Genomic DNA, 288,358 nt, shown 5'->3' on the forward strand with positions numbered 1-288,358 from the left:
AGGAGACGGGCTGATTTCCCGGAAACGGTGGCTTTGGTCCAGTGAGGGTGGAGGGGAGGGCGGACTTCTGATGATGAGAACTAAACAAGATATGAGACCAGCGTCAGCCCATCCGAGGGCGCGTAGGGAGGGGAGAACCCACCAATCAGAAGGCAGAACAGCAGCGCGTCATCACTCACCTGGTAGAGCCTGGCATCTGTCCCTTTGAGTTCCCTTCTATTCCTTTTCCAGAGCGCTTAGAAGTAGAAGCCTCCGTCACCTGTCCTGGCTGCAGACCACAGTCAGTGGGGTGACCAACCGTCCGTAAATTTCACGGACAGTCCGTAATTTCAGCCGTCTGTCCGTTGTCCGTGAAGCATTCTTTAACGGACGCCACATTTGTCCGTCATTTTAACCGGGCACCTGTCGCACCTCCCTAACGCCGGCACAGCTTCCGCTCACCTCCCTTCTTGACGTGACATGACGCATTCAGGGCTGTCTGCATCTGAATAGATGCCCCTGCTCTTGAAGCTTCCGCCCCCACCGCTCACACCTCCAGCCCTTGATGAGTTGTTAAGAGGTGCTCGAAGGTGACTGAGAGGGAGGGGCTGCAGCTTCAGGAGCAGGGGCATCTATTCAGATGCAAACAGCCCTGAGTGCGTCATGTCTCTGCAATTTGTGTGAGACATTCCCTTTCTGCCCAGGGCCCCAAACATCCTAGAACCGGTCTGGATTACACCGAGGCAGCACATGGTTCTCTTCACAGCACAGAGCTTAACTACTGTCACTAACTTGTAAACAAACCCCGATTCTTCAAACATGCAGTCTATAATGTAATAACATAAAGAAATGGCACAATCGCACCCACACGGATTAACAAAGTATGGAGGACAATCAGCTAAATCAGTTCTCTTGGGTATCTCCTTTAAGTACTGTACATCACAGTGGGGGATGGCAAAACTAACACTTTGGAAAGAGAGACTGACTTCTTATTGTCTTGTCCAGGAGGGGTGAGGAGCCCTACCCCACCCTGGAAGAGACCAAGATGATACTAGAATACCACATGCCCACCCCTGTGCCCACCCTGGTGGATCCTGGTCCCCCTCCTGCCCACCCTCCCCCAGTGATGGCTCCTGTCCCTCCCCCTCCCCCTCAGCCTGTGGTGGATCCCATCTCTGCCCTGGGTGGCTTCTGTCCCAGTCCAGGAATGGCTCCTGCAGCTCAAAAAGGCTCAGCTCAAAATTAATATGGAAAGGTGGGCGAGTGAGTACGTGAAGGGATGGGTGGATGGCTGGATGAATTAGTGAAAGGGTGAATGGATGAATGAAAGATTGAATAGATGGATAATAAAAGAGGATGGGTGGATTGATGAGGTAGTGGTGGAAGGATGGAAGGGAGAAAAGGTAAATAGCTGGATGTATGGGTGGAAGGGTAGCTGGATGGGTAAAAGGGTGGATGGATGAGTGAAAGGATGGATGTGTGAAAAGGTGGATGAGTGGGTGGATGGATGAGTGAAAAGATGGATGGATTGATGAATTGATAAGTGCAAGGGTGAATGGATGGACAGATGAGTGAAAGGGTGGATGTAAGGATGGATGAGTGAGTGAAAGGGAGGGAAGATGGACTAAAGGATGAATAGATGAGTGAAGGAGTAAAAGGATAAATGGATGAGAGAAAGGATGGATGAGTGATAGGGTCAATGGATGGATTCATGAGTGGATGAGTAGATGGATGGATGGGTGGGTGGATGGAAGGAAGGATTGCTAAGTGAAAGGAACGATGGAGAGAGAAAGGGAGGAGGATGAATGACTGAAAGGGTGGATGGGTGGAAGGATGAGTGACTGGGTGGATGGATGAGTAAGGGAAAGGATGGCTGGATGGGTGAAAGGGTAAATGGCTGGATGGATGAGTGAATGGATGGATGGGTAGAAGAGTGGATGGATGAGTGTACAGATGGCTAGGGTGAAAGGGTGGATGGATGGATAAAGGATGGATGAAGGGATGGATGAGTGAAAGGATAGATGGATACATGATGGATAGGTTTGCAAATGGTTGAATATGTTTGGCTACGGCTGGGCTTACTTATATACTATTGTGCGACCTCTGATGTGTCTGTAAAACGTATCCAATTGTCCTGAAGTTTTGTCCTGAATTTTGACCTCCTGTCCTGAATTTGTGTCCTGAATTTTGACCCTTTGTCCTGAATTTTTACACTCACCGTCCTGAATTTGCACCAATGCCAGTTGGTCACCCTACCACAGTGAGGAGTCTGCACTGGGGTGTCACCCCCAACTTCCTTTGCCCTTTTCTTCTTTCTGCCTCCAGTTTTGACCCTCTCTCTCTGTATTTGTTTGTTTTGCTCCCTTTGTTTCTGTTGCTGTGGAGCGCGCTGTATGCGCTCAAACTCTAAAGTGCCTCGAAGCCCTTGAAGTAATTGGCCGGGGGAGGATGGGTCATTACAGAGCTGCTGAATTTGGAACTGGGGAAGCAGACTCGAGTCCCAGCGACGGCTCAACACCCTGTGATTCTGGGCCGATCACTTCACCTCCCCGTGTCCATGATAAAGTAAAGTAAGTAAATCCACATTTGTGAAGCGCACAATCACCCGTAAGGGTCTCTAGGCGCTGAGGGCCGTCAGGAAGATTAAGCGAGCTATTGCCCAGAGTCACATGGTGCTGGACTAATCTGCCGCCGGTGCTGGGGATCGAACCGTGGTCCCCAGATTCCGGAGTCAGTCGCCCTGGCCGCGGCGCCACACCTCTTGTAATGTGACTGGTGCTCGTGTAAAGCGCGCCCTCGGGTCGATTTCGCGCTATATACTTACTGCAAAAAGAAAAAAAGAAAAGATTTTGCGCCTTCTCTTGCTTCAGCTCTTTTAGTGCTTAGAAGCCTGTGACATCACTACTGTGGTTTATATAATAGAAGGGGGTTCCCCGAAAGGGATTTTTGATAATTGGCAGGAAGATAGGGGAAAATTCACATCAAAATAGAAAACAGCACACCCTGCCACTAAGGATATCAAGGGTCCCAATAAGGATCCACAATATTACATATGGGGTGACATCAACAACACATCTGAGCCATAGACTTTACTGGTATTTTGGATTCATGATCCTTTTATTACTATTTTTTATATACGTTTTTTTCTCCCAAGTTCATGGTTTTTGTGCAACACATTTCATATATGTACATTTTTCCAAAAAATTATAAAACAGAAAACAAACAGGTGAATGCATAGGACAATTAGGTAAAATACATAAACATGTTTCTCATACTCCCATATACACAAAAACAACTCACATACAATCCGGAATTTGCTGATTCATTCACTTTCTCAATCATTCAACCAGTGACATATAGGGGAACACACATAGCTGTCAAAGAGTGGAATTATACATTTAGACAGGGGTGCCAATTATGGGTGCTGAACAAGTGAGGGGATATTGTCAATATGGACTAGGTTGTTACAGTCCAAAACATTCACGCCGACGCGCGTTTCGGTGTTCGGTGCCAGAGTGGGCCACACCTTCTTCAGGGCAGGGGGTGTGTACAAACAGGGAGAGGGAGCAAACAAGCAAGTTAGTATAATTTATATGGCGTTTATATTTTTATAGGTACATCAACAGGTCGTCATTCCGGATAGATATGGGGTTCCTGTCCAGTTCAGGGAGATAGGCTGGGTTTCTATATTACCACCTGGCTTTGCAGGGCACAGTCAATCCTGCTTTACACTTTGCTGGAGTTAATTTTATTGGCTCAAAAAACCAAGAGGTTATTAAGTGTATCAGTTCCGAGGTGACAGCTATTTATTTTCCGTTTTGGTCCGGAGGAGGTAGAAAACCAGCTGGCTATCGGTTAATGGTGGATCCGGAGCCGAGAGGGAGAGGACGCTCTAGTTAATTCGATGGTCCGGTCGTTAGGAATTTTGCGCCGAGGGGGTGAGTCGTGACAATGTTCATGAGTAGATGCAAAAACGGCCGCCGAGTCCGGTCTTCGTCCTGGTATTGAGCAGGATGCTAAGGGGCTACTGTGGTTGCCGCATAGCAACGGGGAAGTATCCTTCACAGCTGAAAGCAGCTGTGGACAGAGCCTAGAACGGCGTCCAGGGCGACACAGTCAGAGCCCAGAACGGCGTCCAGAGCGACACAGTCAGAGCCCAAAACGGCGTCCAGGGCGACACAGTCAGAGCCCAGAACGGCGTCCAGGGCGAGACAGAGCCTAGAACGGCATCCAGGGCGACACAGTCGGAGCCCAGAACTGCGTCCAGGGCGACACAGTCAGAGCCCAGAACGGCGTCCAGAGCGACACAGTCAGCGCCCAGAGCGGCATCCAGGGCGACACAGTCGGAGCCCAGAACTGTGTCCAGGGCGACACAGTCGGAGCCCAGAACGGCGTCCAGAGCGACACAGTCAGAGCCCAGAACGGCATCCAGGGCGACACAACCTGAGCCCAGAACGGCGTCCAGGGCGACACAGTCGGAGCCCAGAACGGCATCCAGGGCGACACAGTTACATGGCGAGGATTGGAGTCAAGACCGAGCTGTGGTGGAAAACCCCAGGAGATGTGCCCTGCTGGGTGCTTGCGGACAGCTGCTCTACTGTCCCGTTGGAACCATGTTCCCTCTTGGAGGAACGGAAACCCCAGCCTGAATCCTTAACCAATGGCAGGGGTTCCCTGACGCATTACCAGATACTCCTATGCCCGTCTACGACTTGCTTGAGCGGCAGATTAGGAGAATGAGGTGCCTATGATGTCCACTACCAGCCCCCTGAGGCGCTGAGCTGGCCCCGGACCCATAACCCGTTCAACAAGCTTGGAGGACATCTGACCCCATTCAGAGCGCCTGGGATCACAAAGGGGGTGAGTAAGTGGAAAAGCGGGAGGGGTGGACTGACCAAGTCTCTCCGCATCAACGCCATCAAGCAGCGCACCACAGACTGGCCGGCTCCCACTACTCCAGTCTCTCTCCCACAGCACCGAACCAATGTTCACCTTTTACAAACTCCCCTACACTGGCTATGGTGCTTCATGCTGTACTGCGTCAAGCTAACCCTTTGCCATATTTGGTGCTCATTGCAAGCTCAAAACCAGCCCTGGGATCCAGCATGCCGCCTTCACCCACCACCATCCTGCCTTTCACCCCTACGGCCATCACCAGCTCGGGGATCCCACCAGGCCCTGGATCACTGCCCCTGTGTGCAACAGCACCCTGAAGGCCGAGCACCGATAGAACCCCAGCAGTGGCGAGAAGATCAAGCTCTTCATGGGCTGAACGAGCACCGCAAGAACCCCGCAGTGGCGAGAAGATCATGCTCTTCATGGGCTGAGCGAGCACCGCAAGAACCCCAGCAGTAGCGGGGAGACCATGCTCGTCACGGGCTGAACGAGCACCGCAAGAACCCCGCAGTGGCGAGAAGATCATGCTCATCATGGGCTGAGCGAGCACCGCAAGAACCCCAGCAGTAGCGGGGAGACCATGCTCGTCACGGGCTGAACGAGCACCACAAGAACCCCGCAGTGGCGAGAAGATCATGCTCATCATGGGCTGAGCGAGCACCGCAAGAACCCCAGCAGTAGCGGGGAGATCATGCTCTTCACGGGCTGAACGAGCATCGTAAAAACCCCAGCAGTGGTGATTAGATCATGCTCTTCATGGACTAAACAAGCACCGCAAGAACCCCAGCAGTAGCGGGGAGATCATGCTCGTCACGGGCTGAACGAGCGCCGCAAGAACCTCAGCAGAGGGGGCATGGCCAACTGCCATAGGAAATGGCCGCGCTGTAGTTCAGCTCCGGCGTACCACTCCCGACAATCTGAGAATAAGGCAGCATGCCCGAGTGAAAATTGCTAAAAAGGAGTGTAGTGTAGTTCCTATTTTCCCAATAGGCTCTGCGCATTGGAATAATACCTACAGCAGTAAAGGCCTAGACCAGACGTTAACTAGGTCTACTACTGTCGATACTAGACTTAATTTTTGGGTTTGCCAGCTAAGCTCAGAGTTCGCTAGAAACTTTCTCGAATGTTCAGGAAAGAATTACCTCCCCTTATTAGACAAGAAGGGATTTAGTTTCTGACAACCATAGAACATGACAACTTTGCTCTCCCCTAATCAAGAGTCAATCTCGAGAGTCGTGTGAGCACAAGGCAATTATTTTACTCAGTCAGTACGTGCATTCTTAGTCTCATCAGAATGTAGAGAAAGGGAAGAGAGACGGGCGTGTTCAATAAAAAGGTGTTATTTATTGATCAGTCTCTTTTCTCATACATGAGAAATGGATCGATATTATTGCAATACTTATAGTTAAGTAAAGTGCATACATTAAGAGCAATAGTATAAAATAATACTGTAAAAACATTTATATGGTTTCTGAGCCATATGATGTTTAAAATGATTAAAATATATTTACATACACATATACATTTGACTAAACGTACTCAACTGGTGTTTCTAAATACGCCTACCCCGTGTACCTGACCTAAGTCTAATGCGTGGGCGGGAATAGAAAGTTACAGTTTAAGTTAAGTTTGTTTTTGCCAAGTGAATAACTAAAGAATTCTCTGTGAGGGGTTATTCAGTTCTGTACCTGGAAGTTAGGATGAATGAGGAATGGTATCTCTTTCTCTGCTCTCGATATTCCAGGCTGCCTGCGAGGGCTGCCCAGAAGCGCCGGTGCTGGGTCTCTCGGCTTGAGATAGCAGCGCGTCTCTCAGCGCGTCAGGAAGGCGGGGCTGCTGCCAGCGGGGTCTGCTTCTGCTCTCGGCTTCGGCAAGTATGGCTGCTCCGTCTTGTCACCACGCGTGTGTTTGCATAGGGCAAGATCGGCAATATTTATACCTTAAAGGTGCCGAGATTGACGTAAGGATGGACATAGATACGTCAATAAAGATGTCATACGACTTGCTCGTTAGCACATTCTTTACTAAAGTTCTCTGTGAAATCAAAACAATGGCCGCACGGATTTTCCAGGTTGTCATAGGTTTGATTTGTTATGAGAACGTCGTATGCCTTATCAGGGGCTGGAGGAATGTCGCTTGTCTAATTAGATCTCAAGCGTTATGACCTAATCAGATAACACGTTCCTGTGCCGTAGTGTGACTGCGTCAGATAACGGTATCTGCATCATGGGGGTTTGTCTTGCCTCATGGGCTGACTGCTAGTTAACTTGATAGTTAGTTTAACCAGAATAGGGTCAGGAATAGGGGGATCGATTCAGAACCTATAGGAATACACGACACCCACTCCACGCTAACTATGGTCATAATCTACTAATCTATGCATAGTATAACATAGTACAACATACTATAGAGTATAGTGTATACCTTACCACCCCAAAATACATAAATGCATATTGAAATTTTCAAATATACTGAAAAATTGCGGTCATATATATTGTATGCACTTAAGCTATGAGTTAAATGCAAAAGTAAACACGCATTTTTATGCATCATTGCTTATTGGTATATGAGAAATACACATGAAATGGCTCTTAATATGGCTATACAGAAAGGAAGTTCGAGACCATTTCATCACATAATAAAATATTTGTGAACATACCAGCGGGCAGCTAAAGTCTATATAAAGTATCTAAAAATAGAAATCTTAGTTCTCTAGGAATAGTTTCTTACTTTAAGCAGAAGATCAGTGTCCCGGAAAAAATATAGGAAAAAAATATTTTAGGGGCTTGCTGAAAAAATTGCTGTCCGTGAACTGGAGTGTAATTGTTCATGTGACTTTATTTTTTTAAAAGTTGAAGGCCGAATTCAGGGAACGCCGTGTGCGAGTTTACTCAAAAGTCTCTATTTCTGTTCAGGAGAGAACATCATATCATTCAGGCTTTCGAAAAAACTGTCAACAGCTTCATGGGAAAGTTCCACTAAGTCGGAAATAGGGGTAACCATGCATTCGTGCGCATGATTGTCTGCATTGACATTCTGATTCGCATTGCTGACAGAAGGTCGTACCTGTTCGATGCTGCTTTCATCTTGAACTTCACTACTCTTCAATCGTAGTGGTGAAGATTCCAGGAATGCCGTCATCAGGATTGGCAGCCTTTGAGGGCAGCACAAAGCGTGAACCTTGGTAGGAACCAACAGTGTATCTGCATCCACCGGCGCATCCGATTGTAGCGTCAGACAGGTGTCTAACACGCATTCTTCTCCGCATAGCAGACACCTTAGTACAGGTAAAACACACCTTTGCCACATTGGTCGAAATGATAGAAACCAAGTCATGTTCAGGTCTCTAAGCCGGGAGAGTCCCAGGATTTTTGATATCCGGTCCCGGTATCCAATGGCTAGGATCGTATCTTCCATTGTCGCGAGAGTTTGATCTGTGACATGGGTTGCCATAACGAAAAATAAGGACTAGGAATAGGATTCCTGCAATTAGTCCCAGGATCAAGGGAAGTCCGCCAAAAAGCGAATGGACGAAATCTGGAAAAATACCCAGTATGGCTTTGAATGGTGTTAATGCCATCGAAAATACTGTCTTAAATACCCCTGAGATCCCATTGGTATCAGAAATATTTAAGATTTCGCTCAGGATTTCCGCGAAATGTACGGGGGAATTAGTTGATAATAATGTATGTATCTCTGCAGTCGTCCTTGCGACTTGTAGATCATACGTTTCTTTTGATGACGTGAGCCTTGTAGGCGTCTGAAGAAGCACTGTTTTCATTCTGCTTAAAGTATCTATTCGAATAGAAGTAATTTTCAAATTGGGCCATGCCCTTGCCTCCCTGTCTGGAAAGGAGCTGGGGAACAAAGAACGTCCACAGCACTTGACCTTCGCCGTCGTGGTGACTAGATAAGGAGTCCCGGGCATAAGACTACAACATCTGCGGTCTACAATAAGAATGTAACTCCCATTATAGAGTCTTTGAAAGAATGGTTCTATTTCAGTTGCAGGTGCGCCTTGCTGGTGACATGAAAGGTTGTATGAATTCCCTTCACAGGCTCCGTGCAAACTAATACCGTTACACAGAAGCGTGCCGCTTAGTGACATAGCACAATTGTTGCCACTAAGAAACACTTTCTGTCCTTTATTACTGACACATGCATGTGAATAGGGCAGGTTCCATGTTGTTTTAAGGTACCCCTTTCCCAATTTCTCGTACATGCCAGCCTGTATATATTTTTGGCAGTATTGAAACCTGAAGGTTGAGATTGGAATATTTATGATTCCGTGGATTATCCATTCACTGACAGGTCTGTTGGACCTGGGCCTCTTGGCAGGGTCATCCCTAAACTTTTTGCCTTCCTCCAATACTCTCTCTGACCTGTTTTTGTTGGTTTAATGACTCTGGGCACTTTTACCACTGCTGACCAGTGCTAAAGTGCATATGCTCTCCCTGTTGTAAAGTGTACATGTGATTGATATACCTGATTGGTTCATTGGATTTACTGTCAGTCCCCAGTAAAGGGCACCAGGAGTGCCAGGGCTTGTGAATGCCAATACTGCTAGTGGGCCTGCAGCGCTGGTTGCGCCACCCACAGAAAGCAGCCTTAAAATATGTCTAGGGTCTGCCATTGCAGAACCTGTGTGCAGTCTGGTACTGTCATGCTGGCTGGGCAAGTGCACACACTTGCCAGCCCCTAAACCTTCCCTTAACTTCATATTAGTCACCCCTATGGTAGGCCTGAGGGCAGGGTGCATTGTAAGTGTAAGGTAGAACATGTCCTGATGTGTGTGGCATGTTCTAATAGTGAATTACTGCCAAATTCGTTTTTCACTATTGTAAGGCTACCAGTTCCCTTCTAGGCCAGATGGGCTGCTGGAATTATTACACTCTATAATCCCAGCAGGCTCAGGGAACATGGTAGAAATTAATGTTTAGTATGCCTGAACTCAGAATAATAAAATACTTCTTTTAGTAAAGTTTATTTTAATATCCTGTGTTTGCAAATGCTACTTTTAGAAAGCTAGCATTTGCTTGTCTAACCATTTCAGCCCGCCTCTGCTCTTGTGTGTATCTGACTGTCTGAGTGTGTGAGTGACAGGGCTGGGAGTTGACAGGTTGTGAATAGCAGGATGACACCTTAGTGGGTGGTGGGAGTTTCCCCTGAATGATGCATCAGGCTGTGCTCTGCCCCCACAATGCTGGCTCCGCCCCCCTGGGGAGCGACTGATGACTCAGCCTGCACCTGGCCCAGGAAGGACCGAAGCTTGTCAACAAAGTGCTCAGGCCACTCCTGTCCTCACAATGCCGGCTCCGCCCCCCTGGGGAGCGGCTGATGTGCCTGCCCTCATACTGAATGCAGAAGCAGAAGTACCCACCACAAGTGCTCAGGAGCTGAGAGCAGTTATGCAGAGGCCCCCCTGGCCAGTGAGAACAAAAGAAACTGTGTATAAAAGTAGGAGCCCTGCTCCTTGTAAATCAGAATCCTGTTTTACCACAAAGAACCTCTGCCCGAATAGAAGGAGAAGAAGACGCTGGAAGGACTGGCCTGCTGCTTGCCTTGCTGAGGAAGGAGAGGAGAAGACTTTGCTAAAAGACTTTGCTGATTTGTGCTTGAAACTTTTCTCCAAGGGCTTGATTGAGCTTGCCCCCTGAACTGAACCCCAGGACCAGTGGGTTCTCCTGTGCTTTGGCTCGTCCCCTGCCTGAGGCCGAGTATTTCCTCCCGTCGGAGGTGAAGTCTGCCCCCTCTCGCCCCCTCCTAGGGCCGTGGTACTCGGGAGCCAGCCTGCCCTCTTGCCCTTGAGAGCCTCGCTCCACCCGGAGTCGCTCTCTGCCCCAGGGCTAAGGCCGGCCGCTCCTCTACCCCTGCCTGCTTCACGGAGCCCTTGAGGAGACTTCAGCCCCTCCCGCCGGAATCCCGGGGACTCGAGCAGCCTGTAGCCTGGACCCCGTGCATCTGATTGCACCCGGCTGCCCTGCCTTGCTCTGCCCCCCCAGGAGAGGCCGCACCCCGCACTGTGAAGGGTGCCTTGCCTCCCGGAGATCCTCCCTGTCAGAAGGGACCCCTCTGCACTGACAATTCCTGAAAGAAAGCATTCCTGAAGGTGCCTTGGCCCCAGAGGCTCCTCTCACCCCTCCCTGCTCCTCACTGCAGCTGAGAGCCCCCACCTCTGGAAAAGGTCCGGGGCTCCTCTGATCGCCTGCTTGCTGCTCTGCTCCGAGCTCAGCCCCCACCTCTGGAAAAGGCCCAGGGTTTCTTCGAGGCCCTCTCTGGTATCCATTCCAAGCATACCGCGAGATGCGTGAGAGTTGGTAGGGGCTGTGTCAGTTTCACCCTTGAAGGCAGGGGAGGCGCTCCAGGCCCGGGGAGGGTCCCAAAGCCCCAGGACAGAGAGAGACTCTCCTTTGAAAGGGGATAACACGGAGAGAACACTTACAGAACTATTTTTCTGAAGGAAACCAATTGAATTATTTTCGTGGAACAAACAAACAACCATTGAAAGCTACAACTAAGAGCCTTTGCCTATTTACAACCTGTGGTGCAACAAAAACGTTATTTGGTCTTGTGATAAGTCTGTTGAGTTACATATATATATTTTTACATAAAGAAGCGTATTTTTATATATTTACAGCCTGGTGTCCATTTGTGGGGGGATTGGTATAGTTTACTGTGTGTGTGATTACAAATGCTTAACTGACTAACGCCTGAAGAATAGCCTTGGCTGCTCACGCCACGCACCTAGAGGGTGAGCAAGGGTAATTCTGAAGGGTCATCCTTTGCCCTGATTTAGAGGAGAGGGTCCCTGCTTGTCACAAGTACTTACTTGCGCCAACCAGAGACCCCCAATTCTAACAAGGTCGTTCTGACATTGTCATTGGTAATCTTTCTAGTTTTTCAATGCTCAAGATTGTATAATCAGCACCCTTTTGCGCCATACCGATTTGTCTATCAGTAAGGTTAAAGATTTGGAATAGTGACGTTGTGTTGATTAAACGCCAAGGCACATAGCCTGAACGCAGATTTTGTAACGTCCAGCCAAGCTGTACAATAGAACGCAATTGTGACTGACCATGTTGTAATAACAGTAAGTCTTGCGATAATATATCGATTGCTGAAGACACAATGCTGTCCAAAGAAAAAATTCTGGAGGACAGAGTCATTAACCCATTGTCCACTACAGAAAGTGATTTTTCCAAATTAATACGGTCAATTTCCCGTATTCTCTCTGCTGTTTCAATTTGAGTAACCTTCCAGGCCTCATTATATGCTGCATATACAGAGGCTGCTATGAAACGCTTTTGACGCTGTTTGCGTGGTCCCATTATGAAATCACGCAAGTCAGCACCATCAGTAAGTAAAGTTAGGTGTTGCTTAATTTCAGGCAGTGTGGAAGTTTGTAGCCATTGAAGGCATAATTTACCCACACTGTAGGTTGTTATTATCCCTGGGTGATGTCTTTGGGGATATCTAGGGTCTGGCCTGGTCATTTTGAACCCCTGTGTTTTATTCAGGAATCTGTCTTGACAGTTATTAGTATTTGTTGGCCAGATCAACCACTGTTTCCAATCAGGATGTGTTCTGTTTTGGTTTAATATATGGTTTACGTCTATCTCCTCATCTATATCAGAGCTATTGCTAAACATTATTGGTTTTGGAATAGACGGTTTATTTAAATCTTTGATTTTGGCTAAGCCAAGACAGGTGGTTTGTTGAACAGTGTCATTTAAAAATATCATTTGTTCTGGGATCATGCAGGCTCTAAACAAAGCTTCTAAACCCTGTACTTGCCAATCTTTTGTACCCCAAACACTTTTCAAATCAACATTTTTGTCCCAATAATCAAATCCAAAAGTATTCATGTTTTCAAAGAACGAGTCAGAATAAATCAATTTTGTGTTGGTTATCATGGTTTTCATCCCTGTCTTGTTTGACAATTTAAAATAAAATGTTTCAGCATTACTTGTGTTAAAACCTGAAAAATATGAATATTTGTCTTAAACGGTTCTTGAGCTCCCTTTTGGAGGTGTAGCACAATGTTCCCATTGATTATAATTTAAAACATTTCTAGGTTGTGCAGATTTATGTAAAAAATGGTTACCATAATGGTTATAGCAATATATACTATCATAATTTGTAGAACCTTGCAAATAATCATGCTTTGTAAATTTAGCAGACATTACTAAGTCAGACATCATGTTATTAATGCTTTCGAAGTCCCAATCATCAGCAAATGAGTTTGGTTTTGCAAAGTCACTCAAGGAGATCTTGATTTGGTGTGGATATTTCAGGATCTCGACCGGACCATAAATTTCATAGTCAGTGTTGTCCCAGGCTACCCCACCAGGTATAGGATTGGCTGTGAAGTTGGCTGAAGAAAGTTCTGGAGAAAGTTCTCTTTTCTCGACGTGTGAAGATGTGTGTGGTTTGAGGACCAAGTTGATGTTCTGACTTGCTGTGTCCATTTTAGCATATTTTCCCTCAACGAAGCGTCCCAAAGTTAATACCATGATGAGCCAAAGTATGAGGATAAATGCACCAAAACCCACCCAAAATTCAATCCATGGAGAAATCAGATATGTTTCTTTCAGTTGTTTCAAAAGTTCCTTCGTTTTGTCTTTAAAGGATTTGGATGATGGCTGTGTCTTTGGTTCACTGAACCCTTCAGAGGAATCATCGAAGTTGATGAAGTAACCAGATGCAGTTCTGTCAATTGTTCCAATTGGTTCAGGATTTTTGTTTCTTGCATTTTCACTTGGTACTTCAGTATAGATTGGTGTGTCTCTGCTAAATGTCTTTATTTGGGTTTTCAGAGGTCTGAGTTCTATTGCATTGTTGCATAGTCCTTGTTGTTCTTCTGTAGGCGTTTCGAATGTGATGAGCCTCTTCGTTAGAACCTCTGTACTGGTAGCAAACCTTGGTGTTCTGCTACTTTTTGGGAGTCCACTTGGCCTGCTGTTTGTTATCGGCCACATGTTGTGGTTTTACCAGGTCGATGGATACAACTCGGTTCTCCTTTTTTCCAGCAAGTGGCGGTAGTATAACTGATCTTGTCCCGTTGACAGACAAGACAGGAATTGCTTTTCTGTAAGAAGGCCCAAATTCCTTCTTTACCGCGATCTTCTCCCTGACTAGATCCCCGACTTTTGGAATCCAGACAGGTCTTGCTGGGACAGGTGGTGATTCTTCAGTGGTTGTTGGCTGTTGTTTCAACTGTATGTTGCTCAGGTCTTTTCTTGTTTTGTTTAAGTCCTGCAAAATAGCCAAACGGTCTTTGACATCAAAGCTTTTGTCTTTAACCACTGAAGTCTGACTATCAAGGTCAGAGATCATCATTCTAGTTCCAAATAATAATTCGTACGGACTGAATCCCTTCAGAGAATTTCTTGGCAAGTTATTTAGACTACGTTGGACACTTATTAGATGTTTGACCCACCCAGCTCCCGAACCTAATATCCTTTCCATTATAGATTGCTTTCTGCCTTGGTTTTTTCTTTACACCATCCCATACCCTCAGGAAGGAAGTGAGAAGATTCCCGCTGGACTGTGCTCATTTGGCCAAGTTTCCCCCCAGGCTGGTGTGCCTGAGTGAAAACAATGGTCAAACGTAACATGCTCTTAGCGTATATGCCATTTAGACTCGCAAATCTTGTATAACAGTCCGGACGTCAGCCGTGCGCTGGTGATCTACATTATAAGTGGTAACTAGCCTGTATATGTTAATCGCAAGCCCTGATTTTTACTGCTGATATTATCTGCCGTAATACGACGAGGTATCAAACTCTTTCTCTCCCCACTGCGATCTCTATTGCAGTTTGGGCAGCGTTTTACAAACATGGTATGATGCAAGCTCATGCCTGGCCACCAGTACCGTGATTGTAAATCTTCCAGAGAATCTTTTAGTTTGAGGTGTCCAAGACCCTCACCCATATGTGCGTCTGCGATTAACAAGCTTCTCCTGTCCATGTTTGGAATCACTCTATCCCCCACTCCAGGGATTCGAGCAAAAGGAACGGAGTTTGCATCTATGATGTATGTGTAATTGAGTGGATAGTTGATCGGTAACGCTGAGCAGTCGCCTTTTGATGACGTTTTCACCGCCAGCAATGTTTCACCGTCAATGTATTTTAATGTACGCTTTTTTCGAACTACGGGAGCCGATTTAGTGGCTGCCGCTGCGGCTGTTTCAGCCAATGAATTCCCTACAACGTGAAGGCCATCACGTTGATGACTCAGTGAGTGAGTCACGTGAGTCTTTGGTAGTTCTTTTTGTAAAAGAGCTATTTGTTCCCAGAGCAGTCTCTGCTTTATTGGTGCATCTGTGTCATCTTTGTAACCGTTCTGAATCCATGTCTGCAAATCGCTGTTATATGATTTGACGCAGTAATATGAATCTGACACTATAAGTGTCGGGAATTCGCGATCCGCATTATCTAGCGCCATTTTCAATGCGATTATTTCAGTTTGTTGTTCTGAATTAGTTTCTACTGAGTGTGATTTTGTTAATAGAGGTTTTAATATACCTCCGCGCCATACTTCTTTTGTAATCTCACATGTGGGGTTGTATGCTTGTTCTCCCCAAACGGACGGTTGAGCATGTCCGTCTGTGTAGATTACACAGGCGTAATGTCGTAGAGGCAGAATGTCGATTGGCAGAGGATACGTCTTTTCATATTTTAGATTTTTCAATTCTTCTAGTTCTGGATCAAAGTAGTAGTATACTTTGTCCGTTGTGATTGAATTCACCCATTGTATCCATTCCGGATTCAATGTTGTTGTTGGTAAATTACACGGTGTTGTTAGTGCCTCAAAGGCTGATTCTGCTGTTCTGACTGTGATATGTCTACCGTCAGCTATGTCTTTTTCTCTAGCTATTGCGGTTTGAACTGCACGAATGATTTTTTCTGTATTACTGAATTTCTGTTCAGCTTCTGTGTACATGTGTGATTTGAATGCAATTGGTACCTTATCTCCCTCATTAGAGGTTAGGTATGTGAATCCGCATCTCCCTGGGATGACTCGGATCACAAGGTTGCGTGTGTTATCACGTGTTTCTAATTTTGTTTTAATTAGCATGTCTGTTTGTAAGGATCTCAAAATTTCTGTGTGTGTTTGAGTCCAACTGGATCTTTTAAAGTCTGGTTTAATTAGATCATAAAGGGGTTTGACCCTTTCTGCGTAATTTGCAATGTAAGTTCTTCCGAAATTTAAGAAGCCTAGAATTGACTGTAGGTTTTTTAGTGTTTTAGGAGCTTGGATTACGGCACATTTCTCTAGGAAATTGTCTGCCAGGCTTTTACCTTCACTTGATAACTCATATCCTAAGAATAGGACTGTCAGATGGGCAATTCTGGATTTTTTTAAGTTGAATTTGTAACCCTCTGCAGCGAACCCAAGTATTATGGTGTTCACCCTTTTCAAGTGAGTCTCCAAGTCATCATCTGTTAAGTAAATGTCATCGACATAAGATAATGCTTCATCATCATATAGTTGTAGTAATTCGGTTACTCTCGCTGAGAATACCCCCGGGCTGTTCTTGTACCCCTGGGCTAACCGACAGAATTGTTTTTGAGTGCCATTTACTGAGAATGCAGTTAAATATCTGCTCTCTGGTGCTATGTTTTGACAAAAGAATCCATTGGAGATGTCCAAGGTTGTTTTGTATTTTTTGCGCACTATGTTATTCATTAGTGCAGCACTGTGTGAGTTTTGCACTGCAAAAGTTTTGCAACATGTGTTAAGGTGTCGGTAATCCAAAACTAGACGGTATGAATTGTCTGGTTTGGAGACCGGAAACAAAGGATTGTTCATTTGTGAGGTGCAAGTTTCAATCACCCCCTGGTATTCTAGCTGGTCTAGTATTTCATTTACCTGTTTTTTAGCTTCTTGCTTAATTGGGTACTGCCTTTGTGCAGTTGGTTGTGATTTTAACTGGATTTTGTGAGGAGGAGAATCCTCATCCCATCCTACATGATTTTTATATAAAGCAGGTGCTAAGGCCACTGCCCACTTTCTAGCAAGTGTATATTTTTTATGAATCGGGATTTGATTCAAGAAGGCAGGCATAATTACTTCTTCGCCATGAGGGCACTCCCTGACAAACTCTGGTGGCCAGTCTTTTTCAGCTAGAAGGATGTCATAGCCCTTGGAGAGGTTATCCCAAAATAGTCCCCTTATTTTCCTAGTCTTATCTCCCTCTATACGTAATGTTATCTCGTATATCTTGTGGGGCTTGCTAACTCTGGTATCTGCAGTTTCCACTTGAAGATATTCATTCGTGTCCACTGTCTCCAGATGATTCATAAGGACTTTGCGAGCTATGCTCACCTCTGCTGCGCTGTCTAGCATTGTCTGAGCCCACTCTCCGTTTTTCAGTTGTGTCCTCAGTATTCTCGGCATTGTTAACTACCTTGATACTGGCTACCTTCTTTTTTGGAAATTGTAATTTCTTTTTTTTCTGAGCAGGTTCCTTGTCTTTGGACTTGGCGTGCTCTTCTCTTTGTTCTGATCGTCCTCTTCTTTCTGATTTCTGCGAGGAAGTCTGAAAAGATTGAGAGGGACGTGTATCAATGTCTTGATATCTATCAGGCTTTTTAATATTATCCCTATTTCTAAGGTTATATCTATTCCCAGAGGGGTCACTCTGCGGTGACCTCTGTCTTCGGTTTGGAGATTTTTCTCTTCGCCTAGGAGACCTTCCTCTGGACTGGAATTTCTTTTCTTTAGGATTGGATTGTTTGTTTCCATCCCAGTTCTTTTTTGGTGAATTATTATTAAAAAATATTTTTTCTGGACTTTCAGTCAGTTGCGGTTTTACTGGTATTCCACCCAAACTATCTCTGCCTAGTTCCTCATAGGATTTTTCTATGATTCTGGCTATTTCAGCTGGTTGGTCTGCTATATCTGTCTCTTTTAACCTTTGGCGGATCGCCACGTTTGCTGCTTCACCTTTTATGTTGGCTAATAATATAGCCGAGACCTGCTTGAAGTCTTTTAGTAATTTCATACCAAGAGTTAAAGCAGGTTCTGGACCGTATTCATCTTGAATTTGTTTTAGCACATCTGGTATTACCGAAATGGATGGAACACCGTGCGTTTTTGTGTAGATGGAAGCAAAGACTGTACCCCAAGTGTCACAGTCCTCAATGTGTGGTGCGATTCCCATTGGGAGACATATAGTCAGAATCCTGTGTTTTTCTAGCGGGGTGGTGTCAGGAAACACCGCCTCTATTTGGGTGATTTTCTGTGCCAACCAGAATGGTATTTGTTCCCGTTTAGCCGGAACTTTCCCTAGGCAGGATTGGATGTTCTGTGGTGTAATTTTGTTTGTGTTCCCCTGGTGAGGGGTAAGCTGTGGTAGTTTAATCGCTGGCTGAATTGTAGAAGTCCGCATCACATACTGTACTAATTGTCTGTGAATTTTTAGTAATTGTTTTAGCTGTATTAACAGCTGTGGTGCAGGCATCTCGTCGATGTCTGGATGTGGTGTGTATCCGGCTAGGACCGGCCACGTTGCTCCTGGTCTACCTAAAGGACCGAGCCTGGTTATGTGATTATTATGTTTTAGGGCGCCATCAAATAAGAGCAAATGCTCTTGGAATTTGAGTGGTACTTCCACCTCCTCGAAAGGAGTGTACGTTTCTGGTGGAACCTCTATTTTGTAATAGTGGAAGTACTTTGTTACAGCATTTGCTGCTGGAAAATGTATCCATGTATAGTATACCTCTGTCTGCCGATATTCGTGTGCCTCAATTACGAATATGACTGTTCCACCTCTAGGTGTCAGTCCATTTTCTATACGTTTTAGAGTTATAGATCTCCTTTTGGCGACCGGGATGAGTATTATATCCGGGTCTGCATCGAGTGCTGTAGCATCAGCTGCTGCGAGTTCAGTTGCTAATCTAACTGCTTCTCTTTCTTCATCACTGTCTCCCATTTTACCGACAGGATGGTATTATGTTTATTTTGGTTGTTTGCAGATCAGGTTTCTTTATGGAAACAGAGATTAGATGCACAATATTTTGGAACTGTTTATCCTTCAACGTTGACTAGACCAAGAACCATACATAGGAGTTCCCTCCTGCGAGGTTTTGGAGGATATTACCTTTCACCCACTCCAGACGTCTTTGGAGTATGTGGGAAAAGGGGTCTGAGTGAGAAAGCACGACTGAGTTACTCTAAATGTCTTACGTTAGTTTTATCGCCCTTTCCAAACGCGTTGGGCGCCATGTAGTGTAGTTCCTATTTTCCCAATAGGCTCTGCGCATTGGAATAATACCTACAGCAGTAAAGGCCTAGACCAGACGTTAACTAGGTCTACTACTGTCGATACTAGACTTAATTTTTGGGTTTGCCAGCTAAGCTCAGAGTTCGCTAGAAACTTTCTCGAATGTTCAGGAAAGAATTACCTCCCCTTATTAGACAAGAAGGGATTTAGTTTCTGACAACCATAGAACATGACAACTTTGCTCTCCCCTAATCAAGAGTCAATCTCGAGAGTCGTGTGAGCACAAGGCAATTATTTTACTCAGTCAGTACGTGCATTCTTAGTCTCATCAGAATGTAGAGAAAGGGAAGAGAGACGGGCGTGTTCAATAAAAAGGTGTTATTTATTGATCAGTCTCTTTTCTCATACATGAGAAATGGATCGATATTATTGCAATACTTATAGTTAAGTAAAGTGCATACATTAAGAGCAATAGTATAAAATAATACTGTAAAAACATTTATATGGTTTCTGAGCCATATGATGTTTAAAATGATTAAAATATATTTACATACACATATACATTTGACTAAACGTACTCAACTGGTGTTTCTAAATACGCCTACCCCGTGTACCTGACCTAAGTCTAATGCGTGGGCGGGAATAGAAAGTTACAGTTTAAGTTAAGTTTGTTTTTGCCAAGTGAATAACTAAAGAATTCTCTGTGAGGGGTTATTCAGTTCTGTACCTGGAAGTTAGGATGAATGAGGAATGGTATCTCTTTCTCTGCTCCCGATATTCCAGGCTGCCTGCGAGGGCTGCCCAGAAGCGCCGGTGCTGGGTCTCTCGGCTTGAGATAGCAGCGCGTCTCTCAGCGCGTCAGGAAGGCGGGGCTGCTGCCAGCGGGGTCTGCTTCTGCTCTCGGCTTCGGCAAGTATGGCTGCTCCGTCTTGTCACCACGCGTGTGTTTGCATAGGGCAAGATCGGCAATATTTATACCTTAAAGGTGCCGAGATTGACGTAAGGATGGACATAGATACGTCAATAAAGATGTCATACGACTTGCTCGTTAGCACATTCTTTACTAAAGTTCTCTGTGAAATCAAAACAATGGCCGCACGGATTTTCCAGGTTGTCATAGGTTTGATTTGTTATGAGAACGTTGTATGCCTTATCAGGGGCTGGAGGAATGTCGCATGTCTAATTAGATCTCAAGCGTTATGACCTAATCAGATAACACGTTCCTGTGCCGTAGTGTGACTGCGTCAGATAACGGTATCTGCATCATGGGGGCTTGTCTTGCCTCATGGGCTGACTGCTAGTTAACTTGATAGTTAGTTTAACCAGAATAGGGTCAGGAATAGGGGGATCGATTCAGAACCTATAGGAATACACGACAGGAGACCAGTTAGTCTCAGTAACGCAGATATCCAGTGTACCAAACACCATCCAGATTGGGCACGTGCAAGCAGAGCTTAATCCAGATCCGGGCCTCCGAGGGTCAAGACGCGGCGTGCGCCACACAGACTCCCGGACGACCAACAGTGAAGAAACTGAGTGTGTGGTAAGAAATAAAGAATATTTATCGTGGGGGAGGCAGCGCACCAACCAATGACACTCATACCTGCTCTCTTGAGTGCCTGACCTCGCGACCACTGGGAGATTGTTGCACCCTGGGGATTGTGAGATTTGGGGGTCTCTAGTTGGCACAGGTAGATACTTGACAAATAGGGACCCTTGCCTCTAGTCAGGGTAAAAGGGGGTACACTCCTAAAATAACCCCTGCTCACCCCCTTGGTAGCTTGGCACGACCAGACAGGCTTATCTCAGAGGCAGTGTGTAAAGCATTTGTGACCACATACAGTAAACCAGTGACAACACTACAGATGGACACCACACAAGGTTTTATATAAAAAATAAGTAAACTTTATATAGATTTACCACAAGACCATAAACAACAAAAATACACAATACTGTTACTTTAAGATGGTAGTTTTAGCTTAATTCAGTTCAATTATTAAGAGGCGACACTTTGCGTCAATGTACCTTACGATACGTTGTGCTTCCACGACAAGCAATGTCGCAGCAAAGTTCAGGTGCAAAGAAATAAAGACGTGAAGATCTTCCAGATGCGGCACGCTTCTCCGGGGATGCGAGAAGTTCTCGGTTCGATGCATGGACTGCAGCGGCGACACCCTTGTTCAGAAGTGCGACAGCAACAGCTTCAGCTGTGACACTCTTCTCCCACGATTGCGTGAAGCTTCCTTACAATTCGACAACTACAGATGCGACATCCTTGTCCAGAAATGCGACGGCAGCAGCTCCGACGGCAGGACGCTTCTCGGGGATGCGAGGCACCTTCCTCGATGCGGTGCAATGCGACAGTTCCAGTGGTGACACCCTTGTTCAGAAGTGCGACCGCAGGAACATCGATGGCGACATGCTTCGACCTCGTTGCGAGACTCCTCTCTTGATGCGGTGCAGTGTGACAACTCCAGCTGCGACACCCTTGTTCAGAAGTGCGACGGGTTGCCTGATCACCGTAGTGTCCTGGATGGGACATCCTGGCGTCCTTCCGGCTCCAACCCGCCGAATTACCAATTGTTAACTTCACCGGAACTCCCGTACCAGAGGGGAACCGTTCTTACTTCTGAGAAATTGCTCATCGCACAAGAACTAATCTACCTGACTGTACTCCACTTGGTTGCCGCTTTACATACTGCAACCAACTGTGATTGCCGCTGGGAACAGTTGATGCCTCACACAACCAATGCGCCTTCCTATTGTCTGTGCGCCTTCATTCCTCAACAGGCTTTGCATGTTCAGGCAATCTAATTGAGTCCTGATGATGATCCTTCATTGTACATAGGATCGAAACGCCGTCGACTGTTTATGTAGTAACGCATAAATTGTCATTGAAATGTGTAAACTACATGAGGCCAGCTAGTTGAACTTTTTATTTTTTACTAGCGCCTCCTTTCTTGAATTGCCGGCAAATCCTTTTCCCTTGTTTTGTCATTTATGTTTTATATACTGGATACAGGACTGTATCCCACTCTGTAATTGTTCGCTTTATATTTTGTCTTAAACCTTAAACATTGATTAAATCAGTGTCCGGCTGGACACTTGCTTACTTATAGTACAGATTTGTGTCTATAATTGCATCTTTTTCGTTAATTGTTTATATTAAGGACCACTGTTGCTTGCTATATACTATGGAGAACAGGTAGCCTTGCAATAGTGAAAAAACGAAAATGCCTGTAATTCATGTCATGTCACACACACCAGGGCATGTCCTACCCTATACATAAAATGCACCCTCCATTGGGCCTACCATAGGGGTGTCTGATATAAAGAAAAGGGAAGGTTTAGGGACTGGCAAGTGGGTGCACTTGCCCAGTCAGCAGGACAGTACCAGAATGTAGGCAGGCTCTGCAATGGCAGACCGTAGACCCATTTTACAAGGCTGCTTCAGTGGGTGGCACAACCGGTGCTGCAAGCCCACTAGCAGCATTTGGATTTACACGCCCTGGGCATTCCTGGTGCACTATACTAGGGTCTGACAAGTAAACCATATAGCCAAACATGGAGCACTTGCACTGTGGCACTGGACAGCAGTGGCACAGTGCCCAAAGCATCTAACACCAGCAAAAATACATGAGGCAAAAGAAAAAATGGAAGGGAGACCCACGCCAATAGTTGCAGGTCTAACAGGGCTCCTCGGGATTGATCAGCACAGCTGGCGGCCGCAGCAAGACCCACACTCTGCCTCTCGTGATTGGATTCAGATAGACCTAGCAGGCACGGAGGCGCGGTGAAGACATGCGCATAATTCTGGTGTTGACTGGAGAGTCAAAACGGCAAGCGGAGGTTCATTCAGACCCAGGCCCCCATGTTGTGAGTCGCTAAGAGCGTCATAAGGACTCCCGGTCAACCAACAGTGCTGCAACCGCGAGTGCAGTAAGGAATAAGAACTGCTCATTGCGGGTGGAGCTGCACCTCAAACACCACCACCCATACCTGTTCTCTTCAGTACCTAGCCCCCGCGAACACCAGGAGATCACTGTGCCCTGCAGGAGCCCCACTAGTGCAGTCGGCAGCCACAGCAGTACACACACTTCGACTCTCGTGGGTGGCGCCCGAAATAACAGCTGACACTGACATGTGGTGAAGACACATGCAAAACTCCGGTGCTGACCAGTGAGGGGAAAACTAAGGAGGGGGCCGGACCTACTGCATACAAAATAGTGCTCCCCTCTGACAGTGTGTGTAATACAGACTGTGCTCCCCTCTAGTATAGGCCTAACTGGTGAAACCGGACAGGCCGTACAGGGCCTAGGCCCTTGAGCAGGCTGCGGAGAGTAACCAGCGTGGCCCGACTTTCTCCTGTGGCTGTACATTACTCGCTAAGCACAGTATGGCGAGCGGCCGAGGTGGCTGCAATACACTACAAGCAAAACTGGACAAATATGTGTGGCAGAAAGACCAGAAAGACATGCAGGCGAACTCAAAATCAATGAGGGAAACACAAGAGCCCACATTGCAGGACATCTTGGCGGCCATAACGACCGTGCGCAAGTTCTAGAGAATCGAATTGACACTGTCGCCTCGCAGGTCTCTTTGATTAGGGCTGACATGAGGTACATGAATGATCGTATTAAGGAGAGGAAATTCACAACTAAGGACTTAACAACCGACACCATCCTCCTCAAAGTTAAGTCGCGGATCTTCAAGCTGGACACGAGATGCTGGAATGTCAACTCGACGACTTTGATGGTAGGATGCGACGCAATAACATCTGTATACTAAGGGTGCCAGAACGAGCGAAGGGACAGGCGGCGGACCTATTTGTGGAGGAATTGGTACTGCAACGTCTCCAACCCAAGGGGCTGTCCCAATACTTTTCTATTGAAAGAGTGCACAGGATACTGGACGGAAGATCGAAACCCTGCGCACCTCCCAGGCCCATCCTTGCAAGAGTATTTCATTTCCGGGACAGGGACATAATGCTCCACACAGAGAGAGTGGCCCGCCGGTCAACCTTGATAACCGTAAAATAACTTTTTTACTTGAATTTACGCAGAGACTGCAAAGGCAGCGCCGCAGCTTCCTGGAAGTGAAAGGTGCCCTGCGAGATCAAGAAATCAATTACGTCCAAGTAAGGCTGCGGCCAATGGAATCTTGCCTCGAATCACGGCCCAAAGGGAACTTCATGGGGATCAGGGAGGATATCAGCCCCCCCATAAGTTTAATATCCATCTCCCCCACAGCAGCATGCCCTTATGTAATGATCCTAGTAAATGTTCCACCTTTGAAAACTAACCAAACGGAAACCACCCAACATTTAATGAATAAAGCCATGTGTTGGTTATCTACATTTGCTATGAACCTAGAAGGTTTGCATATTGGCAATTAAATTAACATGGCTAGAAGAGTATCATGGGTGGGAAACACTCTAAAGTCAATTGAGGGAGATTGTGTAGTAATAAACTTTAAGAAACTGCACTATGTGAAATATCTTTTGGGTATGACTCCTAACACTCCTGTGGCGTCTACTCAAATCTTTGCTGTACCTTTGGGTTTCTTTTACAGACTGCTTGGGCCAAGTCTCATGATGGTGACTAGGATGAGTTGCTCCCAGGGGTCTGTTGTTCCCCCTTCCTTTCTCTACCCAAGATGCAGCACCCGCTCTTGTCGGAGAAGCAAATGTCCTTTATATACCCCTAACAAATAGGTTTGTGCCCTTGGAGGATTTATTCAGAAAAGGGGGTGGTGATGAACAGAGTGTCTGAATTAAGCAGACCACTCTTACCCAGTCCAAAGATCAGGGCTTGATCCATCACCGGTATTTAGCTCACTGCCCCATCCCAGCTCAGAACTTGGAGGATTTAGAGGCATGCAATTGACATAGGGAAAAAGGAGAGACAATGAGCCCCAAAATAGACAAGGAGATAACAAGTACCAGAGTAATTTACTTGCAGGCTGAAGAAAGGGATAATATGAAAGTATTGGTTTGGAATATAGCGGGGCTTAGATCTTAGAAGGATAACAAAGACTGGTTAGACATAATTAATGGGTATGACCTAGTGTGCCTCCAGGAAACATGGGAGGTGAGCACTGTGTTTTTTGATGGGTTCCGCACATTCCACACCCCGCGATTCCGTCTCGGTCTGGAAAAGCGAGAGGCGGCATAATAACGATGGTAAAGAACACCTTGGCTATAAAAATAATTGATTTAAATGTGCTGTCACCATATTATCACCTATTTATTCTTAGAGGGGTTCGTCAAGTAGATATTTTACTAGTACATTTTTATAATAACCTTTTCGTAGGCAACATGGCAGATGTCATCCGTTCTCTTGGAAATGAAATAGAAAAAGGCTAGGAAGCTTTATTCCCATTGCATAAAAATCACGAAAAAAGAGTGGGAGGATAATTTTTGGCGGGATCTCTTGGCCGCTAGTAGAGGGAAGGACGCTAAGGGATTTTGGAACTTGGTGGGCTCCAGGAATCGTCCTGATGACACTCTGAGGACTTGTACGATTCCAGCCCAGACGTGGTTTAACCACTTCAGGGCCCTATATTCAGCAGTAGAAGGCCCTCTTAACGTGCCATTTTCCCTTCCCCCACTCCCACTGGATAGAGCCATTGACCCTTTTACTGTACGAGAGGTCACAAATGTTATTGAATCCTTGCTCCCCCTGAAAGCAGCTGGCCCTGATGGGCTTCCAGGGGACCTACTTCGAGCCTACCCGAGTGAATGGGGCAAATTGGTTTCTGCCACTTTGAATGCCGTCCTAGAGGGAGGTCCTTTCCCTGAGTCTTGGAAAGGGGCAGAGGTTGTCCCAATTTTTAAAAAGGGCTGTCGGGATCAACCAGGGAACTACAGGCCGATAAGCCTGATAGACTCAACCCAGAAGGTGGCGGGAAAGGTGATCCTGGGGAGGATTCTTCATTGGGTGGACGAAAACCACATTTTGTCTGACTTTCAGGCAGGTTTTCGCTCCGGTACGGGAACTATTATTCTATGTGCAATGGTACTTGTTTCTACCTGTTCTTAACTTGAATTAGTCTTTTATATTTATGATGTGCTGTTTTATATTTATGTAATGCTTTTATGATATCTGCATATCGAAATAAAGCTATCAACCAACCAAATAGAAAAAGATACAGGAAGTCACCGCAAATATTTGCATATATTATGGGTAGGTGATTTTAATTGCCGCAGCTGTCCAAAAATTACAATGCCAGTTTGTGGATTAGTAGGTGAGGATGAGGTAATACCATATCACTTTATACACCAGGAATATGGGGAGGAAATAAATAGACTTCTGGTTACTAGGAATTTGGAGATTTGTAACTCTGTAGAGGAAGAAACTGATACACTAGTAAAAACTTTTGGGGATCCGAGTAATGGATCAACACTAGACTACCTTATAGTGGCAACTGCCTTAAAGATTATTTTAAGTCAGATAGGAACTTTTGTATCAAATTTTAGTGATCAAGGCGCTCTGATTTTTATTTTGAAATGGAAGGACTGCTTTAGTAGCAAAATTAAAAAAGTTGTGGCACCAAGTATAGCCAGAAAAAATGGTATAGTTCTTAAATGGACTAAAATTAATAAAGCTACTTTAATCCCTAAACTAGGTCATACTCAGGAAGAAATTTATATATGCCTCACTTTGCAAGGTGATTCACAAAGCATAGTAAAAGCTTTTGCTACTTTGTTAAATGTGGTGGAAGGTAATTTAAAACCGGACTCCAAGGTAAGTGTATGGAAATCTCTGCGATGGTTTGATAGATCCTGCACAAAAGCTCTGAGTAGACTTTTAAATGTTTTAAAGGAAAAGCCAAGAAATATTGAATGAGTCTCTTACGAGGAGAATACAAAGAATGGTGAGATTAATGGCTCTAAAAGAAGAGGCTTGGGAAAAACTTCGGGCAGCTTTTCTCTTAAAAAGTCCCAAAGATTTTTGGGGGGAGTAAATTCCCCGTTCCTGTGTGAAGACTCAGATCCCTCTATAAGTACGCATGTGGGAGAGGAAGCTTGGGTGGACCACTAGACTGCAGTATTCGGTTCGGTAAATCCGAATGATGATCATTCTATTACCCTTAAAACAGATACACCCATCACTTTCACAATGACAGAGGTGGAAAGGGGATTAAAACAGTGCAGCAGTGCGAAGGCTGCAGGTCCCGATGGTGCTCCAATTGACTTTTTCTTTGAGCCATTGGGACTTTGAATTCCACTTCTAACTAATGTTTTTTAACGCTATTGCAAAAGGCCCTATACCTGCTTCTTGGAAAACTACGGTAATTACACCGATTTTTAAAAAAGGAGACAAAGCACTGACAAAAAATTATCGACCTATTTCACTCATAGACGGCACCTGCAAGTTAATGGGTCGACTTGTCTTAAATAGAATTGGGGAATGGGCAGCTGGCAAAAATATCTTAATTTCTACACAATATGGTTTTAAAAAAAGGGATGGGTACATTAGACCAGTGTCTAAATCTAAACCTAATTGTGGCAAAATATACTAACGCGAAGGATGGGAATATTTTTATGGCGTTCATGGATCTATCTGCCGCGTTTGATTCAGTTTCACACAAGAAATGTATTTTAAGAGAGATGGGCTTGAAGTAAAATATTATAATTTTTATCAGACAGTTATATTCTCAACTCACAGCTTGTGTAAGATACATACGGATCCCAGGGTGAATGTACAAGAGCTTTCCAAATTCGCCGTGGGGTTAGGCAAGGCTGTGTTTTAGCCCCTCTTTTATTTTCTATGTACACTAATGGGACCAAAAGTGAATGTGTCCTTGTGTAAAGTGACTGGTGCTCATGTAAAGCGGTGCTCCTATACCTTTGGGTCAAGTTTGCGCTATATAAAACTACAAATAAAAAGCCACAAGGTATTGCACTGCTTTTCACCATCCAGCCACACATTAGGCGCACATCAGCTCTTTTTTTCATTTTATTTGGACAAGATTTGCTTTTTTTAACCATCGTACGATTGTTGTAGAAACGCCTACAAGGTATTGTGTGCTGTAGTGATTGCGATAAAAATGAGCATGGGTAAACAGAATAATTTAATGAGTTTAAAGTTCACAATCATCATCAAAGGTTATATTTTTATGGCTATTGCTCTTAATGGGTGACCGTCCTGCAGCTCGCTCATCTGCAGGCTCTTTTTGTTTCATTTTTTCTTACAAGTTATTTTATATCACGCAAACTCAAACTGAAGGCATTACAGAGCTACAGAAGTGCACCATCTATACTGAAACTGTGGCAGAAGAAGTTCTTTAAAAAAAAAAATTATTCTTGACATTCTTTGACATAAAACAACACAGTGCCATTTTGGAATCTATTTATTAGGCCTGCCTGTCAATGCAGCATTACATCTTTTAGTTGTATCGAAATCAGGCTACATTACCAAATACATTTAGCTTCAATTCCTAAACAAGATTTTTAATCAAGTAGTGTCAATATTAATGTGCTTCTTGCATAGCAACATTATTCACTCTATCGCTGAGACCGATTAGCAATGCCAATGCTTGTTTTATTCTATTCCCTAACTTGAACATACCTTTAACCTTTGAGTTTTTCAGTGAATTTCAAAGAGATTATATTCTATTTCCTAACTTTAACGTTCCTGTAACTTTTTTTTTTTATTTCTAAGGATTTTTTATTCTATTTTGTACCTGTAACATCCCTATAACCGTTGATTTTTCTTGTGTATTTATACATTTTTAAACTTTTATTTCCTAGCTATAATCTGTAATCTTTAAGTGTGGGTCTGTGAGTGTCTGTGTGAGTACCTGAGTGTGCGAGTGGGTGTCTAAGTGTCTATGTGGGTGCCTCAGATGCTCTGTCAGTGACTGACCCATAACAGAAGAGAAGCTGCTCCTTTATTAGAAAGTCTGAGGTCAGTTTTGCATAAAATAGCTACCTGAGTGTAATACTTAATTACTAACTCGTGCCTCCTTGAGTAAACATCCAATATGTATTCTACACTACAACTGCATAATGTAACATGAGGAAATCTCACCAGTGATGCAATGTGATTGCAATAACATTGTTCTTATAGAAAAAACAACAAGAATATAAAGAGGTGACTATGCGTCAAATAAAGGTCCTACCTGTTCACTTTATAAAGTAAGTGTATCTTTGTTTAGTGGAAATGTGCTCATGTTGTTCAGCATTACAACCCATCTCCAAGATCTATGGGAACTGTGTGGAGATGTGTTGTATCTTCGCTGGAATGAATGTAGATAAGACATACGAGTAGAAGTATCCAATTATAAGTATTTATTCAAGTGGTGAAAGAAATACATGCAGCTGGAGCTGTAGTCATCCAAGAATGACCCAAGTCCCCAGTAACTGCTACTTTGTATGAAAACATTCCAATTACATATACAGTGTTCTATTAAAGAAACATACCATTACTACACATCCCTCTTCTTAAACAAAAACAAAAGAAACAAAAAGAATTATAAAATATAAATATTTGTAACATACATGTAATACCCAAAAACTAACAAATTCCTCAAATCTTTTTGGAGCAACAATCTGCCTCCCGTGTCTAGTATGTTTTTCAGCTACACAGCTCTTTTCTACATCGACAACTTTCTGTGGATTAGAACCTTCTACCAGTGACTGGTTACAAAGCTCAAGATGCTGTAAGTCTTGCTGTCCAAAAATGTCAGGACTAACTTCACCAATAAAGGAGTCTAAACCTTCACAAACCTGCTCAAAGTTTAGCCCCAAAGAAATGGGATTTTGTGTAGAACTATCAGAACTGTCGAGTCCAAACCGTGTTTGTGTCTGATCAGAATCCTCACCATCCCCCTTTTCGAAATGAGACAAAATATCTAACCACCCATAAACTCTTTTTAAATTAGCAGTATCTTTCTCTTTCACACAGATGTTCCCTGCTAGAGCAATTCTATTCTATTCACTCTTTCAACCGTAGAATTTCTCCTGGGACAGTGTAAAGCAATAAATTCTTGTTCAATACCTGTACTAGTTACGAAACTGTCCATCAAATCTGATTTAAATTAGACACCATTGTTCGTCAAACTAAAAGTCGGAAAACCCTCTCTTGAAAAAAAAAACACTTCTCTAAGAAACTAATCACACACTATGTATCCAACTTATTCACGACCTTCACTTCAAACCATCTTGAAAATAAGTCCACGATCACTACAATGTACCTTATCACACAGTGCAGCTAAATCATGAGACCCATAATATCCATAGCAACACTTTGCTACAGCAAACTAGTACAATCTAACGAAGATGACAGTGAATTAAGCATTTTCTGTGCCTTGTCCGAAGTTTCACACTAAAAACAATTACGAACATGTCTATCTATGCTCACATCAATACATTTTAATACGTCTTTTGGTCCAGGAGATTCCTGGATGACCTTAAATTTGGGATTAAGTTTAACATTTTTAACATTTTTACACCATCCCTGAATAACTCTATTTTAACCTTCTTACACCATCCCTGAATAAATCTACTAGAAACTGCACGCAACATATCATCTGCACATAAGCTTTGACAGACTGAGAGTATCTTCAAATACTGCATCAACACACCAAACACGCCTTGGGTCTAGGGCAATTTCTTTAAGCGGTAAGGAATGCCTACTGACATGCCTGGAACAAACTGTACATTATAAACAAAATCTTGGAGTCTTATAGACATCCTGGTTATTCTAGCTGATGCTCTGGATAAATCTTCCATAGTTAGTATTTTAATTAAAGTTTTGTGGTCGGACCTTAAGAGAAATTTCCTGCCCTAAATGAGTGCACATGTCGTTAGTTTTAAGAAAGTTACGTTTGTTTTCTGAAAGTTTACAATTGCTGCTTTCAGCAACCAAGACATTGATTCTGAGAAATGGACAATACTTCCCTTAAAGCGGTATTCTGCTGAATCTTATCCTTGCCCATAATCAGAATATTGCCTTTCAAGACAACGACCTGAGAAATGTGGCCACAAAGGTTCGACATTAACCTCTGAAACACTGCAGCGGCTGATGTCCAGTAACTTTTGGTCTTTCCACCCTAATACCAGTGGACCATTATTTGCAACATATAATTTTCCCATAGCATGCCTTCCCTTAAAACGAAACACGAAGGTTCTAAACCCTAGCATATCAACTTTTCTGCCTGTAAAACTTTCGGCAGTAACATCATTGGGTTCTAACCACCATCCTATTTTGTCCACAAAATGACTTTTCCACATCTCTTGTGGCACTACAGTGAACGGTGAACCCGAATCTGCCGCCAATTGTACTGTAATTCCACCCAAAGAAATATCACAAAAAGGATTAAATGATGAGTCACTAGAGGTATTCAAATCAACTTTTTTCCTCTGTACTAAGTTTCCCTGAACAACATTATTGTCCAACTTTGATGAGGAAAAATCACCCTTGTGTCGGACGTACATCACTTTTTTTTTTAATACTTTCTTGTTCTTTCTGTTGCACACTCGCGAAAAGTGTCCCACCAATCCGCACTCCCAGCACTTGGTAGATCTAGCAGGGCATTTTTCAAAGAAAACAGCATGTGAATAACTACCACATCCAAAACAAATTAAGTTGCTACACTCCTTTTGCTCAATACCCCCAAATTTCCTTCTAACATGGAAATCAGTTTTCACTTTCTCAAACTTGTCGGTTCCATAATTCTTATACCCTGTTTCCTCTTCGACCACCTTCCCCACAGTTTCTTCTGGCATCCTGTTACCCTGCGATAACGTAGCTTTAGCACAACGATCAGACATTTCTGTCTTTCAAACTAAGGCAATTATATCTTTAAGACATTTATTACCCTCAACCCATAACTTGTTCTGCAAGGATATGTTCTTGGTATACCTTACTACTAGGTCAAGGATTAGATCATTGTATAATTGAGGAAATTCACATTTCCTCGCTAACCTTTTCATAACTGAAGTAAATTCCTCCACAAATTCAGCAATACCTACTGAGGGAGAAAAAATATCATCCAAATTTAATAATGCATTTCTAAAAACATCCAAATCTCCTACTGTTTTTTCATGCGTATGCATTTCTTCAAGAATGCGCAAACCCTCTGGACCAAGTGAGTATAATAACATTTGTTTCTTCTTTTCAGGAGAGAATGTACCGTTGACATCCTCTAAGTTTGCAATGTAATTTAAGAAACATGCCTTCCAATCCAACCAGGAAACAACAGGTTCTCCAAAAACTGACAAAAATTCTCTAGGTGAATTGATTTGTAAACTCAATGGATTTTTGTCTCTGGTTGCAACTGTTCTTGATCCGCTCGCTGCCAGTGGCATAATTGAATGCTTTAAAGAGAACAAATACCTGAAACAAAACTGGTTAGTTATTGGAAACTACCCCCTCGTGACTGATGTCTTCGTGAAAAAGAAATACCTAACACAATAACTAGATAGTTATTTGAAACAAGCACTTCATGAACGATGTCTTCGTGAAACAACAGCTGAATTTTGAATAAACCACTTCGTGAATGATGTCTTCATGTAAAGGAATACCAAAGACAACAACTCGTTAGTTATTGTACTTGTTGAATTTTCAAATGCGACCACTTCGTGAATGATGTCTTACAACATGTAAAATATTGTACTTGTTGAATATTGAATACGACCACTTCGTGAATTATATCTTCATAAAAGATCTTCTTTCAAACAAAAATACAAAGTTATTCATTATTAAACTAATGCTTCATGAAATTCCTGCTGCATATAATAATAATAAGAATAATGTCTTGTTACCGCAACCACTTTGTGAATAATGTCTTGTTACCACAACCACTTCGTGAATAATATCTTGTTACAGCAATTTAGTGCGCTTCGTGAGATCCCTCTCAGTGCAAATGATCAGAAACAATAATGTTCACTTATTCACTTTCACGGATGCTTCGTGAAATTCCTGCTGCATGTATGCTTGTAAAAAAAAATAAGTAAATAAATAAATACCGTAATCGGAGATCGTGAGAGAGAGACTTCTGTAAGACCATGAAAAGAAAAGTCACGTCGGGATACCAAGACTGGTAACCATGGAAACCGGCACTAATGATGTTTCAAAATGGCCGCCATGCGTAGGATACGTGATAACGTGGTCATGTTGCCCTTCAGGCGGTGTACACGTTGGGGTGAAGTAAGGACGTCACACTCCACCTGCACGCTGAAAATGAAGACGTCAGAAAGCTGAGCGAGCTGCAACGAGGACGTTCTAAAGCCAGGAATTTGAAGGTAAACACATGTTAGGTTAGGTAGTTGACGTACTTTTCTTGCCGGATTAATTTGCCCAAATCGCAAATTAAAACGCTTCCTTTCCGCTAACCCAGAAAAGTGCTGAAAAGTGCTGGCATAACTCGAAACAATAAAAACGAAAGCACCAACTGGTAGTTTCCAAATTGAAATGGTATAATTTCAATCCGGTTGTTTCATAACATGCAGCACTACCTGACTTTTGTAGCAATGTTCATAACTTCATGGCTCCAAATAGTTCAAAATGTAGAAATGTAATACCCTGCAGGCATACAGTTCTCTCAGGGTACTCACGAATTATATTCCAGATTGGATAATCCAAAAATGTGAAAATTTCAGTCCTTTTTCAAAATTCCGCCGTTTTTTCACCATCCATGTCGCCAAAAATTGTTGTATCTTCGCTGGAATGAATGTAGATAAGACATACGAGTAGAAGTATCCAATTATAATTATTTATTCAAGTGGTGAAAGAAATACATGCAGCTGGAGCTGTAGTCATCCAAGAATGACCCAAGTCCCCAGTAACTGCTACTTTGTATGAAAACATTCCAATTACATATACAGTGTTCTATTAAAGAAACATACCATTACTACAAAATGTCATGGAATGTGTTGATATTCCACTGTGAGAATTCTCTTATCAGGATTCCAGTAAGATCAGTTGGAGAGCACTAAAGAGAAGATGTACGTTGCTCTATACTGGCGATGCCATAAATAATAAACTACGACTTCAAAAAATCTCAGCAGGCTCTTTTTATAGCGACGAGTTTCCTGTGCATGAGGCAGGTACCAGCATCTTCCCCCTGGAATATTCATGATAATTTTGTTCAAGACTCTGAACAGATATTCTCGTGAGTAAAGCCTTTATTCTCTACTAAAGATTATCTTCCCTGTGATCTGGGTATTTGGGCACTGAATTGAGCTGAAAGAAGAGTATTGAACCCTTGAACTGTTTTCGTTTACTTAACATGATAAAAAAAACACGTTTTCACTGTGATGCGTTGCCCAGCAACCTTAACATTCTGAACTCAGTACGTGTCAATTGCTGCCTCTGCTCGTGCCGCTTGTGATCAGCTGTGTTGCCCAGCAACTTCTGTGGCCGAGTCTCTGCACGCGTCATTTGTTTTCTCCCGCAACGCCCTGGAACCTGTGTCCGTCTGTTGTTTCCAAGCAACAAAATTCTTCCAGCATCTACGCGCGTCAGTTTCCTTTTGCTGCCCTCGCACTTCTTCGAGCACCAGTTTCCTTTATGCAGCTATAGGGCTTCTTCCAGCACCTACATGTGCCGGTTTCTTTTTGGCAGCTGCCAGCAAGCTCCTGCGCGTCGACCGCATCAAGGTCCTGCATGTGTCAGCACATGAATAACTTAGAATCTTTGCTTCTTCTAGCCTAAGCAACGATCCCAAAGGTGGAAGTGTATATACATGTATTGCTATTTAGATAAAGGAACATAAAGCCCAAGCCTTCTCTCTCAAGGACAAAGACAAGAAACAAGGAACTAAGCTACTTAATTATCTCAACGTTGAACAACTGAATGATTTTTTGACTTCTTATTTTAAATTGTTACTTTGCATTGTATTTTAGATTGTTATTTTGTGTACTCTTTTTACAGGTACTATGTCTGATCAAAGTATGTTTTCTCCACCTCCTTTCTTAGCTACACCAGGTGACCTTACTATACAGTGGAAACAATGGAAAAAAATATTTTTAACATATTTATTAGCTACAGGGGGAGACAAGTATGGCCCTTGTTAGACCTGGCACCTTGGCGTGAGTTTCCCTTCCACTTTTTGCTGATGTGCCTCAGATGTTTTGCTGGTGTCCGCTGCTCAGGGCACTGCGCCACGGCCAATCCGTGCCGCAGTGCAAGTGCTCCCAATGTAAAATGGGACTGTGATTGATTTCCCTGATTGGCTCATTGGATTTACTGTCAGTCCCCTGTAAAGTGCACCAGGAGTGCCAGGGCTTGTGAATGCCAATACTGCTAGTGGGCCTGCAGCGCTGGTTGCGCCACCCACAGAAGCAGCCTTTTAAAATGTGTCTAGGGTCTGCCATTGCAGAACCTGCGTGCAGTCTGGTACTGTCATGCTGGCTGGGCAAGTGCACACACTTGCCAGCCCCTAAAACCTTCCCTTTACTTCATATTAATCACCCCTATGCTAGGCCCAAGGGCAGGGTGCATTGTAAGTGTAAGGTAGGACATGCTCTGAGGTGTGTGGCATGTCCTAATAGTGAATTACAGCCAAATTCGTTTTTCCCTATTGTAAGGCTACCTGTTCTCATAGGCCAAGATGGGCTGCTGGAATTATTACACTCTATAATCCCAGCCGGCTCAGGGAACATGGTAGAAAATAAAGTTTAGTATGCATGAACTCAGAATAATAAAATACTTCTTTTAGTAAAGTTTATTTTAATATCCTGTGTTTGCAAATGCTATTTTTAGAAAGTTAGCATTTGTTTGCCTAACCATTTCAGCCCGCCTCTGCTTGGATGTGTATCTGACTGTCTGGGTTATGTGAGTGACAGGGCTGGGGGATGACAGGTGGTGAATGCAAGGATTACACCTTAGTGGGAGGTAGGAGTGCCCCTGGACTCCTAATAGGGCTGTGCTCTGCCACCACAATGCTGGCTCCGCCCCCTGTGGAGCGACTGATGACTCAGCCGGCACCTGGCCCAGGAAGGGTGAAGCACTGTCATCAAGGTACTCCTGGCTGCCCCTGTCCACACAATTCTGGCTCCACCTCCTGTGGAGCGTCTGATGTGCCTGCCCCTCACACTGAAAGAAGAAGCCAGAACACCCCCACATAGTGCTCAGAGACTGAAAGGAGTTATGCAGGGGCCCCCCTGGCCTGCAAGAACAAAGGAGATGTTGTATAAAAGTAGGAGCCCTGCTCCTTGTAAATGAGATCCTGCTTGTGAACCAAGACGCCCCCTCTGTCTGAGGAGAAGGAACCAAGGAAGCTGAAATAGGAAGACTGTCCCTGTCCTGGGGTACTGACCAACAGTGGGAACCTTGCTGCCAAAGAAGAGGAGGAAACTCTACTGAAAGACTTTGCTTTATTTTTACTTTCTACCAAAGACTTGTGCTTCAAGGCTGATCTCCAAGGGCCTGGAAGTGAGCTGGCCCCCTGAACTGAGCCCCAGGACCATTGGGCTCTCTCTCCCTCATCGAACCGAGCTGCTGGGCTGAACTACGCTAGTGCCCCGCTGAACGCCGTCGCTGTGAGCCTCTTATCCTGATTTGGGCCAGGACGCGTCCCCGAGTCTGTGCCACTGCCGCCCGACCCCGTGTGCCCCGCTGATTGCAGCCGCCGCCGCACTGTGTCACCCCAGGGCCGCCCCCCACCTGCCTCGCTGTGTCCCTCCACGGCCTGAGCCTCACAGCCCCCGCAGACAGTCCAGCTGCTGGAGCCGCCAGCCGAGTGCCCGCCTGCATCTGAGCCGTGAAGAAACTGCTGGCACACTCCCCCTGCTGTTGGAGCCCCCAGCCGTGCGTCCTGCACCTTGGGACTGCTGCGAGGCCGTCCTGTGCCCGTCCGCCCCATGTGACCCACTCTGCTTCGAGCCGCTCTCACACTGTGAAGCCGGGCTGCCCACACCCGCCTCGCCCTACTGAAGGACGCCCTGATCTGCGGCTGCATCCCCACTGGGCGAAAGTATTCCAGAGATTTGCCCCCTTTGCCTGTGGAGTCGCAGAGCACACTGCCTTGTACTCTCTCCCCGGCACCACGCTATCCTGGGAAGCAGCGTTTCCCCACTCCAGAATCGGCTGACTGAAGTACGCGTCGTACGCGTAAAGCGTACTCCTTTGAAGGCCGCTGAGATTCTGCGTGTCGTACCGGCTGGAAGCAAGAAGCCGCGTACGACTCGCACTGGGCCTCACAAGTATCCCGGTGTATGCGCCGTACACCTTGAATGTACCAGCCTTGCCCCGCCTGTGAAAATTGAACCTAGGATTGTGGCGTACACCTGAAGTGTACCTACGTTGCCGCGCCACTTGCTCAAGGCCGGGCCGCCTCACCAAAGTTCGTTGCGTACGCCTGCAGCGTACCTGCTTGTCCCGCTACTGTCCCCGGCCGCGCCACACCTAAGGGCCACACTGTACGTGACGTACAGGCCGCCCCCCTGCCGCCTTGCCTCGTGGAAGAAGATCGGACCAGAGCTACAGTACGCCGCTGTTCATCATCGTGCCTGCCAGCGCCCCCTTTTAAAGGTACTGTAACGCCGCATCCTGCACTGGGTGCACCGGACCCCAGAGTCCCTCGTGGCCGGCCCCTTTGTTCTGTGCCAGTTAACCCCGCCACGTCCTGCACAGTCAGTACACTGCGCACGGGTGCAGAAGAGATGCTTTTCTGGAATAAAAACGCCTAGAAACGCTTAAAAAGAATTACTTACATCCTTCAGTGGACCAGAAGGTCCGTGTTAGATTTCTCCTAAGCCTCCTGTCTGCCTGGTAGGGAGCCCTCGTGGGGCAGATCTACACAGAGCGCTATTTACAAGCGCAGTCCCATTGAGAAGGATTGTGGGCAATCTGTTAAACAACGGGATTATTGATTTAAAGACGCTTTGCTGAAGGGAACTGTATTTTGAAGTAACACTTGAATTGAAGTATTGAACAGCCAAGAAAAGTATCCATTCCAACACTGAGAAGAGTATTGTGGGCATCCTAATTGTCATGCTGGCTGGGCAAGTGCACACACTTGGGGGGCGGAGCCAGCATTGTGGTGGCAGAGCACAGCCTGATGCATAGTCCAGGGAAACTCCCACCTCCCACTAAGGTGTAATCCTCCCATTCACCACCTGTCATCCCCCAGCCCTGTCACTCACACAACCGAGACAGTCAGATACACATCCAAGCAGAGGCGGGCTGAAATGGTTAGGCAAGCAAATGCTAGCTTTCTAAAAGTAGCATTTGCAAACACAGAATATTAAAATAAACTTTACTAAAAGAAGTATTTTATTATTCTGAGTTCAGGCATACTAAACATTAATTTCTACCATGTTCACTGAGCCTGCTTGGATTATAGAGTGTAATCATTCCAGCAGCTCATCTGGCCTAAAGGGAACAGGTAGCCTTTCAATAGTGAAAAACGAATTTGGCAGTAATTCACTATTAGGACATGCCACACACATCAGAGCATGTCCTACCTTACACTTACAATGCACCCTGCCCTCAGGCCTACCATAGGGGTGGCTAATATGAAGTTAAGGGAAGGTTTAGAGGCTGGCAAGTGTGTGCACTTGCCCAGCCAGCATGACAGTACCAGACTGCACGCAGGTTCTGCAGTGGCAGACCCTAGACACATTTTAAAAGGCTGCTTCTGTGGGTGGCGCAACCAGCGCTGCAGGCCCACTAGCAGTATTGGCATTTACAAGCCCTGGCACTCCTGGTGCACTTTACTGGGGACTGACAGTAAATCCAATGAACCAATCAGGAATATCAATCACAGTTATACTTTGCATTGGGAGAGCATATGCACTTTAGCACTGGTCAGCAGTGGTAAAGTGCCCAGAGTCATTAAACCAACAAAAACAGGTCAGAGAGAATATTGGAGGAAGGCAAAAAGTTCAGGGATGACCCTGCCAAGAGGGCCAAGTCCAACAGGACCTTATTCGGATCTCGTGATTCTTGTTGGGGTATTCAGTATTATGATTTTCAAATGTTCAGCTTTCGCTGTAACTTTTGGTGATTTGATTCCGTCCCCTCTGCCGTGTATATGAAGCAGTCAAGGATTGTGGCGTACACCTGAAGTGTACCTACGTTGCCGCGCCACTTGCTCAAGGCCGGGCCGCCTCACCAAAGTCCGTGGCGTACGCCTGCAGCGTACCTGCTTGTCCCGCTCCTGTCCCCGGCCACGCCGCACCTAAGGGCCGCACTGTACGCGACGTACAGGCCGCCCCCCTGCCGCCTTGCCTCGTGGAAGAAGATCGGACCAGAGCTACAGTACGCCGCTGTTCATCATCGTGCCTGCCAGCGCCCCCTTTTAAAGGTACTGTAACGCCGCATCCTGCACTGGGCGCACCGGACCCCAGAGTCTGTCGTGGCCGGCCCCTTTGTTCTGTGCCAGTTAACCCCGCCACGTCCTGCACAGTCAGTACACTGAGCACGAGTGCAGAAGAGACGCCTTGCTGGAATAAAAACGCACAGAAACGCTTAAAAAGAATTACTTACATCCTTCAGTGGACCAGAAGGTCCATGTTAGATTTCTCCTAAGCCTCCTGTCTGCCTGGTAGGGAGCCCTCGTGGGGCAGATCTACACAGAGCGCTATTTACAAGCGCAGTCCCATTGAGAAGGATTGTGGGCAATCTGTTAAACAACGGGATTATTGATTTAAAGACGCTTTGCTGAAGGGAACTGTATTTTGAAGTAAGCCTTGAATTGAAGCATTGAACAGCCAAGAAAAGTATCCATTTCAACACTGAAAAGAGTATTGTGGGCATCCTAATTGAATGTTATTTAAGGTCTTGTGATGAGTCTGCAAACCTATTATTTTTATATAAAGTAACAGTATTTTTATACATACCACCTGCCTGGTGTCCATTTGTGGGGGGTCAGTGTTATTTATTGTGTGTGATTATAAATGCTTAGCTAATGCGCCCTAGAGATTAGCCTTGACTGCTCGCGCCACGCAACCTAGAGGGTGAGCAGGGGTTATTCTTAAAGGGTAGTTCCCTTGCCCTGACTAGAGGAGAGGGTCCCTGTTTGTCACAAGTCCCTACTTGCGCCAACCAGAGACCCCCAATTCTAGCATCCCTTTAAGATGACAAGCGATACTTCTCCATCATCTTGGTGTTAAAGGGAGAATTGTATATGAAGAACTACCAGAAAAGTATTTAGGGATGGGAGATGGTGAGCCCAATCATATATATGATATGTCCACCCAGATGCTAGAACTACATTTAACACCCAAAACTAATGTGGTGTTCGAACGCCATAGGTTTTTTAGTTGAAGTCAAGGAGTAGATGAAGATATTTCTTCATATATTTCTACTTTACGAGGTTTAGCCTTAACGTGTAAGTTTGAACAGTTAAATGATTCTTTAATTAGAGACCAAATAGTTAGGTGTACTAGTAATAAAAAAATAAAAGAGAAGTTGCTGCTGAAGGAATATACTTTAGAAGAGGCTGTTAGGATAGCCAAAGAGATGGAGAATACTGTCTTATGTCTCAAGGAAATGGAAAATTCCACCATTACTAAAAATGAGAAAGTCGAAGTTGTTTAGAATGTTTTTTAATAAAAGAGTAGATGTCAGTAAAAGTAACGAAAGGGGTCACAAAATGAAAGAAGAAATTTTCCGGCTAGAGACATTAAGTGTTTCCGTTGTGGGTCCTCAGGACACTGCGTCGAGTTTGAGATGCATGGCTAGCAGTACACGACACAGGAATTGTGGGAAGAGAGGGCACTTTGTGAAACTGTGTCGCACTAAGATGCCAGAGAAAAGTAAAGTACAAGAAGTTGATATCTGTGAAAATGTGGATTAAATTGTTTCAAAAGTTTTTTATTTTACAGAAATCTCTGAAGATGGTTCTGTAAGAATGACAAAAATGGATTCTAAGATAAAAATGGAGAGTCTAGGTAAACTGTAAAAAGCTTACTGCAATGTCTCCTTTGAAGGGAGGGATATAAAAGTATTGGCAGATTCCGGAAGTCTGACACACTTATTTCAAATAGAGCTTATGTGCAAAATTGGCCAGAGGAAGATGGTCCATCTTGTGTGATTCAGACATTAGAGCTGTAGACTACGCAGGAAAAAGGATTGAGATCAGAAGGATGTGTTGAATGATCATAAGGTTCAAAGGAGCAGCTGTTAAGGGAAGAGTTTATATCACTGAATTTGGCGCTGATCTTTTGGGGTGGCGGCATCAACAGGATCTAAATATTTTAATAGATCCTAATGCCAAAGAACCTGTAATGGTAATGAAAAAGGTGAATGTGGGTAAGGTGAATGATTGTGTTGAATTAATGAATAAATGCCCTAAGGTTTTTGACCCTAACTTAGGTTTACTAAAAGGGTACTCACACAAAATAATTTAAAAACAAAATGTGAAGCTTTTAGTGCACAAGACAAGAAATATTCCAAATTTGATGCTGGAACCACTGCGTCAAGAAATTGAGAACTTGTTGAAACAAGATATTATTGAGCCTATTGATGCATCAGAGTGGTTGGCTCCTATTGTGATTTTTCCAAAGGATATTTATTTAATTATTTTATTTCTTAAATTTGTATGAGCGCAACAGCTACCCAGCAAGGATTTCCCGGCGCTATCAAAGGAGCAGCAGAGTCAAAACAACCTACTAGCCAAATAGCCAGGTTTTTAGTGACTTTCGAAACAAGAGAAGGTCGGAGTGCATGCGCAGAGAAAGAGGAAGAGCGTTCCATAATACGGGGCCCAATTATGCAAAAGACCAACCGCCCATACGGGAAAGTCTTACCTTGGGGATCTGGAATTTAGCTTGTGTGGCAGACCGAAGAGTGCGGGATGGTGCATAGGGGAGGGCTAGGTGTTTGAGATAGCGAGGGACTCTATCATGCTTAATACGGAACATGTAGGTTAGAGCCTTAAACCTGTGCCGTCTTTCGACTGGGAGCCAATGTAGCTTATTGAGCAGGCTAGAAGCTGAGGAGAATCTGGAGGCCTGGCACAGTAATCTTGCGGCCGTGTTTTGCACACGCTGCAACTTGCGCATTACATCTTTATTAGTTCCCAGGTAAAGGATGTTACCATAGTCCAGCCTTGAAGTGACAAGGGCCTGGACTACGGTTCTCTGGGTAGAAGCAGGCAACATCCATACAATCTTCCTCAGCCATCTCAAGATGGTAAAGCAGGTGGCCGCAACCTTGGTGACCTGTTGATGCAAGGATAGAGATTCATCGATGATAAAGCCAAGGTTGCGGACCTTCGAAGAGGGCTGAGGAAGAGGACCCATTTCTGTTGGCCAATGTAGAGGGCCCCAGAGTCCTTTCTCCTTGCCCAGGACCAGCACCTCTGTTTTTTCCCCATTCAATTTTAGAAAGTTTGCATTCATCCAGGACGCCACCTTGTTAATCCCTATCCTAAGGACTGAGGGCTCTGTGGTCTTCCCTGCTGAAAGAGAAAAGACAATCTGGGTGTCGTCGGCATAGAAAAAAATCGACAACCCAGATTCCTCAACAATAGTAGGGGTCTAACATAAATGTTAAATAGCAAGGGACTAAGGGTAGAGCCCTGTGGGACCCCATAGGGTGATGAGTGGACCTTGGACTTGGCAGTAGGTGAAAAAAACCTGAAATGTACGGTTCGTGAGAAATGAAGTCAGCCAGTTCAGAGCGGCGCCCGTAACTCCTATGGATTGGAGAGATTGTATTAGTACGGCATGGGAGACCGTATCAAAGGCCGCACTCAAGTCCGATTAACACCAAGGCCACCGTCTCGCCCGCATCCATGTTCCTGAGGAGCAGTTCTGTAACTCCTAAAAGTGTCGTCCCAGTCGAATAGCCGGTCCTAAAACCGGATTGGGGGGATGGAGAAACTCGTGAGTTTCGACGTACTGAGATAACTGAATGTTAATATGCCTCTCTAAGACTTTAGAGAGGGCGGGGAGCAAAGAGATCGATAGTTGGAGGGAAGAGCCGGGTCTGTATTAGCTTTTTTCAATAGAGGAACCACCATAGCATGCTTCCAGTCAGCAGGGACGGAAGACTCCATAAGAGATGCATTGAGAAGTTCCAGAATACGTTGAAGGGTTGGCTGTTCAAGCTGTTGTACTATAGAAATGGGAAGGGTATCGAGCGGAGGTCCAGAGTGGATCTTATTAAGAAGTAACTTAAGCATGGTCATGTCAAGAAGTGACCAGGTGTTGAGAAAATTTCCCCGGTCAGAGGCAAGGGTAATTGGACAGTCAAGCAAGGGGCAAGATTGATCTGAACTCAAGGCGGACAGAGGATTAGGTGGAGTGGTATTACCTGCCAGTGCAGAATATATTGTTTCCACTTTATTAGGAAAAAACTGAGCAAGGTCCTTGCATTGCATTGTATTTAGACTAGGGGGAGCCTGCACAGTGTCTGTACCCAGGAGCTCTTTGACCATCTTGAAAAGGGTTTTAGGACAATTGTTATCCCCTGTATTGGTAGAAGAGACAAAATTGGCACGTGCGGACCTACAGTGGGAATGATACGCCCTTTTTGCTGACAAATATGCAGCTTTAGCAACAGGTGCATAGTGCTTGCGCCAACGTCTTTCCATATTTTTGCATTTCGTTTTTTCCCTTTTTAGTTCTTCAGAGAACCAGCGGGCGGGAGGACGGTGGTTGTTTCGTTTCCTAGATGAAACCGGAAGACAAGTATCCAGTGCTGATTGAATCCAGCGTTGAAAGGCTGCCAGATCAAGGGCAAGAATATTTTTAAAGACGGGAGCATTAACAGAAAGACAATGATTAAGTTTAACCATGTCTAGATCTTTCCAGTTTCTAATTGTTTTTTTTGCGCTGTCGCTCCATTTATGTGAAGGGCCAGGGACCGCAAGCGACAAGCTCACTAAAAAGTGGTCAGACCAACACAGTGGAGTAGCAGCGGTGCAGAGAAGGCAGGGTATGTTAGAAAAATAGGGTCAAGCAGATGACCAGCTTTATGGGTAGGGCCCGAATTATGAAGTGGAATATTCATAGCGGCCAGGTCAGAGATAAAAGTGCTGCTAACATTGCAGTCAGGGTCTTCCAGATGGAGATTAAAATCTCCTAACATTGTGAAGTTGGCCGAGCTAAAAAGAAAAGGAATAATAAAATCTGCGAGATATGTAGCCCACGGGCCAGGTGGCCCTGGCTGGCGGTATAGAAGTATCCCGGAGAAGGAAAAAGAAGGTGTCAGGCATAATTTAAACGCTGCTGCCTCGCAGCCGGGTATGAGCAACTCATCGAACTTACAGCTAAAAAAAGTTTTTAAATGATAGCGATTCCACCACTAATTCTGTCTTCTCGATCTTTCCGGACTATGGCATAGTTGGATGGCAAAGCTCTAGCAATGTCCGGGCCAGAGCTAGCATTCAACCAGGTCTCGGTGAGAAAGATCGCATCTGGCTGAGAGTCCACAAGTATGTCAAATACATCAGCCTGGCTGGTGGGAAAATTCACCTTTGCAATGATTTGCGTAATTTAAATAAGAATGTTTGGGTGGATAGACAAGCTCTTCCCAATGTTTCCGAGATGCTATCTACTATGGGAGGAGGAAGTATATTTAGTGTCCTCGACATGTCAGCCGCATATCATCAAATCAATTTGCACAAAGAATCTAGACACTTGACTACATTTGCAACTCCATTGTGTGAATTTAGATGTAAGAGAATGCCTTTCGGACTGGCATCAGCTTCTGCTGCTTTTCGAAAAATTGATCAACATTTTTTGGGGAGATGTGAAACAAGTAAGATGTTTCCAAGAAGACATTTTGATTGTGGGAAATAACATTTGCGACCATGACAAAATGTTTGAAGAAGTCATGAAAAGGTTAGAAAAACATTGGTTGACAATAAAGAAAGAGAAATGCCAAGTGAGAAAAGTGCACGTGGATTTTCTAGGTCATGAGGTTAGTGCAGGTGGAATCAGGCCCAAGAAAAGTAATATAAAAGCTGTAACCATGGCTCCTGAGCCATCAAACAAAGAAGAAATGAGATTGTTTCTAGGATTAGCAGAATAGTGTGCTAAATATATTGAAAGTTTTACTGAAATTGTGGAACCTTTGAGAATGATAATAAAAATAAGTGTGATGTTTGTTTGGAATGATAATTCCAAAAAAGTGTTTGGATCTATCAAGAAGGCTATATCAAATGCCCCCACTTTGGTACAATTTGACATTACGGGCAAAACATATTTGACCACAGATGCTAGTGGTGTAGGGATTGGAGCGGTGCTGTCACAAGTAGTGAATGGTGAAGAACGCATCATTGGATTTGCATCCAGAAGGTTGCAAGGTACTGAACGATGGTACTTGGCCATCAAGAGGGAAGCTTTAGCTTGTGTTGCTGGGGCGTTAACTATTTTAAATTCTATGTTTGGGGTTTTACCATTTAAAACCCAAACTGATCATAAGCCTTTGGCCTATATTTTTAAAGGAGGTAGAGGGTTGGAAGGTAATGTGACACCCCGCATATCAAGGTGGTTGTTGTCTGTTATGGAGTATAACTTTGAAGTTGAGTATGTGAAGGGTGAAAAGAATGTGATCGTGAATTACCTATCAAGGATACCATGAGAAGAAGACTGTGACAAAATGTATAGCAATTTCGTGGATGTGATTGATAGTGGTGAAATGGCTTTGTGTTGTGAGAAGTGGGAGAGAGCAAGAGAGTGTGATCCTGTGCTACTGAAAGTAGAGGCAAAAATTGTTCAAGGTTGGAAGCTTGAAAATGACAGAGTTAATGAACTAAGTGAGTTCTTTAAGGTAAGAGACGAGTTGAATATATGTGAAGGAAGAGTTAGAAGGAAACACCAGCTAGTACCTCCTAAGAACATGTGAAAGCGTATTCTGGATATTGTTCATGAGGGGCATCCAGGACGTAATATGTCTAAGCGTAGGGTCAGAGAATCATTTTGGTGGCCCGGAACGGATGGTGACGTAGAAGTTGTAGGATTGCCATATATGTGCCAATAGTGACAAATCGAAAAGTGTGAGACAACCACTTCTAGTTTGTACTGAGTTTCCAGCAAGACCATGGGAAAGATTAGCCATATATTTTAGCGGGCCTGTAGGGAAGTTAGGATATAAGGATAGATTTATCCTTGTATTGGTAGATTATCATTCTAAATGGTTTGTGGTGGAGACAATGAGTGAAGTCAATACTACTTGTGTGGTAAAATTCTTGGAGAAGTTTTCCTAGAAGAAGGTATACCTGCATCCTTAGTGTCTGATAATGGAGTACAGTTTGTCTCCAGGGAGATGGAGGAGTACTTGAAGAGGATGGGGGTCAAACATGAGAGAGTGGGGGAGGAGCCAAGATGGCGACCTGAGCGGACGTGTGGTCGCTCGGCTCCGCCGGCTCTGGAGACCCGCGCCTACATCCTGCCTTCTATCCTGCGGATCTCTTAGCCTGCAATGTGCGGGAAACGGAGCCGATTCTGACGGTGTCCCTCGGACCTCTCCGCCCGCCCGGAGTCATATGTTCCTGGACGGATCGCCTCTGCCCTGGGTCTCCGCCCGCTCCTCGGCGCCTGCCGGACCTCGCTTGCCCCGAGACACTTACTCTGCAGCGGCGGCTGAATACAACGCAGGGGTGCTTTCGCCCGACTGCTGCTTGGCTCACACCTGCTGTCGCTGCCCTGCCGAGAGCACACGGAGCTGCACCGGGACGACTGTGAGAGGACTTGCACGGTCTCCTTTGTTTGTGGCCGCCATGATGCTGGTCGGCTTTCCTTGTAGTTGTGCCTGCTACCGGTGAGCTCCTCACTGTCCTGTCCGTCTCCCTCGCAACCGGCTGTCCTCTGCTTTCGTGGCACACAGGAGGAGGTACAGTTTGCTACAGGGACAACAACCGCTTCCTGATCGGGTCCCGCGGCCCCCCGTTTCTCCCCCTCCCAGCACCCCGTGGACTGTGGACAAGATGGCGGTGCCCGATCTCCGGCGCTGTGGGGATGACAATGTGCTTTCCTCTTGGGGGGGCGAGTACACCTTCGCGCAGGGGGCCGTAATTGCTTCTTCCTCCGGGAGTGCAGACCTACGTGATTTACAGCCGGAATGGACCTACAGGGATGTGATGACGATCTTGGGTGATGTACGATCGGAGATGCGGCATAACTACAATGTGCTGATTGAGACACTTGATGCATGTGCCCATGGTGTGAGCCGAGCGCAGGGAGTCCACCCCCGGCAGGGTCTGGAATTGACTTTGCTGCAGTCTGCCAGCCCATCACTGTCTCCTGGTGCTACTGTAGCGATTGCGGGAACCATTGCTGAGGCTTCTGAAGATCTGTTGCCACCCGTCAGGACTGCTGATGCAACATTGTCTCCCCTTTGTTCTCCGACTGGCTGCCTGCCTCGTGTAACAGTCTCGCTGCGTTGTTCACTGCTGACCTGTTCTCCTGCCCTGTCCCCTGCTCCTTCCTTGAACAGTTTGTCTTCCCCGTTTCGTGACTTTTGTTGCCTGTATGCCTCGGAGGAGCGCTTTACTAGGGGAGTACTACCTACGGGGGACAGGCGATGTTCTCTCAGCGATTGTGCACCTCCCCCATCCTCGAAGCGGCCATGTTTCTTCGTTGACTCGTACTGCATCGGACTGCCAAGTTGGTTGGGTGATAGAATGAATCCTAGGTCGGGCCAGGGCTAGGCGATCCCCTCGTTGCATTGCTATTCTGGCGGGTGGGGGCTCTGAGGAACCCGACTTTTGCATTTCACATTGTGTACTGCTTGCTGACTCTCCCCAATGGTTGGATCTCTGATGAAGCTATTTGCTATCGATACTGGGGTAGAGAATGTTTGAGGTGCCGGCGGTGTCCGAGTGTTTATGATGTGGCCCTCCTCCTCGTCGCTCTTTAATGGGAGTCCAGGGATAGATTTCTTTCCTTACTCCCTATGTCACTAACTGGGTGCTCCTGCTGTTATGACTCTGCTCTCTGAACCATTGCTCGTTGCATAACGTTATCCTGTTTCACTGTGTGCTCCTGATACTAGGGGCCCGAGCCTCCTGTGACAATCTCCTTTATTGAGGACTGCCTTGCGGGTGGGCGACTTTGATGGGTTGGAGGTGGTGATATTGCGCAGAGGCTGTTGACTGATTCGTATTGTTTATTGTACTTAAATTGAGCGCCGGGTGGGAGGGGGTGGGGGGTTGGCCTGGGCACCTCCTCCGTCTTCTTTGATGCTATTTTCTTTTCTTCCTTATGGACTTTTCTTTTTGGGGTTTTAGTTCTAACGGGCGACAGGCACGCTGTTAGGGGGGGTAGGCCGTAGCCATCTACAGTGATGCAGGGTGGGGGATGGGTTCTTCTTCTTTTTGTCCTTTTATTGTTTCTATGGCCCTTTCTTTTCTTTCTATTCCTTTCTTTTCGGGATTTGGGTAGTATGTCTCTGTACTTTTGCTAATCTGTCCGGTTGGGGGGGATGCTCCTATGGGGCTCATAGGCATGAGCTCTGGGTATTTTACCGGTGCTGTGATTTTTGTTTTTATTGATTATCCTGTTGCTGATGCACCGGAGCCGACAACTCAATTACATTGCTCCTGTCAGTGAATATCCTGTTCTACTGTGATTCCCTACTTTGATATTGCTTGACTATGCGTATCCGAATCCTAATCTCTTTAAACCCTTTAAAAAAGCAACCTTCTCTCTCCTGCCGTATCTGTGTTCTACTCAGGGTGGAAATTCTCTTATTTTGTTACAGGGATAGCGGGTGGCGGATCGTTGTTTTTATGATATGTTTTATTTGTCTGGACCTAACTGTACTAGCGGCCGGCCACGCAGGTTGTAGGCCCGTACCTGTACCTGAGTATTGCGAAAATAAAGGTTTTAAATAAAAAAAAAAAAAAAAAAAAAAAAAACATGAGAGAGTGGCTCTTTTTAGACCACGGGCTAATGGTTTAGTGGAGTGAGTAAACCATCTTATAATGGACAACATTCAGCTTTCTTTTGCTAATAGGTTATCCTGGAGAGAAGAGTTAAGAAAAATGATCTGGACACATAGAGTGAGCCCATATTCGGTGACTGGTGTACCTCAGTTCGTGTCCTTGAAAGGGAGAGAACTGGGGAAGAAAGAATGTCCTATGTGGTTCAGCAAGAAAGACTGGGTCTGGGTTGATCGCAGTAGAGTGAAAGAGAGAGTTGAGACAGGACAAGAGAAGATGGAAAGAGCATACAATTTGAAGGAGGGTGTGAAGAAGATATCGGTTCAAGTAGGTTATTGGGTGGTGTTTCGTGAAAATGAGTGGGTTCGCAAGGGAAAGAATAAATATTTGGAACCTTTCCAAGTTAAGGATATTTAAAAGAAGTGTTGTCAAATGGGATGCTGGTTCTAGATGGAGTCTAGGTAATATATGCAAAGTGTGTGAACCATTAAATCCTATGTGCTGATAATGTAAATTTCTGCGGAGTATGTGAACCACGAAATATTCATTTTCATGTAATACATGGTATTATTTTAGCATCCTGTATTTTCATGTGCACTTTCTGAATTATATATCTTTTAATGTAGAAAAGTGTGTTCTATCTATGTTTTTTATTATTGCTTAGGTATTGGTTATATTTTGTTTTTTGTCGTGGTAGAAGGGAGATGTGTTGAGATGTCATGGAATGTGTTGATATTCCACTGTGGGAATTCTCTTATGAGGATTCAAGTAAGATCAGTTGGAGAGCATTAAAAGAAGATTTATATTGCTCTGTGCTGGAGATCCCTTAAATAATAAAAAACGACTTCAAAACGTTTTTGGTGTCCTTTTGGTAACATACCAATCTTCCCGGTAAAATGTGGGTAGCCCTTTGCATATTACTATGGTGAACGGGCCATGGTCATATGGGAGGAGCTTGCAAGTGAGTTACAGATTTGCATACTCCTAGTTATTTAAAAGGAGAATCGTGTACTCTGCTTTGACCAGAAGAGGGCAAAAAAGAACTCACTTGTTACAGTTATGACAGGTCTCACTCTAGATGTCTATGATGCGTTGTTCTTCATGAAAGATTGCAGATGTGTTTTCACTCTGGAATTTCCAGCAAACATGCTTTTTTGCTTTCACCAAGCATACTCTTACAATACATTGTCCTTTACAGAGGTAGCTCTTTAACTGGGGAACCTGCTTTGTTTACATTTTTAAGTGGTTCTTGTTGAGGATTATGTTCTGTGAAATCTCTATCAGGCTCATAACGGAAGCTTGTCTGCTTGTTTACACTAGCAGCCCGTCCCGACGTTGTCCGGATATGAATTGCTGCCGGCCAGTAGTATATTGTTTTGTAGGATTTCGTTTTGATAGCATTTCTTATCTGTGACAGGCCTGTGAAACGCTCCGATTCACAGTGCACTGCTGATGCACTTAAGAGTGCGCGTTCAGTAGTGTGTGAACTCGAGTTTCCCTACTTTATTTTTCCTTGCAATATTATATAGCGCAAACTCGACAACATGGCATGAGCACAATTTACATTACAGAAGAACACATTCATTTGTGGTAGGCACGGGGAGACAATAGCGATGTGCCTGGAATCACAGGATGTTGAGCTGATGCCAAGATTCGAACGTAGCTCCCCAGCTCTAAAGTTCGCAATTCTAGAACTTGTGGCGGGAGGTGTGTCTAAAAGTGAATGTCGGTGCTGGCCATCAATGAGAGAGACCTGTGCATTTTTCAAATCGGTGGTGAAAAAATATGAGTATGTTGCTGGAGATGTGGGCCGCCGTGCCACCAATGTACTTAACGGGGGGAGGGTAAACACCCATTATTCCGCAACTTTCTTTCCGCATACCATCACTCCGCATACTTTCATTACGAAAGTACCATGACTTCGCAATGCTATTATAACGCATGGCATTACATTTTATATGCTTTTACCAAGCATACATTTACAACGAAATTCGTTGTAAATGCATGAATGGTAAAAGCATGCTTTTTTTTAATGTTTGGATAAGGTAAGTATGGGTATAGGGGTATATGTTTTAGGGTACTGAGGTATATGTTTTGGGGGTGTTTGGATATTTTAAGGGTTCAGATATAGTTTTGGGTTATGGGGTACAGGGGTAGTTTTAGGGTTTAGGGATAGGTATGGGTGTTAAGGTACAGGGGTATTTTTAGGGTTCAGAGCTAGGTTTGGGTTTTGGGGTATAGGGGTATTTCTAGGGTTCAGGGGTAGGTTTGGGTTTTGGGGTACAGGGGTATTTTAAGGGTTCAGGGCTAGGTTTGGGTTTTGGGGTACAGGGGTATTTTAGGGTTCACGGGTAGGTTTGGGTTTTGGGGTACAGAGTTATTTTATGGTTCAGGGCTAGGTTTGGGTTTTGGGATACAGGGGTATTTTTAGGGTTCAGGGGTAGGTTTGGGTTTTGGGGTACAGGGGTATTTTTAGGGTACAGGGATAGGTTTGGGTTTTGGGGTACAGGGGTATTTTAGGGTTCAGGGGTAGGTTTGGGTTTTGGGGTACAGGGGTATTTTTAGGGTTCAGGGCTAGGTTTGGGTTACAGGGGTATTTTTAGGGTTATGGGGTATTTTAAGGGTTCAGGGCTAGATATGGGTTTTGGGGTACATGGGTATTTTAAGGGTTCAGGGCTAGGTTTGGGTTTTGGGGTATAGGGGTATTTTTAGGGTTCAGGGCTAGGTTTGGGTTTTGGGGTACAAGGGTATTTTAGGGTTCAGGGGTAGGTTTGAGTTTTGGGGTACAGGGTTATTTTTATGGTTCAGGGCGAGGTTTGGGTTATGGGGTACAGGCTATTTTTAGGGTTCAGGGGTAGGTTTGGGTTTTGGGGTACAGGGGTATTTTAAGGGTTCAGGGCTAGGTTTGGGTTTTGGTGTACAGGGTGTATTTATAGGGTTAAGATGGGTTAGTGTTTAAGGGTGTTGGGGTATTTTAAGGAGTAAGGGTGGGTTATGATTATGGGGTGCAGGGGTATTTAAAGGGAGCAGGGTGGACACCCGGAGCTGGAATGTACAGAACCTGGGAAGAAAAAACAATGAAATACTGGGCACAACACTCGCTTTTTTTTTCTCCGTAATCCCGCACACGCCCACGCCCCCAGCACACGCCCACAGCACACGATATGAGACATGGCATGAACGGCGGAACGTACCGCACGCCCCCAGCGTTTGTCACGCCCCCAGCACACGCCCACAGCACAACGCAGGCACGCCCACAAGAGACTACTTTGCTGGCACGGTTCGTTTACCTTTTAAATGTATATGGTGGGCGTCTGCATAGCCTATGTCCTTCTGCTGCAACTGCCCTTTCCAACGCTGTATTGGGTGTTGTGATTGGTGCTGTGGTTCCTGAGATTACCCGCCTCAAAGGTTTGGGCTCTCTCTTTATTATATTAGTATGGATGAGTCCACAAGTTTTCACAAAATGTCTACCCAATTTGAGTACTTACTACTAGTTAGTTAGTGAGCGGCAGCTCGTTGGTTGAATGTACAGTGTTTGCTGCTCATTATCTTTGCCTATGATGGAAAGACTATTGCAAGTTAGGTTTTTACTGTGGCTGTAAGGTGTGTAAAGTAATGTATTGATTTTATTAATATAAATTTTATTTTCAAAACATTTGAGAGTTGCACACCTGTTGCGAGTGCGGATCGACTCCAGTATGCTTTTTATAGATCCAAAACACATATGTGGACACTTTCTCGTTTCTTTTAAAGTAAGTGAAATACTAATAAAGTAATTGAAGCAGTATCATTTGTAAGAAAAATCTTTTTAACAGGCGTTTTAATATATTTTTTTTAAAGTTGTGACACCTTCACGCACAGTTCCAGCACATATTTCCAGATCTGCGTTGGGTAGGCGATTCCGGTGCAATTTGTGTTGTACTAAAACAATTAAATAGACAATTCTAAAGTTTCTTTTGAAGTAAGAGATTTAGTAATACAGTACCAAAACTAGTATAATTATAGTACAAAATCATTTAAAAGTTCATTTTATTGCATTTTGTGAATCTGCGATGGCAGAGCAACTTAAAGACGCAAACATACAAACTAATTGTAGAGATGACATCACCCATATTGCGCTCAAAGTTGTATAAAGATGTACACCTGCAAAATCAGCAGTGCTGTACAAGAAAAATAACAGTGCTGATGTTCCAAGTAGCAGGTATCAGGCGTAGGCAAATACAATGGCTTTTTAAAGGGGCTTGTCGCTTATGTGACATGACCTGGAATTAGTCAGGGTCAAAGGTCATATGATTTCACAACCAGAGGTGCAATTAAGGTCAAGGGGCGTGTGATATCACTTCTGCTACTACTGGCATTCGGTCAACACGCAGTCACAGGGAAACTTAAACTTTCCAAATCCTTCTTCAATAGTGGAGAAAATATTGGAGAACATTTTGTATAACTCTGTGAGATCTTAAACTAAGCAAGCTTTTTTTCAGAATCTGAATGCAAAAAGATACTGACTATCCTCATGAAGATGAATTGAGAATGCTTGAGAGAAGTCAGAGAAGTGGGGGTTCCTTACTTACCCCACTCTGAAAAAGAACTCCAAATTGTAAGCATTTGAACCAAACTAGTGACAATTTCTTATCAGCTTGAGTCCTGGTAAAAAATGTGTTCAACTATATAAATGAGTCTGAATTCATAATCAGTGAGACAGTCCAGTTAATGTTTTGGTAACTCCTGTGGTCCAACCGCGGAGCGGCAACACCGGTATTGATCAAAAAAGATACTGAATGTCCTCTTACTTCTCCTTCTGCAAAAAGGCTGTCTGGTCAACCTCTAAGACAGCCCCAAGCCTGCGAAGCTTCTCTCCCTTCAGGCACCACCATTCTGCCAAAATATGGGGCATATTTATAGGGCTTAATGCCACAGGAACGTCCCTTTTTGTGACGTTCCTGCGGCGTTAAGTTTTTCACCTTATTTACAAGGCAGAGTTTAGCCACATCATTAACCCCTGTATATTTCCATTTTCTCAAGATAGAAGTTGGCAACAGCATTTGCTTCTCTCACCTTTCGGTTGGAACATCAGGACAACCTTGAGTTTCCCTTTACACTTGATACGTCAGCAATGGGAGTCTGTCTCCTAGTTCATTAGCACCTCTCATTCTTGCTAAAGGTTCTCCCCCTGGACCTCTCTATCTCTAATAGACAATGGGGCACAAGCTTCAAGCCAGCATTTTGCGATTTACAAATAGCAAATTTTAACGATTCGCAGTTTGGAAATCGCAAAATGCTATGCATGTAGGAATTTCAAAAACATTTGCGATTCCTTAACGTTACCTAAGAGCGATTCTGAAATTGCGAATGTCTATTAGGCAATGTGACGGGAAAAGGCTTGATGCATGTGCCCCAATATGCCTTTCACTAACTACTGAAGCCCTGAAACTGCACTAGCAGAGAAGAGACATGAAAAGCAAGCAAAACGTTCACGTTGAAGAATAAATATTGAAGTCCAAATGCTTAAGGCCTTCGGTCAATGTAACTTTGTAAAACAATTAATGTGCACATGATATTTCGATATATGTGCACAGAAATTACAAAATAAATTCAGTAATATTAATGTAACTTAAGAAATGAATAATGGTTACATAGGTACTGCAATTTCAGATAAATGTAGCATAATTTGAAATATAAGTGTAACTATGTATGAAAACTAAATTTCTTCATTGTTAAACTAAACATTAACGTGCACACATTTATCAATCTCTAATGTTCTACAGTGAAAGCATTTCAATAATGTATCTGAATACTTCACTTTTCAATAGTAAAGTATCTCCAATATTCCCACCCTGGCCAAACTTCTGGAAAAATGTCTTCACCACCAACTGACAAAATATATTGACCACTTCAACCTTCTTAACAAACACCAATCCGGCTTCCGGGCAAATCACAGCACGGAATCAGCCATGACACACATAATTGATGATGCACTACAAATACTTAATCAAAACGGAACTTGCCTGCTTATCCTACTAGACCTCTCCTCTGCGTTCGATACAGTCAGACTCGAGAACTTGATAGATCTCTAGAATCACAGAATGGGTCATTCAGGATCACTGGTTTACCTCTTTGCTGCAAAACCGGACTCAAAAATTCAAAATCAACAACACCCTGTCCAAACCCGTTCCAGTTACGCTAGTAGTCCCACAAGGTTCCTCGCTATCCCCAACACTTTTTAGTTTATTCATGGAGCCACTCACCGATCTGCTACAATCCTCCAACGTGCAATTTCATATGTACGCTGACGATACCCAACTGTACCTTAAGATCAACACCCTTGACGATGTCAACTTGATTAACACCACTCTTAAGACCACCCAAACATGGTTGGCAGAGAATCACCTCAAATTGAATGCTTTAAAAACGGAATTCCTCCTTATTCCCCCACCCGCCAAAGTCCCCATAATGCACGTATGGATCAAACACCTTACAGCATTCAACATCCAACCAACCATTGTGGATTCTGCGAAATCATTGTGCATTACTCTTGATTGCAACCTCAATATGTAAAAACACATTAGTAATGCAAAGAGGGGAGCAAACTTTCAGATTAATACACTAAGGAAGCTGAAACCCTTCCTACCTGCCAATGGCTTCAAGATGGCGGTTCAAGCTCTAGTCCTACCTCGGCTGGACTATGGTAGTGTCTCGCTATACGGTCTCCCCAAAGCCACTACAGCTCCACTAAGAGCCTCTACCAACGCGGCAGCAAGACTCATCACCGGCTCGAAAAGAAGGTCCCACATCTCCCCTGACCTAAAATCTCTAAACTGGCTGCCCTTTGAGGCCAGAATTCACCTCAAAATAGCATGCATGACGCATAAGGCCTTCCATCATAATGCACCCAGCTATCTCACAAAAAAACTCACAATATCCGGTGGGATAAGGTCCACAGGAAGTGCGGAAAACCTCCTCCTGAAGCCACAAAAATTCAACAAGAGAAAAACTTTAAAACTTTCCTTTTCAGGAATGGCACCCAGGATTTGGAATGCCCTTCCCCCGGAAACAAGACTGAACCCCTCCACCTCATCCTTCAAACTGGAAGTAAAAAACATCCTCATGGCTAAATTCACTTAAACAACGTGCCATGTTTCCGCGAGATCTTACATTCCCTTCAGCAAACTTGCCAATCTAACCAAGACAATAAACATTACCATGCTCCACAGTTCCGCCCCTGCTACGTACTTTATTGCTTTGCTTTTTGTCTGCACAATTGATGTCTTACACGTACCTCATTGCGCTGCAATTCGTCTGCTCAGTTTATGTTTATTTATTTGATATACTTATCCTTATTGTACTATCATGACTCACCAGGCCTCTCCTGAGCTGCATCCTGTTTGATTCGCTTTTTGTTTTCACTCTTATGTTTATGTATCTTGGTCCTTCATATCTTTTATGTTCAACATAACCAATCTCATTTACTGTAAAGCGCTCTGATACCCGCAAGGGTCTTGTTCGCGCTCTATAAAACGTTCAAATAAATAAATAAATAAGTCACCCCGAATATATGGTCCTGAGTGTACATAAGCATTGCGTATTTGTGACGTGTAAGAGTGGAGCTGTACTTACACGTCTCCTGAACCAAGGGGTGAAGTATGTCTTTTCTTAAGAAGAGGAAGTCAACACTGAAATTGGTTGCTCCTCTGGCACTAAGAAGACATAAACAAGTTATTGCACAGATGGAAAAGAGTTCCTGCGTACACAGAGCAACAAACCAGCCTAATCTTCTAGAGCTGGGCTCCTTACAGATACAACTGAGCCCAACACAGATGTAGTCAAATCCCTGCATAGTTAGTGCTGAACCCCTGCACAGATGGACCAGAGCCCTGCATGGATGTACTGCAGTCGCTGCATGCACAGTGCTGAACCCCTGCACAGATGGACCAGAGCCCTGCATGGATGTACTGCAGTCGCTGCATGCACCGTGCTGAACCCCTGTACAGATGGACCAGAGCCCTGCATGGATGTACTGCAGTCGCTGCATGCACAGTGCTGAGCCCCTGCACAGATGGACCAGAGCCCTGCATGGATGTACTGCAGTCGCTGCATGCACAGTGCTGAACCCCTGCACAGATGGACCAGAGCCCTGCATGGATGTACTGCAGTCGCTGCATGCACCGTGCTGAACCCCTGCACAGATGGACCAGAGCCCTGCATGGATGTACTGCAGTCGCTGCATGCACAGTGCTGAACCCCTGCACAGATGGACCAGAGCCCTGCATGGATGTACTGCAGTCGCTGCATGCACAGTGCTGAGCCCCTGCACAGATGGACCAGAGCCCTGCATGGATGTACTGCAGTCGCTGCATGCACAGTGCTGAGCCCCTGCACAGATGGACCAGAGCCCTGCATGGATGTACTGCAGTCGCTGCATGCACAGTGCTGAGCCCCTGCACAGATGGACCAGAGCCCTGCATGGATGTACTGCAGTCGCTGCATGCACAGTGCTGAACCCCTGCACAGATGGACCAGAGCCCTGCATGGATGTACTGCAGTCGCTGCATGCACCGTGCTGAACCCCTGCACAGATGGACCAGAGCCCTGCATGGATGTACTGCAGTCGCTGCATGCACCGTGCTGAACCCCTGCACAGATGGACCAGAGCCCTGCATGGATGTACTGCAGTCGCTGCATGCACAGTGCTGAACCCCTGCACAGATGGACCAGAGCCCTGCATGGATGTACTGCAGTCGCTGCATGCACCGTGCTGAACCCCTGCACAGATGGACCAGAGCCCTGCATGGATGTACTGCAGTCGCTGCATGCACCGTGCTGAGCCCCTGCACAGATGGACCAGAGCCCTGCATGGATGTACTGCAGTCGCTGCATGCACCGTGCTGAGCCCCTGCACAGATGGACCAGAGCCCTGCATGGATGTACTGCAGTCGCTGCATGCACAGTGCTGAGCCCCTGCACAGATGGACCAGAGCCCTGCATGGATGTACTGCAGTCGCTGCATGCACAGTGCTGAGCCCCTGCACAGATGGACCAGAGCCCTGCATGGATGTACTGCAGTCGCTGCATGCACCGTGCTGAACCCCTGCACAGATGGACCAGAGCCCTGCATGGATGTACTGCAGTCGCTGCATGCACAGTGCTGAGCCCCTGCACAGATGGACCAGAGCCCTGCATGGATGTACTGCAGTCGCTGCATGCACCGTGCTGAGCCCCTGCACAGATGGAACAGAGCCCTGCATGGATGTACTGCAGTCGCTGCATGCACAGTGCTGAGCCCCTGCACAGATGGACCAGAGCCCTGCATGGATGTACTGCAGTCGCTGCATGCACCGTGCTGAACCCCTGCACAGATGGACCAGAGCCCTGCATGGATGTACTGCAGTCGCTGCATGCACCGTGCTGAACCCCTGCACAGATGGACCAGAGCCCTGCATGGATGTACTGCAGTCGCTGCATGCACAGTGCTGAGCCCCTGCACAGATGGACCAGAGCCCTGCATGGATGTACTGCAGTCGCTGCATGCACAGTGCTGAGCCCCTGCACAGATGGACCAGAGCCCTGCATGGATGTACTGCAGTCGCTGCATGCACAGTGCTGAGCCCCTGCACAGATGGACCAGAGCCCTGCATGGATGTACTGCAGTCGCTGCATGCACCGTGCTGAACCCCTGCACAGATGGACCAGAGCCCTGCATGGATGTACTGCAGTCGCTGCATGCACAGTGCTGAGCCCCTGCACAGATGGACCAGAGCCCTGCATGGATGTACTGCAGTCGCTGCATGCACCGTGCTGAGCCCCTGCACAGATGGACCAGAGCCCTGCATGGATGTACTGCAGTCGCTGCATGCACAGTGCTGAGCCCCTGCACAGATGGACCAGAGCCCTGCATGGATGTACTGCAGTCGCTGCATGCACCGTGCTGAACCCCTGCACAGATGGACCAGAGCCCTGCATGGATGTACTGCAGTCGCTGCATGCACCGTGCTGAACCCCTGCACAGATGGACCAGAGCCCTGCATGGATGTACTGCAGTCGCTGCATGCACAGTGCTGAGCCCCTGCACAGATGGACCAGAGCCCTGCATGGATGTACTGCAGTCGCTGCATGCACCGTGCTGAACCCCTGCACAGATGGACCAGAGCCCTGCATGGATGTACTGCAGTCGCTGCATGCACAGTGCTGAACCCCTGCACAGATGGACCAGAGCCCTGCATGGATGTACTGCAGTCGCTGCATGCACCGTGCTGAACCCCTGCACAGATGGACCAGAGCCCTGCATGGATGTACTGCAGTCGCTGCATGCACAGTGCTGAGCCCCTGCACAGATGGACCAGAGCCCTGCATGGATGTACTGCAGTCGCTGCATGCACAGTGCTGAACCCCTGCACAGATGGACCAGAGCCCTGCATGGATGTACTGCAGTCGCTGCATGCACCGTGCTGAACCCCTGCACAGATGGACCAGAGCCCTGCATGGATGTACTGCAGTCGCTGCATGCACAGTGCTGAGCCCCTGCACAGATGGACCAGAGCCCTGCATGGATGTACTGCAGTCGCTGCATGCACAGTGCTGAGCCCCTGCACAGATGGACCAGAGCCCTGCATGGATGTACTGCAGTCGCTGCATGCACAGTGCTGAGCCCCTGCACAGATGGACCAGAGCCCTGCATGGATGTACTGCAGTCGCTGCATGCACAGTGCTGAGCCCCTGCACAGATGGACCAGAGCCCTGCATGGATGTACTGCAGTCGCTGCATGCACAGTGCTGAGCCCCTGCACAGATGGACCAGAGCCCTGCATGGATGTACTGCAGTCGCTGCATGCACAGTGCTGAGCCCCTGCACAGATGGACCAGAGCCCTGCATGGATGTACTGCAGTCGCTGCATGCACAGTGCTGAGCCCCTGCACAGATGGACCAGAGCCCTGCATGGATGTACTGCAGTCGCTGCATGCACCGTGCTGAGCCCCTGCACAGATGGAACAGAGCCCTGCATGGATGTACTGCAGTCGCTGCATGCACAGTGCTGAGCCCCTGCACAGATGGACCAGAGCCCTGCATGGATGTACTGCAGTCGCTGCATGCACCGTGCTGAACCCCTGCACAGATGGACCAGAGCCCTGCATGGATGTACTGCAGTCGCTGCATGCACCGTGCTGAACCCCTGCACAGATGGACCAGAGCCCTGCATGGATGTACTGCAGTCGCTGCATGCACAGTGCTGAGCCCCTGCACAGATGGACCAGAGCCCTGCATGGATGTACTGCAGTCGCTGCATGCACAGTGCTGAGCCCCTGCACAGATGGACCAGAGCCCTGCTTGGATGTACTGCAGTCGCTGCATGCACAGTGCTGAGCCCCTGCACAGATGGACCAGAGCCCTGCATGGATGTACTGCAGTCGCTGCATGCACCGTGCTGAACCCCTGCACAGATGGACCAGAGCCCTGCATGGATGTACTGCAGTCGCTGCATGCACAGTGCTGAGCCCCTGCACAGATGGACCAGAGCCCTGCATGGATGTACTGCAGTCGCTGCATGCACAGTGCTGAGCCCCTGCACAGATGGACCAGAGCCCTGCATGGATGTACTGCAGTCGCTGCATGCACAGTGCTGAGCCCCTGCACAGATGGACCAGAGCCCTGCATGGATGTACTGCAGTCGCTGCATGCACCGTGCTGAACCCCTGCACAGATGGACCAGAGCCCTGCATGGATGTACTGCAGTCGCTGCATGCACAGTGCTGAGCCCCTGCACAGATGGACCAGAGCCCTGCATGGATGTACTGCAGTCGCTGCATGCACAGTGCTGAACCCCTGCACAGATGGACCAGAGCCCTGCATGGATGTACTGCAGTCGCTGCATGCACCGTGCTGAACCCCTGCACAGATGGACCAGAGCCCTGCATGGATGTACTGCAGTCGCTGCATGCACAGTGCTGAGCCCCTGCACAGATGGACCAGAGCCCTGCATGGATGTACTGCAGTCGCTGCATGCACCGTGCTGAACCCCTGCACAGATGGACCAGAGCCCTGCATGGATGTACTGCAGTCGCTGCATGCACAGTGCTGAGCCCCTGCACAGATGGACCAGAGCCCTGCATGGATGTACTGCAGTCGCTGCATGCACCGTGCTGAGCCCCTGCACAGATGGACCAGAGCCCTGCATGGATGTACTGCAGTCGCTGCATGCACAGTGCTGAGCCCCTGCACAGATGGACCAGAGCCCTGCATGGATGTACTGCAGTCGCTGCATGCACAGTGCTGAGCCCCTGCACAGATGGACCAGAGCCCTGCATGGATGTACTGCAGTCGCTGCATGCACCGTGCTGAACCCCTGCACAGATGGACCAGAGCCCTGCATGGATGTACTGCAGTCGCTGCATGCACAGTGCTGAGCCCCTGCACAGATGGAACAGAGCCCTGCATGGATGTACTGCAGTCGCTGCATGCACAGTGCTGAACCCCTGCACAGCTAGAGCAGAGCCCGTGCACACACAGGTCATTTCTTTCACTTATTGAGCTAAGTTCCTACATACACAGAGCTGCGACCCTGGACAGACAGAGCTGAGCCCATGAACAGACATAGATCGAGGGGAGTCAGTGCACAGGCAGCGTTGAGGTCAATCAGCATTCATTGCTATGTGAGGACTGGGAAACAGGCGGCAGCTAATACCCTGTGGAAGAGTCAGACTCCTCTCACCCAAGTTAGTCTTGCACACAGCCTGTCTCTGAAAGGGAGTGAGGAGGAGACGGTGGGAGGGACGAAGACAGTGAGAGAGTAGGTACTTAAGGACGAGATTGAAGAGAGCGAGAGAGAGAGACGAAGGGGCAGATTTACAAGCACCTTGCGCCACTTTTGCGTCACTTTTCCCATGTTAAAAATGATGCAAAAGTGGCGCAGGGGGCTTGTAAATCTGCCCCAAGGTATATAGTAGCGAAAGAGAAATGAGGATGTGTGAGAAAATATGGATAGAAGGGTGAGTGAGGTGAGCATAATGAGAGGGGGCGTGAATGAGATGTGAAAGAAGTGAGACTGAGTGTGAACCAGGAGTTCACGTAGTGAGAGGCACGTGAACAAGCAGCACAGCAGTGATGCACCCGCCACAGTACAGTTCACACATTCCTTTTCCTCCCCAGAACACGTTTGACAGACACCTTGTCAGTGTCTGATGCCAGGGCTGGCCATAGATACTGCAGGCACCAATCTAGAAAGAAACATGTTGGTCGCCAGCAGGTATATTTGTTTAAGGAGTTAAGCACTGGGTGGGAGTGAAGGTGTTGCACGTGTGACAGCGTCACCTGGTATCTGTATTTAGAACTGTACCAGCTGGTGCAGTGACTAGTCTATGTTGAAATGGGGTTTGCTGTTTTATATATTCAGCTCCTTGGGTTTGGTTGGAGCAGGTGAACCTAATGAGAGAGATTGGGGGGGTAAAGGATACAGTCTAGGAGAGAAGGTCAACATCAAGGCCCCAATAGGAGGGATTTTCTGCAGGAGCCTCGGTTGGTGCATGTGTGATAATCGTTAGTGTGTGGTTGGGTTGGTTGCACCAGAAGCCTTGGCGCCCACAGTGGACAAAGGATGTGAGCTCTCCACTGTGCTGCTGCCTGTACCTTCCATTTCCTATCAGACACCATCAGGTATCTCTTCAGATGAAGGAACATGAGATCCGCACGGGTTGGGGTGCAGGTGTTGTGCTGTTACAATGTGAACAGGTATCTGGCCTATTATCCTCTGTGGATACAGGAGCACAACCCTGTTCCAGGTCCCACTTGCTGCTTCGAGCAGCAGGTCTTTCCTCCTGTTGTAAACCGTTGTTTCCTACTTTTCCATTATTCTGTATTTCTGTTCTTCGTGGTGGTTGCTTAGTTATCATTGTATTTCTTTGTATTTGGGTCATTTAGCCCCCTCCTTTGTTTGCATGTTTGCCACTTCCCGCATATCTTGCCCCTGTTCTCTTCCTGCTTCACGCCTCAGCGTGTCCACTGCTACCCAGCAACCCTCCCTCCTCCCAGGACTTACTTAATGGAGGCCGCAGCAGATGCGTGCAGTGGACGCGTGCATCGGGCATGCCAAAGGCAAGCCAATCTGCACCCGTCTGCGCCTAGACTGAGCCAGGAGCCCTACCTCTCCCGCCTCACTGATACACTGCAAATGAAGTCTGAGCCCGGAGCCCGAGAACCCACAACAACTGCTGCTGCTGCACTTCTTTATGATCAACACTAGGACCTTTCACTTGCTGGCACTGTCTCTTCACCTGCAACACCGGAGCACCCACATGCACAACAACCAGCACCACACCAACCAAGACTGCTTCAAAACAACTCAACTGCCTCCTCCTCATCACATGATCACTCTGTGAACATGCAACCGAGAACTAGGACATCATCACCACCCTCACCCCTGACATCAACTCCCTCACCAATACCTGGCTCACCCCTGCATCCTCTCACACCATCTCCTCACAGGGATGTATGACATTACAACGCATGCTTTTACCACGCATGCCTTTACATCGCAGTTTTTATAACGCATGTTGTTACAACGCATAGCGCTTTTAAACGCTGGATAGTGAATAGTTTAATTTACTATTCCAACTCCAGTCCCCGTGGATAGTAGGGAAGTTGTTGGATAGTAAATTAAATCCATGCCCTATCCTAGAGCGCCCCCCAGCGCAATGCGTTGTAATGACATGCGTTGTAATAGTTGCGTCGTAAAGGCACTGCGTGGTAAAAGTTGCGTTGTAAAGGATGTTTCCCCCTCAGAGACACATAATAGTTACAAGATAGCACACCGGGAGTGTATCAACAATCAAAGAGGAGGTCTTGCCAGCATCCATAAAGAAAAGATCAACTGTATCCATCACCGCAGACGAAACCACCCTGATCATGGAACCCCACAACTTTAAACTCCGAACAGATGTCAAATTCACCATCGGGGCACCCTTGCCTACAGACAAAATCCCTCTCTTCATCTCCCTGCTCGCCATGGACTCCAAGGTCTACATCTTCCTTGGAGATCCCAATTTCGACCTCAACACCAACAAAGCCAACCTTCTCAAAAGCATTAAAACAATCGGCCTCACCCAACTAGTCCTCAGCCCCATTCACAACGCAGTACACACGCTTGACCCTGTCTTCACTGCAGTGACAGAGTAAAGTACAGTCATGTTACCAAGCTCACTTAGGCAGATTAAGGCATCATCTACTTTGTCATCACCAGACCCCCAAGCCACCCACTCCCCCCATCGCAGCTGGAGCAACGTGTCAAAGAGCTAGGGTACTGACCCGCTCAACACTTCCCACCCTGACACCACACCCAACCTGGAACAGGCTGTCAAGAAATTCCCCACCTGGATCACCGACTGCACCAACAGAGTCGCCCCCATGAAGCCCAGCAAAGGTTCCAAATAACTGGCCAGGTCGTACACCATGGAGCTGAGAACCACAAAATGCAACAGCAAGTGACTAGAAAAAAATGGCACACCAGCAAAGATTCCACAGACACAGCCACCTTTCAACAGTCCTCAACCACTACCAACAGCTCCTGAAGGAGATGAAAAAGAACGCCCTGGTGGACTATATCGAAGCCAGCTCCAAACACAGCAAAGAATTAATCCTACTCCACCTCTCTGCAGCGTTCAACACCGTATACCACCACCCTGATCAAAAGACTTCATTGCATCGGAATTCAAGGAGACTCCTTTAAATGTATTGCCTCCTTCCTCATTGGAAGAAACCAGAGATTCTGCCTAACATCATTCACCTTGGAACCCAAGAACACCATCTGCGGCGTTCCACAAGGCTCATCCCTCAGTCCCACGCTGTTCAGTGCCTACATGACCCCCTTGGCTAACATCGTCAGAGCTCATCGATTAAATATCATATCCTATGTAGACAACACGCAAACCAGCCTCTTGCACTCAGAAGACCCAACCACCATGAGAGCCAGTTTCCACAGCGGCATGACAAACAGCACTGGATGGATGAAAAACAACTGCTTACAACTCAACACAGACAAAACAGAAGTACTGATCTTCGGAAGCACCTCTGTGTGGAATGACTGCTGGTGGTCCTCAGAACTAGGACCCTCACCCACACCGACAGACCACGCCTGCAACCTTGGCATTATCCTAGACAGCAAACTCACCATGAAAACCCAGAGCAACACTGTATCACCCGCCTGCTTCCTTACTCTTTGCATGCACTGGAAAATCTTCCCATGGATCCCTATCAACACCTGGCAACCCATCGCTCAAGCTCTACTCTCAAGCCATGCTCACTAGCCGCCTGGACTAGGGCAAAACACTTTATGCAGGAAGTACCACTCACGTCCTTGAAGGGACTGCAAAGCATACAGAACTCAGTGGCCAGACTCATCTTTGACCTTCCCAAACTGACCCACAACACCCTTCAACTCAAGAAACTCCACTGACTCCCCATGCAGAAGAGAAGTCAATTCAAGATGCTGATCCACACCTACGAGGCCCTTCACCATCAAGGCCCTGCCTGCATCAACCACCAGCTGAACGTCCACCAACCCTCCAGACACCTGCATTCTGCCTCTCTCTCCCTCACACACTGACCCCGCATCCACCAAAGCAACAGTGGAGGACACACCTTCTTTTACCTTGTGGGTCAATCCTGGAACAACCTTCCCCTACACCTCCGGACCTCATCCTCTCTACTGGAATTCTGGAAGGCATCAAGACCTGGCTGTTCAACTGATCCGACCTGAAGCGCAAGACCCTCAGCGCCAGGATGTATAAAGATGCACTTTATAAATCCTGCTGGATTGAAATCCTGCTTGGTTGATACCCCTTCTTTTGAGCTGATGCTAAGCTCCATTCACTTAATAGATGTGAGCTCAATTAACATAATAAAAAGTGAGCTCCATCCACACAGTAGAAGAAAGCTCCACTCAGTTCTGCAGAAATACTGGTTCCTTTTTCTTCTACATCCTGCTCTCTTCAGAGTTTGTAAGAACACAGACTCATTTGTTTCTAATCGAAGCTCCATTCACAGTCCTACTCAAAGAAATGAAATCCTGGATACTTTATTTGACATCCTGCTTTCTTCAGAGTTTGCAAAAACATAGAGTACAATGGAAAGCACCTCAGGCAGTGTGTCAGTGATGGGGGTGATGACAACAAGAGTAGTTTATGTAGCATCTTTAGCTTGATGAAAATTCCAAACGTCAGAGACCATTGTGAAAGTGGAATGCAAATTGTGGCCGATGCACATCATGCTATAAAAACATTTCTCAAGCAGATTGAGAAATCGTTTTTAGTGCAAAACCATGAGCTGCCTGTTACTGTCATATTTCATAATAATAATAGTACATTTCAAATGTTTTCATTCATGCCAAAATAATGCACATGGTGAAAACTCTTACAAGAGTGAGAGAGAGAAAACTTTGTTTATTTAGACCATAGTCTTTTAACCAGTACAAAGCACAATTGGGATCCAAATAGTAGGGACAATCTGAACGCTCTAACAAATAAATATTTAAAATACCATACTAGTAAGAAAAATATAACACCCTCAAACAATCACAATTCATTAAGCACAATTTACAAACATTTCTAAATTCCTAAAAATTCACATTGATGGAAGAGCCCTAAAAACATTTAAGATCAATGCCACTCCTTTAAGGTCTCCCTTACAAATTCTTTTGTTGCCTTCAGAAATTTTCCCAGTCCGATTGCAATTTCTAGCGATGGCATATCTGTATGTAAAAAACCGCTTGGGCACGCAAATTTAGCTTGTGTGTTAAGAATATTGGGAGTAAAAACAATTTCCGTATGGCGAAGACAAATGTGCAATCAAGCAATATGTGCAAAATATTTTTTCTTCCATCTTCCAAGGATTTTTTTTTTTTTCCAAATAAATTTTTATTGTTGCTCTGGGCGTATCATCTGAAAATACATAAGGACACGGGCTGGCTTCAACATTCAGCCAGTATCCGTCAGTTCCGCAACTTTTCTTTTGCTCATTAGGCTTAATCACATATCAAGAATAACAGTACAGTTTAACCAAGGCTGGTTACAAATGCAAAAAACGAGAGAAACAACCCCTAAAAACAGCTCCCACCATGCCCGCCCACCTCCCCCACCCCGAAGTACGTCTACCCTTTGTCGATAGAGTTACATCCACCTGGCGAGAACCGGGTTCTTCAGTAAGACATTTAACCGGACCATTCTCCGTCTCCACCTTTAGGTGTGCACCAAACCTCAAGTATGACAAAATTCCCCTTCAGAGCCCCTGTGAATTCACTCTAGTCCGTGGTATTGCCTCCACTTAGTCCATACTCTCCGGAACTTTTTTGGGCAACCCCTGGCTTTATATGTCACTCTCTCAACCGCCATATAGAGGTCAAGCCCTCTCCTCCATTCCTCCAAGTCTGGCGGTTCGGCCGCTCCCCATCGCCTGGCAATGTCTCTCTTGGCCACCACCAATGCCAGCACCAAGAATATGATCAAGGGGCGGGCCAAGTCGACTTCAGTCGTCAATCCCAACAGAGCTAGTTTTGGGTCGCGTGGTAGAGGAGTTCCCAGGACCTCATCCAATTCCCCAAATATGTTCTCCCAGTATTCCTGTATGATTTCACAGCCCCAAAGTATGTGGTAGAAATTCCCCTCTGGTTGATGGCACCTAAGGCATGCAGTATCCATGACCTTCCCCATTTTGTACAGTCGCACCCTGTCGTAGTAAGCTCTGTGCAACACCTTCAGCTGTATGAGACGGAGTCTGGACTTAATCGCTACCTCACGAGGGTGCATAAGAACCATCTCCCAGTCTAGGTCTTCCATCTCCCCCGTGTCTGTTTCCCATTTGTTTCTCAGATCCTGTAGGGTACCCAATGTATTGTTGGTCAGTGTTCTGTACGTGAGGGACACCGCACCCCTCCCTATTTGCTCCTGCAGCAACCTACCCTCCAACGGGGCGTACTCAGGGATGTCTGCCAGAACGATGTTCTGCGCCCTCCAGGCGTGCCTTAGTCGTGTGTATCTGTAATACTGAGTGTTATGTAGGCCAAATTCCCCCAGTAATGTGTGGAATGTTTTCAGTTCTCCTCTAGCAATTACGTCCCCTATGGTCGAAATGCCGATGTCATCCCACTGCCTAAAGCCTGTCAGTTTGTTAAGTTCAGCCAGCCACTTACAGTGCCATAGTGGCGTCTGTCGGGTGGGCCGTTTGTCCCAACCCATGCGTTTGGTCGCCCTATTCCATGCAGTCAACGTGATCCTAGTAGCCAGCAGAAGGTGGTTCCCCCTTGGAGCTCCGTATAGGTAGTGCAAGCTGTTTGTGTGAGAAAATTTGGTTCTTTCTAAAGCATAAGTAGGATGATCTATTGCCGCATGCAACCAGTCATTTATCGGGGTAAGGTGTTCCGCCCAATAGTATGCCTCTAGGTTGGGAAGGGAGATCCCACCACTGTACTGGTGGCGTTGTAGTGTGGCTAAGGCTATTCTCGGGTGTTTCCCCAGCCATAAGAAAGCTCGCAGGTCCGCGTGGATTTTAGGCAAGGTTGTAGGAGGGAGCGGGTAATATTCATTTTGGAGTGCATAAAGGAATTTTGGCAGCAAAACCATTTTATATAGCGCTGCGCGCCCCAATAGGGTGAGCGGGAGCTGCCTCCACCGGTCCATTTCTAATTTCGCACTAGTCATGATGCGGGTCACATTTTTAGTAAGGGAAAGTGTCTCGTCTAGTGTTATGAATATCCCCAGGTACTGGAATCCCTCTGTGGTGTGAATGAGGAGATCCGGCAGACAATCCCTCCGCTCTCGGCCCTGCGGGTCATATAGAATCGATTTATGCCAATTAATAGTATGGCCAGCTCTCGCTCCGAAGTCATCCAACTCTTTGAACAGGACCAGGATCGTGGCATCCGGTTCCGTCACAAACAGCAGGACATCGTCCGCATATAGTGAAACTTTTTCCTGGGTAGCCTCCGAGTCTCCCCAAGTGAACCCCCTAATGCCCTGATTCTGTCGGATCCGGATCGCTAGTATTTCTATCGTCAGTGTGAACAGAAGGGGGGACAGTGGGCACCCCTGGCGCGTTCCTCTGTGAATGTGGAATTCGCGTGACATTCTTCCATTCACTCTCACTCGTGCCTTTGGAGCAGAGTACAGGAGTCTTATCCATTGTAGGAACTTAGGGCCAAAGCCGAGCCTCCATAGCGTCTCAAACAGGAAGGGCCAGTGAACTGCATCGAAGGCCTTTTCTGCATCTAACGAGAGGAACCAATGGGGCTCGCTCCTCTCTCGGACTTCCTGCAGCCAGTTATGTGTGCGGCGGAGGTTTAATTTGGTTGCCCTGTCTGGAAGGAACCCGGACTGATCCGCATGCACTAAATCAGAAATTACCCTCCGTAGGCGCCTAGCAAGGACAGTAGCCAGAATCTTCGTCTCCATATTGAGGAGAGAGATCGGGCGGTAGGAGGCACATATGTCTCTGGGTTTACCCTCCTTGTGTATAGGGACAATAGTGGCCGTGGCCAGATCCGGTGGTAGGCTCGCCGTTTGGAGTGCCTCAACGAAGAGCTTTTTAATATGGCGTTGCAACAGGTCCGCCGTACGTTTGAAGAATTCCGCTGGGAAACCGTTGGGTCCCGGCGTCTTCCCCGGCTTCAGGGACGCTATTGCTTCTGTTATTTCCTCCAGTGTAATCTCTGCTTCCAGGTCCGTGGCATCCTCCAGGGACAGCGTCGGGACCTCCATGTCGCCCAGTTAGTGGCTGGCATCAACCTCGTCCCCCAAGTCTCTAGCCCTGTAAAAGTCTTCATAATACGTGGCAAAGGCCTCTGCTATAGTCTCATCCGAACAGGCCGACTCGTTCCCCGGCACTTCAACCCTATCTACCCATCGTGCCGCCCTTTCCCTCTTGCTCAGCCACGCCAGAAGTTTACCAGATTTATCGCCCACGTCGTATAGGCGGTGGAGTGTCGCCAGTGCCTGTGTGCGTGCTTCCCCAGTGACAAGTTCTCTATAGTGTCTTTGTGTGTCTAGCAATTTCCTAAGTATTTTTTCTTCCTTTCCAAGGTGATATTCCGCCTCGAGGGCTAAGATCGAGACCTCCTCAGTCGTAACCGTCTGTTGTAACTCCCTCCTGGCTGCCCCCCGTCTGCTGTTTATACGATCCCTAAGGACTGGCTTAAGTGCTTCCCAGAGTGTGATCCCTGATTCTACTGATCCCTCATTCTCAGCCACGTACACCTTGATGTCTGCTCTAATTCCCTTCAATAGATCTGGTGTTTGTAGGTCCCAAGCTGTAAGGTGCCATTCCACAGCCCTCTCCCTCCTCCCTCGTCCCAAGTGTACAGAGAGGGGGGAGTGGTCCGAGATTCCCCGTGCTTTATATTCCGCTAAGTCATTGACCGTAATTTCCTGCCTGGAGGTAAAGATATAATCCAGCCTGGAAAAGACCCTGTGTGCCCCTGAGTAGAAGGAGTAGGCCTCCTGTGTGGGGTGAAGCCATCTCCAGACATCTGTTAGGCCCAAAGTGTGCATCTGTCGAGCAAGCGCCGTGTTGTGTCCCGCTGTACGTGTGGTCCCCGATCTGTCCCTGGTGGTGCACATTACATCATTGAAGTCCCCCCCACTATCTGGATCGTATCTGCCGTGTCTATAAGGATAGCAGTAACTGCCGTGAGGGTGCGTGCCTGGAGTTTTGGGGGGGCATAAACTGAGACGATTGTGTACCTGCGCCTCTTCCAGGTTCCCTGCACCCCTGCATACGTCCCCTGGGGGTCCAACCATGTACGAGCGACGGTGAACGGTGTAAATTTTTTAACTAGGATTGCCGCCCCCCTGGAGTCCGCCGTGTAGCCGGAGTGCGCAAGCACCACGTGCCTGCCTCTTGCTATAAAGGCGCACTGAGTGCCTCTTAGGTGTGTTTCCTGGAGTAATATAATGTCCGGCGCCAGCCTTTTCAGATATGCATTGACTAGGCCCCGTTTGATTTTTGACCCAAGGCCATTTACATTCCAAGATAATATTGTGACGCCTGAGGCACCCGCGGAAGTGTGATCTAGTGGATCTGCCATTGTGTGTTCCTTTCATATTTCTAGGCAGGGCTCCCGAGGTGATGTGGTATAAGGTGCGTAGTGGCATGTGGTCGCTGTTTCTCAACTCGAATCCCCCCCCCCCAACTCCCCTTTCCCCCCAACAACTCCCCGGAACCCCAACATGAGGTAATACCAGAACCAACTCCCCCCCCACACCCACCTCCCCACCTCCCTCCCCTTCCAGCTGCGTCCCAACCTGGGACCAAACTATCAACGGGAGTAGGTCTGTCGCCCTCCCACACATCCCTCCCCACACTAAACAATAATTAGTTCGAAGAAACTCAAAAAGAAAAACTCAATTAACAGTAGGGGGTGTGTCAACTTGCGTGCTCCGTGTTGCCGAGCTGCAATCTCCCCGAGCCCTGTCCACCAATGTTCAGGAGTGCGAGTCCTGTGTTTCCACGGACGGCTCCTGTTCCGAGGAGCCCTGTTCCAACTGCTGGATCTCCCTGACCAGAGGGTGAATCGACTCGCCCATTTCGACCTCCTCCTCTCCTCCGGACGCGCGGCCCTCTGAGTCCTCCACTTCTTCACCTTCCGAGAGGATTCCATTGCGCAGGCAGCTGAACCTAGAGCCTGCCACTGAATCGGTACCAGGGGAGGCCGATCTGCCTCCTCTCCTGTCCTCCGTGCCTCGGGTTCGGTATGGTGTCGTCGGGGTTTTCTGTGTCACTCTCCGAGTTTTCCGCCGCTGCGGTTTCGACCACTCCCAGCGCGGCCTGTCCCTTATCGTTCTGTCTAGTGCTTCTCGACCCGCCGCCTCTCTACTATTTAAGATGGGGCGTTCCTCCAGCCACAGCCAAGCATCCTCGGGGTCAGTGAAGAAGAAGGATTTGTCCTTGTATATCACCTTGAGTTTAGCGGGAAAAAGGAGCATGTACGTTATGTTCAAGGACCTCAGTTTTGCCTTCACGGAGTCGAACGAGCGGCGCTGCTTGGATACTTCCTGGCTGTAGTCCGGGAAAATCATAATGGTGGAATTCTCCAGGCGGATCTCCCCCATTTTCCTGGCTTCTCGCAATATCAAGTCTCTGTCTGCGAAGTTTAAGAAGCGTGCTATAACCGGTCTCGGCCTTGCTCCCTCCGGTGGTTTGGCCAGAAGGGCCCTGTGAGCCCTCTCGATGATGAAGCACGAGGAGAACTGCGCCGCTGGGAAGGTAGTTTTCAGCCAGGTGAGGAGGAAGGCGGACATGTTCTTTCCCTCAATTCCTTCCCTAAAACCTACAAAGCGCAGGTTGTTGCGCCTTGATCTATTTTCCGCGTCGTCCACCTTCCAGAGCAGCTGCCGGTGGGACGCCTGCAGTTCTGCCATGTCTTTCTTCAGCGACGAGATCGATTCCTCATTGTCTGTTATTCTAGTCTCCGTCGCCGTCACTCTTTCTGCTAGGTTCCGAAAATCCTGCCGCAGCAACGTTACCTCAGAGCCCACCTCTCCAATTTTCATCTCTAGGGCTGTTCGCGATGCCTGTATGTCCGTCCTGGACGCCTGGATGGCCTCCATTAGCATAGCCATATCCGTCCTTGATCCTGGCGGCACGGACTGCTGCTCCGCCACCTGTCGCGGTGCCGCGAAGTTGTCCATAGGACCCTGCTTTGCAGATCTGGGCACCGGGTCCCTTTTCCCCATGGCTGCTTGTCTCTCGTACTGGAGGTTCACCTTTCTCCGCATCAGGGGGGCAGGCAAGCGTGCTCTGTGGTCAGGTGCAGAGGTAGGGTGGCCAGGGGTCCCCCTTTTTTGCCAGAACGGTCCTTGTTTTAATCAGCTGTCTCAGCAAATTTCAAGAAATATTGCTCATGTACCGGTTGTAGAGAGGGTCGACTGAAAAGCGGTGGGGGGTGTTGTTTACAATGTACCAAGCAGGGAAAGCCCGCAGTTGTCCCAAGAACGTAGTTGAACTAATAGGGAAGCTACAGGGTGTAAAAGTTCCAATGTATGTATGTTCTCACTGCCTGTTCTGTAATTCTCTGCGAGGGAGCGATGTCATCGCTTGAGGTAGAATTGTAGTCCTTCCTCTCTTTTGTGCAAGTTCCCGGTTTTTGGGTTTGAAATTCTGGTCACCCTATGCAGAGACTCTGGGTAATAGTTTCCCTTGCGCTCCTCCGAGGGGTTCCTCGTCACCCTCCTGTTTCTGGCTCCCGCCTCCTCAGTCAACTCCTTGTTTAGAGGGGGGCCGGCGCCCTACACAGCAGGTGATGCAACGCCCTACCAAAGTGTGTTGTGAGCAGTCCAGTAATTACCACTGTAAGTGTGCACATCACCGCAGGGCCGTTCCTCCGCTATCCAGACCCCAGTTTTGCACATTCCAGGTCGGGTCTGATGTCGTCAGTTTCACTGGGCGTCCCTGGCCTCCCGCCGCCACATTGGTGAAGCGCGGTATGGTACTGCAGCCGTCCGGGCTGCCCGCGTTACTCGGGCTCCGCCTCTCACTGCCTCCACACAGCGCCGCACCCCCTCCTGCGTCCCACAGTAATGCGGGGAAGTCCGTAGAGGTGGCCTCTCGTCACTGATCTCGAGCGGCTCCGCCGGCCGCCATCTTAGTAAAGGCGGGCGGACACCGGCTATGTCCCGACCTCCCCACCAGTGTCCCAGCCGCTGCCACACAGTACCTCCTGACCGGCGGGTGGGTCCCGATGTCTCCGCTGGCTGGAACCGCTTCTGCGGGCCGTGAGCGGGCCCCTAGGGTCTCCGCCGCCCGTCCGGTTTCGCGATCGCCATCTTGGGTTCCCAGGGAATCGCCGGGTCAGTTTGTACACTTGTGTTCCCTGGTGATTTCAAGCGCCACCGCCACTGCAGCTCTCCCTTCCGCTGCCAGCGTGTTCCGTCTGCCCTCCGGTTTCGTTTCTGGCTCCAGGGGCAAGTTAAAAGTCGGATTTTGATGCAGCTCGGCCGGAGCTGCAGTAAGGCACGTCTATCCGGCCATGCAGCTGGCCACGCCCCCCCATCTTCCAAGGATTAATCCCAACTCAGGCCCTTAAGATTTCATGTCTTAAACCTTGGTTGGGCAATATTATCCAAGTACGGAAACCAAGCTTCATTTACCCATGAGCTTTTTCACCACTGGACCAATTTTTTTCCCTGTCATATAATCTAGGTCCTGTGATCTTGAGTAAGACTGCCCTTGTTCCCTAAGCGTTCTCTTTGTAAAATCGACTACCAGGGATTGCTGAGAGAGTCTCACATTAAGGCACGCTGCTATTTTCTGGAGGTTTCTTCTCACGTCCTTTGCCCAGCTAAGGCTACTTGTTTGAATCTCCTCTCTACACCATTGTGAGACCTTGTGTACATCCCCTGGGTCCTGATGTTTCCAAAATCTTAACAAAAACATTTGGGTCTGCACACTCCATGATATTAACCCTAGCTCCATTCTGATTGCTTGGATCATTGTGCAGCTAGATAGTGACATTAATATTTTTAAAATGCTTCCTTCTTCCCGATCCCACCCACATTTGCCACTCAGGTAAAGAACCTCTGCCCCATACAGTACTTGCGGGGGGATCATTGCTTTGAATGCCTTTAGCATGGGTCTGTGTGACATATCACCATATTCTTTATTAAATTTTAAGGGAGGTGACAACAAGAGTAGTTTATGAAGCATCTTTAGCTTGATGAAAATTCCAAACGTCAGAGGACATTGTGAAAGTGAAATGCAAATTGTGGCCGATGCACATCATGCTATAAAAACATTTCTCAAGCAGATTGAGAATTCGTTTTTAATGCAAAACCATGAGCTGCCTTTTACGGTCATATTTCATAATAATAATAGTACATTTCAAATGCTTTTATTCATGCCAAAATAATGCACGTTGTGAAAACTCTTACAAGAGTGGGAGTGTGATCAGGAAGTGGCAGATGCCTTCTTGAAGAGAGAACATAGGAAGCTGTTTCTGAAAAAATGTGTGATTTACGTAAACGTGTGTCTAATGTTGATGTTGTGGTAGGTGACTTGGTGGCAATGAAGTTACCAGTGCAACCTCAATGTGATGCTCTATTTACCAAACCACTGAGTGGGTGAACTTGTTTCCTGAAGCTGTCAAACCACAAGATGGTTGCATCTGAACTTAAAGCATATTTCTGTTGTCAAGAAAGTTTAGGGTGTGGATGTTGCTATCTTTGGTGTGATGTGTGTCTGTTGTCCTGGTGTTGTGCGTTGTTCTGTGTTGTTTGAGGCTGGTAAAAGTGTGGCATCTCATCTGTGCTATTTTGCAGAGTTCTGTATTCTGTAATTCTATGTTCATGAGTAGGGTGTTGGAATGGAATTGTTTTTGCTTAAAATGTGAGGAGGCTTTGATACCACGGCTGGCTGGTTGGAGGCCGGAGTCGCTGCGAAGGAAAATAAAGTTAGGACATCACTACTACTTTGTCTCTTCACTTCTACAAAGAAGTTAAGGTTGATTCCAAAGTACCAGTGGCCTTGTCATCAGGGCTTATGAGAAGCGTGGGACTGGACTGCGAATGAACAGAGTAAAAGAACAAAAATAGGAAGAAATATGAAGATGGAGCAGAGCAACGAAGAGCGTGGAAATGATACTCCAGGAGTTGGCAGGGAAGGGGTTAGTGAGGAGGTGGAGCATCTCCAGGAATGAAGTAGGATGGAAGGTGCTTAAATACACAGAAAGTAGGGGCATATTATCAACTAATAGCGATATTTATCGCTAAAGAAGCTTAGCAACATTTTTTTTTATCGCCAAGCATCGCCAGACTTTATTGCAGAGATAATGTGCTATTAGCAACGTTTATCTCCAATGCGATAAAATATCCGGCGATAGCGGCGAAATGCGTGAATATCGCTCGGAATCCAGTGATATTGAGGCATTATCGCTAATCGGGTCTTAACCTGAATTTCCACCTCCCATTGAATATACAGGTTAAGAAGTGGTCTGATCAGGCGTTAGTTTTCAGCGATATTCGCGCTTAGCGCAACTTTTTTTATCGCTACGCCTGCCTTGCTAATAGGCGATAGCGACGTTAGTGACTGCTTTCAGTCGATAACTGGTTGGGTATGCCCACTTTGCATGTCATTAGCGATAAATATCGCTGACATGCAAAGCGGGCCCCAAACCGCTCGCTATCACCAAAAAGCTGTCGCTAACTGATGTTAGCGACAGCTTGCTAATAGGGCAATGAAATTATCGGCGCTTTTCGGCCAAAAACAGCCGCAAATGCAGGTATAATTTCATTTCGCCTGCCTTGCTAATATGCCCTGTAGTAATTATCCAAGAGAATATGGGCTTCAACTGAGAAGTGTGTCTTGGAGGAGCAGAGGCTCAAGAGAGCTAAGCAAATGTGTGTCTTCTCAGCTGTGCACATGTCATTAATGGATTCATTTCCTATAAACTTCAGCACTGTTCCTTTCTTTCTTACCGAATGCCTTCTCTAGTTTCAGTGATGTCACTTGATGAGGCGTAATTATCTTAGTATGATTTTTCTCTATCAATTCTTACCTATTAAACAGTGTGATACTAATATGTATTTAAGAAACAAGACTTGTAAAAACATAAGAGTTCAACCTGCATCGTAGAAGCATGCAGTAAGGGCACAAACCAGTTTGAGATAAAAATGATTCATGAAAGAGAGAGAAACGAATAATGTTAATGGATTTAGGACAAATATTGTGCTATGGAAAAATATAAAGGCAATAATGTGTGACGTAATGATGTAGCCGCTTATCAGATACGACTATGAAAATGCTAGAATAAAGTGCTCATTCAGTTGATAAATTGATTAACCTAAGCAGAAAAAGAATAACATTATTTCTACTCACCTAGCAGCACTGAAAACATTGCAATTCCTAATGTTGAGAGAAAATGCGCTTGCTCATTTATAAATGAGTATTTGTTTTGCTAGAATATAAATGATATTTGCATATTAATTTCTATGAAAAGTATATTCCCAAGTGAAATAGAATCATCTTTATTTAATTAAATGTTTTAGCACTTTTCAGTTTTAGCTATGTGATAGCAGGCTTTCGTGTAGGCTTCAAAATGCATTTTTCAATATTTCCTTCACATAAGACTAGAATATGCTGACATGACTTCACTACCAGCTGTGAGAACTCAAACTGAAGTTGATTTTCTCTAGTTTTTGATCAAAGGACCCCCTCTTTGCAAGCAGACAGCTTAATAAAATGGTGTCGACTTTGTTGCCAGCTCAGAAGAGAGCGCTTGGAAACCGATATGATAAGATACAAATGAGTTTCCTAGTTCCGAGGAGGAGATGAAATTGAACTTTCTAGTCAAATGATTAACTTTGGACAAGGTATTGCGTATAATTTGCGGATTTTCTGGTGAAGTATCGATCACCTCATGGACAGACCATAGACTTTGACCAATGGAGATTGTGCAAACTGCGCAAAAAAAACTTTTGTGGGAGTGAACTATTACTGATTTGGGGTATAATTGCCCCCTGGGAAAAGAACTGTAGCGCCGACTATCTTTGCTTTCCTTAAGCTTACGTGCTGTCAGACTGAACCCTGGTTTACTTGATCTGAACTTAACTGAACTTTCCTGATTGCCTGCACTTTGCCGGCTGGTGAAGTTGAGCAGGGCTCAACCTCTCAACTGAAGGGTTGAATGACTCCAGCTATTGCGACCTATGCTCTAGCGCCTCCTTGGGCTTACCTTGAGTCTTCAGTTTCCTGATAATCTGCAACCGAATCTTTGGTTTGTATGATTCATGCTTGCATTCTGAAATTGTATAATGTTCTCTCTCTCTCTCTCTCTCTCTCTCTCTCTCTCTCTCTCTCTCTCTCTCTCTCTCTCTATCTATCTCTAGGTATTGTTTTTAAATATATTTTACTCTGAACTGTGATATATTGTGATTTACCTAATATTTAAGGATTCTAAATGTTTTTTTGTGCCTTGACCATTTGAATTTAAAATTTAGATAAAGATTGCTTGATTTGAAAATATAGGCATATGTAATTTAGTGTTTAGTCATTGATTTATATTTTGTTGATTTATTATGTGGGTTATGTAGGCACTTCTTTATTCCAGCTCCTCATGAAAGAGTGGCCATCCATCTCTGATTTTCCTAGTCCCTATTAGCTCACATAAAAGATCCATCGGAGGACCCTGATGGTTTGTGTTTAGGTAGCATGGGTGTGGTAGCATGTTTATGGGACACATTCTGTGATGTTGTAAATTGCTTGTAGCTGAGGTGAGTTTGATGTGTTGATGTTTCACATTATCAGTAAAGGAAAATATTTTCAGAGACGTCCGCTGCAACAGATGCTGTCTTAGGGTTTAATGTTGACATGAATTATAGCTCTTTTTAAGGCAGACCTTTATTCTATGCTCTACGGGCTTTGGCTACTATGGCGGCATTCTGAGCGAGTCCTTTAGTGGTGGTAGCAGAGCTTCTACCTGCAGCGGCTCACATGGGATCTTTGAAAACATGTAAATGGCTCGCTATAGCATTGCCCGGGGGATATCCACGGAGATCCTCTTCAAACTGTGGCTCTTGCCTATAAACTTGACTCTGCCATTGTTATGTCACCGGCCTTCATCATTTCAAGAGAACTAACTACAGCAGCAGAGAGGATTGCCCGTCAACAATATCAGGCTTGGGTTTAAACCCGGAAATTGGTAGTCATGGTCGGCACCAAAGTAGCGCTATCCCTGTTGTTGTCTGCTTCATCTCCCAGATGAGTGAAGTGACAGCCTCGGATATGGAAGTTATCACCTGCCCCTCTTATATAACGTACATAACTCACTCATGATCCTGTTCTGGTAAATGTTGAAGCATGTCCTCAATCCCTTCCACGGCTGAAGCTGAGAGTCCCTCGGGTGCATCGGAGTTTGCAATTTGTCAGCGTGTTGCAGTCACTCCCTCCATCTTCTACCTACTGCCTTCAACCTTTCTCTGTCTGTCAGGTGAGGATCAGTCAAGAAGAAACTACTGGATCTCCAGCTCACTGCAGATACTATAAGGAGAACTACTGGATCTCTATCTCACTGCAGATACTATAAGGAGAACTACTGGATCTCCATCACACGGTGGATAGTATAAAGGAGAACTACTGGATCTCCAGCTCACTGTGGATACTATAAGGGAGAACTACTGGATCTCCATCACACGGTGGATTCTATAATACAGAACTACTGGATCTCCAGCTGACTGTGGAAACTATACGGGTGAACAACTGGATCTCCATTGCACTGTAGATACTACAAGGGAGAACTACTGGATCTCATCTCCCTGTGGATTCTATAAGGGACACTACTGGATCTCCAGATCACTGTGTGTACAGTAAAGGAAAACTACTGGATCTCCATTGCACTGTAGATACTATAAGGGAGAACTACTGGATCTCATCTCACTGTGGATTCTATAAGGGACACTACTGGATTTCCAGATCACTGTGTGTACTGTAAAGGAAAACTACTGGATCTCCCTCACACTGTGGATACTATAAGGGAGACCTACTGGATCTCCAGCTCACTGTGGATACTATAAGGGAGAACTACTGGATCTCCAGCTCACTGTGGATACTATAAGGAGAACTACTGGATCTCCAATTCACTGTTGATACTATAAGGAGAACTACCAGATCTTCATTGCACTGTAGGTACTATAAGGGAGAACTACTGGATCTCCATCACACTGTGGATTCTATAAGACAGAACTACTGGATCTCCAGCTGACTGTGGATACTATACAGGAGAACAACTGGATCTCATCTCCCTGAGGATAATATAAGGGAGATCTACTGGATCTCCAGCTCACTATGGATACTATAAGGGAGAACTACTGGATCTCATCTCCCTGTGGATTCTATAAGGGACACTACTGGATCTCCAGATCACTGTGTGTACTGTAAAGGAAAACTACTGGATCTCCATCACAATGTGGATACTATAGAGAGGGAACTACTGGATCTCTATCTCACTGAGGACACTATAAGGGAGAACTACTGGATCTCCATCTCACTGTGGACACTACAAGGGAGAACTACTGGATCTCCATCTCACTGTGGATACTAAATCAAAGTCAAAGATAGCTTTATTCGGTTTTTGTTAAAAGACCATAAAAGCACATAAAAATACAACTTTTTTTTATCATATTAAAAATAGTTTAAAAAAAAATTGAAATTTAAAATACAATGCTAAGAAGGCGTTGCGAGAGAAACATTTCATACAAAAAATATCTGAAAAAAACACACGTTAAAGTGGATTTTATCCTTCTTTTAAGTATTTAGGCCATCGTAGATCTGCATCTCACTATGAACTTCAAAAATTTAGCAGTGGCAACTCTAGTGGGTTCATATTGTAGCAAATACAGTCTAAATAGGGCAATTCTACATTGTCTAATGCCCCAGGCCTTTAGGAGGGGTAACAAGTACTTCTTCCTTCCCCATTCGTAGTACTTACAGAAAAGAATGCTGTGGATGTTTGACTGCGCGGACACATCGTCACATGGACAGTTTATTAATGTGCCAGACCAGTCATTTGGTGCAGGAAATGTTATCATTCTATAGAAACATTCAGTCCTCATCCTGCTAAATAACATCCGCGTATAACAGGAAGTTTCAGGTGCCAAGTATGGGTGTAATCCTGGACCATGGAGAAGACGGAGATGAGAAATGATGGAGGATTTTTTACCATCCAGATACCATCGCCTGTCTTCTAGCAGATCTAAACACATTTCCTTCAATGCTTTTTTAGATGTCAAGGAGCATGAGGTAGGGATTAAAAAGAATTCTGGATGGCCAATAGAATTACAAAACTTTTTTACATACTGAAGCCATATGATCTTTCTGGCCGTGGCTAAGTTCATGTAGTCCTGTATCACTTCTCTGTTAAAGAATGTTTCATCGGATGTCCAGATTTTGTACCACAACATGATAGGTCGTATCTTAATTAGATCTACAATGTGTACACGGGCCAGTTCCCTGTGACAGACAGTAGTGGATATCGATTTTGGGACTGCTAGCAAATACTTAAGAAATGCATTTTCAGTTTGTTGGATTTGTTTGCAGTCACCTGTCCCCCAGATACCGGCCCCGTATATTGCAGTAGTGACACATTTAGCTGCGTAGACCTTCAACAAGATATCAACCGGTTTGCCACCCAATCTCTTGGCGAACTGCTTGACTGCGCCAATGGTGCGGGAGTACGCCAAGTTGCGCGAAGTGATGGCTGTGGTCCAAGTACCTCTGTTGTTAAAAACAATGCCCAAATAAGAGAAAGATTTGGTCAAGTCTATCTTTGTACCATTTACGAAAGTTTTACATGCTAGTTTGGAATTCGGATTTGATGCGCAGCACATTGTGTACGTTTTTCCCACGTTAATCTTTAGCCCTCTGGAGCCCATGAAGGAGGAGAAGCCATTTAGAGCCTTCTGCAGGCCCAGCTGGGTTCTAGACATGATAACGGCGTCGTCGTCGTAAAGTAAGATTGGGACTGACGCACCGTTGATTTTGGGGAAATCCACTTCCAGACTAGACAAATTATCAGCCACTTTGTTTATATAAAGGTTAAAAAGGAAGGGCGCTAGTATACAACCTTGTCTCACGCCCTTCCCAATGTAAAATTTCTTGGAGCGTTCACCATTTTTACCATAGCGTACCGAAGCCACTGGATCTCTATATAGTTCTTTAATGAAGTTTAGTATAGTTGGGTCTATCCCCAGGTCATTTAGGGTGCTCCATAGTACGTTGTGACTCAAGCAGTCGAACGCCGAGCTTAGGTCAACAAACGTCATATAGAGCTTCCCTTTTTTTGCCACAGTATATTTACTAACAATCAATGCCAGGTTGAGGCCCTGCTCTACCGTACCTAGCCCCCTCTTGAACCCATATTGAAATTTGGACAGTACCCCTTCCATTGTGGCCCAAGTTTGTAATTTGGTAAGAATGACTCTACCCGCTACCTTCATCAGGGAGTCGAGAAGCGATATGGGCCTATAACATTTCAGGTCCTCTCTATTTCCCTTCTTGTATATTGGAATTACAATGGCTTCCTGCCAGGTAGCCAGGAATCCCAACTTACTGTAGGAGTTTAAAACATTTGAAAGGAGCGGGGCCCAAAGCTCCATGTTTTCCTTGAAAAGGTCTATGGGGATGCCATCTGGGCCTGGGGCGTTGCCACTGGCGCTCTCTCTCAAGGCCTGCTCAACCTCGTGTGGAAGGAAGGTGATATCTAGTGGGAATATAGCAGTGGTGGATGTCTCTATAGGAGGTGTGGGGAGGATAGTGTGGGTAAATGCCGCGGGGGGACCAGCCGCGGTCAAAACGTCGCGTGAATAGAGCCCTGTGAAGTAACTGACCCATGTATCCTCTGTAATGACTACCTCTAATAAGTCAGTTTTCCTATCTGTGAAGAAGGGAGCGTTGACTTCTTTCCAAAAAGAGGCTCCATCGCGCAAGGAACTAGCCTTAATCAGGGCCTCCCAGGCGTGGGCTTTGATCTCTTTTTTCCGGTTCTGGATGGCATGTCTATAAGTTGCCCTGGCTGATCTCACTGCCTCAGTTATTTTAGGTTTAGCTTTTATTGCTTGAAGAAGGTCAGTGTGGGCCTTCCTACAGGCAATGTCAAACCACCCAGTAATTTGGCTGCTTTTATCGCCATTGCTTTGCTTCTTTGTTAGTTTTGTATTAACAGTGTTTACTATGCTGTCGTAGGCTATTTTTATTTTATGCGGATCGGGACAAGCTTCTAAGCATATCATGATCTCCCCCAAATGCTCTGATAACACTTCCTTTAGGAATTTTTTAGGGTCTACCTTAGCCCACTTGATCGTATACCCATTTCGGCTTGCCAACGAGATGGAATGGGGATATAGTGATTCAGATAATTTATTGTCGTTAGTGGCCATGGTGCCTGTAGTGAAGTAAGCACTGATTGGAAAGTGGTCACTCATCGCCATTTCCTCTGTCGCAAAGTCCTGTGCTATGGCCTGATTACTGTTGGATATTAGCATGAAATCTATAATAGTCCCCTGGCCCCTGCCATGGAACGTTGTTTGAAAAGGAACCATCGGCTCACATAGTTCGTTTACAAAGCTTAAGTCCCAGGTATGCATAAGTTGGTTCAAATGGGTGCCAAATGGGGTGTGCTCAAAATGGGTACTCGGTTCACCTTTTAGATTATAAATGCCACACCGGTCAGCACCACTGTGGGGACACAGATGGCAGTTAAAGTCCCCGACTATGAGGATGCCACCCGCCGTCTTAGACCCGTTGTTTAAACAATTGTTTAAATCCTCTAAGAGCAACTCGCCCTCATTATGTATGATGTTATTATATAAATTAATTAGCGTGAGATTCACACCCTTGCCCCTGAGGAGAAACCCTTGCCAGGGTTTAGACTTGCTGTACACAGGCCCCCCGTGGTCTATTCTCTCTATTGTCAGGTTTGACAAATTGGACAGATAGGTACATAAACCTCCTGAGCCCCTCCCCCGCTGCCCTAGGCTTGGTGCTGAGAAGAGGGTACTATACCCCTCAATATGGGTTGCCTCTTGATCCCAACACTCCTGCATGCAGATTAAATCAAAGTTGTTAATAAAGGACAAGAAGGTTGAATCCTTTGCATTTTTCGAAAGGCCTGCGATGTTCCAGGATGTTAAGGCAATATTGCCTGTCCTTGCTACCTGTGTCGGGATTTTTGTTTGGGCAGTTGGACTTGCACTTGCTCTCAGCCTATGCATCTCAGAGTTATGTGAATCTTCCCCACTAGAATCCGTATCGACTAAGTTACCTAAGTGGTTGTTAGAGACAGGCTGGCTAGAGGTGGGGAGTTCGTATGAACCTGATAGATCAGAATTAATGCATGGGGGGGGGGGGCTGGTCTGTGTGATCAATGGGGTGTATACTGATGCTCCCTGTAGGTTTACTCGCTATCCTTGTGCAACATGGCTGAGAGCTATTAATCTGTGGGGTACTGATTTGGGCCTCTCGTGGTCAATCGACCATGTCGAGACACTCATATCTGTTTCTAGTGGTTAGCCCCCTCCAACCCTCTGTATTAAAATAATCCCTTCTAGGGGGACAGTATCTCGGTTCCCAGACCCTGGGCCTGTGCCTGTTCCATCGGCCCACCTGATTCCAAGACCAGTCCGAGCCTTGATCCCAGATCGAAGTAGCTCCGTGGTCATGGGTGTTGGGAGATGGATAAAAAAAAGATAGGCGGAGAGCATCGACCCCTCCCTTTTTCTCTAAAGAGGGCCATGAACAGATGTAGTCAACTGCGGTTGGGTCATCGCAGGTGACTATCACACAATCACCTTGTAGGCTTTTCCTGGTGTCTCCAATCCACGGGACTCTGCGTACGGTGGAAATTCTACACGCGGGGTATGGATGGAGTGGTCTGTTGAGACCCAACCATTGTAGCACTTTGTTTTGGAGTGACCAAGATGGTTCGTCCACGTTATCTGCCAGTTCAGGCACCCCCGTGAGTACAATAGTATAGTGGGATGACTCTGGTGGCAGATGTATAGGGCGCCTAGGTCTCGCTCCTTGCATACCACCCGCTGTAGACTGAGACGCTGCTGCATTCGGTGGTAACGACGGGATGGCTTTTTGTGGGCGACCTTTTGATGCAACAGGGGTTGGCTGAGACTCATTTTGAGGTGTGTTCATCTGCACTTGTCTGGCTTTTGGGGCAGCCTGAGGCGTAGCTTCGGGTATCAGGGGCTTTGGCTGCACTTTCGATGCCTTTGCAGTTTGGGGCATTTTTTTAGCAGGGGGGGCCAGATTAGGTGGATTGCCTTGGATCTTATTGGATTTTTGCTTGTCCCCCCCACCTCCTTAGGACCCAGGGTTTTCTGCGTGAATGGCTGAACAGTCAGCTTGGCTAGCTGTTTTTCGACATTCATGAGGCTTTTCTCTATGGGTTGGAAATAACGTTTGAGAAGCTCCCCCAGTCCTACTAAGAGGGAGTTGTTGGCTACGCAAGTTTTACAAAAGGACCCCTGCGCCCCCGTGCTGGTTGCTGTTTCCAGCATTTCTGTAGGAAGGATGGGGAGGTTAGAGGTTCTCTTTGACTGATGTGCGGTTTGCTCAGTGATGTCAGGCGTGGGTGATATGATGTTCATGGAAGTAGAATTGATATTATTTTTCTTTTTCTTGTTTTTTGTGTGTTTTCCATGTTTTGGTATAGCTCCCTCACTACACCCCAAGGATTGGTCTTCAATGTGATCGTTTTGTGTTTGATAATGAAGTAGGTCTGGCGTATTTTCCAGATCTTCTGTCGATTGTGAATCGAGGGAAAGCTGAGTAACCGAGAGATCCACTGTGCCAGGGGCGGTGTGAATCTCTGCGGTAGCGGTGGAGGGCGGAAGTAAAGGCACAGTTGACCCCTGCTGTGTAGGAGTTTGAGCAGCAGCGAGCGGGCCCAATGATGACCTTCTCGCTATTGCCAGGTCTCGGGAGAACCTGCGCTCCAGCAGGATAATGCTTTGGTCAATGACCTCATTGGTTCTAGAGATGAAGTGGTCTAAAAGGCCGGTGATTTGTGCGGCGTTCAGGGCCGTCTTGCTTCTGCTCCCTCTTCTCATGACTACTGGTTATAAGTGAAGGGGGTGATTATTGAAGTCAACAAATCAGCAGCCAGATGTATCTAACAGAGGGGGGGCCCAGCCCAGCCTAGTTCGGGCTTCGCCCGGCGTCCCGCTCGCGTCCCGCGAGATGGGGCCGGTGCTGAATTTAAGCGCCTCCTGGCGCTGTGACGGATGATGCTGCGGCCTCAAGGGCTCCTGGACCTTGGAGTCCGCCCCTCGCCACACTCCGCACTGCGGCCCCTCGCTAAGGTGTTGAAAGCGACGGGGCGGCGGGAGGCAGGCGGGAGGTCCGCTGGCGGCACAGAAGCACAGGATGTCCCACACGAGCAAGAAGTGGCGGTAGGGTTTCTTTTAAAAATCGCTATGTGAGTGTCTCCTTTACGTGAACGGCTCACTGTGGATACTATAAGGAGAACTACTGGATCTCCAGCTCGCTGTAGACACTATAAGGAGAACTACTGGATCTCATCTCCTTGTGGATTCTTTAAGGGACACTACTGGATCTTCATCGCACTGTGGATACTATAGAGAGGGAACTACTGGATCTCTATCTCACTGTGGATAGTATAAGGGAGATCTACTAGATCTCCATCATACTGTGGATACTATCAGGAGAGCTCTTGGATCTCCATCTCACAGTGGATACTATAAGGAGAACTACTGGATCTCCATCTCACAGTGGATACTATAAGGAGAACTACTGGATCTCCATCGCACTGTGGAAATTATAAGGAGAACTACTGGATCTCCATCGCAGGGTGGCGCAGGGAAAGTGATGCATCTTTACAGATGCGTCACTTTCTTGTAAATCTGCCCCTTGGTGTTTTTTGAGGGTGCAGGTTTACTTCGGTCGTTGGCAGTGGCAGGAAGGCTTTTTCAACCCACACAAATCCTTTTTCCACAACAGTTCGGGCACTGGCTGCTCCTGGCTGTGGCCTCGCTGCCAACAGCGAATTCCGACCCCCTCGGCCGAGTGTGGGTGCCCACGTGCACAAATAAAGCTCTCAGGATTCACATGCGTTATGGTTATTATTTTTGCAGTTTTATTTCGACCCAAAGGTATTGGAGCGTGTTACACGTGCACGTGATTACCTTACACAAGGTCACATTTATATATTTTTTTGACGCTGGGAGAGGAAGTGATTTGCCCAGAGTCACGGGATGTTGAGCCGACGCCGACAATCGAACCTGGGGGCATATTAGCAAGGGCAATATCGCCGCTTTAGCGGGACTTTTTGCCGCTAAAGCAGCGATATTTTCATCGCCCTATTAGCAAGCTGTCGCTAACAGCAGTTAGCGACAGCTCATAGGCGAAAGCTACAGGTTTGGGGCCCGCTTTGCATGTCAGCGATATTTATCGCTAATAACATGCAAAGTGGGCGTACCCAAACTGTTAGCGACTGAAAGCAGTCGCTAACATCGCTATGGCCTATTAGCAAGGCACGCAAAGCGATAAAAAAATTGCGCTAAGCGCGATTATCGGTAGAATCTAATGCCTGCTAAAGAGTTGACTTACCTGTTTAGTCAATGGGGGGTGGATTATTAGATTAAGCCCCCATTGGCATTAATGTGAGAATATCACTGGATTTCCAGCGATATTCTCGCATTGAGCCGCTATTGCCGGATATTTTTATCGCATTGAAGATAAACGTTGCTAATAGCACGTTATACCTGCGATAATATCCGGCGATAGGCAGCGATAAAAAGAAGTGCGCTAAGCGCATTTAGCGATAAATATCGCTACTCCTTGCTAATATGCCCCCTGCTTCCCAGTTCCAAAGACAGCAGGTCGCCTTGCCGGGTTTGGCAGAAGCTTAAATCAGCAGAAAGGCACTGAAATATGTGTTAAGTTAGAGGACTGCATCTCGTTTTACTAACATCAGCACTTTTCTCTTCTTTCTTCTGATCGCTCTGTGGCTGACACCCTGTTAGACGTCTTCCTGTGGTTGGGGGTGTGGGGGGGGGGGGGGGGCTGGGCTCTGCTGTTCCTCGAGCCAGAAGGCGCCCCTTGACCGACCACATTCGAACCTCAGAGAGATGACGTGACCACGTGTGACGCCAGAGCGCAGACAGGGTTGCAAACTTCATCCGGCTGCACCGTGAACCTGCCCCTCTGCTGGGGGTGATGACGCCCCGCAGCCTCTTCCTGGAGGGGGGCCATGCCCGCCGCCTGCAGCAGTGGCATGTCGTGAAGGATGCCCCCTGCAGAATGTGGTGGGGGCCTCTGAAGCTTCCACATATTCATAATCCTGCTTTGTTTGCTGAAAGGGGGGCACTGAAGTGGGGAGGGCTGCAGAGGCTACATTACGTCTCTGTTCAGAGGATTTCTGAAGCAGTTTGAAGCTTCTGGTCACGTAAAAAAGTATAGGGGCATATTATCAAGAACGGCGTTAAAAATTATCGCCGGTTTAGCGGCAGTTTAAAGTGGCGATAATGAGCTTGATAATATGCCCTTGAGAATTCCCATAGAAGTCCATGTTCTGGTGTGAACCTGGGCTTCTATGGGAATTCACAAGGGCATATTATCAAGCCCATTAGCGCCGCTTTAGCGGCAGTTTTCTGCAGCTAAACCGGCGATAATTTTAACGCTGTCCTTGATAATAAGGCCCATAATTCGTAAAGGATGATCGGGTGCCCATTCCCTTTTGGGCTCTAACAGCCGCGATCTGACATGGTGAAGAGAACATAAAGGGGCATATTTACAATGTCTGGCGCATCTCTGCAAATCAGCAGGGATGCGCCAGAACAGATGCGTCGCGCAATCCCCCCCTTGCGCCACCATGGATGCGTCGCATTTGCAATGGAGGGGCAGATGCGTCACGTTGTAAAGCACTGCGCCACATGAAACCTGCGTCAGGTTTCATGTGGGCGTTCTGTCGCAGGGTGGGCGTTCCCTCGCAGGAAAGCCCTGTAAAACTGAAGCAGTGAAATCTAGAAAAATCTAGAAGATTTCACAGAGTCAGTTTTACAACGTTGTTGCGTCAAACCCTTACACCTGCTTGAAGGAGGGGTAAGGATTGACGCACCACGTTAAGTATGGACGGCCCCTGTGAATTGCTGGAGTTGCGTCCCACTTGCAACGCGACTCCAGCAATGCACCGCCCTTATGCCACAAGATGCGTCACACATCTGTCCCTCCTTGCACCATGGTGCGCCGCATTGTAAATGCGACGCATCCATGGGGGCGCAAGGGACGAATTGCGTGACGCATCTGTTCTGGTGCATCCCTGCTGATTTGCAGAGATGCGCCAGACATTGTAAATATGCCCCATAACTACTAAGTAGCAAAGATACTACTTCCTGTGACTTGTACTATCCAACAAGAGGCCAAAGTCAAATTATTGTTGACCCGGTGAGATGTGTATGTAGGTAGCGCAGACAGAACCGAAGGCAGCGGAGCGCTGCACAGGGTAAATGTGTAAATGTAGTTGAGCTTATATAGCGCACAGCTACCCGCAGTGGGTTTCCCGGCGCTTGCTTAGGGAACCCTTCCTGATATTCCCCTGTGAGATAGCAGGGTATCCACAAGGTGAAAGTCAGGCATCCCGCCGCGAGGGGCCGTTGTGGAGATTAAGCAAGCTGTTGCCCAGAGTCGCAGAGTGTGAACCCGTGAGTCGAGGAGGCACCGGGGCGAGAATTGTCGAGTCCGTGGAATTTTTTTAGCCCAAGACCCGCCGAGGCGGGGAATTGAACCCTGGTCCAGGACCGATCTCAGCTTCCGGGTCTGCCGCCTCTAACACCTGAGCCACACTTCTCCACAGGGTCAAAGGCGAACATTCAGCCATCGAGTGATAGGAGAGGTAGCTGTTTGTGGACTGTGTGTTACTTCATCGTGATGTAGTGTTCTATCAAGGGTTGTGTCTTCAGCTGTTTCCTGGACAGGAGCCGGCCTGGGGTGCTTCTGCTTGGTAAGTAGACGTAGTTCCAGCTCCTGGGTGCATGGATAGACAGGGCGGCTGCCTTGTGTTTTTCCTCTGCTTCGTCTCCTGTCTGACACCGTAGGGGCTGCTCGCACACTGAGAGCCTACTAAGGTGGTGTGCTTGACACGCAGATAGATGGGGGTCGCTGGTCATAAACCTTTATGAATGATGCTGTCTGCTTTAAATAGGATGGGGCTGGCCAGTGGGGTTCCATCCAACAGCGGTAGAGTTGTCTACTTCCTTTAGGCCTTTGATGTGGTGTAGTGTGACCTACAAGATGTCCCAGTGGGGGCAGGCTGGCTTGAAGCAAGTCATGCAGGAGAGGATGTGGTCTGATGGCTAGACTGCTGACTTCAGTGGTGGGAAGCCAAGGTTCGAGCCTCAGGGTCGACTCCACATCCTGTGATGCCGGGCAAATCACTTAGGGGCAGATGTATCAAAATACCTATTTGCGATTCTCAAATAGCGATTTTTTGAGAATCGCTATTTGAGAATTGCAAAATGGTATGTATCTAAAAAATTGCAATTTTTTTGCGATTTCTTATTATTCCTTAATTGCGAATAGCAAATTGCAAATTCGCAATTAAGGAATAATTTCCCATTCATTTCTATGGGCGAGGAGGCCCATAGGAATGAATGGGAAGGTATTCTCAATTTGCGATTCGCAATTTGAGAATCGCAAATTGAGAATAATTTCAAGGGTCCTAAGGACACACTTCTGCACCCCTGAAATTCACATGTGTGCGCATATGGCGCACATACATGCCCTAAGGGCATGTATGAGCGCCACATGGCACTTTCACAAATGCAAAAAAGTGAATTTGTGTAAGAATTCACAAATTACCACCAACTTGAAGTTGGTGGTAATTTGCGATTTCTTAAGATAAAATCGCTAAATTTAAATGCTTGATGCATAGCATTTAAGGAATCTCAATTTGCGATTCCTTAAATGCTTACGCAAAATTAAGGAATCGCAAATTTTGTGATTTTTAAATTTTGCTATACATTTTTCTTCACACATTCCATTTAGCGAATTTTTTGTCGCAAACGCTGCTTTTTTGCAAATCGCAGCATGTGCGACTAAAAATTCTCTTAATATATTTGCCCATTAATCTCCCCGTGCCAAACAAAAAAATGTATATGTCCTTGTGTGACGTAACCGGTGCTCATGTAAAGCGCTCCAATACCTTTGGATCAAGTTCGCGTGATATAGATCTGCGCAAAAAAAGGCAACAGAGCGGTGCCACCAACTAGATGAGACAGTACGAAGACTTCAGCAGCAGCTCTGAAGTCACTTCTTTGGAGAACTCGCTTCACTTTCTTTGGCAGGCAGCACTGGCACAAGGTGTCTTAGTTTTTCTAACAGTGGTTTCCTTGCGGGTGAGCTCTGTATCCAGGGTGAATGTGAGTGACTTGGCATTGGGTGGATGTTGATATTTAAATTAATTCTGGTTCAAATTTGAGCCACGTTTGGACTAGTGGTTGCTTACTCGTTGGTCAAAGTAGAAATTCTGTCTTGGGCAGATGAGTTTCAAGTAGGGTTTGGATGTGGCTGCGCTGAGGTGTTGGCGGTGCTGCACTTTCCATGGTGTGTGGGATAGGAGGGTCAGGCAGGGAGTTGATGCAGTGCTTGATTGTCTTGAAGGGTGTGCTTCTTTGTCGTTACATTCCCCAAAATCATTGGATTTACATCAGATAGATGTCCTAAACCCCTAAAGGTGTCTACAGCATTTTCTGAGACAAAAGAAACCTCTGAGTTGTGTGTTACCCCCCCCCCCCCCACACACACACACTGAATTACACTCCTTCGGTGGTGGCAGTGGTGGTAGCAGGAGTACGTGAAATAGTGGTGGTTGCTGAGGATATCCTGGTTCTGCATCGTCCTGATGGGGGTTGAGCACGAGATCCTGGCATTGGTGGTAAATATCAACTTGGAATCCTCAGACCGGTTTGTGGGAGCAGTGCAAGTGCATCAAACAATGAGAGGTCTCAATTGAATTTAGAAAACCACAAACCTACTCATGAACATTAAAATGTTGATTTTTATATTTGTCTGTTAGTTAAATAAAGTATTTGATCATTTGTGTATTTGGTGAATGCTTCTGTATATACTTTTGTGCTTTGACGGTTGGCCCCAAATATGACCCAGTGCGGAACCTCACATTCCAATAAAGATTTAGTAGGGCGGTTCCTCAATTCCAGTTATGAATAATTGGGGCTCCACCGAAGTGTCAAAAGGTTAAGAACCAATGCCATAGATGACAATCCTACTTTTGTGTGTCTGTTGGTCAACCAGTCATTATACTTTGTATTTGGAGTCACCACTACTATGGAGCCTTGCATGAGTAACGCATGTAATGCAGTAAGGCAGGATGTAGATCTCTTAGCAACAATGATGGACAGAATGCAGAACAATGTCTTACATTCACCCCAGTACAGAGATCTGGGCCTAAATCCATCGTTTTATTGCTCACCGTGCCATTCCAGTTTGAACCCAGCCATATGCAAATCAGTCTTGACCCTGTGCCCCATGGGAACAGTCCAGCACGAACTGCCAAGCCAGGTCCTCCCTGGACTGAAAGCAAGCATCCTAGGACCGGTTTCGGGCTTTCAGCCCTCTTCAGTCAGGATAGCTTGATTCCAGTGGCATGGAGAACACGGGACTCACGTCTGAACATACCCGCCCCACTCGGGGTGACAAATGCAAAAACAACAGTTGATGGACAGAATGCAGAACAATCTCATACATTCACCCCAGTACAGAGATCTGGGCCTAAATCCATAGTTTTTTTGCCCACCGTGCCATTCCAGTTTGGACCCAGCCATTTGCAAATTAATCTTGACCCTGTGCCTCATGAGAACAGTCCAGCCTGAAATGCCAGGCCAGGTCCTCCCCTTACTGGAAACAAGCACCATATGTCGCCCTAAGTGGGAAGGGAATGCCCAGACGTGGGTCCCGTGCTCACTACACCACTGGATTCGAGCTAGCCTGGCTATTGAAGGGTGATGCCCCGAAACCAGTCTCAGGATGCTTGTTTCCGGTCCAGGCAGGACCTGGCTTGGCAGTTTCGGCTGGACTGTTCCCACAAGGAACAGGGTCAATACTGATTTGCATATGGCTGGGTCCAAACTGGGGTGATGTGGTGAGCAGAAGAACAATGGATTTAACCAAGATCCTTGTGTCTGGGGGTGAATACTTGCCTTGTCCAGCATTCCGTCCATCAATTGTTTCTTTTGCGTTCTTTCTCGTAAAACTTCAATTTCCTCATTCGGTCATAAGGGAGACTATGAGTGTGGTTTGTGGTGCGTGGAACATCACACATCAGATAAGATGGAGGGCTGATGTGGATTGCAAAATCCAATGTGGCTGCTGTTTGTCTTGCAGAGGGAGTATTGTGGCCAGAAGTGGTCTTTCTGCTGCAGTCGGGGCAAGTGGATGGCTTACAATGAAGGATGGAGCTCTTCAAGTGTATCGGAAAATGACGATTGTCGCAGGATATGACCCATTCCATGTTTTTATATTTCACTTGCAGCTTCCACTCTGTTTACGTGCATGTGCTGATTAACCAACTGATTCTTACTAATGAAGGTATATTGGCTGCAAAATCCAGGTGAATTATCACAAATGGTAAAATCTGATAACATTGAATCAGGTGAAAACTTGTAATTGGGGGTTCCTCATTCAGATTTACCACTTATAAACCGTATTCCAGTACATGGGGTGGTTCGCTGTATTGAATATTTGTGCAGAACTGTTTCAGATAATAACCCAGTATTATTCTCTGACTTGGGAGTGAGTGAGGGGAGATTTATACCGCGCAACTTAGCTCAAGGGCATCAAGGCGCCAAACAGATCAGATAGTCTAAAGTCACTGGGTACAAAACTACGAATAGGCCTCAAAAAAGAACCAGGTTTTCAGTCCTTTGTAAAAAAGCACCCAAGAGGGTTGTCCTACCAGTTCGGGTGGAAGGGAGTTCCATAGCTTGGGTACCCAGGTAGAGAACGCTCTACCTCCCCATCTTGCTTTAGCAAATCTAGGAACTAGAAGGAGATTTTTATTTGTTGAGCGGAGGGCTCTACTGGGGGAGTAAGGATGGAGGAGGGACCTAATGCCCTCTGAGCCAGAGCCATACATAGCCCCATGGGCAAGACAAAGGAGCTTGAAAGAGATCCTAGACTGGATGGGCAGCCAGTGAAGGTTTTTCCTGGCCAGGGATGCAGAGGAATGCCTAGGAAGGTTAAAAACCATCCTGGCCGCCGCATTCTGCACTATCTGTAGGCGATGAACCAGGCTCTTGTTTAGGCCCACATATAGTGCGTTACAATAATCCAACCTCGAGGAAACGAGAGCCACGGTGGCTTGCTTCCGAGCATCAGGGGAAAGATAGGATGCAATCTTTCTGAGGATCCTGATAATGCCACAGCAGGTGGAAACAGTCCTACTGACCTGATGGCCAAAGGAAAGAGAGGTATCTATCAGGACCCCCAGATTCCTAGCGGAGTACGAGGGAAGGGAACAATCCCCAAGGGAGGCCGGCCACCATTCATTGGACCAAACATCCTGATTGCCCCCAAAAATCAAGACCTCCGTCTTCTCTCCATTAAGTTTTTAAAAGTTCTGGATCATCCATTGGGAGACTGCCTCCATACAGTTTCTAAAGTTCAGGGCCGAGTCATTCACAGACTGTGTAAGGGAGACCATAATTTGAGTGTCGTCGACGTACGACAACACCTCAAGCCCGATGGATCTCACTACCCTGGCAAGTGGAGCCACGTAAAGATTGAAAAGGGTGGGACTTAAAGAGGATCCCTGAGGGCCCCCACATTGCACAGGTTTGGTGGGAGAGAAAAAGTCACCCAGCTTCACCCTCTGTTCTCTTTGGTGAAGAAAAGAGGCCAGAAGGCTCAGGGCTGGCCCTCCAACTCCTATCTCCCTGAGCCGGGAAACCAATACAGAGGGAGACAGGGTGTCGAAGGCTGCCGTAATGTCGAGTAGGACCAGAAGAGTGGTATGGCCCTCATCGACCATCGAGCAGATGTTATTGACGACAATAGTAAGGGCAGACTCTGTGCTGTGGGCTCTTCGAACACCATGTTGTGAGGTGTCCAACAGGCTCGAGTCATCCAAAAATGTGCTTAGATGGCGATTAAGATGGGCTTCGAGTATTTTGGCGGGCGGGTAATAGGGAAATAGGCCGAAAAATTTTCAAGATCCCGGGGTCCAACAAGGCCTTCTTCAAGAGTGGTTTGACGACCGCCATTTTGCAGGAGTGGGGGGAAATTCCCTCCTTGATTGCAAGGTTCATTACCTCTAGAAGGGGGGGAATAGCCACTTCCCTACAGGCCTTCAGGGTCTTAAGCGGACAAGGGTCCAGAGGGGAGCCAGATTTGATGTTATCAAGGAACCGGTTGATCCCGTCCAGGGTAAGGAAAGGGAAATTAAGAAAGCTAGGCCCGGAATCATGGGCGTGAGACCCTGCTACGGGGAGGGAAGGAAGAGGAGGGGAGCCCAGCTCCAAGTTGAGGAGTTCCAAAGAGTTATAGATATCAACAATTTTAGAGTGGAAGAAAGTGTGAGCGACCTTGCATTCCTGTTAAGTGTCTGTGAGTAGAGCCACTGGATGATATGGTCTTTAAAAAGAATATGAGAGGCCATCAATGCTTATTTTGTTGACAACGCAGGGACTGCTACATTCCCTTTGATTGAGTGGGATGCTTTTAAGGCGGTGGTTAGGGGTCACTGTATTGTAGAAGTGGTTGCAGTTCATACAATGCTGGTAGGTGAGGTAGCATCTCAGAAAAAGAAACTTCGGGATCTTGAGCAACAGAAGCCGAGTAATCCTGCACTTGAGAATCCGTTGTTGGAGGCTAGGGAGTTACTTGCAGCTTGAGTTAAGAGAATCCTTTGTTATGATTACAGGGAATATCTGACTCAGATGCATGGTGAGCATAATACAACAGGTTTCCTTTTGGCATGGCTTATTAAACTAAATTTCAGGGGCTCTTCGGACTTGGAGCTTGACACAGACACAGGTGAACCCTTATATAGCCAAGCTGCCAAAAATGCAAGATTTCAGGAGTACTACACCTCTCTCTACGCCCCTGCACCCAGATTACCTCCTTCTTTTGCTATTGAGGTTATCCTGGCCCTTGGCCATCTGCGGGTACTTTTGTGGGAGGATGCAGATTAATGGGGGGCAAATATCACTATACACGAACTTGGAACTGCAATTAAAAGCATGGAGCGCAGAAAGGTTTTTGGAGCGGACAGCCTATCTGTGGAGTTTTTTGCAGCTTATAGAGACAGCCGGGCTCTAAAGCTTGTGGAACTTTACTCAGCTGCTCGGAATTTAGGTCATCTGTCGGTGTCTACATGCGAGGGCCAGGTCATCCTCCTCCTGAAGCCTGGCGCACTCCCACAGATGTCAGAGGCTACCGGCCATTGGCCATGCTCAATGAGGACTACAAAATTCTTAGTCGAATCCTTGTTGGTCGACTTCAGCCTCATATGCCCTCTTTAATCCTTTGCAAAACTTTGATTCAACCTGAAGGCGGACCTTTCTTGAGACCTCATATGCAAGAAAACCAAGCCAGTGAGTGTCCTTCCCGAGAGAAATGAGACCATTCTTGGGAGTGTGGCCACGGCAGGTAGGAAACAACATGTCTCCCTGTGGAACTTCGGGCTTGTGTTCCCTAGGACGCCTATATACAATAAGCACTGATGGAGACCCGGGACTGATTATTGAGCGGATCCCCCCGACACCCATGGAAATCTCGACTGGGTTGGAGAAGCACGGGACCACCGCAAAAACCACCTCAGACAAGTGACCATCATCCCGACTAATTCAAAATGGTGGGCGTGGCGTAACAGAGGCGAGTGAAGAGAACGGAGCAGACCTCAGAGAGCGGGCTGAGGATATGGTTTGCAGCTTTTGAGAGGGCTTGCAAAATGAGGAAAGTAGTTGGCCAACACTGGGGCTCTCTACTTTGGGAATTATTCTCAGTGAAGGGCAGAGATGGACTTCTGACCCTTAATGAGGATGTGGCTGAGTCCTATCAGCAAATAACATAACAGGTGTATTTGTAAAGCGCACGTTCACCCCAGCAACGGGGCATCTTGGCGCTAAAATAACAGATGTATATTGTTACCCAACTCAATGGTACTCATTTTATCGACCTCAAGTGGATGAAAGGCTGAGTGGACCCGCCAGCATTTGAACCTGTCACCATGCGGTCGAACACAGGCCCCTGCAGTGGATGCATTAGTCCACTGAGCCACCAGACCCGGCTTGACATAAAGAAGACCCTCAAAGAGTGGGTTGGACTCACCACAGAGGAGTACAGAGTCAAGTTTAGGGAAACCCAAAAATGCCTAAACCAAACTTGGGTACACTTTTGCCTCCCCAGTCAAGGCACTAGAGGGCTGGATGAAAGGCAATGGAGTGGACACATCTGATGGGCTGTAAAGTCTATTGATGAAAGAGCAAAGTCTCATAAATTGTGCCACAGAGCTCTTGTGACAGCATCTGGTAGGTTCTGAGTTGTCTTCTCCCAGGGAGCAGGGGAGGAAGGCGGATAAATGGTCAGATCCAGGGTATCCCAGAAAAAGACCCGTGTTGGGGGTAACCCCAAGAAGGGTGCACAGACTTCCCAAGAGGGGAAGGAGGTGAGCACCGACCAAGATACAAAGAAGTTCTCTAAAGGCTCCCCAAATACTTCTCAGGAGGGTGGGCCCGGGACTCCTCCGAGCCCAAAGGAAAGGGAAGTCAGGGTAAGAATTGGGATCCAGAGAAGGCTAGGGCGTGCTTTCACTGTAATCAGCCAGGGCACAAGAAGGGCCAGATCTCTGCATCAGGGTCTGCCGCTCCAACCATTCAGCCACACTTCTCCACCTGGTGTTGAGATGGTGTTGAGATGGGAGTGGGAGTGGGAGTGTACTCGGGAGATACCAGAGGATTCACTGAGGCTTCTTTAGTTTCCCTGGGAGGTGTGGACATTGAAGCCTTTGCAGTTTTACCACCAAACTTGGAGAAGTACAAACAAAGTCCAAAAATCAGTTGGACTTCAGTAGAGGCTATGAGGGACACAGGTGCCAGTGTCATCGTGGTGGCAGCCAGACAGGTTTGCCCCAGGCCACATGACCCTTGGTGTTAGTCACCAAATTACCAATGCTGATAATGAGACTAAGGTTCATCCAATGGCTTTAGTGACCTTGGAGTGGGGAGGAGTTACTGCCCAAAGAAGGTGGCGGTGTCTCCAGCCATACCAGTAGGGGGTCTGTTAGGCACCGAGCTGGATACTTCTGCACAGGCAGAAGTAGAAAAGAGGGCTCATGCGGAGATGTTGGGTCTCCCTGAGTGAGTGTGTGTTAGACAACTGGGGCAGAGGCTGCACAGCAGGGAGTCAAGAGGACTTGGAGCCTGAAACTGTGACCCAGGAGTCTAAAGAGCAAGAGCATCTCAGAGGTCACAGGGTCAGGCGCCCTTGCGTGCCTGGTGGGGTTTCTAGCCATGCCCAGCAGGTAAATGCACACTGTTGATTTGTCCAGTGCTTTGCATACACCACCCTGCATATTCAAGTGCAGATACAATACAGACCACACCGCACACAAACACACTGCACACCAGTTTATCTGAGCACCCCTTGCTTCTCTCTCCCCTTCCTCCATCGTACTCTTCTTTTCGAACTAACACTACACATCTTTACATGTACTCTACTTTATAATTACCACTTTAAATACTGACTAATGTCTTACTCAATTACTAATTACCTAGTTTACCAAACCGCCCGGCAGTATATTACTTCACAACATATTTCTAATTTGTTTCAGTGTTTAAGAGTTTAGACTAATTGTCTATTAGATTCTCATTTTTTCCCACAACACTACTTTGCAAACTTTAAATAAAGCAAGTCCAAACATACTCTAAAATGTATGTCCCCAAACCAAGAGCCAATTTGTCATGCTGTCTACCTGTTAGGCTTCATTTTAACATAACCCTCTCTAGAAGCCAGGCCTGTCGGCCTTGCCAGTGACTGCATATTTTAAAGGGGGGCACTCACCACATCAACTGAGGCAGGAGACGATTCCATGACAGAAAATCAGGAACCCATGTGATGGGTTCGGAGACCTAGTTTGTGTGTGTATATGCATATATGCGGTCGGGTGAGGATCGAGTAGGTAATACCGAGCGGGCTTACCGATAGGAACAATGTTTCCACGAGGTGATCCTGCCCTCGCCTGAGACCATGAAGTGCAAATTAGCACCTATACATATACGCCCATAAGACATAAATCGTATGTATGAAACACGCATGTTTAATAATTAACAGCGCAAAGATAGCATATTGAAACAAATTTATTTATTTAAATATAGGAGTGGAATATACAGGGCTGGACCCTGTATGGTCCTGATGAAATGCTTGGGGGAGCATGAAACATGTCGACCACAGAACACTGATCTAGCCCTAACTTAAGGCCAGATAACAGTGTCACCCCTTTTTAAACGTACCAAACTAGGAGCAGAATAAATTGTTGAGGCCCACTAGCACGGTATTTTTAATCACACACCCACTCCACCATCATCACACTTTGCACCACACATAGTCTGTCACAAAAAATAGTGCTCCTGCGTAGTCCGCTAGTCGCAGCACGCCCCTTTTCGTAGAGAACTGGGATGGCCCCAATGATGAAGCATGTCACCGTGGGGAAACCCCGGTGAGTGAGGGGACTCTAGAAAGAAATTTTTCTTTCTTATCATGGCAAACACTGATAAAATTTAGCAGTAACCATACACACAAACTAGGTCTCCGAACCCATCACATGGGTTCCTGATTTTCTGATATAGACTGGAGGCCGACCTAGTTTAGTTTACCCTCCTTCTCCCCCCATTTCTTGTTTTGACGATTCCATGACGTCATTTCCTGGCTTAGGCGGGCAGAGCACCCTTTCGCCTTCAGTGCCTTTCTGACCGCACTTCCGGGCCCAGACCACTCACAGACAGGGCTCACAGCGCGAGGACTCCGTGCCTGGCCGAGGTGCGAAGGGCTCAAGATGCAATGTCTGTGGGTGCTGGCTGCACTCAGCCTGTTGTCAGGTGGGTCTTTAACTAATGATGTAAGTCGTTTGTGGGGGTTGTCCCCACTCCCTCCTTCTTTTTTCTTCTTTAATTTCTCAGTTTATTATGCGTTCTTTCCTTGGTATACAATCTCGCCTCTTTATTGGTCCATTGTACTGGTGTCTTGATGTGGTTACTGCGGAGTCATTCTAGACCAGAACACACAGGACTGTGATGTATTTTATTGCCACATTTATGTAATGCTCATAACCCTATGAATACAAAGAAACTCAGAAACCATGCATGTTTCAAGAGTGTCAGCGGGGCCGAGATATCCGAGCCTCCTCATTCAAACCAGCATTCCGTGTTTCTTCGAAAGTTGTTTCGCGGTCGTCGCACACCTGGACCTGTAGTGTGTGTCGCTGTCTGCCTTGTGCAGCCGGCCTGCTCCATGCACGGGGTGAGGTCGACTATGTCGACTATGTGAATGCAGGCCCGGTTCTAGAGGGTGGGCCGGGTGGGCCCGGCCCACCCAAAGATGAGCCTGGCCCACCCAAACAGGAGCCTTGGCCCTCGCAGTGAGGGATTGAAGACAGGCGTGCAACGCACAGGTCGTGTGTGTCAGCCCGGGGAGAAAGCTTCCCGGGCGCGCACACACAGACAGACAGTTTAAGATTATCGCAGCCGCACCAAAGTACTTAACAGGTCTTTAAAAGACCATTAGCATGTTAACTAGGCTTTGTTTACTTTTTTCACCCCTTCATCTCTGCATGGTGAAAGGGGACAAATCCTTTCTTTGACAACGGCAACCTTTGGCTACTGTCCTGCTGCGTTGATATTTCTTTTTCTATGCAGCGCAGGGGAAAAGTGGTCTGTTTATTCCTAGTCACCCCCTGACCCCTGCAGCTGCTTATCACATAAGGCTGTGACACAAAGTATGACTAATGGAGTAGGTAAGAGAATGTGTTACAAAAAAAAATATTTTTAAAATCTGCACAGGCCCAGCAGGACACATACTTCGTATGTGCTTCATTTAAACAGTTTTTATCATTTCATCATAGCTGATGCTGGTCAACAATAAAACAATACAAAATGGCAATGCCCAGATAAAGTTGGTGATTAATGATCTTGCTTTAGAGCAATCGTTTGTCTGTTAGTATTTTTTAAATGCAAACGCACTGTATTTTAAGTGGATAGCTCAGTGGGTTACTGCCTTTGTCACAGAGATCCTTTTGTTACTTCAGAAGTTACAATCCTAACAAAAGGCAGTGAACAATGAACTGCCACCAAAGAGCTGCAAACAAACATGAATGGTATAATTAGAACTTCGCTTTTTTGTTTTGTGATATTTGTGATATAGGTAGAGCTTCCCTAGTCTTTTCATTATTCTAATGTTGCTAAAATGAGTATGTTTGGGCAGATATACATTTTTATCAGTAAAGCTGACCCCCATGGAATACTCTTTAAATCCTAAGGTTGTGTTTCCCCAGACCAAACCCTCTTAAAATATACTACCCACCAGAATGGATGACCTATGATTCCTACACCTTGTAATCCTCATTGGCTTATGTGACATTCCCTGTAGACTGATTTACATACTTGCATGATTTATTGTCTCTGTAAGTGTGTGCGTGGTGTAAAGTACTGACACACACTACATTGATATGAGCAGCGTTATACAACAAATTAAATGCATATGAGAGAGGGGATACGTAAACATGAGGGGCGCTGGTGGAAGGTGCCAGTGAGGGAATCCGAGGAGGAGGTAGTGGGAGGGGCTATGGAGCGATGAGGGGCACTGTTGGAGGATGACAGTGAGGGAATCCGAGGAAGAGGTCATGGGGTGGAGGGGGAAGCTAGGGAGAGATGAGGGCACTGGTAGAGGGTGGTAGTGAGGGAGTCTAAGGAAAAGGTCATGAGGGGGATGGGCTACAGAGAGATGAGGGGCGCTGGTGGAGGGTGGCAGTGAGGGAATCCGAGGAAGAGGTCATGGGGTGGAGGGGGAAGCTAGGGAGAGATGAGGGGCACTGGTAGAGGGTGGCAGTGAGGGAATCCGAGGAAGAGGTCATGGGGTGGAGGGGGAAGCTAGGGAGAGATGAGGGGCGCTGGTAGAGGGTGGTAGTGAGGGAGTCTAAGGAGGAGGTCATGAGGGGGATGGGCTACAGAGAGATGAGGGGCGCTGGTGGAGGGTGGCAGTGAGGGAATCCGAAGAGGAGGTCATGGGGTGGAGGGGGAGCTAGGGAGAGATGAGGGGCACCGGTGGATGGTGGTATTGAGGGAGTCTGATGAGGAGGTCATGAGGGGGAGGGGCTACAGAGAGACGAGGGGCACGGGGGGAGGGTGGCAGTGAGGGAATCCGAGGAGGAGGTCATAAAGGGGAGGGGCTATGGGGAGATGAGGGGCGCGTGTGGCAGTGAGGGAATCCGAGGAAGAGGTCAATAGGGGGGCATGCATGGATGAGGTACACTGTTGGAAGGTGGTAGTAAAGGTATTTATGGAGAAAGAGGTTTTTGGTGCAGCGCCAAAAAAGACTTTTGCATCAGCGCTGAAGCCGGCCCTGTCATGGCCTTTCTGTTTTTGTTTATTTAATTAGCAGTCGGGCCATAAGGGCCACTGTGGAACATACTTTAAAGTGCGTGCTAATTATATTTATTGCTCTATTCAATGTTTTAAGTATGAAGGTGATTTTACTAATGTTTTTACCGGGAGATGGTGGCTGGTATGGGGCTGGGGCCCACGGTCATCTGTGAGATAAGGTGCACTGGAGAGGAATAGTGGCTAATCAAGCTTGTAAAGGAGTGCGTTGAAGAGTCCGTGGTCAGGTGGCGGTAGTAATGAAGAGGGATTCTCACTGAAGTCTTGCACAGAGGGAGCCCGAGAAGTGTCACTTGCCTGATACTCCCACCTCAGAAACCTCCTCTTCCCATCAAAGGAACATTACATAGAAAAAACACTTTTTGTGAGTGATAACATTAAAAAGAGATTTGGAAAAAAGTGAGTTTTACTGGGCCTTGTAAGACTAAGAAGAGGTAAAGGAGGGCCCTGAAGCAGGCCTGCCTAGACATATATGCGACAAATCGAGCCCGCAGTGGCCCACCCAAATGCGCCCTTGGCCCACCCAATTAAAAATTCCTGGAGCCGGGCCTGTGTGAATGCCAGTTGTGTGATTGGTTGTTGATTGTCAATTTTAATGTCCTAAACATTCGTGTGAATGCCCCAGAATCTCTAGGGAATCAAGGAAGTCTTATGAACACGCGCTACGTGTCCAAATTACGTTTGTTCGGAACTTCGTACCTTTTAGTTTTGTGTCTCTACTTTGCCCACTTCGTTACGTTTTGACATGAATGTGTCTAGCTCACTTTCAGGTTTATGTAGAGGTGTGCGATGATCTTGAAATAACTTTCTAAAAATATGAAATGTTTTTTGAAGAGAAGGGTCACAGTAACCACGGAGCCGCTGTAACTCTGGGACACGTGTAGGGTGTAGGGATGTTCTCTTTGTATTGACCGTGTGGGGTGTGTGGTTGGAACATTAGTTGTCTGTGATATGATCTCATGTGGGAGGTGTTTCCACGTCATGTGTGAAGACCCCTGAGCTGCAGTTATGGTATCATGAGACGCAGCGCCTAGCAGTGTGCTGGATGAAGGCGTGTGAGGGATAGGTGCATAGTTCATGGTTTCCAGTGGGCAGGCAGCGTTTACCTGTTCTGCAGGTACCTTAATGGTATTATAATCACAGTCCACGCACCGGGCTGTCTATTCTGAGAGTTTTTTCTTTGTGTTTGTGGATCTGAGCAAGAGGTTGGAGGGAGAGGTGGTGGGAAGATGGACAGACAGTCTTTGTTACAATCATCCATCATACATCTGTCTTGAGATGTGAAGGAGCTTGTTGGCACCTGCGATGGCGGAGTGAATTAGGACCCCCGCTGGCAGTGGTGTGTGGCGGATCCCTTCAGTTACTCCACTTGGTGATGGGTGGTTGGTTGCTGAACATAGAGAGTAGTGTGCCGGCCGGGCTGTTCTCAGTGTCACCAGACAACGCACGGAATAGCGAAGAGTTCACCTCTATCTAAACCACAATGTTCCTGGATGCTTCAAATCTTGGTTCATTGTGAGTTCGGGAGCCTGGGGGCTTGTATTGAGATGGTGAACTAACAAAATATTGAGGAAAACATTTTGCCGACTCAAAAATAATGTGGGACAGAATACAGAAGGTAAAAATATAATCTTTTAGGCATATAATATATGAAATTTTAAAATGTTGCATAATATATTGTTTACTTCAATATGGTTGTATTAAATATAGATTTTTTAAATTAAGTTAATATATTATGTGTAGGTGTTTGTATTATAATAACTGCTTTTTATTTGTTTACCATAGGTAGTGATTTTTAATGTGTAATTACAAATATTTTGCATTTAATTAGTAAGTTATAATTTAGTAGTGAGCTGTTGAGTTTGTAGTGAATTAAGATGGGAGGTTATTTAAAATATATAGATGGTTAATGAATTGTTTATGTTAAATAAATAATTAATAGGAACGTACTTATATAATGATTTTAACTGGTTAATATTTATTTTAGTATAATTTTTAATTTTAATGTGTAGTTAAAACTGTTAAACATATAATGACACATTTTTAATTTAATAGTGGGTTAATGGGTTTGGAGAGGGGATTAGGATGGGAAGGTATTTAAAACATGAATTATTGTTTAATATATTGTAAAATGTTTTATCTACATTAAATTACTAATAAAGAATACTTATTTTTATAGAACCTGTGTGGTGTCCACCTGTAGTGTTTTCACTGTATTACTGTATGTGTTCACAAATGCTTTACACACTGCATCTAAGATAAGCCTGCCTGCTGCTGCAAAGCTACCAAGGGGGTGAGCAGGGGTATTTAGGAGTGTAGCCACTTACCCTGACTAGAAGCAAGGGTCCCTATTTGGTCTAAGGTACCTACCTCTCCAACTAGAGATCCCCTGTTCTAACAGTTTCCATACTAGAAGGTATTCAGAGAGCTACACTTTGAATAGGTTTTTTATTTTTGCATATATTTTTTTGCAGTTTGCTTTACATGAGCACCAGTTACATTACACAAGCACACAAATTCATTTTTGTAGGCACAGGGAGATTAAATGATTTGCCCAGAATCACAGGATATTGAGCCGACTCCAAGAATTGAATCTGGTTCGCAAGACTGAGAAGTCTTCAGCTCTGGCTGTAATGCCACATCCAGTCCTCTTACCTCTTTAGAGGGAATGGGTATAACGCCACACCTACTTACTATGTGTGCAGGGATGAACCAACATCACGGAGGCTGCAATGTTGTCTTAAGTCTGGGGGGCGCTAGAGAGCGCGCGGCAAGATTGCCGCACTTATGTGAGGCTCTGCCAGACCAAGCCGATATCCGATATTTATCAGCTAATTCCAGCATCATCTGCCGCGTAAATCAATGACATTCTGACCCAGCTGTCCTGCGGCATTGATCTGTGTGGCTATCTGGCAGTGGTGCCCGGTAGAGAAGTGCTACGGAGCTCCTGCATTTCTGCTGTGGGGCCTGTCACATGGCGGCTGGAGCGGGTCCGGAACAGCGGGGACTCGCCTGGTGACTGGTGCTGGAAGCGGAGCCTGACGTACCGAACGAGAGCGTCGACTGCTGTAGCTGCCGGGATGTGGTTGGAAGGGGCGCCGCCTGAGAACTGAGGCATCTGGCATTGCAAGTGACCTACCCGGCGGCGGTGCTCTGCCTAAGTTGGTTGCGGTGAGTGGGGCTGGGGGCTACGGGAGGCCGCAGCTGCGGAGGTGGTGTGCGGCGGCCCTGGGCCTGGCCGGGCAAGCCACGATCGGCGAGGGTAGGGCGGGAGCGGTAGCGGCTATAACTTGAAGAAGCGCTGAAAGTGCTGCCAGGGAGCATCGGGAGTACACAGGCCCTCCTGCTGGAAGTTCGGGTCCCCGCTGTGCACAGGCTGCAGGGTGCGACATCGCTGGAGGAACGGTACGGCACAGGGGATCACAAGAGGCCGGGGATCTGCGTGAGGCCTTGAGGCCTGTTACATTTGAACGGCCGGGGTTTTCTGGGTGTCTGGAGCTCCAGCTGTGACTGTGTTCCCGGCTATTTCGATTAGGTGCTGCAACTGGCAATAGACATTTCTTTCAAAGTGCATGGTTGTGAGCAACGCCCCTGTGGAGCTGATTAATGGAAATAGGCTGTTTACCAACTGCCCATTTGCGAGTGCGGTGGTGAAGTTGCAGCTTGCCGGCATTGGGGCTTGGAACCATGGGCAGACCTGAGCGTAATCAGCCTAAGCTGAGTTTTGACACGCGCAAAACTCCAATGACATCCTCACAAGCAAATTCTGACGCTGTTCCACCAGGAGCGATGGGGGGTGCACCAAACTTGGAGGCTATGCTCGTGGCCATGCAAAAAACGTTACAGTCGATTGAATGCACTATGGAAGCAGTGAATCATAGACTGGATCCCATGGCCGCGCAATTTGAAAGGCAAAATGAGAGGATGGGGGAAGTGGAGCAAAGAGTGTCTGCTACGGAGGACGGGCTTACAACGATCACTGACAAAGTCTTTAATATGGAGCGGGTGCTGGCGGTCATTCAGGCCAGGAATGAGGAGTTGGAAGGGCGATCCCGGCGCAATAACATCCGCGTCACGGGCCTACCCGAATCCACGAATGTGGGTAGGATGGAAGACTTTATGGAACGGCTATTTGTGGACATATTCGGGAAGGAGCAGCTCTCCAACATGTTCATTGTAGAGCGTGCGCACTGCTCTCTTGCGAAAAGACCAGCGCCAGGGGCGCCGCCGCGTCCTATAATTGCCCGAATATTAAACTATAGGGACAGAGATGTTTTGCTCCGCCTGGCACGAGAAAAGGGCACTATTGACTATCAGGGCAGCAAATTGGAATTATTTCCGGATTTTACGATGGCTGTGCAGGCGGCAAGGAAAGAATTTAATGGCGTGAAACAGTTTCTCCGCAAAGAGGACATACCATACGCTGTGTTATATCCAGCCAGGTTGCGAATAGGAGCACCGTCGGATAATAAAATATTCACCTCACCGAAAGCTGCCATGGAGTTTGCTAAAGCGCAGAGGAAGCGAAAGCGCGACTCAGCTATGGCGCATGAAGGGGATGAAGGCCTGAGTGAGGACAGCTAACTGAAGTACTATGCATATCAGATGGAGTTATGACTATGCGGGAGGTCTCTGCTGCCTTCGGGAGTTGTAGAACTGGATTTCACGATTGTACTTGACTCAATAACTTTGAAATGTTTTGAAGATAAACGCCTTGCTGGGTTGGAAAGGTTGCTGTTGAACTGTATTGGGAACTCTGCCTCTGAATGAGACCAACTAACTGACGTTTCATGCATGTCAGATGGAGTGATGAATATGCAGAGGGTCCCTGCTGCCTTCGGGAGCTGTAGAACTGGGTCTCACGGTTGGACTTGATTTCATAACTTTGAAATATTTTGCAGATTATACCTTGCTGGGTTGGAAGGGTTGCTGTTGAACTATATTGGAAAATCTGCCATTGTGATGTTATTGTGTTGATGTGGGGCTGCTTTTTGGTCCCCCAGAATGGTGTTGGGATGATGAAGGGTTGAGGTATGCTGACAGTGGATGCATTGGACGTTACTCCTTCGAATATACTGATTACATATATATTGGTGGGTTGAGAGTACCTGGTAGATGACTACGGATGTTTATATTTTTTGCTCGGTCACCTCCCGTATTTCTGTATACGGGGGCTATGCGCCTCTACGCCCCCACATATGGGTGTTCCCCACAATACTCTGGAGGTTGGTGAGGGAGAGGGAGGATTGGGGAGTTTGGGGAGGCTTTGGCAGGTTGGGGTGGCTGAAGTGGGTGGGGGGTTGAAGGGTAGAGGTGGGAAGGGTTGGGACAGTTTTGATTTCATGTTCAGGGTGGGTAGGGGGAGACTAAGGGACAAGGGTTGGCTTTGGCAGGTTGGGGGTGCTGCAGTGGGTGGGGGGTTGAGTTGGGTGGGCTGCGGGATCCAGATATATTGGATGGCATGCTTGTGGATTTGTAGGGCGTCCTCTGGGCTTACATGTTGTACTATCAGCGCATATGGTCCATATGGATAAGGGTGGCAAGATAACTTGGTTAACGTGGAATGTGAGGGGACTGAATAGGCCACAAAAGACCAGGCAGGTGATGGCGTACCTGACTAGACATAATGTGCAGGTGGTCTTTCTACAGGAGACGCACCTTAGGGGGCAGGCGGCGGAGACGGTGGCCAGACAGTGGGCAGGCACGAGATTAGCAACTTCATACTCCTCCTATGCCAGGGGAGTTATGATTCTGATAAGAAAGAACATTCCTTTTGTGAGTTTACATGAAGAGATAGATACAGAAGGTCGCTATATTATATTGCATGGTAAACTGTGTGGCACGCTAATAACTATGATCAATGTATATGGACCAAATATTGATGACCCTGAGTTTTATGTCACTTTATAGAACAAGGTATATGCTCTGCCCCCTTCTGCAATTATCTGTGGGGGAGATTTGAATGTAACGCTGGATCGTGACTTGGATAGAAAAGAGGATCGACAAATTACAGCAAAAAGAGTGAGTGGTGCGGTAAGAGATGGTATGCATGCACTGGGCCTGGTGGATGTATGGCGGCTTGGGCACCCAGGCACGAGAGAGGGTACTTGTTATACGTCTGCGCATGATACCTGGTCACGTCTGGATTATTGGTTGGTGACAAGAGATGTTAGTGGTTGGGTGTTGAAGTCGGAGCATTTATCTCGCACATTGTCGGATCACGCTCCTGTGATGATGGAAGTTTGGATGCCAGCGCATGCACCTGCCCCATTCTTGTGGCGACTACCACCTGGGGCTTTGACTGATCAGGTGCTGCGTGAGGGTCTGCACGAAATGATTGCAGATTATTTTGACAGGAATGTGGGCTCGGTGGATGATGTGTGTGTAGTGTGGGAGGCTTTTAAAGTGACGGTGCGCGGGTCCTGTATTGGGTTGCAGGCAGGGGTACTCAAATCGCTCAGGGGCTCCATGGATAGACTCGAACGTAAGCTGTTAGGTATGGAACGACAATGCGAACAACAGTTGGACGGAAATCTGTTGGCTGATATTCGTTCCAAAGTCACTGAGTATAATGAATTGGCGGAACAAGAGATCAAATATTTATCCAAACGAACTAGGGCACGTTACTATGGAGAGGGTGGTCGCCCAGGCCGTGGCTTGGCGGATAGAATTAAAGAACCGTGGGCCAAACATTGTGGGGTACAAGAAATTCCAGATGGAGATAGGACAGTGACGGATGCGGATGGCATATTAGATTGTTTTGCGCATTATTACGAACACATGAACGAATGCAGGGATACGGCGGAAGAAGACGAGATAGCGCAATACTTGGAAGATATAGCTTTGGTTTGGCTGTCAAAGGGACAGCAAGATTTTCTGATGCATCACATTACGGAAGGGGAACTCATGGATGCGAATGCGGCGTTGCCGAGCGGCAAAGCGGCCGGCACCGACGGGCCGGCGTCAGAATTCTATAAAGAATATGTGGACTAACTTTTACCACACTTAGCGACAGTTTTTGATAAGGCTCTAGAACAGGGACAACTTCCGGTGATGATGAGGGAAGCCCTACTAGTAGCGCTCCCAAAGCCTGGTAAGCCGCAGGACAGGTGTGAGTCCTATCGTACGCTGTCACTGATGAATACGGACGTGAAGATACTTGCTAAAGTATTGGCCACGCGCCTGCGCCTGATGTTACCTGTTATGATACTGCTGGATCAGTCTGGCTTTGTGCCCTCGCACTCGACGACGCACAACCTGAGAACGCTGTTTGCGATTCTTCATCTACTTAAGCCTGACCTTGCTGCGGTTGCGGTCCTTCTGGACGCCGCCAAGGCGTTTGACTCTGTGGCCTGGAAATATATGTTGGCGGTGCTGCATCGCATGGGTGTTCCTTATATCTTCACATCATGGATCGCCCTACTCTATACCAATCCGATTGCACGTGTGCGAGTGCACGGACGAGTGTCTAAGCCATTTGCTATACAGAGAGGTACGAGGCAGGGGTGCCCACTCTCGCCCTTATTATTTGCCATCGTCATGGAACCCCTAGCATGTATTTTACGGCAGAGACACGCAGCATCAGCTTTACGTTTTCATCTTAGATCATTGGCGGTCTCTATGTATGCCGATGACATGGTGTTATATGTCCGGGAACTTGATAAATACCTAGAACGGGTGATTAGGGAATATATCAGATTTGCGCACTTCTCTGGCCTGTCAATAAATTGGGACAAGTCCATCTTGTTGCCTTTGACGGACATTACTATACCCTTTCCATTAGAATTCCCTTTGTAATGGGCCACGGAGCCTGATCGATATCTAGGGATATGGATACACAGAGACACTCAAGAAATAATCTGTGCTAATTATGTTGTAGCAATTTCGAAATTGGAAGACCAGGTGGGCCGCTGGATACGCTTACCCCTATCATTCGCGGATCGGGTAGCTCTGATCAAAATGGTCGTGCTCCCTAAATTTTTGTATTATTTCATAAACATTCCTATCGCTCTCACGTCTCATTTTTTCTCAACACTTCAATCCTTACTGATCACTTTGGCCTGGGGGGGGTAAGAAACCACGTGTTAAATGGGACACCTTGATCAAGCCCTATAAACTGGGCGGATTTGCAGTGCCGGATATGAAATTGTATTATCTGTGTGCGCAGGCACATTTTGCCTCATATTGGATCGCGGCACCGCCTTATATCCCTCATGTAGCAATCGAAGCTGGAGAGATATATCCGTTGCCGTTAAAGGCGATCGTAGCGAATCCACACTCAGTGTACGAGAAAGGGGAGGTAGACACGGTGCAATGCACCGCAAAAGCTTGGCGGGAACTGGGAAGGCGCTCAGATCGATTGCCGCTGTATGCTCCGGCCATGCCATTATTGCATCATGCACACATCTCGGTTTCAAGAGAAGTCGGAGCACATCAGTTGTTGCAGGGTGCAGGGATACAGAATATGGGGGATGTTTTTCCTGCAGGGCAATTCCTTGCACTGCAGAATCTGCTGGATAGTGCGAGCAACAGTACAATGGCTACATTCACCTTTGTCAGACTACGGACTGCGATACGTGATCTTTATCTGTCTTTCCCGGCGGAGCCACCTGCGCTAAGCGCTCTGCAGCTGATGTATACGGCAAACACACGTGTGAAAATGATCTCCAAATTATATCAGGCGTCACAAGAAGACGAGGGAGGAGCGACTGTAGTTGCCAGGGCGAAATGGGATGCTTGTTTGCCGGAACCTCTGACAAATGAGGAATGATCTGAATGCTGTACTATGACCGGTAACTTTTGCTGTGAACGGGAATTTCATACTTATACACTACAAATTCTTACAGCAATGGTATTATACTCCGGAGCAGCTTTCTAGATATGGCCTTCGTGAGTCGACTGCATGTCTGCGCTGTGGGATGGATGGGGCCAACTTTATACATTTGGCCTGGGGGTGCCCTCGTGTGTTTGAGTTTTGGACGGCTGTGACGGAAGCATTAACTGAAATGACACAGGTGTCGATTGAGATGGACCCGCGCATATGCTTGCTTGGTATAGTGTCTGGGGTACCATTAGGAATGAGATGTTTGGTGACACTTGCACTGCAATTGGCCAAGAGGAGAGTGGCTGTTTGTTGGGGGGGGAGGCGAGCACCGAATTTTATAACCTGACTACAAGAAATAGCGTTCTGCCGCGATCAGCTGACATGTTATTATGAAGAACTCCTGTCTGCCTCGCGACCAAGAGATATTTGGGGCCCTTATACTGCCTGTATATTGTCCAAACTCACTGAAGATGATTGAATTTGCTTTTTCTTTTGATATGCCTTGGCGTTCCCTTCTTGAAGAAGTTGCTGGGAGGGCTGCGTTTTCCCGAGCTGTGGAAAGTTGTCTGTTCGAACCCTGGTAGGGACAATTTGAGAAACACGTCACTTGTTCCTTGGAATGCACAAAGATTCAACTACTGATATTGATCACTGCCATGCTCCTGCACTGGGGTTGTTTTCAGTCGCCTCTGCTATGTATTTCAGGTATAGATACGCTGAGTGTGTCCTCATGGCCATAACTGATCCTAGAGACAAAAGTGTTTCCCGATTGCCTAGAGTGCGCTGTCTCATTCGCACATGGTTGCCATCCGACTGGGGTCCCAAGGTTTCTGAGGAGGGGGTTCATTGTTGGTATGTTTGCCTATCACAAAATGTAAACTATAAGACTGAAGGACTGTACTAAATTACTGCTGCAAGTTCTGCTCATATATAAGTTCCACAGCTACGCCGCCGGTCTAACAGATGTCGGCTGAAGGGCTGTGTATCCACGGTTGGTTTGACAGACAGCACGTATGTTTGCGACCGGCCCATTGGGGTTGTAGGTCAGCAGCTGTGGTCTTGCAGAATGGTGTAATAAAGGTCCTTCCAAACAAAAAAAAAACCAAAAATGTTGTCTTAAGTCTCACATTAAGGGCAATCTGAAAAGGAGAAATCAAATGGTTTCTATCTGACCAATCCTGTAAAACAATGAAACGTATCACATCAAAGAAGGATCATCGGACAGCTGCCAGGTAATGGTGGATTGTCCTTCTTATTTATAGGACAGAGAATCAAACCCCTACATGATGTGGGAATCACAGAGGTATTGTATACGAACACTATGGGGCTCATCGTGTTCAGAGGGCTCACCTTTAGAATATCGAGTTCAGGATATTGTGGGACACTAATATCCTGGACAAGATATTGAGGGACAAAATATCAAAAGGTAGGTATACATACAATTTCTTTACCTCACTCCACATCTACGTTCCTTGAAGCTTTATATAGCAAGGTACGTAGATGCGGAGTTAAGAATAGTGAACCTACACATCCCTGTGTGCACTTACCTGTTGATATTTTGTCCCTCAAATGTTTGTTCACGCAATTAGTGTGCCACACTGTTCTAGTTCAGGGCTTCCTAGGGCGGTTTCACATTGTTGTGGCTGTGGAAGTGTGGGAGGAATACGTTAGTTGCCATAAATCTTATTTTCTGGTCAGACATTTGGTTGTTTGTGCAAAAGCTGACCATGCATAGCACCAACTGCCCTCTCATCCACAAACTGTTGAGCACTCTGAACCACAGCTGTATGACTAACTTGGTGATGCTTTGTCTCGTTTAAGATGCACGCGTTCTTGAGGTTGGCCATCGAAGCCCAGGCAAGCAACACTCCATTGCCACAAAGCGTCAGCGTTGGATGCCCAAATTGCCGAATATGAATCCAGAGCCGGTTGGTAAGTATGGATCACGGGTGAGGACCTTCAGGGTCTGGTACATGAGTGTGTGAAGTAGGAGTCATTGGTTATCAGAGGTCCTTGATGCAGCATTCATGGGCTTGGTGGCTTTTGATAACAGGAAGCAGAATCTTGGGTAGCCATCAGACCAGTAGCACTGACCTTCCGAGGCAACATCAGGGCTAACAGCACGCTGCCAGTGGGGTTTGTCATACCAAAAAGGGGGTTTGCCTTAATAATCTGCCTGCATATGGGCAAAAGAAAACCGAGAAAAGAACAAAAATAATGCGGTGGAATAGATACAACAACAATTTATATGGCTGATGGAGACCTAAATTAATCCATCAGTGAGAGATTATTCTCTTGCAGACCAATTGTGTTTATTTATAAACACACTCACACTAGGCTGTAACTCCGATGTATGTCGCTACACATCCAAATTTTTATATATGTATATCTTTTTCAAACAAACAACAAACATTTACAAACAATACATGAGAATGTAAATACAGTCAAGACACTTCTGTAAAGGAAAACAGAATCCTTAGTGCCCTAATATTAGTACTGCTGCGAAAGACACTTTTATATACCAAAATTACAATTCGCAACTCACGTCAATAAAGATTGCCTTCATGTTAACACCTCTTAGGGTACATATACATTACGCCCTATTCATACTATTTACAGGTGTTGTAAACTTTCTTTACATAGGGATTAAAGTGATACAGGGCATCTTTCTATATCTGGTTGACGCGTTTCAGCCCATTTAATCTGGGCCTCATCAGAACTGGGGGCTAAAGGAAACCTCGCCAATAGAAATGCTTCTTTGCCGAAGGGAAAACCTCAGGGCTCGGCCAAGCGGATCACAGTGGTAGTCAAATCCACATATAAGGTTGACGAAGGATAATTAGGTAATCGTCAATCTTCGCTAGAGTCATCCATGGAGTAACTGGACGTGGGGTTTGTAGTAAAAAGGATGATTTGGAGTAGAAAATCTGCTGCAAAAATATTCCAAAGGATAAATGATGAAGGTTCTGCAGTCAGGTTTTAGAAAGCATGTTGGGAGTATGGCTGCAAATAGGCACAACCCTAGCAAGCAGCACGTAGCTCTTGCTCTGCATGATTGAGATGGCACTGGCCAACAGAAAGATGGATGACAGTAGAGTGAAACAATTTAAAGATTGCAATGGGGTGATAAAATGGGTGCCAATAGTCCAAAATGGAGCCACTTGGTAAAATTACAAATAAACACTTTGAGCCCATGGTTGACCTTGTTATTCACATATAGACGACGAGACAGAAGAATTTGCGTGGACAGTATCATGTTATGTGTATTGATAAAGTGTACCATCATGTATGAGGGTATCCTTGCACTGAGCAACTGTGTGTGCTTAGCCCTGCCTATGGTAGGTTGGTTAATTGAAAAGCCAATGCTTCATCTTGTTGCAGAATTCAAGAAGAGAGGAGGAGGGTGTGATGTGGAATGGGAGGCCATTCCACACCTGTGGAGCAGTATAAAAACACGCCTGTGCATCTGTGTATATGTCAGAAATATATGAGTAGGAGTCCTACTGAGTAGAGCTATTTATTTGGTTGATGGAGGAGATGCGACTATTCAGGTGGGTGAGGTGTAGTGACTTAAATGTGTATGTGAGGCATTTGAACTGGAAGTGTTTGTGGAGCTTCCTGAGGTATGGTATGATGTGAGTTCGGTGTGGGAAGTTGAGGATGAATCTGGCTGTGGCGCTCTCGATGGATTGTAGCCGGCTAGTGTGCTTGGGAGCCATGTGAAGATCTTCCTCAGCATCTTCAGGGTGTGGAATCAGGCTGCAGTGATGGCGGTCACCTGTGGGGTCATGTACAGTTTGCTGTTGATGATTATTCCAAGGTTCCTTGCGTGGGTGCTGAATGTGGGTGTCGATCCCAGTTTGGCCAGCCCTCACTTGGAGGCCAATGTTGAGGTGTTCTTACCAAAGACTACTACTTCCGTCTTGTCAGTATTGAGTTTGAAGCAGTTGTCTTTCATTCAGTTAGCGACTTTGGACATGGAGGGGGTGGATTTGTTTCTTGTGCTGGGGGTCTTGTCCGAGAAGGAGAGTACAGCTTGTGTGTCATCGGCATAGGAGAAGATGTTGATGTTGTGTGTGAAGATGACATTGACCAGAGGTATCCTATGCATTGAAGAAGAAGGAAGTGTGGCTGAGTGATGAACCGTGTGGCATTCCACAGATGAGTTTGCAGACTTCTGAGGAGTAAGGTGCCAGGCTGACAACTTCTCTCTATCCCTTATGACTGAGCAGATCCTGCAGAGAGCAGCTCCCGTAATGCCAATCTTGTGCAGGCACCTGATGAGGATGGGTTGTGAGACCATGTCAAATGCTGCATATAGGTCCAGGAGGATCAGGGCTGTCATGTGTCCTCAGATAAGGATCGAGTGGATGTTGTCTGTGGCGACAATGAGCGCTGTTTGTGTACTGTGGTTGAGCTTGAATCCAGACTGCATAGCATCAAGTAACTGATGGTAGCTAAGGTAGTCTTTCTTTCATCTTCCAATTGGTACAATATTCTTAAACAATGGTTCTGGTTCAGCTTAGTTCATTCCCTCAAATGGGTTTTCAAAACAAACTCTCAGAGCAGGCTCACTATCGCATGTTTCATCATAGAGTCCATCATCCAGTCTGGCTATGCAACTGGATGGGCTCAACCTTGAGTGAGGGAGCTCTTGAAATGGGCCTTATGTAAAAGGTATTAAAATCACTGAGTCAGATGTCCCATACTAAGCCTTTATTGGCTATTGGTGGGTTTACCCCAGTAAGATTAAATAATGTATAAACAAATACGAGTTGACACTTGGAGATAATTTGAGCTCTAGTATCAAGCTGTTTGGTCTACATGCTACAGCCATTTGTTGACATGCTGATCATTCGGCTTTCCTCAGGGCCAACAATGTCCTTGTAATTCATACTATGAACTTGGCTGTAGTTCATATGGAATAGATTACAAACACCCATTAGCATGCATACACTCGTGCATACATGTATTTCAACTTGAACAACCGTGTAAGTTTCCTGAAAAAGGTAGGTAAAGAGAGCATATACATTTTATAATGTTCACATAAAATATTGTGAGTACTCCTTCAAGCTTTTCATGCCATTGAAACATTTGGATATTGCAAACTATACCCAGTGATGATATCAAAGCAAACGACACTTGGTGCTGTGCGCAAGGTACCACAAAAGACAATACCGTAGAAAACAACAGCCATAAAAAGCAGATAGGTCTAGTTTGCTGAAGAGTTTCACCCATGGATGGACTTACTTACAAGGGCAAGCTGTCCTCCTGGACACTCTACAGAAGAAATGTCCACTTAGTGCTCTCTTATGAAGACAGCATTATCAGGGAAGCAGCAGAGACTCTTATGAATGAGGTGGGTGAACAAAAGGGATATAACCCAAACTTTACTTGCTAACTTACTTCATCAAAGAAAGCAGCTGGTTTGATCTACCCTGGTCTGCGCCCATGAATGCTGGTGGGTGAGAGAAGAGATGTTGAATTTAAAGACCACTTGGAGTAGCTCACTCATAATTTTATGTACCACCCTAACTCTTGATACATAGCAGTGGAAGACCCAGATATATATCTATACACACATAAAGCATTTAAAAATGAAATAATGAAAACATTAAAAAACATTTACAAAAAATATTATACAAAAATATTATAGACATATACACAAATAACACAACATTAAAACATATATATTAATATTATGTGTATTTAAATCATAATAAAAAAAAACATTAAACTATTAAAAAAAATAGACATACTATTACCACTCCAGTGTGTGCAAAAACAGGGAACGCTTTGGACTACGAAGGGGTAACATTTTCCATTCCCACTCATTCTGTGCAACAGTAAGGAAAGTGTGGGACTTTGGAGTGGTAACATTTACTATTCGCGCTTCAGTCTGTGCAACAGTACGGAAAGTGTTGGGCTCCAGCGGGGTAAAATATACTGTTCTCACTCATCTCTATTCATTTATCAAAAATATACAATTATTAATATATAAAATGTATATATAAATTTTAAAAACTAATCAAACATGTAATTAATTATTACACATTTTATAATTCATTTACAATTTTGTAATTATTTATTGTAATTTAAATACCGCATTCAACTCCCACAAACATAGCAACACATAATTAAAATATAATCCTAATTAAAACAATTATAAGGCAATTAACATATCAAGTAATATATAAATAACTATTAATACATGATTACATATTAATTATAATTGAATAACTTCCCAGTCTATCACCCTACAAACACAAAACAAAATATAACTCTTAAACAATTAAAATACGTATTACGAAATTAAATATTTGATAAAAAATGTATATTTAATTAATAATTGATTAGTTCTTAATTAACGTCGCACTTTATACCCTTATAAACAAAACACACACCTAAAACATAACATAAATAAATAATAATTGCACAATTTACATAACTAATTAGCAATTAAATACAAAAATACTAAATTACTAATAATGAAGTATTACTCATTTAACTTCACACCCTATAGTCCTGTAAAAGTAGCAACAGACACACAAAAAACCCACTAAAATACATAATAATTACACAATTTCAATTAGTATCATTTAACAAATTAATAATACATTATTAATTGATCAATTATATAATTAACCTCCTACCCTAAATCCCGACAAACAAAACAACCCACACCTAAATTATTACTTAAAAAATATAGCACAATCTACATAATTAATCGTAAATTAATTATACCTAATTAACTTCCCACCCTATACACCACAATCAAAACAACCAACACCTAAAATGGTAATTAAAACATAATTACATAATTTACATAAATAATTGTCAGTTAAATAATTAATTTCAATTACAAAATAATTATAAATTAACTATAATTAATGAACTTCCCAATCCTTACCCCTGCAAACCTCACAATCTGCTATGACACTATAAATTACTCTTAACATTCACATTTAAAATTATAAATCCTAAACTATATTTAAAAATAATAACAATGATTATGTGCACAATATATAACATATACACCTAAAATATGAATTAAACAATTAAGAATAACTATGAAGAGATATTGCTTACAACAATATTATTGCAAGTGATATTAAAAAAAGCGATATTCGTGTAAACAATATTACTAAAAATTCTTAATGTATGTCAACGATATTTTTGCATCACAATATTAATGTGGCTAAATTAAATAAGGAGCAGGTCCTGGCCAAATTAGAAAAAGAGCAATGTCTGGCTGAAATGAAACTAGCCCTGGAAGCAAAAAAGATGGCTCAAGAGATTAGCCTCAGAGAGTTGGACCTTAGAGCCCTACACATAGGGTCCTACAACAGTAATGGTGGCAGCCCCCTGCAGTCCCAAACAGTGAGAGTAGAGGTCGAATCCCAAAGCATATGTTATAGTATTACCAGGTGGGGGATGACATTGAATAATGGTTGGCAGTCTATGAAGGGGCTTTGAAGGTACACAGGTTCCCCAAAAAGAGCAGGGGAGATAGTTTATGGAAGTATGTGCCCCAGTGGGGAGGGACACCCTACTTGCACTGGACGTGGGGGACCAGACTAACTACACCGCCATGAAGACTGGGATGATCAATAAGTTTGGACTGACCCAGGAGAAATACTGCTAGAGGTTTAGAGCCAGCCTCAAACTGACCACACAAAACTAGGTAGACTTCTGAGACTGCCCGGGTAAGGCACTGAAGGGTTGGGCGGTAAGGTCAATGATTATGAGGAATTGTACAACTTATTCTTGGGAGAGCGCATCCTCAAGACTGTTTCACTGACCTGTGCTAACACCTGGTAGACAGGAAGCGGGTTGATTGCAGGAAGTTTGCTGAGGAAGACGACCTCCGGGCCAGCAACAGAGTGTCCAAAAAGATAACTGGGGGACACCCCGAAGGGGGACCAGGGTCTCCACCAAAAGTAGCAGCGGGTGACAAAAAGAAGGACACTTTGGTCAGCCCTCAAAAACATTCCCCCGGAAAAGGGTCTGGTCCAAATTTCCAATCCGGTACCCCGCAGGAAACTTACCCGCTGCCAAAGATCCATAAGTGCCAAGAGTGTTACATGTACGGATACTACAAAGGAGATCCCAAGTGTCAAATGTGAGTACCCCTGCTCCAGAGATGGCAAGCATAGTAATGAGGTAGGAGGTGGTCCCAGTTAATGGGGCGCAGTTTAGTGGCATTACCCTAGAGTGTCTGGGTGACAGTGAGATGGTTCCCAGGTTCAAGTGCCTGATAATTCAGCATAGTATAGGCAAAGGGTCACAATCAATGGGCAGGGGGTAGAGGCTCTTTGAGATACAGGACCCAGCATGACTATGGTAAGGAGTCAGCTGGTCTTCCCAGAGCCAGTAATTACCCGAGCCACACACATGGTGGTGGTGTCTGACAACAGAGATGTTTTTTTCTGTGGTGGCTCAGGTGTCAGTTGTACAGGGCGTTTCGGGCCTGTTAAAGGCCGCCATGAGTCCTGCCATGCCAGTGGCTTGTCTCTAATGATAATGACCTGGAGCACACTAACTGAAAGAAACTGGAGCTTTGGGGTCATTTGGAGATGTTGGGTTTTACCCAAACAGATCTGTGGTTCCACACAGTCCATGGCTACCCAAGAAGGGAGTTAGAAGGGGCTGGAGTTTTGAACAATGGCCTAGCCTTCTTCTATGAAGGGTTGAGGACCAGTATGGGGGAAACCCGCCTCAGACGGTACTTCTGGTAAGTTGAATATGAAAGTGGCAGAGGCAACTCCAGAGCCCACTGAAGAGGACATTACTCCTTCTGATGCTCTGCCCAAGCTTGCTGGTTGGCAATTGGAGTAGGCCCCACCTGGGGGGAGTTCGGTAGGGCAAAGAGAGAGTGCCGCACACTTGGGGGCCTGAAGCAGCCAGGTGAGCCCCACACAGCCAGTGATTAATGCAGGATTCATCACCTTTACTGGAAGGACAACGCTCTGTACAGTGAGCCTAAGGCTCCAGGCCAGGTGACCTGCAGGACCCTGGTGGTCCCCCAGTGTTATCAGGCCTTCCTATTGGAATTGACCCATGACACAACTTGGTCCTCACTTTTATTGGCCCAGACTAAAGGTGGCCTTAGATACATTCTGCAAGACCTGAATGACCTGCCAGTTCAGTGGCATGGCGGACAGAAACTTAAAGCTCCCCTTAACTCCTTGCTTGTCATTGACACCTCCCGTAAGAGGGTGGGCATCGACATAGTAGGGCCAATGGATCCTCAGACGACCGCAGGGCAAAGGTTCCTCCTGGTTCTGGTGGATCATGGCACTTGGTACCCAGAGGCGATCCCTCTGAGGACCACGACTACACCGGCAGTGGCAAAGGCCCTGATGGGGATTTTTACCCAAGTGACATTCCCCAAGGAGGTGCTGTCTGACAGGGGCACACACTTCATGTCTGCATACATGCAAGCTATATAAAAAGAGTGTGGAGTGGCATATACGTTCTCCACTCCCCACCATCTCCAAATTAATGGGCTTGGTGAAAATTCAACAAGATCCTGAAAGGCTTGATCAAAGGCCCTGAGAAAAAAGTGGGATGTCCTTTTACCATGCCTGTTGTTTGCCTTCTGGGAGGCCTCTAAGACGTGAGTGGGTTTTAGCCCCTTCAAAGTTCTATTCAGGCACTCTGTCAAGGGACCTCTGAGTTTGGTCAAGGAGGGCTGAGAGCTGGCTCCCAAGAGAACTCCAAGGGATGTAGTAAGCTAGATGCTGGCCTTGCGGAGCCAAATGGCCAGGTTGCGGAAGCAAGCCTCCCACAACTTAGAAGTCAGCCAGGATGTCATAAAGGAGTGGTACGACAGGAATGCCACTGCTATGGAGTTGACACCTGGAAAGAAAGTGCGGGTAGTGGAGGTACTAGAGCCAGGGGCCCACCAGGACCAATGGACTGGACCCTAGCAGGTGATTGAAAGAAAGGGGGAGACCACCTACCTGGAGGATCTCAAGACTCAAAGGCAGACTCTCCTAGTACTGAACATCAAACGCCTCAAACCACACTTTGAGAAGTCTAAGGTCACCATGCTAATGGTGATGGATGGGGAGGCGGAAGAGGAGAGTGAACCTCTATCTGACCTCCTGGACTCTAAGGAGATGGATGGGTCGGTGGACGGAGTAATCCTGTCCCACATCCTAACTCCTGACAAGCAGAGACTCCAAGTGTTGGGGCAGATTCCCTCTCTGTTCTCTCTTATCCCAGGGCTACCCACCTGTGCACCTATAATGTGGACACAGGAGACACCCTCCCTGTCAAGAGCAAATCTTACAGGTTATCAGATAAGGTGAGGTCTATCATCAAGGCAGATGTGTCTAAGATGCTAGAATTAGAGTTCATAGAGCCCTCTAGCAGCCCCTGTCAAGTCTGGGGATACTGGCGTGAAAAGATAGACCCTTCCGTTTTGGATAATATGAGACCCATTTCTCTCCTTTCATTTAGGGCAAAAATACTAGAGAAGTATGGCAATAACTGCCTGACTAGCTTCATAGAATCCATTGAGCTGCTAGACCCTACTCAATTGGGGTTTAGAGCAACATTCTCCTCCGAATTCGCCCTTCTCTTATTGGAATAAATATTGAGAAAGGATGCCGACAAGGTACAGACCTCGGCTATGATATTACTTGACCTGAGTGCAGCCTTTGGCACAGTATCACACAATATATTAAACCACAGGCTTCAGGAGGCCAGAATTAGAGGCAAAGCACTAAAATGGTTTATATCTTTCCTAAAGGACAGATCCTTTCAAGTTACACTTAAATTCTGTGTGTTGGATCAGTTCTACTCTACAAAAGGGGTCCTGCAGGGCTCTATTCTGAGCTCAACCATATAGAATATATGCATGAAACCCCATGGCTGACATCATTAAAAGGCATCTGGTTCAAGTGGTGTCAAACAGGGACAACACCCAACTAATAGAAAATCGGTCAGACACCACTGCCATCACGGCCGATAGGTTTAAGGCCTGCTTATCTGAGGTTGCAGTTTGGATGACCCACAATTGCCTAAAGTTGAATGCCAACAAAATGGAGATCTTACTAGTCGGAAGAACTCCCTCTATCTGGACACCAGCTTGGTGGGCAGTGTCTTTGGGGGATCCCCCAGCTCCTAAACTCAAGGCCAAGAACCTGGGAGTAATCTTCAATTCAAAATTAACCTTTGAAGACCAAATTAGGAAAACAGCAGTCAAATGTTATGGCACCCTTAAGATTTTGAGAAACATCCTCAATCTAATTCTCAACAGATCTCGGAAAACCATAGTTCATGCACTCATGAACTCAAAGCTGGATTATGGAAATGTACTTTATCTACCAGCCCCCAAACGGAGTCTCAGACTGTTGCGACGAGTTCAGAATGCAGCGGATTACGATCTCGTTCGGAAAGCATTCCCACCGACTCGTTCTCGGAATGGTTTCCAACCGAATAGTATTGTGGGAGTCTGACCGACCGGTTACGATGTGTCTGAATGCTTCCGAACACCGTTCGGTCGGACTCCTATTGACTTCAATGGGAGCCTGTGTTCCCACCGACAATACAGGCTCCCATTGAAAAAAAGGGGTGGGTTTAGAAAACCATGCACCCTGTGGCAGGCACCCCTGGGTGCGAGGTTAGAAAGAGGGGTCCCATGGGTACCCCAGTGGGCCCCAACCAGAAGCCTCCTGAATAGTGGCTTGGCTGGGCTGACAACCTGCTGCTCTGTGGTCCCCTGAAGAGTGCTCTCCAAGGGCTTATAGGCTTGCCCCCTGTTCTCTTCTAGAGGTCTCAGGGACATCAATGACCTCCTGCAATGGGCTCAATCCATCTACCTGTGACTCCTGGAGAGCAGTGCCCTTTTAAGTGTCCACAATGTCTGCTGGATCCAAACTGATAGCACTTCATGAGCATGGAACTAAGAATTGTGCTTGGAGACCAGATAGTATTCTGCAGAACCCCAGAAGTAGTACCCGCATCTAAGGGGTGGGGCCCCAGCATTGTGGGGACCTCAACACTCATAAGAGTCTTGTTGGTGGTGAGCGGATTCACCGGTTATCGGGATCCAGGATGGCCTGCTTTGTTCATCGTACCACATCTCTCTTGTGCGACATGCCAACTTGATGCTTATTTCATGAGGTGTCCGATTCACAGTTTGTGACCCTCGAAGGTGGGAGCATACCCATAGTAGTGCCTTATTCTACTTCGTGTGGCACTGTCAAAACTTCCCCCTATCTATCTAACAGGAATTGCTTAGTGCGATCAGTATCAAAGCACACTAGACATTGTGCCTCATTTCCAGGGAGGTACGGACTTTGCAACTCATCGTTGTGTGTGACCTGTATTCTCTGGTACGACCCCCATTAATGCGCACCGGATGGTATGCCTCATTTCCAGGGAGGTACAGAATTTGCAACTCTTCATTGTGTGTGACCCCAACTGTCTGGTGCAACTCAGAGTAACGTGCACCACACATTGTGCCTCATTTCCAGGTAGGTACTGAGAGTGTGGATCTTCATTGTAGAAGACCAGAATTGTCTCATGCGACTCGTATCATCACGCACCAGACGTTGTGCATGAAATGGCTGGGTGGGAATCTGATTGACGTGTGCTTGACTGGGTGCCTCTTTCTTCCAAGAGGCTCCCCTGCATCATTTCCCATTCATCAATTGTTCCTTTTGGGCCCTCCGTGCAGCAGATCAACTGTCCTCTCCTGACTTGGTCCCCGATGATATTGTATTACCAGGTAATTTTTTCCGGATTGGGCCAGGGTAGTGAGAGTTATTGACTGGGCTGAAGGAACGGAGTTGAAAATGATGAGAAGAGGGTTGAGATACTGCTTGACCCTCCCAGTGCTTCGCAGATCTAGGCTGGTGTCAGAAGGCACATTGTAAAACCCTTTTGAGTGACCGACTGTTGCCTGCAGCCCGCTTCTCGTCCGCATCCTGTGGGTGAACTTCCCGTGTGATGGCCAAACCCCATTTTATACCTGCCTTCTAATTAGTCCTGCTACCTATCTCCACCTTCTTCCCATGGACCCTGACTAAGTGTGACTTTTGCCGCGAGTGTCCTAGTGTCCGGGGGAGGGCTGTTTATCTCCAACTTGTGGTTTTTATGGTAGTCAGGGTGAGTTGGACGGTGGAGGAAGACTTGGGCCACGGGGTCTGCAGATGCTATCAATTGACCTGCTGGACATCATTGTGTGGCTGTGTGCATGTATGTGTTATTGAATTCCATACGGACCTGCCTGATATTCATTGCTCTGCGTATCGGTGATGAGCATGTATGTGTGAGAGTGACTGTCTGCGTCCCCCTGTGATTTATTACATTGTTGGGCGTGTTGCTTCACATGTTGATTCCTTACCAAACGAATACTACATTTCAATTGGTTATGCCTGTGTGGCCTTGGTCCACAGTGCTGCTTAAAAGTGTTGTAGTTCTTTGTACGTACATTTCTTTTTTATATCATTGTGATCTGGGGTGCATCTTAGAATTGTGTGGTATTAAATTAAGTTAACTGCCAGGTTGGGCCTAGTTTTGAGTTGACAGCATTTCACACTGTTTAAGGGTGCTTGGGGGTAAAGTAAGCTGTTTCCCAAGTGTGCATATTACTGATGCCATTTTAAGACAATTGGGCCTAGTACTGATAGTTCTATTTCCAAGTGTTATTTATGCACAGAAATGCATGATATTCATTTTGTGTTTATTAATATGTGTTGAATACAAACTTTTTTACATACAGAAGAGCAAGGTAAGGTCAGGGCACTAGGAATCTGCACTAGTCAATCTAATATAGTGGCAATTGAATTAAGGATGTAGTGCCATGAGCCCGGGATGTTACCCTCTCACGTCCCCAATGATGGGGTAGAACCCCAAAACCAAGAAAAACAAAAAGTGGCTCTGCACTCAAATGCTTTAATAGACTAATTATTATTGGAGATTTGTATCCAGCAATTAAAACTCAAATTGTTTTTTTAGCAATTTGTAATATTAAATGTCAAAAATGTGATACAGCTGTCTGTTCTGTGCTGCTTTTACTGAGAAAACTTGAATAAAAGAATAAAGAATAACACTTTTTCAGTACCTTGACTGGCAATGTGATATGTTTGGAGACACAATGTTCATGTTATTTGTATTAAATTGTTAAAGATGTGGTGGTCTTTGAGGCGACTGTCTCCACCTGGCATGGCTCTGGACTGTACAAATACTGTGCAAACATGTTCCGAGATCTGTCAAGGACGATTATTAAAGTTGTACAATCTGACCCTGAGCTAGGCCGCCTCCACTGTGTGACTGAAGTCCCAAAGTCGTACCACAGGTTTACATCAACAGCATTAACGCTGGCCAGGCGGAGATTAGCTGTGAGATGCGTTACAGGACCCCCACAGAAACAACTGGGGCCCTTATTTATGAGGCCTTGCTCTGCCGTTGCGTCAATTATTTGCATAGTTAATGCACCACACAGCGCCCTATTTACAGGCAGATGCATCACTTTGTAAAGCCATGTGCTACATTATACCTGTGTCAGGTATAATGAATGCAGGGTGGGCATTCCCACGTAAAAAAATCCTTGGAGAAGTGGCGCTATGAAATCTATGAGATTTCACTAAGTCACAATCCTTAAGCCTGCTTCAAGCAGGTTAAGGACTGACGCAGTGGCTTTTACAAGGGACTCGCCACGTGTGTAATGACTCATTGCTTGAGTTGCGTCAGTTTACCGACACACCCCAGGATTGCGTCATTACTGCACCACCAGATACGTCAGATTATCGGATGTATCTGTGCAATACTGGAGCGCAATAGTGTAAATATGGCTCTTCCTTGGTGATGCAAGCGTGGCACAAAGTGTTGCATCGCTGTTTTTCCCTGAATGGCTTAAAGATCTGGGGCCTCATTTATGGCACTTTTGCCCCACCCGAAAGTCACTTTTTTGATGCTCCGATGGCACAGTGTGCCACGGTATATTTACACGGCCGTGTAAAGCCACTTTACATGGCTTTTTATGGTCTTATAAATATGTGCCCCTTTCAAGCAAAACACAGCATGAAAGGGGCGTTCAATGGGTGTTGCTGTGGGTGTTCCCACGTATCACCCATGGAATCTGAAGCATTCACAAATTTACAATACATCGTAAACCCGGGAATACGTCAGAATCTAACATCACTCCAGGGGTGACGTTAGGGAGTCACAACAAGGACACATTTTTTCATTTCTCCTAGTTTTTTCCTTTTTCTATGTGTGCTGCATCCTACAGCACACTTAGAAATAGGAACTCGCCTGAATTGATTGATGTTGTGCAGAAAGGTGTCCCTTACGGCACGAAATCAATCCACCCTGCATCGCAGGCATCTTTGCACCATGCTGCAGGGATGCCTGTGTTGTTTTATGGAAGCCTATTGTGTGCCAGCGCAGGGGAAAAGGACAGTAATACACAATACCTCATCGATACGGTGCATTCCTACCCTTTTGTTTTGAGGCAGGGCAGTGCATCAAGACTCATTTAAGAGGTTTAGACGAAGGGCAGCGCCTCAATGAATCTTGCTGAGGTTTAGACGAAGGGCAGCGCCTCAATGAATCTTGCTACACTGCCCTTCGTCAATTGTCTTAAATGAGGCACTTGAGATTGTTGTATTGATAATAGCGAACTGTGCAATACATTGCAACCTATCACAGGGAGCTCTAGGATCCTTTGCAGAGGTACCTGGCTATCAGAGAAGGGTCGACCTAAACAGAATCAACTATACCTAAAATCTTTACCAAAATTGAACATCGAGTTATATGTAAATGTAAATGTCAAGGTATTTGTAGAGCGCACTGTCACCAAGCGGTTTCCTGGCGCTATTACTCATACCGCTGTGGAACCCCTCCTGGCTTTCCGTGTGAAGTGTCCACTCCCGGGCACCCCCAGGGTGAAGCCAGGCATCCTAGCGCGGTTGGGGCCGGTGTGGAGGTTAAGCAAGCTATGCCCAGAGTTGCAGCGTGGGACCCATGATTAGAATAGGCACCGAGGCAAGAATGATAAGGTCCGAGGAAATTGAGCCCAAGACCCGCCAAGGAGGGAATTGAACCCTGGTCCCAGGCCAGGCCTCTACATCAGGGTCTGCCACTCTAACCATTGAGCCACACTCCTCCACAATAAAATACTGCTTCCAGTCCTGCCTCTCTGTGGTGTGGTACCCACATGCTGAGAGAGGGACTCAGCCACACAAGTAAAAAAAAACCAATAGAATGTCATTGACAGAAAACCTTGCACAATGGTGCCAGTGACACAAAACAACCACAAGCCTTTCTGAAGGACGAGCCGGTAATGGGCCAAAGGATTTGGGGGCAAGTTGAGTGATGCTAATATTGGAAAAATGTGTTTGAGCAGCATCAAAATAAAGCTACACATTGAGAACTCAGACACTCCTCATTGAACAGCACAGTCTCAGAATGTCCCATTTCACCCTAGGCTCTTCATCCACTCGGATCACCCTGGTCAACGTAGGGTCTGATTACGGATTGGTGGTATGTACCCATCCATCTGGGTGGCAAAGGACATTACACTTACCACCCCGATGGACTGAGGACTGCCATGTTTAGAGATCGCTACTGACCCACCTATGAATGCTGAGCAACTGCAGCCAAGTCAGTTCCCCTGAAGGTTACACAAGTTTTGTGACTGAGCACCCTGTCCCCCCAAACTCTAAGTCTTAAAAGTCTTTATTTGAAGTCTGAACAAAACCCCATGTCAGGGGCACTGAATATAAAGAAAAAGGAAACAAATGATGGCATAAACCACTTGTTTCAGCGCTGTATGAGCCACAACAGTGAGAGCTAGACACCCACTAATCAGTAATTTCTTTTACTTTGACTAGGGTAGGTGTTCACTTTAGCAGGGAATAGCTAGTAAGTGTGTTTGCTACAGTTGATTAACTTAAGGTGCCAGGGTTATGGCGGGTGAACCATGAAAGTCAAAGAAGATGATTGTTGCTGGTCGGTGCCGTTCACCCACCTTGGGCGACTCAAGTTTCTTCTGTGGGCTGGTTAAGCACCCTGGACTCTCACCACACAAGGCGATTCCTTCCCCCGATGTGAAAAGCGCCAGAAGAGGTGCTTGCAGTCAAGTCAAGAAATACTTTATTCGGTTCAATTTACAAAAACCATAAAAGTACAAGACACAAAAAACGGTCCACAGATCACAATGCGACATGACAGTAAAAAGAGCAGCATTCTACAATTAAAAAGAAAAGCATCAGTTAAAGTTTCACAGGGTAAAAAGCTTGATTCAAGTTACAGTGGACAATGTTTATGGTAGATATTCTACGGCCAGTTAATCTTTTTGCCCAATCTCACTGCAATGGTTAAAAATTTAGCCACATTATAAATTTCCCAAATATCTGTTAACAATTGGAGGTACAATAAAGCTGGTTTGACCTGCCTGAAACCTTTCCCCTTTAACAGGGGTATGATAAATTTTTTCCTGATGTCATTAAAGTGATCACAGAAAAATAAGAAGTGGGCAGTGTCCATGATTGAGTAACCATCACAGTTACATAAATTCAAATCCAAGTCCCTAGTCCAGCTGGGGCGGCCTGAAATTAATAGGTGGAATTTGTTCAGTCGGAACTTAGTTAGAAGATACCTGTGGTGTGAGTTGTTAACAACCTTCAGGTAGAGTTCCAAATCGTGGTATGAGAGAACAATCAATTGGTGAGTCCTGACAGAGGGCTTTAACAACTCCCTGCTTTCTCTGTCCATACCACTGTACTGCAAGAAAGTGATCTTTGTCCACTTCAAATCAGCTTTTACCAGGACGGATGGTTTATGAAACAGTTCGGGCCGTCCCAGTTTTACACACATTTGTTCTACATATTTCAGCCAGGGAATCTTGTTCCAATGATCTAACTTTAAGCAGTCCTTCAGGATTTCATGGTCGACTTCAAGTTCTGGGTTGAGCCACACCGATATTCATTTTAAAAGGGGGGCCATAGCAATTCGATCCTCCAAGAAATCCACGCCGCATTCCTGATGGACTATGAAGCTGGCAGTGGATCTTGGCAAGGAAAGAATTGATTTTAAGAAGTTATCTTCTATCACTTGAAGGAATTTACTAGGCCTAAAGCCCCACAGGTCTGCACCATACATGGCGATGGCAATACATTTAGCAGCATACACTTTTAAAACTGCCTCTATGGGCTTCACCCCTAATTTGCGTGAAAAACCCAGGACCGCGGAGATGGAATGTGCCAAAACCTTTTTCTTCTCCAGCATTTGGGGGTGCCATGTAGAACAGTCATCAAAAACAACACCAAGATAAGGGAATCTGGAAACTCTTGACAGCTTGTGACCGTTACAATGCAGCGTCATCACATTTTTTTTGGCCTTTGCTTTATGTCCTATCACCATAACGTGAGATTTACCAAAGTTAATACTTAAATCAAGATTTGTCATAAAAATATAAAAAGAATTCAACAGGTTTTGTAGACCCACTGCGGTTCTAGCTATAAGGGCAGCGTCGTCCGCATATAATAGAGCGGGCAGTAGATATTTCCCTGCCCTGGGTATATCCTTGCAAACTGTACCCAAGGTTCCGCCCAGATCATTTATATATAGTGTGAAAAGCAGGGGAGCAAGAATGCATCCCTGCCTTACACCATTGGTGATACTGATTTTCCCTGTACAATTCCCTTTTCTGTCGTAGCGAACCGTGGCAGTAAGGTCCCTATGAAGGTCTGCTAGAAAATACACAATATTTGGGTCTATTCCAACGCTAAGAAGCTTACCCCACAACTTGGATCTGTTAACTCGGTCAAATGCCGAGGACAGATCCATAAAGGCAACATATAGGGATCCTTGCTTTACTTGTGTGTATTTCCCAATGAGCAGTTGTAGGTTTAAACTTTGATCGATGGTGCTACGCCCCTTTCTGAAGCCATACTGAAGGGGGGAGAGGGTGTTAGTCTCCTCTAACCATTCAGTGAGTTTGCATAGGACCACTCTCCCTAGAACCTTGACCGCAGAGTCTATAAGGGAGATAGGGCGATAATTTCCCGGTTCCCCCCTATCCCCTTTTTTGTAAATAGGGACAATCACTGATTGGGTCCATGATTCTGGGATACCTGCTTTGAAAATTCTGTTAAAAACTCTAGCTAAAATTTTGGACCAAAATAAAATATCAACTTTAAAAAGATCGGCGGGAACCCCATCCGGCCCGGGTGCTTTATTACTAGTCATTTTTCCAATGGCCACGGCCACCTCTTCCTCATCCACCGTCAAACTGTAGGGGAGTTGGTGTAAGCTGGTCATGCCCTCAGCCCCCGAAGTTTCCTGTTCGTAAACAGATTTAAAGCGCAAGTGCCATTTGTCTGCTTGGATTCCACAATCCAGTTCATTATTGCTTGAATCTGAGAAAAAAGGTTGATTGACCACGGCCCAAAATTTGGCGCTACTTTTCAAAACATCAATTGAGGTCAGGTCGGCCCAAGCGTCCCCTCTGATCTCGCGCCGCCTTTTTTCAATGGTGAACTTATATTCTTTCCTAAGGGTAGCCACGAGCATTCTGTCTACTGGTTTAGATTTAAGTGCTGCTTTTAATTTACGGTTAGCAGCAGAACATTTCTTGTCAAACCAGCCTTCCTTCCCTTGTATTTTGCTTTTGCCCTGTCGCGTCAGGTTGGACAGAATATCAGCGCAGACCCTTTTATACGCTTCTATTACCTCACTATCCCCAGCCTGATCATCCATACAGAGTTTTAAGGCCTCCTGGCTACTAATGCAAAGATTACAGAAAAAATCCTCAGGAATTATTCTACACCACTTAATTCTGTGTGCCTGGTCAGTTGGTCGTATATCACATTTGTCTACTAGATTCAAGCTATTTTCCTTAATAACAAATACATTCTTAACTTTTAATACAACCAGATTGTGGTCACTGAAATGGGACCTTACAACTGAATAACTAATAATTTGGCTCCATGGCTGCTACTCAAAAAGATATAATCAATTGTAGACCCACTGCCATGACCCGTGAAAGTTGGAATATCCTCATCCCCCCCGGTTGGCAGCATTAACCCATTCTCAGCCAACAGGGATTCCAAAAAAGTTCCCTGTTCTGAGTGTTCAAAATGGGTATTCTCTTCTTCCGGGGGGCCAAATAGGACATTGGGGGGACATTTATCCTGGCAACCATGGACATTAAAATCTCCCATTAAAATAACAATGCATTCAGGCTCAATAGACTCCTTGAAGTTGACTAAGAAAGAGTTTAACCTCAACAGTTTGCCAACCGGATGTTCAAAGGAGTTATAAAAGTTCACTAGCAATACGGTGTTAGAGCCCCTATGTGTAATTAAAACTGCGAGGAAGTAGGGGCTGCCAGTAGGTATTTCTTTATAGGTGCCAGGAATTTTGGCGGATATCAGTGTGACTAGACCGCCTCTGGCCCGCCCTCGCTTTGAGTTGACTGCTGGGAGAAAAAAAGTAGTAAAACCATCAACTGTGAGTATGTTTTCAGTGGCCCATGTCTCCTGCATCGCTATTATGTCCATGGTGCCTATGAGGTCCCTCCAATGAGGGTCATCTATTTTACTCCTAAGACCCGCAATGTTCCATGTGGCCAAGGAGATCCCCCGCCTTCCCATTTCATTGTCCTCTTTTGCACAGGATAATGTCCCGCCCTCACTTCCCTGGCCTGTAGTTAACACTGGGTCAGTATTTAACTCAATATTTAACTCCTGTATGGGCTGACTACACTGTGGGGCAATGGAAGGGATGTTTTGCAACTGTTTGGTGGATGGGCCCGGTTTTTGTCAATCTACCCATTCCATAAATGATGGGCACTCATAATGGTTAAACGTTGGGACGTTAAAATAGTTTTCTTGCCCATTCGCAGTATGGTGGTCATAATATGGGTAGCTATTTCGGGGCCCTACAGCAAGCCCTCCCTGGAAAGGTCTAGCTCTTTTTCTCCTGACCGGGTTCCATCCATCCTCAACACCCTCCTCCCAACCGTGAGATTGCACCTCCCATGGGGGATTGAACTTCTGTTTGATTTTGTGTTCCTGTGGGCCCCTTAGCCAACTCCATCTTTTGTCTAGTTGATTCCCCTGTGAGTAGAAATAGGAAAGAGCCCTGGCAGTAACTGTGCTTGCATGATAGCGAGGAGTACGTCCACAAATGTGTTTTACCACCTGTGGGTTCTCAAAGGTGACCACGATACAGTCTCCTTGAAGGTTTTTTCTGTTACCACCAACCCAAGGAGATCTCTCCACCATTAGGATGTTACTAGGCATATTGGCCGGTAATGGGTGGTTCTTAGTCAGCCAATGACATACTTTATTTTTCAGAGCCTGGTAAGATTCTACTTCAGTTGGTGCAATTTCAGTAACCCCGGTCAGGATCACAACGTATGGACATGCATCCGGGGGTAGATGGATGTTTCTCCGGGACTCTCTTTTATCTATTGGAGCCTGGTCCAATTTTGGAGTCGCAGGAGTAGGATCTTTAAATTTGACTTGAGGAGTTACCTTAGGTTTGGCTGGGTTCAGAGTTTGTTTAGGGTCGGGAGTTTTTAATATGGTGCCTCCTGGGTTGATGGTGTTACCAGGATTATTGGGCACATTTTTTTTGATGATGGGAACACTTTTATTAACTAAGGATGACTTATTCGTTATGGTTTGTAGATGGGATACTTTATTATTCAAATTGAAACTAGGGGCGCTTATGTCTTTATGGATGTTTTTTAGTATTGTTTCTAAGCAGCGTAACCTAACCTCGATGGGTTCAAGGAGGATTTTTAACATTTCAAAGGTGTTATTGTTTACCATACTTAGGCTACTTCCATCCTCACTGCTTCTAACTTGGTTGTTTGCCTCGCCACTTAGTTCCAAAATTTCCTCCAAGCTGCTGTCTATAACAGTATCATCTGGTAGGTTTAAGGGTAGGCCGACATTAGCCTGGTGTGCTCCCCCAATATCATTACTAGGCGCAACCAGGTTGCTACTCGTGTTCGAGATCACCGGGTCTAGAGGGGCTAGATCTTGATTATGGGTAACATGCACTTTTTTCCCTTTGCGAATGGTGGATTTGTTGGTCTTTTGTTTGGGAATAGCCCCCTCTTTCATACCCCTTTGATTTAGAGCATTAACCATAGAAAAATTGTCAATCTCATTTTCAACTGGGCAGCTATCTGCTAGCAGGCTAAGGTTAGGGGTTGCCTCCAAACCTTCTTGAGAACTTAGGACATCATAGCCCCCCTCATTGTGTACAATAGCAAGAGTGTTCGGACCAGTTACAGCATTGGGGGTACAAGCTTGAGCTATGAGGCCTAAGGAGGATCGCCTAGCCATGGCCAAGTCTTGAGACACCCTTCTATCCATTAAAATAATCCCTTCATCAATTAACGCATGGGTACGGACAATGAAGTCATCGAGGGTACCAGTCAACTTTTTTGCCCCTGCGGCTGCCATGCTTCTAGTCTCTCTGCAGTTCATAACACACCCTATCAGTGCCCAAAAATAGAGCAGTGGGAGGTTTCGACAATTAAATCAGCCGAGCACAAATGTCAATCTCGTAAGTGAGTCCCGGTGGTAAAAAACAATAAAACATAAACAGTTGGCAGACTTACAGTTCAGTAACCCATGATCCAGTGAGCTGATGGCAATCTGACAGGGTGTCTGGCCCAGGCCAGGCTCCTCTGGCCTCTGAGGGCCACAGAGGGCCCGCCCTTTGCCCAGGCTTAGCCCCGCGCTTGGTCCCGCTCGCGTCCCGCTACGCGGAGGGGGCGATGTTGTTTTAAGCGCCTCCGGGCGCCTTCTTGCGCGTCACTGGTGCGCGCGCCCGCTCAGGCTCCTGGGTGTTGGAGTCCCCCCGCTCTGCTTTCCGCGTTGATGTTAGATTGCGGCGGCAGAGGGGACTCAGCTCCTGCTTCCACTGGCGTCGCAGTCCCGCTGACAGACTCACTCTCTAACTCTCGCAGGGTGGCGTTTCCTCTCTCAGGTGCGTGATGCCTTTGAAAGGTGCTTGCAGTCTTCTGTGAGGTGGGTGTGGCTTCTGACGTGCTGAAAAATGCCTGTGCAAACCCGCAGAGCGGGACGCACGTGGGCTGCACCCGGGCCAAGAACAGGCCCGTTCAGTGCCCGTCAGTACTAGGAAGAGGCAGGGCTGGACCCTCCTTCTAACATCCTTCACCAAAGGTTGTTAGAACTGCACTGTCAGTTGCACTTTGTGTACAAAAACCTTCAAGTGTGTTTTTAGGGGGATATTCTCAAGAACATGTGATAACTTCCGCAAAATTACCTCAACACAACTCTTCACAACGCAATCTATCGCGGGAAAATAACACCATGTTAACGTGGTATTCACAAGCCGGCGGCATCATGCGATTGTCCCATGACAACACGTCAAATGTCTGCGATAAAGTCAATGCGACGATGAGGCCAATAACGATACAAAAAACAGAGAAAACCAGTGACAGGCCTACAATACCCAGGCGTCATGCGGGAAAATGCACCATAATAGCAGAGTACAAAAACAGTGAGATGACAATGTACGAGCACTACCCCACATCGTGACGTATAACAAATTACCATTGTCCCGCATCACATAGGCATCTCCTCACAGTCACAATGTACATTGACATGCAGTCTGAATGTAAACTATGTCAATGCAGACACATGCATGGAACACACAGTCTAACCGCATCTCCCCTTCGCATTGAAGAGGAACAAGCAACCACTCCTGCACACAGATGTGTCATGATCATGATCAAGTCAATCATGACAGCGTGGATGAATGTAGGGGCAGTGACTCCCGCTCACGTACATGTTGCCCATGTTGTGCGACTCAAGTCATAGGGGGCATCCCTGCATCATGTTTGCACATAACTGAACCCACAAGGAGCCCTGTTGTCACCTTTAGGTCACAAATGGCACCCAAAATAGAATGACCTTGGCCACATCTGAAATGCCAAAGAATGGGATACCGTACTAACTGTGACACACAGGACTAGCATTTCGAATACATGACACCCCAAACAGCCCCACTGCACAGAGGTGACACCCAACATCCATGAACACATCATAAAATGGTCACCAACACAAGTCGCACTCACACCTGTCTGAGGGATGTGCCTGTACAGATGAGTGACATGCACTCAGTGAATGTAATTTTGGAATGCATTTATTTGCACATGCCGTGGCTGTGGTTATTCTGTACTGTCCCATGATTGCCAAGGACAGTCACAATGTGACGTGATCATCTGAAGAAATTTGCAATGATGGTGTCCCTGTGGGCTATTCCTGCTACGGCTGCAGTGGGGTGTGGTCCACCTGCCTGATCCTCATCATCATCGTCCGGTGCCTCTGGAACTGGTATCCATGGTGCCTTGCTGCATACACATATGTTGTGCAACATGAAACGATCATCTTGCACACGATGTCTAGGCAGTACAGGAGCCTTCCACCTATGACGTCCAGGCACCTGAAAAGTGACTTCAACATGCCAAATGTGCATTCCACGATGCCCCTGGTGCGTTTGTGGGCTGCATTGTACTGCCTCTGGGACTTTGTCTTCGGGGCGCGGAGGGGTGTCAAGCACAGAGTGTCTATCCTTGGTCACCTGTGACAGTGCAGAGAGACATGAGTCAACATATGGTTCTGCATTATGTGTTGGCAGGCTCACTGTTTCGTTGGTGTGTGATATGTGTGACTTTGTGATTCCTGTATTACATGTAATGCTTGTTGTAAATGAGCGGCATCAATGTGTAGTACATAGCCTCATTGCTGCTCATCCCTCCCCCGAGCCCATTCACTTGTGTGCACAGTGCGGTTGCATCACCTGTACCCCTTCGGCACATCATTGTCATGCCCATCTGCGCATGTCCGCAAGCCTGACAATGACACAGTGTTGTTATGCGCTGACGGTGTGCAACCACGTGCAGGTAGGCCTATGGTAAGGACAGGGCAGTCACAGATGTAGAGTACATGCCTGACTGAACTCACTCTGTGGTTGAGGGTAGACCTCTGGCTAATGCTGCAGTAATGGCGACACACACAACAGTTGGCATGCATGATTCCGAACCCCGGACGGGCTTGCACACCCTCATGTACCCCTCGGCCGAGGCTGCATGCCGTGGGCATGCTACATAGCAACATTGCACAATGCGTGACTGGTGGCGCAGACACTACAATCGACACACACGCATCAGTTACCTCTTTCTCACGGCCTAATCTCAACCACGCCCAGAGCCACGTGTAGAAAGACCACACCCCACGCCATACTGCTGTACGAAGGTCAACTCACTTACGCTTACAGGGGGGTCTGACACAGCGACATGTCCCAGGTCTACACCACTGCCTGAGGTGACAAGGTTGGGCACGCTGTACACAGCACAATGTGATGTGGTATGGCCTGGGCCCTTATGCCTACTTAATGACCACACAGACAAAATGAGATAATTTGTGGTACGGGCACATGCGCCCAGCACCTTTTATTGCCAGGGTCACACATCCAGTGACGCCTGTGCTGGATGATTGTTGGTTAGTGTAAGCCACACCTCAGGGGTTGGTTGGTGCTGGCAACAACTACAACAGTGATCAGACAATCAGAAGTCCAAAGTACCTACATCAAGGGTACATGACTTGAGTTGCACAGAGTTTGTGAACCCAGATGCACTGCGGAAGGCACAGGCACACCACAAGGAATGGTGACTTGTGGTGCACTGAGATAGGGCCACAAGAGCTGAGCGGATCCTCGTTGGTGTTCCAGGAGAATGTCGCGGAGTGTTACGGGGACAGTGGAAGATGTCCATCTAGTGCATGATGAAGAGGGCAGAAGCAAGCAGAAACAGGCATAACGGAGGCGATGAATGCTACAGTCTCCTTTTTCCACCATGTCAGTATCAGCTACATGATGAAGACACCCCCCAGACCATGGACTCAGACACCAACATAGTTCAACGGGAGAGTGCCCATGACTCCCGTGGCACAGTCAGTGGCACCAGAACTGGAAGGGGATGCAGTCTGGGATGAGGCCTGTACACTGAAATCAACTCTACAATTGACAAATCAAGAGTAAGTACCAAATGTGTGTCCTACTCGAACGCAGTGTGTGCCGGAGGCAGCGGTTAGCGTGGGGCAGTCACTGTGCAGCCAGCTCCTCCTGGATCTCTAACACACGGCGTTGAAATGGCATGTGGAGAAGATTCCTTGTTGACGGAGGTGTAGGCACCAGAGCAGGGAGGGTGTGCACCCTGCGACAATGCCGTATCCTGGCTGGGACTGAGGCATGCTGGACAGGTGCATAGGCATAAGGCAGAAGTTCATAAGGGACCACAGACACGTGTGGTCGGAATGCTATCCACAGAGTTGGTGGCACCACATCGAAGGGAGTATAGGCATTTGACCTCTGCTTCAAATATGTACTTTGCCATTCTGTAATCAAGACTCAGTTTCAAATGTGTAACCTACTTGTCCGCTGTGCATTCCGGTGGAGTGTGTCAACAGGAAAGGAGTTCTGCAGGCCTTGCTCGCTGAGTTTGAGATGGTCTGAGGAAGCAGCCAAGGTTGCGGGCCTCAAGCTTGGAGCTAGCACAGGCACGTGGTGGGCATTCTTGGAGACATGGCGGTGTCGGAGTGGAGCAGTGAGGCCTGGATGCGCAGTGGCGGACAAGACTGGTACGGGGAGCAGTGGCCCAGGCTGCGGCAGACACAGATGACCGCAGGCACCGCCGCACACGGCGTCGGCCTCGTGGTGGGGTGCGAGGCCCCACCCTGGCAGACACATTGGCCATTCTGGAAGAGAACTACGCCCAGGCCTATGTGCTTTTTATTCACACCCCTACGCTGACCTGGCGTACGCCAGGCAAGCCCACTCTGCACCCGACTACAGGAGGGATGTAAAAAGCTACATTTCCATGATCTCCCCGGCTGGCTGGAGTGACGTGTTTGCGTCCAATGTCCACAACACTGCCAACACCAGCATTATATGTCGACATGGATATGTCTGTGGTCTGCATACTGCAGTCTGTCCATCACATCCACGCCACACTTGGCAATGTGTGCATTCTCATTCATGGGCCACTCGCCTCCTTCGCACATGCCTGGTTCCCACCTCTCCCCACATTCCGCTGGTGTGTGGCTGATGTGCCATGCCTTTGGTGGCTCATATACATGGCTAACCCAGGTTGCCACAGTGAGTTGTGCTGTTGTGTCTGGTGGGTGGGCATGTTGTTTGGCATGTTGTAGGTGGGTTTGTAATGTGTGTATTGCCAGAGTTGTGAGTTGCATGATTGTGGAGTTGAGGTGTGTGGTGTGTCCATTTGGAACTTACCAACTAGCACGGAATTTCCGTAAGTGCCATCCTTGAAGCACCGGTTGATTATGGACTGTTGGAAGATGTATGAGTTGAGCACACTGCCTGGGTAGTTGGCGACGACATTGGTGAAGAGTCACCGATGGTCCACTATTGCCTGCACATTGATGGAATACATGTGCTTTCTGTTGCGGTAATTGTGTGCAGTGTCGGTAGGGGGCACGGATAGGACATGTGTGCAGTCAATTGCCCCCAAGAATTGCGGGAATATGGCTATGGCATAGAATCCTTGCTTGGTCTCCAGCTGTTCCTGCGCAGTGCGGGAGAAGTATAGATACCAGGGTACCAAGCTGATGATGGCATCCAGGACAGGTTTGAGGAACTTTGATAGGGCTGGCTGTGAGACTCCTCCGACTCTGGCAGTTGTTGGTTGGAAGGAACCAGAGGCCAACAGGTGCAGCACAGCCAGCAGCTTTGTCTGTGGAGGGATGTTTTTTGTCAGTTGAGTTGGTACCCTCAGCCTGTGGGAAATGATGTTCAGGATGTGGAGGATGGTTGTCCTTTTGAGCCTGTAGTGGGCAATGACATACTCTGGTGTTAAGTTTATGAGGCTGGTGCATTTCCTGAAGGTCTGCTGTCTTTGTCTGCGCTGCCTCTTTGGTGGTCCGAGGAGGAGGCGGTGAGGGTCCGGGGGGGTGGCGGTCCTGGGCGTGGTGGTGGCGGCGGCAGTGAGTGTTGTGGCCCTGTTGGAGCTCCGAGCTGCATGATTAGTAGCTCCATGGCATCTGTTGTTCTTCAGGTGTGGCTCTGGGCTGGGCTCCCTTTATGGTGGAGGTTGTTTTATGGCTTTAAACCAGGTCGGAGCAGGTGTTAATTTCCCTGCATCTAACGTTCCTTATCACATGTTTTGTGTTCTTATCGCCAATCTGGCCTGTCTTTGTGAATGTTGCAGAGTGGTGTTGTTGCAGCTTTTTGCTTGGGAATGCCTACTCTTCATCTCATTAGCGATAGTTGCCAGAGTATCCGTGGCAATGATTTTTGAGGATGCTATTGCCGGAAAACTGGTGGTATCGGCTGTTTGCACCAGCTTGTGAATAGGGCGGTAGATTTATTGTGACTATGGCTGCACTAAAGTGCTGGTAACTCGGCAGCAGCTCCTTGAGAATATGCCCCTTAATAGTTAAATTGACTTATTAGGGGTTTAGGCCAGAGCTTAATCAATGCATTTACTTTTGCTTGATTCAATCTTTTGTGGGGGCGCACCAATAAGAAGTCCAAAAAGAAAAAGTGTTGCTCATATATGTAGAAAAGTTCTTTATTTATTTTTATCCGTCCTTTTAAATACAGATCACCAAGCAATTTTACAACACTGATCAGCCAACACGTTTCACTCCTTTTCCATGGAGTTTCTTCAGGGCTGAAAACAAAATAAAATAAAAGAGAACTGCTGAAACTTTCATAAATCATGGTTTTGATACAGTTTTCCTGTTTCACAGTCCATCTACAAAGCTATGGGCACAGTATTGAATAATACTTGGAAAGTCCATTAAAAACCAGATACTAAGTATCATACAAAAAGCATCATCAGAAAGATGTTCGTGTAACATTTGATAATCATTTTACATTCTTACAGATTTAAAAAATACAATTCAAGACATACTATGGCTCCCGACATACCCTGTCACAGCATAGGCTTCCGCGGAAGGGGGGAAGGAAGCTAGCTACGCAGAAACATACACAGTTAGAGGGGTCGAGTACACAGCCAAAAGAGTATACGACCATCCAGCCTAACATAACAAATTCGATTAATATACTACTTTACAGTTTGCACCAAGATTCTCAGTTTCTGTGCCATATCCTTACTATCTTGAATAAAAGACGGTAGGTTCTGAACATGTTTGTTTAGTTTGAGGTCGATATACTCAGATAGCCTCTCAGTTGCTGATCCTATACCTGAAATTATTGGCCGGCCAGGCGGGAAGGCCCCCCCCTTGTGAACCTTTGGGAGGACATAGATACAGGGGGACTTGGGGTCTGAGACTAACAGATATTGGTACTCCTGATCACTAAGTAGTCCCATATCCTTCCAATCTAGTAGTTTAGAATTGATCTCTACAGTCAAGGCTTCTTTGGGGTTATATGTTATCCGTTCATAGCACTCCTTGTCTCCCAGTTGTCTCATAATTTCACCTTTGTAATCCTCTGTGTTCATAATTACGATATTCCCCCCTTTATGTGCCTCCTTAATCACTATTTTGGGGTCTTCTCTTAGTCTTTTAAGGGCAGCTCTTTCTCCCTTCGTGAGATTGGGGTTCTTACATCGTTGATCTCTGCTCTCCCTCTCAAGTTTGTACAGGCTGGCACTGACTCGTTCATTGAAAATATCAATGTTATGGTGGTATGTACTAGGGAGGAACCTGGAGTTGAGATGTAACCCACTGTCCCCAGATACATTTTCAGTGATACTATGTTCGGATCGAATGGTGTCGAAATCGACCTCCATTTCCTCATGCAAAGTTGTTAAGCATTGTAAATTCTTGATCTCGGCAATAGACATGGTCACAGGTTCCACAAATTCCCCTTGATTCACAGATGTCAAGTTACACATAGGTTTGTTGCTGAAAAATTCTTTTAATTTTAGTTGTCTTGTGAATCTAAATAAGTCCACATGTACATCGCAAAAAATCACCATCCTGAGTAGGACAAAACCCCAAACCTTTGCATAATAAAGTATTTTCATCTGCATCCAAAATTCTGTCTGATAAGTTGATTACTCTTAATGCTAGCTGGCCCTCTCCTTCTTCAACTGTGCTACCTATGGACTGGTTTACTGTTTCGCCTGATCTTTGGGTTTGTTCTTTGCTCAATGCATTTACTTTTGTGTATACTTCGCAAAACCTAGGCTGTAAGTGCTATTTGCATTCGGTTCTTAGCAAAACTGTTTTATTTACTGTGCTATATTCTCTGAACAGTGGTCAGCTAATGTTCCAACACAAGGAAAATCATTAAGCTACCTCATGTATGAAGTTATGGGTAAAAGAAAAGTGGGAAGGGTGGGAGTGGTTTAGGAAAGACAAAGAAATCTAAAAAAGACATTAAAACTGCGGCAGAAGACTATGTTTATAATTGATCAAATTGATGACCTGTAAAGAATTACTAACCCCTGACCCAACGCAGCCTCCACCAGGCTTTACAAACCATGGAATTCTCTGGGTTCTCCAGATTAGACCTAAAAAAAAGCATCCGATGTATGTTTATGAAATCCAAAGTCCGGCTCGAGACTGGACTACCCAACAAGGATTTAAATAAACCCTTAGTTTCATTACTTTCTTCACCGTCCAAACACCCCATGCCGATTTTCTTCCCTATATAACCGGTTTTTACCATTGCTCGAACAAACAGATGAGTTGTTACTGTCTGCTGCTGCCAATTACTGTTCTCCCACGGCTGCAGCAGACGTTCCTACCCCCGATAACGTTGATTGTATTCCATTGATCTGCTGGGAATTGAAGGCTGAAGTGGCGGAGCTCAAAAATATTATTCTGCAGCTGACAACTATAATTAAGCACCCACAGTTGACCAAAAATTAAAATGTAATTACGACTAACCCTGGGCGGAGGACTCCGCCCCGCCAGGGGAGTTTTGCCTACTCCGTGCTCTGTTGAGAACGCGGAGTTCTGGCAAAACTCCGACTCCGTGGCTGAGAAGTTAGCCAACTCCTCCACCCTCCCTAAGTTCATTGTTTAAAAAATGGCACTTACCTACTGCAGCATCTCCAGGCTGACTCCTCCTCACCATGGACTTTCTCTCTTCCTCGCCATCTTCGTTAATGGAAACGTACAACGAAGGGGTTTCCATGGACAAGGACGGCGAGGACTTGGAGGAGAGAGAGACCATGGCGGGGTGGAGGCAGCCTGGGGACGCACCAGCAGACAAGTGCCTTTCTTTAATATAATTAAATTATGGATCGTGTTGGAGGGGAGCTGAGTGGAGGGGAGCAGAGCGGAGCAGAGTTCCACAAAGTTTTTTTCCAACTTCGTGGAACTCGGCCAAGCGGCACTACACCAGCTCCGCCCGGTAAACAAGCTTTACAACGTGGTCAAAACACCGCAGTGCCATCACAACGCAGATTTTACAACTCAAGTCGTTACGACGACTTGCACTGGAGGGCGCTCTAGACTAAGGAATAGTAGATTTACTATTCCAACACCTTCCCTACTGTACGTAGGCTGGTGTTGGAATAGTAAATCATACTATTCCTAAGTCCAGCACCCTACAGCGCAAGTCGTGGTAACAACTTGCATTGTAAAAGCTGCGTTGTGATGTACCGCGATCATTTTGATCGCGTGGTAATATCATACATCCCTCCGCCCGGGCTTAATTACGACCATAGCACATGTTGCTGTACAGCCGTCAGCTGGTATGCCTGAAGTTCAGCAATTTAAATCCCATCTGAACACTGTTCATCCCTGTGCTGTGATGGGCACTGGCCAAGGGGCAACAGGGAATGTGACTTGTTCCCTGTCCGGTTTTGCCCGTGTATCTAAACTTAACCCGAAGAACTTTGCAAAATACAATCCTACTAGAGAGTCTACCTGTGTGCACAATTACCATTCGCGATGGGGGCATAAGACAGTGGAACCAAAACCATAGTACTCCTGTATATGGGAGGTATAATGCCTCTAAGAATAGAATTGCACTGTTTAATGTTCCAAAACTCTCCTATGGTAGGCATGAGTCTCTTATCAACTAGGTAACACATTGGATAAGGCATGTTAAGGGTTGCCGTTCAGTTATTTATGAAGACATTCTCAATGCCCGGAGGAGTCCAACATTTAATTCTCTTTACGATAAGATTGAGCTGACACTGAAAGATGGGAGGCTAGGGCATAATTTGGTGGCCCTTGATGCTAGGTGCAGTCCACATAATACTTCCAGTATATGGTTTAAATAATCTAGGACTGGTACTGATTTGTTTTCTGGAGCCAAACTTAGGGGTCCATTCGGATCGCCCGCCATCCCATCGTGTGACGGGACCGCCCGCCATAAGGGCGGGGGTCCCGTGGGGGGTATTAGGGTGCGCCCGCCACAGTGGCGGGCGCATCCTGTATCTTTACCATTGCGGTGGGTGGTGCTGAAAGCACCGCCCGCCGCAATGGTAAAGGTACATGTTGTGCATTTCAAAGCACAACGTGGCAGGCACCGTGCGGTGCCTGCCACGTTGTTCTTTGAAATGCGGGGGGTACCATAGGTACCCCCCATGTGCACCTCCCACCCCCCTCGGAGTCCCTTTGGGACCGCAACAGGCCCCCGCAGGGAGTTTCCACAGGCCTTTCCGTGGCGGCATTGCCGCACAGAAAGGCATTTTGCAACCGGGGCGGAAATGCGGCAGATGGTCTTTCCGTCCGCTGCGGTCACCCCGCCATAGTAATATGGCGGGGGAAATGGGTGGTGGCCGCGCAAGGATGACGGGTGGATCGCCACCACCCGCATGGCGGTGGCGATCCGCCTGACATCCTAATGGGCCCCCAAGTATGAACAGGTTATCATCATCGACCAACGTTGACTGACTTGGGGCATCTCCCAAACCTGTATCCCATTTGATTATTTTAACATCGGAGGACTTTGCTTTACCGAACAGGATTGGGTTTGGGTTTGATAGTGCTCCAATTTCTCAAACTCGAATTGGCAGTAAGGATGCTGAATCTATATTATGTAATTTTCCTGGAATGCTTAATCCAAATTCCAATAGTGTAGTTGTGTATGCTGTTTCATCTAGCGAGAATATCTCCCATTCAGGAGACATTCCTGGCCTTGAGCACCTCTCCCATGTAAGGCAAACCCCAGGTAAAATGTGTAAATCCATGATGTCTCTTTCACCGAAAAGGCTTGAGGATGTTGTAGCTACTATTCTTCTAAATGTAAATAATTTTGAACTTGGGCGAAACAAAGGTGAATCTAATGGTGCGGCTAACACCAAGCCTAAGGTAGGGGCTTACACGTCCAATGTAGTGGTAGACCCAGATGTCAACTCTAGCCCGTCTATTATTTCCTGGAATCTGACAGGGATATATTCTAAACTTGCTGACCCAGGGTGGTTTACTTTAAATGATCAAAATTATATTTGTATTTTCCAGGAGACTTGAGCTATGGACAGGGTACTTATACATGGTTATGCCACCTGTACTATTGTAGCACAGGCTCCAAGGAATTCAGGGAGGGCAAGTAAAGGCTTAGTAAGTTTTCTCAAAAAATAACTGTATTGCCTGTGCCCATAAACAGCTTCTGATTCCATCCCTTGATTTAATGGGGACACAGATGGCTTTCTCTCTGGGGCTATCCTTGACTATTTTCAATGCTAGGTCCACCTCCTCAGGGACTGATTCACCAATACTGGCTTTGTTAGATGATCTGATTGGAAACCACTAGCTCCACAACAAAGTGATGGTGGCTGGGGATTTTAATACCACATTTGAACCACCCCCTTTGCTCAGTATTCTGACTGAGGATGGAGACAAATTCTGGGGAAACCTAACTTACCAAAGGAATGGGGGGGGGGGTGACAAAGGAAGGGGGGGTGACAAAGTGCAACCCAGTTTTTTCAGTTATTCCATGATATTTGTTGTTTCAAGTTTAGTTGGCGTGCAAGCCCAGATACGTGGTCTGCCCTAAGCCACGTTTTGGTAACATACTTCAAAATATGGAGCACAGTAGCACTCCAGTGTCAGGTGCACAGCTTAATGCGTCAAGCATAACATTAATGCCACAAATGTAATCCAGTTTCATCAATGTGTATTCCAATTTCATCAAAAATCATCCAAAACTCCTCAGTATTTTAATGTTTGTCCTCTTGCCACACGAGAGAGACTCTTGTGTTTTCACTTAATCCTTAATGCAGCAGAACTGCCAATCCAGGCTTTATCCTGAAGCACGGAGTGTACATAAGTTCTCCTTGATTCTTACTTGGCCCTTCGTCAGGGGTTCTCTACAAGTTCAAAATAGTATTATTAGACTTGCGTTTTAATCAGTTTAAATACAATTACAGATTTCTCAAAAACATGCGTGTCTTACATACCAGCGCTCCCCTAATTCCACGCCTTCCCTGCAAGTTTATAGCAAAAACGCTATCCATGAAAAGATGCTCAAACCCAACTCCCCTACCCTTCCTATAGTTCCCTTCTACCACCATTAGTGGTGACCCCTCGCTAAACACATGAATCACCCCTGCTCCATACCTTCAAGCGTAGTTCTTTAAATCACCTTCCCGCTCTGTTCATAATCACCAAACGTCCCCCCCCACCCCCACACCCCCTCCCGGGCTGCTTTTAAAGCACCTGCACCAAGTCACCGCCCCTCCGTATCACCCTATGGCAATTAATTTCCGCTGTTGTTTTTTCATGATTTAAAAAACTTTTTATTAAAATATAAAAATGTAGAATATACATCTGGCTTTCTGATATAGAGTACAAAATGTGGTATGCTTCGCCTTCGTGTTCTCCGAGAAAGAGAGGAGAAAAAAGAAAAAGAAAAAGGAAGAAAGAGAGAGGGGGGGGCTAGTTGTATGTCCTTGGCTGGGGTCTCGTCAGCTGTGCATCTAGGAGCTCCCACATCTCTTCTTTTGCGTTGTGTTCCTTTGAGAAATTCCCCGTTATGTTGTCTGCTCCTCTGAGAAAGGTGACCCAGTTCATCCATGTTTTAAAATTGGCTTTGGCTGTGTTTTTCCAGTTCGTCAGGATTATTTTTAGGGCTGCTGTGATCAGTAAGTCTAGTAGGTCTCTTTCTTCTTTGCTGTTTAGGTCTGCTGTCATGTGTTCTGTGGCCAGGCTTACAAAGCTGATTGTTAAGTCTTTATCGAATACATCGTTCAGGAAGCTGTTCACTTTCATCCAGAACTTCCTGACTTTAGTGCAGCTGAAGATCAGGTGTTCTAGAGTTCCTTCCTCTTTCCGGCAGTTCCAGCAGTCGCCTGATTCTGTGATGCCTATTTTGTGGAGTCTTGACGGTGTCCAGTAGGCTCTGTGGAGTAGCCAGAATTTTGTCAGAGCTAGTTGTGGGGTTATCTTATTTGTCGATGCCGAGCGCCACATTTTGCCTCATTCGCTGTCGTTTAGCCGCCTTCCCAGGAGTAGTTCCCACGTGTTCGTTGTTTTCTTGTTCGGTGACGATGCGGTTGGGTTGAGGAGCTTGTATATCTTTGCCGTTTGGTGGCCTGCCGAGTTTAGAGTTTGCAAGTATTTGATGATGGTTGGTTCTTCCTTGCTTAGGTTCGCTTTTGTTATGGCTGTTTTGATCTTCAGGAAGGTGTAAAGTTCCCGGTTCAGGAGCCCGTGTAGTTGTTGCAGGTTTTGGAATGTTAATGGTGACTGTTTAGTTTCTAGCCTTACCTAGGCAGGGTCGCCCCCATGCTCCTCCCGCTTGCTGCCTGATTCTGCCGCCACTTCCTGCTGGACTCCTCTCATCGCTGCAGGCGACCCAGCCGCCGCTGAGCCACCTGCACTCGTCTTCCCGCCGCTGCCTCCCTGCGGCCCCGCCCCCCCGCCAGCCGATTGGCCCCCCCGCTCCCGCCACCCAGCGAACCCTCCCTACCGGCTCCCTTCTTAAGGGGACCTCTCTCCACACTCGGGAGCGACCACTGTTCCTTACCTTGGCAGGGTCGCCCCCACGCTCCTCCCGCTTGCTGCCTGATTCTGCCGCCACTTCCTGCTGGACTCCTCTCACCGCTGCAGGCGACCCAGGCGCCGCTGAGCTGCCCGCACTCGTCTTCCCGCCGCTGCCTCCCTGCGGCCCGCCCCCCCGCCAGCCGATTGGCCCCCCCGCTCCCACCACCCAGCGGACCCTCCCTACCGGCTCCCTTCTTATGACGCCTCCACGCACGCGCAGCGGTCACGCGCAGCGGGCGCGCCGATTGTGCGCCGAAGGCGCGTCAAAGGCAAGCCCGTCTGCGCCCGTCCGTGCCTGGCCCGCGCTCAGCGCCAGGACCCCTGGCCCCCGCCGATGCAAGACGACCCGACAGACCTACGACGCCGCCGCCCTCAACGCAATCAATGCCGGCCGGAACCCCGCCTGCTGCCGGGCCACCCCGAAACGCATCCACGGACCCTTCACCTGCAAGACCTGCAAGTTCTCCTGCCTCCGAACCTGCACAGCACCTGCCAAGCCAAGCACCAGCAGCAACCACCTCAAGTGCATCCTGCTCAACACACGCTCCGTCTACAGACACGCCGTGGAACTCTGGAACCTTCTCGACACAACATCACCAGACATCGCCTTCCTCACGGAAACCTGGATGAACGCCTCCTCAGCCCCCGACATCGCCATCGCCATCCCGGACGGGTACAAGATCATCAGGAGGGACCGCATCAACCAGACCGAAGGAGGCATCGCCATCGTCCACAAGAACACCATCCGCATCACGACCGACTCCAACGACAGCTTCGCCGCCGCCGAGTACCTCCACTTCCAGGTACACACCGACCCAAAGACGACCCTCAGAGGCACCCTCGTCTACAGACCCCCGGGACCACGCACACAATTAAGCGAAGACATCGCGGACTTCATCAGCCCACTCGCCCTCCCCTCGGCCGACTACATCCTCCTAGGGGACCTCAACTTCCACCTGGAGAACAACAAGGACCGCAACACCGCCGCCCTGCTGGGAAACCTTGCCAACCTCGGACTCAAGCAACTGGTCAACACCCCCACCCACTACGCCGGCCACACGCTTGATCCCGTCTTCTCATCCAGCAAGCACAACACCTTCAGCCACTCCACCGAACTCCACTGGACCGACAACAGCTGCGTACACTTCAGCTTCAGAAGAACCACGACCCACCACCACCCGCAACAGGTTCCACACAGGAGCTGGAGCAAGATCACCGCCGACCAGCTCACCAACTCCCTCAGCCAGAACCCACCCACAAGCACAACGGACCCCAACGAAGCAGCCCGCAACTTCACGCAGTGGCTGACCGGCTGCGCCGACGACCTCGCACCACTGAAGAACCCTCCCAGCAGACCCAGAAGCAAGAAGGCCCCCTGGTTCACCGACGAACTCAAGGGCTCCAAGAAGACCTGCCGCACCCTCGAGAAGGCCTGGCTCCTCGACCAGACCACCGACAACATGACCGCCCTCAAACAAGCCACCCGCAAGCACCACCAGCTCATCCGCACCACCAAGAAGAAGTCACTGAAGGAACGACTGGACAGCAACGCCCACGACAGCAAGGAACTCTTCAGCATCGTCAAGGGGTTCTCCAACCCCAGCACCAGCAACAACGACATCACTCCTTCACAAGACCTCTGCGACTCTCTCGCCTCGTTCTTCCACCGCAAGATCATCGACATCCACAACAGCTTCGGCGTACCACCCACGCACCCAACCATCGAACCATCGCACCCCACCGCCACCCTCCGCATCTGGACCACGGTGACCACCGAAGACACAGCGCGCACGATGAACACAATCCACTCCGGATCTCCAACCGACCCCTGCCCCCACCACGTCTTCAACAAGGCCGACTCAACCATCGCACCCCAACTCCGGAACATCATCAACACCTCCTTCAACACCGCCACCTTCCCGGAGAGCTGGAAGCATGCCGAGCTCAGCGCCCTACTGAAGAAACCAACAGCGGACTCCACCGACCTCAAGAACTTCCGCCCCATCTCGCTCCTCCCTTTTCCTGCCAAAGTCATCGAGAAGATCGTCAACAGACAGCTTGCCGCCTTCCTCGAGACGAACGGATCCCTCGACCCCTCGACCCCTCGCAGTCCGGTTTCAGAGCCAACCACAGCACCGAGACCGCCCTCATCGCAGCCACCGACGACATCCGAGCCCTGCTCGACAACGGGGAAACAGCGGCACTCATCCTCCTGGACCTCTCTGCAGCGTTCGACACTGTCTGCCACCGCACCCTAGTTCAACACCTCAGCAACATCGGCATCCAAGAGAAGGCACTGGAGTGGATCTCCTCGTTCCTCGCCGTAAGAACACAGAGAGTCCGCCTCCCCCGTTTCGATCCGAGGCCACCAAAGTCATCTGCGGAGTTCCGCAAGGATCATCACTCAGCCCGACCCTCTTCAACGTCTACATGAGACCTCTTGCAGCCATCGCACGCCAACACAACCTCAACATCATCACCTACGCCGACGACACCCAGCTGATCCTCTCCCTCACCAGAGACCCAGACACCGCCAGAACCTGCCTACACGAAGGGATGAAAGACGTCGCCGAGTGGATGAAGAACAGCCGCCTGAAACTGAACTCAGACAAGACGGAAGTCCTCATCCTGGGACCATCGCCCTCCGCCTGGGACGACTCCCGGTGGCCCCCTGCCCTGGGCACCACTCCCAAGCCAACAGACCACGCACACAACCTGGGCTTCATCCTGGACTCCTCCCTCTCGATGACCAGACAAGTCAACGCCGTCTCGTCATCCTGCTTTCACACCCTTCACATGCTCCGCAAGATCTTCCGATGGATCCCGACCGAAACCAGGAAGACGGTCACCCAGGCACTCGTCACCAGCCAACTGGACTACGGGAACACCCTCTACGCCGGAACCACAGCCAAGCTACAGAAAAGACTCCAACGCATCCAGAACGCCTCCGCCCGACTCATCCTGGACATCCCCCGACGCAGCCACATCTCCAGCCACCTGAGAGACCTGCACTGGCTCCCCGTCAACAAGAGGATCACATTCAGGCTCCTCACCCACGCACACAAGTCTCTCCACGACCTGGGCCCCAAGTACCTCAACGACCGCCTGACCTTCTACACGCCCACCCGCCAGCTACGTTCTACCAGCCTCGCCCTCGCCGCCGTACCACGCATCCGAAGAGCCACCGCCGGAGGAAGATCCTTCTCCTACCTGGCGGCCAAGACATGGAACTCCCTCCCCATCCACCTCCGACTGACCCAGGACCATCTCGCCTTCAGGAAGCAACTCAAGACCTGGCTGTTCGAGCAATAGCGAACCCCTTCCCCCAAGCGCCTTGAGACCCTTCCGGGTGAGTAGTGCGCTATACAAGTGTTATGATTAATTGATTGATTGATAGCTGGCTTGGGAGGCTTATTCCTTTCTCTATCCATGTATCATTGTGCATTGTTGCTCCTTGGTAGGTTATCTTTGTGTTGAACCAGATCGATTCCCATGTCGTGCCTTTCAGTTTCCGTGCCATACGTTTGTCTATTTTCATCAGTGCCTCCTTTGTGTGTCTCAGTATCGGGTTCAGTCTTTGGGGGTGCTTGTTCGCGGTTAGAAGCGCTACGGGGTTTAGCCCCTCCAGAATGTTCCTTTCCACCTCTAACCAAACAGGTTCGTAGCTTTGGGTGTTGTCTAGCCAGAAGCTTCCTTGCCTCGCTAGGCAGGCTGTTTGGAAAATTTAAAAATTCGCTAGGTTGAGTCCTCCAAGGTCTTTCGTTAATCTTAGCTTCTCTTCTAGGTTTCTTGCTTTTCCATATGAAGTTGTTTATGAGTTTGTCCAGTTTTCTGTGGAATGTGTCTGTCATCAGGAGCGGTAGCATGCTGAGCGTATAGTTGATGGCTGGCGTTACCATCATCGTTATTGTTTCGATCCTGCCCCACCAGCTTATGTATTTGGGTGACCACAGGTCTAGTCTTTCTTTTATCTTCTTCAGGGTTGACTCCTAGTTGTGTTCTAATGTGGATGTTAGGTCTCTCCCGAAAAACAGGCCAAGGTATTTGAGTGGTTTCGTCTGCCATGTCAGTCCTGAGTCACCAAGCACCTCTCTGGTGGTGTGGATGTTCATTGGCTTACATTCTGATTTGTCTTTGTTGAGCTTGTATCCCGAGGCTTCAGCGTATTCTCCTATTGTGTCCATGAGTGCTGTTATTGACGTTGACGGGTTAATAGTTGTGATGAGGATGTCGTCCGCGTATGCTTCCAGTTTGACGGTTTTTCCTTTGATTTTGATGCCTGCTATTTCGTTAATGTGTCTTATTCTGGCTAGTAGAGGTTCTAGTGCTAGAAGGAAGATGCCCGGTGAGAGGGGGCAGCCTTGCCTGGTGCCTCTACCCAGTGTGAGTGTTTCCGATGTGCTTCCATTTACTACCACTTTTGCTTTTGGTTCGTTGTACAGGGCCATCACCATCGATCTGTATTTGGTCCCTAGCCCGAACCTGCTCATGCAGTTGTTTAGGAATGGCCAGGAGACTCTGTCAAACGCTTTTTCCGCGTCTAGTGCTATCATCACCGCCTGTTTGTTGCTGTGTGTAGTGTGGTTGATGAGATGGCACAGCAGTCTTGTGTTGTCTTGCGATAGTCTGTTTTTGATGTATCCTACTTGCGAGTTGTGTATCAGGTTTGGCAGAACCTTGTTCAGTCTATTGGCCAGTATCTTCGCGTATATCTTACAGTCAACATTTATGAGCGAGATCGGTCTGTAGTTCTGCGGGTATTGTGGGTCCTTCCCCTCCTTGGAGATTATTGTGATGTTCGCTTCGCCCATGGACTCAGTCATCTTGCCTCTTTGTATGCAGTGAGTGTATGTTTCCGCCATTAGTGGTTTTAGTTGTTGGCTGAAAATCTTGTAGAACTTTGCCGCGTACCCGTCCGGACCTGGTGCCTTGTTCGGTTTGAGCTGGTTGATGGGTATTTCGATTTCTGTGTCCGCTATGTCCACTTCTAGTGCTGTTCTTTCGTCTGGAGTGAGTTCTGGCAGGGTGGTATCGTTGAGCATGGCTGTGCCGCCGTCTGCTTTTAGGTTCTTGTCTTCGGTGTATAGTTCCTGGTAGAACTGCCTGAATACCTCGAGTATACCTTTGTTCTTCGTTTGGGACCTATTCGTTTTGTCTGTTATGGCTGCGATTGTGTGTTGCCTCTGTTTTGCTTTTAGGTATGATGCCAGTTGTTTCCCCGCCTTGTTGGCGGCACATAAGTTTATGGATTTGAACTTATTCAGCCACGTGCCGGCTCTTTCACTTAGAATTTTGTTCAACTTGTATTTCTTCTTTGTTAGTGTGGTCAGGGTATTTTTGTCCGTTATGTTGGCACAGTGCTCCGTTGTTGTTTTTTCAAAATGCAAATGTGGACACGCGCTACGTTTGAAATCTAACTCGCCTCACCCTGATCCTGAACCAAACCCTTTTCGCTCCAAAAACACACCATGAATCATCCTTTCTTCGTTATTCAAGCTGTTATCACTTATTTGGTCCTTACAGATTTTATTCTGTATGTCTGCTCACTCTTTCACATTTACATATTCCCCGTCAATATCGTAAAATTCATCATAACACTACCCGTCTTTGCATGTGGTCTCTGATCCTGTATTTCTTATGAGAGAACCTTGCTCCACCAAGTCTCCCTCTACCACTGTGTATCCCTACCTCTTCTCCTACAAGTCCCATGCTGCACTACGTATGTTATCTAATACACCTCAATGTCTTGTTATCTAAAACTCCGGACTCTTCATCACTAGGGGCCAGATGTAGGTAATTCGTATTTACCGATTCATAAATACCAAATTTTACCGATTCGGTATTTATGAATCGGTAAATATGAAGGTGGGAGATGTAGGTATTTTTAAAAATAGAAATACCAAATCGTTAATATTCGGTATTTACCGAGTCGGTAAATACCGAATCGGTATTTCCTATTGATTCCTATGGGCTGTGAAGCCCATAGGAATCAATGGGAAATACCGATTCGGTAATTACCGAATCGGTAAATAACGATTTCTGCCAGGGTGCAGGGGGTGTCACTTTGACACCCTCTAGCACCCCAAATACAGGCATGGTTCCAGGTGGCACACAGACATGCCCTAAGGGCATGTCTGTCTGTCACATGGCATAGGTGTGCATGCACACCTGGATTCGGTATTTTACCACCCAATTGGATTGGGTGGTAAAATACCGAATCTGTAAGGCCTTTGGGACTCAGAAGAGTCCCACCTACATCTGGCAGTTACCGAATCAGTAAAAATACCGATTCTGTATTTTACAGATTCGGTAAATTTACCGATTCGGTAAATTTACCGAATCGGTAAAATTGCCCCCCTACATCCCAAATACCCATTTACCGGTCAGTAACAGCCGAAATCGGCCGTTACCGGTCGGTAAATGGCCACCTACATCTGGCCCTAAGTATCTCAACCCGATTATAACCAACCCTCATGTATACGCTCACCCGAGCCCAATTACCGCAACCTGCTCAAGCATTGAATTCAAAATTCCCTACCCATCCTCTGATGTCATTTATGACGTTGAATAAAAGATGTACCTAATTTCATTAAAAACATGAACTAATAAGAGGTGTAAAGTTAGGCATAAGATCTAAACTTAGACTTCAGGTCTAAAGTTATACTTTTGGTCTAACTTTACCTTTGTAAAATGGGCCCTCATTTCAGACAAAAGACTATTTAGATTCTAAGGCTACCTTTACTACTTTTCAGTATTTAAAGTTAGATTTTGGTCTAAGTTAGTCTTTAGGTCTAAACTTAGACTTCAGGCCTAAAAGTAGGCTTCAGGTGTAAAGTTAAACTTCAGGTGTAAAGTTAGACTTCAGGTCTAAAGTTAGACCTTTGGTCTAACTATACCTATGTGAAACAGGCCCTAATTTTAGACCAAAAGTCTATTGTAGACCAAAAGTCTACCTTTGCTACTTCTTAGTATTCACAATGATAGGTTACATTGCTGCTAGTAAATGTTCTAGTAGTAACTTATCTTAGTGAATACCGAAAAGTAGTAACGCTAGACTTTTGGTCTAAGTTGTACTTTAATTCTTAACTTAGAATTCAGGTCTAAACTTAGGCTTTTGCTCTAACTTTACCTTTGTGAATCGGGCCCGTAGTTGTAGATGAGGTTCATGAATGTTTGGTCCTTCCTATTTCATGTCTAAAAAACTGTCATCTACAAGTGCCAGTCTTCAGGGTACAATTTAGTAATGTGGCCAACATCCCCCCACAATTAGCTGATGATAGAAGATCTGGCCATCAGTGGCTTTCTTGCCCTAAATTGAATTTCCTAGGATGGCATTTTCCATTGTTTTCACAGCTGTCAATAAAACTCATAAGAAATGTGTATGATGATTTTCATGCTTTTTGTAGGGGCTTTATTACAGGTTTCTCAGCCAAGCTACATAAACGTGACCGTCGGCGACACAGTGGTGTTAGAGTGCTCCTACTACAGAAGCGGAAATTCTGTCGAGGCCAGCTACAAATGGCTTTTCACCAACACCACCACCTCCTCCTATTCTTTAAGAGAGATCGAGGTATCCAGCACTAGTCAACAGTTCAGCGGGAGGGTCTTCAAGTCAGACAACATCATCGTCACCTCCCAGCAGGAAGCCAAAATAGAAATTCAAAACGTGCGACATGATGACGCAGGAACATACATCTGCGAGGTGGAGTTGTTTATGGTCACAAATGGTAAAGGACGTGGAAATGGGACACGACTGCAGGTGCTGGAGGGTAAGATGCCTTTGTGTTTATGGCACTTAAGTTGACAAATATTCATGATTTCTTCTTTGGACATTTCTGGTGCACGCACCTCAGAACCTACCTGCAATGATGCTGGTTATGTGCTGTATTGCCCATGTCCCACTCCGTACTTATATGTGTACTGTCATGGGGATCTGTTCTTGAGTATTAACAGCTTGAGTTATTCCCCTACGGTAAACCTTACCTTTCTCCACTGTGAAGGAACCCTTATCATTTGCTTTGAGGATCACACATCATCTGTACCTGTCTAATAGTTATTGACTTAGGGATCCTCAACCCTACCCTCTCTAATCCCAGTCAGCAGACCCCGAAATAGTTTACGCTGCTGTAGTCCTTGCTTTTTCTAACCACCATTTACTTGCTGACTCCCAAAGCCCAAAATAATTCTAGTGCATGAGCACCAGCAAAACTAACGCATACAGTTGTCAGGGTAGACATCATGCATGAACACTTGGATAAAGATTCCAATCCATATGTAAGTATCCACCCTCTTAGCTGTAATTCACTAATCAGTCATCCTTTTACCTACGAAATTTAACCTTTTCCTCTCAGTTTCAACCCCAAATGTCAAAACTGATAACACAATAAATGCCCAAGAAGTGCCCATCTCAAAAGCGCCTCTGATCAATGAGGCATATGCTTTTTCAGAAAGTCAATCTACCATTTTCCTGCCAATCATGTCAATCCCTACATGTCACATGTGACTTCGCACACTTAACAAAGGTTTCAGTGGTAGGTCAGTTGGAGGTAAATTTGTACAATGAAGGAGTACAAAACTCCACAGTTCTTCTGAGATGGGAGTCAACTCGTCGTCTGCACTTGACGTCATCTGTGTTCAAGCCATGAAAAAGATAAATGATTTCATCTCCTCAGCCTTGTAAACACCATATTTTTGTCCCTACAGAGTCAGCCACTAGAGTGCTGACCTGTGTTGTTGACTCCATGGTTGATTCCTTTGAAAACAAAGTGCAGTGCAAATCCCGTCTAGCCTGAAGCAATTCCCTTCCTAACTGCCCCAAAAAAAAAATTCCCTACCAAGATATCATTTTCTTTTTTAAAGACACAATTAAACAAGTGGTACTTTTAAAAGGCTTCACTGTACAGTGCAATTATATTTTAAAAGCAGTGTTTTAAAAAAGAAAAAGCTGACTGATCCACAACTGCCTCATTGTGCGGCCTCTTACTGCGAGGCAGATGTGTATCTTCCATCTACTGATACCCATAATATTGATACATTTATTTAGTCTTTTGGTTTCCATAACATTTATCAACCAGTTAAAGATAAACTGGTTTTTCTGATTTCTATAGACAAGATTGAGTAAGCCATCAAGGGGCATATGTATCAACCGTTTTTTAAGTCGCAAATTAGCACATTTTGAATCGCAAATTGAGAATGAGTTCCCAATCATTCCTATGGGTCTCCTGGCCCATAGAAATGAATGGGAAGGTATTGATTAATTGCAATTTTTCAATTTGCTAATCGCAATTAAGGAATATTAAGAATTCGCAAAAGAATTGCACATTTTTAAATACATCCCATTTTGCAATTCTCAAATAGCGATTCTCAGAAAATCGCCATTTGAGAATCGCAAACACGGATATCGGTACATCTGCCCCTAAATCCCTAAAGTCACTTACATTTCCTTGGTCCTGATGGTTTGCCTGCTGAGTTTGAGAAAGATGTTTCTCCTCACCTTCAACCTTATCTACTCAACAAATTGACTTACTTTAGAATTTCAGGATCAACTTCGGGTCATTCACTGAAGCCTTGATTATCATTCTTCCTAAACCCAGCAAAGATCCCACCATTGTTTCAAACTGTCTGCCTATATCTTTAATTAATCAGGATTGACTTTCATCAAATCCATGCGTGAGAGGTAAGATATCTTACCTCTCTCTCGTGGATTTGATGAAAGTTATGTGAGGAGGGGAGGGGAGGGGACTGACAGTGCACTCCTTGGATGCCCTCTCGCAAGTGAAATACTGAATTGGACCTGCTTAACTATATTGACTTCTACAAGTTTGCAAACAGCAAATCAAATAGCACAATACAGTAAATTTGAAATATAGCTTTAAATCAATAAACTCCCTCGACAACAATATTAAAGCCCTGTAAGTCCAACAGTGTAGTGCCAGACCGTAAAATAGCCCGGGTGTGTATGGAAACACACTGCATTAGATATACAGTTAGGATATTATACATATAGTTAGGACCAAGTTTCCATAGGAAAAGCACTTTTTGACTTGCCTATAACGTTGGAGTCATTTGACCAATCTTCATGACATTTTCCCAATAAAGTGTCAAGGTAGGTTCTGGATGCAGAAGGGTTTGAGAAAATGGGGCGCCAAATAAGAGTGCGTTTGCAATGTTAATTCTCATAGGAACATTTACCCTGAACCGCTGAATGGACTTCCACAACATTTGGCACAGAGGTAGTAGTTGGTTCAAGAAAGCGCCTTTTGCCTATTCGGTGTAAAACTGTCCAGTTATTTTTGCGAAATTTATGCTGAAAATTATAGTGATATCTCTGGCCGCTGATATTTCGCAATGAATTACGAATGCACGTGCTAACGGGACTGCTGATTGGCTGGACGCAACCTGAACAGAAAGTTGCAGCCGCCATTTTATCTATCGGCAACTGTTCTCTGGGCTAAAAATGTGTGTGAAAGCCCACAACAGAGGTCAGAGTATAGGTACTCTGACCCCATGTTTGAGAAATGGGGGTGTTACTGACACAAGTTATGTGTCTAAAATTGAATTGTTTAATTTCACGCAATATTCGCAACGACGCCGCAACTGCTATTGCAGCCATTGCGAAGACATCGCAACTATCAATGTCATCACAAAATATTGGTGGGAATATAAAAAAAATCTGAGAATCATTAATACACATTTTTATAGAGCTCTTGAGATTTTGATCAATGATTTTATAAAGTTATTTATATAGTAAGTTATGTACAGTGATGGTTAGACTTAATTATATAATTCAATTTTTTTTATGTGGTGGCGGCTATTGAATTCCTGCTTTTGCTTTCTACCTTCATGACTTAGCCGCAGGGATCGTGATGACCAATGTCCTCGCAAACTTTGGCCTCACAACAAAAATGGAAGATAGGTTTTAGAGATGGTTGTTCTAGAAATACACTAGAAAAACATGAGTTTGAAGAGTTCCGTAATAAACCCCTAGTGTGCAAAATAATGAAATATGTGTGCATATGTGTTTTCACTTTATGAAAAAGGCAAGATCATCGTGGTCATCTCAACGCCCCAAATAACAGCGAAAACGGAAAATAGGTCTGAAAGATAGTTTTTAAAGCAACTTAGTAGAAAAGTATGAGTTTAAACATGCTTTGAAAAAAGTATGTATATAGTAATATGTGTATTGCAGTGTTCAGAATGCGTTTGTGTACATATTATTTTGCAATGTGTTGGTGGCCATTGAATGTCTGCTTTTGTTTTCCACTTTTGCAATGTGTCTGCTAGGATCAGTATGTCGTCATGAAGATTGTCAAAAAATAAAGAAAGAAAACCTTTAGAACCCTTCACCCAGGTGCTCATCTATTCACGCACGCAGTGCCCATGCAGTCACCCATTTACTCAGGCACTACCTATCCAATCATCCAATCAACCAAGGCTACTCTTGCACTCATCCATTCCCTCAGGAACTACACATGCACACATCCATTCACCCAGGCATAACCCATGCATACATCTAATCACCCAGGCGCTACCCTTGCACTCATCCATTTACTCAGCCACTACCTGTGCACTATGCAATCACCCGGACACTAACCATGCACGTTTCCAATCATTCAGGCACTACCCATGCACTCATGCATTCACACAGGCAGTATCCATGCACACACATCCAATCACCCAGGCATTACCCTTGCACTCATCCATTCACTCAAGCACTACCTATGCACTCATCCATTTCCTCAGGTACTACCCATGCACTCATCCATCCACCCAGGCACTACACATGCCCTCAGCATGACATGGTCAGCTCTCAACATTCCCACTGTGTGGGACTTACTGGAGGTAACAGGAGGGGCTGTTTGCCCTCAAAGACCGTCAACAGCCAAGGGGACTTCATCCCCCAACTAGAAGTGCACCAGGAGGCATGATTGCAGAGTAGTGGTCAAAGAGGGCGCGGCTTCCAACAACCTCTTAGTAAACCCACTGTGTGGGACTTACAGGAGCTAACACAAAGGGTTTCTGGCCACCACGGACCATTAGCATCCAAAGGGATTTCATACCCCAACATGTTGTGCTCCAAGACAACCATTTACACAGAGTTTGGAAAAAGTGGCGGGGCCTCTGGTGACTTCCCCCGGGCCAGCCTTTTTATATCTTTTTGTATTTTGTATGGGGGGGCAGGCTGATTTTGGCCCCAAGGAATGGGTTGTGGGGACTGTTGAGGTGGCAATTCTCAGGGTTGGTGGTCCGCGTCAGACCCCCTATATTAATTTATTTCAGCCCCAGGGAAGAGGTGGCTGCAGGGGGTCTGTAGGGGGTCCATAACGTGCTCCAGGAAGGTGTTGGTCTCCGGGGGTGCATGTGGTCCCTTTGGGCCCACCGGCATCTATATTTTGATAGTGCCCAGTGGAGGTGGCGGACCCTGGGGCTGCGAGGGCCTCCTGCATTTATTTAAATGCTTGCCCCTGGCCCCAGGGCATTGGGAGTGCTACAACAGCACCCATATGTTAATGCCCCTGGGACCTGGCCCACTCATGGGCTAAAGATTTCAGAAGCATGGTAGCCTGCGCTTCTTTTTAAAAACAAAATGTCAGGAGCCATGAATCAGGTGCAGCTCCCACCAACAACTGAAGAAAAAATGTTTTTGCCCTGCAAGGTTATATATATTTATATATTTCCTACTGGCAGTTGGTAATACGTTGTTATGTTAAGGACCAAGTTTCCATAGATGAAGAAATGTACAAAACTAGTACGCCAAACACTTAATCGGCTGTCTTGATCATTTTGAGTTGCTCGATGAAGCAGAGGCCAAGAAAAAAGGGGGGGTCCCAAAACAGGTTTTCCTCGTTCAATTTCCATAGGGATATTAGACATGACCACAGCCCTAACCACTGGGCGGAATCACACCAATTTTGGCAGGAAGCTAGCTCTTTGTCCTATAGAGCCCTCTATGTAATTTGGTGTAAATCCATTCAGTAGTTGTGGAGTTATTAAAGAAAAAATATATAGATGTCTGGGAAGAGCCTTGGCACAGATCTCATGATGACCAGAAAGTGGTGGCAGCCATGTTGGGACTCGAGACTCAGCTTTTGAGTCCCAAGAATAAACACTAAAAAAAGAGGAGGCAGGCTATAAATGCCCTGACTACCTAGGCCTGGTGGGAGGGTCCTGGAAGGGCCACGCTTGGGAGCAAAAAGTTTTTTTTCCACATTTTCCAGCAAATTTAAAAGAATCTAAAATCCACAATACATTTGTTTTTTAAACCAAGTGTGGGCTCCCGTTCTTGATTTCTATATGCCTATTGGGTGAGTGAGGCCCCGGGGGTACATTTATGAATACATCTAGGCAAAGGGGTGCAAGAATCCCCTTCCACAGGTCGATTTCGGACCCAGGTACCACATATCCTCAGTCCTCAGCCATAGAAATTAAGTGGAAGAGGGGCTACATGGCCCGGCTCCTGGAGTTACTAAAGGCCCTGGGGATCCCATCCGCAAGGGCCAGGCTCCTGATATGTCCCAGGGCACCCACTGCTGGAACATAGTGGTTTTCCTGCTCACACTGTTGCAGGCAGGGAAAAATGTGTTCGCTCTCGCTCAGCAGGCGCAATTTGAAAGCTCCCGCCAATAGAGAGCAAACACTGGGAGCAGACTTTTCATCTATTTCTCTGCCCTCTCTGAAGAGGCAGGGAATCAGCTGGAAAAATTACTCCTACCCGCAGGGAGCAGCATTCTTAGCTGCTCTTGTCAGTGGGAGGAAGGCCGGCTCCCGATGGAGCCGGGCAGCTGGGTGGGTCGAATGAGGCATTTGGGTTTGTCACACAACCCCTAACAATGGTTAAGTGGGGGCTATGGGTGGGCTTCAGGGCACTCACCTGTTATTGTTTGGGCCCTGGGACATGAGGTCCCTGAGGCCGAAATCAACCCCCTTCTCCCTTTAATAATTAGTTGGGCCCTGGGGGATGGGACTTCAGCGCCAATATCAGAACGGGAAGGGTGGCAGCGCAATACCACATGAGATGGGGTCCCCGGGGCCAAACTCGGCCTGGGGTGGAGGGCTGCATGCCTCCCTTCTTAATAATTGTTTAGGTCCTAGGGGATGGGGTCCCTGGTGCCAATATTGGCCTGAGGAGGGGGACTGAATGCCCCCTTCTTAATATGGCGGGCCCCGGGAGAAGTGGACACCAGGGCCAGAAATCAGCCTGGGGAGGGGGGCTTTAAAATATGGCTGGGACCCAGGGTCCCTGGGGCTGAAATTGACCTGAGGAGGGGGGCTGCATGCTCCCCTCCCCCATACATTTAATGATGGTCTTCGGGGGATAGGGTTCCTTAGTCCAATTACTACTTGGGCTATATACCCGTTCCCCTGAAAATATGTGGCAGGCCACAGGAATTGAGTTTCTGGGGCCAAAATAAGGCCCGAGGCGGGGAGATGCCCCCCCCCCCTCAGGCTTGGCCTGCGGCCAGGACTTTCGGCCAACCTTCTGTGGCCATACACAGTGGCAGTTGGATTGACGTATGGTAATTACATATTACTTTACGTAAAAAAAACCTCAGAAATTCACTAGAAAACCAGAGGTTACAGGGATGTTATAGTGACATTAAGATTTTACACACACAAAATCATTACAATTCAGTATTTATAGTTAAAGGTATCTCATGTAACTATAACTCGTGCCCTAATGTAACTATAACTCATGTCTTTGATATGAACTGCAAATTACCCCTCATATTACATCACTCCTGATATCTTCTTCTGTGGCATCATTCATAATATCAGTGCAACATCTGCAATGATATTAGTGATGAGAAAACATGGTGTGGGCGCAAGTTATAGTTATCTTAGGGCATGACTAAAGTATACTTATCTCAAAAGAGATAAGTATAACTATAAATGTTGAATTTCTATAGTTTTGTGCCTGTAAAATTTGAAATCAACTATAACATCCCTGTAACCTTTGGTTTTCTCAGTGAATATATACATAATTGCATATATGTATATATACTGACAAAACCAAACGTTATAGTTAGGTATGATAATTAGAGGTGGGTGGAATTTGATGGAGTTTAATTCCAGGCCATGTTCTGGAAAGAAAGCCAGAAAACAAATCAGATAGTTGCTAGGAAGCAACAGGCCTAGGGACTGTTTGTTAACAGAGGGATAACGCATGCCTGTTTCCAGTCAGCCGGAAGTGTACAAGGGACAAGAAAGAGTTAAAAAGCTGATATAGTAATGGGCATTAGGAAAACCAGACTTGATCTTTTTATAATTTGCAATAAAATATCAGTTGAAATTGGTAATTCAGTTCAAATCAAATTCAGTTGAACATGAGAAGAAACCACAAGGAGATTCAGAAATACTTGACGTAGGATGACGTCGGAGCTGACATGCTAGAAATTGTGCAATGATCCGTCTGAACAGGAGCTGAAGATTCAGAGCAACTTGACACCCTGGTTGCATGGGCAGTGAATTTAGTAAATTGAAATGCATAAATTGCTTGAATATTTCCATTCAAAATAGAAACACAAGATTGTGTACTGCTGTGGTTTGAAAAATCCGTAAGAATAAAAAAAAATGCAGGGGCATTATTACTCACCAAAATGTGATCTGAGTAATATTTATAGTATGCGTCTATGAGTTGTGCTCTGTAGACCTGAAGCCCTTCCTTACATTTGGCCCTATCTTCAGGTGTATCATTTTTATTTACAAGCGCAGTTCTTAGTGACTGGGTCATGTGTATACAAAGGATCACCTGTCACCCTCACCACTGGAGCGAGTGGGTCAATGGCAGGAAAAATCTATGCATTAAACATCTCACTGTTCTTCTCAACCTTGTTATGTAGAGCTCTGAGAAGGTTCTCCAGAAAATGGCCCACATTTAAGGTTAAAATGTAAACTTTTTTTGTAGGTTTATATAGCGCAAACTTGACCCGAAGGTATCGGGTACCAGGGCACTTTACATGAGCACCAGTTGCGTTACGTGAGGACACATTAATTTTTTATAGGCACACGTAGACTAAGTGGTTTGCCCAGAATCACAGGAGGTTGAGCGTCATTGCAGAGACCCAAACCTGGTTCCGCAGATTAGAGATCGACCGCCTTAGCTGTTAGGCTCCATCCTCTCCCCTAACTAAGCGCCTCATTAGGATTGCGGTTTTTCCGCATCCTCCGGGCCGCGGGAACTGTCCGCCGGCCCGGAGGATGCGGAAAAAACGTGACGGAGCCTTCAAAGACCCCCCGCCAGATTAGGATGGCTGGGGGGTCAGGAAGACCGTCCGCCGCTTTTCCGCCACGGTCGCTTTACGATCGCGGTGGAAAAGCTCTAATATGGAGGCGGTGTCTAACAGACACCGCCAGCCATATTAGGATGGGGGTTAACAGATGCCTTTCCGCGGCGGCTTCTCCGCCGTGGAAAGGCATACTGTGATTTCTTTGGGGGCCCGTTGCGGGCCCCCAGGGTGAGTGGGGGTGTGGGGGGTGCACATGGGGGTACCTATGGTACCCCCCTGCATTTGCGTGCACGAAGCGGCAGGCACCGTGCGGTGCCTGCCGCTTTGTGCTCGCAAATGCAAAGCATGCATATTTAACCTTGCGGTGGGTGCTGCTTCAAGCATCACCCGCCGCAATGTTAAATATTGAGGATGTGACCGCCAAGGTGGCGGTCACATCCTAATTGCACTGGAGGGACCGCCGCTGCCCCTGCGGACGGTCCCTCCTCCTCTGGGGTGGCGGACGGACGCAGGTCCGTCCGCCATCCTAATGAGCACCTAAGTTATGCTTAGTGGTACAAATCCGATGAGAAAAGGAGATTTGTGACCACCATTGTCATAAGTCAATGAGACTGATCACATCTTATATAAAATCATCCCATGCCAGGTCTACCTGTTTGTAACATGACACTTGGCGCCAGATCATTCAGCACAGACCCTACAAGAGCGGCCCTCAGTGGGGTCGGTTTACATTCAGATGTGTGGACGTGGTGGCATTTTAGCAAAAGGGCCTGGATATAAACCAGAAAGGTCAGTCGCGAGCATTCCTTCCTATGGTATTTTGAATCGTTTTTGATGGTACAGTCAATGGGAAGATCTATGGGAGAGGTCCCAGTATGTAGCCTGTGGTCTCCTCAGGGGTTGTATTTAAATCTACCAGTAAATATCCGTAGGGTTTTACAGTGATACATTAAAACATTTCCAAGATCTGGTAAATTCAGAACCTGCACTCGATATGAGGCATTCAAAGATATAGATTGACTGAATGCTTTATCCATCGCTTACTCCATCTTCTTCACATGGTTTGCTATCACCGATAGGCTGTGTAACATTATTCACAAACAGCTAAATGTAAAAGCAATGTATCATTTGCATTCCTATGTAATGAACACAAACATAAACAAATGTCTTGAGCCGAAGGAGGTATTTATCCACTCACTGATATATATTATTTTTCTAAATAATTTAGAATTTCTTTAATTTTTTTTCTCTTAGTTTTGAACTTGGAGCCATTGCAGAGAGACTACACCGTGCTCAATGCGGTGCGGCTAGTCGTGGCCGCCTTGCTGCTCAGTTTTCTGCTGATGCTGCTCTGGAACGACAGAGCCCTACGCATGAAATTCCATCTAATGGAGGATTCAGAGGTAAAATCTCCAGTTTGGGGGTAGAACAGTGATGTTATGATTAAATCTCCTCCAAAACTAGATAGTCAACTTCTTCGTGGCCTCTCAGGTATGCCTTCTCACCCAGTACTAGCAACAATCTGTCTCCCACACATCACTCAAGAACCAAATCAAATGCATGTGGCAACTCAGATCTCCAAGAAAACAAATATTTTTGTTGATTGTGTTGGGGGCTTCAGGACTTTTGGCGGGGCTTTGAGGTGTATTAGCCATGTTTAAAGAAATCTTGACATCACCCTTAAATGTAGAATTAACTTTTGTCCATTTTGGCTGTCAGATATAAAACAGCACACATTACTCACCTTAGGAATTATTTTACATCTAGCTTTTATCTAGCATTTTGCTTCTAGCAGGCTCATGGTGATATCTTTACACCCTCCTCAAATATCTGTGTACTTTTTCCTTTTTATTTTAATTGTCTGAAATAACACCTGTGTAGAAAAAGAAAGGAGTGACTTTTTTTTTTAAAAGAGAACAATAGTAGTAAAAGTTTTTATGTCTCAATCCCAATAAATAAAGAAAGTAAGGTGACAAAAAATGATGAATATGACACTTACTCTTAGGTTAATGCCAAATATAATTTATCTTTTAGTTTTTCAAAATTAATTGAATCTGCGCAAGATCAATCAGCGAGATATATCCAAAGTTTATTTTGTACCAATGGTATTCAATGGCACATGACCACCTATAACGAGGAACACAGTGTCAGTTTTATAGGTTTCATAAAGTGCTGACAACAGGAATTGTTAGAAGTCTCACAAATGAATGATAAATTGTTATCATCAGTTTTTGTTACCTTACTTTCTTCATCTATTGGGATTAAGACACAAAAACTACTAGTGTTTGTTTAACAACAACAAAAAAGTTACTATTTTCTTTTTCTACACCAGTGTTATTTCAGACAATTCAAATAAAAAGGAAAAAGTACCCGCTAACTATTATATTATTTTCCGTGTTTTAATAGGAGTCAACCAATTTTTAAACTTACTTAGTCCTGAAGATGGTCTAGCGGACGACAGAGTGACAGACCGAAACGTCGACCATGACACCTATTTCCTGTTCAAATGATATTATAGGCAATTTTGATTTGTATGAATTAATTAGATTGGTTACTTTGTATTTATTTGAGGAAAAGGTGTGCACAATTGCAACTGAGAAATGTGTGAAATGTATATACAACTACAATTTCCTGCTGCATTGTGTACATAATGATTGTGTACCCTTTTATGTTATCTTTTGAATGAGATAAATTCAATTCTTTTAACATATACACCTGTGTCTTTAATATATTTTCATACTTTAAAGTGATTGAAAAAGCAGTATTTTTGTTTAATTCATGCATTAATTGATGATAATAAAGTTCATTGGAAGAAATCATTCTTATAATTGCAAGCAGAACATGATTCTGAAAACCCGCTACTGCTGTTTTTGGTCTGACTGTGACAGAGTGCACCAGTGGGGGCTCTCACTAATGGCTGCACCCCCTCATTCTGGCACTAGAAAGCCAGCAATAGAGGCTTTCGACATTGACTGAAGCAATGTATTATTATCAAGGTATCAATAGGAGAAGCAGGAGTGCAGCATTCCTGGCTCTGACTTCTCTCGGAGCCCTATTTTGAGAGTTGCAAATATTGGGATTGTCAGTACTACATCGCACGCAGCCGTCTACCAACCTGGGGACACACCAACACCATCTAAGAGGAACCCAACCTCAAGGTCTGGGTGCACATGAAGCACCGCATAACAGTTAAGTGTGTGTTGTGGTTTGGTGCTCCAAGTTCATAATCTTCAGGGATGGAAAAGGTTGGACAACCCGGGTGAACGAAGAGGTATTTATTAGAGTACAGGAGTCTGCAGGATCCACACCTGGTCTCTCCTGGGTGTTTCGGACTGTGGGCGTCTGATTTGACTCTATGCTCTAGAACTCATGGCTGTGATGTAAATGTAAATTGATACTTGTATAGCGCACTACTCACCCGCAAGGGTCTCAAGGCGCTTGTACGAATACCGCTGTGGAACCCATCCTGGCTTTCCCTGTGAGGTGTCCACTCCTGGGCAACCCCAAGGTGGAGGCCAGGCATCCTTAGCCTTGTGTGGGCCATTGTGGAGATTAAGCAAGCTATTGCCCAGAGTTGCAGAGTGGGACTCCATGATTGGAATAGGCACCGAGGCGAGAATTATCAGGTCCGTGGAATTTTTGAGCTGAAGACCCGCCGAGGCGGGGAATTGAACCCTGGTCCCGGGCCAGACCTCTGCATCAGGGTCTGCCGCTCTAACCATTGAGCCACACTTCTCCATATTCAACTCGTAGACTCCTGCATGCTTCTCCGCCTGGGGACCTTCATGGAAGCCTGAGCCATCAGATCTGACACAATGAATTATCCTATCTGAGCGGAGTGCTTGGCCATTTCCGCTTTTGAGCCACTAGGATCTCTCTGAGTGTACGCAGTGGGAAAATCTAAACAACTTACACCCTCAACATTTTCAGCACCATCTCCGATCTCATTGGAATTCTCAGACCAGCTTCAAGCCTGCGACACCACAAGAACCTCCGGATCAGAGATAAATGCTTCAATGATCCTGATGAAATGAGATGAGATGACATTCTACGGCCTATTGAAGAGACCCGAGAAGAACATTCAGTTCACACACTGACATTTTCTACCAAAACCCTTATACCCTAATTCCATGATCTAATTTTGGTTGTTTTAATCATTACATTGTTTTTCTTTTCACTAAACTTTTTGGGAGTTTTACAGATAGGTTGCCTAATTTTAAGGCCTAACTTTAAGACCATTGCAACTGGGTGAGCCCGGCTTTCCTCAATGACACTCTACCTGACAAGGCACAGGACCACCACCGTAGAAGGAGTTCAGACCTTCATGGTATGAATCCAGTGCCTTACAAGGTCTGGGAGTAGGTTTAGCACAAGTAGCACCTCACACGAGAGAGGAAATTCCTCGTGCCCCAAGCAAACCAGACTGTCTACCAGCTAGTGTGGAGCTGGGGGTAGGAACTCCCCAGAAGGGGCCGCATGCCCCAATGTTCCTTATTTGTACATGGACTGTGGGGGTAGGCTGGTGGTTCTGAGGACACTTTCTAGAAGAGTAAGCAATAGGATTGAGGTGCACTTGATAGTGACCAGGGGCTATCAATACTAACACGAGGAGACCCTGAGTTTGTCTCTGGGGTGGGGCCCTGCTGCCTTAAAGAAGTCTCCTGTGTTTTCTAGATAGTCCTAAACTGAGGCCTAAATTAACTATAAACTGAATGAGGTTATGAAATCTGTGTAGTTTTTCAGCCTCCCTCCGAGTCTGCTAAAAACAGATTCTCAGTCACAATATATGTGTGAAAATCTACTTGGAAGGGGCTGATTAAAAATGAAAGGAGGTGAAATCAAGAAGTGAAGACATATGCTACGCACAGCGTGCAAAAACATCAGAAGCCACTTCATGCCTGAATTATCTAAACTTTTTTATGGTGCTTTGCTTACATAAATGCACTATTTTCTAGGTTTTAACAAGGCATCGGTGTGATGTCCTACACAGCACAAGCAGGTGGCGCCAGTTATGTTGTCACACATAATGTAGTATGAGGTCATTTCACAATACAAGTGAAACGTTCAAGTCATAGTTTGTAACTGCAATGCAATTTCCCTGGTTCTATGTTAGAGCCAAAAATAGTTTTTAAAACGTTTGTTCAGTGAACTTCAATTTTTTTTTCAATAGAGTTTTGAATTTAAAAGATGTATACTAAAATTGTGTGATTAGTCAAATAATACATTGTGATTCTACTTAATTTATTATTTAATTTACAATCATTTCATGTTTCTTCTTTTAGAAAACTCTGGACCTGCATTGGACATCCACCAACTCACTGTATCTATGACTCCATCAGAGCATTTTGGGGCATATTATCAAGAAACGGAATAAAAATTATCGCTGCTTTAGCAGCAGGAAACTGCCACTAAAGCGGCGATAATGAGCTTGATAGTATGCCCTTGTGGTGTGAACATGGGCTTCTATTGGAATTCTCTACGGCATATTATCAAGCCCATTATCGCCACTTTAGCAGCAGTTTCCTGCTGCTAAAGCGGCGATAATTATAACGCCATTCGTGATAATATGCCCCTCAGATCCTTGAGCGTAGTCCTGAGTGTGGATCGGAGTGAGTGGTGGTGTGCACACAACCTGGACGTGCCACGCACTCCCTACACCGCCTCACGGTGCCTTTGCCTCTGTTGCACATTCATATCCCTGAGTGTTGCCCAGAATCTAAGAGGGAGGCTCTGTGCATTAACTTGGACCTGTGTTAGACACAGACCACTTCACTGTACCCTGGCTGTATCTGAGTGTTCGTATCCCTGAGTGCACGTCTTAATAAGTGACGGAGTGCGTAAAACAGGACCTGCAATGGAGTCCCACTAAGTCACTGTACCTTGGCTCCATCAGAGCATTGACATCCCTGAGTGTAGCTCAGAGAGATTATCTGAGAGAATGGCACAGTGCATAATCCCAGAACTGTGTTGGACGCCTTCCTCCTCACTCTACTCCGTGGGCTAATATCCCTGAGTGTAGCCCAGAATGTGTACATGAGTGTGTGGCGGTATGTGTAACCCTGGACCTGCGATCGTCCTCTGCCTGCATCAGCGCATTAATATTCCTTAGTGTGAATGTGAGTGAGCGGTGGTGTGCGGTGGAGTGTGTAAACCTGGACCAGTATTGGATGTGCATTAGCCTCCATGAGAGTGTTCATATCTCTGAGTGTAGCCCAGAATGTGTACATGAGTGCATGGCGGTATGTGTAACCCTGGACCTGCGTTCGTCCTCTGCCTGCATCGGCGCATTAATATTCCTTAGTGTGAATGTGAGTGAGCGGTGGTGTGCGGTGGAGTGTGTAAACCTGGACCAGTATTGGATGTACATTAGCCTCCATGAGAGTGTTCATATCTCTGAGTGTAGCCCAGAATGTGTACATGAGTGCGTGACGGTATGTGTAACTCTGGACCTGCGATCGTCCTCTGCCTGCATCGGCGCATTAATATTCCTTAGTGTGAATGTGAGTGAGCGGTGGTGTGCGGTGGAGTGTGTAAACCTGGACCAGTATTGGATGTACATTAGCCTCCATGAGAGTGTTCATATCCCTGAGTGTAGCCCAGAATGTGTACATGAGTGCGTGACGGTATGTGTAACCCTGGACCTGCGATCGTCCTCTGCCTGCATCGGCGCATTAATATTCCTTAGTGTGAATGTGAGTGAGCGGTGGTGTGCGGTGGAGTGTGTAAACCTGGACCAGTATTGGATGTACATTAGCCTCCATGAGAGTGTTCATATCTCTGAGTGTAGCCCAGAATGTGTACATGAGTGCGTGACGGTATGTGTAACTCTGGACCTGCGATTGTCCTCTACCTGCATCGGTGCATTAATATTCCTTAGTGTGAATGTGAGTGAGCGGTGGTGTGCGGTGGAGTGTGTAAACCTGGACCAGTATTGGATGTAAATTAGCCTCCATGAGAGTGTTCATATCCCTGAGTGTAGCCCAGAATGTGTACATGAGTGTGTGGCTGTATGTGTAACCCTGGACCTGCGTTCGTCCTCTGCCTGCATCGGTGCATTAATATTCCTTAGTGTGAATGTGAGTGAGCGGTGGTGTGCGGTGGAGTGTGTAAACCTGGACCAGTATTGGATGTACATTAGCCTCCATGAGAGTGTTCATATCTCTGAGTGTAGCCCAGAATGTGTACATGAGTGCGTGATGGTATGTGTAACCCTGGACCTGCGATCGTCCTCTGGCTACATCGGCGCATTAATATTCCTTAGTGTGAATGTGAGTGAGCGGTGGTGTGCGTGGAGTGTGTAAACCTGGACCAGTATTGGATGTACATTAGCCTCCATGAGAGTGTTCATATCCCTGAGTGTAGCCCAGAATGTGTACATGAGTGTGTGGCGGTATGTGTAACCCTGGACCTGCGTTCGTCCTCTGCCTGCATCGGTGCATTAATATTCCTTAGTGTGAATGTGAGTGAGCGGTGGTGTGCGGTGGAGTGTGTAAACCTGGACCAGTATTGGATGTACATTAGCCTCCATGAGAGTTTTCATATCTCTGAGTGTAGCCCAGAATGTGTACATGAGTGCGTGACGGTATGTGTAACTCTGGACCTGCGATCGTCCTCTACCTGCATCGGTGCATTAATATTCCTTAGTGTGAATGTGAGTGAGCGGTGGTGTGCGGTGGAGTGTGTAAACCTGGACCAGTATTGGATGTACATTAGCCTCCATGAGAGTGTTCATATCCCTGAGTGTAGCCCAGAATGTGTACATGAGTGTGTGGCGGAATGTGTAACCCTGGACCTGCGTTCGTCCTCTGCCTGCATCGGTGCATTAATATTCCTTAGTGTGAATGTGAGTGAGCGGTGGTGTGCGGTGGAGTGTGTAAACCTGGACCAGTATTGGATGTACATTAGCCTCCATGAGAGTGTTCATATCTCTGAGTGTAGCCCAGAATGTGTACATGAGTGCGTGACGGTATGTGTAACCCTGGACCTGCGATCGTCCTCTGCCTGCATCGGCGCATTAATATTCCTTAGTGTGAATGTGAGTGAGCGGTGGTGTGCGTGGAGTGTGTAAACCTGGACCAGTATTGGATGTACATTAGCCTCCATGAGAGTGTTCATATCCCTGAGTGTATCCCAGAATGTGTACATGAGTGCGTGACGGTATGTGTAACCCTGGACCTGCGTTCGTCCTCTGCCTGCATCGGCGCATTAACATTCCTTAGTGTGAATGTGAGTGAGCGGTGGTGTACGGTGGAGTGTGTAAACCTGGACCAGTATTGGATGTACATTAGCCTCCATGAGAGTGTTCATATCCCTGAGTGTAGCCCAGAATGTGTACATGAGTGCGTGACGGTATGTGTAACCCTGGACCTGCGTTCGTCCTCTGCCTGCATCGGCGCATTAACATTCCTTAGTGTGAATGTGAGTGAGTGGTGGTGTGCGGTGGAGTGTGTAAACCTGGACCAGTATTGGATGTACATTAGCCTCCATGAGAGTGTTCATATCCCTGAGTGTAGCCCAGAATGTGTAAATGAGTGCGTAACGGTATGTGTAACCCTGGACCTGCGTTCGTCCTCTGTCTGCATCGGCGCATTAATATTCCTTAGTGTGTGTAAGAAATGGGGTTACCAAATCTCCAGGGGGGTAGCACGGAACCAAGCGGGCAGGCCAAACTTTGAAGGACATGTGAAGCACTCATACAGTACCCACTGGCAACACACCAGGCACACCACAAAAGAGGCAGGACACCAGTTTGAGTTGGAAAATTAAGAAGTTTAGTATCTCCAACCTGCAAGGCAAAAATGCATTAACAGTGGTATCACAACACAGCGCCAACTGGCACCAGAGCCAAGTGTATCAAGGGGGATTATTTACATGGGAAGTAAGGGCTGAGTCTGTAAGTCCATGGCTGAAATAAAGAAGGTGATTAAATTTGTCATTAAACCTGGGGTCACAATGGCGGGGCCAACTCAGGCTCTCATCCTTAGCAGTTTAACTCCAACCCAACCCCTGTGAAGGAAAACTTCATGGCATCACAGCAAATCCCAACAGACAGGAACACCTGTAATAAATCAGCAATGGGATATAACCAGGGGCCTGGAATGACACGTCAGGCCAGCACCGGGGCAGGACACCTGCAGTAAAAGGGCACATCAACATTAGATATCGGTCTCATCACCTTAGGCCAGGGAGATGACCATCTCATCAGGGTAGTAGGCACCTTGTATGCAATTGAACCCTAGGCATACACATTACGCTGTGACATTAGGCATTTAACCATAAGCATATCAACACTGGCGCATTATTCCTGAGCAATACCCTGGCATCTAACACATTGTGCACCTCACCAGTGCGTACATTAGGCTCACTTAGGCAGGTAAATAACATCCGCAGGGGCCCACAACCTTAGTTGTATAACAGCCTGGAATCAGCGTAGGATCACCTAGCAGGCATGTAACATCAACACACATTGGCATCAGTAACGGTAGTAACTGGTCACAACCAATCAAACATTTCCTATAACCTGGTCACTGTGCAGGAATAAACATTTCATTAGGGCAACCCAAAGGTCTCCTCAGGCGAAAAACGCATGGGGGGTGCCTACCATTAACAGGGACATTAACCCTAGGCCATAAGCACACTGGGCGCGAAATTCAGCAAAAGCACTGCCTTACGCCCCACTAACCCAAACACCAGGGCCTACACTAGCTGGCGTTCACCTGGACCCCAGGCAGGGATTAACTAATGTCTTGGCCCAGTTCAGAGGCCTGGCAGTCCCGCAGGTACTTCTCACTGGGGGCCCTGGCCGAGTCCAGGGGCTCTGGTGTATAATTAGGGCCAACGAGCTCCAGTACAATGTCTTCCAGGGGGGGGAGGGGCCCTGCTCTTCCTCAAAGCAGTGGGGGCCAACAGGCCCAATCCCGATTTCCCAAAAGACGGGGAGGGGGCAAGCACCGACCCTGTGCCCCGACACACACCCCCAACTCTCCTACAAGCAGCCCCACTCACCGGGCTCCTTGGTTCGGTGTGGGCCACACGGGGCTCTCCAGGACTCTCTCAGGCCCTTACAGCACCATCGGGACTCCCTGGTTCTCCACGGGAGCCCCGCAACCACTCAGCACCTCCGGCCGGCTTCCTGCTTCACCTGGCTGCCCAACTGGCAGCTAGCCGGGGGGGCGCTGTCTCCGCTTTCACCGGCGGCTTCGGGAAGCAGCCTCCATTCCCCTCGGGTCCGGCGGCGGGGCAGACACCGGCAGTGTGCCCCGGCCCCGCCCACCTCCGCAGCACCTCTTCCCGGAACCGGCCCCAGTCCATGGGGCACAGACCGGCGGGGTGGGCTCCCGCTCCGGTCGCTTTCAATCGGGGCTCCCCCTTGGCCACGGGGGCCACGGGGGCCCCGCACCTCTACAACTTCACCCGGGCCCCTCCCCTTCCACACGGGGACCCGGGGCTTCCGTCGACCTGCTTATGCGGGGGCACTCTCCGGCGGGGTGGGCACCCGCTCCGGTTCACGGACACAATTGGGGCTCCCCCTCGACCACGGGGGCCCCGCACAGGCGCTTCACCTGGGTCCCCCTCCCTCACGGGGACCCAGGACTTCGGGTCGACTCCTCTTCTATGGCTGCTGACTAGCAGCCAATCCCTGCGCGGCGTTGGCGGGGGCGGGCCTATGACGCGGCCGGGCCCCCGTCACGTGATTGGGGACCTGACGGCCTCAGGGCCTAGCACGGCCCTTACTTCACTTCGGCGGCCCTCTCCTGGCACCGGGGGCCGCCGCAACGGTGCCAACCACAGCGGGGGGGTCCCCACGACAGCGCCGGGCCGCGGCGGTGATTTTCGCCTATTTACAACCGGTGCAAGGCAGCGCCAACACTCCTCGGCGGCAGTAAGGGGTAGGCTCCCTTTTTAATTAATTAATTATATGGCGGACAGCGCGCCAAAACAAGGGTAGGCTCCTCCAGCTCGATTCCCCTCACAGTGCCCTCAGGCCACACGGCGCGATTCTCCTCAGCAGATGGCGCTATTCACAGCACACTGCTCCTCCCTCTGCCCACAACCTCAGCTCCTTTCTCAGTCCACGCAGAGGGGGCAGGAATTTAGCACTTCTCCAGCGCTTCAACACACAGCGCTATGCAGGCATTGCCTCACAGCGTCAGAGCTTCCACAGGGGGCCACAGCTTCCTTGGGGGCATCAACCTCCCCAAAACAGCGCTATTGCAGCACAGCCCCTGGCAGCACACCTCACAGGGGGGGCGAACAGTTCCACAGTCAGCCTCAGGAGCACACTCTTCACCTCCTGGGCGCTTCTTCACGCAGTGCTGGCGTGGTACCCGGTCCAAACAGCGTCAGTGACCTGGGTAGGGGCCCTCCCTTGTCAGGGGCCCGTGGGGACAGCAGAGGGGGGTTTAGGTGTGCAGGGCCCAGCTCACAGGCCCATGTGGCGGTAGCACCTTGCAGCAGGTCCCCTCTCTTCCTTGTCCCACCTCTGACTGACTCTCTGGTGGCACATCCCCCTTACTTATACCCTCCTCCCAGGCAGTGCCAGAACCTTCTAGAATGTTGGCAAAGCTGGTCTAACTGGCTCAAGGGGAGGGGTTGAGCACCCTGGGTGCCAGGCTTTCCCTCCAAAAGCTAGGGGTAGCTGGGTAATTATAACTAGACCACTGACCTTTGGCAGTCAAGTGGCAAAACCCATGGCCATGGCATCCATTTTACACACAGAACATTTCAGTCAGCTGCATTTTACAATGGGGGGAATTTACAAGTGCTCACACCATTACATAGCATTACAATTTTAAAACAGGGCAACTCCTACCACACATGGCCTATACAGGTTTATTACCATGGGGGAGACATCCTAAACAAGGGGGTCAAAAGCAAAAAATTTCGGGGGAAAAGGCCAAGTCCAACAGTGTGAATGTGAGTGAGCGGTGGTGTGCGGTGGAGTGTGTAAACCTGGACCAGTATTGGATGTACATTAGCCTCCATGAGAGTGTTCATATCCCTGAGTGTAGCCCAGAATGTGTACATGAGTGCGTGACGGTATGTGTAACCCTGGACCTGCGTTCGTCCTCTGCCTGCATCGGTGCATTAATATTCCTTAGTGTGAATGTGAGTAAGAGGTGGTGTGCGGTGGAGTGTGTAAACCTGGACCAGTATTGGATGTACATTAGCCTCAATGAGAGTGTTCATATCTCTGAGTGTAGCCCAGAATGTGTACATGAGTGCGTGACGGTATGTGTAACCCTGGACCTGCGATCGTCCTCTGCCTGCATCGGTGCATTAATATTCCTTAGTGTGAATGTGAGTGAGCGGTGGTGTGTGGTGGGGTGTGTAAACCTGGACCAGTATTGGATGTACATTAGCCTCCATGAGAGTGTTCATATCCCTGAGTGTAGCCCAGAATGTGTACATGAGTGCGTGACGGTATGTGTAACTCTGGACCTGCGATCGTCCTCTGCCTGCATCAGCGCATTAATATTCCTTAGTGTGAATGTGAGTGAGCGGTGGTGTGCGGTGGAGTGTGTAAACCTGGACCAGTATTGGATGTACATTAGCCTCCATGAGAGTGTTCATATCTCTGAGTGTAGCCCAGAATGTGTACATGAGTGCGTGACGGTATGTGTAACCCTGGACCTGCGATCGTCCTCTGCCTGCAACGGCGCATTAATATTCCTTAGTGTGAATGTGAGTGAGCGGTGGTGTGCGGTGGGGTGTGTAAACCTGGACCAGTATTGGATGTACATTAGCATCCATGAGAGTGTTCATATCCCTGAGTGTAGCCCAGAATGTGTACATGAGTGTGCGTCGGTGTGTGTAACCACGTTCGTCCTCTGCCTGCATCAGTGCATTAATATTCCTGAGTGTGAGTGTGAGTGAGTGGTAGAGAACGTAAACCTTGACCAGCATTGGTCCCCCACCTCTTTAATGTACATTAGCCTCCATGAAAGTGTTCATATCCCTGAGTATAGCCCTGAGTGAGTCGTGGTGTGCGTAAACCTGGACCTAATATTCTAACTCACTGTACCTTTCTCTGTATTGGAGTGTTCATATCCCTGAGTGTAGCCCTGAATGTGTGTCTGAGTGAGTGTCAGTGTGCCTAACCCTTGCATTGGACTCCCACTGCCCCACAGTGCCTTTGTCTCTATTCGAGTGTTCATATCCCTGAGTGAGTGTCAGTGTGAGTAACCCCGGGGGTTGCATTGGACTCCCACTGCCTCACAGTACCTTTCCCTGTATTAGAGCATTCATGTTCCTGAGTGTATTTCTGGTTGTGTACCAGAAAGAGTGGCAGTGTGCGTAAACTAGTGCCACCGTTGCACACCCACTGCCTCTCTGTACCTTTGCCTCCATCAGAGTGTACCTACCCTAGTCTAGCTCTGAGTGTGCATCTAAATGAGAGGTGTTGTGTGCAGAACTGAACCGGTGTGAAAACAGCAGGCTTGTCTGAATCAAGACTCTTCCAAAACTGGAGGCTTTTTTGCTATGTAAAATGACTATTCTTTTGTCCAGCAGATTACATTTGAGTAAAATCTCAAATGGAGAATGGCAATAACAGCTTCGGACAGTCATTCCATTTAGTCAAAAGCATAATGCATTCTGGGACTTATAGTTTGCTTCTTCCTTTATAGGTGTAGGCTCAAATCACAGACTGTGAGGGACAGATTTACTAACATTTGACTCTGCACAACGCATCAAGAAAACTAGCAGCGCTGTGTCAAATGGACTGGGCAGGAATGCAGCACATCTACTAAGTTATGGTGTATTTCTACTATCTATCTGCACTACCTAGCACCAATAGAGGTACCTTCCAGCACAAAACATTCCTCTGAGGCTATATCCACTTAAAAAGAGGAAAGAACGAGGCGAAATTGAGATATTTCTCCTTGTTACACCTCCCCAGGGGAGACACAGCAATTGACGCATTCCCAGGTTTACTGGTGTTAATAAATCTGGGAATGCGCCACAGTCTATAGACTCATTCCCAGGTTTACTGGTGTTAATATACGCATTCTCAGATTTACTTGTGGTAATAAATCTGGGAATGCGCCACAGTCTATAGACGCATTCCCAGGTTTACTGGTGTTAATAAATCTGGGAATGTGCCACAGTCTATGGATGCATTCCCAGGTTTACTGGTGTTACTAAATCTGGGAATGTGCCACAGTCTATAGACGCATTCCCAGGTTTACTGGTGTTAATAAATCTGGGAATGTGCCACAGTCTATAGACGCATTCCCAGGTTTACTGGTGTTAATAAATCTGGGAATGAGCCACAGTCTATAGACGCATTCTCAGGTTTACTGGTGTTAATAAATCTGGGAATGCGCCACAGTTTATAGACGCATTCTCAGGTTTACTGGTGTTAATAAATCTGGGTATGCGCCACAGTCTATAGACGCATTCCCAGGTTTACTGGTGTTAATAAATCTGGGAATGTGCCACAGTCTATAGACGCATTCCCAGGTTTACTGGTGTTAATAAATATGGGAATGTGCCACAGTCTATGGACGCATTCCCAGGTTTACTGGTGTTACTAAATCTGGGAATGTGCCACAGTCTATAGACGCATTCCCAGGTTTACTGGTGTTAATAAATCTGGGAATGTGCCACAGTCTATAGACGCATTCCCAGGTTTAATGGTGTTAATAAATCTGGGAATGTGCCACAGGCTATAGACGCATTCCCAGGTTTACTGGTGTTAATAAATCTGGGAATGTGCCACAGTCTAGACGCATTCCCAGGTTTACTGGTGTTAATAAATCTGGGAATGTGCCATCGTCTATAGACGCATTCCCAGGTTTACTGGTGTTAATAAACGCATTCTCAGGTTTACTGGTGTTAATAAATCTGGGAATGCGCCACAGTTTATAGACGCATTCTCGGGTTTACTGGTGTTAATAAATCTGGGTATGCGCCACAGTCTATAGACGCATTCTCAGGTTTGCTGGTGTTAATAAATCTGGGTATGCGCCACAGTCTATAGACGCATTCTCAGGTTTACTGGTGTTAACAAATCTGGGTATGCGCCACAGTCTATAGACGCATTCTCAGGTTTGCTGGTGTTAATAAATCTGGGTATGCGCCACAGTCTATAGACTCATTCCCAGGTTTACTGGTGTTAATATATCTGGGAATGCGCCGCAGTCTATAGACGCATTCTCAGGTTTACTGGTGTTAATAAATCTGGGAATGCGCCGCAGTCTATAGACACATTCTCAGGTTTGCTGGTGTTAATAAACCTGGGAATGATCCACAGTCTATAGACGCATTCCCAGATTCACTGGTCTTAACAAATCTGGGTATGCGCCACAGTCTATAGACGCATTCTAAGGTTTGCTGGTGTTAATAAATCTGGGAATGCGCCACAGTCTATAGACGCATTCTCAGGTTTACTGGTGTTAACAAATCTGGGTATGCGCCACAGTCTATAGACGCATTCTTAGGTTTGCTGGTGTTAATAAATCTGGGAATGCGCCACAGTCTATAGATGCATTCTCAGGTTTACTGGTGTTAATAAATCTGGGTATGCGCCACAGTCTATAGACGCATTCTCAGGTTTACTGGTGTTAATAAATCTGGGTATGCGCCACAGTCTATAGACGCATTCTCAGGTTTACTGGTGTTAATAAATCTGGGTATGCGCCACAGTCTATAGACGCATTCTCAGGTTTACTGGTGTTAATAAATCTGGGAATGCGCCACAGTTTATAGACGCATTCTCAGGTTTACTGGTGTTAATAAACCTGGGAATGAGCCACAGTCTATGGACGCATTCCCAGGTTTACCGGTGTTAATAAATCTGGGAATGTGCCACAGTCTATAGACGCATTCTCAGGTTTACTGGTGTTAATAAATCTGGGAATGCGCCACAGTCTATAGACGCATTCTCAGGTTTACTGGTGTTAATAAATCTGGGAAAGCACCACAGTCTATAGGCGCATTCCCAGGTTTACTGGTGTTAATAAATCTGGGAATGAGCCACAGTCTATAGACGCATTCTCAGGTTTACTGGTGTTACTAAATCTAGGAATGTGCCACAGTCTATAGACGCATTCCCAGGTTTACTGGTGTTAATAAATCTGGGAATGTGCCACAGTCTATAGACGCATTCCCAGGTTTAATGGTGTTAATAAATCTGGGAATGTGCCACAGGCTATAGACGCATTCCCAGGTTTACTGGTGTTAATAAATCTGGGAATGTGCCACAGTCTAGACGCATTCCCAGGTTTACTGGTGTTAATAAATCTGGGAATGTGCCATCGTCTATAGACGCATTCCCAGGTTTACTGGTGTTAATAAACGCATTCTCAGGTTTACTGGTGTTAATAAATCTGGGAATGCGCCACAGTTTATAGACGCATTCTCGGGTTTACTGGTGTTAATAAATCTGGGTATGCGCCACAGTCTATAGACGCATTCTCAGGTTTGCTGGTGTTAATAAATCTGGGTATGCGCCACAGTCTATAGACGCATTCTCAGGTTTACTGGTGTTAACAAATCTGGGTATGCGCCACAGTCTATAGACGCATTCTCAGGTTTGCTGGTGTTAATAAATCTGGGTATGCGCCACAGTCTATAGACTCATTCCCAGGTTTACTGGTGTTAATATATCTGGGAATGCGCCGCAGTCTATAGACGCATTCTCAGGTTTACTGGTGTTAATAAATCTGGGAATGCGCCGCAGTCTATAGACACATTCTCAGGTTTGCTGGTGTTAATAAACCTGGGAATGATCCACAGTCTATAGACGCATTCCCAGATTTACTGGTCTTAACAAATCTGGGTATGCGCCACAGTCTATAGACGCATTCTCAGGTTTGCTGGTGTTAATAAATCTGGGAATGCGCCACAGTCTATAGACGCATTCCCAGATTTACTGGTCTTAACAAATCTGGGTATGCGCCACAGTCTATAGACGCATTCTTAGGTTTGCTGGTGTTAATAAATCTGGGAATGCGCCACAGTCTATAGATGCATTCTCAGGTTTACTGGTGTTAATAAATCTGGGTATGCGCCACAGTCTATAGACGCATTCTCAGGTTTACTGGTGTTAATAAATCTGGGTATGCGCCACAGTCTATAGACGCATTCTCAGGTTTACTGGTGTTAATAAATCTGGGTATGCGCCACAGTCTATAGACGCATTCTCAGGTTTACTGGTGTTAATAAATCTGGGAATGCGCCACAGTTTATAGACGCATTCTCAGGTTTACTGGTGTTAAAAAACCTGGGAATGAGCCACAGTTTATGGACGCATTCCCAGGTTTACCGGTGTTAATAAATCTGGGAATGTGCCACAGTCTATAGACGCATTCTCAGGTTTACTGGTGTTAATAAATCTGGGAATGCGCCACAGTCTATAGACGCATTCTCAGGTTTACTGGTGTTAATAAATCTGGGAAAGCACCACAGTCTATAGGCGCATTCCCAGGTTTACTGGTGTTAATAAATCTGGGAATGAGCCACAGTCTATAGACGCATTCTCAGGTTTACTGGTGTTAATAAATCTGGGAATGCGCCACAGTTTATAGACGCATTCTCAGGTTTACTGGTGTTAATAAACCTGGGAATGAGCCACAGTCTATGGATGCATTCCCAGGTTTACCGGTGTTAATAAATCTGGGAATGCGCCACAGTCTATAGACGCATTCTCAGGTTTACTGGTGTTAATAAATCTGGGAAAGCACCACAGTCTATAGGCGCATTCCCAGGTTTACTGGTGTTAATAAATCTGGGAATGTGCCACAGTCTATAGACGCATTCTCAGGTTTACTGGTGTTAATAAACCTGGGAATGAGCCACAGTCTATAGACGCAATCCCAGGTTTACTGGTGTTCATAAACCTGTGAATGAGCCACAGTCTATAGACGCATTCTCAGGTTTACTGGTGTTAATAAACCTGGGAATGAGCCACAGTCTATAGACGCATTCCCAGGTTTACTGGTGTTAATAAACCTGGGAATGCGCCACAGTCTATAGACGCATTCTCAGGTTTACTGGTGTTAATAAATCTGGGAATGTGCCACAGTCTATAGACGCATTCTCAGGTTTACCGGTGTTAATAAATCTGGGAATGTGCCACAGTCTATAGACGCATTCTCAGGTTTACTGGTGTTAATAAATCTGAGAAAGCGCCACAGTCTATAGACGCATTCCCATGTTTACTGGTGTTAATAAACCTGGGAATGCGCCACAGTCTATAGACGCATTCTCAGGTTTACTGGTGTTAATAAAGCTGGGAATGCGCCATAGTCTACAGACGGACGCATGGTAACACCCACTCTCCATCCATAGAACACCTTCCCAGAGCAGAGTAATGCAAAAGAGTGACTTTGGAAATAGGAAGTTTAAAAATAAAATGATGGGAGTTCCTTTAGGATCCCATCAGTAAGGCAGGGGTCAGGGACCATGCCAGTAGCCTGAATGGTAGCGGCAAGTGGAAACTTTCCCTTGTGGCCAGCCAATGGCAGGCTTGGTATTGAGAGCCCAGCTCTGGTGTTGAGGGCCTGGATTAAATGAAGGAAAAAAAGGCACTGACTAGGAATTTGGATGTTTATGGTTTGTTGACGTTTCTTGAATAAACTCTCAATGAAAGAATCGCAGTGGTGCCGGTCAGTGGATTTAGGAGATTCGGTGGCTGTTTATCTCATTTATAGATTTGCATAAATGCAGATTTTGAGTGTTGTTTCTATCTCAACTGGATGAAATAATACTGCATTTTTCTGAGCTTAGCACACAGTTTGAGCCTCCACGTTTCATATACATAGAAGCCCTTACAATGTTAGTGCTTTAGGAGTGGTCATGATGATGAAATCCATGCCTGTAAATTACAGACAACCTGAGAAATATGCCTTTTTATACCACTGCATTGTGTGCAGAAGAAGCATCAAATATAAGACCAATGTTTATGGGTTAAAGAAAAATGCAGATGTTGTGTATGTCAGTGAGTCCGACTGAGAGTCAGTGCAAGTTACATGCAAGAGAAGGGTGAGTGAATCGGGGCGGTACAGAGCTAGTGACAGAACACATGAACCTGAGCAAGTGAGTGAGCGGCATTGCACTGTGGGTGTTGCTGCAGTGTGTTGTCTCCAGAGAGTGCAGCTCACAATCACAGCTTGAGGCCGCACTCAGCGGGAGTCGACGCAAAGCATGGCCTCCATGGTCTTTAGCCTTGCGCCCAGGATGTATGCTGCAGAAGCAGCCCACCCTCCAGAGGTCATGAGCAGCAGAGGTTTGCAGCAGAGCCTGGCCTCCTACTAATCCCACCATCCATGAGTGAACATCCCCCCTGCACACTTGCAGCAGACCCTGCTCCGTGGAGCTGTGCTGCCTGAAGAATCCACACTCCACAGTGAGACACCCCGCTGCACACACCCTACGACCATGTGCAGCAGGGATTGGCTACAGGAGCATCACTTCCTTGGCATACGGCTAACCCCTACTGTGCACAGGCTGCGAGAGTGCGCAGTGAGTGCTAGGGCAGGGTGAGGCCTCTAGTCTCTCGGCCAACCCTAGGCAGGCAGCCAACCCCCACTGGGCACAGCCATGTATAGGTGTGCGTTCGGATTAGCTTAACATTAGTGGTGGAAGCAAACCCCTGTAGTTCAAAATTCTTTGCAAAGAAAAATTCAGACTCACTCGGCACATTGCCTTTGTGCTGTACAGTAGTGTGAGTACTTACAATGTGTGTAATGTTTGAGGAAATGAAAACATTGCTCATTGTTAGCACGTGCTTCACAGAGGTGTGAGGGCACGTGCTTCACAGAGGCGTGAGCGGTACAAAAGGGGGTGGTGATGGACGGAGCATCTGAACCAATCAAACACTCACACCCAGTCAAAAGATCTGGGTTTGACCCATCACCGTTCTTTAGCCCACTCTGCCACCCCAGTTCAGACATGGCTATGTGCAAATCAGTCTGACCCTGTGGCTCATGGGAACAGTCCAGCCCGAACTGCCAAGCCATGCCTTCCCTGGACCGGAAACAAGCTTCCGAGGACCAGTTTCTGGCATTACAGCCGTCTTCAGCCCGGCTTGCTTGAATCCAGTGGCAAAGTGAGCAAGGGACTCACGTCTGAGCATACCCTGCCACACTTATTTTCCCTTTTATTACATCTGCTAATTTATCTTATTAGCTTTATATATATATATATATATTCACTGAAAAAACCATAGTTTTCACACCAGTTATAGTTAGGAATTAGCATTTAAAAAACCTATTAAATTCACTGAAAAAACCATAGGTTTCACACCAGTTATAGTTAGCTGAAAGTTTTACTCGCATTAAAACCATTGAAATTCCCACGTTATAGTTAGTTGGACTCACTATAACTTGCGCGTGCAATGCACTGCTGATGACGTCACATATTACATCACTCATGAAATGGTCAGTGACATCACTCATGACATCACTGATGACACCATCCAGTGAATGTGTGTCTTTCTGAGAAATAAATATGTGTTATATATGTATATGTAAAAGTTGATGGAAGAATAAATGTTTAAATAAGTGTTTACATGGATGTTTTTATTTTTTTTAATTGATTGGTTAAATGGTTTATTAAGTGTATCTTAGTGAATACATATATTAGAGAATAATGTTTAAATATTTAAATATATGTATTAGTGTTTCACTTTGTGTATAAGTGGCTGCATGGGTTGCTGAGTAGCTACATGTGTGTATATGGGTTAATAGATGTTTTTTTAGTATCAGTATGAGTGTCTGTATGGTTTGGTGGGGGTTTTACTTAGCACATAGATGCATGAATGACTGACTCACTGTTTGTATGTGTTTTGAAGACAGCATATGTGCAGGACGGTATGGGTGGATGAGTGTGTATATGTGTGTGTTAGTGAGTGAATGACTGTCTCACTAGTGTCTTTATCAGTAACTACATATGTTTTAATCTAGTATATGTGAATATTGATGTATATAAGTGAGTATATGTGAGAGTGAGGGATTGTAAGAGTTCCTGTTTAAATAACTATGTTTTTCTATAAGTGATTGTTTAACAGAGTAAATATCTGTATGTTTTCTTAGAAGTAAGCTGGTAGTGTGTGTATAGCTGTATATGCAAATAAATGGATGTTCAATTGTTTATTTGCATGTGTGAGTATGTGTGTGAGTAACTTTTGGATCACTGTCGTTGTGTAACAGGATATATAGGTGTATCCCTATATATGATGAGTGAGTATATGTATGAGTGACTACATAGAACTGTTGGTGAATGAGTGGATGTGTATATAGATGGTGGAATTACTGAATTGGTTGTTGTAACTGGTATGGGTATCTCCATTTTTTTTAAAATGTTAGTTTCTATTTTTCAATATGTGTTTCAAGGGTTACATTACAGTGAAAGGAGGTCTGTCACTCTGTCACAAGGATGGTGTCTTCAGTTATGTCATGAGTGATGTCACTGACCATGTCATGAGTGATGTAATATGTGACGTCATCAGCAGTGCATTGCATGCGCAAGTTATAGTGAGTCCAACTAACTATAACGTGGGAATTTCAATGGTGTTATGCAAGTAAAACTTTCAGCTAACTATAACTGGTGTGAAACCTATGGTTTTTTCAGTGAATTTAATAGGTTTTTTAAATGCTAATTCCTAACTATAACTGGTGTGAAACCTATGGTTTTTTCAGTGAATTTCATAGGTTTTTTTAATGCTAATTCCTAACTATAACTGGTGTGAAACCTATGGTTTTTTCAGTGAATTTCAATGTTTTTTTAATAGCAAATCTTTATAGGTATAGAAAGTGAAAAATTTTAAAACGAATTTTATATTGTATAAATATGTTAATTTTTTTTAATTTTTTTTTATTTTTAACCCTGGGGCGCTCCCAGGGCGCATACCGGTGAACGCATGGGTAAGCGCAATATTATGGCGCGCCCCAGGGCGCGGACTGGGGAGCGTCCCGGGAGCGCTATTGCCGCGAACGAAAACAACATTGTGACATTTTGCGTACACGCGTGATGCGTCATATGACGCACAGCGTAATCGCTACCGAAAGCACGCGATCGCATACGATCACGAAACGTCCTGACGCGCTTACGCTACGCACCCGCGGGCGCGTCTCAGAGCGTGACTACGGGTGCGCCCCGGGGCACGTAGCCTAAGCGCGTCGGGTCATGTGACTTGAAAATAACACTTTCTATTGGTGCAGAACAGTTTTGGTTTCTAAATGAGTAATGCCTGGGTCTTGTGACCAGCCTGGGTCTTGTGACTTGAAAATAACACTTTCTATTGGTGCAGAACATTTTTGGTTTCCAAATGAGTAAAGCCTTGGTCTTGTGACCTGAAAATAACACTTCTGATTGGTTCAGCACAGTTTTTTTTTCCAAATGACAAAAAACCCCACCTTTCTTCCTCACTCTGACTTTGTCCTTTGACTGAGGAAGACCTGTTTCATCTACAAAGAAAATTCTTTTGTACTTTGAAATGGCTACTGTAGCAGCAACAGCTGGAGCATCTGCACCACCACCACCACCACAACCACCAAGAGGACCACCACAACAATACATTGGTGGTGAAGAAGAGGAGGAGGAGGAAGAGGAAGAGGAGGAGGGGAGCAGATGGCTCCCTGAAGAAAATACCCCATACAAGCCAAAAGAACACATTGTATGGGAGTTTTTTTCACTTCACTTTTTTTCACTTCCAGAGGGCAAGAAAAAAGTTAAGATAACATGTCGAATCTGTGGTGCAGAACTCTCAAGGGGCAATCCAGATAAAAAATATTCATTTGGTAATAATACCATGATTCGGCATATGACCCGGAGGCATCCTGCTAACTATTCTCGTGCAGAGATCAGGGAATTGGCCAGTCACCTCCCCCAGTGTTCAAGGACCAGCTCCAAAAGAAAACAATCCACTCAATCGGGACCAGAAACATCAGAGGTGATGCCTTGTATCCAGGAACGATTTGGTGATTTTAAAGTCACTTGTACTGGATGTGGCAAGCTTATGTCCTATGGGGAAAAGAGTGTGAAGCTCATCGTCATTGCTGGTGACAATCACGATTGCCCCAAAAAAAAAGAAGTAATTTTTTCCGTTTTTTGTTTTTTGCTCCATTTGAGCCATTTTCAATTCCCTTTCTCTTTGTTTCTTCCCATAAAAAATACAAAAAAAATATAAAACTGTTTTGAAAAGCCAAAAAAAGTACAAAATGTTCAAAAAACAATAAAAAAAATATAAAACAACAAAAAGAAGAAAAAAAACAGTTCTTTTTAGAACTACCTTTCATATATAAAATTAAACCTATATTTTTAAAGGATCTCAGTCAATTTTTTGTCCTTAGGGTATGCGTACCGGGGCGCGCCCCAAAAAAAAATAAAAAATAAAATTAATGAAGCAGTTAGCATGAGAGAAGAACACAAAGAGAATTATATTAAGAGAAAAAGAGCTACAGGATGAGCACAGAGGGATTGTTTATTACATAGTAAAAAATAGAGAAGGTGTAAGTGGATGAAAGTGAGAAAAGTAAAATGACTAAAGGAGCAAAAGAAAGGAAGAGAGAGGAAGAACACTAAAGTAGAGATAGTGGGAGAATGTGACTGGCTGTTAAAAGAAAAAGAAAGGACAGTAAAAAATGGGGAATGAAGGGTAGTGGCGGAACCGGGATAAATGAAGAACGATGAGGGAAAGTGAGAAAAGACCAGGTAGTATAAGTAAAGAGGGGTGAAAGAGGGGGAAAAATTGAATTAGGATAAGACATGGGGAGTGAGAAAGAGAAAGGACAAAGAGAGTAAAGGAAACAGTACCTGAATGGGCTTGAGTGAAACAGCAAAGAAAGATAAGTAATGCAGTGTGTGTGACTTATAGGGAGTCAGTGGGTGTAGGTCGGGGTGTGGGTGTGTAAGGTGTGTCTGTGGGTGTGGCTGTGTGGTGTTTCGGTGTGGGTGGAGGTGAGGGTGTGTGAAATATGTGTGAGGAGTGTATGAGTGTGGGATGTATATGTGTTCGATGTATGTGTGTGTATGGAATGTGTGTGTGTGTTTGAGGTGTGTGTGGGAGGATTTTTTGTGTGTATGAGGTGTGTGTGTGGTGTGTGTGTGTGGGATGTATGTTAGAGGTGTGTGTATGTGTTGAGAGGGGGATGAGGTGTGTGTGTAGGAGTAAGGTAAATAATTAGGAAAAAGAGAATGAGTGAAGAAGCAAAGGAAGGGAACAGAGGGTAAGTGAAGTAAAGAATAGGGATTGAAAGAAGTTGAATATGAGAGGGAAAATAGGGAAAGGGGAGTACACATGTAGAATAAGAATAAGTAAGGGAAGCAGAGTAAAGACACAGGAGTGAGGTTGATTGAGAAAATGTTAGTGAGCTTAAAGCAAAGGATGATGACAAACTACATTTTTTTAGTCATACTTACCATATAATAAATGTAACTTTAATTACATTTTTTTACTACAATTTGTATCTGTGAAAGAGAGAAGAAAACATAAGTTATAATTAATGAAATATGTATTTTAAATTAAAAGATACAAATGAAGAGGTTAAAAATCATAACACTCTATTTAGAAATAAAGTAAGAGTGAAGGACACAGAAAGGGAAATAAAGTAAGGTAGAAGGACAAAAAGAGAGAAAAAGAAATATAAGGAGAGCAAATTACAAAGAGTAAGGCATATAGATTCACTGACAAAGAGAGAGAGAAAAACAGAGAAATGAACTGAAGGTAAGAAAGATACTAAACCAATGTGAGTTAGCAAACCTAAATCAGGAAACAGAAGTAAGTAAAAAGATAATGACTGAGACAGAAAACAGTCTAATTAAGGATGCATTTAGAAAAATGAAGAATAGAAGATAACTGAGAGTAAGTGAAGAACAGTCTTAGAGTGAAAGGATGAGGGGAGAGAGGATATTATACAACGATTGAGGGAAATGGACTGATGAAGTTAGTAGGCAGACTCACTAGAGAAAAACTGAGTGAGGTGGAGTACAATGAGTGAGAAAAGGAAATGAGTAAGAGAGCAAAAAAAAGAAAGAGAGGAGAAGACGACTAAAACAGTGGTACTGAAAGAAAATAATTTGCTGATGAAAGTAAAGAGAAGGACATTGAAAGAAAGGAAATGAGGGATAGTAATGGAACCAGAGTAAAAGAAATGGGATGAAAAACGATGAGAGAAGAGCAGTGAAGTTATTGTAAAAGAAGTGATAGAAGGTAGATAAACACAACTGAACATAACACAAGGAGAGTGAGGCACTGAGGACATAGAAGTAGTGAACGAAAAATAGAGAGAAGAGGTCAAAAGTAAGGAGCAAACAAAGATAAGCGAGGGAGAGTGGGTGATTTACAGTGATAGAGTGCAATAATACTGCTGAGTGAGTAAACAGGAGTTACTAAAAGAGCAAAGGAGGAAAATACGGAAAAGGGAAGTAAAGTAGAGAGACTGAAAGCTGAAAAGTTATGCAAGGGAGAGAGGGCATGCAGACAGTTGAAATGAGAATGAGGGGTTGTCAAAGTAGTGGAGTAAAGGAACGGGGGTTACAGAGAGTGAGAGAAAGACATTATAAGTGAGTAAAAAGAGGTGAAAGAGGATGGAAAAAGGAAAGTGAGTGTCAGAGAATGGGAATACAATTTAATTTACACAATCCAAAGTATAAAATAACGTGTACAACATGTTACATAGTTTATTTTTGCTGTTCTCAGAATATATTGAATTTCACTTAAAACAGTGAGTTCAAATTACTCATCATATGACAGCGGGGAAAAAAAACACAATCTAAAAGATTGTGTTTTAAAAAACCCTTAGATACTGACAAATGACAAATGTACGCTAATCTTTGATTGACTTACTTTTCCTTGAGGCCAAATACTGTATAATGGAGGTCCTTTTCTCGTTGCAAAGTACTTTGCTGTTCACTTAAAAATCCATTTAATCGACTTTCTACAAGAAAAGCTCCAAAAACATCTGAAATATTTTCAATATTTTCATATACTCCTTTTTTTCAGTCATGACTCTTTACTCATTCCTGCACCTTTCCATTTGGCCAAATAGTGTCAGATGTATGAGTATATTTTCAAATTAATTCTAAGGCACTCTGAAATGACCTTTTTCCCAACGTTCTGAAAGAAAGGCTCTACAACATTTTCACAATATTTAAGTATTTGTTAAACCATCTCTGACTCAGTCATGTTCATCATTTTGTATAATACTTATATCACTTACTATGAGATCCACTTACAGTACCTATATGACAAGTCAATTTTTTATATTGCCTGGATCACTTTTACTCAAAATATATTTTTAAACAGGAAAATAACCTTTATTAACTACTCCCGTCTTCATAGGCCAATTACTTTTACCTAAATTTTGGTTGTAAAAACACTAGGTATGAATTTATAAAGCCAAAAGGCAAACGTTGTTTTAAAGTCAAATGATTGTCGTTACATTGGGTCCAACCTTTAGAAGTTTTTAAATAGCATGTGTAATGCCCTGATGTTGTAGAAGGACCGTCATGGGAAAAAATAGCTACAGTTGTAAAGGTTCTTCCTGATATCAATAACTGAGAAGCCACGAAATTTTTAATAGAAGTTGTCAATTTAGTTCCATCAGGTCTACATCGTTGGAACATTAAAATTACATACTGACCATAACTTTGTAGAAATAATGTGGACAGCATTGACTTACATTGGGTACACACCATATTGTGATCCGCTGCTTTAACTAGATTATTAAAAGACACTGATTTGCAGTCTGGTAAAGTCAAATATATAAATCTTTCAGAGTCTATTCTAGTAGTACTTGATGAAGCACAGATATCACAGTCATGTTGCCATTGATAAGAAAGGTTAAAAAGATTTTTTATATCTACTCCTTCATCTTCCAATACATCAAACATATACATTAAAAATTCCTGACAATCCTGCTGAATTATCTGTGAAAATTGATTTTGACCTGAACATATGTCTAGAAGATTTCTAATTTCTGAAACACTTTCTATTTTTGCTCTATCACTACTACATTTCTCTAACACAGAATTCAATAAACAGCACAATGTTTGTTCCCGATTTTCGACAATCTGTTTTTGTAAATTTTTAAGAAAAAAAACAACATTAACTACTACATTAGCATAGCAGTTGACACCAGAACTGTTTTCAAACTGAAATCCAACAACATCTTCCACAGAATCCTTTTTCTTTCTCTTTACAATTACACTTTTATCTACTTTTTACCTTTTTGCTAATACCTCACTGCAATTAATCTCATTTCTTCTTTTTCGGCCTACCACACGTTTTTCAAACAGAGGATATTGAGGCAAATGTGGAGCATACTCTCTTCTTAACCTATTGTATTCTTTAACACAATCTAGATCAGCACAAATCTTTGTTTCATCACACTCAATCAAGTACAATCCTGATAAATGCCACATATGCCATACCCTCTTTAAACACAGAACTTCCAATGTTCACCAAAGCACTATCTACACTTAAACCTTGAGATTTATGAATTGTCACCGCATATGCCAAACAAATAGGAAACTGTTTTCGGTGATCATATAAGTCTTTCACGAGCAAAAATCTAGCTGAACAACGACAAATTTGTTCTATTTCATCAATGCCATCAAATTAAATTTTTAAAATTTCAATTTCATCTCTATTTTTGTAATTCACAAAACCAACAACATGACCCATTGCTCCATTTACCAGACCTCTTTCAACATTTAAATTCCTTCTCAAAATGATACGACAATTCAAACACACATTCAGAGTCTTTTCAAAACCAGCAGTTTTAGATATAGTCTTCTCTAATGAATCCAATTTTGATTTCAAATTTTCAGACAAAACAATTGTTGCTCCCATATGCTCTATTTTATCTGTAGCTTCCAGTTTCACTATCTCTTCATTTTCTAAATTTAACATTTTGTTGTTGAACATGGAACATTCTTTCAGAGTTGGCATCAAACATATGCCAGATTCCTTCTCGTTAATTTTCTTAAAAATATTCTCTGGAAGAATGTTTTCATTTGGGTACAAATTTGAAATTAACCGTCCATGTAAAGCTTCTTTCCCTTGCTGACTTATTTTTCCGACTCTTACATCTTTTAAAATATTTTTATAATCTTCATCCTATGCCTGCCGCATATTTTGACGCAGTTCTGCATATTTGAAGTTTAACCATATATTAATGTTTCCAATGCTTCGTAGGCACTTCCTGGTATCTTCATGCGTGAGCATTTTGAACACAGGTTGTCCTTTCACTGGAGTCAACTGCAGAAGATCTCCAAAAACAATAATATGTTTTCCTCCAAATAAAACATCATAGTCTGTTCTAAGAATTTCTTGCATTCTCAAATGCACAAAAGCAAGCATTATATTTGACACCATGCTTACTTCATCAATGATAAGAAGTTTCATTTTCTTCAGGACTCTCGAAACTTCGGAACACGCATCTCCAGATAGCTTGTGGTATTGCAATTTGTTATCATGCTCCACTGGCAGCATCAGTAAATGATGTAAAGTAATCCCTTTAATATTATGTGCTGCCAGCCCAGTTGGAGCGGTAACAACACAAGACAGCGGTGATTCAGTCCTTTTCTGCAGATAAGTTGCAATTGCTTTAATCAGAAAACTTTTTCCAGTTTCCGCTTCTCCACTCACGTACAGTTGGACAGGCTTAAATGATGTACATGAGCACTCTTTCTTCTCATGACTGAATCCATGTTCAACCTGTTCTGTGACTTCGTCATATATCTGTTTCTGCTCAAGGTTTAATTGTTTCACCAAATCTTCTAAATTAATTACATCCTCTTGAGCTTGCTCCATAGCTCTTTCCACCCCATCCATGGCAGTGGCAGCTTCATTTTGGATAATTGGTCCTCCTAGTGGATCCTGACTCAATGAAGCAGAACTCTGACTGTCTTGAGAACTGTCTCTCGCAATCTCTGCAGCAATTGTTGCTTCTTGTTCTTTTTCTTCATTCAACATTTGCAGATAATTTGGAAAAACAGGACATTCTATGGTATCCTTCGTTGCATTAAAAGAGTCTTCGTAACAGAGAAAATCTCCAAGTAGTTCCTCTTCTGTACGCCATGGTTTAAAGAGTTGCAAAAGAGCTAAATAGTAAAATTCCCTTTTCTCTGGATTTTCGCAGCTCAATTTTCAATGATTAATCAAATGGCCTTTTTTCTGCTTCACTAGACATCCTTCACACCCAATGACAGCATATATTCCATTGTTGATATCTTCTCTGATGGTCCTCTTATAAATATAGTTTTGCAGAACTTCATACAAACAACTGTTCTCAAGATGACTACTTCTATTTGGATAGTATGTATCCAACATGTTTGTCTTCAAAATATCTGTACTTTCTGGTTCTTTCTCCGCCAAATACTATATCTCCTGTACAGATTTCAAAACTCGGTTTCGTGTTGCAGCAAGACCTAGACTCACCCAAATGATGGTTCTAGATTTGGCATAGAGACTTGCTGATGACAATCGATCAGAACATTCATATGCTCCAATTTCTCGATGCGACAACATCTTCAAACTGAAACTGTATAATTTCTTGCTTATACTCTTTTCATGTGAAATGTCCTCCCACATTTCCTTCAGTTCTGTCTTTTCTTTTTTTGTGATGTAAGACGTCACATATCGAGCCACAGCAATAGAGTTGTCAGCAACAAATTGAATATCCATGTTAGCATTCCACATGGACAAAATCACTGGGTTGTAGTCGTTGATGTACTTGGACTCTTCGTTTCTTTTTAAATTGTATGTATTTCTTGGTGACTTCCTCGTCACAGTATGTCGTAGAGAAGACATCAAATTATTTACTCTTCCTTTAGAAATAACTGGTCCTGGAAAGCTGAAACGACATTTTGTGTAGAACTTGTCCTTGTTTCTGAATTTTCGGCGACAGTACTTTCCACAACGATGGGATTGAAAGCATAAAACTTGTTGCCTTAAACTGTTTTCTTCGGTAGTTTTCAGAACAGCACATGTAGAATACTCTTCAATGAAGCTCATCACTGTCTCATCCGAATCTGTTCCAAATTTGGGTGCATCTTTAATCCACAACAACATATGTATGTGAGGAGCACCTCTCGCTTGATACTCCTTTCTCCAAAAGAAATCCAAAACCTCTCCAAGGGGAGGATTTTTTTTGTTGGTAATAAAAGACATCATAGCTTGAAATCTATGATTAAAATATCTGCATACATTCACTGGATCCAAAGAACACAGTTCTCCAGCAGTTTTGAATTCTATATTTTGTATATTTGCATTTGCCTCTCGTAGAAATTGAAGTAAGTCGTCCCATGCATACTCGGCACAGCTAAGAGTGAGGAACCATGTAGGAGTTCCTAAGTTTCTTAGCATACATTTCAATTCCCCATGACGATGGTACCAATACTCATTTGTACCACGCTGACATGCCATGAGATTGATTAGATGAGATTCTAAAATATTATCTTGCAGATTCACTTTCTCCATAAAGTCCCTCGCCGAAACATTTTGCAGATGTGCTCCACTTTTCAGTATATGGTTTACTGCATAAGACAGCCCAGACAAGTCACTTTCATACAGTAGATGAAACAAATAGGGAATGCATTGACGAAACCTTGGATCTTCAGCATATAATCTTACAGTTCGATATTCAGATGCAGGAATTTGAAGTGGACGATCGTCATATCGTCCACCTCGACCTGTTGGAAATAGCTGTGGAAAACAACGAGCTTCCAAACTTTCTTCCTATACACTAATGGGACTTCCTTTTGCTGCTTTCATTTGAAACAATTCAATTGCATTCCCCATTACTTCTTTGGAATGCAAAGGATGAACAGTATAATGTTCATATATTTCTTCACTTCTAGACACATCAACTTTTTCAATTTGGCCGCCTGAACAATCACTGTCTTCATCTGCAGCTGTTTCCTCTGCTGCAACACATACATCTTTATAATATTCATTGTTTTTGACTAAATACAACGTTGCCTTTTTGACTTTCCTAACATACACTAAATCTTGCCAGATTTTCTTACTCTTTGTCGGAACCCCATTAACTAGAATAACTAAAGGTTCCTCTTCTACTTTTTCTATACCAATTGTATCAATATTTTGTTTGAAATCAAGAGGCAAATAAACAACTCTTACCTTTAATCCTCTCTGCGAATCTGTAGGAGGCAATTTCCCTATCTTAGGCTCCATGCGAACAATTGCCTGAAAAGGATGGACACATTGAATCAAAATAGACTCATGTATTTAAATCCATCAATTCACGGGGAATGTCTACCAACTCCAGATTATTATGAACAGCTCTAGCAGGCATTCTGTTTTTATTTAATTTATCATAACAATATTTACAAATACGCTGATCAGAACTCAAATCAAAACAATTCTCCACCCACAAATAAGTTGCAAAATCCTTCCACTCATAATTATTCATCTTTTCAATTTTTACGTATAAATCAACTAATCTAGTTTGAAGCTTATAATGACTTCGTCGACAACACACACAAGTAAAATTCGGCCTTTCACTTGATTTCACCTTAAACCTGGTAATTTCCTGCTCAAACTTTTCTGTACTTGAAATCTGTACATTGTCTTCCACATTACCTTGAATTGCTGTGTCAATTTCTACACTACCCTCTTTTTCACCAAAATAACAAATCTCAATTTCTTCACAAATCTTCTTCACATCTAATTCAGTTCCATGCAAAAGAGCACTGTTTAATTGTTTAAGCTTAAGGGCTGGACTTTTTGCATAATACAAGATTCTCACTAATTTCCTCATTTTGGTATGATGCACTGCTAACATCCTAAAATGATGAAAAACACTCTGACAGACTTTTCTAGAAAGACAAGCCAGTGAATGGCCTTGCAAACCTGTGTTTTCTCTCACTCTGCAAGGATCTAAGTCTTGCAACAACTTCAATTTCTGCTTTAGACTTTTCTTACTATATGTACGTAAGAAATTACAAAACAAATCAATTGATTCCTGTCGCACACTACAAATACGACTACACTTCCAAGTGTACACTGGACCCTTAGTACGTCTCCCTAAAACTTCATCAGTTAACACCTCTTCTGGTTCTCTAGGCACAAGTTTCTCTTTTTCAATCGGACAACCGTCTTTCACTTCATAAGCTCGACCACTGGTGTCAACTGCATGCACTAAATCATTCTCCTGGAAGTAACTCTCCTCATTAAAAAATGGCTCACAACTTGAACTGTGCATCCATTCTCCAGAAAAAACTTTACAAAAATTAGTCCGATTAATTACTCTTTTCCATCTACTGTTTGATTTGAAAACATCAATTGTCTTGTTAAGTGTCCTAATTCTATTGATTATTAAAATAAATAATTTTTTCTTAACTTCAAAAGCCTGATCAACAATCTTCTCTACACTTTTCTTTTTCTTATAAAAAGCAGCTCTCTCTTTACCTTTCCTAATTTTTTTTAACAAATTTAAAACCACCCTATTGCGAAACATTCGTTTACGAATGTCTCTAAACTGATTCTGCCTTCTATTCCTATACATATTATTCTCTCCTGCTCCAGTTGTAGAATTCTTTGAGGTTCTCTCCTTCCTTTTCAAATTTACTCTCTCATTCTCTTTTTCTACATGCTGTCCATCATTTTTTTGGGATGTACATATGTTACGTAAGAAAGACTTAGTTTTCTTACCAGGAGCTTTGTTCCTGTTTTTTGAAGTATTTGTTGTGGAAGAGTGCTGTAATTCCAATGCTGTTTTTGTTTTTTGGCGGTTATGTTGTTTTCTTCTCCTTTCCCTTGAGGGCATCTTTGCTTACTCTTCAAATCTTGATTTCAATCTGTGTTAAAAACAAGCTTTAAAAATGCAATAGGTCTCGCCTTTCATTAAGTTAAAGCCATTTGCTTTGCTATACAACACCATTAGCAAAGCAAATGGCTTTAACTTAATTAAAGGCGAGACCTGTTGCATTTTCAATGCTTGTTATTGGTGCCCTGAATAGGCTTCCGGACTTTCTCGACTCTTTAAAAAATATACTAGATTTTATCCCGAATGAAAATGTGAATGGAAGTTATTTTACTTTTAAGTCGCGTGCACATTTGCAGGTATTGAGGTGTAGACTTTATGAATCAGTGAAAAAAGGACATTTTAAAAGGGGCCGCCTTGCTTGGTGTGTTTAAAGAGGGCGGGTTTTCAACAAGACTCCTTATTTGGACTTCTGCCTTGTCACCTGCATGTGCTCCCCCCCCCACCCCAACTGGGTGCTAGAGATAGGAAATGAAATCTATTTACCCTATTTTCCATCTCAGGTTGGATTACAATTAATTCTCATCTTTCTGGGAGGGGAAACGTAATTAAAGAACACAGATGCACTAAGTGGTTAAACTGGCCTCTCTAAGGACAATCCAAAATGCAAACGATCTGAGTGGAGATGGGTCAAGTTTTTTTTGCTTTTTTACAAGCCTTAAGTAAGAATGGCCTGGCAGAGCCTTTGTGGAACTTTATCAAGTGACGGTATGCATGAGTGTATCAATTCTGAGCTGGAGGAGTGGACCAGTTGTAACTCACACCTCTCCCTCATCTTACCCCGATATAATGTGTAACATGACCAGAGACTGACAGACTTTATTGCTGTTGTGAGTTCTGGCAGCTCTTAGCCACAATTGCAACGCCACGAGACCTAATAATTGTTATTTTTTTTAGCTCTATTCACTTCTATACGTTCAAGATGAACAAAATGCGCACTCTACACATATCAAAGGAAGAACTCTGACGAGAAGATTATTTTGCTTCCGGTCGGGTGGCTCGTGCACTGTGACCTGCACGCATACGGCCGGCAGTGTCCAATTGCAAACTTCAAACTAGAGACTCCAGTAGGAACAAATTACTTGCCCAAAGAAAACGCATCCACTGGAGGGTTGGATGTGACGCATTAACTAATCGGCGTTAACAGTTCGCTCAGAACCGTCTAACTAATGACAGAGGGCTTAGTGACACTGGGAAACCCGGGGAGTAGAAAGGCGGTGATTGTAATTGTTGGGGTTGGTATTTTCTGTGCGTTAAGGTAAGAACTGGGGCTCTTCTGGGTGTATGTGGGGAGGCTGTTGTGAAACTATCAGACGCATTAGCTTATCCGTTGTGTACATTTCACCCAGTGCGATGGTTTGGCCTTTAACGTGCACAGCACAACTGGCAGTTATGTCACTTGATATAGGACATCTGCGGCTATCTTCTCTGCCTTTTTACCGCACCTCCAGTGTCTTAATCTCGTGGGGCCTGCCACGGAAGCACAAGATCAGAACGTGGTGCTGCTAACCAAACGCCGCCTGGTTTTGGAGCCCGTGTCTTTATTTAGTAAGGTTATTAGGCTTACTAGAGAAGGAGTTGTCTTACGAAAGTGGCAAGCACGACTAGAGTTTTTCTGCATGATAATTATGGTGCTCCAGAAGCAGTGCTAGAAGTGAAAAAAATTCATCTGGACCCCCGTAAATTGGTGGCAAGCGGAGAAAGCCTAAAGGGGGTTGTGTCACGAGGGAAATCGGAAAAGCAAAGTATGACAGTTGGTTTACACTTTTTTTTTTTACTCGGCTGCAAATAAATTGTTAACACGAAGGAACTCTGTTATGGCCACTTAACACTATTCTTTTTAAAGGCATTACTGTGAGCGGATTAGAATGAAAAAAACAAACCTCCAACACAGGACATTTTGCAACTTGCTTTTATATATTACGCATAATTATACATTCGCCACACTTGCCTCATACCATCATCTCCTGCATATTTTTGCTTTTCTCGCATAATTTAGCCAACCCTGCCAGTTATACTATAAAAAGAAAATAAACAGTTCACAGAACTTACCCCAGTAAAACAAGCGTCTTCAAATAGGTCGTCTTCAAATAGGTCGTGTCTCCAATGAATGTCGCTGATTTGCCTTCTTTGTAAATGTTCAGTGCTGCACGTTTAAATAGATATCACTAATAGCACTAAGTAAACATGCCGCCCTAATTATGCAGCTTTTATGACTCATGAAGGCGTGGCAGTGGCGCCAGTAATACCCTGCTCCCGATCACAACACTCAAAGTGAGCATTAACGCGCACAAGCCGATCTACTGTGGAGCGCGAGCTGATCCACTGTGAAGCTCGTTCACAAACCTGAATCGGCTCGTGCCCATAGTAGAATCGGCTCGTGCACAGGTCTGTAGCTAGCTCTGCCTCCCTTGGAGGCACAGACAGCAGCTATAAGACTCGTGGCGGCAGTGCTTCGCACTGCAACACCACGAGACCTAAAAAAATAGCACATTATAGACCACTATTACCAAACAACAAAGCAATGACAAAAAGCAAACAATCTATTCAGGGTTACAGATCAGGTGAGGATTCTCCAGGGATGCACAAAAGGTGAGGCCTGTATTGAAGAGTATAGTGGAAGACAGCTCTGTCCACAGGTACAAAGAAGATGAGACCTGTGTCTAAGAGTCCAGTACGGGATAGACTTCATAAAGTCTAGTCCACTGCACTCTTATACACAGGCTTCACCACCTATGCTTCCCGGGAAAGGCCTCTCTCCCACTACAGTCCTGCGTCAGTTTTGCGCTACTGATGCGTCACTTTTTGTGATGCATTGGCAGCATAAAACATGTGCCTTGTTGCGCCATATTTAAAAAGTGACGCATGTAGGTAGATGCGTCATTTTTTAAACCTTTTGCGCCACATTATACCTCTGTCAAGTGTAATGTACAGAGAGGGGTCATTTCTCCGCAAAAAGCCTCGTAATAATGACACAGTGAAATCTATGAGATTTCACTGCGTCACTTTTAGGACACTGTTACGTCAAAATCTTGCACCTGCCTCACAGCAGGGATAAGACTGAGGCAAACGCTTTCACATGGGGCTTTCCCCATGTGATACGATTCTCACACCTAAGCAGGAGTGCAGATGAGATGAAGACTGTCCAGGGGAGCACAAAATGTGAGGCTTGTGTCCAAGAGTGCAGTGGACAGGACTAAACTGGAGTAGTGTGCAAGAAAAAGATGAGCCTCATTTATAAAGCCATGCGTCAGTTTTGCGCTACTGATGCGTCACTTTTTGTGACGCATTGGCGGCATAAAACATGTGCCTTGTTGCACCATATTTAAAAAGTGACGCATGTAGATAGATGCGTCATTTTTTAAACCTCTGCACCACATTATACCTCTGTCAAGTGTAATGTACACAGAGGGGTCATTTCTCCGCAAAAAGCCTCGTAATAATGACGCAGTGAAATCTATGAGATTTCACTGCGTCACTTTTAGGACACTGTTACATCAAAATCTTGCACCTGCCTCACAGCAGGGATAAGACTGAGGCAAACACTTTCACATGGAGCTTTCCACATGTGATAGGATTCTGACACCTAAGCAGGAGTGCAGATGAGATAAAGACTGTCCAGGGGAGCACAAAAGGTGAGGCTTGTGTCCAAGAGTGCAGTGGACAGGACTAAACTGGAGTAGTGTGCAAAAAAAAAACAATCTCATTTATGAGGCCCTGCGTCAGTTTTGCACTGCTGATGCGTCACTTTTTGTGACGCATCGGCGGCATAAAACATGTACCTTTTTTGCGCCATATTTAAAAAGTGACGCATGTAGGTAGATGCGTCACTTTTTAAACCTCTGCGCCACATTATACTCAAAAATGTAAAAGCCATTCATTTTCTCCAAAATCAATTTTGACATCACATTTGGGAAACACAGCACAGGTCCTATGTACAAGCATTCCATGTCATTACTGAAACCTCACTATTTTACAAAATACAATTCCTCTATGCAAACAAACTCAATATGCTTCCTACACTGAGTTAACACAGGTAACATCATTGTAAAGAGTCAAATTGACGCCTGTGTCTAAGAGTGCAGTCGGGTATAGGCTTCATGAAGCCTAGTCCACTGCACTCTTAGACACAAGCCACACCACCTACGCTCCCCAGGAAAGCCCAAATATGTACCTTTTTGCGCCATATTTAAAAAGTGACGCATGTAGGTAGATGCGTCACTTTTTAAACCTCTGCGCCACATTATACTCAAAAATGTAAAAGCCATTCATTTTCCCCAAAATCGTTTTTGACATCACATTTAGGAAACACAGCACAGGTCCTATGTACAAGCATCTGCCTCACAGCAGGGATAAGACTGAGGCAAACGCTTTCACATGGAGCTTTCCCCATGTGATAGGATTCTGACACCTAAGAAGGAGTGCAGATGAGATGAAGACTGTCCAGGGGAGCACAAGCACAAAAGGTAAGGCTTGTGTCCAAGAGTGCAGTGGACAGGACTAAACTGGAGTAGTGTGCAAAAAAAAAGAAACTCATTTATGAGGCCCTGCGTCAGTTTTGCACTGCTGATGCGTCACTTTTTGTGACGCATCGGCGGCATAAAACATGTACCTTTTTGCGCCATATTTAAAAAATGACGCATGTAGGTAGATGCGTCACTTTTTAAACCTCTGCGCCACATTATACTCAAAAATGTAAAAGCCATTCATTTTCCCCAAAATCGTTTTTGACATCACATTTAGGAAACACAGCACAGGTCCTGTGTACAAGCATTCCATGTCATTACTGAAACCTCACTATTTTTCAAAATACAATTCCTCTATGCAAACAAACTCAATATGCTTCCTACACTGAGTTAACACAGATAACATCATTGTAAAGAGTCAAATTGACGCCTGTGTCTAAGAGTGCAGTCGGGGATAGGCTTTATGAAGCCTAGTCCACTGCACTCTTAGACACAAGCCTCACCACCTACGCTCCCCAGGAAAGCCCAAACATGTACCTTTTTCCGCCATATTTAAAAAGTGACGCATGTAGGTAGATGCGTCACTTTTTAAACCTCTGCGCCACATTATACTCAAAAATGTAAAAGCCATTCATTTTCCCCAAAATCGTGTTTGACATCACATTAGGAAACACAGCACAGGTCCTATGTACAAGCATTCCATGTCATTACTGAAACCTCACTATTTTACAAAATACAATTCCTCTATGCAAACAAACTCAATATGCTTCCTACACTGATTTAACACAGGTAACATCATTGTAAAGAGGCAAATTTATTTTTTTAAACATGCACACATTCTTTATTCCTTTTAAAAAATGTAAAAGCCATTCATTTTTCCCAAAATCGTTTTTGACATCACATTTAAGAAACACAGCACAGGTCCTATGTACAAGCATTCCATGTCACTACTAAAACTTCACAATTTTACAAAATACAATTCCTCTATGCAGTAAAAACTTTTTACCAAGCATTATCAAAAAGCATGACATAAAGCAACATTAAAAAACCACAATTTGCTTCCAAATCTTCTCCATAGAGTATACAAGTCTCTATGTATATTAAATGAATCATAACTCACCTTTACAAATGCTCTAGGAGATTCACAACAGTGTCAGATACACACACCAATATTTCTTTAGCAGAGCAAAAGGTATGTTCTCCAGGCACTGCAACCATTAATGGCACAGAAAACCTCTGTTTCTACACACATATTGCTCATGGTAACCAATCAAAACTCTTCCCTCTGTATTTTCAAACCAACACCCTTCCCCCCTCAGCCCTTTCTACCTGTTACCATAGCAACTCCCTCCTCACTTAGCTCTCAGGTTTAAAAGTTTATTCTACAATGTTGCAAATCACCTCAGCAAGGATGTTTGACCTGTGAATACACCAGCTTATCTGGTGCAATGTTTCTTTAAATGACTTTTTTTAACCATTCAAATTACTTCTTACACAGAACACAACCATGCACCCTAACTTTCAGTTTTCAACTATCTCAATCTACCAATCATTGATTGTGATTCAAGAGCACTGTAACTCCACGGGTTTTTTTTTTGCAAACTCCTACTGTTCCAACTGCCATTTTATTCCTACACTTCATCTGACTGCACCAGAACCTCCTCTACCATGTATTCTGTCTGGATTATTGGACATAGCTATATTCACTGGGCTCAAAGGTATGCAGCTACCAGAAATTTTCACAACCTTGATTTACCTAATGTGAACATTAAATGGATTGGCCAGAGAGGATTGAGATGTCACCAATTGATACCATTGGTGAAAACCTTTTTGCATTTGCCACACCCTAACCTCATAATTCTGCACTGTGGTGGAAATGACTTAGGCACTTTGACTGGGGTAGGTCTGGAAATGCTTTTAAAGGACACCTTTGAACAATTGATGGCACTTTTTCCTCAAACTGCCTTGGTATTTTCCAATATATGCCAAAGACAGAAATGGAACTGGTCCAACCAATTTTGTCCACAATTTGAGAAAGCACGGAAACATGTGAATAAATCTGTTTCTGCTTACACGAGAGACTATGGAATTGGTTCAATATACAACAACAACTTGCGTTACAACATGCAAGATATCTACAGAGGAGATGGTGTGCACTTCTCAGATGAGGGGAATAGAATATTCCTCCTGAATTTAAGACTGTGCATTGGTACCTATTTGTAGGTACCTAAATCAGCCACAGAACCCAAAAGCTCTTTTCAGAGCTACCCTATCTCTGATCATCCAATCCAAATGATTATCTTTTTCTAACTTTTTTCACTATTTTTCACCAAAGTATGCTCCCCGGTACGCTTCCCGGTGCGCGTACCAGGCGCTCCCCCCGCGAAAATTTAAAAATATATTTTTTTGGCCTATATTGGCCTCCTAAGACCCCCTCAGAAAACCTAGAGGGTCAGGGAGTGCCTACCGTTCCCCCTTATACCCATTCCCAACGTTGTTTGTCCGCCATTTTCGGACTCAAATCTACCGAAACACAAAATGGAGGACTCCCGTAGCGCTGCCGGTACGCGTACCGGGGCGCGCACCGGGAAGCGCTCCAAAACAAATAATAAAAGTTAATTTACATAAAAACCACTGGAGACACTTTCACCAAATATAGAATAGGCCATATAACATACCAGTCCCTACCATTTCCCCAAATTTGGTGGAATTCCATTGAGCCATTTAGCCTGTAGACCTCTCTAAATATCCTGAGGTAAATTACTTCACAAAAACACATCTGAAGTGTTAGAATTGACAACCAATTAAAATGTTACTTTCATTTTCTACTATTATTTCATGACATTTGATTGGTTATGTACCTGAATATATATAAAGAAAGAGAGGGAAACACAGCCATTTTGACTACTACTTCCTGAAGTACATTTCAAGAGCATTTTCACTGACAACTTCAACTGCTTTCTCAAAGGTAAGTTATTATTTTGAAGACTGAAGTATGTTGTGCACTTTAAGTTAATTTGGAAAACTTTTTCTGATAGTTATATACTATCCCACTGTAATAGTTATAGATTGAGATAGACTTCTCTATTATAGTTATGGATGGAGTTAGGCTTGTCTTGTATAATTATGAATTTACTTAGGCTTCATCACATACACTTGTTTATATTTCTACTTCCAGTCTGATACCATACACTGCCCAAAGATAAATTCACTGTTAAAAAATCCAAACTACCTGTCTGAACTTAAACCCAACAGTGCCCTATCCCTACTGATATATTTATTTTTTATGCAAATTACAGCACGAAAATTGAAGGAGAGCAAAACATTTCCTTTGAAATTGTTCTGGAGAGCAACAATGAAGAAATTATTGTACCCAATGATAACTTGGAATTCATGGATGAATCACGGGACTATGAACTACTTCAATGTGTAGAATCAGTAGATTTGCTGATTCAAAATGAGGACATTTCTGACAGTCAAATATTAGAAGTTCTATCAAATTTTGAAAAAGAATCTGAAAAATAAATGTATATTTAATAATTCAAAAACTTTTTGAGACATTATTCATTTTTATATGTAATTCTTAAACTAGTACCAAATTGATTATAATGTAAAGTCAGACTTATAGTATACTGTGCAACTTTTTTATGTTACATAGTAATTTTGCTCATAGATACTTCCTTTCTCCCAATATATTATCTCCAATGTGTATTTGACATGTCTTTTTCATCTCCTACCTCCATGTTGTTTCTGCTTTCCTGACAGACTATGATATGGATTCCATATACCACAATAACTTCTGTAACAACATGCAAATTATCTACAGAGGAAACGGTGTACATTAAATTTAAGACTCAGCATTGGTACCTACATGTTGGTACTTAAAACACCCAAACAACACAACAACTCTATTCAGAGCTACCCTACCTCTAACCACTTTAAATTATTATTTTAGTGTTTCACTGAGTTCTCCCCATGTGTGGGGCGGGGAGGTGTGTGTGGGGGATGTGTGGGGTGTGTCCGTGAGGTGTGTGTGTGTGTGTGTGTCTGAGGGGGGATGAGGTGTATAGGTGTGTGGGGTATGTGGGTGTGGGTGGGGATGTGGGTGTGTAAGGTGTGTGTGTGGGTGTGGGTGTGTGGGGTGTTTGGGTGTAGGTGGGGGTGTGGGTGTGTGAGGTATGTGTGGGGTGTGTGTGGGTGTGAGGGGTATGTGTGTAGGATTTGTGTGTATGTGTGGGTGTGTCTGTGAGGTGTGCGTGTGTGTGTGTGTGGGGGGGAGGTGTGTGTGTGGGATGTGTGAGGTGTGTCTGTGAGGTATCTGTGTGTGCGTGTGTGTGTGTTGGGGGGTGAGGTGTGTGTGTGAGTGTGTGTGTGTGGGATGTATGGGTGTGGGTGTGGATATGTAAGGTGTCGGTGTGGGGTGTTTGGGTGTGGGTGGAGGTGTGCGTGTGTGAGGTGTGTGTGGGGGGTGTGTGGGTGTGGGGTTGTGTGCATGTGTGTGGGACGTACTTGTAGGTACCTAAAACAGCCACAGAACTCAAAAGCTCTTTTCAGAGCTACCCTACCTCTAATCACTCAAAATGATTATTTTATTATTTATTATTATGATTATATAATTTTTTTCACTATTTTTCCACATGGTACACTCCCCGGTACGCTCCCCAGTGCGCGTACCGGGCGCTCCCCCCGCGAAAATCGAAAAAAAAATAAAAAAATTGTTTTGTCCCGCTGGACCCTTTTATGGCCCCCACATCAAACCTAGGGGGTCAGGGGGGGTGTACCCTGCCCCCTTTTGGTCATTTCCCCCTTTGTTTTTTGCCACCTCTTGTGTCTCGATCCTACCGAGACACAAGATGGCGACCGCTGCGGACTGTTTCGAATGTTTACAGACACCCGAGAGCCAATCAGCTTGGCGCGCCCGGAGCGCTCCCCGGTGCGAGTACCGGGGCGCTGCCATAGATACATAAATTTTTTTGAACCTAAATTTCTCAAAATCCTCTGGAGCACATATATTGAGACATAGCAAAGGCACATCGGGCTACCAGTCCCTACAATTTTGCCAAGTTCGGTGGAAATCCATTCAGCCGTTCGAGCTAAAAGTGCGACCGACCGCCCTATGGAAATTAACATGGGGAAAACACGTTTTGGGACCCCCCTTTTATCTCGGCCCCCACTTGACGAATCCCCCCCAAACTTTCAGGGAAGGAGCGGAGCGCCGCGAGGCAAAGTTGCTGAAAAATTCAGGCAGATTCCTTAACCGGCGCCAAAGTTATCCCCAATAGAATGTTGCGATTTCCCTATGGAAAACAATCCTAACTATAACTACCTACTGGCGACTGCCAGTAGGTAATATATATATATACATATATATATATATATATATATATATATATATATATATATATATATATATATATATATATACCAGGAATGATTCTTGCCGTAGGAAGAACCGGAGAGACACAAAGGGGGATTCAGGTAAGCAGCTTTATTTTCTTAAAAGCGTGTGGCATGACGCGTTTCGACATTACTGTCTTTATCAAATGCCTGTTAACAGCAATACTTCCGGCCAGCACACCTGATATGTTGCCATCCGTTCTGCCATTGGTGGCGCCTCCAGGTGGGCTGAGTCAGAGTCCACAGTCCAATGTAGCTGCATCGGCAAACTACAGGCCCCAGCATACACCTCACGCTGTGTGCAGGGCAAGCGTCTCCTCTCAGCTTCCATGTGTCCCATCCTGGGTCCTGGAGAGAGTTAGGAACGTGGCTCAAGTTTGCTGGTAAGTATCGACGTTGAAAGAAAGCTTCTCTCCTGTGTCCCCAAAACGCCTTAACCACATGATTCCCAAAACCAGCCGACCTGAACTCCCGGGTGCAGTGACCCAAGACTCCTCCGTGCAGTCACGGACTGCAATTGTGCAGCGGCGTCCAAGCTGGTTCTGGATGCGGTGGGTCAGAGTAAATCCAGTACCCTGGAGAAAAAATGATTGCCGAAGCTGCCCTTAAAACTCTGTCCACTTGATAGGGCGGGTCTCTTCCAGCGCGCCCGGGCCAGCGCGCATGATATGCCACAAATGATTCTTGCCGTAGGAAGAACCGGAGAGACACAAAGGGGGATTCAGGTAATCAGCTTTATTTTCTTAAAAGCGTGTGGCATGACGCGTTTCGACATTACTGTCTTTATCAAATGCCTGCTAACAGCAATACTTCCGGCCAGCACACCTGATATGTTGCCATCCGTTCTGCCATTGGTGGTGCCTCCAGGTGGGCTGAGTCAGAGTCTACAGTCCAATGTAGCTGCATCGGCAAACTACAGGTCCCAGCATACACCTCACGCGGTGTGCAGGGCAAGCGTCTCCTCTCAGCTATAATGTGTCCCATCCTGGGTCCTGGAGAGAGTTAGGAATGTGGCTCAAGTTTGCTGGTAAGTATCGACGTTGAAAGAAAGCTTCTCTCCTGTGTCCCCAAAATGCCTTAACCACATGATTCCCAAAACCAGCCGACCTAAACTCCCGGGTGCAGTGACCCAAGACTCCTCCGTGCAGTCACGGACTGCAATTGTGCAGCGGCGTCCAAGCTGGTTCTGGATGCGGTGGGTCAGAGTAAATCCAGTACCCTGGAGAAAAAATGATTGCCGAAGCTGCCCTTAAAACTCTATATATATATTCACTGAAAAAAACATAGGTTTCAGGCCTTATATAGTTAGGAATTAGCTTTTAAAAAACCTTTGAAATTCACTCAAAAAACTATAAGTTTTAGGGGTGTTATTGTTAGCTGGACATTTCACTCATACAAAACCATTGAAATTGCTCCTATATAGTTAGTTGTACTAACTATATTTCGCGCACCCGCAATCCACTGCTGATGATGTCACATATTAGATCATTCATGACATGGTCAGTGACATCACTGATGACATCTCAAATGACATCACTGAGGACATCACTGATGACATCATCTAGTGAATGTGGTTTGCTTCGTTATTTAAATATGCATTATATATATAGCAATTTGCATTGAAGAATAAGTGGATATATATAAATAAATATTTGGATGGAGGATTTAGTAGCAGTGTAATTGACTGTTTACTTGACCAATTTATAATGTCTCACTAAATATAGTGGATAGTGACTAAACTGTGTGAATATCTGTATCACTTTGTCAGTTGTTCTGTAAACTGATTCTACAGTTGGTTACTAGCTATGTGAAAGTCTATATTAGTTATTGATTAGTTAACTGAGTATTTGTATGGGAGTGTGAAAGTGTGTGTGGTTCGGTGGGGGGTCTGTGACTGCCCAAAGATGTGTGAATAGTTGATTCAGTAGATATATGAAGTTAAAACTACATGTTCTAACAGTTGTTTGGGTGAGTGAATATCTTTATGGGTGTGGTGATGAGCAAATATATTTCTCAATGGTACAGGTCCAACAAACTAGAAAAATAAAAGGCAGTGTATGTGTCAGTTGTTGTATATAAATAAGTATACATAAGACACAATGATTGTGTGAGTGACTGTATGGATAACTGTATACCTTTAATAATGATTTTATAATTCACTAAGTATGACTTACTATCTAAATGAATAGAAGAAGTGGTGTTTGTATAAGTGTTTTGCCAAGTAAATATGTAAGTATGATCCATTGTTTGCATAAGTGAGTAGGATGACTTCATATGTGAATAGGATGCGTGCTGTTGTTTAATGTCGATATAGATGTATAAGTATTTTTGATAGTGTTCTATTGTTCATTGACAGCATGTATGAGTGAATCCATAGGTAAGTGATTAGATGTGTGTATACATCTATGAATCACTGAGTGGATTTTTAGATACTTGTATTGCTGTGACAATGGATTTAAATATGATACTCTGTATTTTACAAAGAGTGATGAAAAATTGTAATAGTGTATGAAAAGGTGTATGTGATTGTCACGTGGATGATGTCATCAGTGATGTCATCAGTGATGTCATTTGAGATGTCATCAGTGATGTCACTGATCATGTCATGAATGATCTAATATGTGACATCATCAGCAGTGGATTGCGGGTGCGCGAAATATAGTTAGTACAACTAACTATATAGGAGCAATTTCAATGGTTTTGTATGAGTAAAATGTCAAGCTAACTATAACACCACTAAAACTTATCGTTTTTTGAGTGAATTTCAAAGGTTTTTTAAAAGCTAATTCCTAACTATATAACTCCTGAAACCTATGGTTTTTTCAGTGAATTTCAAAGGTTTTTTAAATGCTAATTCCTAACTATATAAGGCCTGAAACCTATGGTTTTTTCAGTGAATTTCAAAGGTTTTTTAAATGCTAATTCCTAACTATATAGGGCCTGAAATCTATGGTTTTTTCAGTGAATTTGCAAGTTTTTTTTAAATGCTAATTCCTAACTATATAAGGCCTGAAACCTATGGTTTTTTCAGTGAATTTCAAAGGTTTTTTAAATGCTAATTTCTAAATATATAAGGCCTGAAACCTATGTTTTTTTCAGTGAATCCGCAAGGTTTTTTACATGCTAATTCCTAACTATATAAGGCTTGAAACCTATTTTTTTTCATTGAATTTGCAAGGTTTTTTCAATGCTAATTCTATTAGCGGATAACGTTTTTATATATTAAAATGTTTTTTAAATCTCAAATGCCTGCTTTGCCAACAGAGTTTTTAAGCACAGGCTCTTTTGTCTCTGGTGGCCATCTTGGGAGACTGCATATCAGAATTTTTTTAATGAAATATAAGAGGATTTGAGAAGTCACTCAAAATGTGCCCTAATTTTTCTTTCTTCAGCACTAATTTCTATGGCAAAATGAACCCCCTCATTGTGTTCCTTTGCAAATTAAATGTTTTAAGTGTTAACACTTTATTCCAATCAAGATGACTTCAGGTGTGCCATACTTTTGTCATAAGTAAGACTGTTAGCACTCTAGTTGTTCTTTAGAACACTCTGGGACATTCTGTCATTGGGCTATAGTTGGGCTACATCTGGCTGATATTTGGGCTACATTTGTTTTTTTTGTCTCTGGTGGCCATCTTTGGGCCACATTGGGCTACATTGGGCTACATTGGGCTACATTTGGGCTCTAACATATATATAGCCCAATGTAGCCCAATATATATTTTTTCAAAGTTAATTTTCGTAAAAACCACTGGAGCACATATCTTGAGACATAGCAAAGGCACATCGGGCTACCAGTCCCTACAATTTCGCCAAGTTTGGTGGAAAACCATTCAGCCGTTCGGGCTAAAAGTGAGTCCAACCGCCCTATCGAAATTAACATGGGGAAAACACGTTTTGGGACCCCCATTTTATCTCGGCCCCCGCTTGATGAATCCCCCCCAAACTTTCAGGGAAGGACCGGAGCACCGCGAGGCAAAGTTAAGGAAAATTTCAGGAAGATTCCTCAACCGGCGCCAAAGTTATTTCCAATAGAATGTTGCGATTTCCCCATGGAAAACAATCCTAACTATATATACCTACTGGCTATCGCCAGTAGGTAATATATATATATACATATATATATATATATATATATATATATATATATATATATATATATATATATATATATATATATATATATATATATATATATATATTGCAACACAATCCGACTGTATCGTGGGAAAAACGGCAAGCATGCTGTTATCGGGTTTGAAAATATTTTTAATGCAGACCCCCTCACCCCAGACAGACGCGTTTCGCTAATCTAGCTTCGTCAGTGTCCAAAAATAAATAAATAAATAAATAAATATATATATATTACCTACTGGCGGTCGCCAGTAGGTATATATAGTTAGGATTTTTTCTCTATGGGATTTTTGAAAATTCTATGTCTAATAACTTTGGTGTTTGTGGATGGAATTGGCTGAAATTTTCAGGAAAATGGAACATACTGGCCCACATGCATCATTGTTACATTTTGCACTTCCTAATTTGCGAAAAATAAGTAATCGCAAATTAAGAAGTGCAAAATGCTATGCATCATTATTTTCGGTATTCATTTGGGATTTGGTAAAAATCGCAATTTTTACCGAATCCCAAATGAATACCGAATTCTTAAGTGCATTTTCGCAACTCCTATTGATTCCTATGGGCCAAAAGGCCCATAGGAGTCAATGGGAAGGCATCAGCAAATTGCGAGTGGCACTTTGAAAATTTCATGGGTGCAGGGGGGGTCCAAAGGACCCCCCCATGCACCCCTGAAATGTATTTTTCGCATCATGTTTCACACACACATGTCCTAAGGACATGTGTGTGTGAAACATGAATGTAGAAAAAAAAACATTTGCAGCATTTTAAACACTTTTTCCAAATTTACCAAGTGGTTCAACCACTCGGTAAATTTGGCACCCTAATTGCGACTTTGCACTTGTGAAAGTAATGATGCATTGCTTTTAAGAAATCGCACATCTGCGACTTCTTAAAAGCACCCGCAATTTTAGAACTCGCAACAATGTTACGAATTCTAAAATTGCTTCATGCATCCCAAAAAGCACTTTTGCATTCGCAAACGGCCGATTTTAAGTAATCGCACCATTTGCGACTACAAAAATGCTTGATGCATGTGGGCCTATGTTTCTGAGCAGCCCCTGAAAATTTGGGGGGGGGTCGTCAAGGGGGGGCCGAGAAAAAAGGGGGGTCCCAAAACGCGTTTTTCCCATGTTAATTTCCATAGGGCGGTTGGCCTCACTTTTAGCCCGAACGGCTGAATGGATTTGCATGAAACTTGGCAAAATTGTAGGGACTGTTAGCCCGATGTGCCTTTGCTAGGTCTCAATATATGTGCTCCAGTGGATTTTGATAAATTAACGTTCAAAAAAATATATATATCTGTAACAGCGCTCCGGGTAGCGCCCCGGTTCGCGTACCTGACGCGTAACGGAACTTCGCGAAGCGAAGCTGATTGGCTCTCCGGTGTCTGTCAACATTCTAAACAGTGCGGAGCGGCCGCCATCTTGTCTCTCGGTAGGATCGAGAGACAAGAGGAGGCCAAAACAAAGGGGGAAATGACCATAAGGGGGCATAGTAGATCCTCCCTGACCCCCTAGGTTTGATGTGGAGGCTTTAAAAGGGCCCCGCGGGGCAAAAAAATTTCGTTTTTTTGCGTGGGGTGAGCCCGGTTCGCGCACCGGAAAGCGGTCGGGGGAGCGTATTAAGAGGAAAAAAGAATGATAGACTTTTTAAATATTGTATGTTTATTGATTGTTCGTTTTGTTGTTTTTTTTTGTTTTTTTTATTTAAGTAGCAATATGTAGGTATCAATGCAGAGTCAAAAAATTAATATACACCGTCTCCTTTGTAGATATCTTGCATGTTGTTTCAGAAGTTATTGTGGAATATGGAATTCATACCAAAGTGTGTCAGGAAAGCAGAAACAATATGGAGGCAGGAGATGATAAAGAGATGTTAAATACACATTGGAGATAATATAGTTCTCTCTCCCAACCCCAAGTAGTTGGGGAAACGTTTATCGGTCTATTAACTCTTACAACGGTGTATGCTACTAACTCATAAATCATTGCTGTGACGCATGTTTGCGAGTGCTACTAACTCATAAATCATTGCTGTGACGCATGTTTGCGAGTGCTCCTGCAAATTTCCATCATCAGGTCGGCTAGGTGTTTATTCCTGTATTTTACAAACCTGGCAGGAAGTCTGACATCTATCAACTACCTAGTCTATCAAAATTCGAACCGGCTTCTTCGGTAGAGACTCGTCTTTCTAACACAAGCCTTGTGGATTCATATTTTTCTCCAGGGACGGCTAAGTTTATGAAAAAGTGCGAGGTGCTATTGTCATGGGCTCACAAGTATCTGTTCGGGGAGGAACACAAGCTAAACATTTTTCTTGCTGGAGACAATGGTTAACCTTTATCAGTTTTAAGCGATGCATCTTCAAAAACAAGGTCATCAGTTATTTCTTAAAATATCCAGGGACGGCTAGTACAGAACTGGGACTATTCTGGAGGAACGGGCGTGTTTAGACGTTCTACTTTTGGGCAATGGGCGGGGCGATCTGAGCGATGGAGGTGGGGTTGTTAGAGCCCTAAAACAACAAAAACCACTGACGTATAGTTCCCGTAAAAAGGGCCAGATTGGGGGACATCAGTCGTCTTACCTGTCCTTTCTTTCTCAGCCAATTAAGTTCCATCATTTTACAGAAAGGAGAGGTAGTAGTGTGGCAAAATACGGTCGTTTTGCTTCTGATAATTTGTTCGAACCCTGTCGAGTTTAAGCCAATTATACATATACCGAGGAGGTACAGTGTCGTTACTTATTTAAAAGAGGGCAAGGGGCCTCAGCGAGGAAGAAAGAAAGAAAGATAGAGAGAGAGAGAGAGAGAGGGAGAGAGACGTGCGCATCAAGTAGGCTATTTGGTACACGTACCACATAAAACGAGGGAGAGAGAGAGACAAACGTGTACGATAATAGGCTACTTGGTGCACACACAACATAGAGCAACACGGGTCAGGTTTACGTACAAGAACACAAGCTGAGGGAAAACATAAATTCAACGTTCACGTACACACAAATACCGGATAGGGTGTGACAGTACATACATCAAACGCAGAAATCTAAGACGAAGACACAGAGCTATGTTGGGTAAGGGGACCTTTCTTTTCCTTTCCTTTTTCTATGCGTGCTGCGTATTTTCAGTATTGTCCGTAATTCTTTTGGGGGGGGTCGGACTTTTCACTCCCCTCCCTTTCTGGGCAATTTTGTTGGAGGCCTCATTTCAAAAAAATACTTACTCCTCTTTTTCCGGTCGGACATTAGTCCAGTCGTGCTTATACTCACGGTGGAGCCTTCCAACCTCTGGGCAGGCGGTGATCAAAAACCGGGACAGAGGAGGGGTATAGGTCGGGCGTTCAGTGGTACACCTCTTATTTTTTTTATGTGGTGAATCTAAAACATGCCAATATCCCCAACTCCTGGACTGAGGGAGAGTTGTTTCTTCAGACGAGGAGTTACCATATTCGGGCTTATTTCCCCATCCCCTTGATCGGTAGACCAGCATTTCAGTCATACAAAAGACGTTCTCTCCAACGACCCGGGCATATGGAATACATACACATTCATACCATACAATCAGGGCACGTACGCACAGTCACACCATACAATTTTTCACGTTCCCAGTGATGGTCTGCACTCCATGCAATATCTCACAGCGCTTGTCTATGTCTTTCCCTACACGGAGCACGGTGCGGTCCATGTCCACTCCAGTCTTCAGTCGGAACTCCGATGTAACCTACAGAGGAGAAAAGAAAGGGGGGGGATACAGCATTCAGAGCATGTCAGCGCGCGCAAACACGAAAAAGCTTCTACTTACCATGTATCAGACTAGCTGCAGGAACGTGTGATACAACAGATCTTGGCTATCCCTTTCGCATTATTTTTCTGTGTAACATATCCTCCCCTTCTTATGATGCCAAAAAATGTTTCATTTTGTTTGTCTCTAAATTCGAGTTCCCTCTTCGTGTATTTGTTTCTCAATTAGTCGTATTTTATGGGACAAAATACCACACCTTACATTCGGCAGATACCTTAAGCTACGGTCGACCATTTTCTAACAATTCTGGAAAAAGGGCAGGTGTGACGGATACAAATTTCAATCAATCCAAAATTCAGGCAAAGGGTCTGCATTATCTGTCTTCTATTGTTTGGGAATAACAGCCATTATTCAAAAACCCTACCAAACTAGACGATTGTTATGACGCTGATTCCATACTTCCTTTGAAAACTCTTTATTGCAAAAATGTCAGTATACAAATACGGGCCTACAACCACGTGGGCCGGCCACGGAGCAAACTGGAATCGTATATGATGAGGGGACATTTACACTGTAGAAAAACGTAACGGGCGGGCCATTAGGTTGCAGGAATTAAGGTGTCTAACAGTTGCGGAATCGGTGGACGTTAATTTTATAATCAAAGTACGACAGGACCAGTTACAATGAAATTATCTAGATATACATTTGCGGGCAAGTACCATGAGTAACGTTAATTCGAACTTTCAATAGTACAGTAATCAATAATACATCAGAACTTAATATCAATAGGGATGTCCAAATGTTCAATCAGTACCCGTCCCCGCCCGCCATGTGCTCCAAAACTGCATACATATCTCGTGATATCAAGGCTGAGCAACCAGTACACATCAAGGAGTTGCGAGTCTCATTTATACCGGCGCCATTTTGGGCGAGGCCGGGCAGGTCCAGAATATAGTCAAAATGTCTCCACCAACCAGCGGTCGGACCAGAACCCCTATCAGCAGTCCAAAAAGTTCCGTTAAATGACAACAGAAGGGACAGGCAACAAGAACCATCAGTCAAAGAGGGGAGGGCAAGTTCTTCCCTACCGGGTCACGTTGGGGCTCCACCGGAACTGATCGAATTGGTAGTCTACAGTGTTTCTGGATGTTTCAGACTGAAGCTGGCGTCAGCATGAGAGCACCACCATCCCGTGGCTACGTCGTGGCCATTCCGCGAGCAATCATGGCAGTCGCTCCCCACCGGAAGCCTGCGGGAGTCGGGGCCCCGGTGACTCTTGTAGAATCTTCAAGGCTGAGGGGACGCTTTCGGGAATGGGGCCCATGCCCTAGCAGTCAAGCGTCCGAGTTCCAGGGTTGCCCAGAGCCATCCTTGCAGGCCAGGCCCAAGTCTGTGGAGCCGACCGCCATTTTGTGAGCTCCATGGCAGCCGCCTGTCGCTGTACCGCAAGAGTGGGTGCAATTCAGCCGGATGGTGGGTGAGACGCTGTAGCCGCAAGAGCAGGCGAAACTCAACCGGCCGAGTGAGGCACTGTGCCGCAAGAGCGGGTGAGACTCAGCTGGCCGAGCGAGGCACTGTGCCGCAAGAGCGGGCGCAACTCAGCTGGCCGAGTGAAGCGCTGGGGTGCAGCTGAGGAACCTCCACCTGGGGAGGTGGGGGAGGCTCGTTCGCGCCGCCTCTCCCTCCCAGTGCGCCCCACGCCGTCACCTGGCGCAGGTATATGTGATGGTCGGACCAGGCAATAAGAGGGGGGGGTCATCAGCAAGGCATTCACCCCCCCCACCCGTGGCTCGCTGGATGCCACCTCAGGGTGGACGAATGGGAAGGCCAGTACAACAACATCGTGGCCGTGGTGCTTCCGGGCCATCCACCCAACGACCTCTTCGGCCGATGGCTGCCAGCAAGGCCCTGCCCTATACGTGCCGGGGGCCTCATCTTCCGGATGGGCGTAGCCGCGGACCTGCTGCACTTCGGGACGACCCTGGGTTTGAGAGTCTCATGCTCGATCGATTGAGCTGGCCGGATCAGGCAACAAGAAGGTGGGGGGGGGTTGGCGGCATCAGCAAGGCATCCCCCCACACAACTTGTCGGACATCACCTCTGGATGTACTGGGGACGAGCCTTGGCGCGTGGTGTCGTCCCCGGGCTATTTGCACAACGGTCCTCCACCCCTAGGCCGCCAGCTATGCTACCTCGCCGGCTGATGGCCTTTGTAGACTTTCTAAAGCCCAAATCCTACTAAAAAGTAGCCCAAAGTAGCCCAACATTGCTACTTTAAGGAAGGAGGGACAGGAACAGCGTCATGCATTTGGATCGATGTTGCAGCAGGCTGCCATGTAAATAGTTATTTAATAAAACGTTTTACCCTGTTACTTTGCTGGTGTGTTGTATATATTTATAATATTTGCATAGGGTTTGTCGTTATTTTGGGCGGGGTGGGCGGCAAAGCCAAGCTGTCTTGCAGACATCATGGCGTCGAGCTCGGTTCCTCTCACTAGTTTCATATTTCTCATGAGGGGTTGTTCCTAATGTTTCTATTTTAGCGAGGTCAAAAAGTGATCCCATCAGTGGCCTACTGATTTTGCTCGATTCCTTTTGTTTTTTCTAACGATTTTTATGTTATAGTTTGCTAGCACGATACAGCGGCTAGTCCGCATTTTATATATATGTCCTTTTTATTAGGGGTGTCCTCCGGTGGAGTCGGATGATCTACCTCTAATAAACGGTCCGGGTTGAACCAACTACCAACAAACGGGGCAGAGATAGGCATGACGGGTTACAAAGGGGACAAAAGTCTGCACTACCTATCCTTCACTATCCGCAAAGACTAAACAGAGTATTGCGACTCTGTGCTTATTTGTGAATAGAGAATCACCCAAAGAGAACCAATTCCGAACGATCATAGGCTATTGGCAGTGGGCAGAGAGGCCATGACACGCAAAATGGCAGTCACTTACGTGCATGATGGGGCCTAAAAGGGACTAGATGGCGTGGCCACTGTTTCGCGACTTTCACTTTACTTTCAACAGTGGCTGTGGTGAACATAAATGAACGCCGCTTATGTATACCTAATTTTAGTCATTTTCCACAAAAAAGCTTTTGATATTTGCTATTAAAAAACCATTGAAATTCACTGAAAAAACCATAGGTTATAGACCATATATAGTTAGGAATTAGCATTTACAAAACCTTGAAAATTCACTGAAAAAACCATAGGTTATGGACCATATATAGTTAGCTGGACATTTTATTGACATAAAACCAATGAAATTCCATATATAGTTATTTGCACTAACTATATATCACGCATCCGCAATCCACTGCTGATGATGTCACATATTACATCATTCATGACATGGTCAGTGACATCACTGATGACATCACAGATGACATCTCAAATGACATCACTGATGACATCACTGATGACATCATCCAGTGACTGTGTGTTTCTATAAAGTTTAAATATGTTTTACATATTGAAGAATGAGTAGATGTATAAGTGTCTGGATGAAGGATTTAGTAGGTGCATGACTGACTGTATGAATGAGTGATTAAATGTGTCTCACTGAGTGCATGGGTTAGTGACTAAACTGTCTTAATTTGTGCATCATTATGTCTGTTGTTCTGTAAACTGCTGCATGTGTTGATCAGTAGCTATATGAGTAACTATATGGGTTATTGATTGATTGTCCAAGTATTTGTATGGGAGACTAAGTGTGTGTGTGGCTGGCTGGGAGATGTGTGACTCTGTGCAGATCAATGTGTACTTGTATCAATGATTGTATAAGAGAGTAAGTATGTGTTAGTATATGTTTGAAAATGTAAGGTACTCTATGTTTAACTGTATAGATTAGAAAATGGAAGTGTGATTGATTATTTACAGGACTGACTAGGTGTGTGAGTAACTCCATGGATGAGTGGCAGAGTGTGAGTGTCTGTATAGGTGTATGAGTGCATATGATAGTGTTGTAAAGATGAGTGATTGTATGTATGAATGATTGTATGGGTGAATGAGTGAATGTTTGTGTAGACATAGGAATCAGTGAGTGCGTATGTAGTAACTAGTATTGGTGTGTCAATGGTTTAAAAAATTATATTCTGTATTTAACACTGGGTGTAACAGAGGTTATATCAAAGTGTGAGGAGATGCATTGTATTGTCACATGAATGTTATCATCAGTGATGTGACCATTGATGTCAAATGAGATGTCATCAGTGATGTCATCAGTGATGTCATTTGAGATGTCATCAGTGATGTCATCAGTGATGTCACTGACCATGTCATGAATGATGTAATATGTGACATCATCAGCAGTGGATTGCGGGTGCGCGATATATAGTTAGTGCAAATAACTATATATGGAATTTCATTGGTTTTATGTCAATAAAATGTCCAGCTAACTATATATGGTCTATAACCTATGTTTTTTTCAGTGAATATATATATATATATATACATATATATATTAACACGGTTTCACCAACGCAATCCTTTCGACAATCCTTTGAAAGAAATGACAATGGAGCCGTGGCTTCAGGTTTTGGTGCAGTTTTATTCAGAACACAATGTCCTACGCGTTTCGGAGTAAGGCTACTCCTTCTTCACGGGCAAGGTTTGTGCATTTCAATACAGGTAATAAAGAAAAGTAAAAACATCACGTGATGGTCAACATAAACAAAATACTTTGGCTTGTTTGTAACTCCGACTTGTTTACATATTTTTAAATTGTTACAGTTTTGATAACCTTGTGCTATGAACTCCTGATGACTCATTGTAACCCTTATCATAGTTTGTTGTACTTTATAAATAAATTCCAAAATGAAACAGACTCGTAGTCTCACTTGTCATAATTTCGACGTGGATTACAGTCAAATAAATAAACAATGCCTCACTGCAACGATAGTGAATATAAGCGTCTATCTGGCGGCTCTTAGGTATCAAGTCCCAATTACCAAAATAAATAAAATCGGTGGGACCCGGGATTCGAACCCTCAATCTCAAAAGTAGACAATTGCTGTAGCCGTATTAGTGTCTTGTGATACGCAAGTCGTGGTCTTTAGTTGTAACAACTGGTCTAGGTATATCATTGATATACCGGTGCACAGACATAATATCGACTCCAAAATATCGTTTGGACATAATATCAACTCCAAAATATCGTTTGGAGAATGTATCGACAGGACAGAATATAGACAGCCAAAATATCGTTTTTAAGGTAAGTGAAGTAATATCGTTTTTAAGGTAAGTGAAGTAATATCGTTTTTATTTTTAGGGTTCAGGGTCAGTTTTGGGTTTTTGGGTAAAGGGGTATTTTTAGGGTTCAGGGTCAGTTTTGGGTTTTTGGGTAAAGGGGTATTTTTAGGGTTCAGGGTCAGTTTTCAGTTTTTGGGCAAAAGGGTATTTTTAGGGTTCAGGATCAGTTTTCAGTTTTTGGGCAAAGGGGTATTTTTAGGGTTCAGGGTCAGTTTTCAGTTTTTGGGTAAAGGGGTATTTTTAGGGTTCAGGGTCAGTTTTCAGTTTTTGGGTAAAGGGGTATTTTTAGGGTTCAGGGTCAGTTTTCAGTTTTTGGGTATTATTTTATTATATTTTATTACTATATATATATGTTTAATAAATATGAAATAAAAAAATATTTATTTAACTTTCATTAATTATTTAATTATTATAAGTTAATTTAAGTAATTGTAAGTATATTTTAGTAATTAATTATTAATATTAATTTAATTTAACACTGTTTTTAGTAAATACGATATTTTTTACAACTATATTTTTGTAAACGATATTTTTAACTCGATATTTTTGTACTTACCTGTTTGTAGATAGACACTCGATATTTTGACTGTCGATATTTTCTCAACGATATTTTTGATGGTCGATATTCTGTCCGTCGATATTCTTTCAGTGATCCTGATATACCATCTAATTCGGACCAAGACGGCTTCAATAGATGTGTTAATACCAAAGAAATCAATGTGAGTAATGCCGAAGTGGGCTCAGTATACAACGTATAAATGACACATTGTGTATAAAGTCTAATTCAGACCAAGACTGTTTAGGCTTGGCTGTTTTGGATTTAACTACCTTGGCAGGGCCTTCAATAAATACATTGAAAAAAATCAACATAAGTAATGCCCAAGTGGGCTTGGTATACCACGTATAAATGATACAGTTCATGTTTAGTGAGATTAGAGCGAGTCTAAAACCAATCAGAACAAAAGTTTTTCAAAAGGTTTTCAAAACAAAAGTTTTTGCCCAAGTGGGCTTGTTCTTGATAGTACTATTCTTGTTCAAAAGGGAGTCCATTCTTGCATTTATATCTGAAACAAATAAGAGATGAAAAGACAAAGTCATATTAAAATCTCTACAACCTAGAATAAAGTAGTTGTAGAGTTTAAACACACACATTCTTAAAAACAACATTCAGAAAGATAGCAGAAAATGGCGAATGATTAGTTGTGAATTAATCACCCTGCAAGTGCACAGACATTTCTTCGTCCATATTCAATCCATGCGGTACCACGGTGTTGAATCTGATGATAAATTTGGACTCTAATTTTCTTAATTCCTGAATATTTTAAAAATGTTAATCAAATTTGCTGAAAAGGAAAGCATAAAAATGACACAAGAAAGCGAATGACTAATTGCAAACTTGAAGGAATTATATGGAGAAAAGGAATTCAATACAGAGATGGAGAAAATGAATAAACGACTAGAGAAAATAGAGGATGAAATCAAAATGAAGAAATTATCAAAATTCGAGAGGGATGAAATTGATTATAAAAAGGGTCAAATCCTAACAAAAACTTGGTACTAGTGTCTCAGCTGAGCAGTTACATAGCAACACTTCTGTCTTGTCCCTATTTATTTTATATCCAACTATTGCCTGAAATTCAGAAAAAATCTCTGGCATTTCCTTCTGGATGTTCTCCCCGAGTTTTAAAAATAAAACTATGTCATTGGCATATAGTTTTAAATTGGTCGACTCTGTAGGGGGCAGTTTGTAATACTTTATGTCTGATGGCTATTGCCAGGGGCTCTATAACTAAGGCAAATATAATTGGAGAAAGAGGACCCCCTTGCCTTGTACCCCTACTTATTCTGCAGGTGCCCACATTTCTGCAATTAATTATTATTTGAGCTTGTGAACCCTTATACAAATTTCTTACTATTTGTATAAAACCTTCTGGAAAACCAAACCTAGCAAGAATAAAAAAAAAAAAAATACACCTCCTGGACACGATTGAAAGCTTTCTCAGCATCTAAAAAACACACCTGTGAATATATATTGTTCTTAAAAATAGTCCAAAGCTTCTATTACAAGTTTGGTATTTGCTGAGAGTTGTCTACCAGCAACAAAGCCACATTGGTCCATGTGAATCAAGGATCCCACAGTTTTATTGAGCCTGCTAGTGAGAAGCTTTGTGAAAAGTTTACAAACCACGTTAAGAAGGCTCATTGGCCTATAGGAGTTGGTGTTTTCCCTGTTCTTGTCTTTGTTTTAGAATACTAACTACCACCGCTGTATGAAAGGAGGCTGGAGGCATACCCCCTTTTAGTATGTGGTTAGCTATTTTAAGAAGTTGTCAATATCAGGGCGAACCTTTTATATAGTTGTACTGGCAGTCCACCTTCCCCAGTCGCTTTACAATTTGCCATTGAGCTCATTGCTATTTCTATTTCTTCAATAGTGAATTCTGCCGTTATTATTTCTCTGTGTGCTCAAGTATGGAATTGGTAGCTTGTCTAAAAAGCTTGCAATATAGTCAGGTGATGCTTGTTGGTCTGTATAGTATATTCTCTTATAATGTCTAAGAAGAGCCTCCCCAATATCCGAGGACCTAGTTCAATGTGCTTTGGATTCCCCATCTATCAGTGATTCAATGCTATTTTGGACCTGTTTTTCTTTTGCCTGCCACACACGTAGTCTCCCTGTGTAGTCGCTCTCCTCGTATGTTTTTTGTAGGTATGCTGTGTTCTCGGTGTCTCCTAATTGATAGTAATATCCTGCATTTCCAATTTTGCTTGTAGCAGCTCTTGTTTTAATGCTGGGTTTCTATTTTTATTGTGCTCTCTATTTACACGTTCAAGCCTTAACTCAATCTGGAGTCTTTTTTCCTTTCTAGCCCTTTGTATGGGGATTTCTTTAAAACATAATAATCCCTCATAGTGTAGCCTTAAAGGCATCCCATACTATATATACCGGGGCAGTATCTGTGTTGCTAGTGGAATAGCTACTAATTTAGTTTGCTACTTCTAGGCACCAATCCTCTCTTACTAAGTTGATTTTATTGAAATACCACCTCCCAGGTGCTCTTTCCGGCCCAATCCCGACTATTACCATTTTGACTAGTGCGTGGTCTGAGAAGGCATTAGAAATGTAATTGTGCATGCTCATTGTGAGAACACGCAAAACCAGAAAGAAATCTATTCTAGAAGCTGTGTTATATTTTGCCGAGAAGCATGAAAAAGCATGTTTCCCTGGGTTCCGGAGGAGCCATGGATCTACCAAGTCTAGATCCTTTTTACAACTGGCCACTGCAATAGCCACCTGAGGCTTATTTTGTTTTTGTGCACTCTAAGAAGAATCAACTGATGGGTCCTGGAGGAAGTTAAAATCATCTCTGCCATATGATAGGGCCACGGATGCTGGAGTGGGCCTGTTTGAGCTGAATTTGCGGGAGAGGGTTAAGGAGAACTGTCACGTAGATTACAGCTAAGGTGAGATTTATCTGATTCAAACTTCCATGCACAAAATCCAATCTCCCCCCGGTCCGCCTGCGTGAATTTTGCTTGAACTTGTTCATGCTTACGTACATATATTCACCCCTTCTGTGCACAACCAGCATTTGATGAACAATGGAAGCCTGCCCAGCTCTGAAGAATCTTACTTGCATCCATTGGGCTCCTAATGTGAGTTTCTTGTAAAAACATAGCATCTGGATTGTAATTTCTAAACCAGCTTCCTATTTCCTGTGCTTTTTTTTATTTATTGTTCAGTCTATTAGCATTAAAATAGAGTATTGTAAAATCTTTTCTGCTCATTACCTACAAGCAATTATGCTGCAAAATGGCATGCGTATTTCTAGGAACCCATTCCACGGCTTCTCAAAAAAGTGCTGTGTGTGTGCATATATATATATTTTTTTAAATCCTTCCAGATAAGTTCCACATTTACAAAAATAGAGCCCGTGCAAAGCTGAAGTACGCCTAAATTATATAGAATTATTTGTGTCTAGACTCATCTTTTGAAAAAAAAAAATCCCTCCTGACAGGGATCATGTCAACTTTATCTGGGGGCCATGATAATCAAAAAGAGCATCTAAAATATATAAGGTGACTTATGCTCCTGAGAACAGGACTATGAACATATGGGCTTCGAGTCTATAGTAAAGTTTTTGCGTGCAGTAGCCGCCTCTTCTTATAGTTAAATTACACCCATTTAAATACCCTAGCAGCTGTAATTCTAATTCTAAAGTGCCTCTAAAAGGAATAGAGTGACTTGTGCTATATAAGCAGGTAATCTAAACACAGGCATTCAGCTGAATAGCATAGCAGCTGAGATTCCAAAGTGCGTCAGAGATACATAAAATGACTTGTGCTATGTAAACAAATACTACAAACACGGGAAAACTACAGTGCTATAAAGGCAAGTACTATAAGCACCGATGTCCATTTAGATATCATAGCAGCTGTAGTTCTAAAGTGCATCTAGAATACATAAAGTGACTTCTGCTATATAGGCAGATAATGTAAACACAGAAATTCAGCTGAATATCGTAGCAGCTAAAATCCCAAAGTGAGTCAAGGATACATAAAGTGACTTGTGCTATGTAAACAAATATTGCAAGCAAAGGCATCTAATTATGTCCCCTAACAGCTGTGGTTCCAAAATACATCTAAAGTGCATAAAATGGCTTATACTATTGTAAGCAGATACTGTAAACATCAACTGTAAATATGTCAACTCAAAATTGAGCCTATGCATCTTAAGTTGATCCATCTCGCATAAACGTTAAGGCTCAATTTTGAGTTTGCGTATTTATCTGATTCAATCAATCAATCAAGGTGTTTTTTAAGCGCGACTACTCACCCTAAAGGGTCTCAAGGCTCTGGGGGCGGGGTTTCGCAGGTTCCAGTCCATCAAAGAGGGGGTCTGTCGAAGAGCCAGGTTTTGAAGTTTCTTGCGAAGATGGTGAGCGATGTTGTCTGCCTGAGGTAGAGTGGAAAGTCGTTCCAGGCCTTGGCCGCGAGGAAGGAGAAGGAGCGTTTTCCCGATCTGGTCTTTCTGGTGTGGGGGACTATGTCGTAGGAGAGCTGGGCCGATCGTAGGGTCTTTTGGGGTGTGTGGAATTTGAGTCGGCTTTTCAGGTATGCTGGTTGGGTGTCGTGGAGGGCCTTGTGAGCGTGGGTGAGCATCTTGAAGGTGACTCTAGCTTCGATGGAGAGCCAGTGGAGTGTTCGCAGGTGCTGGGAGATGTGGCAGTGTCTTGGCAGGTTGAGGACCAGTCTTGTGGCGGCATTTTGGATGTTCTGTAGCTTGTGGGTGAGGTTTTTGTTTATTCTGGCATAGAGTGTATTGCCGTAGTCGAGTCTGCTGGTGACCAGGGCGTGAGTGACGGTCTTTCTGTGTTCGAAGGGGATCCACTTGTAGGTCTTACATAGGAGGCGGAGCATGTTGAATCAGGAGGACGAGACGGAGTTCATCTGGTGGTCCATTTTGAGCTCTGAGTCCAGGATGATTCCCAGGTTGCATGCGTGGTCCGTGGGGGTGGTCGAGCTTCTGAGGGCGGGGGACCACCAGGTGTCGTTCCAAGCATCGGGATTTGGGCCCACGATGAGTACTTCCATTTTGTTGATGTTCAGCTGTAGGCGGCTGTTTTTCATCCATTTGGTGACGGCTTCCATGCCTTCTTGAAAGTTGTGTCTGGCAGTGTTGGGTTCGTTGGATAGGGAGAGGATGAGTTGGGTGTCGTCTGCGTATGACACAATGTAGAGTCCGTATGTTCTGAAGAAGGGGGCGAGCGGAGCCATGTAGACGTTGAAGAGCGTAGAGCTGAGGGAGGACCCGGGAGGGACTCTGCAGGTGGTTGGTGTGGGGTCCGAGAGCAAAGGGGGGATTCTGGCCCACTGTTTTCTGCTGAAGAGGAAGGAGCAGATCTAGTCGAGGGCCTTGTCTTGGATCCCTGTGTCGTGGAGTCTGCGTATTAGGGTGCAGTGAGAGACTGTGTCGAACGCCGCTGAGAGGTCGAGGAGGATGAGGGCTGCTGTTTCTCCTTTGTCAAGTAGGGTGCAGATGTCGTCTGTTGTGGCGAGGAGGGCGGTTTCTGTACTGTGTTTTTTTTTCTGAAGCCGGATTGGGAGGAGTCGAGCAAGTTGTGCTCTCCAACGAATGTGGCGAGTTGGCTGTTGATGGTTTGCTCGATGACTTTCACTGGGCTGCCAGTTGTAGATCGCTGGCTTCAGGGTGTCGGGTGGTTGGTGAGGGTTCAGTGTGTTGGTTGTCTTCATTGAAGTTGTAGATGCTCTTGATTTTGTGGTGGAAAAAGGTGTTGAGTTTGTCGCAGAGGTCTTGTGAGGGAGGGATGTCGGAGGACTCGCTGGTGGGTTGGGCGAACTCCTTGATGATGTTGAAGAGTACTTTGCTGTTATGTGCATGAGTGGAGATTCTGTCTTCAGTCGCTTTTTTCCTCGTTTTTCTGATGAGTTGTTGCGGAGCGTTGGTAGTGTCTCTGTAGTTGTTGTGGACTTCTGTGGATTTGGTGTTTCTCCAGGCCTTTTCGAGGTGGCGGCAAGTGCATCTGCACTCCTGAAGTTCGGTGGTAAACCATCTAGCTTTCTGGGCGTGGGTGTTGTTGTTTTTCATGAGGGGGGCTATGGTGTTGGCGCTGTCGGAGATCCATCTGTGCAGGGTTCGAGCTGCAGGGTTGGGGTCATCGTTTTCCGCAATGGTTGTGGTGGAGTTGCTGAGTGATGAGGTTAGCTGGTCATTGGTGATTCTTGTCCAGTTTCTTAGTGGGAGCAGTTGCTGGTGTCTGTGGATGGTGGGTGTTCTGAAGGTGAAGTGGACGCATCAATGGTCAGTCCATGGGAGTTTGGTGATGTGGCTGAAGGTGATGGAGTTTCCTGTTGAGAAGAGGGGGTAGAGGGTGTGTCCTGCTGAGCGCGTGGGTTCAGTCACGAACTGGCGGAGTCCAATTTTGTGGAGGTTGTCCAGGAGGGATGTGGTGCTGGGGTCCAGTTGGTTGTCGAGGTGGAACTTGAGGTCTCCCAGTAGGGTGTAGTTGGTGGATGTGATGGCATGCGGGAAGATGATGTCCATGATGGAGTTGACGAAAAGTCAGCGGGCCCAGGGGGTCGGTAGATGAGGGTTCCTCGGAGGGTGGAGGTGGGGTTGGCCAGTATCTTGAAGTGAAGGTGTTCCATCAGGTCTGTGGGCTCGTCGGGAGTGTGCTCAGACGGAGGGTGGATTTGTGGACGATGGCGATTCCTCCTTCCGGGCAGTTGGGGCAGTCCTTCCTGGAGATCTTGTATCCTTGGGGAATGGCGATGGCGATGTCTGGTCCCGAGGTGGTGTTGGTCCAGGTTTTGGTGAATAATGTTATGTCCGTGGTAGTGCTGTCAAGGAGGTCCGAGATTTCAGTGGCGTGTTTGTAGAGGGATTGGACGTTGAGGAGGATGCATTGCAGGGACTTCGGTTTGGTTGTGTTCTTGTAGGCGGGTTGTGCTGGGTCCACGGTCTTGGCGGTGCTGCAGGTGTGCCAGCAGCGGTGACAGCTGAAGGGTCTGTGGGTGTCGGCTGGTGATGATAGCTTGCAGTTGTTGTTGTGGCCTGGGTTGAGTGCGTGGAGGGGGGGTCTGCGGGGGCTGCTGCTGCGGGAAAAACAGGCAGAAAAAGGCAAAAGAAAAAGTCAAAAAGAGAGAGAAAAGTGCAAATAAGGCAGTAAAAGTGCAAGCAGAGTGGAGGAAAGACACATAGAACACAGAGGAGGGTGAAAGGGGGAGATTGAGATGAGGGTAAAAAACGAGTGACAAACGAAGAAACGACACAGAAGAAGAGTGAAAGGGGGAGATTGAAATGAGGGAAAAACAAGTGAAAAAGGAGGAAAGACACAGAAGGAGAGTGAAAGGGGGAGCTAGAAATAAGGGAAAAACGAGTGAAGAAGGAGAGAAAAAGCGGAGCGAAAGAAAGGAGACAGAGGTCCACTGGACCACCAGGGATGAGGCGCAGGTAAAATCTGTGGGTGAAGAGGGCCTCGAACACCAACACTCAAGATTGCAGGGCTCGGGGGAAGGCCTCACTTAATGGCTGAGCTGCGAGGGAGAGAAATTTCACTGACAATGAGTCAGTGGTCTTGCTCGCCTGTCCCTGCAGCGGTCACCATTAAGTAGAGGTCATTGTGGGCTGGATAGCTGGGAGGCAGGAGCGGGGAGGGGAGCTGGATTGGGCCTGTCCCGCTGGTCATGCTAGGGGGGACGGCCCGCGGGGTCAGCAGCAGTGGGGAAAAACAGGCAGAAAAAGGCAAAGGAAAAAGTCAACAAGAGAGGAAAAATTGCAAATAGGGCAGTAAAAGTGCAAGCAGAGTAGAGGAAAGACAGAGAGGACACAGACGAGAGTGAAAGGGGGAGGTTGAGATGAGGGTAAAAACGAGTGAAAAAGGAGAGAAAATGTAGAGCGAGAGAAAGGAGACAGAGGTCCACTGGACCACCAGGGATGAGGCACAGGTGAAATCTGCGGGTGGAGGAGGGCCTCGGACACCAACACTCCAGAGTGCTGGGGCTCGGGGGAAGGCCTCACTTAATGGTGGAGCTGCGAGGGAGGGAGAGCAATTTCACTGACAATGAGTTTGACTATTAAAGATCTTGAACCTTAGGAATACATCGTACATCCCTGTCAGTAATGTAAGAAAATGAATCATTTGCACAAAATATACGTGGTACTCAAACTAAATATTTCTCTAAAACTTTGTAGAAAGCCTTGGATATAATCTAATGAAAACCTTGATAAGCCCATTCATCCGCTCATCCAGTCTGTGAACTAAACTCAGCTTTATCATGTAATGGGAACCCTAAGATATTGGTTGAACTTGATAGTCTTTTAATATCTTAACACAATAATAATGTGCCCCTTTCTTCTATAGTCCAAAGGTACATATCAGAGAATGTTCCCAGTTTGTAGTCAAGTCAAAGTCCACCTTGCACAGCCTGTTCTTCATCAGATGGCAGCAACTCTAAAACCATTGGTAGACTTTGTATCACCTTCTGAGTTCAAACCAGTCAATGCCGGGTCCATCCTTCTCGCACATGGTGCCCACTTGCAAAGCTGAAAATCTGTTATTTTGGAAGGGAGAGTCAGAATCTACTGGTAAACTCTCACTGTACCTTTATTTGTAAACTAACATTGTGTTCTGTTTCCCAGACAACAGCCCCTCACAATGTAATTACGTTGAAGCAAATACGTTTTCTTATCAAACCTCCACGTCTTTGTGAAGTTTTTTCCCCTGCTATTCATTCCTTGAGGTTCACAAGGACTCCAGCTGTGGAGTTTGTATTGCAGAGAGGGTCACTCCTTTGTACACATGAACACAAATGCTCTTCTCAGACCCAACTTTACTTTAATGCATTTGTTTGTAAATATTGTTTTTGCAGTTTGTAGTTTTACCAAATGGTTTTCCTCTAGCTCCATTGATACTTCTACAGTTAATCCAATGATCCTACAAATGCACCAACATTAATTCCATACTCAAGACCTGGAGAAAGGCAAGGACCTGTGACCCCACCCTTCGTGGGCAGCTGACCCACCCACTGCATACATCTTTTGGACATGCACGGTGGGGTCAGTCCCAACGTCCCTGGATAACTGACCCCTCCTGTCAATGGCATTTGGATGCGCGCAGCAGGGCCAGCCGCGAACGCTGGCTTCCAAACAAGCCCTGCCCCCCACCCTTTATGGCTGACCCCGCTGCAGGGGAGGTGGGGTGCAGCGCTTGGCCTGTATTTCGAGGCCGCCGACTTGACACACCCAAAGTGACACCAATGGAGCGCAGACTTGGAACTTTCAAGATGGCGCTTACATGTCTATGACCGTGAAAACGATGCCACTGGCTATTGCCACCATTTTGAGCGTGATGAGTTCAAGGCCTCAACAACTACAGACTCCGTACATTCAAAATGTTGCTCAAAGTGTGTCTTGGGAGAGCATTTGGGAGTCCCTCCAGTTAGGCCGGATGGGTCAGGGTGTACTCACCCCGTCCCCTTATGTGGCCTTTCCAAACTTTATTAAGGACGTAAGTATCTCTCACCGCCAGACAATCAGTGCTCAGATCTGCGGTATTCATTTTGAGGCCACAGACTCCAAATAAACAAAGGGGAAAAAAAGTCCCTGCCCAATGGGATTCGTTTATTCTTTTAACATTTGAGTCCGTAGATAATCTTTGAATTTACAAACAAACACTCATTCAGTGCACATTTCTCAAACTACTGACTGGATTTACATCAATCTAAGCAAAAGCTCCTACCTGAGTAAAGTTCTAGGGGCATTTTATCAAGCAATAGCGATAATTATCGCTATTGCTTGGTTAGAGACAAAAATTTAGCAGATAAACCTTGGTATTACCAAGGTTTATCGCAAATGCGATAAAAAAACGGCCGCAATGCATGAATATCGCTGAAAAGTCAGCGATATTCATGCATTACCGAGCTAATGCTCTTAGCCATGTTATCCACCTCCCATTGGATAACATGGCTAAGAACTGCTCAGGGCAGGTGTTAGCTTTTGGAGATATTTGCGCTTAGCGCGAATATCTCCAAAAGTTGGTAATAGGAGATAGCGATGTTAGCGACTGTTTCCAGTCACTAACATCTTGGCACGCCCACTTTGCATGTCATTAGTGATAAATATCACTGACATGCAAAGTGGGGCCCAAGATGGTCACTATCTCCTACCAGCTGTCGCTAACTGGTGTTAGCGACAGCTAGGTAATAGGGAGATAATTTTATCTCCGCTTTCTTGGCTTTTAAAGCCAAAAAAGCGGAGATAAACCCCCTTGATAATATGCCTCCTAGTTTCATGCCAAGTTCGGTGGATTACCGTTCAGTTTACTTTTTCGTAGTTGAGAGCAAAGATTCCTAAATGCTCTTTTTTAAATCCCTCCCCTCCTCGACCACCAACCTCCCCAATGGACAGATCAGCAGAAAACAGGCCATGCTCAACACAATCAGATAAAATATTTAATTTTTAAAAAGATTTTATACAGGTTCACCCCATAACACCATTACTTATCATTAAAGTAAAAAAAGTTGCAATCACTGACTGTGTAATTTATATACCTATCAAGAGTTACACACACAAGTAAAGACATCTTTCTAAACCTGATACCTGACCCCCACATTTTGCATACTCATAACTGATGTGCATTCCCTTCCATGCTAATGTTTTTCGTTTTTTTACCCCTAGTTAACCAACGTGGAGGATGGATGTATAGTTGACAGCAAGGAGAACAATATGAACTGTTCCAGTGTCCAGTCGTCAACAGGAAGGTGAATCTGTCAAAGTTAAAGAAGTCTGAAGTTGAATTCAAGCTGGCAGCAGTCATACAAAGAGGAAGAAACCAAGACTAATGTTACCTTTAAATCACTAGAGGACTGTGGGACAGGCCAGTGGCCCTCTGGGAAGTGTAGTCCATGGGAGCTACACACTTGGATCCATTTTGTCTTAAACTTGTGATTCTGTGTTACTCATGTTGGTTCTTTCGTTTTAAAATGTCGTCAGTTTCGTATAAAGGGGAGTCTATGCATCCTGCTGGAGTCAGCACATTACTTCCTGTCTCCTGGCTCCTTTGCTGTGACAGAAGAGGAGTCTATTCAGGCCTCCAAGACTTTAGGGGATTTGTTTATTTCCCCACCAGACAACCACACCCCAAACAACCACACATTATAACTGAGTCTTCCACTGACTATTTTCAACAAACATTTTGGTTTCATTAAAATAGCCTCTGAATGTGAACTGGCCCAAAATAAACATGTAATATAAGAATACATAATCCTCATAGATTCCCCAAAAATACAACTAAAGTGAATTTGTGATTATAAAATCAAATAAAAACTAAACTGGCCATTTATTATAAAACAGGAGGTGGGAAGAGAAAGGGAAATCAACTCAAAATATAATATGTGCCTTGAGTAGTTAGCTACTTTTGATAAGATGGGTGTCAGTTGTGTATGGCCAACAAACGTTGGAATAACAAGTTATTTTTGAAAGTTTCGTAAAATTAACAATCTGACTGTTAGAACTCCAAGCCTTGGGTTATGAGGTGGGAGTTACTGTTTAATACTTCTTCTGTCTTAGAAGCCCGTGTTTCCCTTTGCTTTGTAGGGTCGGTCTTACGTTTGTGGTTAATGTTACTGCAATATGTAGTCTTGATTGCTGCTATTCCTGAGAGCAGTCTTCAATAAAATGTGTTTACCAAAATTCTGCTGATTCCAGCAGGTGCCAGCATCACCCACAGAGCTTTCCACTCTGGCAATCAGAACTCCCTCTCCCATAAATTGTACATCTAAGATGGAAGGGTCTCTAAGAATGGCAGACACCCTCCTGGTAACCCATAGATGTGGGACTACAGACCTTATGCCCTCCTACCTATGTGCCTTTAACTACAGACAGATGAAAATAGCGTACTTCACAAAAGGATATGTGTCCTCCAAGCGTATTTTCTTCTGTGACCCTATTATAGATGGGTGGTGACTAAAAACTCCTAATAGAAACAAATGTAATAACTGTCTTAATGCCTACAATAACGACATTTGGACTCTGTGGCTATCAGAAGGATCTAGATTGTTCTGATTCTATTGAGTCCAAAAAAGAAATGAGAAAAATCCCTCAAAAACCTGGGTGTCAGGGTATTACTAACCATGAAAAACCTACTGACCTAGGGTACTATACTCAGTTTTAGAACATCAGTCCATTCATACATAAACTCATAAGTGCAGTATTCTCAGAACACTGCGACAACAATCCCTCAACAAAAAAAGTATTATAAATATATTTTTTATTATAAATATTACAGCAATTCATCAATTGTTAAACGAGAAATCACCAAACTAAAAATGCATACAATTACATAAAATCATTTAATCGTTCATATTTGGGAAGAAATCTAAAAATCAAGCTACAAAATTAGCTTTTAAAGAAAACATATCCATTAAATTACGTTTCTGAGCAAATGTGAATTGATATTTTATGGACAATTGATCAGTGTTTAAATGAATTGTGTGAAAACTCTATTGTCAACGCGCTTCGGTGGAATTGAACTATAAAACCACCTTCCTCAGGACTTATTGCATTGATATTGATCCTAGACTGAAATAATATCATCCTGTATTCATACATTAAATACAGAATCTCTTATTAAGAAACCTCAACTGTCTTGTTTTGTATTAAATGCTATCCAGCACACTTAGAAAGAGGAACATGCCTGAAGATTGTTTTGTGAAGGAAGGTGTCCCATCCTGCACAAAACCAATGCTGCCTCCAACGCAGACACCCTTGCTTCACGGCGCAAGAGAGCCTGAGTTGGCGCTATTTAGCCAAAAGGGCACCAGGGCCCCTAAAAGTTTTTTATTTTGCTCTTAACCTCTTATATTTTGAGCTCTTTCTTCACATTAGTTTCAGTTTGTGGATATTCTTTCATAACTTTTCCCCCACAAGGTATATCCAGACCAAATATGCATACTTTTCCCCACATGTTGGCTACTGTAAATGTAAATAGGGTTTATGGTTTACTTCAGAGGGTCTCACCAAATAACTGCCCCACTTTTATGGGTGCCGAGCCAGGAAAGACCCCAAAAGACATCTTTAATTGCCCTTTGCAGAAGGCTTTCTTTTTAAATGGAGGTAACTGCTACATATAGGCCCAGAGTTGGTTTACACCCATGGGAGACCACGAACATTTCTAAAAACAAAACATTCCAGGGAGTTCAGGATAGTATGGCTAGTGCGGATCCCAGTACTTTCTCTTATCCAGAATGCCTTGCAAACGTCAAACTTTGGGTAAAATGAAAATATTTCCTCATTTCTTTGAGCAACAGTTCTGGAACGTGAAGAGATTGGCACAAATCCTACTACCAGGCATTCCTTATCCATACTAATATAATAAAGTGAGAGCCCAAACCTTTGAGGCAGGTAATCTCAGGAACCACAGCACCAATCACAACACCCATTACAGCGTTGGAAAGGGCAGTTGCAGCAGAAGGACATAGGCTATGCAGACGCCCACCATATACATTTAAAAGGTAAAAGAACCGTGCCAGCGAAGTAGTCCCTTGTGGGTGTGTCTGCGTTGTGCTGTGGGCGTGTGCTGGGGGGCGTGACACACGCTGGGGGTGTGTGGTACATTCCGCCCTTCATGCCATGTCTCATATCGTGTGCTGTGGGCGTGTGCTGGGGGCGTGGGAGTGTGCGGGGCGCGGGATTACGGGAAAAAAGGCGAGCGTTGTGCCCATTATTTCATTGTTTTTTCTTCCCATGTTCTGTACATTCCAGCTCCGGGTGTCCACCCTGCTCCCTTTAAATACCCCTGCACCCCATAATCATAACCCACCCTTACTCCTTAAAATACCCCAACACCCTTAAACACTAACCCATCTTAACCCCATAAATATACCCTGTACCCCAAAACCCAAACCTATCCCTAAACCCTAAAAATACCCCTGTACCCCAAAACCCAAACCGAGCCCTGAACCCTATAAATACCCCTGTACCTCAAAACCCAAACTTACCCCTGAACCCTAAAAATACCCCTGTACCCCAAAACCCAAACTTAGCCCTGAACCCTTAAAATACCCATGTACCCCAAAACCCAAACCTACCCCTGAACCCTAAAAATACCCCTATACCCCAAAACCCAAATCTAGCCCTGAACCCTAAAAATACCCCTGTACCCCAAAACCCATACCTATCCCTAAACCCTAAAACTACCCCTGTACCCCATAACCCAAAACTATATCTGAACCCTTAAAATACCCAAACACCCCAAAACATATACCTCAGTACCCCCAAAACATATACCCCTATACCCATACTTACCTTATCCAAACATTAAAAAAAACATGCTTTTACCATTCATGCATTTACAGCGAATTTCGTTGTAAATGTATGTGTGGTAAAAGCATATAAAATGTAATACCATGCGTTATAATGGCATTGCGGAGTCATGGTACTTTCGTAATGAAAGTATGCGGAGTGATAGTATGCGGAAAGAAAGTTGCGGAATAATGGGTGTTTACCCTCCCCGGAAAGTACATTGGTGGCACGGCGGCCCATATCTCCAGCAACATACTCATATTTTTTCACCACCGATTTGAAAAATGCACAGGTCTCTCTCATTGATGGCTAGCACCGACATGCACTTTTAGACACACCTCCCGCCACAAGTTCTAGAATTGCAAACTTTAGAGCTGGGGAGCTACGTTCAAATCTCGGCATCAGCTCAACATCCTGTGATTCCAGGCAAATCGTTTTGTCTCCCCGTGCCTACCACAAATGAATGTGTTCTTCTGTAATGTAAATTGTGCTCACGCCATGTTGTCGAGTTCGCACTATATAATATTGCAATGAAAAATAAAGTAGGGAAACTCGAGTTCACACACTACTGAACACGCACTCTTAAGTGCATCAGCAGTGCACTGTGAATCGGAGCGTTTCACAGGCCTGTCACAGATAAGAAATGCTATCAAAACGAAATCCTACAAAACAATATACTACTGGCCGGCAGCAATTCATACCCGGACAACGTCGGGACAGGCTGCTAGTACAATATATTAATATACAAATTACAGAGCACAACCACTTATATATCTTTTTTCTGACTTTGTAGTCAGTATGATTTTAATAAACCCAAATTGACACAATATAGATAAAAAGATATTTGTAAACAAGTAGTAGTAGCAGTTTAACACAAGCTCGAAAGTCATAGGGTGTCTTGATGTAGTTGACTCGAAGTAACAATCGAAGAAGCAGACAGCCAATACGTGTTTCGTCATTTGATACGACTTTTTCAAGGCTGTTGAACGAACATATATTTTTTTTACTTTCTATAATAAACTTCTAAAGTTAAAGGCTACAAATCTTGATACACCAGACCTGAATAGTACAGTGAAAAACCTGTTAAGACCAGCTAAAAATAGAGCACACTGAGTAAGTGTATATCGCTAAAAGACTTTGAGAAGACAGTTACAGAGGTGCTGACTTTTTTTTTCCACTGCCATTCTCTTCTAAATTTTTCCAGGCATTCCTAAACTTTTCATTTCTGGGTGGGCCTAAAGTCTGGTTCAGGAAAGACTTAGAAACGTACAGTGGGAACACCAAGAATTCTGCTTGAGACTTACATATGTCACTTACTTTATATCTGCCTTTGATACCCTCTGTCCATACATTTATTCATGTTTTAACAATGCATATTCTTTAATGCATGATTTTGCTTATTATTTTACTGCATTTACCCATGTTATAATGATGCTTAGTTTATAGGTTGATGGTACATCAATCTTCCATATTACACATTTATTTACACATGTTATACTAGAAATAAATGCTGAAGTTTCACTCAAAAGTGCAAGAGAATTCTCATATTTTCAGTCACGTCTGACATCAGAGATTACGACGCTCTGAGGGGCATATTACCAACGTTAAGCGATATTTATCGCTAACGATGCTTAGCAACGAAGTTTTTAACGCTAAGCATCGTCAGAAATTATCGCAGATAAACCTTGCTATTATCAAGGTTTATCGCAAATGCGATAAAAAACGGCCGCAATGCATGAATATCGCTGAAAAGTCAGCAATATTCATGCATTACCGAGCTAATGCTCTTAGCCATGTTATCCACCTCCCATTGGATAACATGGCTAAGAACTGCTCAGGGCAGGTGTTCGTTTTTGGAGATATTCGCGCTTTGCGCAAATATCTCCAAAAGTTGGTAATAGGAGATAGCGATGTTAGCGACTGTTTCCAGTCGCTAACATCTTGGCACGCCCACTTTGCATGTCATTAGTGATAAATATCACTGACATGCAAAGTGGGGCCCAAGATGGTCGCTATCTCCTACTAGCTGTCGCTAACTGGTGTTAGCGACAGCTAGGTAATAGGGAGATATTTTTATCTCCGCTTTCTTGGCTTTTAAAGCCAAAAAAGCAGAGATAAACCCCCTTGATAATATGCCCCTTAGTTCTTATAATTATATTTATAAATGGTATATAAGTGCAAGCAAGAGTTTCTAGGGAAGGGTCAGCCTACAGACATTCTTAGAGTATGCATTTGCTAGGATGAGGGAGGGAGGGAGGAATTCCAGCCATCATGTTGCCTATTGTCCTTTATAATTTGTATGTTGCTGTGAATTGTTTTTATATCTGCCATAAAAATGTTTCAGAAATCTACACAAGAACTGGGCATTAGCATATGAATAAAGACTTTGTAAATGCCAGTGTGGATTCTTGTATGTGTATTCTTTGGGAAAGGGTCTTCAAGCAACCCACTTGAATACAATGTTCCTGCATTGTCCGACAGGATGTTCTAATTGCCTAATATGTGTTATTTGCGGGTAAGTTGTGGGAAAAGAGTGGGCCTCAAACTGATAACTTGGTTCAAAGATGTGTGTAGGGCCAAGTGGATCCACTAGGCTATGATGTACAAGAAAATGTGTAAATAGGAATCCCACTGATTCTTGGGATATGGGTATCTGCAGTATTTTGGCCTGTAGTCTGCCGGCCTCCAGGAAATTCTACCCACCCACAGACATGTCTGAAAACAAGACACCCAGGTGGACAGTGGCGTAACGAAACTTGAGGGGGCCCCCCTGCGAAGCTCATGTAGGGGCCCCCCCCAGCAGCCTGGCCCACCACCTACAGTATATCATCTCGACATCTCAGTCCAGCAATTCCTCAGGTTAAACTCACAAGTGGTAGAAGTACCGCGTTTATCACAGATATGTATATATACACATTGCTGCTTGTAGAATGCTCTGAGGCATTTGATAAAGGAAGCTCTAAGTTTTGGTGAATGGCCAAACTGCCGGAATGTCTTCCAGGAATAACTAATACATGACTGAGACATGCGTGAGAAATGAGAGCACAGCAAACATTATATCATCCAAACTTAAAGCCACATTAAAGACTTTAGAATATCACTAATGATGTAAAATAGGATTTAGTACGACAATGATCAATTAAAGTAGTTAAACAAGTTAAAGCGGGAAGTGAATTAAGGAAACATTGCCTATTACAGGAATCATGATGTTCATCAATATATACTGGCTCCGTTAGAGTCCCAATGTGAGATTAGACAACCACTAGTAGAAATACTAAAATCTAGATATAGTTTGGAAAGGCTTTCATTTTGCTTGTAGATTGATCTATTGATTTTATAGTATATGTTGGCGAATTTCCTTCAGGTGTAAGACCGGCATGAGATGGAGAGCGAGTGAAGTATGTACCGCCCTACAATATGTTATACTTTTATTGCAGGCCGGGCCTCAGCCACCCCACCATGATGCCCTCCCTGTTTCCAAATTATCCAATTACCACCCACTGAAACTCCGATGGTCCTTAGGGGTGGGACAAGGTGGATGATCCCTCATGGTCAAGGGCCCATGCTGACCGAGCGCTTACCAGAGCAAATCCAGGACTGGATTCAAAAGCGGAACCCACTGAGGAAACGTGTAGGACCGAGGTGATTGCACACATTTTTGATATAGCTCGCACATGCCATGGAAGATGCCGTGAGACACTTAACATCTGCTCCCCTTTTTGAGAAGAGGGAAGCGTAATGCAATGGGGGACATTTAAATCCCACTAGCCCACATGCTACTGGAATAGAGAGGGCTGGCAATAGAAGCTTAATGGGGAACGACTTAATACTATTTCTTTGGTAATTCCAAAGAACTGGTGTATAAACCACACACTTGCAAACAAAATTGCCCTGGCAACAATCATTAATGGATATGGGTGAGCAACAGCCAGCGAGAGCAATATGGCCGCATTATGAGGATGCCCACAATTATGCAGGCGAGGGCGGGAGCATTTTTAATCACACCGTCATTGCTGTGCCAATATCGGACACTTTTGTATGACCATTTTGGAGTCAAATGCTACACATTTGTCTTTTGTATTTTTATTTATCCCTTAGCCATCCACAAGTCATAACCCATCCATCCTTACCCATCCAACTAAACCACCCAAATGTCCCATCCACCCACCCACTTATCCAACCCCATCTATTCATCCATCCAAACCCTTTACCCATCAAACTAGCAAAACCCATCCATCTATTCACTCACCCAGCCATTCAGCCAACCTAACACATCAACCCAACCATTCATACATCCCCACCCATCCATCCTCTTGCATCGAAACACATATCAAACCAAGACCTTCTGTCCATATTACCATCCATTTATTCACTCATCTACCCACCCATCTCTCTACATACAAGCTGTGAGCAAAGGATAAGCCTTTCGCAGGCGCAATAGAAAACTGGGAGCCTAGTTTTTATTCTACCCCAGGCCTGATTCTTCCACTACACACTCCCACCCTGCCTCTTAGCTCACAGCTGGGATTATTTTCATCCCGAGTCCTGCTTTTATCACTGCTGCTGTCGTATCCTTCTCTTCCTGCTTCTTTCTCCGTTGTCTGCCTTTCTCTCTATTGCACTAGATCAATCTTTGGAAATGAAAAATAATTCTGGATGCCCAAATATTGAACGCTGAGTCTACAACATGCATCCACCAGCACAAATTAAGCATGTTTGCCTGAGAAACAACTGACTCTGTCCCGACCCTCACACGCTTTCAGAGACACTGATCTTTTAAGAAAATGTCCCCGTTTTGAGACAGGCCAGCCAGCTGCTGATCTCTGCTTATTCTTAGGCCTTAGTGTCACTTTCTTGAACTCTAGACCCCCCCTCCTCTACTATGTATGGGCCACAATCACAAATTCCTGAAAAACAGGACCTGGTTTTGATGATTTTGTAACACAAATCTCACTTATCATTTGGGACTATACCACCTGTGTAACTAGGGAAGTGTTTCTGCCCTCAAGGGGACATGCAATGGCTTGAGTAGTGTCCCATCGTCTACAATCAAAGTGACCTTACGCTACCCATTAGCTGCTACGTTGATGCAAAAAACCCCAAAATGAAAACTAAAAAAGATATATTTGATCTGTTAAATGAGCACCTGTCCTTTCATGGATAGTGTTATGCAAACCTTCAAGAAGGTGTGACCCATGAAGTCCTCTATGCCCCGGACTGGCCCACCATGTCTTTGTGGCAATGACTACAGCTGTAGGCCCCTGTGGAGTATGTAGGGATGACCCGCTCTTTCTATAGGCCACAATGCCACAGGAATTGTCCATTAGCTGATGGATTTTATAGATCGCCAAAGGAAGAACCCCATTGCGGCCAACATTTGCCAACACTGCTTTGGCCACCATACATCCTTGTTCGTGGCCAAGGCTGTCACACTCATCCGCAGCGCAACTGTTATGTGCTGTAGAAGTGACACTGATAATCATCCAATGGGTCTGGCAGCACACAGGACCATGTCGACGTCATATACACTTCATAGGAAGACCTGACAAACTGACCTACTGAAAAACTCTAAAAAATAAATAAAATCCTTCATTGTTTGATACAGACACAAAGATTTGACCAATACATCAAAGTCACTCACACAACACTCTGCAAGAACACCATTGATGTTAAAGAAAAGGACCTGAAGGCCAACATAAACAATAAATAAAAAAACAATCCTTACACTACTGCCTAGGTGGGCGTAAGGCACTTCTAATTTTTCGCACAACAAGGAACACAGCACTTTACTTGGGGCGATCCCAGCACTTTCCAACATGACGGCATTCATTTAGTCAGTAGCAGCACGTTACAGACAGAGCTGGCACTTTCATGTAACTACATTGGCTCTTCCCTGCTTGGATGGCCTGCAAAATCCAAACTGTCCTGAATAAATTAACGGTGACATGATAACAGCAGCTACAAACGCAGTAACTCACCCAATACACTACGAAGAATAAAGCAGCCAAATTACCGGCAATTCACAACCAAAACCTGTAACCGCACCAATGGGACAGTGATAGCAGTTCGAATCCACAGCTACATCACATTTAAAGGGACACCGCCTGCTTCACCCCTTCAAGCACTTTCATTGGCAATTAGCCAGGTTTGGTTGCTCAGTGGACTAACGCTTCCACTGCAGGGACCTGTGTTGGACCTCATGGTCACAGGTTCAAATCCCGGTGGGTTCATCTGAGGTCGATAAAATAAGTACCATTGAGTTGGGTAATAAGAAACATCTGTTATTCAGCGCCAAGATACCTTGGGGTGAACGTGCGCTTACAAATACACATGTTATGGTATAGTAGCAGCACTTAGCATCTAGAACGGTGCATCACGTTTAAAGGGACAGAGCGCGCTTGACACTTAGCACACTTTTAATGAAACACCCTGGGCACGTCTCAACATGCCTGCAATGCTTTCCACGGACTGGCAGAAGCACTTTTCCGAATAATTTGATTACATTTAGTGGGGCAGATGCAGAGCCAGTAGTCATGGGACAGTATCTATACATCCAACCGACTCCACAGCATTTCGTGGGACAGCATAGACAGATCCCATAGCATTTCACGGGACAGTACACAAACGTATCCCAGAACATTCCATAGGCACTACAAAGAGAACCTTGTACCACCAGACCTAAGATCATTCCACGGGGCAGTACAAACAGATCCCTGAGCATTCCACAGGGCAGTTGCACCACCAGACCTAAGATCATTCCAAGGGCCGTACAAACAGATCCCTGAGCATTCCACAGGGCAGTAGCACCAACAGAACTAACACCATTCCATGGGGCAGTAAAAGCAGATCCCTGAGCATTCCACTGGGCATTTGCACCACCAGACCTAAGAGCATTCCACGGGGCAGTACAAACAGATTCCTGAGCATTCCAATGGGCAGCAGCACCAACAGAACTAACACCATTCCATGGGGCAGTAAAAGCAGATACCTGAGCATTCCACGAGGCATTTGCACCACCAGACCTAGGAGCATTCCACAGGGTAGTACAAACAGATACCTGAGCATTCCACTGGGCAGTTGCACCACCAGATCTAGAGCATTCCACGGGGCAGTACAAACAGATCCCTGAGCATTCCACGGGGTAGTAGCACTTACAGATCTAAAAGCATTCCATGGGGCAGAGCAAACAGATCCGTGAGCATTCCACAGGGCAGTAGCACTAACAGAACTAACACATTCCATCAGGCAGTACAAACAGATCCCTGAGCATTCCAATGGGCAGTACAAACATATCCCTGAGCATCCCATGGGGGAGTACAAACATATCCCTGAGCATCCCATGGGGGAGTACAAACATATCCCTGAGCATTCCATTGGGCAGTACAAACAAATCCCTGAGCATTCCATGGGGGTACAAACATATCCCTGAGCATTTTATGGGGCAGCACAACCAGTTCCCAGAACATTTCTTTAGACAGTATCAACAGATTCCAAAGAATTTCATGTGGCAGTACAAACAGATCCAAACAAATTAGAAAGTCACAAACCTTTCAAGGGATAATATAGGCACACCCAAACAGATCTCAGACAATTTCATAGGACAGAACCGCATTTCTAAAAAGACACACAGCATTCCAATGAGAAGTGCATACACAAATCGAACAGTACATACATAAATCCGTGCTGACCTCGTAACATTTCATAGGCAGTACATACAGGTCCTAAAGCATTTCATGGACAGTGGCGACACTTCTGAACCGCACCCCATAGCGCCTAAAAGGACAGTGCAGCATTTCTCAAGGGACACCATAGATTAAATGGACCGTACCAGCACTTCTAGCCAGATCACCACAAGGGACAGTGCCAGCCACTCAGAGACGTTTTAAGACATGGGCAAAGTGGGCTCTGGCCCAGGGCCCCAGCCTTTTTAGGGGGCTCCTTTTAGAGACAGCTCTGCTATGTCTTACCCTGATGATCTTAATTAATTCTTAAACATTTTTTTTAATACAGTTTTCCTTTAATTTATTTGGAATGTGGTTGATAGTTACGCCCCTGTCGTGTTGAAATGTCTCTCATAATTACACTAAAATTATGAAAATGTCACACGCCGCAATGTGAAACCTTGGCAGCTATGCTAGGTCTACCACACACAGCACATTTGAACATCTCAAAATTCCATGCCACAGAACTCTACTATAAATAATTTAACCCTACAACATTCCATATCACATAATTGCAATCCTAAAAATTAAAATACACATATTTCCACTTCACGCCATACCACATAATTCCACATCACATAATAACATTCCACACAACGCAATAACACTCCAAACCACATAATTATACTCCACACAACACAATTCAACTACACATAATTCCACTTCAACCTATATAAATGTACCTCACACAACATTTACACTCCACTCTGAAACACATAATTAACCTCCACAAAATACAACTCTGCAACATGCTGCATAATTCCACTCCGCACAATTATACACCACAGCATGCCACATAATTCCACACGTCACACAATTCATCCCCACACAATTCATCACACAACATAATTAAACTACACATAATACCACTCAGCACCACGTAGCAATATTCCTAATACCACTCCACATAATTTTCTCTCAACAGCGCACACTTCCACGTCACACAAATTGAACTCTACACATTTCCATTCCACACCACATAATTCAACAAACTACATAATTCAAACCAACAACACACCGCATACATCTAATCTACGCCACAACATTCCACATCATGCTACAATATTTAACAGCACACCACATAAGTAAACACCACTACACTCTACAGCACACAATACCATTGCAGATAATCTCTCTCCAAAACACACAATCCCACTCCACATAATTCTAGTACACTCAATCCCACACAATTTCTATCCACATAATTACACTGCACACCATGCCACATTATTTCACTACACAGATCCAATCCACACAACACCATTCCACAGCTAACTATTCCAATCCAAACCATATATGACTTGCATATATGCAAATGCATATATTGCAAAACCATATATTGCAAAACCATATATTGCAAATGCTTGTTTACCTTCCAATGCCTCCCAGCAGATCCTGTTCCTGGAGGGAGCTGCAATCCTTCTTCGGACCCTGTCAACTCTCCTCTGTGCTGCCTCATCCAAAGCTTCTCAGAGGCTGTGCCCTGTGGAGAATTCTCTCTCTGAGGGCCCCCACCCCCTTCTCAGGGTCCTGAGCAGTGCCATGCCCTGTGGTGAATGCTGTCTCTGGGGCCCCCACCCCCTTCCTTCTCAGGGTCTGACTCCTGAGCAGTCAGTGCCCTGCCCTGTGGTGAATGCTGTTTCTGGGGGCCCCACCCTTCTCAGGGTCTGACTCCTTAGCAGTGCCCTGCCCTGTGGGGAATATTGTCTCTGGGGCCCCCACCCTTCTCAGGGTCCTGACCAGTTCCCTGCCCTGTGGGGAATACTGTCTCTGGGGCCCCCACCCTTCTCAGGGTCCTGACCAGTTCCCTGCCCTGTGGGGAATACTGTCTCTGGGGCCCCCACCCTTCTCAGGGTCCTGACCAGTTCCCTGCCCTGTGGGGAATACTGTCTCTGGGGCCCCGCCCCTCCTCAGGGTCCTGACCAGTTCCCTGCCCTGTGGGGAATACTGTCTCTGGGGCCCCCACCCTTCTCAGGGTCCTGACCAGTTCCCTGCCCTGTGGGGAATACTGTCTCTGGGGCCCCCACCCTTCTCAGGGTCCTGACCAGTTCCCTACCCTGTGGGGAATACTGTCTCTGGGGCCTCGCCCCTCCTCAGGGTCCTGACCAGTTCCCTGCCCTGTGGGGAATACTGTCTCTGGGGCCCCCACCCTTCTCAGGGTCCTGACCAGTTCCCTGCCCTGTGGGGAATACTGTCTCTGGGGCCCCCACCCTTCTCAGGGTCCTGAGCAGTGCCCTGCCCTGTGGGGTATACTGTCTCTGGGGCCCCCACCCTTCTCAGGGTCCTGAGCAGTGCCCTGCCCTGTGGGGTATACTGTCTCTGGGGCCCCCACCCTTCTCAGGGTCCTGACCAGTTCCCTGCCCTGTGGGGAATACTGTCTCTGGGGCCCCGCCCCTCCTCAGGGTCCTGACCAGTTCCCTGCCCTGTGGGGAATACTGTCTCTGGGGCCCCCACCCTTCTCAGGGTCCTGACCAGTTCCCTGCCCTGTGGGGAATACTGTCTCTGGGGCCCCCACCCTTCTCAGGGTCCTGAGCAGTGCCCTGCCCTGTGGGGTATACTGTCTCTGGGGCCCCCACCCTTCTCAGGGTCCTGAGCAGTGCCCTGCCCTGTGGGGTATACTGTCTCTGGGGCCCCCACCCTTCTCAGGGTCCTGAGCAGTGCCCTGCCCTGTGGGGTATACTGTCTCTGGGGCCCCCACCCTTCTCAGGGTCCTGAGCAGTGCCCTGCCCTGTGGGGAATATTGTCTCTGGGGCCCCCACCCTTCTCAGGGTCCTGAGCAGTGCCCTGCCCTGTGGGGAATATTGTCTCTGGGGCCCCCACCCTTCTCAGGGTCCTGAGCAGTGCCCTGCCCTGTGGGGTATACTGTCTCTGGGGCCCCCACCCTTCTCATGGTCCTGACCAGTGCCCTGCCCTGTGGGGAATACTGTCTCTGGGGCCCCCACCCTTCTCAGGGTCCTGAGCAGTGCCCTGCCCTGTGGGGTATACTGTCTCTGGGGCCCCCACCCTTCTCAGGGTCCTGAGCAGTGCCCTGCCCTGTGGGGTATACTGTCTCTGGGGCCCCCACCCTTCTCAGGGTCCTGAGCAGTGCCCTGCCCTGTGGGGTATACTGTCTCTGGGGCCCCCACCCTTCTCAGGGTCCTGAGCAGTGCCCTGCCCTGTGGGGAATACTGTCTCTACTGTCTCTGGGGCCCCCACCCTTCTCAGGGTCCTGAGCAGTGCCCTGCCCTGTGGGGTATACTGTCTCTGGGGCCCCCACCCTTCTCAGGGTCCTGAGCAGTGCCCTGCCCTGTGGGGAATATTGCCTCTGGGGCCCCCACCCTTCTCAGGGTCCTGAGCAGTGCCCTGCCCTGTGGGGTATACTGTCTCTGGGGCCCCCACCCTTCTCAGGGTCCTGAGCAGTGTCCTGCCCTGTGGGGTATACCGTCTCTGGGGCCCCCACCCTTCTCAGGGTCCTGAGCAGTGCCCTGCCCTGTGGGGTATACTGTCTCTGGGGCCCCCACCCTTCTCAGGGTCCTGAGCAGTGCCCTGCCCTGTGGGGTATACTGTCTCTGGGGCCCCCACCCTTCTCAGGGTCCTGAGCAGTGCCCTGCCCTGTGGGGTATACTGTCTCTGGGGCCCCCACCCTTCTCAGGGTCCTGAGCAGTGCCCTGCCCTGTGGGGAATATTGTCTCTGGGGCCCCCACCCTTCTCAGGGTCCTGAGCAGTGCCCTGCCCTGTGGGGTATACTGTCTCTGGGGCCCCCACCCTTCTCAGGGTCCTGAGCAGTGCCCTGCCCTGTGGGGTATACTGTCTCTGGGGCCCCCACCCTTCTCAGGGTCCTGAGCAGTGCCCTGCCCTGTGGGGTATACTGTCTCTGGGGCCCCCACCCTTCTCAGGGTCCTGAGCAGTGCCCTGCCCTGTGGGGTATACTGTCTCTGGGGCCCCCACCCTTCTCAGGGTCCTGAGCAGTGCCCTGCCCTGTGGGGTATACTGTCTCTGGGGCCCCCACCCTTCTCAGGGTCCTGAGCAGTGCCCTGCCCTGTGGGGAATATTGTCTCTGGGGCCCCCACCCTTCTCAGGGTCCTGAGCAGTGCCCTGCCCTGTGGGGTATACTGTCTCTGGGGCCCCCACCCTTCTCAGGGTCCTGAGCAGTGCCCTGCCCTGTGGGGTATACTGTCTCTGGGGCCCCCACCCTTCTCAGGGTCCTGAGCAGTGCCCTGCCCTGTGGGGAATATTGTCTCTGGGGCCCCCACCCTTCTCAGGGTCCTGAGCAGTGCCCTGCCCTGTGGGGAATATTGTCTCTGGGGCCCCCACCCTTCTCAGGGTCCTGACCAGTTCCCTGCCCTGTGCGGAATATTGTCTCTGGGGCCCCCACCCTTCTCAGGGTCCTGAGCAGTGCCCTGCCCTGTGGGGAATATTGTCTCTGGGGCCCCCACCCTTCTCAGGGTCCTGAGCAGTGCCCTGCCCTGTGGGGAATATTGTCTCTGGGGCCCCCACCCTTCTCAGGGTCCTGAGCAGTGCCCTGCCCTGTGGGGAATATTGTCTCTGGGGCCCCCACCCTTCTCAGGTTCCTGAGCAGTGCCCTGCCCTGTGGGGTATACTGTCTCTGGGGCCCCCACCCTTCTCAGGGTCCTGAGCAGTGCCCTGCCCTGTGGGGTATACTGTCTCTGGGGCCCCCACCCTTCTCAGGGTCCTGAGCAGTGCCCTGCCCTGTGGGGTATACTGTCTCTGGGGCCCCCACCCTTCTCAGGGTCCTGAGCAGTGCCCTGCCCTGTGGGGTATACTGTCTCTGGGGCCCCCACCCTTCTCAGGGTCCTGAGCAGTGCCCTGCCCTGTGGGGTATACTGTCTCTGGGGCCCCCACCCTTCTCAGGGTCCTGAGCAGTGCCCTGCCCTGTGGGGTATACTGTCTCTGGGGCCCCCACCCTTCTCAGGGTCCTGAGCAGTGCCCTGCCCTGTGGGGTATACTGTCTCTGGGGCCCCCACCCTTCTCAGGGTCCTGAGCAGTGCCCTGCCCTGTGGGGTATACTGTCTCTGGGGCCCCCACCCTTCTCAGGGTCCTGAGCAGTGCCCTGCCCTGTGGGGAATACTGTCTCTGGGGCCCCCACCCTTCTCAGGGTCCTGAGCAGTGCCCTGCCCTGTGGGGAATATTGTCTCTGGGGCCCCCACCCTTCTCAGGGTCCTGAGCAGTGCCCTGCCCTGTGGGGAATATTGTCTCTGGGGCCCCCACCCTTCTCAGGGTCCTGAGCAGTGCCCTGCCCTGTGGGGTATACTGTCTCTGGGGCCCCCACCCTTCTCAGGGTCCTGAACAGTGCCCTGCCCTGTGGGGTATACTGTCTCTGGGGCCCCCACCCTTCTCAGGGTCCTGAGCAGTGCCCTGCCCTGTGGGGAATACTGTCTCTGGGGCCCCCACCCTTCTCAGGGTCCTGAGCAGTGCCCTGCCCTGTGGGGAATATTGTCTCTGGGGCCCCCACCCTTCTCAGGGTCCTGAGCAGTGCCCTGCCCTGTGGGGAATATTGTCTCTGGGGCCCCCACCCTTCTCAGGGTCCTGAGCAGTGCCCTGCCCTGTGGGGTATACTGTCTCTGGGGCCCCCACCCTTCTCAGGGTCCTGAGCAGTGCCCTGCCCTGTGGGGTATACTGTCTCTGGGGCCCCCACCCTTCTCAGGGTCCTGAGCAGTGCCCTGCCCTGTGGGGAATACTGTCTCTGGGGCCCCCACCCTTCTCAGGGTCCTGAGCAGTGCCCTGCCCTGTGGGGAATATTGTCTCTGGGGCCCCCACCCTTCTCAGGGTCCTGAGCAGTGCCCTGCCCTGTGGGGTATACTGTCTCTGGGGCCCCCACCCTTCTCAGGGTCCTGAGCAGTGCCCTGCCCTGTGGGGAATATTGTCTCTGGGGCCCCCACCCTTCTCAGGGTCCTGAGCAGTGCCCTGCCCTGTGGGGTATACTGTCTCTGGGGCCCCCACCCTTCTCAGGGTCCTGAGCAGTGCCCTGCCCTGTGGGGTATACTGTCTCTGGGGCCCCCACCCTTCTCAGGGTCCTGAGCAGTGCCCTGCCCTGTGGGGAATACTGTCTCTGGGGCCCCCACCCTTCTCAGGGTCCTGAGCAGTGCCCTGCCCTGTGGGGAATATTGTCTCTGGGGCCCCCACCCTTCTCAGGGTCCTGAGCAGTGCCCTGCCCTGTGGGGTATACTGTCTCTGGGGCCCCCACCCTTCTCAGGGTCCTGAGCAGTGCCCTGCCCTGTGGGGTATACTGTCTCTGGGGCCCCCACCCTTCTCAGGGTCCTGAGCAGTGCCCTGCCCTGTGGGGAATACTGTCTCTGGGGCCCCCACCCTTCTCAGGGTCCTGAGCAGTGCCCTGCCCTGTGGGGAATATTGTCTCTGGGGCCCCCACCCTTCTCAGGGTCCTGAGCAGTGCCCTGCCCTGTGGGGAATATTGTCTCTGGGGCCCCCACCCTTCTCAGGGTCCTGAGCAGTGCCCTGCCCTGTGGGGTATACTGTCTCTGGGGCCCCCACCCTTCTCAGGGTCCTGAGCAGTGCCCTGCCCTGTGGGGTATACTGTCTCTGGGGCCCCCACCCTTCTCAGGGTCCTGAGCAGTGCCCTGCCCTGTGGGGAATACTGTCTCTGGGGCCCCCACCCTTCTCAGGGTCCTGAGCAGTGCCCTGCCCTGTGGGGAATATTGTCTCTGGGGCCCCCACCCTTCTCAGGGTCCTGAGCAGTGCCCTGCCCTGTGGGGTATACTGTCTCTGGGGCCCCCACCCTTCTCAGGGTCCTGAGCAGTGCCCTGCCCTGTGGGGAATATTGTCTCTGGGGCCCCCACCCTTCTCAGGGTCCTGAGCAGTGCCCTGCCCTGTGGGGTATACTGTCTCTGGGGCCCCCACCCTTCTCAGGGTCCTGAGCAGTGCCCTGCCCTGTGGGGTATACTGTCTCTGGGGCCCCCACCCTTCTCAGGGTCCTGAGCAGTGCCCTGCCCTGTGGGGAATACTGTCTCTGGGGCCCCCACCCTTCTCAGGGTCCTGAGCAGTGCCCTGCCCTGTGGGGAATATTGTCTCTGGGGCCCCCACCCTTCTCAGGGTCCTGAGCAGTGCCCTGCCCTGTGGGGTATACTGTCTCTGGGGCCCCCACCCTTCTCAGGGTCCTGAGCAGTGCCCTGCCCTGTGGGGAATATTGTCTCTGGGGCCCCCACCCTTCTCAGGGTCCTGAGCAGTGCCCTGCCCTGTGGGGAATATTGTCTCTGGGGCCCCCACCCTTCTCAGGGTCCTGAGCAGTGCCCTGCCCTGTGGGGAATATTGTCTCTGGGGCCCCCACCCTTCTCAGGGTCCTGAGCAGTGCCCTGCCCTGTGGGGAATATTGTCTCTGGGGCCCCCACCCCATCCTTGTTCCGGGCCTGGCTCTGGTTCTGACTGAAGAGAAACATTGTAACTTTGTTTCTCTTCAGTCCTGGGCCAGCTGTGCAGGCTGCTTGAGAGAGAGGAGCAAGCCTCTCTCTCACTGAAGAGCTTAGGGGGCCCCTTCATTTACTGCAGAGTGCCCCCCACTGGCTGTGGTTATGCCCCTAGCAAGGTGCAAGGCTGAAAGGTCCCCAGGTTTCCTGCACCAATCACTCTGTGTGCCCCCCCCCCCCTTATTCACACAGTTCTATCATCTCTCTCTCTCCCCTCTGCATTGCTTCTTCCATTGAACTGCCCTTTGACCTCTCCTGGTTGCCTCTGCACTCCAGCGCTGGGGTGTCTTTCCTTCCAGGCCTCTCCAGCTGTCAAGAAGAAACTAAATGTTTCTTTTTTGTGCACGAGATCTGCTGAAAGGCTGAAGCTACACAGACATCTGATGCATTCATTGGTCAGGCCTGTGCTCAGCACGCTCTTCAGTGTGGGGCCAAGGGGGGCCCCTTCAAATGTAGGGAAGCCTGAGGCCCCCCGCACTGCGGGGGGCTGCGGGGGGCCTTTGTTACACCATGATTCTGTGGCTTTCATGCACTCATTATTCTTATCCAGAATGACCATAAGTTGTCAGACTTTGGGTGAAATCACAAAAAATCCTTTCTCTAGTGAGAAAAAGATCTGGAATCTGCATTAGGTGATAAAAACTCCACATGTCTCTGAATGCATCTAGTACCCCACTTGGGTGGGTGGGCCTATCGTCCAGGACAGGAAAGCCCAAAAATGCACAGTGGAAACAACACAAATTTTACTTTGATTTTGCACTGATTCTTGGGATGTGACTAGCTGTGATATTTAGGCCTGGGTTGGCCAGCACCCAGGGAAACCTACCGTATCCAGACATTTCTGAAAAATAGAGACCCGGTGAGATTTACGGTGATGGGGTTTGCAAGAATTTGTGAGTATCCTACAGCGTTTTCCTACCTAGGAAGCCCTGCAAATGTGGGGAAGTGAGAGTCCTAAAAATGCACTGTGAAATTGGGTGCCGCAAAAAAACATGCCAGGATCTCTGCTAGTCACAGCACTCTAGGCCTCTAGTTTTCAGAAATGCCAAATAAACACAGGTGCAATTCTTCTGCCAGCCGCCATGGAATGATGCAGGGTTTTTAGCTAACCCGCGACCTTTGTCCCTGGTGGCCAAGTAAGTTGGTTGTCTGTTCCACTGGGGTGGAAATATTGGGGGTGAACCCCTTTCTGCCTCTCCTGGGGTAGAAAGACTTCAGAAGGAGTTCTTCTCTCGAGGCCTGAGGAGAGGGTAGGCATGCCAGAGGGATTGCTAGTCATGGGTGTGAATATGTGACCTCTGCATTCTCTGGAAAGGTCTGGGTGGTATTCATAGAGTTTGACTTTAGGAAAAAAAGAGTGTTTTTATTAATAGACAGTACCTAGTCTTGAGAGCAGTTTAGGATTTCCATCAGAGAAGTTAATGCATATTCTAAAATGTAGTTTTATAATACAAATTAGTTAAGAGATTAATATTTTGAGTGAATTAAGCTTGAAATAGAGGAAATTAACCCTTGTATTCATCAAGATCGGAGATAATGATTACAATTAGATATACATATATTCATCCCGTAAGCAGGTGAGGCACAGTCAATCTGATGACCACAACAAGAACAAAATAAAACCATAACAAAAAGGATGATTTAACTGCAAATCAGAAGATAGCAGTGGAGTTTACCACACTCTGGTCCAGATCTATATTTTAGGCTAAAGAGAGACATTTGTAAAAAGACATGGGTCCGAATCACAAAGGTAAACTTAGACCAAAAGTATAAGTTCCGACCTGAAGTCTAAGTATAGACCTAAAGGTTAACTTTATTAGCATTAAAGTTAGACTTTTGGGGGCTTATTTACAAGGACAGTGCGCAGCCGGTGCGTCACTTTATTGACGCGCCGGCGGAGATTTCTTTGAACCACATTTTCAACGTGACACATATAGGCAGATGCCTCACTTTTTGTCGCACTACATTGGTTTGCTCCCATGTCTGAAATATGCAAGGTAGATGTTACCCTCTATTTTCTTTCTTAAAACTGACGCTGCGGCATTTGCGAGTTTTACGGAAAGTGACACAAGGTCGGCAAGTGTCACGTACAGCTTTTGCAATTGCTCAAAAACCCAGGTGTAAGAATGATGCATTGGCTTTGAAATGGGTTTCTGACCAGCTTAATTCATTTAATTAGTCATTACAACACATCCTCTCAACTAGTAGTATGCCTACACATGCATCAAACATGTTGTTGGACCCATGAGCAACCTGGGATAAGTAAGGACACACATAAGATAGGTAACACAGGACCTGTCACTTCACTCACTTTACCTATATGTATCCATTCACATTACTGTTTCACTCTACACATCACACATAATTATGTATCTTACAGATAAGTAGACTAAGCCCACTTTATTGGGACACATAGGCATGCTTTATACGTGTATGCTTTACATCCAGGACCTATGGTATGGTGTTCCAGGTGACTTTACCACTATTACACTCATCACAGTATACCTGAGGCCTTGGGCCATTTGCATTAGTGAGAAATGATGCATGGCTCCCGTTTGTGAAGTATAGCTGAAGTTGAACTTGTCGTAAGTCCAAATTCACCCATTCGTCACTTTTTAGGCACTGCGTCACCTTCTGCTGCGCCATCTCTCCCCACCAATGAGTGTTTTTTGTACTCATGCATGTTCCTTATGCCATGGTGTGCCGTATTGTAAATGTGACATATCCATGGCATTAAAAAATTACTTAAGGCGGTACATGTAATTCTGCCGCATCACTGCATTGTGCCAGCGATTCGTCTGTCCTTTGTAAATGAGACCTTTAGTCTAAGTTTAGACTAAAGGTCTAACTTTCTTACTAGTATAGTTAAACTTTAAGTCTTAGCTTAGATTCAGGTCCAAAATTATACTTCTGGTCTAATTTTACCTTTGTGAATCGGGCCCTCTGTTTAGACCTGAATTCTAAGTTTAGTGCCAAAGTGAAACTTTACTAGTTGTAAATTTTGACTTTTGGTCTAAGTTGAGATGAAAAGTCTAACTTAGACCAAAAGTTTAACTTTACTACTAATACAGTTAGACTTTAGGTCTAAACTTAGACTTAGCCGACAGAGAATTTAACCCTTGTGAAGTTCTTCTCTCAGTCAAGACATGAAACAAACAGGATTCTGGAAATGACAACTCAGCAGGGTTCCTGTCTCAATTAGTGGGATCCACCTCACAAGTAATGCCTGGGACAAGGACAACGGACATAGAGGGAATGAGTATATTGTTGAACTTGAGTGCTCAGCTGATCAGATCTATGCTTTCTAGTATGCATGAAGGTAATAAATCCCTCAGCAGTGCAATCCCGCCTGCTGCTTACCATTGGTTCACTCGTACGTCACTCTTCTTTGCTGCCTCCTAACTTATCAGTTAGCCCATACCGCACTTCCATTAAAGACTTAATTAAGGAGCACTGGTCAAGTACAGTGTTCTTACGCTTCAATACTTTGTGTGTTGTTTTGCAGAACTATTTTGTTGAAATGTTCCTTTCCACCTGTCGCTCATAGTTCTGGATTTTTCCTTCACCTACCTACTGTGGTGCTTGGTCGCCCATGTTTCTTTGGTGGGCGCTACCTCGCTCCCACTCCTCCGTGGCCCGCCGTGCTTCACTTTAATAATAGTGACCATGCGCTACCATGCACCTTCCTTTTGTGCACACAATGCCAAATTCTTTAAAATGGTGGCCACACTTTTGTTTTCTTCTGCGCGGCTCAACCAACTCAACTGTTAAAACATAATGTATTTAATTTGTGTCAGCGCGCAAAACCGTGGCATGCCAAGCTTCAGCCAGCATTGTGAGGCTGGGTCAGAGCCCAACTGAATGGATCATTGCGTTTGTGCGGTTGAAGGGTGTTATTATTGTCGTCTGTCTCCTATCTTCGTGCTATACTATGTATTCATGTGTTATACTAAAGCCGGGACACTCATGAGTATCCGCGCGCGTTACAAGTGAATATAACATAACATAACCTCAGCAAGGTGTGAGGTCATATTGACACAAACAGCCCAGCGGCGGCTGCACGCTGAGGATTCGAGTGAAGACATCGGGGAAGGCCGCTGCACCGACCAGGTTCATCCTGCCGTGGAACCCGCCAACCAGTGTTTCAGCATACCCAGCCCCAGGGTGCGTGCAAGTGCAGTGAAGGGCACTCGAAGCTATGTACCCGGCAGAAATTCACTACACTCCGCCAGGTAAAGAACACACATCTGGGCTATATTTGTGTGACTGTGTGTGCTGGTGTGCACAGGGGTATTTGTGTCTGTGTTTATCTGCCTGTGCATATGCGCCTATGTATTGCCTGTGTGCACATGTTGGATTTTTGTGTGTGAGTTTGCATATTTCAGTGTCTCCACGCAATGTCCCTGAGTTTAAATCTATTTTTATGTATGTGGATGCATCTGTTTGCGTGACTGTGTGTCATTGTGCACAGGGATATTTGTATCAGTCAGAGTGTGTGACTGTATAACACTGTGTCAGTGTGGGCTTTTAGTGTGTGGGGTTGTGCATGTTGCTGTCTATATGCCATATACCTTATAGGTGCATTTTTATGTTATAGTGTGCACCTGTGTGTGTGACAGTGTGTATATGCATTCTTAGAGAGTGTGTTCAATCTATTGTCTGCATCAGTTTGTGGGACTTGGTGTGTATGTCTTTGTGCGTTTGCCTGGGTGTCCCGGACGTGTGGGTGTATATGTGTGGGGCAGCGTCTGTTCGTCAGTTTGTCTGGTTTGCTGTCTGCATATCTCTGTGTATATGTGTGTGTAAATTGATATGTGTTTCTTGGTCTCGCCTAGGCAGCGCATGCGCTGTCGCTCCGAGACATCAAGTTATCTGTATATGTGTTGAAACTCCACCTACTCCGCCCTCTTTGCTTATAATTGGTTTCTTTGCTGTCTGTTTTAATTTCTTTGTTTTACAGGCCAAAGCCCTTTGTAGCTTGTCCTCTATGTTTTTGGAAATGCCTATACAGCACTGCCTAACAGCAGTATACATGCTGCTAGTGGAATGAAGTGTGTGTCTTGGAACTCTGTTTTTATCGTGGCTTGCTTTTTTTCTGTATTGCAGTGTTTGATGCACGCATACTATGCCCCCACTGTCATCACCCCTACTGTTACCCACTTTCGTTGTCCCCCACCGCTACCCACCTCTTCTCCTTATTAATTGATGCCTCCTGCCTTGATCATTGCGATATTAAGCATTTGAGTGTTGCCAGTGGCGTGTTAATGTTATTCCTTGTAATTTAATATCACACTGGAGAGCATTTTTGCTGATGTGCATGGTGCTCGGTGTTTCATAACACACTCAAGAGCATTTCTGCGATGCGCCTGATGTTGAGTGTTTCATTGGTATTGTCTCCCACCTTGCCTCGGTTTCAGTTGGGCTGTAAAGCATAAGGTGCCTTTGAGAACTTCACAGGGTGTGAGCTGCTGACCCCCACCAAATGGGCAGCAGCTGTAGAAAGTCACTGGGAGCTTTTCATGTGAGGTCTGGCAGGGAAGGGACGCTGCTGTCGGTGGCAAGGGTAAGGAGGTGTTGCATGCTGTAAGTACGTGCTTTTGTTCTTATGCATACGTCATAATAAGTCTGGAAGAGCTGTAAAGGTCACGCCACAAATAGAATTGTATTTTGGCACATGTTATTTTTAGTATGCAGCTAACAAATCACTATTTCTTGCTGGTCTCGGGAAGATGAGGAACCGAGTTGTCCCTGCACTATTTTGCATCTCAGCTACGTTTAGCCAAGCCACCGGGCTATCTCTCTCTGTGGTTATTTGCCAGTGCTGTGTTAAATTGGTTTCTCTGTGCTTCCTCTAAAGGGGAAAATCTGTATCAAAAGTGGTGCTGGGGGTCACTTTTTTAGCTCTATTACAAAGGCCAGAGGAGCTGTACAGGCCACGCCACAAATAGAATTGCGTTTTGGTACATGTTATATTTAGCATGCGGCTGATAAGCTATTATTTATTTCTTGTCTCGGGAGGATGAGGAACGGAGTTGTCCCTGCAGTATTTCGCATCTCTGCTGCGTTTAGCCAACCCCCTAGCTATCTTTCTCTGTGGCTATTTGCAAGCGCTTTGTAAAAACTGGTTTCTTTGTGCTTCCTTTAAACGGGAACATTTAAAGTTTTAGTGTTTTATTTAAACGTTAATACGGTTTAGCATTTGTACTTTCTTATCACCTGCTTAGAAAGTGTTGAATGATTGCGTACCGATCCGCTCTAAAATAATACCATCCGTTTGGACGGCAGTGAGGCTCCATATAAATTGTGATTATGAAAATCAGCTGTATACATTTTAATAAGATTGTATATGAAGTGCTCATGGTAACAGTATAGCAATATCCACTTACTGATATTCCACACATTCTATAAGCAGCATGATGTTTGGTTACTGACGCTTTTATAGTGCTTAATTTGTACCAGAAGAGGTGCCGGGGTCTAACCTTTCTTAGCTTCATTACAAAGCCCGGAGGAGCTCTACTGGCCACGCCACAAATAGAAGTGAATTTTGTCACGTTATTGATAGTACGCGGCTAACAAACCACTATTTCTTTCTCGTCTCAGGAGGATGAGGAACTGAGCTGTCCCTGCACTATTTGGCATCTCTGCTACAGTTAGCCAACCCTCCTAGCTATCTCTCTCTCTGGCTATTTGCCAGTGCTGTGTTAAATGTGGTTTCTCTGTGCTTCCTCTAATGGGGAACGATTTGTACCAAAAGTAGTGCTGGGGGTTACCTTTTTAGCTTCATTACAAAGGCCGGAGGAGCTGTACAGGCCACGCCACAAATTCAATTGTATTCTGGCACATGTTATATACTCAGTATGCAGCTGACAAACCACTATTTCATTTTCGTCTCGAGAGGATGAGGAACTGAGTTGTCACTGCAGTATTTCGTATCTCTGCTGAGTTTAGCCAACCTACAGAGCTATCTCTCTCTGTGGCTATTTGCCAGTGCTGTGTTAAATGTGGTTTCTCTGTGCTTCCTCTAATGGGGAACGATTTTTACCAAAAGTGGTGCTGGGGGTTACCTTTTTAGCTCCATTACAAAGCCCAGAGGAGCTGTACAGGCCACGCCACAAATACAATTGTATTTTGGCACATGTTATATTGATAAACCATTATTTCTTTTTTGTCTCTGGAGGATGAAGAACTGAGTTGTCTCTGCAGTATTTCGCTTTTTGCTGCGTTTAGCCAACCTACGGAGCTCTCTTTCTGTGGCTATTTGCCAGTGCTGTGTTAAATGTGGTTTCTTGTTGCTTCCTGTAAACAGGAATGATTTGTACCAAAAGTGATGCAGGGGGTTACCTTTCTCAGCTCCATTACAAAGCCCGGAGGAGCTGTACAGGCCACGCCACAAATGCAATTGTATTCTGGCACATGTTATATATTCAGTATGCGGCTGACAAACCACTATTTCTTTCTGGTCTCGGAAGGAGGAGGAACTGAGTTGTCCCTGCACTTTTTCGCATCGCTGCTGCGTTTAGCCAACCCACCGAGCTATGTTTCTTTGTGGCTATTTGCAAGCGTTGTGTAAAATGTGGTTTTTCTGTGCTTCCTCTAAACGGAAACATTTAAAGTTGTGGTATTTTATTTAAATGTTAATACTGTTTAGCATTTCTACTTTCTCATCACCTGCTTAGAAAGTGCTGAATAATTGTGCACCGATCTGCTCCAAAATTATACCATTAGTTTTGATGGCGGTGAGGCTCCAAACAATTTGTCATTATGAAAACAAGCTGTATAAATGTTAATAAGATTGTATATGAAGTGCTCATGGTAACAGTACACATTGGACAGGGCGAGTGGTGCACATGTACCCTGCTTGTGCTCTTGCACGCACACTGTCTCTCTGTGTCTCTGTCACCTTTCAAAATATGTGTGTTAGTATAATGTATGAAACACACAAGCGCATGTGGACGGGCCCATAACTGAACAGGCTGGTGGTTTTCAAAGGCCGTTCTGTTGGGGCAGAGTCAGTCAAACGTCAGGAGACAAATAAAAGATGCCCTCCTTTTATTCCACAAAGTAAGGCCTTCATGCCAGGCATGCTATATAGAATGTATGTATGACATTACAACGCACACTTTTACAACGCATACCTTTACAACACATTTTTTACACCGCAACATCCATTACAACGCACACCATTACAACGCATACCATTACAACGAATTCTTTGAAACTACCTTTACAACTCATTCCACTACAACGCATACTACATTTACAACGCATACCATTACAACGCATTACATTACATTGCATATAAGGTAAGTGTTGAATAGTGTAGGGGTAAAAAATACTATTCTAACTCCAGGGGGTGCAACAGTAGGGTAAGTGTTGGATAGTGTAGGGGTAAAAATTACTATTCTAACTCCAGGGGGTGCAACAGTAGGCTAAGTGTTGGATGGTAAGTTATGCGTTGTAATGGTATGCGTTGTAATGACTGCGTTGTAATGGTATGCGTTGTACTGGTGTGCGTTGTAGTGTCATGTGTTGTAATGACTGCGTTGTAAATGCATGCGTTGTAATGGATTTTGCGTTGTAAAAGTTTTGTTGTAATGGTAGTGCGTTGTAAAAGTTGCGTTGTAAAGGTTGTATACCATATAGAATGGAAAGGAGTCTTTATCTGTATATTAAAAGACAGTCGAGGAGATTGCAGAACATTTGGCTTATGCAAAGGAGAGCTTTGTGCCTGCACGAACCTGCCTCAGGGTGAGGAATAAGCTCACGAGAGCTATGTAAATGTGTATTGTGTCATCATTAAATGCAAGACCTAGTGGGAATACTGTTTACTTTTCCTGACTTTTGCAGTGCTTTGAAAATGGCATTGTAATAATTTGCTTGTTCATAGTCGGTGGCCTACATTAAATGTCTTTTTTCGTGTTTTAGGCACCATGTAGTTCCTGTTTTTTGTTCGTACGTTACCTTGTGATTATTTGAAAATAATTTCAAGTTTCCCTGCACAAAAGCTATAAACTAATACCACTCATGGGTCTAATTATTCTAAAGAAAACTTCATATACAATCAATGTTTGCTTAGGTAGTTGCACTTTTCCACACATTCGATAAGCAGTAGGTGCTTTTGTTACAGCCGCTTTTATAGGCCTTAATTGGTAACAAAAGTGGTGCCGGGGCTCTGAACAAAAGCAGCTTGAAACACTATTACAGCAGATATAGGTATAAGATCAGCGTCTCTGCACATAGAGGTGTTAAATCACCATCACTACAGATATAGGTGTGAGATCACTATCACTGCAGATATAGGTGTGAGATCACTATCACTGCAGATATATAGGTGTGAGATCACTATCACTGCAGATATCGATGTGAGATCATATCACTGCAGATATAGGTGTGAGATCATATCACTGCAGATATAGGTGTGAGATCACTATCACTGCAGATATATAGGTGTGAGATCACTATCACTGCAGATATAGGTGTAAGATCACCATCACTGCAGATATAAGGGTTTGAGATCACTATCACTGCAGATATAGGTATGAGATTAATATCTGCAGATATAGGTGTGAGATCACCATCACTGCAGATATAGGTGTGAGATCACCATCACTGCAGATATAAGGGTTTGAGATCACTATCACTGCAGATATAGGTATGAGATTTTTCAGCACACTTAGAAAGAGGAAAATGTCTCAGCATTGTTATTCAGCAGGAAGGTTTCCCTTCCAGCACAAAAACAATGCTGCCTCCAACGCAGACACCCTTGCATCACGGCGCAAGAGAGCCTGAGTTGGCGCTATTTAGGCAAAAAGGCACCAGGGCAAATACCTGCGCTGCATGAAAGTTTGATAAATATGCCCATAAAAGTTTTAGTTTTGCTCTTAACCTCTTATATTTTGAGCCCTTTCTTTGCATTAGTTTCAGTTTGTGGATATGCTTTCATAACTGTTTCCCCACAAGGTATATCCTGACCAAATATGCATACTTTTCCCCACATGTTGGCTACTGTAAATGTAAATAGGGTTTGGGGTTCACTTCAGAAGGTCTCACCAAATACATGCCCCACTTTATGGGTGCCCGAGCCAGGAAAGACCCCAAAAGACAACTTTAATTGCCCTTTGCAGAAGGCTTTCTTTTTAAATGGCGGTAACTGCTAGATATAGGCCCAGAGTTGGTTTACACCCTTGGGAAACTACCAACATTTCTAAAAACAAAACATCCCAGGGAGTCTAGGATAGTATGGCTAGCGCGGATCCCAATACTTTCTCTTATCCAGAATGCCTTGCAAACGTCAAACTTTGGGTAAAAATAAAGGGGCATATTACCAACGTTAAGCGATATTTATCGCTAACGATGCTTAGCAACGACTTTTTTAACGCTAAGCATCGTCAGAAATTATCGCAGATAAACCTTGCTATTAACAAGGTGTATCGCAAATGCGATAAAAAACGCCCGCAATGCATGAATATCGCTGAAAAGTCAGCGATATTCATGTATTACCGAGCTAATGCTCTTAGCCATGTTATCCACCTCTAAATGGATAACATGGCTAAGAACTGCTCAGGGCAGGTGTTAGTTTTTGGAGATATTTGCGCTTAGCGCGAATATCTCCAAAAGTTGGTAATAGGAGATAGCGATGTTAGCGACTGTTTCCAGTCGCTAACATCTTGGCACGCCCACTTTGCATGTCATTAGTGATAAATATCACTGACATGCAAAGTGGGGCCCAAGATGGTCGCTATCTCCTACTAGCTGTCGCTAACTGGTGTTAGCGACAGCTAGGTAATAGGGAGATAATTTTATCTCCGCTTTCTTGGCTTTTAAAGCCAAAAAAGCGGAGATAAACCCCCTTGATAATATGCCCCAAAATATTTCCTCACATTTCTTTGAGCAACAGTTCTGGAACGTGAAGAGAAAAGAAAAAGTCCTAATACAGGGCATTCCTTATATAATATATTAATATACAAAATACAGAACATAACCACTTATATATCTTTTATCTGACTTTGTAGTCAGTATGATTTTAATAAACCCAAAGTGACACAATATAGATAAAAAGTTATTTGTAAACAAGTAGTAGTAGCAGTTTATCACAAGCTCGAAAGTCCTAGGGAGTCTTGATGTAGTTGACTCAAAGTAATAATTGAAGAAGCAGACACCCAACTCGTGTTTCGTCTTTTTCAAGGCTGTTGAAAGAACATATAATTTTTGGACTTTCTATAATAAACATCCAAAGTTAAAGGCTACAAATCTTGATACACCATATCTGAATAGTACAGTAAAAAACCTGTTAAGACCAGCTAAAAATAGAGCACACTGAGTAAGTGTATATCGCTAAAAGACTTTGGGAAGACTGTTACGGAGGCACTGACTTTTCTTTTTACCAATACCATTGTCTTCTAAATATTACCAGGCATTCCTAAACTTTTCCTTTCTGGGTGGGCCTAAAGCCTGGTCCAGGAAAGGCTCAGAAAAGTACAGTAGGAACATCAAGAATTCTGCTTGGGACTTACATATGTCATTTACTTTATATCTGCCTTTGATACCCTCTGTCCATACATTTATTCATGTTTTATCAATGCATATTCTTTAATGCATGATTTTGACTATCATTTTACTGCATTTACCCATGTTTTAATGATGCTTAGTTTATAGGTTGATGGTACATCAATGGTCCATGTTACACATATATTTACACATGTTATAATAGAAATAAATGCTGAAGTTCCACTCAAAAGTGCAAGAGAATTCTCATGTTTTCAGTCACGTCTGACATCAGAGGTTACGACGCTCTTAGTTCTTATAATAATATTTATAAATGGTATATAAGTGCAAGCAAGAGTTTCTAGGGAAGGGTCAGCCTACAGACATTCTTAGAGTTTGCATTTGCAAGGATGAGGGAGGGAGGAACACCAGCCATCATGTTGCCTGTTCTCCTTTATAATGTGTATGTTGCTGTCCATTGTTAGGTCGAGGTACTATCCGGTTCTGCGAAGGCAGAACCGGAAGTAGAGAGATCTTATGTTCCTTAGAGGGGCTCTTTATCCCGCCTCTAATTTTGGCTCTCTCCCATTGGCTGGCTTCCTAAATGGAGGCCAGCCATTGGAGGAGAGAGCCGTCCCTCCAAATAGGCCCCGTCTTTTTCGGATTTGGGGGCATAAGTTTTGCTGTTCTTTAGACAGTGACGTCATGCGTCACTCAAAACAGCAAAACCACGCCCCCGTGTGTTTCTCCGAGGCATTTTCTCCTTGCCTCGGAGAAACGTGGTGGTGATTTCGGAGCTGGTCGCCTACTACAGATAAACAACCAAAGGATATTTGCAGAGCTGCGGTAAGTACGAGTCTGTAAAATACCTATACAACTCGAGAGTGAAAAGATGTATCTTTGTAACTCAAAGGAAAATAACGCCGTTTACATTCACAGGCAACAATAACGCATTAAGCTTGTCACGAAAAAGTGAAAGAGATTCCTTTGATCGGAAGTTGCTAGGTTATTGACTGTTTCAATACGTTATTTCAGGTGGTAAACGAGGGACCTAAATCAACCCATTTCACTGCCAGACATTTTTAAAAACCTTAATAAAAGCCGATTTGAAGCCAGCTTTCATACGCTTTAAGCAAGGACACGTACTGCTCGTATTTACGGACTGCTCTGCCTTATTTACACAAAATCATTCAATCAAGTTGGAATTCGACGTCTAAACGCTTGCTTCAAAGCTCTAGTGGAACATAGGGTTTCCACGAAAACCTCCAGGTGGGCGCGCCTGGTTAATGCTCGGCGCAGCCCCGGTCATTAGCACTGAAGGGTACATTTCCTGCTTGTGCATAATTAGATGCCACATTGCCATGGGCACATGATACGTTTACATTAACCGGGGAGGAAGGGCACCGGATGTCACCAGGTCCTGTTTCCACACTGACCCAAAGCTTTAATCATCGCAAAACACTCTCCAGCGCTGCATTCTGCAACAGATGCCGGACTGCTATAAGCAGAGGTGCTTTTCTTATGGAAACGAATCTGCAGTGTTTTCAATCCAACACAGAAAATGGGGAAATAATTGATTAGGACTCCTTTAGCTCAACAAGATCCAAACGTCACTGACGTGCAGAGGCATTCTGCTGAATGAAGGTCACACAGTTGTCCTTTCAAAAACCTCTGGATTTCTCCAGTCACAGACTGGGAGGGTGGGTTGAATTTCCCCCATCCCAAATCATAAAAAGCAAACAACAGCATTGAGTTCAGGGTGAATTTTAAACGGATGCCCGAATAATCATGCCTCTCAGTAGTGAAGGAAAGGCAGCAATGAAGTCAAGCTTTACAATACAGCATCTACACCTTTCCCATAAGCAAGGGGTAGGACACGTCATCTGCTCCCCTTTCTGCAAACCTAATTCAATGTCCATAAGTGTATTGTATTGCAGCATTTATAAAGCTCTTACTACTCCCTATGTGGGGCACTGAAGCGCTAAGCTACACCTTGTAGGGTGTGTAGTTGGAAGGGTGTTGTATTTCTTTCTTCGGTGATCCTATGTGGGAAGTGTTTCCGTGTCGTAAGTGATGACCACTGATGTGACATATGACAAACCACTATTTCTTTCTCATCTAGCGAGGATGTGGAACTGAGTTGTCCCTGCACTATTTCACATCTCAGCTGCGTTTAGCCAACCCACCGAGCTATCTCTCTCTGTGGCTATTTGCCAGTGCCATGTTAAAAGTGGTTTCTCTGTACTTCCTCGAAAGGGGGACAATTTGTACCAAAAGTGGTGCCGGGATTACCTTTCTTAGCTTTATTACAAAGGCCGGAGGAGCTGTACAGGCCATGCCACAAATAGAATTGCATTTTGGTATATGTTATATTTAGCATGCGGCTGATAAGCCATTATTTCTTTCTCGTCTCGGGAGGATGAGGAACGGAGTTGTCCCTGCAGTATTTCGCATCTCTGCTGCGTTTAGCCAACCCACGAGCTATCTCTTCTGTGGCTATTTGCAAACGCTGTGTAAAAACTGGTTCCTTTGTGTTTCCTTTAAACAGGAACGTTTAACGTTTTGGTGTTTTATTTAAACATTAAAACGGTTTAACATTTGTACTTTCTTATCACCTGCTTAGAAAGTGCTGAATAATTGCGCACCGATCTGCTCTAAAATAATAGCATCCTTTTTGACAGCAGGGAGGCTCATGGTGCTCATGGTAACACTATAGCAATATCTATTTACTGATTTTCCGCACATTCTATGAGCAGCATGATGTTTGGTTACTGACATTTTTATGGTGCTTAATTTGTACCAGAAGAGGTGCCGGGGCTAACCTTTCTTAGCTTCATTACAAAGCCCTGAGGAGCTGTATAGGCCACGCCACAAATAGAACTGAATTTTGGCACATGTTATTTTTAGTATGCGGCTAACAAACCACTATTTCTTTCTTGTCTCGGGAGAATGAGGAACTGAGTTGTCCCTGCACTATTCGCATCACTGCTGCATTTAGCCACCCCCACTAGCTATCTCTCTGTGTGGCTATTTGCCTGTGCTGTGTTAAATGTGTTTTTCTGTGCTTCCTCTAAAAGGGGAATGATTTGTACCAAAAGTGGTGCTGGTGGTAACCTTTTTTAGCTTCATTACAAAGCCAAGAGGATCTGTACAGGTCACGCCACAAATAAAATTGTATTTTGGCACATGTTATATTTAGTTTGCGGCTGATAAACCATTATTTCTTTTTTGTCTCGGGAGGATGAAGAACTGAGTTGTCCCAGCAGTATTTCACTTCTTTGCTGTGTTTAGCTGACCCACAGAGCTATCTCTCTGTGTGGATATTTGCCAGTGCTGTGTTAAATGTGGTTTCTCTGTGCTTACCTGTAATCTGTGGTTCTCCAGTATTGGTGTCTTTCATAGATTCACATGTCTGAATCATTCCCGTCGTCGGAGTGGGAGTCCCACGGTACATAAAAAAGCAATAATATGCCATAAATATGTAGTAATACTAATAGAAAATGAACCAGGAAGTAAAGCCGCCAATACTACAGTAGGCAAAAAACTTCCACATCTATGACTCTCATAGTCATTATGTATAGTCCAAACTACAGCCAATCAGGCGCCAGCACCCACCAGAATGTTCTCCCCAGAGGCTCAGGCTCTCAGATTTTCTCGCAAGGAGTGAAGGTAAACCATAATAGCCTAAAAAGCCTCTGAGGGGAGGTGGGCGGGTTGCATGTGAATCTATCAATGGAGAAAACTACCTAGGCGGTAATTCTAATATAAAAACACAATAGTGAAAGGACCAACAATGAGCGTGAACAGTTTCCAATTAGTTACAAAAGTTTATTGCAATCATATAATCATAGGCTAAAAAATATACATTTCATAAAAATTGAATATACATCAATCATAACTTAAAACATTCTTGAGCATAGAAGAGTAAGTTGTGTGTCGACGCGTTTCGGCGACCAGCGCCTTTCTCAAGACAATGTACAACTTTCCCAGGTAAAAATGAATTTCGCATATAAGTAATAAATTTGACGCTAGAGAAGGTCCATCTATTGTTCTGAACCGGAACTCATGATGCTGTTTTCAGAATTGATTCTATTCTAAGGAATCTTCAATTCTTATGTTCTGTGACGAATGGTTGGATATTTCAGTCTGTGTCACCCGGATAAAACCTGCCCGTAATAGAGCTTTAAATTGCGTCCCACTCCGACGACGGGAATGATTCAGACATGTGAATCTATGAAAGACACCAATACTGGAGAACCACAGATTACAGGTAAGTAACTATTGTTCTTCTCCAGTATTAGGGGTGTCTTTCATAGATTCACATGCCTGAATCAGAGTAGCTAGCAGTACATATCCTTGCTGAACAGACGCCATAACCAGTGGCGGCTGGTGGAATTTGAAGCTGGTGAGGCGTATGCATAACGATTGAACATATGCGAGCATCAGCCCTGCATCCTCCATCAGACCAGCCCACGCTACGATCCTGCTGTCACCCAGCGCTTCGACTAATCACTTCTAACACGAGTACACACTAACACCAGTACACACTTCAATGCTGCACATTCCCTGGCAGCGAGAGGATGAAATGCTGCATCAGCCCTGCATCCATCAGACCAGCCCACGCTACGAGCCTGCTGTCACCCAGCACTTTGACTAATCACTTCTAACACCAGTACACAGTGACCTCAGAACATTCTGGAAACACCTAAAGATTCACACATTTTGGCAAACGTACGCCTAGTGGTCCGCTTACTGATTCTAATTTCTTGCAACCTGCTCCCCTTTCCGTGCACCGTCGCGTGGCTGCCATAGAGCTTGGTAAAAACAAATACATTAAAAAAATGGTTTCACGACTGATGTCACTCCTACGCTTCCGTTTGCTCTGGCAGAGGCTTTACAAAACACATCACTTAGCACACTCCAAGCCTGTGCTCTCCCACATCTCCACAGCAAACACCCGGGCCTGCAGGGAGTGCCAGCCCACTCTCCCCTGCAGCGCACTGCTTTCCAAAGCAGGCCCTCACCTTCCCTCCAAGCCTGTGCAATCCCACATACCCACGTGTGAGAAGTTGGCCTGATGTGCAGTGCTCACTATTCTAGTGATCACTATATATCAGTCCAAACAACCCTTATTGATGATTGGTTGTAAGTCAACCTTATAGACCAGCTATCCTAGTAGCATGGATACGAGCAGTCTAAGGCTAAGACTCTAGAGGGCGTGTTAAGCCAGCTGTTTTACCATCACATTACCCCTTGAACACCCAGTGAAAGGACACCACACAAGTGTTATGAAAATAAACAGTGTATTTATTAGAATCACAACAACCCTGTACTCTTTATGAGGACAGGGTGCTAAGCACACAACAAAACTCTTATGAAAATACTTAAGTTAGCACGTTATACACAAATGCCCGAGGGGCACGAAAAACCATATACTCTAAAAGTGGAATGCGAATTACTAGCAGGTAAGTAACAGTACTAATAGGCTTTGGAATCGCTAGGGCTTGACTAGGGAATCGTTAGATTACTTCTAGGAGACCTAGGGGACTCGGGTGCAGAGTGTGCACTCTCACGCGGGATGCGGGACAAAGTCTATGGAAGCTAGTAAAGGCAAAGTTAGTGTTCACGGGCGAACCCGACCTGGTAGGGAGAAAACGACAGTGGATCCTGACCCTAGGATAGTGAGGCTATGCTGGGACACCGAAGTGCCGAAGTTACCTAGCCCAGGGGCTGCAGCTGCATAGGTCTGAAAAGACGTCGGGGATCTCGTTGCCGGACCAGGAGCCTGGAAGAAGGAAGTTGCTGGCAGGCGACCAGTGAAGGAAAGTTCGTTGGATCCAAGCCTGGATCGAGGAAGAAGAAACCTGAAAGCAGAGGGGACCAAGTTCTTGAATCACTAGCCAGTGATTAAGTGGGCACCAGGATGGCACCGGGCGAAGTCACCTCGACTAGGTGAGTGGGCGACGCTGGCTCTGCAGATCTCATGGACCAGGAGGCGTTGTCGGCGACCAGGATGGAGAGGCGAGCTGTCCCACGATGGATGAAGCTGTCGGCGTCGAAGTTACCCAGGATTGGGCAACAAGCCTTGGCTAATTCAAGCCCACGCGGTGGACTCAAAATGGCGTCTTGAGTGGACCAGGAGGGTCCGGGGTGCTCCTCTTTTGGAAGGGAGCAAGGGCCAGCCTGGAGCAACCAGACCAGCAGCAGAAATGTCGTCGGGCGTCGTTCAGAAGGCCACAAGCCAGCGGGCTAGTAGCCAAACAACGCGGTGAGCAGCAAAAAGCAGAAGGGCCCCACGCAGATCGTGGAGATGCTGGGAGGCTGCACTTCGGTGCTGGAGCTGCTCAGGGTCGGGGCTTCTCGGACCCCAAAGCACTCACCAGGAAATTACTCGGCGGGCTTGCTGGAAAGAAGTCGTGCAGTCTTGAAGATGGCCGGTCCCTCGAGGTCTCGTCACACCCACGAATCTCAGCTGGGCTGTAGAGGTGGGTAGAGGTCAGAGGTGCCAGGGAAGCCGGGTCTCGTCGAGCTGGGCAGTCGGATTCCGGAGGAAGGACGTGCAGCAGACCGCAGTGTTCTTAGATGGTGCCTGCGGATGCAGGGTGACTACTCCTTAGTCACAAGGGAGAAATCTTAGGAAGAAGTCTTGAGTTCCTTTCGTGGAAAGTAGTTTCAGGATTCAAAGATGATCTGATTTGGAAGGGGGCCAGTTCCTACCTTTATCCTGTAAAAAGGGGCTGGCACGCGACTAAGTCCTGCCCTAGGGGTGGGACTAGGAGGGGGGTGGTTACACCCACTTCCTTGGCGGGCTTTTCCCCAGCACAGGGTCTGGAGTGACCCTGGAACTGGTTCCAGCCAGCCTATGCACAGTGAGCACCGGGGTGCCACGTGCAGTCACCTTCCTCTAAAGCCCTGCCTACCTACAATACACAAAACCCTGTCTGGGACGGTGCTGGCACCGCCCCTGGCAGGAAACCCTTTGTCCTTATCTCCTGCTCTGGGAGGACTCCCAGCAGCAGGAGGGCAGACTTGTGTCTTGGTGGCAGCATCCATTTTGTGGAGCTGAGGCTCTGTTTGACTTTAACCGGGGTTAGGGGTTACATACATGTCGTGTCCCTCTAGAAGGGTGGAATGCTAACCCCGTCGCCAGAATTGGCGAGGGGTTAGTATTCCAATTCGTATGACACCTTACTCGACATGTTTTGATAAAGCGATACCAGAGTTGGCATATAACCGCGAGGATTATAATGCACTTAAGAGTATATGGTATGCGATATCATGGAAACGGCTAAGGGATGGATCCCGAAAGCCGCAGACAGGCTCAGCTCATGCCAGAGCACCATCTCACACGATTCCAAGCACTCTGCCTTCAGGATTGTTAAGGCCTGCCATAGGAGTGACTGATAGGAGATCTGTGTGTCCATTTTTAGGGTTAGATATAGGTATACTATATCTAAAGCAAAGGGTGAGTACACCACCTTGCCCCAGCTGTCGTGCAGCCAGTTGTGTCAGTTTAGTTAGTCAGCCCAGGGGTGGCATAATACATGCTTCAGCCCCTGGGAGACTTCGGGGTACACCTCAGCCCTGGGTACAGGGACTTGGAGAGGGCCCAGTGCCAATTCAGTACCTGAGTACAATTTGGATAGAGAGAACAGCTAGGCTGTGGGTCTGATTAGCAGGCCCACAGCCAGGGAAAGTCGTAAACCAGTGCAGCAAAAAGCAAAAATCTGGGTGATCATAGGATTGCAGACCCTACTCTCCTACATGACCCCCCCCCCCAAACTTTGGGACAATAAACTAACCTTGACCAGGTGAGTCTTCTTGCTCTAAGTGGAAATATCTGGAGAGCCCATCAGCATTGCTGTGATCAGTACCAGGTCTATGCTCCACTGTAAAATCCATCCCCTGTAGGGAAATGGACCACCTAAGCAGTTTGGGGTTTTCACCCTTCATCTGATTTAGCCACAAGAGGGGCTTATGGTCTGTCTGAATGGTGAAGTGAGTGCCAAACAAGTAGGCCCTCAGCTTCTTCAGGGCCCAGACCACAGCAAAGGCCTCCCTCTCAATAGCTGACCAATTTTTCTCTCTGGGTGTCAACCTTCTACTAATGAAAGCAATAGGCTGATCATTACCATCAAAATTCAGTTGAGACAGAACAGCTCCCACACCCAACTCAGAAGCATCTGTTTGGACAATGAATGGCTTGGAGTAATCTGGACTCTTGAGGATAGGTGCTGTGCACATGGCCTGTTTTAGGTCATTGAATGCTTTCTGACAGCTTGCTGTCCACTGAACTTTCTTTGGCATCTTTTTGCTTGTCAGGTCATTAAGGGGGGTCACTATGGACCCATAATTTCTGACAAACTTCCTATAGTACCCAGTCAGGCCCAAGAAAGCTCGAACCTGAGTCTGGGTGATTGGAGGAGTCCAGTCCTTGATGGCCTGTATCTTACTCTCCAGTGGCTGAACCTGGCCTCCACCTACAAGGTGGCCCAGGTATACAACCTGTGTCTGCCCTATCTGGCACTTTGTGGCCTTGATAGTGAGGCCTGCCTTTTGCAGGGCCTCTAACACTTTCCTCAGGTGCACCAGGTGATCCTCCCAGGTGGAGCTAAAGACAGCAATATCGTCTAGATATGCTGCACAGAAGTCATCCAGCCCAGTGAGGACTTGATTCACCAACCTTTGGAAGGTGGCAGGTGCATTTTTCAGTCCAAAGGGCATTACCACAAATTGATAATGCCCTCCAGGGGTAGAAAATGCTGTCTTGGGTTTGGCTTCCTCAGCTAACCTGATTTGCCAATACCCAGCTGTCAAATCAAATGTACTTAAGAAGTTGGCAGAAGCCAATTTATCTATAAGTTCATCTGCTCTTGGTATTGGGTGGGCATCAGTCTTAGTGACTGCATTGAGGCCTCTGTAGTCTACGCAAAACCTCATCTCTCTCTTACCACCCTGGGTGTGAGGCTTTGGCACTAGAACTACTGGGCTAGCCCAAGGGCTATCTGAGGGCTCAATGACTCCCAGTTCCAACATTTTCTGCACTTCAGTTTTGATGCAGTCTCTAACATGATCAGGCTGCCTGTAGATTTTACTCTTGACAGGCAGACTGTCTCCAGTGTCAACATCATGGGTACACCAATCAGTTTGGCTGGGTGTCAGAGAGAACATATGTCTGAAGGATTGCAGAACTTGCCTGCAATCCTGTTGCTGATGTTCAGTGAGGCTGCCACAAAAGACAACACCATCAACTGATCCATCATCAGGATTCTGAGTGAGCAGGTCTGGGAGAGGGTCACTCTCTTCCTCCTGTCCCTCATCTGTGGCCATGAGCAAGCTCATGTCCTTCCTGTCAACATATGCCTTGAGCCTGTTAACATGGAGCACTCTGAGAGGGCTCCTGGGAGTTCCAAGGTCCACCAAGTAGGTAACCTCTCCCTTTTGCTCAATGATGGTGTGGGGCCCAGACCATTTGTCTTTCAGAGCTGCTGGGGCCACTGGCTCCAGCACCCACACCTTCTGTCCTGGCTGGTACACAGTCAGAACAGCCTTTTGGTCATGCCAAGCTTTCTGAAGTTCTTGGCTGGCCTCAAGGTTTTTAGATGCCTTTTCCATATACTCAGCCATCCTGGAGCGGAGACCAAGTACATAGTCCACTATGTTGGTTGCAGGCTTTTTGAGAGGTCTCTCCCATCCTTCCTTCACCAAACACAGGGGTCCTCTTACAGGATGCCCATACAGAAGCTCAAAAGGGCTGTAGCCAACCCCCTTCTGTGGGACCTCTCTGTAAGCAAACAAGAGGCAGGGGATCAGGACATCCCATCTTCTCCTAAGAGGTTCAGGTAGTCCATGAATCATCCCTTTCAGGGTCCTGTTGAATCTCTCAACAAGCCCATTGCATTGTGGATGATAGGGTGTGGTGAACTTGTAGTTCACACCACACTCTTTCCACATGGCAGTCAGATATCCTGACATGAAGTTTGTACCTCTGTCAGAAACGACCTCCTTTGGAAAACCCACTCTGGAGAACACTCCAACTAGGGCTCTTGCCACCACAGGAGCTGTGGTGGTCCTCAGGGGAATAGCTTCAGGATACCTGGTGGCATGGTCCACCACCACCAGTATAAACTTGTGCCCTGATGCTGTCTGGGGTTCCATTGGACCAACAATGTCAATCCCCACTCTTTCAAAGGGAACCCCCACCACAGGTAGTGGTATGAGGGGGGCCTTTGTTGTGCCACCTGACTTACCACTGGCTTGGCAAGTGACACAGGAGCGACAAAACTCCTTGGTATTCTCATTCATATGGGGCCAGTGAAAGTGTGAGACAAGCCTGTCCCAAGTCTTTGTCTGACCTAAATGACCTGCAAGGGGAATCTCATGGGCCAAGGTGAGAAGGAAACCTCTCAGAGACAAGGGGATGACCAGCCTCCTGGTTGCACCAGGCTTGGGGTCTCTTGACTCAGAGTACAGGAGTCCATCTTCCCAGTATACCCTGTGGGCACCTGTGGCATTCCCTGCAGCCTCAGCAGCAGCCTGCTGTCTGAGGGGTTCAAGGGAAGGGCAGCTCAACTGTTCCTTGCCCAGGTCTGCTCTGGAGGGTCCCCCTGAGCCCAGAAACTCAACTTGATCAAGTTCAAGCTCTTTAGGCTCAGTTTCCCTCAGCTCTTCTAGATCAGCCTCCTCAGAGACTTGATCCTCAACCTGGGGCAAGGGGGAAGGCAAAGCCTTACCCTTACTGCTCTTCTTCTTGGAAGGTGTCTGTTCCATAATTTCAGGATCCAGCACCTGTTCAGTGGGGCATCTTCTGGCCTGTGACCTAGTCACAGCAAGCACATGTGCTGGCAAGCCTAACATCTCCATGTGAGTCCTCTGCTCCACTTCTGACCATTGTGATGACTCCAAATCATTGCCCAACAAACAATCAACTGGGAGGTCTGAACTGACTACAACTTTCTTTTGTCCCTTCACTCCACCCCAGGAGAAAGCCACAATTGCCACACTATGACTAGTAGTGACATTGCTGGCATTGGTCACCAGGAAATCAGTACCTGGCATGATCTGTCCAGGGTCCACAAAGTTAGGTGTCACCATGGTGACACTGGCACAAGTGTCCCTATAGGCCTGAGCCATGTTGCCATTTATTAAAGGTGTCTGCCTGTATTTGCCCAAAGTATTGGGACTTATCTCAGGGGACATATCCATATCCCCTGTACAGACAAGGACAGCCTGAGTGAGTGTGCCAACTAAGTTGTCAGACCCCTCAGTACCCAAGGTTAACCCAACTAATGCCTTGGGAGGTACACTACCACTACTGACTGTACTAGGGGGTGCAGTTGCCTTAGGGGCTGTAGTGGCAGGAGTTTGTCCTCCTCTTTTGGTGCACTCACTAAACCAGTGAGACTTACTTTTACAGTACTGGCACCACCTTTTTGACTGGCCTTCTTGAGTCTTCTTCTTCTGGGAAGCCTGACCCCCACCCTCTTTGGTTTGTTGGGGACCTGGTGAAGACTTCTGGTCATTTTGCTCATTCTTAACATTACCCTTCTGGTCTGCTTTCTTCTGACCACCCTGGTTCTGGTTCTGGTTCTGCTTGATCCTTGTCCTGACCCATTTGTCTGCCTTCTTTCCCAATTCTTGGGGAGAGGTCAGATCTGAATCAACAAGGTGCTGGTGCAGCAACTGGTTCTGACAATTGTTTAAAATTTGTTCTCTCATCATTAGATTATACAATCCTGTGTAATCTGTAACCTTGCTACCTAGCAACCAGCCCTCCAAAGCCTTAGTGGCACAATCCACAAAGTCAGACCAGTCCTGAGACTGAGTTTTCTGGGTGTCTCTGAACAGCAACCTGTACTGCTCAGTGGTTAAACCAAACCCATCAACCAGTGTATTCTTCAGGACCTGGTAATTGTTAGCATCCTCTACTCTTGTAGTGAGGAGCTTATCTCTACCTTTACCATCAAAGGAGAGCCACAGTATAGCTGCACACTGACTCTGGGGAATGCACTGCACAGTGCAGGCCCTCTCCAGAGCAGCCATCCATTTCTGGATATCATCCCCTTGCTTAAAGGGGGGGCACTATTTTAGTCAGGTGTTTAGTATCTAAACCCTTCTCTCTATCTCTTGGGAGATTGCTGCCACCAGTGGGAGCTAGCCCACTCATCTGCTGCTCTCTAGCAAAGGCAAGCTTCTCTTTGGCCAGGGCAAGTTCTTCCCTTTCAATCCTCAGTTCAGCTTGTCTCATCCTAGCTTCATGCTCCTTTCTCTGAGGGGAAGTAAATCTCCTCTGTGGAGGATTCCTTCTCCCCTGAGAAGAGGCATTAGAGTGCAGAGATCTATTGGAGTCCCTAGAAAGAGATCTATCTCTCCTAACTCCAAGGTTAGGCCCACTTCGGGTTAGTACTGGGGGTCCCCCAGATCCTAGACCAAGTAAGTCTAAGTTGGCCCTGGTTAGCCTTCTGACTACCTCAAGACCTTTGTCTACCTCATCCCCAGAGAGTTCCTCCTGATCCTCCTCCTCCTCAACTGCAGTAGCAGTGTTGGGGAGGTCTGGATCCCCAGAGGTTCCCTCTAAGGCTGGCATGTTCTCATGTAACTGAGAAAGCTTTCTGGCATCATATGTCTCTAAGAGACCTATCAGAAAGGGAATGGTGGGGTTAGACCCCTGCTTCAGTTTCCTGGAGACACAGATCTGTCTCATCTCATGGAAGCTGAGAGCTGCATATCTTGAAGTGACCTGTGGAGGGTCAACACTGACCAGGGGAGTCTCAGTAGAGTCTCCCTGGGTCGACATGCTTTTCTAGTGAGGTGTAAGTGGTGCACTTACCTACACTATATGTTTGCCTACTGATCCCTTGCTAGAGTTGTAGTTTAGGGTGTGCTAGGCCCTAGGAGCTACAACAGCTGGTTCAGTAGAACTCAGAGTATTCTAAGCTAAGTTATATGTACCTTTAGTACTTATGTGATCTTTCACAAGATATTCTTAGGGCATGTGTGGTAAAACAACAGCAAGCTCAAATCCCACCGCTGCCACCAATGTGAGAAGTTGGCCTGATGTGCAGTGCTCACTATTCTAGTGATCACTATATATCAGTCCAAACAACCCTTATTGATGATTGGTTGTAAGTCAACCTTATAGACCAGCTATCCTAGTAGCATGGATACGAGCAGTCTAAGGCTAAGACTCTAGAGGGCGTGTTAAGCCAGCTGTTTTACCATCACATTACCCCTTGAACACCCAGTGAAAGGACACCACACAAGTGTTATGAAAATAAACAGTGTATTTATTAGAATCACAACAACCCTGTACTCTTTATGAGGACAGGGTGCTAAGCACACAACAAAACTCTTATGAAAATACTTAAGTTAGCACGTTATACACAAATGCCCGAGGGGCACGAAAAACCATATACTCTAAAAGTGGAATGCGAATTACTAGCAGGTAAGTAACAGTACTAATAGGCTTTGGAATCGCTAGGGCTTGACTAGGGAATCGTTAGATTACTTCTAGGAGACCTAGGGGACTCGGGTGCAGAGTGTGCACTCTCACGCGGGATGCGGGACAAAGTCTATGGAAGCTAGTAAAGGCAAAGTTAGTGTTCACGGGCGAACCCGACCTGGTAGGGAGAAAACGACAGTGGATCCTGACCCTAGGATAGTGAGGCTATGCTGGGACACCGAAGTGCCGAAGTTACCTAGCCCAGGGGCTGCAGCTGCATAGGTCTGAAAAGACGTCGGGGATCTCGTTGCCGGACCAGGAGCCTGGAAGAAGGAAGTTGCTGGCAGGCGACCAGTGAAGGAAAGTTCGTTGGATCCAAGCCTGGATCGAGGAAGAAGAAACCTGAAAGCAGAGGGGACCAAGTTCTTGAATCACTAGCCAGTGATTAAGTGGGCACCAGGATGGCACCGGGCGAAGTCACCTCGACTAGGTGAGTGGGCGACGCTGGCTCTGCAGATCTCATGGACCAGGAGGTGTTGTCGGCGACCAGGATGGAGAGGCGAGCTGTCCCACGATGGATGAAGCTGTCGGCGTCGAAGTTACCCAGGATTGGGCAACAAGCCTTGGCTAATTCAAGCCCACGCGGTGGACTCAAAATGGCGTCTTGAGTGGACCAGGAGGGTCCGGGGTGCTCCTCTTTTGGAAGGGAGCAAGGGCCAGCCTGGAGCAACCAGACCAGCAGCAGAAATGTCGTCGGGCGTCGTTCAGAAGGCCACAAGCCAGCGGGCTAGTAGCCAAACAACGCGGTGAGCAGCAAAAAGCAGAAGGGCCCCACGCAGATCGTGGAGATGCTGGGAGGCTGCACTTCGGTGCTGGAGCTGCTCAGGGTCGGGGCTTCTCGGACCCCAAAGCACTCACCAGGAAATTACTCGGCGGGCTTGCTGGAAAGAAGTCGTGCAGTCTTGAAGATGGCCGGTCCCTCGAGGTCTCGTCACACCCACGAATCTCAGCTGGGCTGTAGAGGTGGGTAGAGGTCAGAGGTGCCAGGGAAGCCGGGTCTCGTCGAGCTGGGCAGTCGGATTCCGGAGGAAGGACGTGCAGCAGACCGCAGTGTTCTTAGATGGTGCCTGCGGATGCAGGGTGACTACTCCTTAGTCACAAGGGAGAAATCTTAGGAAGAAGTCTTGAGTTCCTTTCGTGGAAAGTAGTTTCAGGATTCAAAGATGATCTGATTTGGAAGGGGGCCAGTTCCTACCTTTATCCTGTAAAAAGGGGCTGGCACGCGACTAAGTCCTGCCCTAGGGGTGGGACTAGGAGGGGGGTGGTTACACCCACTTCCTTGGCGGGCTTTTCCCCAGCACAGGGTCTGGAGTGACCCTGGAACTGGTTCCAGCCAGCCTATGCACAGTGAGCACCGGGGTGCCACGTGCAGTCACCTTCCTCTAAAGCCCTGCCTACCTACAATACACAAAACCCTGTCTGGGACGGTGCTGGCACCGCCCCTGGCAGGAAACCCTTTGTCCTTATCTCCTGCTCTGGGAGGACTCCCAGCAGCAGGAGGGCAGACTTGTGTCTCGGTGGCAGCATCCATTTTGTGGAGCTGAGGCTCTGTTTGACTTTAACCGGGGTTAGGGGTTACATACATGTCGTGTCCCTCTAGAAGGGTGGAATGCTAACCCCGTCGCCAGAATTGGCGAGGAGTTAGTATTCCAATTCGTATGACACCTTACTCGACATGTTTTGATAAAGCGATACCAGAGTTGGCATATAACCGCGAGGATTATAATGCACTTAAGAGTATATGGTATGCGATATCATGGAAACGGCTAAGGGATGGATCCCGAAAGCCGCAGACAGGCTCAGCTCATGCCAGAGCACCATCTCACACGATTCCAAGCACTCTGCCTTCAGGATTGTTAAGGCCTGCCATAGGAGTGACTGATAGGAGATCTGTGTGTCCATTTTTAGGGTTAGATATAGGTATACTATATCTAAAGCAAAGGGTGAGTACACCACCTTGCCCCAGCTGTCGTGCAGCCAGTTGTGTCAGTTTAGTTAGTCAGCCCAGGGGTGGCATAATACATGCTTCAGCCCCTGGGAGACTTCTGGGCACACCTCAGCCCTGGGTACAGGGACTTGGAGAGGGCCCAGTGCCAATTCAGTACCTGAGTACAATTTGGATAGAGAGAACAGCTAGGCTGTGGGTCTGATTAGCAGGCCCACAGCCAGGGAAAGTCGTAAACCAGTGCAGCAAAAAGCAAAAATCTGGGTGATCATAGGATTGCAGACCCTACTCTCCTACACCACGGCAAACACCCGGGCCTGCAAGATGTCCCAGCCCAGGCCATTCTCACCTGCAGGGCACACGCTTTCTTGGGCAGCCCCCCACCCTCTTTCCTCCAGGCCCCTCACACTTCAAAACCTGTGCTCTCCGGCTACACTTCCACAGCAAACACCCGGGCCTGTAGTGTATGCCAGCCCGTTCTCGGCTGCAGGGCACATGCGTTGCAGATCAGACCCACCTCTTTGCCCCCAAACTCCCCAACCTGTTTAGTCCCACCAGGCACCACTCTGGGCAAAGATTTCACCTTGTTAACTAATGTGACATGTCAGATTAGTACCGAACTAAAGCAAACAGCAATTGCCGTGCGTACACGATCTTCATTCAGCGTGAGCACCAGCTGAGCCGCAGGAGGTTCGGGATCAAAAGGCGCGCGAGTGGAGCATATTTATTTGAACTAAAGGCAGCGGCGGCCGAAATGCTCGAGGGGGGGGGTAGTCGCGACCCGAATACTAATTTACCAGCATTAAAAATTATAAAAGTAAACGTGCCTGAGGGCTATGAAACTAGGATGCCACCTCCGCTCTGGCCTGTTCTGGTGGTTCCGCGACGCTTGTTCCTGCTGCAGGAAGCAGCCAGCAGGCAGCTTCCCTCCCCTATGCAACGCAAGGGAAGCAGCGCTGACCAATCACGGAGTTCATAGAGCAGGGCTAAAACTGCCCATAATGAGACCCGGCTCCCCTGGGTCTCTGCCTGTGTAAGTGCAAGGAGAGGAGGAGGAGGGGATGGGCTGCTGCGTCTGTGCGCATGCGTGGGCAAGTCAAAAAAATGACTTGTCCTAAATGCGCACACACTTCTGCTGCCCCCTGCCCTCCCTGCCACGCTACTCTGCTATCTGCTAGCCCAGCCTGCCGGCTGCCACTCACTACCGCAGGCCCGCCCCCCACACCCCCTTCCGCGATGATGTCACTATAGTTAGTGACTCCGACCTACGGCGACCTCAAGGCTTAATAATTATCATGACTCGGTAATTAAATTGGCATGTATTTATGCAGCGGTCGTCCATGGCTAGTGGGGCAACGCCCCAACGCCCCCAATGGACGAACCGCCACTGGCCATAACGCCAAGGTTGTCAGTTAGTAATGCAAATAACAATGCAAAGTGAAAATAGACATATTGTATAAAGCATAACATAATGCAATCATGGAAATATGTGAAAACATAACATAAGAAGCGTCTGACAGCAGAAAAACAAGGAGGTGGGAAACAGAGGCTCACCTTAATGAAACAGATTCCGTAGAACAGCTCGACCCACAGAAGTATCAGCCTCGCTGATTGACTCTAGACAGTAATGTCTGGTAAAGGTATGGCGACTAGCCCAAGTAGCCGCTTTGCAGATCTGCTGAAGAGGGACTCCCGCAAATAAGGCCGTAGATGAAGAGACCGCTCTTGTAGAGTGCGCTCGTGGCGCTGATGGTAAAGGTCTCCCAGCCTGTGCATGGCAAAAGGCAATGGCAGCAGATATCCATCTTGCAATAGTCTGTTTGGAAACTGCCTGCCCTTTACGAATCACACCGTAGGTAATGAACAACTGGTCAGAAGTGCGTACAGTAGACGTTCTTTGTAGATAGAATTTAAGACATCTTTTAATATCAAGCGAGTGTAAAGCTCTTTCCGCAGGTGTTTGCGGGTCTGGAAAGAACGACTTAAGAACAATGGGCTCGTTCAAATGAAAATCCGAAGGTACTTTCGGAATGTATTTAGGATTTGTGCAAAGTATCACAGAGTCACTTGTGAATTGCAGGAAAGGATGATGCACAGTGAAAGCCTGGATATCACTAACCCTCCTGGTGGATGTTAAGGCTAAGAGCAGTGATAATTTCCACGAAAGATACTTCAAGTCGGCCTTATGGATGGGCTCAAATGGGTGACGCATGAGTTGACCTAGGACCACATTCAGATGCCACGAAGGAGGCGGACGGCGTACAGGAGGGAACATTCTAAAGAGGCCTCTAAAGAACTGTTGGATAATCCTTGCTGAGTACAGAGAATTGGAACCATCCTGTCGATATCTGGATATTGCAGCCAGAAACACCTTTAAAGTAGCATGAGACAGACCTGTTCGTGCTAACTGCAGGAAAAAGGAAGAATTTCCTCAGGTTTTGCTGAAAAAGGATGAACCCCTGCTGAACGGCACCAGATGCAGAAGCGCTTCCATTTCAGACTGTACGTCTTGATGGTAGCGGGCGCTCTAGCCTTGGCCAACACCTCTTTACAGTCCTCCGGGATGTTCAGGTGTGCGAACTCATGGTGTTCAGGAGCCAGGCCGCTAATCTCAGAGATGCTGGGTCCGGATGGAAGACTTGTCCTTCCTGAATGCTGAGCAAGTTCGGGATTGGATGTAACTGAATTGGCTTGCTCTCTGACAGTAGGAGGAGCTCTGTAAACCAATAGTGGCACGGCCATCTGGGCGCAATCAGTATGAGTCGGCAAGTTTCCTTCTTCATCTTCCGCAGAACCTTGGGGACTAGTGGAATCGGTGGGAAAGCGTACGCAAACGTCAGAGACCAATTGATGGAGAACGCATTCCCCAGAGAATTCTTGTGGGGGTGCCAGCTTGCAAAGCTCTGGCATTTGCTGTTGGTACTTGTCGCAAATATATCTAGGTCTGGCCAACCCCATTGATGAAATATGTGTTCCACTGGCTCCTGGTGAAGCTCCCATTCGTGGGTGGTGATCGTTGTTCTGCTGAGTGCGTCCGCGAGGACGTTTTCTGTCCCCGGAACATGCACTGCTTGCAAATGTACATTGTGGTGAAGAGCCCATGTCCATAAATCCTGCGCCTCTTGAGACAGGAGAAGAGATCGAGTTCCCCCCTGCTTGTTGACGTAGTGCATGCTTGTTGTGTTGTCTGTTCGTATCAACACATTGGTATCCTGAATGATGGCACAAAACGCCTTGAGTGCAAGAAAAATGGCTCTCAGTTCTAAACGGTTGATGTGCCACCGTTTCTGGTGCGCAGTCCATTTGCCGCTGATCGTGAGGCCTTGTAGATGAGCCCCCCAGCCCTCGAGGGATGCATCTGTAGTGATGGTTAGACTTGGTGCTTCTTGAAGGAACGTGCATCCCTGCCTCAGATGACACATCTGTGTCCACCAGAGAAGAGACTTCTTCATGAGTGGTGTGATTTGAATGAGGTCCTCGAAAGTGCCCGAAACCTGCTGCCACTGTAAGGTTAGTTCCTCCTGAAGCGGCCTCATTCGAAGCCGGCAATTTGGAAGTAATGGAATACAAGCCGATGCCATCCCAAGAAAAGACTTGTACAGTCGGACTGAAACTGACTTTCTTTGCATGAGATCTTGTGCTAGCCGACTTATTTTCATTTGTCTCTCCTTGGAGACGAAAGCTCTGAGTTTTTGAGTGTCCAGAGTCGCTCCTAAGAATGCCCTTCTTTGAGACGATTGCATTTGGGATTTGCTGAAATTGATTGTCAGGCCTAGAGACTGAAACAGGTGCAGACACTGTTGAAGGTGACGTTGAACGGTTTCGTGAGAACTGGCCTTTATAAGGCAGTCGTCCAGATATGGGAAAATTTGTATTCCCTCCAGCCGGAGGTGTGCAGCCACCGGAGATAACACTTTTGTAAATACTCTTGGAGCTGACCGCAGTCCAAAAGGAAGGACCTTGAACTGGTAGTCCCTGCCAGCCACCCTGAAGCGAAGGAATTTCCTGTGGCGAGGTAGGATAGGGATGTGGAAATATGCATCCTGGAGATCTAAAGTGACCATGCAATCTCCTGCTGCTAGAAGATGCAATATTTCCTGAAGCGATAACATCCGGAACGTTAATTTCCTTAGATATTTGTTTAAAGCGCGAAGATCGAGGATCGGGCGCCACTCCCCGTTCTTCTTCCTTATCAGGAAGAACCTGGAGTAAAATCCTATTCCTCTCATCCTCTGAGGAACGCTCTCGATCGCTCCTTTTTGTATCATCATTTTGATTTGGGTAAGCAGCTCCTTCAGGTGAGCTGGAGGCGGTCCTTTTGGTGGTACATTTGGAGGGAATTTTTCGAATTCTAGGGCATGGCCCCTGGCCACAATATCCAGGACCCATTTGTCTGTTGTTATAGACTGCCAGTTGGAGTAAAATTTCGATATTCTTCCGCCAAGTCTTTTGTGAGGGTGGAAAGATGGTGGTGGCAGGTGAAAAGTTTCATTGTCGCTTGTCTTTGCCGCGGAAATTAGTCTTACCCCTGTTCGGGGTGTATTGTGATCTTTTCTGCCCATAAGACTGGTAGCGCTGTGTTTGATAGCGCTGGTTACTTTGTCGGTATGTGGATTGTTGTTGGTATCCACCTCTATTGAAGGATGTTCCTCGTCCTCTCGCTCCTCGAAAGGGCGGCTTGCGGAATTGTAGAGTGCCCAAGGATCTGGCTGTTTCAGTATCCTTTTTAATTGTTTGTAATGCTTCCTCCACTTTGGGGCCGAATAAATATTCGCCATCAAATGGCATGTCTAAAACTCTGGTTTGGACCTCTTGCCTGAAAGAAGTTGAATGTAACCATCCCTGTCTACGCAGGACAGCAGCTCCTGCTAATTGTCGAAATCCTGTAGATGCGACATCAACAGCTGAATCGATAATCTCTTCCGAGATCCTTTGACCTTCCTGAAGAATTTGGAGTGCTTCAGCCTTGGATTGCTCAGGGAGGAGATCGATAAATGGTGCGATGTCAGACCACATTTGGCGGTCGTACCGACCTAAAATGGCCAATGCATTGGCAGCACGAACAGTTGTTGCAGCCATGGTGGAAACGCGTTTTCCAATTGAGTCTAGGCGTCTGCCATCCCTATCCGGCGGCGCCGTAACTGCAGAGGATGGATTTCTGGCTCTCTTCTGAGCAGCCTGGACAATTACTGAGTCAAGTTTTGCCTGTCCAATTAGACATACAGGCGATTTTTCGGGAGCTTTATACTTTTTATCAATGCGTGGCAAGACCGGAGGAATGGAAGCCGGCGTTGACATCACCTTAATACCTTCCTTCCAGATGAAAAAAACGATAGGTATTGTCTTTATTTGTCGTCTGGGCTGATCCTTGAAATCGTACAAGAAACACTCTTGTTGCGTTTGTTCCATCTTTATATGAAAGTGTACTGTTGCACGCTCTATCAATAAGTGAAAACTTGCTACATCCACCGGGGGGGAGGCCGAAGCAGTCTGAGGAGATGTTGAAGGAGATTGTACTTGATAGTCATCCCACTCCGATAAATCATCCACTTCTCCTTCTTCCCTTTGGTCTTCATCTTCCGAAGATTGCGGATCTCCTTCCTGAGTAGGTTGTGGGTGTGAAGACGGACACACCGGTGGGAGCACGGTTGGAGGTGCCTCCGAAGTTGGAGTTGTCGGTCCAGAACCTGCTGATTCTGATGGTGGGAACCTCCTATAGTAATCGTCCAGCATATATTGTAAATTGGATAGCAAAGCCATAGGCACTTGAGCAACAGGGTTACTCACTGGTGTCGATACATTAACAGGAGATTGAGAATCATCAAATTCCTCCTCTTGAAGTTTAATATGCAACTCCGATGGACTAGTAGCTTGTCCAAAAGTATTCTGGACCATCTCATCCTCACTTTCAGTGTCCAAAAGTTGGTCTGGCACTTCAGTAGACACCTTTTGAGGTGAAATACAAAGGAGTGAAAGCTGCATTGCTGTTTCACGTATTTGCCTCGATGCTTGTCGTGGTGTTAAAAACACCGTCGACGGAGACCAAACCTGTAGTGCCGTGCATGATGACAACTGTGGTGTCGTCGGAGGATTCCCTTCCGATGGATTTGTCGTCGACGGGACACCTTTCGTCGACGGGACACTTTTCGTCGACGGGACACTCTTCGTCGACGGGACACTATTCGTCGACGAGACACTCTTCGTCGACAGAACACTCTTCGTCGACGGAACACTTGTCGTCGACGGGACACTCTTCCTCGACGGGACACTCTTCGTCGACGGGACAATCTTCGTCGACGGGACACTCTTCGTCGACGGGACACTCTTTGTCGACGGGACACTCTTCGTCGACGGGACACTCTTCGTCGACGGGACACTCTTCGTCGACGGGTCACTCTTCGTCGACGGGACACTCTTCGTCGACGGGACACTCTTCGTCGACGGTGTTATTTTCGTCGACGGCGTGGAGCCCGACGACGAGCTCGCCGACGGAGTCTTTTTCGTCAGCGGTAAAGCCTTTAGAGGTGTCGACGACGGACGTCGACGATACAGGCCTCACAGAAACAAATACCATAGTTGGAGACGCCGTCGACGATGACATAACCATACCAGGTTAAGGAGAGGAAAATGTTACTGTCGATGTCACTGTAGTCGTCGTTCTCGTCGACGAGGAAGCTGAAGAGGACATCGCAGTTGGTGAGGTCTGTGGTAAATTCCTCTCAGATGATTGGGGAACCTTGATGATTGTTCCCTTTTTAGAAACAGAAGCGCTTTCCGTGCCCATGGTTGTGGGGACAGTCTTGGATGTTGAAGGCTTATCCAGTCCCTTAGTAGGTGGTTGTTTTTTAGTCACCTTTGCCTTAGGAGATGACATTCCTTCAGGCGCAGGCCTCTTCCTAGAGGCTGAAGTAGAACCAGAGGCAATGCTGCCTACCTCAGAAGCAGGATTAGAAGAATCCTTTAGCCTTTTAAACCACAGAAGTAAACGACCCTCTCTATCCCTGAGAGTCTTTTGAGGCATGGTTCTGCAGATCTTACAGTCAGAGGCCTGGTGATCAGGGTACAGACAATAGATACACTTTTTATGTGGATCTTTTTCAAAAAGCCGAAGCTTACCACAGCAATCACAGGCTCTAAAGAGAGATTTCTTAGAAGACATCCTTAAAAGTAGAAACAAATGAAGTTAGAAGTAAGAAAACTGAGCAGAGCTCAGGGAGACTCCCTTTCACACGACGTGCGGTAGAAAATCTGAGAGCCTGAGCCTCTGGGGAGAACATTCTGTTGGGTGCTGGCGCCTGATTGGCTGTAGTTTGGACTATACATAATGACTATGAGAGTCATAGATGTGGAATTTTTTTGCCTACTGTAGCATTGGCTGCTTTACTTCCTGGTTCATTTTCTATTAGTATTACTACATATTTATGGCATATTATTGCTTTTTTATGTACCGTGGGACTCCCACTCCGACGACGGGGAATGATTCAGGCATGTGAATCTATGAAAGACACCCCTAATACTGGAGAACTATTTGTACCAAAAGTGGTGCAGGGTGTTACCTTTCTTACCTCCCTGTACAGGCCACGCCACAAATAGAGTTGTATTTTGGCAAATGTTATATATTCAGTATGCGGCTAACAAACCACTATTTCTTTCTGGTCTTGGGAGGATGAGGAACTGAGTTGTCCCTGCACTATTTCGCATCTCTGCTGCGTTTAGCCAACCCTCCGAGCTATGCTATTTGCAAGCGTTGTGTAAAATGTGGTTTCTCTGTGCTTGCCTTAAAACGGGAGAGTTTAAAGTTTTAGTATTTTATTTAAACGTTAATACTGTTTAGCATTTCCACTTTCTCATCACCTGCTTAGAAAGTGCTGAATAATTGCGCACCGATCCGCTCCAAAATAATACTATCAGTTTTGACGGCAGTGAGGCAGCAAACAATTTGTCATTATGAAAACCAGCTGTATAACTGTTAATAAGATTGTATATGAAGTGCTCATGGTAACAGTACACATTGGACAGGGTGAGTGGTGCACGTGAACCCTGCTTGTGCGCACACTGTTTCTCTGTGTCTCTGTCACCTTACAAAATATGTGTGTTAGTATAATGTATGAAACATACAAGCAGAATTGGCTGGCCCAAATAAACAGGCTGGTGGCTTTCATGGCCGTTCTGTTGGGGCAGAGTCAGTCAAAATGTCAGGAGACAAGTAAAAGATGCCCTCCTTTTATTCCACTAAATGCCCTAAGGCCTTCATGCCAGGCGTGCTATATAGAATGGAAAGAGGTCTTCATCTGTATATTAAAAGACAGTCGAGGAGATTGCTGAACATTCTCCTTATGCAAAGGAGAGCTTTGTGCCAGGCGCGAGCCTGCCTCAGGGTGAGGAATAAGCTCACGAGAGCTCTGTAAATGTGTATTGCGTCATCATTGAACACAAGATAATATGTTTACGTTATTTAACAGAAATACATTGATTCATGTAATTATATTTTTGTTGACAATTATCCAACTTTGATAACAAGGTATATGTTAAAGTTTACGAGACTGAGGCGTGTGGATATTTGAGCTTCTCCAACTCTGTACTAGCAAAATTGACATAAAAACCACATGTTATAACAACAACTATCTCAGGGAACTATCCACAGATTCTTCCACGAATGCTGTTCGAACATATTTCAGGCTATTGATTTGAGATACTATTATATAACACAAATACATTAATCTAGTCAGTGGTCATCACACAAATCTGGCTTCAATTGGGCCTTGTTAAATCCTCTTTCAACAACCCAATATTGGTCACTTCACAACAATATGCAAGGGTACATGATAATTTCCTAATCCTTCTTTACCTCTCACTCCTTGCTACTCCTGTTTATCATTCCTGCTTTGACCATTGCTTGTGTAACTTTAATTTTCAGCAAAAAGTATTTATTTCGTTTTCCTTAACTATTTATTTATTTTTCTTTTAGCCCTTACTTCAGCAGTGACCTACAGTTTGTTTCACAAGCTCAGCATCCTGCTGTTTGCTGATTTGCATCTCACAGATGCTGCAGCTCAAAAGGTTACAATCTTTACTACAAGGCTTATTCTCACTTAATTAGCTTGTCCTGGTTTCCTTTCGCAAGTGGTGAAAACATGCTAATTGTTTCACACTATAGCAGAGTTTCAGTCTCCCTTTTTTTCTACACAAATGCCAATACATTACAATATATTAGTGCAGTTACAAAACCAACGTGTAAGCAAATATATTTTAAAACAAAGTGTAAAGCGTTTTGCAAACAAAACGATTGGTTTTTTTTTAATGGTGCTACTTTATTTGTGTGTATCTTTAGGTGCATAGCTGCAGTTGCCTTTTTAATGGGAAATTTGTAAGAAAAGAACAAGTGCCTGTGTTCTCATCATTTAGCAACTTTACGCAGTATATACAACTTTACGCACAAGTGGCCAAGGTCCACTATCATGGCGCTTCTCTTCTTCTGTTTACACTTTTGGGCATATATTCCTCAGCACAGAAAAAAAATACACACTGAGTGCGCTCTTGCCTTACATCACCTCTGCTGTTATTTTTAAGCTTTACAATTGTACGTCCACCTGCCGTAAGTACGTGCTTTTGTTCTCATTCATGCAACATATTAACTTCTAATTCTAAACTTCACTTCTATGTTTCTGTAGTTCCTCTCTCTGTATCTTTCTAATGCTTTGCCATGACCTTATTTCACAGTTGGGATGTCATCTATATTTAATAAAAGGAGGCATTTGCAAAGCTACCTCCCCCCAAATCCACAATTTGCAGAGCCACGTTTTAACACTTTTATTACATTTGGTTCAGGTGTGGTAAATACCGTTCTCAGCTCTCTTACAAAGCCCTGAAGAGCTGTACAGGTCACGCCACAAATAAAGTTGTATTTTGGCGCGCGTTATATTTAGTATGCGGCTGACAAACCACATTTCCTTTTTCGTCACAGGAGGATTATGAACTGAGTTGTCACTGCACTATTTCACATCTCTGCTGCATTTAGCCAACCCTCTGAGCTATCCCTCTCTGTGGCTATTTGCGAGCGCTGTGTAAAATGTGGTTTCTCTGTGCTTCCTCTAATCGGAGTAGTGAGCCGGCCATGCGAGCAAAGGAACCTGTACGCAGAGCAGAGGTGCTGCACGCGACTGAGCCACTTTATGTACATTGGACAGGGCGAGTGGCGCACGTGTACCCTGCTCGTGCTCTTGCACGCACACTGTCTCTCTGTGTCTCTGTCCCTTTGTTAGTATAATGTATGAAACGCACAAGCGCAAGTGGACTGGCCCATAACTGAACAGGCTGGTGGCTTTCAAAGGCAGTTCTGCTGGGGCAGAGTCAATCAAACGTCAGGAGATAAATAAAAAATGCACTCCTTTTATTCCACAAAATGCCATAAGGCCTTCATGCCAGGCATGCTATATAGAATGGAAAGGATCTTCATCTGTATAGGACATTCTCCTAATGCAAAAGAGAACTTTGTGCCTGGCACGAACCTGCCTCAGGGTGAGGAATAAGCTCACGAGAGCTCTGTAAATGTGTATTGCGTCATCATTAAATGCAAGACCTAGTGAGAATACTGTTTACTTTTCTTGACTTTTGCAGTGCTTTGAAAATGGCAATGTAATAATTTGCTTGTGCATAGTCGGTGGCCTACATTAAATGTCTGTTTTCGTGTTTTAGGCACCATGTAGTTCCTGGCTTTTTTTTCTTAAGTTACCTAGTGATTATTTGAAAATAATTTCAAGTTTACCTGCACAAAAGCTATAAACTATCACCACTTGCGGGTCTAATTATTCTAAAGAAAAATTCATATACAATGCACGTTTGCTTAGGTAGCTGCACTCTTCCACACATTCTATAAGCAGCAGGTGGTTTTGTTACTGCCACTTTCATAGGGCTTAGTTTGTAACAAAAGTGGTGCCGGGGCTCTGATCAAAAGCAGCTGTGAACATTATTACTGCAGATATAGGTATGTGATCAACGTCACTGCACATATAGATGTGAAAACACCATGACTGCAGACATAGGTATGTGATCAACATCACTGCACATATAGATGTGAAAACACCATGACTGCAGATATAGGTGTGAGATCACCGTCACTGAAGATATAGGTGTGAGATCACTATCACTGCAGATATCGATGTGAGATCACTATCACTGCAGATATACATGTGAGATCACTATCACTGCAGATATAGGTGTAAGATCACCATCACTACAGATATAGGTGTGAGATCATCATCACTGCAGATATAGGTGTGAGATCAATATCACTGCAGATATGGGTGTGAGATCACCATCACTGCAGATATAGGTGTGAGATCACCATCACTGCAGATATGGGTGTGAGATCACTATCACTGCAGATATAGGTGTGAGATCACCATCACTGCAGATATGGGTGTGAGATCACTATCACTGCAGATATAAGTGTGAGATCTCTATCACTGTAAATATTGGTGTAAGATCACCATCAGTGCAGATATAGATGTGAGATCACTATCACTGCAGATATAGGTGTGAGATCACCATTACTGCAGATAAAGGTGTGAGATGACTATCACTGCAGATATAGGTGTGAGATCCCTATCACTGCAGATATAGGTGTGAGATCACATTACTGCAGATATAGCTGTGAGATGACTATCAGTGCAGATATAGGTGTGAGATTACTATCACTGCAGATATAGGTGTGAGATCACTATCACTGCAGATATATGTGTGAGAGCACCATTACTGCAGATATAGGTGTGAGATGACTATCACAGCAGATATAGGTGTGAGATGACTATCACTGCAGATATAGGTGTGAGATCACTATCACTGCAGATATAGGTGTGAGATCACCATTACTGCAGATATAGCTGTGAGATGACTATCAGTGCAGATATAGGTGTGAGATTACTATCACTGCAGATATAGGTGTGAGATCACTATCACTGCAGATATAGGTGTGAGATCACCATTACTGCAGATATAGCTGTGAGATGACTATCAGTGCAGATATAGGTGTGAGATTACTATCACTGCAGATATAGGTGTGAGATCACTATCACTGCAGATATAGGTGTGAGAGCACCATTACTGCAGATATAGGTGTGAGATGACTATCACTGCAGATATAGGTGTGAGAGCACCATTACTGCAGATATAGGTGTGAGATGACTATCACTGCAGATATAGGTGTGAGAGCACCATTACTGCAGATATAGGTGTGAGATGACTATCACTGCAGATATAGGTGTGAGAGCACCATTACTGCAGATATAGGTGTGAGATGACTATCACAGCAGATATAGGTGTGAGATCACTATCACTGCAGATATAGGTGTGAGAGCACCATTACTGCAGATATAGGTGTGAGATGACTATCACTGCAGATATAGGTGTGAGAGCACCATTACTGCAGATATAGGTGTGAGATGACTATCACAGCAGATATAGGTGTGAGATGACTATCACTGCAGATATAGGTGTGAGATCACTATCACTGCAGATATGGGTGTGAGATCACTATCACTGCAGATATATGTGTGAGAGCACCATTACTGCAGATATAGGTGTGAGATCACTATCACTGCAGATATAGGTGTGAGAGCACCATTACTGCAGATATAGGTGTGAGATGACTATCACAGCAGATATAGGTGTGAGATGACTATCACTGCAGATATAT

General features: G+C 45.7%; 1 protein-coding gene across 2 annotated transcripts; it reads left to right on the forward strand.

Annotated features, from left to right (window-relative positions):
* The first annotated feature begins 33,241 nt into the window (after positions 1-33,241).
* Positions 33,242-232,911, forward strand: LOC144754060 (natural cytotoxicity triggering receptor 3-like). 2 transcript variants are annotated; one of them, XM_078641579.1, is made up of 5 exons: positions 33,242-33,356; positions 112,692-112,802; positions 154,225-154,587; positions 164,299-164,447; positions 229,972-232,911. In XM_078641579.1, the coding sequence occupies exons 2-5, from the start codon at positions 112,766-112,768 to the stop codon at positions 230,056-230,058; spliced, it is 636 nt and encodes a 211-aa protein (XP_078497705.1). In that variant the 5' UTR covers positions 33,242-33,356; positions 112,692-112,765; the 3' UTR covers positions 230,059-232,911. The 2 variants fall into 2 exon arrangements, with proteins under 2 accessions (XP_078497705.1, XP_078497704.1); XM_078641578.1 differs by lacking the exon at positions 33,242-33,356 and adding an exon at positions 34,107-34,225.
* The last annotated feature ends 55,447 nt before the right edge of the window (positions 232,912-288,358 follow it).

Source organism: Lissotriton helveticus, chromosome 5_1, assembly GCF_964261635.1.
Source record: "Lissotriton helveticus chromosome 5_1, aLisHel1.1, whole genome shotgun sequence".
Taxonomy (NCBI): domain Eukaryota; kingdom Metazoa; phylum Chordata; class Amphibia; order Caudata; family Salamandridae; genus Lissotriton; species Lissotriton helveticus.

Bases quoted from the DNA above. Each gene is read 5' to 3' on its own strand.
- LOC144754060 (XM_078641578.1), top strand. From the start codon at position 34,189: ATGATAATTTTGTTCAAGACTCTGAACAGATATTCTC. The intron at 154,588-164,298 runs GTAAGATGCCTT...TTTTTCTCTTAG, and splicing joins ACGACTGCAGGTGCTGGAGG to TTTTGAACTTGGAGCCATTG. The intron at 164,448-229,971 runs GTAAAATCTCCA...TTTTACCCCTAG, and splicing joins ATCTAATGGAGGATTCAGAG to TTAACCAACGTGGAGGATGG.